At 47.2% G+C, this 288,358-nt stretch overlaps 3 protein-coding genes and 1 pseudogene across 21 annotated transcripts; 2 read left to right on the top strand and 2 right to left on the bottom strand.

Annotated features, from left to right (window-relative positions):
- Positions 1-57,489: 57,489 nt before the first annotated feature.
- WNK2 (WNK lysine deficient protein kinase 2) lies at positions 57,490-215,737 on the bottom strand. Of its 7 annotated transcripts, none has more exons than XM_033413628.2 (30): positions 215,480-215,737; positions 214,238-214,917; positions 173,534-173,706; positions 173,079-173,299; positions 169,488-169,645; positions 166,577-166,665; positions 164,357-164,576; positions 156,533-156,815; positions 152,986-153,188; positions 150,323-150,478; positions 149,725-149,916; positions 147,690-148,244; positions 144,886-145,179; positions 144,283-144,332; positions 143,321-143,489; positions 143,118-143,234; positions 142,562-142,732; positions 142,246-142,291; positions 141,612-141,731; positions 100,202-101,025; positions 99,842-99,911; positions 97,870-97,952; positions 97,082-97,773; positions 95,589-95,803; positions 94,494-94,682; positions 93,668-93,766; positions 87,213-87,257; positions 85,475-85,734; positions 60,547-60,658; positions 57,490-57,693 (listed from the first exon to the last, which is right to left on the bottom strand). In XM_033413628.2, exons 2-30 carry the CDS (start codon positions 214,913-214,915, stop codon positions 57,668-57,670), a joined length of 6,510 nt encoding a protein of 2,169 aa, XP_033269519.1. In that variant the 5' UTR covers positions 214,916-214,917; positions 215,480-215,737; the 3' UTR covers positions 57,490-57,667. The 7 variants fall into 7 exon arrangements, with proteins under 7 accessions (XP_033269519.1, XP_033269520.1, XP_033269521.1 ...); XM_033413629.2 differs by having other exon boundaries at positions 97,870-97,949; XM_033413630.2 differs by lacking the exon at positions 93,668-93,766.
- Positions 215,738-220,491: 4,754 nt separating this feature from the next.
- LOC101284376 (RNA transcription, translation and transport factor protein-like) lies at positions 220,492-229,245 on the top strand (annotated as a pseudogene).
- Positions 229,246-250,286: 21,041 nt separating this feature from the next.
- NINJ1 (ninjurin 1) lies at positions 250,287-261,484 on the top strand. Of its 2 annotated transcripts, XM_012538360.3 has the most exons (5): positions 250,287-250,685; positions 258,295-258,309; positions 258,525-258,750; positions 259,571-259,733; positions 260,893-261,484. In XM_012538360.3, the coding sequence occupies exons 1-4, from the start codon at positions 250,611-250,613 to the stop codon at positions 259,723-259,725; spliced, it is 471 nt and encodes a 156-aa protein (XP_012393814.1). In that variant the 5' UTR covers positions 250,287-250,610; the 3' UTR covers positions 259,726-259,733; positions 260,893-261,484. The 2 variants fall into 2 exon arrangements, with proteins under 2 accessions (XP_012393814.1, XP_004284155.1); XM_004284107.4 differs by lacking the exon at positions 258,295-258,309 and having other exon boundaries at positions 250,295-250,685.
- An 8,180-nt stretch (positions 261,485-269,664) lies between these two features.
- CARD19 (caspase recruitment domain family member 19) lies at positions 269,665-284,096 on the bottom strand. Of its 12 annotated transcripts, none has more exons than XM_033413605.2 (6): positions 283,531-284,095; positions 274,350-274,404; positions 273,352-273,572; positions 271,793-271,946; positions 270,216-270,593; positions 269,665-269,931 (listed from the first exon to the last, which is right to left on the bottom strand). In XM_033413605.2, exons 3-6 carry the CDS (start codon positions 273,538-273,540, stop codon positions 269,816-269,818), a joined length of 837 nt encoding a protein of 278 aa, XP_033269496.1. In that variant the 5' UTR covers positions 273,541-273,572; positions 274,350-274,404; positions 283,531-284,095; the 3' UTR covers positions 269,665-269,815. The 12 variants fall into 12 exon arrangements, with proteins under 12 accessions (XP_033269496.1, XP_033269499.1, XP_004284156.1 ...); XM_033413608.2 differs by lacking the exon at positions 274,350-274,404 and having other exon boundaries at positions 270,216-270,287; positions 270,534-270,593; positions 283,531-284,092; XM_004284108.4 differs by lacking the exon at positions 274,350-274,404 and having other exon boundaries at positions 270,216-270,287; positions 270,534-270,593; positions 273,430-273,572; positions 283,531-284,083.
- Positions 284,097-288,358: the final 4,262 nt, after the last annotated feature.

Below are 288,358 nucleotides of genomic sequence, written 5' to 3'. Positions count from 1 at the left end.
CTCCTTCATCTGCTGTGTGTTTTTCTGTCTTCTCATTTTGCTTAACTTACTGTGTTTGGGGTCTCCTTTTTGCTGGCTGCAGGTTCGTAGTTCCCATTGTTTTTGGTGTCTGCCACTGTTGCTAAGGTTCGTTCAGTGGTTTGTGTAGGCTTCCTGGTAGAGGGGACTGGTGCCTGTTTCCTGGTGGTTGAGGCTGTATATTGTCTTTCTGGTCGGTAGGACTACATCTGCTCATGTGCTTTTGGGTGTCTGTGACCTTATTATGATTTTAGGCAGCCTCTCTGCTAATGGGTGGAGTTGTGTCCCTGTCTTGCTAGTTGTTTGGCATAGGTTGTCCAGCACTGTATCTTGCTGGACGTTGAGTGGAGCTGGGTCTTAGCATTGAGATGGAGATCTCTGGGATAGCTTTCGCCATTTGTTTTTATGTGGGGCCGGGAGGTTTCTGTTGGAACAATGTCCTGAACTCACCTCTCCCACCTCAGAGGCATAGGCCTGAAACCCGGCCAGAGCAACATGATCCTGTCAGCCTCATGGCTGAGAAGAAAAAGTAGAAAAAATAGGAAAAAAAGAAAGAAAGGAAAAGAAGAGAAAGTTATTAAAATAAAATAATTGTTAAATATAAGAAAATAAAAAGTAATAAGATAAAGAAAGAAAGAAAGAAGAGAGCATCCAAACCAAAACCCAAATCCACCAATGATAACAAGTCCTAAAAACTATACTAAAAAACAAAACAGGGGCTTCCCTGGTGGCGCAGTGGTTGAGAGTCTGCCTGCTGATGCAGGGGACATGGGTTTGTGCCCCGGTCTGGGAAGATCCCACATGCCACGGAGCAGCTGGGCCTGTGAGCCATGGCTGCTGAGCTTGCACGTCCAGAGCCTGTGCTCTGCAATGGGAGAGGCTGCAACAGTGAGAGGCCTGTGTACCCCCAAAAAAAACAAAAACAAAAACAAAAAAACGAACAAAAACGGACAGACATAACCCTAAGACAAATGGTAAAAGCAAAGTTATTGAGACAAAAATCACACAAAGAAACATATACATAAACACCTCACAAAAAGAGATAAAGGAAAAAATTAATATATACCTATATATTTTTTAAAAAAAGGAAGAAGAGAGCAACCAAATCCATAAACAAATCTACCAATGATAATAAATACTAAACTAAGATAAACATAAATCCAGAAACAAATTAGATGCAGAAAGCAAACCCCAAGTCTACATTTGCTCCCAAAGTCCACCGCCTCAATTTTGGGATGATTCGTTGTCTATTCAGGTATTCCACAGTTGCAGCATACATCAAGTTCATTGTGGAGATATAATATGCTGCTCCTGAGGCTGCTGGGAGAGATTTCCCTTTCTCTTCTTTGTTCGCACAGCTCCTGGGGCTCAGCTTTGGTTCTGGCCCCACCTCTGTGTGTAGGTCACCTGAGGGCGTCTTTTCTTTGCCCAGACAGGACAGGGTTAAAGGTGCAGCTGATTTGGGGGCTCTGGCTCTCTCAGGCTGGGGGGAGAGAGGGGTAAGGAGTGCGGGGTGAGCCTGTGGCGGCAGAGGTCAGTGTGACGTTGCAACAGCCTGAGGCGTGCCATGTGTTCTCCTGAGGAAGTTTTCCCTGGATCAAGGACACCCTGGCAGTGGCGGGCTGCACAGGCTCCTGGGAGGGGAGGTGTGGATAGTGACCTGTGCTTGCACGCAGGCTTCTTGTTGGCTGAAGCAGCTGCCTTAGCATTTCATGCCTGTCCCTGGTGTCTGCACTGATAGCAGTGGCTCATGCCCTTCTCTGGAGCTCGTTTAGGCGGTGCTTTGAATCCCCTCTCCTCACACACCCTGAAACAGTGGTCTCTTGCCTCTTAAGCAGTTCCAGACTTTCCCAGACTCCCTCCCAGCTAGCTGTGGCACACTAGCCCCCTTCAGGCTGTGTTCACACAGCCAACCCCACTCCTCTCCCTGGGATCTGACCTCCGAAGCCGGAGCCTCAGTTCCCAGCCCCCATCCGTCCCGGCGGGTGAGCAGACAAGCCTCTCGGGCTGGTAAATGCTGGTCAGCACCGAACTTCTGTGCAGGAATCTCTCCACTTTGCCATTTGCATCCCTGTTGCTGCGCTCTCCTCCATGACTCTGAAGCTTCCCCCCCTGCCACCTCCCATCTCCGCCAGTGAAAGGGCTTCCTAGTGTTTGGAAACGTTTCCTCCTTCACAGCTCCCTCCCAGAGAGGCAGGTCCCATCCCTATTCTTTTGTCTCTGGTTTTTGTTTTCTCTTTTGCCCTACTCAGGTACGTGGGGAGTTTCTAGCCTTTTGGGAAATCTGAGGTCTTCTGCCAGCGTTCAGTAGGTGTTCTGTAGGGGCTGTTTCACATGTATATGTATTTTTGATGTATTTGTGGGGAGGAAGGTAGTCTCCACGTCTTACTCCTCTGCCATCTTGAAGTTCTCCACCCTGGTATTAATTCTTCTTTAAATATTTGGTGGAATTTACCAAAAAAGCCATCTGGACATAGGCTCTTCTTTGTTCAGAGTTTATTGATAACTGATTCAATTTTGTTACTCATTATAGATGTGTTCTAATTTTCTATTTTCATGCTTCCTTTTTCTTAGGTTGTATATTTCTAGGAATTTATCCATTTTTCTAGGTTATTCAATTTGTCAGTGTTTAGTTGTTTGCAGTAGTCTCCTACGATTCTTTTTATTTCTGTGTCATCATTTGTAGTCTCTGTCTTCCATTTCTGATTTTATTTATTTGGGTCTTTTCTTTTTTCGTAGTCTAGCTAGATGGCTGTCATTTTTATTGATCTTTCGAAAAACCAAGTCTTCATTTCATTTATTTTTTCTATTCTCTATTTTGTGTATTTCTGCTCTAGTTATCATCATTTTCTTCCTTTCCTAAATTTGAGCTTACTTTGTTCTTCTATTTGTATTTCCTTGAAGTATAAATTTACATTGTTTATTTGAGATCTTTATTCTTTTTAAATGTATGTATTTATCACTATAAAATTCCTTCCTAAAACTGATTTTTGTATATCAGAAGTTTTGGTATATTGTGTTTTCATTTGTCTTAAGATATTTTCCACTTTCTCATTTAATTTCCCATTTAATTTCTTCTTTGACCCACTATATTTTCAAGGTAATTTGTTTAATTTCCTCCTATTTTTGAACTCTCCAGCTTTTCTTCTACTATTAATTTCTATTATTCCACTGTGGTCAGAAAATATACATGGTTAGATTTTAATCTTCTTAATTTTCTTTTATGACCTAGCATCTGATCTATCCTGGAGAATGTTTTGTGTGCACTTGAGAAAAATATGTATCCTGCTGGTGTTTAGTGCATGTCATGCATGTGTCCATTAGGTTCATGTGATATGTATTGTTCAGTTCCTCTGTTTCCTCATTGATCTGTCTAGGTGTTCTTTTCATTATTGAAAGTGGGTTATTGAAATCCTCTATTTTATTGTTTTGGTCAGTATTTCTCCCTCCACTCTGTCAATGTTTGTTTCATATATTTGGATGCTCTGGTATTGGTACAAATGTAAGTACAAATTGGTAGAAATTAGTACAAACGTACTTATTACTGTTACATATATATATAGGCAAATTAATTCTTTTTTTTTTCTTTTTTTTTTTTTGCGGTATGTGGGTCTCTCACTGTTGTGGTCTCTCCTGTTGCAGACCACAGGCTCCGGACGCGCAGGCTCAGTGGCCATGGCTCACGCGCCCAGCCGCTCTGTGGCATGTGGGATCTTCCCGGACCAGGGCACGAACCCGCGTCCCCTGCATCGGCAGGCGGACTCTCAACCACTGAGCCACCAGGGAAGCCCCAAATTAATTCTTTTACCGTTGTATAGTGTCCTTCTTTTTCTCTTTGGATACTTTTTAAATTTAGAGACTATTTTGTCTGATATAAGTATAACCATTTTTGCTCTTTTGGGTTACCATTTGCCTAGAATATCTGTTTTCCATTCTATGACTTTCATTTTTGTGTGTGTCATTAAATCTAAGTGAGTCTCTTATAGACAGTACAAACTTGAGTCTTGATTTTATTTAGTTCTGTATTTTGTTATTGTTATTGTTGTTTACACAATTGACCACTATGTCTTTTGATTAGGGAGTTTAGTCTATTCAAATTTAAATAATTAAGATAGGAAATGGAGTGTGGGGATGCTCTAGACCGAGTACTGCCCCCAGCGTCTTTCCAAATTTTCCTCCTGCAGCGGCAGCAGCAGCGCTTGGCAGCGGCAATGTGAGACTGCGCCGGGGGCAAGCCCCCCCCAGGGTGGTGCTCAACTGAGAGGGGGCTCAGTGCCCAAAGGGGTGTGTGTACAGTGGGGGTGGCCAGCTGGGACCAGCTGGTGGCCCTGGAAAACATCCCACACACCCATACCCACACACCCCTTTTGTGTTGCAGGCTGCCCCTCCAAGAGCAGAGGCAGCGAGAGGATGTGTGTGCACAGGGGAAGCAGTAGGGACAGAGCCTGGCACCACCTCCTGGTTCTCCCTCCAGGGAAACCAGGAAAACAAGAACTAGCAAGAGCTTGACAAATGCCTGGCTTTGAATTGGAGACCATTCACCTGCCTATTGCTTCATTCCTAGAAATTTCACTGCAACTAAGTAAGGGGAAAAAAATACCTGAAAGAAAGAAAACAAAGAACAATATACCCCAGAATTCCTAAAGAACACCGTGTGGATGAAAAGCTCTTGGGGCTCTAGCCAGGAGTCAGTGCTGTGCCTCTGAGGTGGGAGAGCCCACTTCAAACACTGGTCCACAAGAGACCTCCCAACTCCACGTAATATCAAATGGCAAAAATCTCCCAGAGATCTCCATCTAAATGCCAAGACCCAGCTGCACTCAACGACCAGAAGATACAGTGCTGGACACCCTATGCCAAACAACTTGAAAGACAGGAACACAGACCCATCCATTAGCAGAGAGGCTGCATAAAATCATAATAGGCTACAGATACACCAAAACACACCACCAGATGTGGACCTGCCCACCAGGAAGACAAGATCCAGCCTCATCCACCAGAACACAGGCACTAGTCCCCTCCACCAGGAAACCTACACAACCCACTGAACCAACCTTAGCCACTGGAGACAGACACCAAAAACAACAGGAACTATGAACCTGCAACCTGCGAAAAGGAGACCCCAAACACAGTAAGTTAAACAAAATGAAAAGACAGAAAAACACACAGCAGATGAAGGAGCAAGGTAAAAACCCACCAGACCTAACAAATGAAGAGGAAATAGGCAGTCTACCTAAAAAAGAATTCAGAATAATGATAGTAAAGATGATCCAAAATCTTGGAAATAGAATAGAGAAGATGCAAGAAATATTTACCAAGGACCTAGAAGAAATAAAGAGGAAACAAGCAATGATGAACAACACAATAAATGAAATAAAAAATACTCTAGGGCTTCCCTGGTGGTGCAGTGGTTGAGAGTCCACCAGCGGATGCAGGGGACATGGGTTCGAGCCCCAGTCCGGGAGGGTACTGCATGTTGTGGAGCAGCTGGGCCCGTGAGCCATGGCCACTGGGCCTGCGTGACCAGAGCCTGTGTTCTGCAATGAGAGATGCCACAACAGTGAGAGACCTGCATATTGCAAAACAAAACAAAACAAAACAAAACAAAAAAAACTCTAGAACGGATCAGTAGCAGAATAACTGAGGCAGAAGAACGGATAAGTGACCTGGAAGATAAAATAGTGGAAATAACTACTGCAGAGCAGAATAAAGAAAAAAGAATGAAAAGACCTGAGGACAGTCTCAGAGACCTCTGAGACAACATTAAATGCACCAACATTCAAATTACAGAGGTCGCAGAAGAAGAAGAGAAAAAGAAAGGGACTGAGAAAATATTTGAAGAGATTATAGTTGAAAACGTCCCTAATATGAGAAAGGAAATAGTTAATCAAGTCCAGGAAGCACAGAGAGTCCCATACAGGATAAATCCCAGAAGAAACACGCCAAGACACATATTAATCAAACTATCAAAAATTAAATACAAAGAAAGCACATTAAAAGCAACAAGGGAAAAACAACAAATAACACACAAGGGACTCCCCATAAGGTTAACAGCTGATCTTTCAGCAGAAACTCTGCAAGCCAGAAGGGACTGGCAGGACATATTTAAAGTGATGAAGGAGAAAAACCTGCAACCAAGATTACTCTAACCAGCAAGGATCTCATTCAGATTTGATGGAGAAATTAAAACCTTTACAGACAAGCAAAAGCTGAGAGAGTTCAGCACCACCAAACCAGCTTTACAACACATGCTAAAGGAACTTCTCTAGGCAAGAAACACAAGAGAAGGAAAAGACCTACAATAACAAACCCGAAACAATTAAGTAAATGGGAATAGGAACATACATATCGATAATTACCTTAAATGTAAATGGATTAAATGCTCCCACCAAAAGACACAGACTGGCTGAATGGACACAAAAACAAGACCCATATATATGCTGTCTACAAGAGACCCACTTCAGACTTAGGGACACATACAGACTAAAAGTGAGGGGATGGAAAAAGATATTACACACAAATGGAAATCAGAAGAAAGCTGGAGTAGCAATTCTCATATCAGACAAAATAGACTTTAAAATAAAGACTATTAGAAGAGACAAAGAAGGACACTACATAAGGATCAAGGGATCAATCCAAGAAGAAGATATAACAATTGTAAATATTTATGCACCCAACATAGGAGCACCTCAATACATAAGGCAAATATTAACAGCCATCAAAGGGGAAATTGACAGTAACACAATCATACTAGGGGACTTTAACACCCCACTTTAACCAATGGACAGATCATCCAAAATGAAAATAAATAAGGAAACACAAGCTTTAAATGATACATTAAACAAGATGGACTTAATTGATATTTATAGGACATTCCATGCAAAAACAACAGAATACACATTTTTCTCAAGTGCTCATGGAATATTCTCCAGGATAGATCATATCTTGGGTCACAAATGAACCCTTGGTAAATTTAAGAAAATTGAAATCATATCAAGTATCTTTTCTGACCACAACACTATGAGATTAGATATCAATTACAGGAAAAGATCTGTAAAAAATACAAACACATGGAAGCTAAACAATACACTACTAGATAACCAGGAGACAAAATTCAATACCCATTTATGATAAAAACCCTGCAGAAAGTAGGCATAGAGGGAACTTTCCTCAACATAATAAAGGCCATATATGACAAACCCACAGCCAACATTGTCCTCAATGGTGAAAAACTGAAACCATTTCCACTAAGATCAGGAAAAAGACAAGGTTGCCTACTCTCAGCACTCTTATTCAACATAGTTTTGGAAGTTCTAGCCACAGCAATCAGAGAAGAAAAAGAAATAAAAGGAATGCAAATCAGAAAAGAAGAAGTAAAGCTGTCATTGTTTGCAGATGACAGGATACTATACATAGAGAACCCTAAAGATACTACCAGAAAACTACTAGAGCTAATCAATGAATTTGGTAAAGTAGCAGGATACAAAATTAATGCACAGAAATCTCTGTCATTCTTATACACTAATGATGAAAAATCTGAAAGTGAATTTAAGAAAACACGCCCATTTACCATTACAACAAAAAGAATAAAATATCTAGGAATAAACCCACCTAAGGAGACAAAAGGCCTGTATGAAGAAAATTATAAGGCACTGATGAAAGAAATGAAAGATGATACAAACAGATGGAGAGATATACCATGTTCTTGGAATAGAAGAATCAACATTGTGAAAATGACTCTACTACCCAAAGCAATCTACAGATTCAATGCAATCTCTATCAAACTACCACTGACATTTTTTACAGAACTAGAACAAAAAATTTCACAATTTGTATGGAAATACAAAAGACCCTAAATAGCCAAAGCAATCTTGAGAACGAAAAATGGAGTTGGAGGAATCAGGCTCCCTGACTTCAGACTATACTACAAAGCTACAGTAATCAAGACAGTATGGTACTGGAACAAAAACAGAAATATAGATCAATGGAACAGGATAGAAAGCCCAGTGATAAACCCACGTACATATGGTCACCTTATCTTTGATAAAGGAGGAAAGAATATAAGTGGAGAAAAGACAGCCTCTTCAATAAGTGGTGCTGAGAAAACTGGACAGGTACATGTAAAAGTATGAAATTAGAACACTTCCTATCACCACACACAAAAATAAACTCAAAATGGATTAAAGTCCTAAATGTAAGGCCAGAAACTATCAAACTCTTAGAGGAAAACACAGGCAGAACACTCTATGACATAAATCACAGCAAGATCCTTTTTGACCCACCTCTTAGAGAAATGGAAATAAAAACAAAAATAAACAAATGGGACCTAATGAAACTTAAAAGCTTTTGCACAGCAAAGGAAACCATAAACAAGACCAAAAGACAGTCCTCAGAATGGGAGAAAATATTTGCAAATGAAGCTACTGACAAAGGATTAATTTCCATATTTTATAAGCAGCTCATGCAGCTCAATAACAAAAAAACAAAGAACCCAATCTTTAATTGTGCAGAAGACCTAAATAGACATTTCTCCAAAGAAGATATACAGACTGCCAACAAACACATGAAAGAATGCTCAACATCATTAATCATTAGAGAAATGCAAATCAAAAGTACAATGAGATATCATCTCACACCAGTCAGAATGGCCATCACCAAAAAAATCAGGTTACAATAAATGCTGGATAGGATGTGGTGAAAAGGGAACACTCTTGCACTGTTGGTGGGAATGTAAAATTGATACAGCCTCTATGGAGAACTGTATGGAGGTTCTTTAAAAAACTAAAAATAGGGCGCAGCATTGAGAGTCTGTCTGCCGAGGCAGGGGACACAGGTTCATGCCCTGGTCGGGGAAGGTCCCACATGCCGCGACGCGTCTGGGCCCGTGAGCCATGGCCGCTGAGCCAGCGCGTCCGGAGCTTGTGCTCTGCAACAGGAGAAGCCACAACCGTGAGAGGCCTGTGTACCACAAAAAAAAAAAAAAAAAAAAAAACTAAACTAAAAATAGAACTACCATATGACCCAGCAATCCCACTACTGGGCATATACCCTGAGAAAACCATATTTCAACAAGAGTCATGTACCAAAATGCTCATTGCAGCACTATTTACAGTAGCCAGGACATGGAAGCAACCTAAGTGTCCATCAACAGATGAATGGATAAAGAAGACGTGGCACATATATACAATGGAATATTTTTCAGCCATAAAAAGAAATGAAATTGAGTTATTTGTAGTGAGGTGGATGGACCTTGAGTCTGTCATACAGGGTGAAGTAAGTCAGAAGGAGAAAAACAAATACCGTATGCTAACACATATATATGGAATCTATGGGGAAAAAATGTCATGAAGAGCCTAGGGGTAGGATGGGAATAAAGACACAGACCTACTAGAGCATGGACTTGAGGATATAGGGAGGGGGAAGGGTAAGCTGTGACAAAGTGAGAGAGTGGCATGGACATATATACACTACCAAAGTAGGGTCGATAGCTAGTGGGAAGCAGCCACATGGCACAGGGAGATCAGCTAGGTGGTTTGTGACCACGTAGAAGGGTGGGATATGGGGGGTAGGAGGGAGGGAGACGTAAGAGGGAAGAGATATGGGAACATATGTATATGTATAACTGTTTCACTTTTTTGTAAAGCAGAAACTAACACACCATTGTAAAGCAATTATACTCCAATAAAGATGCTTTTAAAAAGTTAGGAAATGATTTAATATTGCCATTTTGTTCATGGTTTCTCTCTGTCTTGTACCTTTTTTAAATTGACTTCATGTTGTCAGAGCAATTTGGGGTTCACAGCAAAATTTATGAGAAGATAAAGAGATTTCCATATACCTATTCCCACTGCACATGCAGAGCTTCCCCCAATATCAACATCCTCCACAGAGTGGTACTTTTGTTAAAATTGATTAACCTACATCAACATTCATTATTGACCAAAGTCAGTAGTTTACCTTAGCGTTCTCTCCTGATGTACATTTCACAGATTTAGACAAATGCATAATGACATGTATCCATCATTAAGGTATCACACAGTTGTTTTCAATGCTATAAAAATTCTGTGTGCTCCACCTATTCATCCTTCTCCTTCACCCATTCCTGCATACGGTATGTCATATAATTGGAATTATACATTATGTAGCCTCTTCAAATTAGTTTCTTTCATTGAGCAATATGAACTTAGCTTTCCTCCATCTCTTTTCATAGCATGATATCTCATTTCTTTTAGTGTTAAATTATATTACATTGCCTGGATGTACCACAGTTTATTTAACCATTCACCTCCTGAAGGGCACTTTATTTGCTTCCAAGTTTTACAAGTTATGAATAAAACTACTGTAAACATCCTTGTGCTGGTTTCTGTGTGGATGTAAGTTTTCTACGCATTTGGGGAAACACCAAGGAGTTCCATTGCTGAATGGTATAATAAGAGTATGTTTAGTATTGTAACAAATCACCATGTTGTCTTCAAAAGTGGCTGAACCATTTTGCTTTCCCACCAGGCATGAATGAGGATTTATGTTGCTCCACATCCTCACCAACATTTGGTGCTGTCTCAATTCTAATTGGTGTATAGTTGTTTCTCACTATTGTTTTAATTTATGTTTCCTTGAGGACAGGTGATGTGGATCATCTTTTAGTATGTTTATTTGCCACTGAATATGTGCTTTGGTGAGATGCATGTTAAGGTCTTTGGACCATTTTTTAATATGGTTATGTTTTTACCTTGAGTTTTAAGAGGTCGTTTTATATTTTGGATATCAATCCTATAACAAATGTGTCTTTTGCAAATAATTTCCCCCAGGCTGTGGCTTGTCTTCTCATTCTCTTGCCATTGTCTTTCACAAGGCAGAATTTTCTCATTATAATGAAGTTCGTCATATCAGTTATTTCTTTCATGGATTGTACCTTTGGTGTTCTATCTAAAAATTTATCACCAAATCCATGTTCGCCTAGGTTTTTTACTGTATTACCTTTTAGGAGTAATATAGCTTTGAGTTTTACACTTTGCACTTTGTGAGTCATTTTGAGTGAAAGGTGTAAATTCTGTCTAGATTCATATTTTTGCATGTGGATGCAACACTTGTTTTACCAGCAACACTTGTTGAAAGAGTACCTTTCCTCCATTGTATTGCTGTTTCTCTTTTGTCAATGGTCACTTGACTGTATTTATGTGGGTCTTATAGTTTTTCTGGACTCATTATCCTCTTTTGAAGTCTTCTTTTGCGTTTTGTTAACTTTTTGTAATAACATGTTTTGATTCCTTTCTCATTTTCTGTGTGTTTATCATGATGCTTACATAAAATACCTAGTAGTTATAGCAAAATATTTTAAGCTAATAACTTAAATCCAATCACATGTAAAAACTTTACTTTTATTTCTTTCTCCCTACACTTTGTTATTGATGTCACAAATTATCATTTTATATTGTTGTCTATTTAAATGTTTTAGTTATAGATATTATTTATACTTTTGTCTTTTAACTTTTATGCAGAATCAACACTTATTTATGCACTAAAATTACAGAATTACCATATTCTGTATATCTCTACATATCTAACTTTACCACTGAGCTTTATATTATCATATGTTTTGTGCTGTGGTTTAGCATTTTTTTTAAAATAAACATTTTATTTTGGGATAATTTTAGAAAAGTTGTAAAGATAGAACAGAATTCCCATATGCCCTTCATCCAGTTTCCCTTAATATTAACATCTTACATTACCATGATACATTTATCAAAACTAAGAAATTAACATTGGTACATTAGCATCTTTTCATATCAACTTGAAGGACTCCCTCCAGTTTTTCTTGTAAGGCGAGTCTACTCATATTGATCTCCCTCAGCTTTATCTTGTTTTTTTTCTCCTTCATTTTTGAAGGATACATTTTCTAGATACAACATTCTTTTTTGGCAGTTTTCCTTTCAGCACTCTGATATATCATCTCACTCTCTTCTGGCCTGTAAAGTTTCTCCTGAGAAATATGCTGATAGTCTTAAGAGAATTCCCTAATATATGACAATCACTTTTCTCTTTTTGTTTCCAAACTCTCTTTTTCTTTGCCTTTTGACACACTGATTATGAGGTGTCTAATTGTGACTTCTTTGGCTCATTCACATTAGAGACATTTGGGCTTCTAGAATCTGAATGTCCATTTCTTTCCTCAGACTGGGAAGGTTTGAAGCCATTATTTCTTTCAATGAGTTTTCTGCCCCATTCTTTCTCTTTTCTCCTTCTGGAACTCCCATCATGCATATAATGTAGGCTTGATGGTGTTTCATAAATGCCTTGATTTTTTTCACTTTTAAATTCCCTTTTCTCTTCTCTGATTGGATAATTTCAAATGACCTCTCTTTGAGCTCACTTATTCTTCCTTCTGCTTAATCAAGTATCTTGTTGGACCCCTCTAGTGAATTTTTTAGTTTATGATATTTTTTCAGCTAAAATTATTTTCAGTGTCTTCTTTTCTTTTCTTTTTTTTTTGTGGTACGTGGGCCTCTCACTGCTGTGGCCTCTCCCACCGTGGAGCACGGGCTCCGGACGCACAGGCTCAGCAGCCATGGCTCACGGGCCCAGCCACTCCACGGCATGTGGGATCCTCCCGGACCGGGGCACGAACCCGCGTCACCTGCATCGGAAGGCGGACTCTCAACCACTGCGCCACCAGGGAAGCCCTCTTCTTTTTTTTAATACTTGATTTTTTTTCATGCACACTTTCCCTGAACTTGATGAGCATTTTTATGATGGTTATTGTGATTTTTTTTTTTGTCAAGAAATACATGTACCTCATTTCTTTAGTATCAGTTATTGGAGATTAATTCTGTAATTTTGTTTGGACCATGTTGCCCTATGTCTTTATGTTTCTTGACACTTTGTGTTATTGTCAGTGTATTAAACAATCACCTGTCCCAGTCCCTATACTGGCTTCATATTGGGAAGACCTTCACCAGTCAGCCAGGGTAGAGATTTGTCAGTTTCTTTTTTCAGAAGATCATACTATTTTGCTTCCTCTGGTGCTTTCTCCCTGAACTGCAGGTGGTCTGGAGCAATAGCAAACTGTCCAAATCTTTTGTTGTTGTTTTCTCGTCAGTCCTCAGACATCTAGGTTACACCTGGTCCCTTTAGCACTCTGAGATATATAAGATAGAAACCAAACTTTAAACAACCCTTAAAGATTCTAAACATAGGACAAATGTCTTCTCTTTTTCTCCCCAGGGAAAAGTCAGTGGCTGTGAGTTTTCCCAGTCATGTTGTGCTGAGCCAGAGGAGGGACAATGGCCATTGAGTGAATAAAAGTCCAAACCACTGCCTTTGGTCTCAGAGGATCCTAACCTTGATTTTCTGTAGTTTGAATATAGGAGAAATTTTCTTTTTAAATTTGTTTATTTATTTAGGCATTTATTTTTCTTAGTATTCTCTGAACTCCCTGGTCTGAGCTTGGGTGTCTGACACTAATTTGGGGATAATCTCAGTTATTGTTTCTTCAAATAATTCTTCTGTTCCTTTTTTCTCTTTTTTCTCCTTCTGGTACTAAAATCACACATATATTACAATTTTTATAATAGTCCAACAGTACTTACCTATGCTTTTCCATTTTTTTCAGTCTTTTTTCTGTTTGATATTTAGTTCTAAAAGTTTCTATTGACATATCTTGCAGCACAGAGAAAATTTCCCCAGCTATTTCCAGTTTACAATGAGCCCATCAAAAGGAAGAATTCTTCATTTCTGTTAAAGTCTTTTTAATCTCTAGTATTTCTTATTTCTTAGAATTTTCATCTTTTGTTTACATTGCCAATCTGGTTTTGCATGTTGCTTCTTTTTTCCATCAAATCCCTTAATGTGTTAATCATAGTTATCTTGCATTACATCAACACCTTCACAGAATAATTGAAAAGTATGTTACTTTGTGCAGATATGACATTCTTGCTTTTATCTTATCAGACAGTTTCATTTCTGGAAAAGACCATGGTACCCATTCATATTTTGGATATTTCCATAGGGTACCTCTAATTATCAGTACACTACTATAATGAGTTTATTTCCTTGGGAAGATGATTGTTAAATATTAAGTAAGTTTACCTTCTCAATCCACTATTGAAATAAATGTCAAGTATGACACAAATGGTCAAGGAACAAGATGATGCTGGAAATAGGTTACTTTGAGGTAGCATATAACCCTAGGGATGCTTACAAACATGTGGGTAGAGGGAATTGCAATGCATAAGGCTGTGTGTGGTAGAGAGAATAATGCACCCCCACATATGTCCACATTATGATCCTCAGAATCTCTGAATATTTCATTTTACATGGCAAAAGAGATTTGCAGACATGATTAAGTTAAAGAAAGAACTTTGTAATGAGGATATTATCCTGGGTTATCTGTGTGAGCTCAAAGTGATCACAAATATATTTAGGAGGTAGGCAGGAAGATCAGGGAAGGAGATGTGATGAAAGAAGCAGAGAGAAGAGAAGTTGCTGTGTTTCTGGCCTTGATGATGGATGAAGGGGCTCCAGACAGGGAATACAGGCAGCCTCTAGGAGCTGGAAAAGCTGGAAGGAACCCCAGAAGGAAACAGCTTTGCTGACACCTAAACTTTACCCAGTGAGACTGAGTTTAGATTTCTGTCCTCCAGAACTGTAAATAATCAACTTGTGTTGTTTTATGCTAACAGGTTTTGTTGGTTTATTTTATAGCATAAATAGGAACCTAACACAAGAATTAACCTGGGGCTAGGAGCATTTCAGTCTTTTACACCACCATGCCTGAAGGAACAGGGGAACCCCAGTGACACACAATATAGACTTAGTCTTGAAAAGGAGCATGTGCTTAATCCCACAGAGTTAGCTCAAAGTGACATTGTCAGGAAGGAGCCAGGAGATTGTATGCCTTGGGTCACCCTTCTTTTCTCCAGTCTCCTCTGGCTTGCCCAGGGGTCAACCTAAGAAAAGCTGGAAGGACAGGAACTTCTTGGTAGTCAAAGCCCCACAGATGCTACTCTTCTGCCTTCCCACCTTAGTCCCAGGCTTTAGATAATAATTACACAAATTAACCACTGCCCACCCTTGACCACGTTGTTTGTGATCTTGTGTCTTTGGCTATGCTGTGACTTCTGCCAGAAATATCCCTGCTTTCTTCATTTTCACCCCACCTACACCATAATCATCTAAAAGTCCTGGGTAGTCTAGATCTGGTCTCAGAATAGGAATTCCCTGGGGCAATGCAAGGTCTCAGACCCATGCTAGACCTGATAAACCTGCATCTGATTGTAACAAGGTTTCCAAGTCATTGTCATGTCCCCAAGGTTGGAAGAGCATTGTAGATGACTCACTCTCATCCTTAAGTTCAAATCAGGGCCATCTCCTCCAGGGAGACTTCCCTGAACTTCCCCCCACCTCACATCCAGCAGGGACAGTTAGACAGACACAGTCCCAGATATGAGTGTATCTCCCATATTCATGAGCATTTCTAGTTCACAAGAATTTTTCCTTCACTGGCTGTGAGCTCTGTGGGCTAAACTTCTAATTCACTTTGGTATGCCTAACAGTACAATCATAGAGATTCAACACAGGTTGTAAATGCCTCGCACTGGGAATTCTCACTGCAGTTGGGCTTTCCCATCTTGCACAAGGAGCCTCTGTTGTGGGAGCCCCTCAGAGGAGAACTGAGTGGTCATGAAGCCACATGGCCATGAGGGCTTCAGCTATAGGGGAAACGAATGCATACCCACATGGACATTCCTTACACCACCAGCTAGTCCATATCCACAGGATGTGGCATGTCTTGGTGACTTTCCAGGGTTCCTGTGGAGAATTTACTAAGGCTTATTTAAAGGAGTGCCTAACAATAAATATACAAGGTTCCTAGAATCTGCTGAACCCTATTTCATTCCTCTTCTCTGCGCCCACAACCACCCAAACTCTCCTGAATCTGTCTCTTTTCCATCCTCATGACAACCACACCAGGTTTAACCCCCAGGGCTCCCATACATACCCCTGTAAGGCCCCTCACCCAATCCTGCCCCTCATATTCCATTCCTTCCACAGACAAAGGGATTATATGAACATATATCATCTGTCCCCCTCCCAACTCCTCACCTCTCCAGGCAGCTGCCCAGTGCTCCAGCAGTAGATGGGAGGGTAGGAGGAGAGAGGGTAAGGTAGGGTTTCTGGGACCCTGGACAGCTCCTCAATGGTATCAGATGACACCTCCTCCTCCCCCTCCCTCCAGTCAAGGTGGGAACAGCTTCCCCATTGCTAGTGTCTGGGCGCCTCAGCACCCTTTGTCCATTTCTTTTTCCCTGTCGACAGTGGGGAACCTGTGTCTCCATCACTGTCTCTTTTTCTGCATCATTTGGATGAAGTGCTTTTGTTGGAATCCTGTCTAATACATCTGACAATTCTCCTTTGGTGTGTATATATTTAGGGATCTTTTTGGTATATATGAATAGCATGTATGCAATTATTTCTTTCTCCATTATATATTTATGTAAAATTTTTTCAAAGTTTAGCTGTCTTTAATTTTACATTTTCCTCATATACAGACATAAACAACTAAAGTGCTTGCATCTGCATGTGTGTGTGTGTGCGTGTGTGCGTATGTGTCTGAAATTGTCATCTATGGAAAACTGTTTTTCTGACTGGGTAATATTTAGAAATACACAAATAATACCATAAATAAATAACAAAAGTAAAACAAATATAAGGTAAGAAACAAATGATTGTAAAATACCAAATCTTACAAATTAATCTATGAATAAGTGCTAACATAATAACAACATTATGTAGATTTATGGGGTGTTTTGTTACATTTCTCTTTTGTTTTGTTTTGTTTTGGCCATGCCACGTGGTTTTTGGGATCTTCTCAGTTCCCCAACTGGGGATAAAACTGTGGCCCAGCTGTGAAAGGGCAGAGTCCTAACCACTGGACCACCAGGGAATTCCCCATTTCTCTTTCGACTTTCTTTTTAAAATAAATATTTTATAAGGTAAATGTATATAGAGAGAATTCTAAAGACAGCTTATAACATAATAAAATAAAATGTATTGTTTTAAATTTCTCTATCCATGTCAAACGTTGCTGAAGATTGCAATATTAGGGAATCTATACTAAAATTTAAAAGCAATGCATATACTATGTAATTCTACAGTATCTCATGACCTGGAATAATAAGAATTATATTAAACAAATCCTTATGTAAAAAATACTATCTTACAATGCTGTATCAAAGTTCAATAAGAATTATGTAGCATCAATTACGTAATAAGTACTAAACTCAAAATAGAGAAATGGAAATGATCTTAGGGGAGAAAACCTAAGATGCTTTGCTGTGGCTGTAGGTGTCCTCCTAGCTGCTGTGAAGTTGAGTCAAACCTGCAGGTGACCCCGGGCCGCAGAACCCTCCCAGCGTGAGCCTCCTCTCTCCTGGGAAACTTCAGGACGCAGTGGAGCCCCTGGTATAATACTTCTGGGCCTCTGAAGGCTGCAGTTGGAGCACAAGGCCCACTTGGGACAGGATGGAACTTAGACTTGACTTTAGCCAGTGTTTGCCTGTGGTGAACATTTTCTTCCCCCAGCCATTGGACCTTTCTCTCCATTGACAGAGCTGCCATCCAGCTTTCCTGAACTCCCTTCTCTTACAAGAGGATCTCCTTTTGACAGAAGGACGTGGTTCTCTCCAATTTTCTGCCCATGTCTTCGGCCATCTTCTTGTACAGGTTGCGGGTCTGACAGGTGGAGTTCAGGCTCCTGGACACTTTGAGAAGTTTCTTCCCAATTTCTAAATAGTGTGTTTCCTTTCAGATGCTTCTTTTCTCCAGTTGCATGTCATGTTCTTCATGTAATTCAGGCCTTATTTGAAGTTTCAGCTGGAGCTTCTGAATCTCACTTTCAAGTTGTGAATTTTCAAAGTGCAAATATGCTTCCTCAGTTTGGGGGCTTGTTATTTCTCCTGTCAGATCTTTAATCCTCTGAATTTCTTCCAACAATTCTCAGGAGAGTTTGTTTTCCCCATGTGGACATTCAAAGGGGGTATTTAGATTACCGTCTTCATGGATGGACTTCAAGTTTTGATGGACTTCTGACAGACAGATAGGATGATCATCATTTTCTGCTTCCCTCCTCTCTCTTTTCGAAGTTACCATCATGCATGTGATCTCTAACCAGGTCAAGCAAATTGACCATCTTTAGCATATTCTGGCCCAGGGACTTTAATTGGCTCAAATCATCTCTCCTGGCCTGTTGCATTTGGGCATTTGAGAGCTCCAGCCTTTCTTTCTACTCTCTTCTCCAGCACTCTCTGATTCCATCTTGAAATTTCTTGGGTGAGTAGTTCTGGGCCTTTCTGAAGATCAGCACTGTCATTCAAACTGTCTGTTATTTTCTTCCCAGGTTGCTCTCCATTGTCCTGTGGTGCTTCTAATCAGGATTTTCTTCAGTCACCTGGGAAAGTTTAGGAGTCTGGACTTTCTGCCCTTCTTTAAGAAATTCTAGTGGGCAGAAGTGAAGACCAGCTCAGATTTTCATTCAGTGCAGCCAGAGAGAGGGTTTATAATGTGGAAGGACTGCCCCCCACCACAAGGGACATGAGGGCATCAGTGGTTTATGTCACTGGTCCAATCTTCTCTATGCCTTTCCCATAGGCTTCACCCTGGACAGATCCCCTTCTGGGAAGCTCTTTTCCTTTTCTAAAACCATTTCAAAGCTTTATTATAAAAACCACCACGGCAGTGCATTCCAGGAACTCCCAGGGAAACCCACAGACACCTGGCCCATGTCTCAAGCTTTCAAACATCACCAGCAAGGCAGCCCACATCTGCTTCAGGACCAGCTAGGGAGACATGTCGGTGGCCCTGACCAGCCCACCTTCTCTCTGAAGGGCCTGGCAGCTCTCCCTCCGATTGCCAGTGTCCTGTGGGCAATAAATGACCAAATGGAAGACACCTTTTGGAGAGCTCTTTTCCTCTCCTTATCTATGTCTACTTTTCACTGTAAAAACCCACCACAGCAGTACATACCAGGGTCTCTCAGGAAAACACAAAATCTCCTGACATATATCTCAGGTTTTTAAACATTACCAGCAGAGCAGCTTACCATTGTTCCAGAAACTACTGGGGAGGCATTTTCATTCCAATAAACCAGTCTCCTTATCTCCAAAGAGCCTCACTTCTCAGCTTCTGATTGTCAGTCCTCTGGACCACAACTGACCACATGGAACCCCGTAGAGTAGTATTCTGTCTCCAATGCAAACAAATGCCCAGCAACCAGGTCTGACCACTGTTTACTGGGCGAGGAGAGACCAGCCAGGTTCCCAGAAACCATGCCACTTACCTTTGCTCTGCTCACTGCACAGGTAGAAAGTGATATTATTATACAGTGCATGGGGGAAGTGGAACAGGCTGACTACAGACTGCAGCTTGGGCATCTCTCAGCTTACTTGGTCCTACAGCAGCCCTAGAGGGTCATGGCAGTGCCAGGTCATTTCCCTTCTCTGCACCAGTGTATCATGGCACAGGAGGGCCCCTAGCTGAGGGGCTCAAGTTGTCCCAGAGTTGATGTTGGCCTGCTGGTGAGCAGGGCCAGGTCCCAGGTGTTCCCAGCTGGTGCTAACCTGCTGGTGGGTGGGCTGGATCTTGATACAGCAGGCTGTGAGGCTGAGCTGAGTGGTCCTGGAGCTGGTGCCCATTTGCTGATTGGCAGGTCTGGGACCCAGTGGATTCCAAACTAGTGACAGCCCAGTGGTGTGTACGTCTGGTCATAGGGCTACTGCCCATTGATTGGTGGGCAGAGCCATGTCCCATGGTGTCTGGCTATAAGGCTCTGGTTGTCCAGGGCTAGTGTGGTGACACTGGTGTTGGGGTCAAGTATTGGACCCTCTGGTGGACAAGGTCCTGGGGTGGTGATGAGCTCTGGGTATTTAAGGCAGCAGGCTTACTGGTGAGTGGGGCTGTGTTTCCTCCTGGCTAGTTGCTTGGCCTGAGGCATCCCATTACTGGTGTCAATAGGCACTAATAAGCTAGAGGTAAAATTCCAAAATGGTGCCTTCCAGCACCAGTGTTCTCATGGTAGAAGGAGCTCCCAACATTGGCTGCTGCCAGTGTCTATGTCCCCAGGGTGAGCTCTAGTTACCTCCTGCCTCTCAGGGAGGCTCTCCAAGATAAGCAGGTTGATCTGACCCAGGCTCCTTTCAAGTTACTGCCTCTGCTCTGGGTCCCAGAACATGTGAGATTGTGTACGCTTTATTTAAGAGTAGAGTCTCAAGACTGGTTCAAGATGGTAGAGTAGAAGGACATGACCACTGGAATCACAACTAACTGCTGAACAACCATCAACAGGAAGGTGCTGTAACCCACCAAAAAACAATACCCCACATCCAAAGACAAAGGAGAAGCCTCAATGAGACCATAGGAGGGGTACAAAGGTAATAAAATCAAATCCCATAATATAATTGTTCTCCATTTTGCAACCCAAAAACTGGAGAACAATTATACCACAGAAGTTCTCCCACTGGAGTGGAGATCCTGAGAGGTCCAGCAGCAGGAGGAGGAATCCCCAGAGAATCTAACTTTGAAGGCCAGCGGGATTTGATTGCAGGACTTCCATAGGACTGGGAAAAACAGAGGCTTCACTCTTGGAGGGCACACACAAAGTCTTATGCACACCAGGACTCAAGGGAAAGGAGTAGTGACCCCATAGGAGACTGAACCAGACCAACTTGCTAGTGTTGGAGGGTCTCCTGCAGAGGCAGGGGATGGCTGTGGCTCACTGTGGGGACAAAGACACTGGGAGCAGCAGTTCTGGGAAATACTCACTGGCGTGAGCCCTCCCAAAGGCCGACATTAGCCCCACCAAACAGCCTATAGGCTCCACTGCTGGGTCACCTCAGGCCAAACAACCAGCAAGAAGGGAACACAGCCCCACCCATCAGCAGACAAGCAGATTTACTGAGCCCAGCCCTGCCCACCAGAGCAAAAAGACCCAGCTCTACCTACCACCAGTCCCTCCCATCAGGAAGCATGCACAAGCCCCTTAAATAGCCTCATCTGCCAGACAGCAGACAGCAGAAGCAAGAAGAACTACAATCCTGCAGCCTATGGAATGAAAACAACAATCACAGAAAGATAACCAAAATGAAAATGCAGAGGATTTTGTCCCAGATGAAGGAACAAGATAAAACCCCAGAAAAACAACTAAATGGAGATAGGCCACCTTTCAGAAAAAGAATTCAGAATAATGATAGTGAAGATGATCCAAGATCTCGGAAAAAGAACGTAGGCAAGGATCAAGAAGATGCGAGAAATGTTTAATGAAGACCTATAAGAACAGAACAAACAGATGAAAAATACAATAAGTGAAATGAAAAATACACTAAAAGGAATCAATAACAGAATAACCAAGGTAGAAAAACAGGTAAGTGACCTAGAAGACAGAATGGTGGAAATCACTGCCATGGAAAAGAAAAAAGAATGAAAAGAAATGAAGACAGCCTAACAGACCTCTGGGACAACATTAAACACACCAACATTCACATTATAGGGGTCCCAGAAGCAGAAGACAGGGAAAGGACATGAGAAAATATTTGAAGAGGTAATAGCTGAAAACTTCCCTAACATGGGAAAGGAAACAGTCACCCAAGTCCAGGAAATGCAGAGAGTCCAGTACAGGATAAGTCCAAGGAGGGACATGCTGAGACACATAGCAATCAAACTGACAAAAATTAAAGACAAAGAAAAAATATTAAAAGCAACAGGGAAAATGACAAATAACATACAAGGGAACTCCCACAAAGTTATTAGCTGATTTCTCAGCTGAAACTCTGCAAACCAGTAGTGAGTGGCATGATATATTTAAAGTGATGAAAGGGAAGAAACTACAACTGAGAATACTCTACCCAGCAAGGCTCTCATTCAGATTTGATGGAGAAATCAAAAACTTTACAGACAAGCAAAAGCTAAGAGAATTCAGCACCACCAGACCAGCTTTGCAACAAATGTTAAAGGAACTCCTCTAGGTGGGAAGAGACTAGCAACTTAAAACCACCTTGTACATATATAGACTGCTATATCAAAACTTCATGGGATGTATGGTAGTTCTATTTTTAATTTTTTAAGGAACCTCCATTCTGTTCTCCATAGTGGCTGTATCAATTTACATTCCCACCAACAGTGCAAGAGGGTTCCCTTTTCTCCACACCCTCTCCAGAATTTGTTTGTAGATTTTTTGATGATGGCCATTCTGACCGGTGTGAGTTGACATTACATTGTAGTTTTGATTTGCATTTCTCTAATGATTAATGATGTTGAGCATTCTTTCATGTGTTTGTTGGCAATCTGTATATCTTCTTTGAAGAAATATCTATTTAGATCTTCTGCCCATTTTTGGATTGGGTTGTTTGTTTTTTTATTATTGAGATGCATGAGCTGATTGTAAATCTTGGAGATTAATCCTTTGTCAGCTGCTTCATTTGCAAATATCTTCTCCGATTCTGAGGGCTGTCTTTTGGTCTTGTTTATGGTTTCCTTTGCTGTGCAAAAGCTTTTAAGTTTCATTAGGTCCCTTTTGTTTATTTTTGTTTTTATTTCCATTTCTCTAAGAGGTGGGTCAAAAAGGATCTTGCTGTGATTTATGTCATAGAGTGTTCTGCCTATATTTTCCTCTAAGAGTTTGATAGTGTCTGGCCTTACATTTAGGTCTTTAATCCATTTTGAGTTTATTTTTGTGTATGGTGTTAGGGAGTGTTCTAATTTCATACTTTCACATGTAGCTGTCCAATTTTCCCAGCACCACTTATTGAAGAGGCTGTCTTTTCTCCACTGTATATACTTGCCCCCTTATCAAAGATAAGGTGACCATGTGTGCGTGGGTTTATCTCTGGGCTTTCTATCCTGTTCCATTGATCTATATTTCTGTTTTTGTGTCAGTACCATACTGTCTTGATTACTGTAGCTTTGTAGTATAGTCTGAAGTCAGGGAGCCTGATTCCTCCAGCTCCATTTTTCGTTCTCAAGATTGCTTTGGCTGTTCGGGGTCTTTTGTGCTTCCATACAAATTGTGAAATTTTTTGTTCTAGTTCTGTGAAACTATCATACGACCCAGCAATCCCACTATTGGGCATATACCCTGAGAAAACCGTAATTCAAAAAGAGTCATGTACCAAAATGTTCATTCAGCTCTATTTACAATAGCCAGGACATGGAAGCAACCTAAGTGTCCATCATCGGATGATTGGATAAAGAAGATGTGGCACATATATACAATGGAATATTACTCAGCCATAAAAAGAAAAGAAATTGAGATATTTGTAGTGAGGTGGATGGACCTAGAGTCTGTCATACAGAGTGAAGTAAGTCAGAAAGAGAAAAACAAATACCGTATGCTAACACATATATATGGAATCTAAGAAGAAAAAAAAAAGGTCTTGAAGAACCTAGAGGTAAGACGGGAATAAAGACACAGACTTAATAGAGAATGGACTTGAGGATATGGGGAGGGAGAAGGGTAAACTGTGACAAAGTGAGAGAGCGGCATGGACATGTATACACTACCAAACGTAAAATAGATAGCTAGTGGGAAGCAACCGCGTAGGACAGGGAGATCAGCTCTGTGGTTTGTGACCACCTAGAGAGGTGGGATAGGGAGTGTGGGAGGGAGGGAGATGGAAGAGGGAAGAGAAATGGGAACATATGTATATGTATAACTGATTCACTTTGTTATAAAGCAGAAACTAACACACCATTGTAAAGCAATTTTACTCCAATAAAGATGCTAAAAAAATTTTTTTTAAATAAAAAGAAATAAAAATAAAAACTAAAAACAAAAACAAAAAACTTCATGGGAACTGAAGACCCAAAAACTAAAATAGATACACACAAAAAAGAAAAAGCAACCCAAACACAAGACTAAAACTGGTCATCAAACCACAAGAGAAGAGAAAAAAAGAGGAAGGGGGAAAAAAAGACCTACAGAAACAAACCCCAAACAATTAAGAAAATGATAATAGGAACATACATATCAATAATTACCTTAAATGTAAATGGATTAAATGCACCCACCAAAAGACATAGACTGGCCAAATGGATACAAAAACAAGACCTGTATATATGCTATCTACAAGAGACCCACTTCAGACCTAGGGACACATACAGACTGAAAGTGAGGGGATGGAAAAAGATATTCCATGCAAATGGAAATCAAAAGAAAGCTGGAGTAACAATACTTATGGAAAAGTAAACTTTAAAATAAAGACTGTTACAAGAGACAAGGAAGGACACTACATAATGATCAAGGGATCAATCCAAGAAGAAGATATAAAAATTGTAAGTACATATGCACCCAACATAGGAGCAGCTCAATATATAAGGCAAATGCTAACATCTATAAAATGGGAAGTTGACAGTGACACAATAATAATGGGGGACTTTAACACCCCACTTACACCAATGGACACATTTTCCAGACAGAAAATTAATAAGGAAACACAAGCCTTAAATGACACATTAGACCAGATAGACTTAATTAATATTTATAGGACATTCCATCTGAAAGCAGCAGAATACTCTTTCTTCTCAAGTGCACACAGAACATTCTCCAGGATAGATCATATCCTGGGTATGATCAAGCCTCAGTAAACTTAAGAAAACTGAAATCACATCAAGCATCTTTTCTGACCACAACACTATGAGATTAGAAATCAATGACAAAAAAAAAATCTGTAAAAGACACAAACACATGGAGGCTAAACCATATGTTACTAAATAACCAATGGATCACTGAAGAAGCAAAGAGGAAATTAAAAAATACCTAGAGTTAAATGGAAACAAAAACATGCTGATCCAAAACCTATGGGATGTGGCAAAAGCAGTTTTAAGAGGGAAGCTTATAGCAATACAATCCTACCTCAAGAAACAAGAAAAATCTCAAGTAAAATACCTAACCTTATACCTAAAGGAACTAGAGAAAGAAGAACAAACAAAACCCAAAGTTAGTAGAAGGAAAGAAATCATAACAATCAAAACAAATAAATTAAATAGAGACAAAGAAAACAATAGAAAGGATCAATGAAACTAAAAGCTTGTTCTTTGATAAGATAAACAAAATTGATAAACCCTTAGCCAGACTCATCAAGAAAATAGGGAGAGGACTCAAATTAACAAAATTAGAAATAAAAAGGAGAAGTTACAATGGACACCACAGAAGTACAATGGATCATAAGAGATCTACCTCAAGAGATTTTTGTAAGCAATGATACACCAATAAAATGGACAACCTAGAAGAAATGGACAAATTCTTAGAAAGGTACAAACTTCCAAGACTCAACCAGGAAGAAATAGAAAATATGAACAGACCAATCAAAAATACTGAAATTGAAACTGTGATTAAAAATCTTCCAACAGGGATTTCCCTGGTGGTGCAGTAGTTAAGAATCCACCTGCCGGGGACTTCCCTGGTGGTCCAGCGGTTAAGACTCCACGCTCCCAATGCAGGGGGCCTGGGTTCAATCCCTGGTCAGGGAACTAGATCCCACATGCCGTAACTAAAGATTCCTCATGCTGCAACTAAGAACTGATGCAGCCAAATAAATAAATAAATATTAAAAAAAAAAAAAAGAATCCACCTGCCAATGCAGGGGACACGGGTTCGAGCCCTCGTCCAGGAAGATCCCATGTGCCGCGGAGCAACTAAGCCTCTGTGCCACAACTACTGAGCCTGCACTCTAGAGTCTGCGAGCCACAGCTACTGAGCCCACGTGCTGCAACTACTGAAGCCCATGTGCCTAGAGCCCATGCTCCACAACAAGAGAAGCCACCACAATGAAGAGTAGCCCCTGCTCACCACAACTAGAGAAAGCCTGCACACAGCAAAGAAGACCCAATGCAGCCAAAAATAAATAAATAAAAGTAATTTAAAAAAAATCTTCCAACAAACAAAAGTCCAGGACCACATGGCTTCACAGGCAAATTCCATCATATATTTAGAGAAGAGTTGATACCTATACTTCTGAAACTATTCCAAAAAATTGCAGAGGAAGGAATACTTGCAAGCTCATTCTACAAGGCCACCATCACCCTGATATCAAAACCAGACAAAGATACCACAAAAAAAGAAAATTACAGGCCAATATCACTGACCAACATAGATGCAAAAATCCTCAACAAAATACTAGCAAGCCAAACCCAGCAACACATTAAAAGGATCATACACCATGATCAAGTGGGATTTATCCCAGGGATGCGAGGATTTTTCAATATCCACAAATCAATCAATGTGATACACCACATCAACAAATTGAAGAAAACCATATGATCATTTTAACAGATGCAGAAAAAGCTGCATCAAAATTCAACACCGATTTATGATGAAAACACTCGAGAAAGTGGGCATAGAGGGAACCTACCTCAACATAATAAAAGCCATATGTGACAAACCCACAGCCAACATCAGTCTCAATGGTAAAAAGTGGAAAGCATTTCCCCTAAGATCAGGAACAAGATAAGGATGTCCACTCTCGCCACTTTTAAAAAAAACATAGTTTTGGGAGCCCTAGCCTCGGTAATCAGAGACAAAAAAAAAATAAAAGGAATCCAAACTGGCAAAGAAGTAAGACTGTCACTGTTTGCAGATGACATGATACTATACATAGAAAACCCTAAAGTTGCTACCAGAAAACTACTAGAGCTCATCAATAAATTTGGTAAAGTTGCAGGATACAAAATTAATACACAGAAATCTCTTGCATTCCTATACACTAACAATGAAAGATCAGAAAGAGAAATCAAGGAAACAATCCCATTTACCATTGCATCAAAAAGAATAAAATACCTAGGAATAAACCTAACTATGGAGGCAAAAGACCTATACTCATAAATCTATAAGATACTGATGAAAGAAATAAAAGATGGCACAAACGGAGAGATATACCATATTCTTAGATTGGAAGAATCAATACTGTGAAAATGACTATGCTATCCATAGCAATCTACAGATTCAAGGCAATCCCTATCAAATTACCAATGGCATTTTTCACAGATAAGAACAAAAAATTTTGCAATTTGAATGGAAACACAAAAGACCATGAATAGCCAAAGCAATCTTGAGAAATAAAATGTAGCTGGAATCAGGCTTTCTGACTTTAGACTATACTACAAAGCCACAGTCATTAAACCAGTATGGCACTGGCACAAAAAAAAGAAATATAGATCAATGGAACAGGATAGAAAATCCAGAGATAAACCCATGCACCTATGGTCAATTAATCCACAACAAAGGAGGCAAGACTATATTATGGTGGAAAGACAGTCTCTTCAACAAATGGTGCTGGGAAAACTGGACAGCTACATGTAAAAAAAATGAAATTAGATCATTCTTTAACACCATACATAAAAATAAGCTCAAAATAGATTAAAGACCTAACCCATTTTGAGGAGGATGAATTAGGAGGTTGGGATTAACATATACACACTATTATGAATAAAATAATCAACAAGCGCCTACTGTATAACACAGCAAACTCTATTCAATATTCTGCAATAACCTATATGGGAAAAGAATCTGAAAAAGAGTGGATATATGCATATGTATAACTGAACCACTTTCCTGTACACCTGAAAATAACACAATATTGTTAATCAACCCCAATTGTTATACTCCAATATAAAATAATAATTAAATTAAAAATTAAATTAAATTTAAAAATAGGAACATGCTATTACAAATTGGTTTCATTGACCATTTCTTTATACCAGTATTCTTCAACAGTATCATTTCAATGAATACATCTCATCGGATTAAATGGATGTGCCATTATTTATACAGATTGCCTTTTTAAAATAGTTTTTATTTTGAAACAGCCAGAAACTTACAGAAAAATTAGAAGCAGAATATCAATGTTTTTCCTGAACCATTTAAGAATAAGTTGCCAACCTGATACCTCATTAACACTGAATACTTTAATGCATGTTTCCTACAAATAAGGATATGTTCTTACATTATGCAAAACAACAATCTGAGTCAGTAAATTCACATTGATATACCACTACCATCTAATCATCTGACTCCATTCAAGTTTTGCCAATTGTTCCATAATGCCCCTTACAGCAAAAGGATTAGGGTCAGAATCACATTTTGTATTTTGTTGCCACATCCTTTAGGTCTCCTTCCATCTGGAACAGGCCTCTGTCTGTGCCTTTCATGCCCTTGACACCTCTGAAGAATACAGTCAGTTATTTGTCAGCTGTTTCTTGATTTGGTTTGTCCACTGTTTCTCCATGATTCAATTCAGGTTGTGCATCTTTACAGAAATTCACAGAAGTGAAGCACATTTGGAGTATGTGTTCTCTTCACTGCTTCCTCTTAGGTGGCACATTATTTTTGCTTGTCCAATTACTGAGGATGATTGCTTGATTAAGGAAATGTCTTCCAGGCCTCTCCTTTTCACCTTTGTAATAATAAGTACTTTGTGGAGGAGGTAACTTGAAACTATAAATATCTAATTCCTCATTCCACTTTATTCATCTTGGTCAAATTTGTTTTAGCAATTCTAGGGCTTATGCTTTTATATATGTTTTTTAAAAGATTATGCTCCATTTATAGTTACTATAAAATATTGGCCATATTCCCTGTGCTATATAATATATCCTTGTAGCCTATTTATTTTATACACATTAGTTTTTACCTCTTAATCCACTATCCCTGTCTTGCTCCTCCTCTATTCTCTCTCCCCACTGGTAACCATTAGTTTGTTTTCTATATCTATGAATCTGTTTCTGTTTTGTTATATTCATTCATTTGTTTTCTTTTTTAGATTCCACACTTAAAGTGATAACATACAGTATTTGTCTTTCCCTCTCTGACTTAATTCACTAAGCATAATAACCTCTAGGTCAATCCATATTGTTGCAAATGGCAAAATTTCATTCTCTTTATGGCTGAGTAATATTCCATTGTATATATATACCACATCTTCTTTATCCATTCATCTGTTGATGGACACTTATGTTGCTTCTATGTCTTGGCTATTGTAAATAATGCTGCTATGTACATTGAGGTGCATGTATATTTTCAAATCAGTGTTTTTATTTTATTTGGATATGTATCCAGAAGTGGAATTGCTGGATCATATGATAGTTCCATTTTTAGGTTTTTTTGAAGAAAGTTTATATAAGTGTTAGAATAAGCTTATCTTTGTCTCCAAAAACTTAGCAGAGCTCTTGATAGGAATTTGCATGACACATGTCGATCAATTTGTGGAGAATGAACATATATCTTCAGAGTCACAGTCCATAAACACAGTATGTCTCTGTATTTATTTATTTAGTAAACTTGTTGTGTTTACAAAATAAACAAATACACTTGTATTCTTAGTTTAAGCCTAAGTGCTTAATTTTCTTTGGAGTGATTTTAAAGGGTATTGTGCTTACTATTTCAGTTTCTACATATTCATTGTTAGTATATAGAAATTTTTATTATTTTTTTGTATTGCTCTGTGTCCATGACCTTGCTGAACTCAATTATTAGTTCTCAAAGTTTCTTTTGTAGATTCCTTGGAATATTCTACATAGTCAATCATGCCATCTTCAAACAGGAAGAGTTTTATTCCTTCCTTTCCAATCCATAAGCCTTTTATTTATTTTTCTTGCCTTACTGTAGTCAGTACAACTTCCAGTACTATGTGGAATGAGTGATGAGAGTGGACAGACTTGCCTTGTCCCCATTCTTAAGGGGAAGACATTTTTTCTTTTATCTGTAAGAGTAATGTTAGCTCTAGGCTTTTTATAGATACTTATCAGATTGAGGGAGTTCCCCTCTACTCCCAACTAGCTGAGGGTTTTTATCATGAATGGGTGATGGGTTTTGTCAAATGCTTTTTCTACATCTATTGGTATGATCATATACATTTTCTTCTTTAACCTGTTGGTGTGCTGGATTCCAACAACTGATTTTCAACTGTTGAACTAGCCTTGCATAACTGGAATAAACCCTACTTTGTCATGGTATATAATGCTTTCTTTACATTGTCAGATTTAGGATTTATATCTAAGTTCATTACAGATATTGGTCTGTAGTTTTTTGAGTTTTTGTACTGTCTTCAGTTTCATTATCAAGATGATATTGGCCTCATAAAATGAGTTGAGAAGTGTTTCCTCCTTTCTTTTATTTTCTAAAAGAAATGTGTAAAATTGGTGTTAATCCTTCTTTAAGTGCTTGCTAAAATTCTCCATGAAGCCATATAAGCCTGTGGATTTCCTTTTAGGAAACAATTTTTTTTAATGGTTATAAGATCATTCTGGTTAACTTTTTCATCTTGGTTGAGTTTTGGTAGTTTGTGGTTAAATTGGTCCATTTCTTTAAAGTTGTCCAGTTCATTAGCACAAAGTTGTTTGTAGTATTTCTTTATTATCTTTTCACTTGTTGCAAGATCTATAGTGATATCCCTTTTTTCATTTCTGATATTGGTAATTAGTGCCTTCTCTCTCTTTTATTTATTTTTTTAACATCTTTATTGGAGTATAATTGCTTTACAATGGTGTGTTAGTTTCTGCTTTACAACAAAGTGAATCAGCTATACATATACATATATCCCATATCTCCTCCCTCTTGCGTCTCCCTCCCACCCTCCTTATCCCACCCCTCTAGGTGGTCACAAAGACCGAGCTGACCTCCCTGTGCTATGTGGCTGCTCCCCACTAGCTATCTATTTTATATTTGGTAGTGTATATATGTCCATGCCATTCTCTCACTTCGTCCCAGATTACCCATCCCCCTCCTTGTGTCCTCAAGTCCATTCTCTATGTCTGCATCTTTATTCCTGTCTTGCCCCTAGGTTTTTCAGAACCTTTCTTTTTTTTTAGATTCCATGTATATATGTGTTAGCATATGGTATTTGTTTTTCTTTCTGACTTACTTCACTCTGTATGACAGACTCTAGGTCCATCCATCTCACTACAAATAACTCAATTTCATTTCTTTTTAAGGCTGAGTAATATTGCATTGTATATATATGTGCCACATCTTCTTTATCCATTCATCTGTCATTGGACATTTAGGTTGCTTCCATGTCCCAGCTATTGTAAATAGTGCTGTAATGAACATTGTGGCACATGACTCTTTTTCACTTATGATTTTCTCAGGGTATATGCCCAGTAGTGGGATTGTTGGGTCGTATGGTAGTTCTAGTTTTAAGGAACCTCCATATTGTTCTCCATAGTGGCTGTATCAATTTACATTCCCAAAAACAGTGCAAGAGGGTTCCCTTTTCTCCACACCCTCTCCAGCATTTTTTTTTTGTAGATTTTTTGATGATGGGCATTCTGACCGGTGTGAGGTGATACTTCATTGCAGTTTTTTTTTTTAACATCTTTATTGGAGTATAATTGCTTTACAACGGTGTGTTAGTTTCTGCTTTATAACAAAGTGAATCAGTTCATATGTTCCCATATCTCTTCCCTCTTGCGTCTCCCTCCCTCCCACCCTCCCTATCCCACCCCTCTAAGTGGTCACAAACCACCTAGCTGATCTCCCTGTGCTATGTGGCTGCTTCCCACTAGCTATCTATTTTACATTTGGTAGAGAAAAGGGAACACTCTTGCACTGTTGGTGGGCATATATACCTCATTGTAGTTTTGATTTGCATTTCTCTAATGATTAGTGATGTTGAGCATCCTTTCATGTGTTTGTTGGTAATCTGTATATCTTCTTTGGAAAAATGTCTATTTAGGTCTTCTGCCCATTTTTGGATTTGGTTGTTTGTTTTTTTGATATTGAGCTGCATGAGCTGCTTATAAATTTTGGAGATTAATCCTTTGTCAGTTGCTTCATTTGCAAATATTTTCTCCCATTCTGAGAATTGTCTTTCTGTCTTGTTTATTGTTTCCTTTGTTGTGCAAAAGCTTTTAAGTTTCATTAGGTCCCATTTATTTATTTTTGTTTTTATTTCCATTTCTCTAGGAAGTGGGTCATAAAGGATCTTGCTGTGATTTATGTCATAGAGTGTTCTGCCTGTGTTTTCCTCTAAGAGTTTGATAGTGTCTGGCCTTACATTTAGGTCTTTAATCCATTTTTGAGTTTATTTTTGTGTATGGTGTTAGGGAGTGTTCTAATTTTATTCTTTTACATGTAGCTGTCCAATTTTCCCAGCACCACTTATTGAAGAGGCTGCCTTTTCTCCATTGTATATTCTTGTATCAAAGATAAGGTGACCATATGTGCGTGGGTTTATCTCTGAGCTTTCTATCCTGTTCCATTCATCTATATTTCTATTTTTGTGCCAGTGCCATATTATCTTGATTGCTGTAACTTTGTAGTAGAGTCTGAAGTCCGGGAGCCTGATTTCTCCAGCTCAGTTTTTCTTTCTCAATATTGCTTTGGCTATTCGGGGTCTTTTGTGTTTCCATACAAATTGTGAAGCTTTTTGTTCTAGTTCTGTGAAAAATGCCATTGGTAGTTTGATAGGGATTGCATTGAATATGTAGGTTGCTTTGGGTAGTATAATCATTTTCACAATGTTGATTCTTCCAATCCAAGAACATGATTTATCTCTCCAACTGTTTGTATCATCTTTAATTTCTTTCATCTGTGTCTTATAGTTTTCTGCATACAAGTCTTTTGTCTCCTTAGGTAGGTTTATTCCTAGGTATTTTATTCTTTTTGTTACAGTGGTAAATGAGAATGTTTCCTTAATTTTTCTTACAGATTTTTCATCATTAGTGTATAAGAATGCAAGAGATTTCTGTGCATTAATTTTGTATCCTGCTACTTTACCAAATCCATTGATTAGCTCTAGTAGCTTTCTGGTAGCATCTTTAGGATTCTCTATGTATAGTATCATGTCATCTGCAAACTGTGGCAGTTTCACTTCTTCTTTTCCAATTTGGATTCCTTTTATTTCTTTTTCTTCTCTGATTGCTGTGGCTAAAAGTTACAAAACTATGTTGAATAATGTTGGTGAGAGTGTATAACCTTGTCTTGTTCCTGATCTTAGAGGAAATGGTTTCAGTTTTTCACCATTGAGAACAATGCTGGCTGTGGGTTTGTCATATATAGTGCCTTCTCTCTTTTATCTTTGTCAGTCTTGCTAGAAGTTTGGCAATTTTTATGATTTTTTTCAAAGAATCAGCTTTTAAACCAAAAATTTATTTTCTCTATTGTTTTCCTGTTTTCAACTTCATTGATTTCTGCTTAATCTTATTATTTCCTTCTTTCTACTTGCTTTGGGTTCATTTTGTTCTTCCCTTTTTAGTCTAGTTTTCTGGATTATTAATCTGAGACTTTTCCTCTTTTCTAGTATCAAACTTTAGTGCTATAAATTTCCCTCTCAGAAATGCTGCCACTGCATCCCACATATTTTGATATGTTTTATTTTCATTTTTATTTAGTTCTATGTTTTGTTGTGGGGTTTTTTTTGGAGTTTTTAAAACTTCTTTGAAGACTTCTTTTTTAACACATGGATTATTTTGGAGTATAGTTTTGTAAACTTCCCAGAATTGGAGATATTCCTATTGTGTTTTGTTTTGTCTTTATTGATTTATAGTTTTATTCCATTATGGCTGGAAAACTTATGCTGTATGATTTCAGTTCTTTTAAATTTGTTGAGGTATTTTTAATGGCCTTGGATATGGTCTGTTTTGGCGAGTGTTCCAGGGGCACTTGACAGTGTGCATTCTGCTGTTGTTAGGTGGAGTATTCCATAGTTGTCCTGTAGGCCTTGTTGAGGACATTATTCACATCTTCGGTATTTTTGCTAATTTTCTGTCTAGTTCTCCTTTAGCCAGGTGTCGAAATTACCAGTATTTTTGTGGATTTGTCTTCTTCTCCTTTCAGTTCTATCAGTTTTTGCATCATGTATTTGAAGCTCTATTGTTTGGTTCATACACATTAAGAATCTCAGTGTCTTATTAGTGAATGATACTTTTATCATTATGTACTATCGTTCTTTTTTTCCTAGAAATTTTCTTTCTCCTCAAGCCTATTTTAGCTGATATAGTAATAGAGCAGGACTGTATGGGGCTTGTGCAGGACAGATCCCACCCCGCATGTCCTCCATCTGCCTTTTGTCTATAGGAAAACTTTAGCCAAAGAGCAAACTTAATCAGATAAATGAAAAAATACAGAAGCAAAGAAAAGCAGTCAAACAGGACAAAATGATAATAGTTTAGCCATTAAACAACATCAAGGACATTTAGTCCCCCCTCAAAAGCTATAGCTAATATTCTGAGCCATACCCTTTGAGCTGTTTTGCAGATACTGAAATCCCCATCAGGTGGAAGAAGTTAACTACATGGTGACTGGGCTGTAGCCATGACATAAGCTGCTCCATCTTACACAATTCCAAGAACTGACCTCAAAGAAATGGAAACAAACCAGTCCTGGAATTGAAGATTAACTGTACTTAAGACAATCAAGATGACGCTGATCAGACCAGTGCATGACCAATTTCAAGACGACTGTCAGAGCTGACTCCTGTTCTGCACAAAGCCCCCTCCCTCCACCTATACGCTCCTGAAACCCCTTTAAAATCTCTTGCCCCGTGATTGGCAGTGGGGAATTGGTCCTTTGGAACATGAGCCCACCTTTTCCCCAGGATTGCTGGCCTCCTCAATAAAGCTATCTTTCCTTTTACCCAACATTTCTCTCTCAGTATCGGATTCTTGAGGGACGAGCAGCTAAACCTGAGTTCAGTAACAATATTAATATTGTCACTCCTGCTTTTTGAAAATTAATGTTAGCATGATATACCTTTTTCTATTTGTTCATTTTTTACCTTCCCATGTCATTGTGTTTGAAGTGAGCTTCTTGTAGACAGTATAGATCTGGGTCTTGTTTCAAAATTTTCTCTGCCAGTCTCTGTCATTTAATTGATTTATTTAAACCATTTACATTCAAAGTAATTACTGATATGTTAGGACTTTAGTATACCACTCTATTGTTTGTTTTCTGTTTGTTTCTTCTTTTTCTCATTCTTCCATTTGTTTTCTCTTGGCTTCCTGTGGGTTCCCTAAACATATTATTAGGATTCCATATTGTTTTATTTATACTCTTCTTAGTATAGAGCTTTGTGTAGTTTTCTAGATACTATAATATATTGGGTTAGCAAAAAGTTTCATTTGGTTTTTTCCATAAGATGACTCTAGTAGTGCTTAGTTGTCTTTAACTTCATTTGAAACAATTTTGTTAGATTGTATTGTGAAAGCTGTCATATCAGTGTGCGTTAAAAAAAAAGAAACACCAAAATTGGTGAATTTTTGTGTAGCCATTTTAATATTCAAGATGGAAGAAAAAAAGCAACATTTTAGCATATTATGCTGTATTATTTCAAGAAAGGTAAAAATGCAACTGAAACGCAAAAAAAGATTTATGCAGTGTATGGAGAAGGTGCTGTGACTGATTGAATGTGTCAAAAGTGGTTTGCGAAGTTTCATGCTGGAGATTTCTCACTGGATGATGCACCATGGTCAGGTAGACCAGTTGAAGTTGATAGCCATCAAATTGAGAACAATCAAGGTTATACCACACGGGAGATAGCTGACATACTCAAAATATCCAAATCAAGCATTGAAAATCATTTGCACAAGCTTGGTTGTGTGAATTGCTTTGATGTTTGGGTTCCACATAAATTCAGAAAAAAAAACCCTTCTTGACCATATTTCCTCATGTGATTCTCTACTTAAACATAATGAAAACGTTAAGTTTGTAAAACAAATTGTGACGGACCATGAAAAGTGGATACTGTACCATAATGTGGAATGGAAGACATCGTGGGGCAAGTGAAATGAACCGCAACCAACCACACCAAAGGCTGGTCTTCATCCGAAGAAGGTGATGTGTATATGGTGGGATTGGAAGGGAGCCTTCTATTATTAGCTCCTTCTGGAAAATCAAACGATTAATTCCAACAAGTACTGCTCCCAATTAGACCAACTGAAAGCAGCACTCTACGAAAAGTGTCCGGAATTACTCAAAAGAAAATGCATAATCTTCCATCAGGATAACGCAAGATCTCATGTTTCTTTGATGACCAGGAAAAAGTGTTACAGCTTGGCTGGGAAGTTCTGATTGCTCCAGACATTGCACCTTCAGATTTCTATTTATTTCGATCTTTACAAAATTCTCTTAATGGAAAAAATTTCAATTCCCTGGAAGACTGTAAAAGGCACCTGGAAAAGTTCTTTGCTCAAGAAGATGAAAAGTTCTTTGCTCAAGAAGATAAAAAGTTTTGGGAAGACAGAGTTATGAAGTTGCCTGAAAAATGGCAGAAGGTAGTGGAACAAAATGGTGAAAATGTTGTTCAATAAAATTGTTGGTGAAAAAGAAAAATGTGTCGTTTATTTTTACTTAAAAATCGAAGGAACTTTTTGGCCAACCCAATACATAAGCAATTTATCATAGCCTACAGATATCAGACTCTTACCATTTCACATATTGAAATTTTACTTTCACTTAGGTATTTTTACCTTCTCTACTTTTTGAATATAATTGTTTCCAGCTCCACAATTGCTGTTGTTATTATCTTTGCATCAACCATCAGATATGATCTTAAAATTCATAGGGACAAGTATATTAATATTTTATAAATATACTTATAAATATGGATAAAATATATTTATCCATATTTTTACCCTTTCCGTTGTTCTTTCCTTTCTAAATCCTTCATTTGTTATCATTTACTTTATGTTTGGAGATCTTCCGTTATCATTCTTTTGGGGTGGATCTGCTAGCAACAAATTCTCTAAACTTTTCTTCATCTGAGGATGTATTTACCCTTCATTCCTGTAAAATTACAGGAAGTCACATTTTCACCAAGTGTAGGGTCCCCAGCACCCAGATCTGCATGTATATGAGATTAAAAATAAGATCTAGGGATCATGTTGTTCTTCAAGTGCTAAAGTTCCTAACCAGTGTACCCTCCTCTTTCTACCATTCTGAGTCCTTTTATGATTGTCTGTTGAGTTATTTTCAGGTTATTTAGTTGTAGTTAGAGGGTAGGGACAGGGAAAAGTGGGTCTATGGTACCTCTTCCTGGAATGGCAGGTCTAGAGTGCTTTCTGAGGACAAGCTTCATCATAAGCATGTCAGAGCAATCTCTGTGTACAATTGGGCTGTTGAAATTTCTTCCATCCTCCCATGCCTGGAAGCTCCCCATCCTACTATCTCTTTTATATTCCAATTCAGGGCATTCTCTGACTCCTCCATTCATACCCAACTAAGAGATACAGCAAAACACTAGTGGTATAAAATTTAGAAAACTTGGGCTCCAACCAATGCAGCTGCTGTGTGAACTTCGTTAAGTCAGACACCTAATTCCTCTGTGTCTGTTTTGTTATCTTTAGAATAAAAGGTTTGGATTGAATCAGTACCTTCCAAACGCTTACAGGGTTCATGCAGGTCATAGAAATAAATGAAGCCTAACCAGGTCTAAGACAATACAGAGTGGTGGGGTCTGTGGCAAACAGGAGAGTCCTGCCCGGTGTAAAGACATTCAGGTCAAATCTTTAAAATGCCCAGTGAGGACCAAATCAGTACACAGCTACTCCTGCCGTTTTCAGAAGCTAGAGAGATGAGAATAGTCCTGGTGCTGACCACGTTGTTCAGTCCAGTCCCCAGCAACTCTCAGGAAGCTCTTGATTTCTTTATTGTTTTAACACAGCAGTATAACCCTGGGTATATTCAGTCACCAGGAGTGGTGTGTACCTTTCAGAAGTTGTGTGTACCTTTCAGAAGAAGAAGGAGTAGCTGTATGCATTTGGCGTACATTTCTACCCCATGCTCCACATTGGTCTCTGTCTCAGGGACTCAGTGACAACTCACTGAGTCCTGGCCCCTAAATGGAACAGAGAAGGTATATGGCATATTAACTGGTGCAGCACATCGTGGGGGAAGCACGAGTAGACTGAGCCTGGGGAATACCTGGCTGCTGCACGTCTTGCCATCCTTGAATACAGCAGCTGTTAGAGAAGGGCCTGCACGAGGGGCCCAAGAGCTGGTGAAGGGCCCTGCTCTCTGAGGGTTGATTTATGAACTCCAGGCTCTGTAGCTTTACTTGCAAACAGCCAAGAGCTAGAAAGAGCCCATCAACAGGTAAATGCATAAACAAATTGTGGTCCACCTATATGATGGAATTCAACTCAAAAATAAAAAGAGACCAAGTATTTATACACAAAACAGTATGGATGACTCTCAAAAGAATTGTGTTGAGTGAGAGAAGCTAGACAAAAAAGAGTTATATTGTATCATTGGTTCCCTGTATAGAAAACTCTGGAAAGTGCAAATGTAACAAATCTTTGATGACGAAAAGCAGATCAGTGGCTGCTAGGGAGAGGAATGAAAGATTAAAAAGGAGCACAAGGGAACTTTTGGAAATGACTAATAAGTTCACTCTCTTGATTGTGGTGATGGTTTCACAGGTGTATACATACTTCAAACTTATTAAATTGTACACTTTAAATATGTGTATAATTGTGTGTCAATTATATGCCAGTAAAACTTATACTTTTTTAAATTAAAAAAAAAGACATAAGAAGGACGCTCTTTGTTCTTGTCAGTTTTGTTGTTGTTGTTGTTTTTAAATCCTGAAAACGAGGTGGTATCTTTGTTCCTGTGGCTCAGCGCATACCCATCACAAGGCAAAACAGCTGATTTTATCTTCCTCCAGATTGTGTGTCTGATTAGTTGGTCAGATAACATCTCTTCCTTCAATCAACATTTGGTTTGCAGGGAGCTCCATGACAATCCAAAAGTCTGTTGATAACCCTGAGAAGAAGAGCCCCACATGATTGGGAGCCACGGCTGCCTTCTTGAGGGAGAGGCAGCTGCTGGCCTGCCCAGGGCTCTGAGGGCCCTGGAGGGAAGCTTGTCTGAGGAGCCCAGAGGAGACAGAGCCCAGACCTCACAGTGACCTGGCCAGCATGCCGGGCAGTGCACTCAGGTAAACTGGTCTTCCTTTCCCTTGCTCTGTGTTTCAGGTCTCCTGGGGGAATGTGACGGTCTCTTGGCCCAGCAAGTAAAATGTGTCCCCCACCCTCAGGAGGACTGTCACCCCTCCTGTGGCTCAGATCTTGGGCTAAATTTCAAGTTATATCATCTGGGTCTGGAACCCCATGTGGCGTATTCCTCGAGGTCACTGCAAGCTGCAGTTGGCTACAAGTGTCTGAGCCTGCCTCCACCAGGCCTGAGAGCAAGGACTCCACCTCAGCACACAGGACTAGACCCTGCCTGGATATAGTAGAGGGCATTTTGTGGCTGAGAATTGGAAATGCAGGGAGCCAAGTCATGGGTCAGTCTCACAGCGTGAGTGGGAGGAAGGGTCTGGAACATAATGCTCTTGCCTTCCTGGTCAGTCTCTCTCACCGGTCAGGCTTTCTCACTAGTCACTGCTCCCTCATTGGTCAATCTCTCTAATCAGAGCCTTGCTCTTTTCATTTATCCCAGAAATGGTTTTTGAGTGCTTACCATGTCCTGGGAGCTGGGGATTTGATGGAGATATAATGGCGGCCCATCCAGTGCACATCTTTGTAACATGCTTGAACACAGATAACATGGGTCTTGCACCGGGAAGGTCTAAAGCTGAGAACGTCCTGCCATGCCGTGAGGGTTTGTCAGTAGAGCTCCTTGAGACATCTGTTGTGAACAGACCCAGAACTGATCCCTGACAACTATCGTTTTCCTCACAAACCCACCAAAATATCCAGGCTTATATTCTCCTTTCGATTCTGACATTTTGAATGTGTGGATGCATGTGTGGAGCAGGAGGTATGGGAAGACAGGAAGTCAACTTTGCACTGAAACAAAATAAATCCAACATTCAGCCTCTCAAATAAAGTAAGAAGCTAAATCATTCCACATAGTCAGCCCCATGCAAAGCTGGGACATTTCCAAACTGAGCACACGATTAACATTGAGGCAACCAGAGACGTGTAACATCGCAGCCCAACACCATCAGTCTGCCAACAGCCAGGGTCTAGTGAGGGCTGGACACTCAGGGAAGCGTGTCTACATGCTTCTAGGCCAGGGACACCCAAGTCCCACCCGCTGCTTATGACCTGGGATGGGTTCCTAAACCTCCAAGCTTCTGTGTTTTCATATGGGAAAGAGAATCAGGCATTCCAGGATTAGGAAAGTTTCTACACATGAGAGTTTTACAGCCTGGCCAGGAGCACTTGCTAGATGTGAGCATCCTGATAAAGTAGGGTCCACACATTCAGCCCCGGAGTACATAATACTCAGAGCACAAGTTATCCATCAGAAGTCATTCTAACCAAGGCAAACTTTTCACTTATGTTTCTCTGAAAACATAATCCAGGGCATACCAGAGTGTGTTACAGGGACCCCCAGTAGTCCAAATATGCTAATAAAACCACATTTCACTACCAAAAAAGTGGACATATCTATTTTAATAGCTGTGTTTATTTTAATACAAATTAGACAAACAACAATTATAACAAAAAATTATGTTCTATACTGTATCCTACTAATACCACTTAGAACAAGGTTATGTTGAGAAAAATGAGCTGGTTTAAAGAAAATAGGAATTCATATCTCTTAGACACAACAAAACATTGTGAGAGAAGTACTGAACAACTAATGTTTGGGAAATTCGACTTAATCCATACATGATTTAAAACATTTCCCTTTATTCCCCTGTTCCCTCCTCCAACTGGTGCCCCTTCAATCCTGCGCACAACCCCACACAGGATGGCTGGAGCCAGAATTCTCCTCAAACTGTCAGGGAGGGCTGATTAGACAAAGTCTGAATTCCGTTCAAGGGGTGGGGGAAAGGAGGTGAACACACTTAAGATGAAACCTAATAAGTTGTGTTCTCAGATAAATAACAATAATTTGTTTTAAGACTCCTATAGAACCGCAAGTTCCAATAGAACTTCCAGTGATGATATAAATGCCCTGGGTTGTCCCAGATGGTGGCCACCAGTCACATGTGGCTTTTGAGCACTTGAAGTGTGGCTAGTGTGATGAGGATTTGAATTTTTAATATTATTGCATTTCAATTAATTTAAATGCAAATAGCCACGTGTGGCTCCTGACTTCCGTTTTGGAGAGGGAGCTCTCGGTGGCCTGCTGGTTGCTCCTGGATACTGAAAGCAAATACTCCTCAGTGGCAGGGGCCTTATAGTGTTAGTTAGGCAGTGGTAGGGAAGCAATGGGTTTAAACCAAAGTGTGCTTTGTTTTGTAGAAACTATTAAATGGCAGAATGTTCCAAACACCTGATGATCCGAAAAGGTTACAGTACATTCCAAGTCAACAAGATACCATAGTGTGAGCAAACAACCAACCACCTGCTTGCTTGCAGTTTTTGGCAACCTAGAGTAACCTTTGCCTCATTACAATACTTACGGCTGATCAGTCTGCCCTTTCATGAATATGCATACCCCCAGGCTTAACTCTGCCCCACCCTCCGCCCCGTCCAACCACATGGGGAGACAGTGCTTTGAGAGCTATCTCCCTGCCTCCCTACTTGTCACAATTAATAAATGCTTCTGCTTTAATCAAAAGCACTTGTGTGTTCATTGGCCGTGCACCCCAAGCAATGGACACATGGCGTCTGCTAACAACAGCTAGGTCAGATCTAACTATTTGTGTGTTTTATAGCAACAAAATGATCCGTCATTGATTAATAGATACACGCTACTATACATAAAATAAACAACAAGGATTTACTGTATAGCACAGGGAACTCTATTAAATATCTTGTAATAATCTATAATGGAAAAGAATCTGAAAAAAATATATACATATATAACTGACTCACTTTGCTGTGCACCTGAAACTAACACAATATTGTAAATCAACTGTATTTAATAAAAATAATAATAAAAAATTTTAAAAATGACCCATCGTTTATTGGGGGTAAAACCCTGGTCTTGGAGCCAGGAGTCCCTGAGTTTTTTGTTCTCCATTAACCAATAACTTTATATCTATTCCAGGAAGTAACACTCTCTCTCTCCTCCCTCTGCCTCTGTCTCCCTCTGTCTCCCCTTCTCTCATAAAAGAAAATTCCCCTCCTCAACATCAGCTCAGCCCTGTTTCCTGACTAAACTCTGCTTTGTGCCTCTCTTAGGACTATTTTTATTCTCATTTATTTCTTTGTGGTTATGTTGGTTTATTATTCACTAAAATAATTAATGATTAAAGGGTCAGAGTTTATTTTTGAAAGACTTACTCTCTCAAGGCAGAAATTTAGATCTGTGCCCTTTCTGTGAAATTTTTGGAATTAGTTTTTCTAAATCTAGAGAATATTTGATGACACCCAGTGTTCTCTTTCTTGGTCACATAAATATACACATATCATCATCATATCCTCTGACAGTTTTCATTACTTATAATTAACCAGCAACTTTTTTCTTGTTAGGTCAGAATTAGGTCTAAGGTCATAGAAAGATATATTATGCTGTTAACTATAAAAACTTACAAAATAATAGATGTATTTATACATAGAATCCTAATATTTTGGTTAGTGTGTGTGTATGTCTGGAAGAAAATTCACCAATATGATGAAATGTGTATCTTTTGGAATGGAATCGTGAATAATTTTTTCTTCACTTTCTTCTTTTCTTTAAATTTATGAAGTTATTTTAATATTCCAAGTTATATATTTCAATTTTTATTTCTAAAAGCTTCTAACTTTAGAAATGATTTGTTCTCAAATCTACAGTTTTTCTTTTTCATCTCTTTGTATTTCACAAATGAACATACTTCTCTATCTCTTAGCTACACATATCTTTTTAAAATCTTCATCTTACTCTAGTAACTCAATTTCCTCTGATGTAAGTTCTTGTGATGTTTCTCCCTCTCTCTCTTTCTCTCTCTCCCTGCCTCTCTCTCTCTTTCCCCAATGCTGACCAAGGTAGGCATTCCTTGCTTCACCCTTAGGAAACAGGAGGTGGGAAGGGGGTCATCCTGCTGGGTGGCTCCTGTGGTCCCTCTATACTACCTGAGCCCCAGGCCCCCCTGCTTCAAAGCACTGGTGGCTTTGGTATTGATCCCACCTTTCGCAGTGTCCTTCAGAGACTCCGAGTCTCCTCTCCATCTTTCAGTGGCTCCTCACAACCTACTGTCTCCATGCTCGCTTCTCTTCTGAATTTGACCTTCATTATTACACTGTATACTTTTGCATGAATTTGGCGGTGGGTGGGGGAACTGCAGCATGTGCTCAGCCTGCTATCTTGAAACAATTTTGTAATGAACAAAGTTAATACTTTTTACAGAAAAAGTTTCGTGACTATGTTCCTTTTGTTGGCCTTCTGAGGGATGGAAGCCAGGTAGGTCAGAATTATTCAGGTGTTGGCATTTGGCCCAATGAGATTCCACAGAAGCCCTTGGTCACTGCATGCTGCCTGTATAGGACTTAGAAAGGCACACCCATGCCTGGCCATCCTCCACGGCACTGTCCCTGCTGGCCCAGACCTGTTGGTGAGTAGCTGACCTTGCTCTGCTCCACAGCCAAGTCTGTGCGAACCCAAAGGGAACGCCTTTCCCTTGGAAAGCTAGGTTCTAAAAGGGAGCGTCATGGGGTCGGGAGGCCACAGTGCTTGCCAAGCAGTCTTTGCAGGCTCGGTCGGTGGCTGCCATGCTGCTGTCCCTGCCATCTCTCTGGGCTCAACAACAGAAGCAGAACCCATCAGCTAGCCACCTGGATTCCCAGTTCCACTCTCTGGGATTCTGGTTATCTTCTGGACCTCAGGGCTCGTCAGTGTCTTACTTGATGTTTATGGATCACTTGGAAATCTTTAATGAAAAGCTTTGAGAGGTAAACAGCGTTCTCAGTTTAACGTAATACAGCAGACTATTGTGGAGAAAGCTTATTTAAATTCGTCACCCAGGATTTAATATCTCAAATGCAGTCATTTGGAGATGCAAAGAACTGGCCCCAGAAGCCCAGTTAGCCCAGCACCTAAGGGGCCAAGCAGGGCTGAGGAGCCGGGAGCCCCTCTGCCCACCCACCTAGAGGGTTGGCTTGCCTGCACACCCGAGCACTCTTGCCCAGTCATGCTGACCAGCTGGGATGGGGGCAGCTCACTTCACCCCTGACCAGGCCATTGGACAACTCCATCCCAGCCCTTCAGCCCTGTCTGCAAGGCTTGAACCTGGCAAAAAAAAAAAAAAAAAAAACCCAGCAAGTGAACGGGGTGTTGTTATTCAAGCAGTAGCAAGGGGAGGAGATAGGTTACGCATGGTTGATTACAGGTGATTGGTTTTCATGTAGGTGTTGGGCACGTGGCTAACTTACAGGGGGTGATTCACAGGTGAGTGATTTAATGATTGACTCACGGGTAATTGATGTACAGGTGGGTGATTTACAAGTGAATGGTTTGCACTCTGCAGAAGTCTCAGTCAGCCCAAATCACAGGAAACGGTTTTCTCTGCATCTAGCTGGTTTCATGGGACAAAGCACTCAAATCTCTGCTAATCAACCATGAGAGGAGGAAGGTGTTGCAGGAGGGGCGGAAGGGAGGGGGGAGGCGGGGCTGTGTCTGTTCTGAGAGGAGAAAGGAACCTCCTTGTCAGCAGCTTCAGGCAGAAAGGGAATGGCTTTGTCCCAGGGGCACAGGTGTCACCATGAGTCTCATGGTCACAGACAGCAAGCCTCACCTGTCACGTGGAGGAGGGTGGGACATAGTAAGGGGCAGGATTTATAAAGATCACTGTTTTCTGGTAGCACAGGGCTCAGATAAGTGTCCACACAGTCAAACCTAAAAATTGTAGACTGGAGGCTCCGGGGCCTCATCTTTTGCTCTGCTTTTTGGCCTTGTTGGTTTGGATGAGTCCCCATATTTACAAATCAGATTTTGTATCAAAATCCATGGCCTGTTTAATTTTGGCCCTGGGCCCACCCATGGGTACTCAGTGCCAGGCCTCCCTTGGCCCAGCTGCCCCAGCCACCTGGTGCTGGTCCTGGAGGCAGGGCAGCCACTTCCTCCCTCAGTCTCCTTCAAGATAAAGCTCCGGCTTCGCGCCCATATACGAAGTGCAGCTAGGTGCTGGGACCCAACAGGTGCCCCCGTCCACATGCAACACGAGGGCCCCCAGGCCTGAGGTCAGAAGCCTCATTGCAGAATCACATGAGCCCATCTTGGGTGGTTCCAGGCACACCTCCCAGGGCCAGCACTGAGGATGCTGGGGGGCAGGCAGAGCTCCGCACCCACAGTCCTCTCCTGACCATGGCAGCAACCCCACTCAGCCCAGGTGGCTCCCATTTCTGGTAAAGACAAAACACAGAAGAACCTCTCCAAAGCTGTGTTCTATAGCACATGACACAACAGAACAGGGGCATGGGAGCGAGGGTGCTCCTGACTCATTTTCCCCTCCTATAAAACAAGCAGGTTGGCCAAGGATCCAACCCTTACAAGGTTGGAGGTGCCATCAGCACTGACATTCGGGATGTTTAAAAGCCAGTCCCAACTCTCAGGTTTTACTAAGACTTCACATTGAGGGTCGGGGCCTGCTTTGAAGGAGAGCTCTGTTACACTGAGCACAAACACGTAATTTTCTTCTGATGTCTACTGACCACATAACTGCACAGGAAGAGCAAGGGCCTGTGAGAACAAGACAATTACAGGCCCATTCCTCTTTTTGTTTTTTTTTTTTTTTTTTGAGCTCAGCCACTGAGAAGTTTTAAAATACTCTGTTTTAAAAACTCTGCAGTTATTTTCAGAGTCCTCCAAACACCGCTGGAAATAAATGATGTCAGAAACAGAGAGTATTTTATTTACAGCTCTAGTGAGACCCTAAAAACAGACCCCACTCTCCCTGCACAGGCTCCCCACCCCTCAGGAGAGTTGGGAGCATGGCCTTCCATCTGCCCTCACTCCTAGCCCCACCAAGCTGGGGGACAGGAGAAGTGTGCACACCAGTTATGATATGATAGGTTACGCATCACGTAAAGGGAACAAAGACTTCTTGATTTTCCCATGTGGGGTAAGAGCTGTTTCTCTCAAAGGCCAAGGAAGGCAAGCAAGAGGACTCCATGAATTTCTCTTCTGAAGGTTCATTAGGGGGCAGGCCAGGCTGGCTTCTGCAGTGAGCACAGCACCTTCTCTGTTGAGGCCATACAGCCGGGCCTGTGGTCCAAGGCAGCCTGCAAACAGGTGTGGTGTGACTTGAACAAAGTCTTGTATTGTTTGGGGGGAAACATTCAAGTATCTGCTAACTGGAGAGTGTAATATAGTGATGAGCCCCTTGGACCCATGGCCAACTCTACAATGACCAGCTAATGTCTCATTTTACCATGTGTTATAGGCTGAACTGTGTCCCCCACAAAATTCATATGCTGACATTCTAACCCCCAGGACCTTAGAATGTGACTATTTTTAGAGATGGAGTCTTTAATAAGGTGATTAAGGTAAAATGGTGCCTTTTTTATGGATGGGCCTTAATCCAATATGACTGACGTCATTGTAAGAAGAGATTAGGACACAACAAACACAGACAGATGACCATGTGAGGACACAGGGAGAAGATGGCCATCTACAAGCCAAGGAGAGAGGCCTCAGGAGAAACCAGCCTTGCCTACACCTTGATCTCAGACTTCCAGACTCCAGAACTGTGAGGAAATAAGTTTTTGTTCTTTGAGCCACATCATCTGCAGTATTTGTAAGGGCAGCCCAAGCTGACTAGTACACGATCTCTACACTCACCCACTGCCCTTGCCCTGGGTGATTTTGAAGCAAATCCCACATATGGTGATCTGTTCTGGCATACAGTTTTGGGTATTTTTTAAGGAATACAATTTATTTCCAATTATATCAAACTGAGGTTTTTGGCTCCACTTAGAAAAGCAGTCCTGGCCACACAAAGGATTCTGGTGGAGTGCTGGTTGGAGCTGGAGCCCTGCATGTTCATGGACTCAAGAGGAGGTGCCTGCGGAGGACAGGATGGCTGCCTCCCTTCTCCCCTCTGGGTGATTGTGGCGTCCCAGGATTTGTCAATTCCCTTCGCCAAGCTGACCAGATGAGTAGGAAAAGACCGTTGGATACAGAGGCTCCTGGCCAGCCCTTACTTCACATTTGCCCCATTCAAACCATGTGCCCTGCATGGCCAGCACAGTTTCTCTTGCCAATAGCACTGACCTGCTGGGGAATGGTGTGCCCCTACTAGAGCCTGGGGAGATACCAGAGTCCTGAAACCAGAGGCAATGCGGTCTTACTCTGACCTGCTATGACCCAAGCCAGTGGTCCAGATGGTGGGCAAAATGGTGCAATTTGCTGGAAGATGTATGTGAGATAGAAGCTTCAAAAACTTGACTGTGACATAGACCAAGAAATGGGGAAGGCCTTGCAGCAGGGTGTCAGTGTTCAAATCTCTAGCCCATCACTTACCAGTCGGGTGTTGAGGCGTCTGAGGTGCCATGCCTGAGTCTGCCCCGTGTAATGGAGACTGAGAGAGGTAATCCAAGCACAGGCCGGGAAAAGCCATCTCCCAGCACGTGGCAGTCTCTATCCCCCCCACCCCTCTGCCTACCACAGCCGGGCCACAGTCCCCTTCCTGGCCTCTGACCTCTGAACAGCGCAGGAGCAGCCCCTGCTGAGGACTAGAGCTCTGCAAGCTGCGTTCCCGAGGCCCCAGCAGCCTCCCCGACCTCAGCCCTGCTGGCCAGCTCCAGGTTGGCTTCTCCTTGTGGCAGCCCGTGGGGCCTGTCCTTTCTCCAGCTCCATGTGGACCATGCTCGTTCCCCAACCACCAACACATTCATTCACCAGCTAAGAGCCACTGAGAACTCCTGAGGGCCCAAGAAGTAAACAGAGCAGGCCTGTGGTGGTGGAACATGCATTCTACTCTGGAAAGATAGGAAATCAGGAAAGAAACAAAACAATGCAGAGTAACTAATGATCAGAATAGCTAACGCTCAAGGTGACAAAGACAACAGAGGCACAAGCCAGGTGGGACTCAAGCCAGAGTAAGGATCTGGGCTGCATGGGAAGGTGTAGGTGGGCACTGAAGGGTAGCAGCTTACTGAGGTATAAATGACTACAACACACCATACATATTGAAAACGTAGAGTGTGATAAATTTTGACATGCATATACATTGGTGATATCTCCACTAATAGAGCAGAGTCATCGTTCACCTCCAGAAGTTTCCCTCTGCCTCTCTGCCATCTCCCAGCCCCTCCCTAGGCAACTACTGGTGGTCTTCCCATCACTGTAAGTCAGCTTGCATTTTCTACGATTGTATATGAATGGAATCACATGGCAGTCTCCTCTCTTGTTGAGCTTCTTCACTCAGCATAACTTGTGATTTAGCTGTGTTGCTGGCCATCTTGGTGACTGATTCCTCCCTGTTGCTGAGCATCAAATGTAAAGATGGAGCACACATGTACTCCAGGCTGCAGAGGGACAGTCGGGTGTTCCAGTTCTTGGCTAGTCTAGAGAAAGCCTCTGTGAACATTTGTCAGTAAGTCTCTGTGAGGACGGCTTTCATTTCTCTTAGGTGAACACCCAGAAGTGGAATGGCTGGGTCATAGGGTAAATATACATTTAACTCTGTAACAAGCTGCCAACATGTTTCCCAAAGTACTCACACCATTGTGTATTCCCACCAGCAGTGTGAGAGTTCCAGTTCCTCCACATCCTCACCAGCACTTGGTGTGGTTGGTGTTTTAGCCATTTCACTGTGTGTAGTGGCATCTCACTGAGGTTTCAATCTATATTTTTGTAATGACTAATGATATTGAGAGTTTTTCATGTGCTTGTTTGCCATCCATATCTTTTCTTTGGTGACGTATCTCTTTAGATCCCTTGCTCGTTTAAAAAAATTGGTTCATGTTGTTACTATCGCATTTTTAGAATTCTTTATGTCTGGATACAAGTTCTTTATCAGGTATCAGTTATGGCTTGTCTTCTCATTCTCTTAAGAGTGCCTTTTGAAGTTTTTAATTTTAGTGAATTCCAATTCATCAGTTTTTAAAAATGTTTTGTGCTTTTGGTGTTATATTTAATAAATCTTTGCATAGCTCAAGGTCATAAAGATCTTTTTTAATTTTTTCCAAAAAGTTTTACACTTATAGGTTTTATATTTGGGACTATAATCCATTTTAATTTGATTTTTGTATATGGTGACTATGGATGAAAGTTTTATTTTATTTTTATTTATTTATTTATTGCGGTACGTGGGCCTCTCACTGTTGTGGCCTCTCCCGTTGCGGAGCACAGGCTCCAGACGCGCAGGCTCAGCGGCCATGGCTCACGGGCCCAGCCGCTCCGCGGCATGTGGGATCTTCCCGGACCGGGGCACAAACCCGTGTACCCTGCATCGGCAGGCGGACTCTCAACCACTGCACCACCAGGGAAGCCCCCGAAAGTTTTATGTTTTTACACATGAATATCCAACTGTTCCAGCACCATTTGTTGAAAAGATTATCCTTTCTTCACTGATTTGCCTTTGTGATTTTGTTGAAAATCAGGTGCTCATATATGTGTAGGTCTGTTTCTGAGCTCCTTATTTTTGTTCCATTTATTTATTATTCTATCTTGATGCCATTAGCACACAATCGTGGTCACTGTTGCTTCATATGTTTTAAAATCAGGTAGTGTTAACCTTCCAGCTTTGTTCTTTTTCACAGTTGCTTTGGCTGTTCTAGGTCCTTTGTGTGTGTTCCCACATGAATTTTAGAACCAGTTTTTCATATCTACCCCCCAAAAAAACCTCCTGGGAGTTTGGTTGGAATTGCATTGAATCTGTAGATCAATTTGGAGAACTGACATTTTAACAACATTGGGTCTTTCAACCCATGTCTCTCCATTTATTAGTCTTCTTTGATTTCCCTCAGCTTAATACAGGTTATATAGGTCTTTCACACCTTTTATCAGATTTATTCCTAAGTATTTCATAGTTTTTGGTAGTATCATAACTGTTAATGTTGTATCAATTGTTGAAAGTTGAACCATCCAAGAATTCTTGAGACAAATCCTACTTAGTCAAAAAAGATTATCCTTTTCATATATTGTTGCATTCCATTTGCTAATATTTTGTTTAGAATTTTTGTATTTTTGTTCATGAGGGATATTTGTCTCTAGGTTTTGTGGGGTTTTTTAATATCTTTGGCATAGGATAAGGGCATCAGAATTATCTGGAACAGTTTGTATAGAACTGGCATTATTTCTCTCTTATCTAGAGGAATTCACCAGTGAAGCCATCTGCACCTGGAGTTCTGTTTCTGTGGGAAGGTTTTTAACTACAAAATAAATTTTTTCATATATACAGGGCTATTCAGCTTATCTATTTCTTCTTAAGTAAGCTTTGGTGAGAAGCTTTGGTGGTTTGTGTCTTTCAAGTAATTTGTCCATTTCATCTAAGTTATCAAATGTATTGGTGTAAAGATGTTTGTAATAGCCCTTTAAATCCTTTTAATATCTATGGAACCAGAATTGATGTCATCTCTCTCATTTGTGATACTGGTAATTGTGTCTTCTTTTTTCAGTCTAGCTAGTGCTTTTTCAGGGTTTTAAAAATTTTTTTATTGGGGTATAATTGATTTACAATATTATGTTAGTTTCAGGTGTACAGAAAAGCTAGTCTGTTATACAAATACATATATCCACTATTTTTTAGATTCTTTCCCCATATAGGCCATTACAGAGTATTGAGTAGAGTTCCCTGTGCTATGCAGTAGGTCCTTATTAGTTATCTATTTTATATATAGTAGTGTGTATGTGTCAATCCCAATCTTCCAATTTATCCCTATCCCCCTGACCCCCTGGTAAACATAAGTTTATTTTCTACATCTGTAACTCTATTTTGGTTTTGTAGATAAGTTCATTTGTACCCTTTTTTAGATTCCATGTATAAGCAATATCATATGACATTTGTCTTTCTATGTCTGACTTACTTTACTCAATATGACAATCTGTAGGTGCATCCATGTTGCTGCAAATGGCATCATTTTGTTCTTTTTTATGGCTGGGTAATATTCCATTGTATATATGTACCACATCTTCTATTTTCAGTTTCTAAGGAAACTCCATTCTATTCTCCACAGTGGCTGTACCAGTTTGCATTCCCACCAACAGTGTAGGATGGTTCCCTTTTCCCCACACTCTCTACAGCATTTATTGTTTGTAGACTTTTTAATGATGGCCATTCTGACCAGTGTGAGGTGATACCTCACTGTAATTTTAATTTGCATTTCTCTAATAAGTAGTGATGTTGAACATCTTTTCATGTTTTTTTAACCATCTGTATGTCTTCTCTGGAGAAATGTCTATTTAGATCTTCCACCCTTGCATCAGCAGGCGGACTCTCAACCACTGCGCCACCAGGGAAGCCCTCTCGTTTTATTTATGGTTTCCTTTGCTGTGCAAAATCTTTTAAGTCCCATTTGTTTATTTTTCTTATTCTAAGAGGTGGATCAAAGAAGATCTTGCTGTGATTTATGTCAGAGTGTTCTCCCTATGTTTTCCTCTAAAAGTATTATATTATCCGGCCTTATATTTAGGTCTTTAATCCATTTTGAGTTTATTTTTGTGTATGGTGTTAGGGTGTGTTCTAATTTCATTTCTTTACATGTGCCTGTCCAGTTTTCCCAGCACTACTTATCGAAGAAACTGTCTTTTCTCTTGTATATTCTTGCCTCCTTTGTTGTAGATTAGCTGACCATAAGTACATGGGTTTATCTCTGGACTTTCTATCCTGTTCCATTGATCTATATTTCTGTTTTTGTGCCAGTACCATACTGTTTTGATGACTGTAGCTTTGTAGTATAGTCTGAAGTCAGGGAGCCTGATTCCTCCAGCTCCATTTTTCTTTCTCAGGATTGCTTTGGCTATTCGGGGTCTTTTGTGTTTCCGTACAAATTGTAAATTTTTTTGTTCTAATTCTGTGAAAAATGCCATTGGTAGTTTGACGGGGATTGCATTGAATCTGTAGATTGCTTTGGGTAGTAGAGTCATTTTCACAATGTTGATTCTTCCAATCCAAGAACATGGTATATCTCTCCATCTGTTTGTGTCATCTTTTCTCTCTTTCATCAGTATCTTTTAGTTTTCCAAGTACAGGTCTTTTGCCTCCTTAGGTAGGTTTACTCCTAGGTATTTCATTATTTTTGATGCAATGGTGAATGGGATTGTTTCCTTGATCTCTTTCTGATCTTTTGTTGTTGGTGTATAGAAATGCAAGAGATTTCTGTGTAGGTTTTTCAGTTTTATTGAGTTTCTCATGTATTGGCTTCTGGTTACATTGATATTCTCTATTGTTTTCCTGTTTTACTCATTTTTATTATTCATTTTCTTATGCTTACTTTGGATTTAATTTCTTTCTCTGCTAGTTTCTTAAGGTGGAAGATGAAGTCATTAATTTGGTCTTCTTTTCTAATGTAGGCTTAGTGCTATCAATTTCCTCCTAAGTATTGTTTTAGCAATATCCCACCAATTTTCACGTGTTGTATTTTCATTTTTATTCAGTTTGTTTTCTAATTTCTCATTTGATTTCCTTTTTAATCCATAGGTTATTTAAAAGTGTGTTACCTCCTTTGCAAATATTTGGGTGTTTTCCAGAGATCTGTGTTTGACTTCTAATATAATTCCATTGTGGTTGGAGAATGTCATCCGTATGACTTGAATCCTTTAGAATTTATTATCACTCATCTTAATGGCCCAGAATCTGCCTTATTATGGACCACGTACACATAAAAAGAACGTGTGCTCTGCTGTGGGTGGAGTCTTAGAAATGTTAAGCCAAGTTGGTTGAGAGTGGTGCTCAAGTCTTATGTGTTCTTAGTGATTGTTGTGGTCATGTCATGGAAACAAGAGGGACCTTCACCCAAAATTTGGTTTGGATATTGAGACTGATGATGTGTGTGTGCGCGCACACACACACACACACACACACACACACACACACGTTGCAAGAGGATAAAAAGGTTTGTTTCTCACATAGGAGGCTTTAAGATCCAAAACAGATTGAGTGAGTGGGGAAAGGAGACTGGCTGGGAAGGGAGACTGGCTTAGGGTTTTTATGGTGGTTAGGGAGTAGGGTCAGGATTCCACTTATAGCATGAATTTCCCATGGTGCCAAGGGATGGAGCACTAGGGCTTCTTATCAGCATGATAAGATATGCAGAGAAGAAGAGGGAGGGTGAGACTTAAAAGCTGTCAGCACTCAGACATCAAAAATGGAGTCAGGGGCTTCCCTGGTGGCGCAGTGGTTGAGAGTTCGCCTGCCGATGCAGGGGACACGGGTTCGTGCCCTGGTCCAGGAAGATCCCACATGCCTCGGAGCGGCTAGGCCCATGAGCCATGGCCGCTGAGCCTGCGCATCCGGAGCCTGTGCTCCGCAATGGGAGAGGCCACAACAGTGAGAGGCCTGCATAACGCAAAAAAAGAAAAAAAAAATGGAGTCAGGCTCTATTAAAATGGCTGTCTACATGCTCTGCCATTTATTCAAATAGCTGACCGTGATTGTGAATTTGTCTATTTCTCTTCTGTTTTCCTCTGCATTTCATAGTTGTTATTAGGGGTAGAAACATTTAGAATTGTATCTTTTCTTGGTGAGTTGACCTGTTTTCATTATGAAATTATATCTTTGCCCTCATAATAAGCTTTGCTCTGAAACCTGCATTGTTTGATATTAATAGTCACTGTAGCTTCCTTTTGATTGATGTTAGGATGGTATATTTTGGTCCATCCTTTTACCCAAACCTATTTGTCTTTATATGTAAAGTATGTTTATTGTACACAACATAAAATTGGATTTTTTAATCAAATGTGACAATTTCTTTTACTCAAAGTGACCAGACCATTTACATACCATTACAAAACGTGGCTATTGATATAGTTAGGGTTAAGTCTATCATCTTGTAATTTGATTTTTATTTATCTTATCAGTCCTTTGTTCCCCTTTTTCTCTTTTCTGCAGTTCTGTCCATTTGAGTTCTAAACCAAGAGCTCTGTGGCCCTCAGCATTGGTGTGCTGACCAGCATTGTGCAGTTGGCCCGGTGTGTTCACCACTGGACATTGTCCCTCCAGTCCACGATGCTGATGCTTTAGGGTTGGGGAGGGGTTCCCTATCTCCCCCATGAGCTCATGTGGGGCTCAGCAAAAGGAGCAGTGGGTGTTTCCTTTCAGTTTTCTGCCACAAATATGTCTTGACCTCCTCTCCCTCCTTCTTTCTCTCCCTGTATATATACATTTGGTATTCACTTAATTTTAGTTTTAAAATGCGTGTGTGTGCAAACAGAGACAAGTATAGTTTCCATCTTACAAACAGATTGTGTACTAAAATTATTTAGTAAGCCATGTGTTATGGACTGAATGTTTGTGTCCCCCTCAAAGTTCATGTTGAAGCTCTAACCTCCAATGTGACTATATCTGGAGACAGGGCCTTTACGGAAGTAATTAAGATTAAATAGGTCATAAGGGTGGGGCCCTGGTATGATAGAATTCGTGTCCTTATAAGAAGAGGAAGAGAAAATAGAGCTCATTTGCTCTCTCTCCACATGCACACAAAGAAGAGATCATGTGGGCACACATCGAGATGACGGTGCCTACACACCAAGAAAAGAGGCCTCAGAATGAAACCTACTTGCCAGCACCTTGGTCTTGGACTTCTGGCCTCCAGAACTGTGATAAATAAATATTTGTTGTTTAAGCCACCCAGCCTGAGGTATTCTGTTATTGCAGCCCAAGACACCATGTGTTTTATTTCCCAAAGAAAGGACATAACATCAAGGCTGAGCTCCCTGGCTAGAATATGAAATTGTTTATGACTTGGAAATATAGTTCTAGAATAGCATAACCTGTTACTCAGAACCCTTGGGGATGCTTACTTTTGTTTCTCCAAGTTCTCCCGGGTCATGGAGAATCAACCAGCCCTTCAATAAAAGGCACATTTCAGATTTGAAGCTGTTCAACCTGAGTGGAGGCTCACATACCACAGCAGACACCAGAGAGTGGGCTGCGGGGAGCCCTCCAGGACAGAATGAGAATGAAAAGCAGAGCCTGCAGCTCACCACCATGGCCCTGCAGGGGGAACTCAGGGCAAACCTGGACGATGCTGCTGCCCCTGTCCTGGGAAGCCTGTGCTGGGCCTGGAAGCTGCTGTGCGGGAGGCACCAGGCACAAGGTGGGTCTTTTCCATTCCAGTAATCCTATAAGTAGCAACAAGCTACTGCAGACTTCTACTCACAGGGAGAGTTTTACTTTTGGCAACAATTCATTGTGCAGCAGCTGTGTTCAGCGACAGCTGTTCTGGAAGGTGTGGGATACAGAAGACGCCCCTAAGGTCTGCCCTCAGGAGGCTTAAACCGAAGTATGACACATGAGACAGACACCCAAGATCTCCTATGGGGGTCTGGTGAGATGTTCCTGCCAGCCGCATGACAGAGCTCAGTGGAGGAGAGACTCCAAGAGTGTTGCAGGACTGTGAGCAGCTGGGGGCAGAGTTAGGGTGGGCGAATCATGTCCCAGCAGCCAAGTCTGAAGCTGAGGGACATGTCTGGCAGGTGTGGCCAACCACCGAAAGCCTCAGACTTCAACACAGGGGATTAAGGTTTACCTGGGGGCTCCAGAGAGCCACTGGGCATTTCTGAGCAGTGGATGAGGCTGGGCGTACAGGGCCCCAGAAGACCAATGTGCAGGATCCCCCCTGGGGTTGTAGCTTGACCATCAACATCACTGGCCTGTCCCTCTGCCTCAATACAGCAACAGAGCTGCTTCCAGAGGGCCATCCCCACTTGTAGGGAGGACCTGGCTGCTCCTGGAATCGGGGTGAGGCAGACTCTGCTACTTGGGGTCCCAGGCGGTAAGGTACCCACCAGCTCCTCCTCCAAAGATGTGCTGGGGGAAGTGGGTAAGTGCTCAGTGATGCTGTGGTGTGAACAGGTATTCAATCTGTCCAGGTGCTCCAACCCAATCTCTCCCCCTTGCCCCACCAGAAACACACCCCCTAGTAAAGGAATCTGACTGTTGCCTACTCAGAAATTCTGGAGGAAGCTTGGGCCCTCACAGGTGTTTGCATCCAGGGGCTGTTACGACTACCTGTGAGCCCCTGCTGGGTTTCCAAACTTCAGCCATCTGCCTTCGCAATTTTTACCATTTGCTCGTGTGCTTTTACCTTTAGTTACTACCATCTTACCACCAATTTTTACCATTAGCACCTGTACTCTTACTTGCTTAAAATGATTTAAATAAATTTGCTGTCTGAAAAGGTAAGCTGTGCATTACTTCCATCGATAGAAAACCAGTAACAGGAGCCACAAACAGACAATGACAAAATGAACACAATGAAAATACACGATGTCATTACATCTGTAATGACAGACGTAACAATGGCCTGTTCTACTTTATCACGGAGGAGAGCACACACCAGGGCATGTCCACTTGGCCCGGGCAGCAGCACCAAGAGCTGGCAAGGGATGAGGTGGGCAGCCCCCATATGCATCCCCAAACCTCACCCGCACACCCTCTGGGAAGCTGTGGGGAGGCAGGAAGGCTGCTCTGCTTTCATCAGCCAACTGGACAGGAGTTGAGTCTCAGGGGTTGGCATTTTGTGTGATGACCATAAATGACGTCTGGGGACGCCTGCGACAACTGCAATGTTATACACAGCATCTGTGGGCTCCACTGGTGACATAACCCCTACACCACATTCTTCACTGAAGGAAACACTAAATTGAAGTCAGAGATTAATTAACACAAAGATACAATTTTCTCATCTCAAGGCGTGGGACCCCCTCACTTCTACCCAAACCCCAGACCCCAGTGTGAGCCCCCATTCCTGCTGGCCAAGCTGCAACTTTACTACTGCATGTTACCCTGTGAGGCCACTAGCAGGTTTCCTGTCTTTCACACTGTGCTTCAGACACCCTACCACGGTGGTGGTGCAGCCCTGCAAGGGCCAGTGGGCCTATCCTGTCATCCACCAAAGCCAGGGGTCTGAGACCCGAGGCGGGCCCCTCCCAATGGTGCATGTGGATTCTGGAGGAAGGGCCATTTCAAGCCACTGTGGATGCCTGTCCTGTGCCTGGTGGATTGATGTGACAGAGTAAGGAAGCCCAAAGGGCAGCATAATGAATGGAGCTGTGTGCGCAAGGGTCCAAGTCTGTGCGAGCCAGGGAACCGTCACCAGTGATGGGCATCACTGTTCAGCCTCCAAGGGTCTGATGCCTCCAGGGCTTTGCAATAGAATGGGGGCTGCCCTGGGTATGAAGGAGGAGAATGCCTGAAAACTGGGGCCAGGCCGCCTGAGATCCACAGCCTCAGCTGCTTCTCTAAGAGGTGGGACCTTATCACACGTCTGACCCATCCCAGCTGCTGTCTGCACACAAGGACCATGAGCTACCCAGTGTACTGTAAAGCACCATCTAAAGTGTTCATCACCACACTCAGGAACCCCTCAGCTAAGGATACTTACCCCCAGACCTGTCCTGCTGTGTGGTCCCAGGAGTTTCTCCAACACTCTCATTCACTTACCAACCATCTCAGGCCACCTGCCGGTCTGGGGACCATAAGAAAGGAGTTTGAAAAACCAACGTCCTGTTTCCCCCAAAATATTTTTTATTCTTGCTTACATTTGTGTTTCCAATTGTGAATAAAAAACGCTTAGAAAGTGGTTACAAAACATCGTGAACCGGACACGAGGTGTGGGCTCGCCTTCTCTGCATGAGATGACACGGGGCCTGGCGTCTGGGTCTGGGTCGGCCTGCCTGGGCTCAGTCGGGCTTCTCACTTTCAGAATCTAGAAAACAAAACCGCCACAGCTCATTACAGGCCTGACGCGGTCACACGAGGCCCTGGAAGTTGGAATGGCGACACCAGAGTGGTCACGCTCCTTGGAGGGCTGGGCTGCCGGACCATGACCCAGGCACTATGCATACATACCCCGGGCTGCCTCTGCCATCTGGCCACCTTCCACACTGAGCAACCGCCCAAACCAGGCAGGGTCTTGCAGGGCCCACTGCCCTGGAGAGCAAGGTACCTCTGGCTCCACAGGCACAGCAAGCAGAGTCTGCTTGCCGACCTGCCCGGCCTCTGCTCAGAGCTAGCACTGAGGCGGAGCACTGCAGGTGGCCAGGGGCACAAAGCCTGACTGCATCTCTATGGAAATGCAGGACGAACAGACCAGGGCTGCCACCCCAGCCGCGGGGAGCCGGAGGCACCACGACCCCCAGCTTGAGTACACGCAGAACACACGCAGGGGCACCAGCTGCTGACCATAAGGCCATCAGGGCCGGCGAGCCAGGAAAACATGCTGAATTCCACGGGGCCCTCCCCAAATCCGCACCAAGGCCCTGCACCTACAGGACAGCAGAGCCCCTCAGGTGACCCCAGGGCAGGTGGCCCAGCCCCCCACCCAGCTCTGTCCAAAGTGAGTCACACAAACCTGGCTTTCTGTGAGACAGCCAACATGGACAGGGGTCAGAGACACCATTTAGTTGGCTGTGAGACTCATGCTCTCCATGGGGCAGAGTCCACTGTACATCTACATGCAGTTCAAATTCAGAGTTTGAAAGCCGAGTGAACAAGCCAACCTAGGCCCGAAGCCACAGAGCTGGCATGGGGTTCCCGCCCAACAGCCCACTCTCGTCCTCTGAGCCATGTCGGCTCAGCGTCAATCACACCCGGCTCCTGCCAGGAAGAAAGTACCTGCCACTCAGCCCCCAGGCCCCTCATGGCCACCCCGGCCTCCTGGGCAAGGTGCTGACAGCAGGCATGGAGCTGAGAGTGAAACTGTCAGGACAGGGCAGTGCTGCCTGCCAGGGCTACCCACCCCATGCTCCCTTTGAGACTGGCTGTTCAGCTTTTACGTGGACAGAAGATAAGAAAAAGATGTTGTTCCACACTGTTTTCAAGCAAAAATGTTTATTTTTCTCCTTCAAATATACAATCTCTTGGGGAGTCTGTGCCACCGACCGTTCACATACAAGGGCAGGACTCCAAACCACATGTCTGGTACAGCAAGGGGAGCGGGAAGAGGGTGGCTTCCACCACCCTCAGGAACCAGGCGCACATAATTCTCAACCCAAGGACCAAGGGGCACATTACAGAGAACAGAAATCTCTTACTATGGTATCATGGCCTGGCAGAAGAGTCTGTATAATCACCTAGAAAATTCAATTCTAACTGAATTGATGGAATAATATATTTAAATCAAAATAATTCAGCCAGTCCTAGTAAAGTCCCAAAGTACAGCAGAACTATACAATTCACGGCTGGGCAGCCCAACCAGTGGCCTCCCAGTGGGAAATGGGAAACATCTTGGTCAGTGAGAAGCAGGGCCTTCAGCTCCCACCCTGGGCTGTTTGGTGCCTGTCTGGGATGAACCCCACTGAAATTTCCAGGAGAGGAACACTCCCACCCTAGCAGGGCAACCTCAGTGCCTGGAGAAGTCTGGAGGCCAGAGGTGGGTGGAACAGCCTGTGAACACATGGCAAAGCTAGGCCCAAGTGGCCACAGGCCTCAGTGCAAATGACAGAAAAGGAAGGCAGGTCAGTAGGAGAGTTGGCAGGCCCCAGAGCAGAAGGGGTCCACTGTCTATGCAAAGCAGGCGGCCTGCCTGTGCTCCTGCACCAGACACACACTTGTACCTCCCCCACACTCACAGCAGCCCTGCGGGCTTTGGGTCATGAGGGCGTGTGTGCTTACCTAGCGCTTTACAGCAGGTTCCACAGAGCCAAACACAGATGCTAACATTCCTGACTAAGAGACCAACTACCAGTAGCAATGCACTGCCCCAATAACCATGCATCCCTGGGCAGTTTGCTGGCAGTGCCCGTGGCACTGCAGTTGAGGGAGTGTGTCCATCTGTTTGCTATCTATGACCATACAGCTGGAGAGACCTCGTTTTATGAGTACAAAGCAGAACTCTTCTAGCATTTGCAACTCTTCAATATTCAAGGTCACTAGTTCAATTTCTTTTAAAGCACGTACAACAGAAAAGTCAAGATCAGACTTTAGCTTCAGATTTTCAAACCATTCATGTCTCTGCAACTTAACAAGGGAAATAGAGATATCAATACACAAGCCAACTGTAAATGAAATACATCTTTTCTGATACATGATCTTTTAAAACATTTCTTTCCATCAGGGAATGGAAAAGCTGGAATTCAAGGCACTGTACTTCTGCAGGGTGATTACAATGTTCTAACCATCAACTCAAGTACAGGAAGTGAGTGCAAAGACAGCAAGTGTGGACCACGGGAAACAAAAAGGGAACAAGGTCTGCAGCAATAAAGAAAGCAAGGACTGCCGCCCTGGCTGGGCACCCATGGGCAGGCGGGGCAGGACTTGGAGGCCAAACCACAACCTGACTCCTCTGGGCTATTCAGTTCAGTATGTTCCACTTGGCAAGTGGTGAGACAGAGGAGCTATGTGATCCGCAGCCTGGGGCCAGGCATGCTGACCATAGGTGGCCACAAGAACATGGGGAGTGCTGGCGTGCCTGTTGCACCCAAGCCTGGCCCCTCATCGAGGCTCCAGCTGCCTGCTTGGGCTGCCCAGGGCCCCCAGGACACTGGAGCTGGGATCAGGCTTCCATACTGGCCCAAAGGCAGTGCGTAGGGCGGGGCTGGGAGGCAGGAGAGAGCAGTACCTGGCATGGGCACAGGCTGGGCTGAAGCAGCTCCAGGAATGACCGCGGTGGGTAGAGGGCTGGGTGCCGGGGCCAGACATGGCATCCCCACTGCTGTTCGAGACGTGTTCATCTACAAGACAAGAAACGTGGCTTCAATCAGCTAGCCTCCCTCAGTGGCCTTGGGGGTCCCCACAGTTTCTCCATCCTCAGGAGAGGGTGGTCTCAGGACCTGCCATGGGGCACCTTTAATGGCTGATGCCAGAGTGGAAGTACGCAGCTGGGAGGCAGCCACCGTCCCTCCCTCCTTCCACAGAGCTGCAGCCTGCCCACCTCTGGGCCACACGCCCCGACTGTCCACAGGCCAGAGTGGGCTTCAAAGCAGACCCCGCAGGACATGAACCCTGAAGTCGCACTAAGGGGACCACACACCCCAACCCAAGGCCTCCTGCTTGATTGGTCAGTGCCATTATGGCAGGACCAGAACAGCTGGGAGCTGTGCAGGGTTGCGTGCCCAGAGATCCGGAGTCAGTGGCAGGGCAGCCCTTCTGCTCTCTGCACCTCAGGTTTAACCCCACAGGAGAAGCAGCACAAGGACTGGGAAATGAGCTGTGACGGCTGGTGAGGCCAGCATGGCCGTGATGCAGAAACCTGATGAGGCTACTGCAAGAAAACAGAGTAGGGCCCAACAGCCTTCAAACTGTCTAGACAAAATGTTGGCAGATCTAACCAAGCAACTATAAAAAAAGATAAAACATCAGAGCCAAGTGAGGTTTGCCCCAGGAATGCAATGATGTCCCAGTAGAAATCACCGCATCTCACCACAGTTACATCCCAAGAGAGAATTCCATGTGATGCTCCCCACAGATGCAGGGAGAGTGTCTGAGGAGTTCCACCCTGCTTCATGGAAAGCACAGCTGCTGAAGCTGGAGGGTGCCTCCTCCATCTGGAAGGGCCTCTGCAGAACCCACAGCCAACCCTGTGCCGACGGTGAAATGCCAAATGTACTTCACCCAAGGATCCCCCTGTCCCTGGCCAACACTGTGTGGAAAGTTCCAGCCAATAAAAGAAAAGGAATAAGGGGCACAGACTAGAAAAGAAAAAGGGAAACCATCCTTATTTGCAGATGACAAGATCGTGTATGGAGAAAACCCAAAAGAGTAGACAAACCAATTTCTAGAACTAAAAAGCACATTTAGCAAGATTGCAGGCTACAAGGAACAGAAAACAACCATATTTCTATATACTACCAACATATAACTGTAAAGGGAAATTTTAAAGCAATAAAATTTACAACCACGTTTCAAAATATCAACTATCTCAGGGTAAATTGAATGAAAGTTGTGTAACACCTTTACACTGAAAACTATAAAACTTTGCTGAGAGAAAATTAAAAAGACATAAACAAAGCAATGCCATGTTTATAGAAAGACTCACTACTGTTAATGTGTCAAATCTTACCCAGATGCTTAACAGATGAAATACAATTGGAATCAAAGTCCCATAAGGCTATTTTGTAGGAATATACAAGCTGTTTCTAAAATGTAGGTGGAACTATTAAAGACCTAGAAAAATCAAGAAATTCTTGGGAAGGGACAAATTAGAAGTATTAACAAACTATACATAAAATAGATAAGCAAAAAGGATTTACTGTATAACACAGGGAATTACACCCAATATCTTGTAATAACCTATAATGGAATATAATTTGAAAAAAGAAAGTAACCACTAGCTAAGGCTTCAGCAAACAAAACCAGCAAATGCTGGGGAAGGGGAGAATCTGTTTTCCAGAGTTATCACTTATAATATTCAGATGTCCAGTTTTCAGCAAGAAATCACAAAATCTTTACAAAGAAAATGAAAAGTATAATCCATACAGAGGGAAAATTCATTAACAGAAAATGTCCCTGAAGAAGTCTAAACATTGCACTTACAAAATAAAGACTTTAGGGCTTCCCTGGTGGCGCAGTGGTTGAGAGTCCGCCTGCCGATGCAGGGGACACGGGGTCGTGCCCCGGTCCGGGAAGATCCCACATGCCGCGGAGCGGCTAGGCCCGTGAGCCATGGCCGCTGAGCCAGCATGTCCGGAGCCTGTGCTCCGCAACGAGAGAGGCCACGACAGTGAGAGGCCCACATAACGCAAAAAAATAAATAAAAATAAATAAATAAATAAAGACTTTAAATCAACTGCTTTAAATATGTTCAAAGAGTTAAAGGAAACCATGGACAAAAAGAAAACCAGGAAAATGATTCCTCAACAACATGAGAATATCAATAAAGTGACAGAAGTTATAAAAGGAACCAAATATTAGAGCTGAAATATTAGAGCTAAAAGGTATAATAACTGAAATTAAAATTCCACTAGAGAATCTCAAAAGCAGATTTGAGCAGGAAGAATAAAGAATCAGCAAACTTGAGACCACAGAATTGAACTTATCAAGTCTGAGAAACAGAAAGAATAAAAAAAAAAAAGAATGAAGAAAAGAAAAGTATACAGAGCCTATCAGGGAGAAGAGAAAGTGAAGGACAGGAAAAAACACTTGAAGTAGAGAAAGAAAAGACTGTCAACCAAGATTCTACATCCAGCAAAATGAACCTTCACAATGAAGGAGAAATTAAGACTTCTGGATAAACAAAAACTAAGGCAGGTTGTTACTAAAAGATATGCCCCACAAGAAATGCTAAAAGAAGAACTTTCATTTCAGGCTGAAATGAAAGGATAATAGACAGTAACTCAAAGCCATGAGACCAAAGAAAGAAAGCAACTAGACAGCTAAATACGTAAGCCAACACTATTGTACTTTTGGTTTTAATTCCTTTTTTCCCCTATATGATTTAAAAGGCAAATGCATTAGATAATAATTATAAATCTATGTGAATGGGCACACAATGTATAAAGATGCAATCTGTGCAAAAACAACACAAAGGAGGAGGGATGGAGACATATATGAGGAGAGTGTTGAAACAAAGTTGGTATTACTCAAACTAGGCTGTTATAAGGTTAAGATTTTAATTGTAATCTCTAAGTTAACCAATAAGAAAATAATAAAAACGTATGCAGAAAAGTAAAAAAAAGGGGGGGGGAGGGGATAAAAACCTGTAGGACATACAGAAAAAAAAATAGTTAAACCAGCAGAAGTCCTTTATTAACCATAATTACTTTAAATGTAAATGGATTGAACTCTCCAATTAATAGGCAAAGATTGGCAGAGTGGATAAAAAAGCATAATTAATCTGTATGCTATCTACAAAACACACACTTTAGATACAAACACACAAAGAGGTTGAAAGTAAAAGGATGGAGGAGAGGAGATCAAGATGGCAGAGTAGGGGCTTCCCAGGTGGCGCAGTGGTTGAGAGTCCGCCTGCCTATGCAGGGGACGCGGATTCGTGCCCCAGTCCGGCAAGATCCCACATGCCGCGGAGCGGCTAGGCCCGTGAGCCATGGCCGCTGAGCCTGCGCGTCCGGAGCCTGTGCTCCACAACGGGAGAGGCCACAACAGTGAGAGGCCCGCGTACCGTAAAAAAAAAAAAAAGATGGCAGAGTAGGAAGGTGCTGAGCTCACTTCCCCCCAAGAACACATCAAAAATACATCCATAAAGTGGAGCAATTCTCTCTGAAAACAAACTGGAAATGGACAGAAATATTCTTCTAAAACAAAAGCTGTAAAAGAAAGATCCACACGAGTCAGATAAGAAGGGAAAAGAGCTATCAGGTTGGGACCCAGGCCCACAGAAGAGGAGGGGGATATCACCACTAGGAGATCCTCCCCGGGGACTGAGTGGTTTGAACCACATATTGGGTACCCCAGCCCTGGCATCCAACATGCTGACATTCACATTACAGGGGTTCCAGAAGGAGACAAGTCTTCTTACTGGTTTGAAAACTAATAGGACTTCGAGGAGGGCTGTGAGAAACCTAGATCTGGCTCGTGACACAAGCTTGCTTACTCCCAGGAATGAGGCATAGAATGGAGATTAAAACTGCCCCAGAATTCCGGATGGTTTCATTAAACCACCTAGCATGCATCCAGCTCATCTACCTCTGAAGAGCTTCCCACCAGGTTGAAGGCTGCCATTGCTGAGGAAAGTGTGCAGTTGGGGATGGAACTGACTCAGACCCAACACTGCATACAAATGGGGCAAGGGCAGCCTTTGCTGGCACTCACAGAGGCAGCAGATCAGGAGCTGTATGGAGCTGACTAGCATTCTGGGACTGTCCCAGTGTACACCCTGGCCCACACCAGGTGCCCACTGCAGCCCTTTTGCTCCAGCACTGTGCCCCCTGGAGCAAAAGTGCCATTGCTGGGAGAGGGGAGAGAGCACACTTAGAGGGAAAGGAGCCAGCTCGGACCCCACCCCTGCTTCAGCACCTTGGGATGAGACCCCACCCCTGATAGGGTAGTGATGACCACTCAGCATAGAAGAAGCTTCAGCTCACACATGGCTCTGGCTCTAGCCCCTCCATCCCCAGCCCCACCACCCACCAAGTTGATACCAGACAGCATATCCTGGGGGAAGACATGACCCATGCTCACTTCAGATCCAGCTCTCGCACCGAAACTACTGAACACATGCAGACTGCACAGAGATGCTCCCACACAAGTACAACCCTTCAAGACTGAGATAGGTAACTGTTTCACCTAATTTTATAGAGATAAAAAACATTAAGCGAAATGAGAAGACAAAGGAATGTCTTTAAAACGAAAAAACAAAGAAAAAACTACTAATGAAAGAGAGAAAATTTACCAGATAAAGAGTTCAAAGCATTGTAATAAGAATACTAACTGAACTAGGGAAAAGAATAGATGATGACAGAGAGAATTTTAACACGGAACTAGAAAATATAAAAACCAGTCAGAACTGAAGAATGAAATAACTAAAATGAAAAACACACTAGAAGGAATTAACAGATGGTAATACGTAATAGAGAAGAATGCATAAGTGATCTGGAAGATAGAATAATGGAAATCACCCAATCAAAACAGTAAAAAGAGAAACAAATTTTTTAAATATGAGAACAGTTTAAGGGACCTCTGAGACAACATCAACCATGCTAACATTCACATTATAAGGGTTCCAGAAGGAGAAGAGAGTTGAAAATGTATTTGATGAAATTATGGCTGAAAACTTCCTGAACCTGGAGAAGGAAACAGATACCCAGGTACACAGAGTATCCCAAACAAGATGAACTGAAAGAGACACAGACCAAGATGTATCATAATTAAAATGGTAAAAGTTAGAGATAAGGAGAGAATTTAAAGGTAGCAAGAGAAAAGCAAAGAATCACGTACAAAGGAACACCCATAAGTCTATCAGCTGATTTTTCTGCACAAACTTTGCAGGCCAGAAGGGAATGGCATGACATATTTATAGTGCTCAAAGGGAAGAATCTACAACCTAGGACAATCTACCCAGCAAGATTATCATTCAGAATTAGAAGTGAGATAAAGAACTTCTCAAATAAGAAATAACTAAAAGAGTCATCAATACTTAAACTAACCCTGAAAGAAGTCTTAAATGGTCTTCTCCAAGTGGGAAAAAAAAGGCTACAACAAGATGTAAGGATTTATAGGAAAGGAAAAACCCCACAAGTAAAGGCAAATATATAGCAAAGGCTGTGGATCAGTCACTTAACATAAGCTAGTACAAAGATTAAAAGACAAAAATTGGAAAATAAACTATAACTACAATCAACAGTTAAGGGATAAACATGAAGATGTAAAATATGACATCAAATACACAAAATGTATGGGAGGGGAGTAAAAAATGTAGATCCTTTAGAATGTGTTTGAACTTAAATAACTACCAGTTTAAAACAAGCAGATACATAGGTCAACATATATGAAACCCAAGGTAACCACAAATCAAAATCCTACAATAGATACACAAAAATAGGGAGAAAGTAGCACAAGCATGCCATGATTTGATAAAGAAAATAATCAAACCACAAGGGAAGAAACTAAAAGAAGAAGAAAAGAATATAGAACGACAAAAACAACCAGAAAACAAGTAACAAATGGCAGTTAAGTACATACCTATATAGAATTACTTTAAATGTCAATGGACTAAATGTTCCAATCAAATGACACAGAGTGGATGACTGGATAAAAAACAAGACCCATCTATGTGCAAGAGACTCTCTTTAGAATCAAAGACACACAGACTAAAAGTGAAGGGATGGAAGGAGCTATTTCATGGAAATGAAAACAACAAGAGAGCTGGTAGCAATACTAATATCTTGCAAATTAGACTTTAAAAAAAAAGTCTACAAAAAAGACAAAGAAGGATATTATATAATGATATGTGATCAATACAAGAAGACAATATACATTTATTAATATGTATGCACTTCATATAGGTGCAACTAAATATGGAAAGCAAATATTAACAGACATAAAAAGGAGAAACTGACAATAATAGAATAATAGTTGGAGACTATAATGAAATATTGGTCTTAAATGACACATTAGACAAATTGGACTTAATAAATATATACAGGACATTCCATCCAAAAACAGCAGAATACACATTCTTTTCAAGTGCACATGGAATGTTCTCTAGGATAGATCACATGCCAGGCCAAAAAACAAGTCTCAATAAATAGAAGAGAACTGAAATTACATCAAGCTTTTTTTTTCAACCACAACAGTATGAAACTAGAAACCAAGTACTGGAAGAAAAATGGGAAAAACACAAACACATGGAGACTAAATGACATGTTAATAAAAGAAACAATGGATGAATGAAAAAATCAAAGAGCAAATCAGAAAAAAATGAGACAAATGAAAAAAACCGCAACTTTGCACAATCTACAGGACGCAGCAGAAGTAAATATAAGAGGGAAGATTATAATAATACATGCATACCTAAGCATACAAGAAAAATCTCAGATAAACAACGTATCCTCCATCTAAATGAATTAGAAAAAGAACAAAGCCCAAGTTAGCACAAGTAATACCTAGTGAAGAGCTAATACCTAGTGTAACAAACTATTGTTACAGAAGAGCTAATACCTAGTGTAACAAACTATTCCAACAAAACGAAGAGGAGGGAACACCCCCAAATTCATTCTACGAGGCCACCATTACACTGATACCAAATCTAGAAAAAGACATTACAGAGAAAAGAAAATTACTAGTCAATATCTGTGATGAATATAGATGCAAAACTCCTCAAAAAATATTGGCAAACCAAATTCAATAATATATAAAAAGGATAATACACCATGATCAAGTGGCATTTATTCCACAGATTCAAGGACAGTTCAATATCCACAAGTCAATCAGTGTGATACACCACATTAACAAAAGGAAGGATAAAAATCACATTATCATTTCAATAGACACAGAAAAAGCATTTGACAAAATTCAACTTCCATTCATGATAAAGACTTGCATCAAAGTTGGTATAGAGGAAACATATTTCAACATAATAAAGGCCATTTATGACAAACCCACAGCTAACATCACACTCAACAGTGAAAAGCCAAAACTTTTCCGCTAAAATCAGGAACAAAACAAGGATGCCCACTCTCGCCACTGAGAAGTAGTACTGGAAGTCCTAGCCACAGCAGTCAGACAAGAAAAAGAAATAAAAGGCATCCAAATTGGAAAGGAAGAAGTAAAAATGTCACTATTTGCAGATGACATGATGTTATACTCAGAAAATTCTGAAGTTCCATCAAAAAACTATGAAAACTAATAAATGAATTCAGTAAAGTTGCAGGATACAAGATTGACATACAGAAATCTATTGGTTTTCTAAACACTAATAATCAACTATCAGAAAGAGAAAACAATAAAACAATCGCATTTAAAATTGCATCAAAGAGAATAAAATACCTAGGAATAAACTTAACCAAGGAGGTGAAAGATCTATAACCTGAAGACTCTAAAACATTGACGAAGGATATTTAAGATGATACAAACAAATAGAAAAGATATTCCATGTTCCTGGATTGGAAGAATTAATACTGTTAAAATGGCCATACTACCCAAAGCAATCTACAGATTTAATTCAATCCCTATCAAATTACCCATGACATTTTCCACAAAACTAGAACAAATAATCCTAAAATTTATATGGAACCAAAAAGGCTCCCAATTACCAAACCAATCTTGAGAAAAAAGAACAAAGCTGGAGGTATCACACTCCCCAACTTCACATTATACTACATAGGTACAGTAATCAAAAGAGCATGGTACTGACACAAAAACAGAAACATACATAATGGAACAGAATGAACAGCCCCTCCCAAAACCCATAAACTTATGGTCAATTAATCTACAACAAAGGAGGCAAGAATATACAATGGGGAAAAGGTAGTCTCTTCAGTAAGTGGTGCTGGGAAAACTGGACAACTACATGTAAAAGAATAAAATTAGAACATTCTCTAACACCATATAAAAAAATAAACTCGAAATGAATTAATATCTTAAATAAGACTGAAACCCATAAAACTACTTGAGGAAAATTTAGGCAGAACACTCTTTGACATAAATCAAAGGAATATTTTTTTGGCTCTGTCTCCTAAGGCAAATGAAACAAAAGCAAAAACAAACATGGGATCTAATTAAACTTAAAAGCTTTTGCACAGCTAAAGAAACCTTTGGCAAAAAGAAAAGACAACCTATTATCGAAAGTGAGAAAAAATTTGCAAATGATATGACTGATAAGGGGTTAATATCCAAAATACATAAACAGCTCATATAATTCAATATCAAAAAAACAAATAACCTGGTTAAAAAATGGGCAGAAGACTTGAATAGATATTTCTCAAAGAAGACATACACATGGCCAAAGGGCACATGAAAAGATTCTCAACATTGGTAATCAGAGAAATGTAAATCAAAACCACAATGAAGTATCACCTCACACCTGTCAGAATAGCTATCATCAAAAAGACCACCAATAACAAATGTTGGCAAGGATATGGAGAAAAGGTTACCCTAGTACCCTGTGGATGGGAATGCAAATTGCAGCCACTATGGAAAACATTATGGAGGTTCTTCAAAAAACTGAAAATAGAACCACCATATGATCCAGCAATTACTTTCCTGGGTATATATCCATAGAAAATGAAAACACTAATTTGAAAAGATACAGTGATCACAGTGATCACAGCAGCTTCATGTACAATAGCCAAGATATGGAAACAACCTAAGCAACAGATGAATGGATAAAGAAAATGTGGGTTACATATATAATGGAATATTACTCAGCCATAAAAAATGAAATTTTGCCATTTGCATCAACATGGATGGACCTGGAGAGTATTATGCTTAGTGAAATAAATCAGAGAAAGAAAAATATTGTATATGATCAGTTATATGTGGAATCTAAAAAAGAAAATAAACGAATATAACAAAACATATAGATTCACAGATATATAGAAAACAAACTAGTGGTTACCAGTGGGAAGCTGGAGGGAGGGAGGGGCAAGATAGTGGTAGGGGATTAAGAGGTACAAACTAATAGGTATAAAATAAATAAGCTACGAGGATATATTATACAGCACAGGGAATACAGCCAACATTTTATAATAACTTTAATGATGTACATCTATAAAAATACTGAATAACTATGTTGTACACGTGAAACTAATAAAATAGTTTAAATCAACTGTATTTCAATTAAAAATTCTTTAAAAAAAGAAAAAGAAAGTGAAATGATGGGAAAATAAACTCCTGAGAGCTGATCCAAGATGGTACAGTGGAAGGAGCTTGGGCTTACCTCACAACAAAACCACAACTAACTGCTGAACAGCCATCGATAACAAAGACTGGAAGCTGCCAAAAGAGATATTCTACATCCAAAGATATAAAGAAGGAACCACAACAAGATGGTAGGAGGGGCACACTCACAATATAATCAAATCCCATTACCCTGGGTGGGCGATCCACCAACTGGAGAACTATTATATTGCAGAAGTTCTCCCACAGGAGTTAGAGTTCTGAGCTCCACGTTTGGTTCCCCAGCTGGGGGTCTGACATCAGAGGGAGGAGCCTCAGAGACATTTGGCTTTGAAGGCCAGGAAGGCTTGATTGCAGGAGCTCCACAGGACTAGGGGAAGCGGAGACTCCACTCTTGGAGGGTGCACACAAGGTCTCGCATGTACTGGGACCCAGGGCAAAGGCAGTGACTTCACAGGAGCCTAGGCTGGACCTACCTGCTGGTCTTGGAGGATCTCCTGGGGAGGGGGTTGTGGCTGTGGCTCTCCCTTGGGATGTGGACATGGGTGGTGGAGATTTCAGGGAGTGTGCAGCTACGTGAACTCTCAAGGAGGCAGATATCTTGCTTGGGTCATCAGCACCAAGACCTGGCCCCACCCAACAGCCTGTAGTCTCCAGTACTGGGACGCCTCAGGCCAAACAACAGCCCTACCCATCAGCAGACAGGCTGCCTAAAGACTTCTTGAGCCCACAGCCACCTCTAGACACATCCCTTGACACGGTTCTGCCCATCGGCCCACCAAAGGGCCAAGATCCAGCTCCACCCACCAGTAGGCAGGCACCAGACCCTCCCACTAGGAGACCTGCACAAGCATCTATACCAGCCTCACCCACCGGGGCAGACACCAGAAACAAGACTACTACAATCAGGCAGCCTGCAGAACTGAGTCTGCAAATGCAGGAATTTGTTCCAGACAAACAAACAAGATAAAACCCCAAAGAACAACTAAGCAAAGTAGAGACAGGCAATCTACCAGAGAAAGAATTCAGCATAATGATAGTAAAGATGATCCAAGATCTCAGAAAAAGAATGGATGCACAGTGTGAGAAAATAAAAGAAATTTTTAATAAAGAATTAGAAAATATAGAGAACAACCAGAGTTGAAGAATACAATAATTGAAATGAAAAATATACCAGAAGGAATCAATAGCAGAATAAATGATGCAGAAGAACGAATAAGTGAGCTGGAAGACAGAAAGTGGGAAATCACTGCTGCAGAACAGAATAAAGAAAGAAGAATGAAAAGAAATGAAGACAGTTTAAGAGACCTCTGGGACAAAATTAAATTCACCAACATTCACATTATAGGGGTCCCAAAAGGAGAGGAGAGAGAGAAAGGGCCTGAGAAAATATTTGAAGAGATAATAGCTGAAAAATTCCCTAACGTGAGAAAGAAAACACTCACTTAAGTCCAGGAAATGCAGAGAGTCCCAGGCAGGATTAACCAAAGCAGGAACATGCCAAGACACAGTAATCAAATTGACAAACATTAAAGACAAAGAGAAAATATTAAAAGCAACAAGGAATAAGCAACAAATAATGTACAAGGGAATTCCCTTACGGTTATCAGTTGATTTTTTTTTTTTTTTATCAGTTGATTTTTTCAGCAGAAACTCTACAGGCCAAAAGGGAGTGGCACGATACATTTAAATGAAGAAAGGGAAAGAATATTCGACCCAGCAAGGTGCTCATTCAGATTCAACGGAGAAATATAAAGCTTTACAGACAAGCAACAGGTAAAAGAATTCAGCACCACCAAACCAGTTTCACAACAAATGCTAAAGGAACTTCTCTAGGTGGAAAAGAAAAGGCCACAACTGGAAACAAGAAAATTACAAAATGGGAAAGCTCACCAGGAAAGGCAAACATACAGTAAAGGTAAGAAATCATCCACACACAAATAGGATATCTAAACCCATAATTGTGAGAGGAAGAGAGTACAAATGCAGGATATTTGAAATACATTTGAAATTAAGAGCTCAGCAACTGAAAACAATTGTGTGTGTGTACGTATATGTGTGTGTGTGTGTGTATACTGCTGTATCAAAACCTCATGGTAACCACAAACCAAAAATGTATAATAGATATACACACACATAAGAAAAAGGAATCCAAATACAACAGTACACAGAGTCATCAAATCACAAGAGAAGAGAAAAACGTAGGAAAGGAAGAAAAAGACCTACAAAACCAAACCCAAAACAATTAATAAAAGGGCAATAAGAACATATGTATTGATAATTACCTTAAATGTAAAAGGATTAAATGCTCCAACCGAAAGATACAGACTGGCTGAATGGATACAAAAATAAGACCTGTATATATGTTGTTTATGAGAGACCCACTTAAGCTATAGAGACACATACAGACTAAAAGTGAGGGGATGGAAAAAAGTATTCCATGCAAATGTAAATGAAAAGAAAGCTGGAGTATCAATACTCATATGAGACAAAATAGACTTTAAAATAAAGACTGTTACAAAAGACAAGGAAGGACAATACATAATGATCAAGGGATCAAGCCAAGAAGATATAACAGTTGTTAACATATATGCACCTAACATAGGAGCACTTCAGTATATAAGGGAAATGCTAACATCCATAAAAGAAAAAATTGACAGTAACACAATAATAGCTGGTGACTTTAACACCCCACTTTCATCAATGGGCAGATCATCCGGACAGACAATCAATAAGGAAACACAGGCCTTAAATGACACATTAGACCAAATGGACTTAATTGATATTTACAGAACATTCCATCCAAAAGCAGCAGAATACACATTCCTCTCAAGTGCACATGGAACATTCTCCAGGATAGATGACATCCTGGGCCACAAAACAACCCTTGCTAAATTTAAGAAAACTGAAATCATTTCAAGCATCTTTTCCAACCACAACGCTATGAGATTAGAAATCAACTACAAGAAAAAAAACTGCAAAAAATACAAACACATGGAGGCTAAACAATATGTTACTAAATAACCAATGGACTACTGAAGAAAGCAAAGGGGAAATCAAAAAATACCTAGAGCTAAATGAAAACAGAATCATGACCATCTGAAACCTATGGGACATAGCAAAAGCAGTTCTAAGAGAGAAGTTTATAGAGATACAAGGTTACCTCAGGAAATAAGAAAAATCTAAAATAAACAACGTAAAGTTACACCTAAAGCAACTAGAGAAAAAAGAACAAAACCCAAAGTTAGTAGAAGGAAAGAAATCATAAAGATCAGAGCAGAAATAAATGAAACAGAGACAAAGAAAACAATAGAAAAGATCAATGAAACTAAAGCCTGGTTCTTTGAAAAGATAAAGAAAATTGATAAAACTTTAGCAAGACTCATCAAGAATAAAAGGGAGAAAGCCCAAATCAAATAAAATTAGAAATGAAATTAGAAATGAAAAAGGAGAAGTTACAACCAATACCACAGAAATAAAAAGGACCATAACAGACTACTACTACTACTACAACCTAAAAGAAATGGACAAATTCTTAGAAAGGTACAATCTCCCAAGACTGAACCTGGAAGCAACTGAACATACGAACAGACCAATTACAAGTACTGAAATTGAATCTGTGATTTAAAAAACTCCAAACAAACAAAAGTCCAGGACCAGAGGGCTTCATAGGTGAATTCTTTCAAACATTTAGAGAAGAGTGAACACCTATCCCGAAACTATTCCAAAAAGTCACAGAGTAAGGAACACTTCTAAACTCATTCTCTGAGGCCACCATCACCCTGATACCAAAACCAGACAAAGATATTACAAAAAAAGAAAAGTACAGAACAGTATCACTGATGAATACAGATGCAAAAACCCTCAACAAAATACTAGCAAACCAAATCCAACAACACATTAAAAGGATCATACACCATGATCAAGTAGCATTTATCCCAGGGATGCAAGAACTTTTCAATATCTGCAAATCAATCAGTGTGATACACCACATTAACATATTAAAGAATAAAAACCATATGATCATCTCAATAGATGCAGAAAAAGCTTTTGACAAAATTCAACACCCACTTATGATAAAACCTCTCCAGAAAGTGGGAATAGAGGGCACCTACCTCAACATAATAAAGGCCATATATGACAAACCCACAGCCAACATCATTCTCAATGGTGAAAAACTGAAAGTATTTCCTCAAAGATGAAGAACAAGACAAGGATGTCCACTCTCGCCACTTTTATTCAACATAGTTTTGGAAGTCCTAGCCACAGCAATCAGAGAAGAAAAGAAATCAAAGGTCTCCATATTGGAAGAGAGGAAGTAAAACTGTCACTGTTTGGAGATGACATGATACTATACATAGAAAATCCTAAAGGTGCTACCAGAAAACTACTAGAGCTCGTCAATGATTCTGGTAAATTTGTAGGATACAAAATGAATACAAAGAAATCTGTTGCATTTCTATACACTAACAATGAAAGATCAGAAAGAGAAATTAAGGAAACAATCCCATTTGCCATCACATCAAAAAGAATAAAATACCTAGGAATAAACCTATGTAAGGAGACAAAAGACCTGTACTCCGAAAACTATAAGACACTGATGAAAGAAATCAAAGATGACACAAACAGATAGAAAGATATACCATGTTCTTGGATGGGAAGAATCAATATTGTCAAAATGACTATACTGCCCAAGGCAATCTACAGATTCTGTGCAATCCCTATCAAACTACCAGTGGCATTTTTCACAGAGCTAGAACAAAAAATTTAAAAATGTGCATGGAAACACAAAAGACCCTGATTAGCTGAAGCAATCTTGAGAAAGAAAAATGGAGCTGGAGGAATCAGGCTCCCTGACTTCAGACTATACTACAAAACTACAGTCATCAAAACAGTATGGTACTGGCTCAAAAACAGAAATATAGATCGATGGAATAGGATAGGACATCCACAAATAAACCTACACACCTATAGTCAATTAATCTAGCAGAAAGGAGGCAAAAACATATAATGGAGAAAAGATAGTCTCTTCAATAAGTGGTCCTGGGCAAACTGGACAGCTACCTGTAAAAGAATAAAATTAGAACATTCTCTAATACCGTATATAAAAATAAACTCAAAATGAATTAATGACTTAAATAAGACTAAAAACCATAAATCTCCTAGAGGAAAACATAGGCAGAACACTCTTTGACATAAATCATAGCAATATAGTTGCAGACTTTAATACTTCACTTTCAATGAAGGATAGGACAACCAGATACAAGATAAGTAAGGAGAGAACCTGAACATCACAAGCCCATTAGGCTTAACAAACATTTACAAAACATTTCACCCAATGAGAGCAGAATTCTGCAGTGTAAGCCCTGACAAGTAGCTTTTCTTTCTTTTTTTTTTTTGTAATGCAAGTGCCTGACTTAAGCTTTGATTTCCTGAGGCACCCACTTCAAAGAAGCCATCTCAAATAATAACACTGCCAGCCACACAACTAGATAAAGACCTACCATCCCCTTCACCCACCCCCACCCGAGCTCCTGTAATTTAGAGATCTCTGATTGATTTTAAATAACTGACCATTTGGCTATTTGCCTTTTTCTTTTCTTCTTGCACTTTAATTCCCACTCTTACATTTTAAGTTCACAAATAAGGAATGAACTAGTGAAACTCCAATAAAAGCAGAACCCCAGGCCTGCCTGTCTGTTTCTCTCACCCTCTCTCTTTCTCTCTCCCTCCTTGCCACCTCACTATGTAGTCCCAGGTGTGTCATGTAACCCTCCCCTCCAGACCTGTAAGTAATAAACCTTGTCCTTTCCACAGTTTACTGATGGTTATTGCTGAAGAATCTTGCAATCATATTAAGAACCACAAGGGTTGGTCCAGCCATATGACTGGTTCTGAAAGGGGAACCCAGGCCCAGGTGAGTGCTCCCAGACATTTCTAGCTGATAGCATCACTACTGATAGGCTGAGGGTGGCACAAAACAAAGACACATTCTTTTAAAGTGCACAGGGAACATTCTCCAAAACAGGCCATATGTTAGTCCACAAAACAATTTTAAAAGATTAAAATGATACAAAGTATCTTTCCTAACACAATGAATGAAATAAAAAAAAAATTTAAACTAGAAAACTGGCATATATGTAGAAAGTAAACAATGCACTCAAACAACCAAACAGCCAAAGACGTAGTCACAGGGAAATCAGAAAACACCTTAGAACAAATGAAAAGGAAAACACAACATATTAAAATTTATTACATATAGCAAAAGAAGTGTCCAGAGGGAAATTTATAACTGCACATGTCTACACTAAAAAAGAAGAAAGATCTTAAGCCAATAACTTAACTGTATACCATAATAAACTGAGATAAACAAAATACAAAATAGAAAAACAATAAAGGAAAATCAACAAAACCAAAAGTTGGTGTTTTAAAAAGATCAAAAATTGGCAAAGTCTTTAGCTACCAAACTGGATAACTCAGATGAAATAGACAAATTCCTAGAAACACACAAACTTCCAAAACTGACTCAAGAGGAAATAGAAAATATGAATAGACCTATAACAAGTAGTGAGATTGAATTATTAATAAAAAACCTCTCAACAAAGAAAAGCCCAGGACCAGATGGCTTCCATGGTGAATTGTACCATTTAAAGAAGAATTAACACCAATATTTCTCAAACTCTTCCAAAAAGTTGAAGAGGTGGGAACACTTCCTAACTCATTCTATGTAGCGAGCATCACTCTGGTATCAAAGCCAGATAAAGACATCATAAGAAAAAAAAATTACAAATACCTGTGATAAATACTGATGTAGAAATCTTCACTAAAACATTAGCAAACTGGATTCAATAGCATATTAGAAGGAGTATACACCATGACCAGGTGCAACCCTGAAAAGATGGTTTAATATATGAAAATCAATCAATGTAACACACCATTAATGGAATGAAGAGTTAAGAAAACCATAATTCAAAAAGAGTCATGTACCAAAATGTTCATTGCAGCTCTATTTACAATAGCCAGGAGATGGAAACAACCTAAGTGTCCATCATCGGATGAATGGATAAAGAAGATGTGGCACATATATACAATGGAATATTACTCAGCCATAAAAAGAAACGAAATTGAGCTATTTGTAATGAGGTGGATAGACCTAGAGTCTGTCATACAGAGTGAAGTAAGTCAGAAAAAGAAAGACAAATACCGTATGCTAACACATATATATGGAATCTAAGAAAAAAAAAATGTCATGAAGAACCTAGGGTAAGACGGGAATAAAGACACAGACCTACCAGAGAATGGACTTGAGGATATGGGGAGGGGGAAGGGTAAGCTGTGACAAAGTGAGAGAGTGGCATGGACATATATACACTACCAAACGTAAAATAGATAGCTAGTGGGAAGCAGCCGCATAGCACAGGGAGATCAACTCAGTGCTTTGTGACCAGCTAGAGGGGTGGGATAGGGAGGGTGGGAGGGAGAGAGACGCAAGAGGCAAGAGATATGGGAACATATGTATATGTATAACTGATTCACTTTGTTATAAAGCAGAAACTAACACACCATTGTAAAGCAATTATACTCCAATAAAGATGTAAAAAAAATAGAATGAAGAGTTAAAAAATATGATCATCTTAATTAATGCAGAAAAACCAGTTGACAAAATCCAACACTCTTTCATGACAACAGCACTCAACATACTAGAAATAAAATAGAATTTTCTCAGTATGGTAAAGGCCATATATGAAAAAACCCTTGTTAACATCACACTCAATGGTGAAAGACTGAACATTTTTCCTTTAAGATCAAGACAGAGATGCCCACTTTTTCCATTTCTATTCAATATAGTACTTGAAGTTCTACCCAGAGAAATTAGGCAAGAAAAGGAAATAAAAGGCACCCAAATTGGAAAGGAAGAAGTAAAAGTATCTCTGTTCAGAATAACATTTCTTATATGCAGATAACCCTAAAGAACACACACACACACACACACACACACACACACACACACACACACAAACTGCTAGAACTAATTTATGAATTCAGCAAAGTTGCAGAGTAGAAAATCAACACATCAAAATCAGTGGCTTTTTTTTTTTTTTTTTGGCTGCTCCACGTGGCATGTGGGATCCTAGTTCTCCAACCAGGGATCAAACCTGCATCCTCTGCATTGGAAGCATGGAGTTTTAACCACTGGACTGCCAGGGAAGTCCCAGTTGTATTTTTATACACTAGCAATGAACAATCTGAAAAGAAAATTAAGAAAACAATTACATTTAAGCACAAAAAAGAATAAAATAGTTAGGAATAATTAAACTAAGGAGTTGAAAGACTTACACACTGAAAACTGCAAAACATTGCCAAAAGAAATTAAAGAAGACATAAGTAAATGGGAAGACATCCCATGTTTGTGGATTTGAAGACTTAATATTGTTAATATGTCAATACCACCCAAAGCCAATCTATAGAGATTTGATGCATACCTATCAAAGTCTCAATGGCATTTTTTCAAAAAATAGAAAAACTCATCCTAAAACTCGTTTGGATTCTCAAGGGATCCCAATAAGCAAAACGGTCCTAAAAAAGAACAAAGTTGGAAGACTCATACTTCTTGACTTCAGAACTTACTGCAAAGCTACAGAAATCAAAACAGTGTAATATTAGCAACATGACAGACTGTACACCAACGTAATAGAATAGAAACCAAAATCCAGAAATAAACCTTTGCATATATGACCAATTGATTTTCAAAAAGGGTGCTGAGACCATTCAATGGGAAAAGGACAGTTTTTTTCAAAAAATACTGCTGGGACAACTAGATATCAACATGCAAAAGAATAAACATGGTCCCTTACCAAACACCATATATAAAAATTAACTCAAAATGGATAAAAGGCCTAAACATAAGAGCTACAATCATTAAACTCTTAGCATCTTTAGAGAGCACTTAGAAGGAAATATGGGGGGAAAGCTTTATAACATTGGATTTGGCAATAAATCATTGCCAAATCCAATGACATACGCAACGAAAGAAAAAATAAACTGGAATTCATAAAAATGAAAAAGCTTTATGCATCAAAAGACATTATCAACCGAGTAAAAAGGTAACTCACAGAATGGGAATTATTTTTGGAAATCACATATCTGAAAAGCGATTAATATCCAGAATATAGAGAGAATTCCTCCAACTCAACAACAAAAAAAGAAACAACTCAGTGAAAAAATGGGCAAAAACCCCTTCCACCATGTGAGGATACAATGAGAAGTCTGCAACCTGGAAGAGGCCCTCACCCTTGCATGCTGACATCCTCATGTCAGACGTCCAGCCTCCAGGACTGTGAGAAATAAATTTCTGTTGTTTATATTTAAAAAATAGGCAAAAGGCTTGAATTATTTTTCCAAAGAAGACATAGAAATGGCCAATAAGCTCATGAAAAGATGCTCAACATCACTGATCATTAGGGAAATGCAAACTACCTCACACCTATCAAGATGGCTACCATGAAAAAAATCAGAAAATAGAAAGTATTAGAGAGGATGTGGAGAAACTGGAGCCCTTGTGTACTGTTGGTGGGGATGTAAAATGGTGCAGCTGCTCTGGAAAGTAGTTCGGTGATTCCTCAAAAAATTAAAACTAGAATTACCATATGATCTAGTGATTCCACTTCTGGGTGTATACCCTAAAGAACTGAAAGCAAAGACTCAAAGAGATATCTATATACCCATGTTCATAGTAGCATTATGCACAACAGTTAAAAGGTAGAAGCAACCCAAGTGTCATCAACGGATGAACGGATAAAACAAAATGTGGTATGTACGTACAACGGACTATGACTCAGCATTTAAAAGGAAGGAAAGTCTTTCAAGACACTGATGAAAGAAATCAAAGATGATACTAACAGTCCACCTAGAGGGGTGGGATGGGGGGCTGGGAGGGAAATGCAAGAGGGAGGAGAAATGGGGATATATGTATATCTATAGCTGATTCACTTTGTTATAAAGCAGAAACTAAAACACCATTGTAAAGCAATTATACTCCAATAAACATGTTAAAAAATTAATTAATTAATTTTTTAAAAAGATGATACAAACAGATGCAGAGATATACCATGTTCTTGGATTGGAAGAATCAACATTGTGAAAATGACTCTACTACCCAAAGCAATCTACAGATTCAATGCAACCCCTATCAAATTACCAGTGGCATTTTTCACAGAAGTAGAACAAGAAATTTTACAATTTGTATGGAAACACGAAAGACCCCGAATAGTCAAAGCAATCTTGAGAAAGAAAGACAGAGCTGGAGGAATCCAGGCTCCCTGACTTCAGACTATACTACAAAGCTACAGTAATCAAGACAGTATGGTACTGGAACAAAAACAGAGATATAGATCAATGGAACAGGATAGAAAGCCCAGAGATAAACCCACACACATATGGTCACTTTATCTTTGACAAAGGAGGGAAGAATATACAATGGAGAAAAGACAGCCTCTTCAGTAAGTGGTGCTGGGAAAACTGGACAGCTACATGTAAAAGAATGACATTAGAACACTTCCTAACACCATACAAAAAAATAAACTCAAAATGGATTAAAGACCTAAATGTAAGGCCAGACACTATCAAACTCTTAGAGGAAAACAGGCAGAACACTCTATGACATAAATCACAGCAAGATCCTTTTTGACCAACCTCCTAAAGTAATGAAAATAAAAACAAAAATAAACAAATGGGGCTTCCCTGGCAGCGCAGTGGTTGAGAGTCCACCTGCCGATGCAGGGGACACGGGTTCGTGCCCCAGTCTGGGAAGATCCCACATGCCGCAGAGCAGCTGGGCCTGTGAGCCATGGCCGCTGAGCCTGAGTGTCCGGAGCCTGTGCTCCGCAATGGGAGAGGCCACAACACTGAGAGGTCTGTGTACCACAAAAAAAACAAAAACAACAACAACAACCAAAACAAATGGGACCTAATGAAACTTAAAAGCTTTTGCACAGCAAAGGAAACCATAAACAAGACCAAAAGACAACCCTCAGAATGGGAGAAGATATTTGCAAATGAAGCAACTGACAAAGGATTAATCTCCAAAATTTACAAGCAGCTCATGCAGCTCAATATCAAAAAAACAAACCACCCAATCCAAAAATGGGCAGAAGACCTAAATAGTCATTTCTCCAAAGAAGATATACGGATTGCCAACAAACATATGAAAAGATGCTCAGCATCACTAATCATTAGAGAAATGCAAATCAAAATCATGGTGTCACCTCACACCAGTCAGAATGGTCATCATCAAAAAATCTACAAACTATAAATGCTGGAGAGGGTGTGGAGAAAAGGGAACACTCTTGCACTGTTGGTGGGAATGTGAATTGGTACAGCCACTATGGAGAACAGTATGGAGGTTCCTTAAAAAACTACAAATAGAACTACCATATGACCCAGCAATCCCACTACTGGGCATATACCCTGAGAAAACCATAATTCAAAAACAGTCATGTACCAAAATGTTCATTGCAGCTCTATTTACAATAGCCAGGACATGGAAGCAACCTAAGTGTCCATCAACAGATGAATGGATAAAGAAGATGTGGCACATACATACAATGGAATATTACTCAGCCATAAAAGGAACGAAATTGAGTTATTTGTAATGAGGTGGATGGACCTAGAGTCTGTCACACAGAGTGAAGTAAGTCAGAAAGAGAAAAACAAATACCGTATGCTAACGCATATATATGGAATCTAAAAAACCAGTACTGATGAACGTAGTGGCAGGGCAGGAATAAAGACACAGATATAGAGAACAGACTTGAGGACACAGTGGGGGAAGGAGAATCTGGGACAAAGTGAGAGAGTAGCACTGACTTATATACACTACCAAATATAAAATGGATGACTAGTGGGAAGCTGCTGCATAGCACAGGGAGATCAGCTCGATGCTTTGTGACGACCTACAGGGGTGGGATAGGGAAGGTGGGAGGGAGGCTCAAGAGGGAGGAGATATGGGGATACATGTATACATATAGCTGATTCACTTTGCTGTACAGCAGTAACTAACACAACATTGTAAAGCAATTATACTCCAATAAAGATGAAAAAAATAGTAATAAAAATAAGTAAATAAAAAGGAAGGAAATTCTGACATACACTATAACATGGATGAAACTTAAAGACATTATGCTAAGTGACATAAACCAGTTATAGACACATACTGTATGATTCCACTTATATGAGGTACCTAGAGAAGTCAAATTCATAGAGACAGAAAGTAGAATGGTAGTTGCCAAGGGCCTGGGGGAAGGGGAGCATATATATACAGGCAGTTATTTTTCATTGGGTATAGAGTTTCAGTTTTGCAAAATGAAAAAATTGGAGATGGATGGTGGTGAAGGTTGGACAACAATATGAATGCAATTAATACAACTGAACTGTATAGACTTAAAAATGGTTAAGATGTTAAATTTTATGTTATGTGTATTCTACCACAATTTTAAAAAATTGAAGCTTGAAAGCATTACGGTAAGACAGTGACAAAAGGGCAAATATTGTATGATTCCACTTATATGAGGTACCAAGAGAAGTCAAATTCATAGTAGAATAGAGGTTACCAGAGTTACCAGAAAGAGGGACTGGAGAGTTATTTCTTATTGAGTAGTTTCTGTTTGGGATAATAAAAAAGTTCTAGAAATGGATAGTGGTGAATAGTTTAAAAAAAAAAAACACACCTTATTAAGAATCCCAGGGCTTCCCTGGTGGCGCAGTGGTTGAGAGTCCGCCTGCCGATGCAGGGGACACTGGTTCGTGCCCCAGTCTGGGAAGATACCACATGCCGTGGAATGGCTGGGCCTGTGAGCCATGGCCGCTGAGCCTGCGCGTCCGGAGCCTGTCCTCCGCAACAGGAGAGGCCACAACAGTGAGAGGCCCGCGTACCGCAAAAAAAAAAAAAAAAAAAAAGAATCCCAGACGTCTGAACAACAGAATTAGCAGAGCTGACCGACAGGGCCTGGCCCAGCACAGATACTGAGAGCTGATGTGGTAGAGTCTGGACAGAAGAGTAGAGGCTAGCCTGCCCAGGGCTTGAGGTGCAGAACCTGCAGGGCCTTGGGACTGTGTTATGAATTCTCAGTTCTGTCCCAGAATAATGGAGAATAGATTTGAAGAGTTAAACTCATAGAGGTGCAGTGTCAGGAGGTTACTACAGAAGAGGAACAAAAGTTCAGATTGGGAGTGTGGACGTGAAAGGGAATGAAAGAGGATGACCTCAAGCACCTGTGGAGCAGTGGCTGACAGCTTGGGTCAAAAATCCAGTCCCAGCAAGTTTTAAAGAACTGGAAACACACAAAATCTGTTCTCTTATCACAGTGCAATTAGGCTTAAAAAATCCCCAGAAAACCACTATCAAAAAGCTCATGAGGAAATTAATAACTATATTACCTCAAATCACCATGGAAATTATAAAATATTTTGATCAGAGGTTAAAGAAAATGCTACATATCAAAACCTTTGGAATGCAGCTAATACCACTAGAAGGAATTTTATAGCCTGAATGTCTGTATTATAAAAGAAGAAAGGCTCAAAATCAATGCACTACACATCTCAAGAAACTTTCTAGAACAAAAAAGTAACCCAAAGATAGAAGAGAAGAAATAATAAAAGGAAGAAGCTAATGAAATATACAATAAAGAATTACGATCAAAGTGATGAGCTCTTTGAAAAGGCGAATAAAATATATAAATTCAGAGAAATCACCAATATCAGAATGAAAAACAAGACATCACTGCAAATCCTGCAAACTGTGAAGAGAAAATATTATAAACAACTTTATACCAATTAATTGGAAAACTCAGATAAATTTAGAGGTGTATCAAATTGTTAGAAAAGCAGTATTTAACAGAAAGAAGAAATAGAAAACCCAAATGGTACTAAAACTGTAAAAGAAATTAAATCCATAATGGAAACCTTACCCTCAAGGGATGTAGACATGGGTGATAAATATGTAACAGCAAAATGTCAATCATAGCTCATAGGTAGAAGGTACCTGAGAGTTCACTAAAGAATTTTCAATCTTTTGTATGTTTGAAACTTTTTGAAGTAAAAGATCATAGGGGAGCAATCCCACTCCTGGGCATATATCCGGAGAAAAACATGGTCCAAAAGGATACATGCACCCCAATGTTCACTGCAGCACTTTTTACAATAGCTAAGACATGGAAGCAATCTACATGTCCATCAACAGAGGAATGGATAAAGAAGATGTGGTACATATATACAACAGAATATTACCCAGCCATTAAGAAGAATGAAATAATGCCATTTGCAGCAACATGGATGGACCTAGAGATTGTCATACTGAGTGAAGTAAGTTAGACAGAGAAAGACAAATATCATACAATACCACTTATATGTGGAATCTAAAATAAAAAATGATACAAATGAACTTATTTACAAAACAGAAACAGATTCACAGACTTAGAGAACTGAACTTATGGTTACCAGGGAGAAGGGTCCGGGAGAAATAGGGAGTTTGGGATTGACACGTACACACTGCTATATTTAAAATGGATAATCAACAAGGACCCACTATATAGCACAGGGAACTCTGCTCAACATTATGTGACAACCTAAATGGGAAAAGAATTTGAAAAAGAATAGATACATGTATATGTATAACTGAATCACTTTGATGTACACCTGAAACTAAGACAACATTGTTAATCAACTATACTCCAATAAAAAATTAAAAGTTAAAAAGAAAAACAAAACCCTCCTGGCCCAGATGGCTTCACCAGTGAACTTTGCTAAACATTTCAGGAAAAAATAACATAATCTTGCACAAACTCTTCCAGGAGACTGAAAAAGAGGGAATACTCCTTCAAGTAGGCTTTGAAGTCAGCGGTCCTAATACAGGAACAATTCACACAACAAAACCTAAGACAGCAGCTCCTCACTTCTGCCCCACGTGGTCTGGGGCACCTGAGCTAAAACTCAATAAGGGGTGTCCCCTGGGTATGTCGTGCAGACCCCACCCACTTTGCCAGCTTGGGCTCTGGTGGAAGACAGGTTGAGGTGGGCTCACCAGGATGAGGCCACACCTGCAAGCTGCTGGCCAGTCCCACCTAGACACTGCCCAACACTGGGCTAAGGCCTGCTGCTCAGAGGTTCTGCTGAGATCTGGAGTCACAGCTTCATTCCCATTCTGTGTCTTCGACTCTGGGCAAGCCCAGCCCCCAACCCCCACCCCGTGCCCCACTTACAGCCCGTGCCTCGCCAGAGGCCGGGGGCCAGCCTGCCATGGCCTCCATGTCATGCAACTTCTGCGTCTGCTTCAACTGGTTGAGTGACGGCTTCAGCTGTGTGGGCCCAACCGTCTTGCTTGTCCACTCATCCACCAACTTGTGCAGGTCGTCCGTGAAGGTGCCTTTCTTGTTGTTGCTGTTGTTCACCTGCGCCTGGATGTGCAGGGCAGGTTGGGGGCCCGGCTCAGGGCCCGGGACCAGGCTGCTGGTGGAGGACCCTAGAGAGCACACACAGGCCAGGGTTGGTGACACCACACGCCAGCACCACTGGCTGGCTGCAGTCATTCATACAGTGGTCTCGCTTAAGCCAGGCAACACCTTGCTTCAGGAGATGGTCTGCATTGGGGGGGTCCATGCAGTTTTAGACACAGTGGAGCGACCTCAGGGGACTGGGCATTGCCAGGCAGCCATCACCCATCTCATCAGCCAGGGGACAGGACCCCAGCTGCTGGCAGCCTCACTCAGCATCCTCTGTGCCCACACTGCCCAGGACCACCAGACCCCCATGTGAGAGAGTTTAGAAAACTCCTGGTGCAGCTGGACACAGACTGGGGGCAAATTCCTCACGCTTCTGCACTCTCAGCTCTAATATGAGGATTCAGAGGTGATTCAACAATACTTTAGGCAGAATGCTTAGCAGCTGCTGCTATCCTTCCAGCAAAGGGAAAATGCTTGCAATAGGCTGGATTGCTGATGTTTCCGTGAATGATAATGACTTGGTGATTTGGAATTTAAGACACAGAAATCACGCCTCTCCTCACCAGAGTGTGTAATAACAATAAAGGATACAAATACCCAGAGCCTTCCGACATGGGTCTACAAGCTTGGTGCCAACGGAGGGGCTGATGCCTATCACAGGAGGAACTGGGAGGCCCGGCTGCCCGGGAAGGCCTGGGGCTGTGGCTTAGGTGGAGCTGGACAAAGGTGAGCGCACTTGGCCACTTCACTCAAAGATCTTTTTTAATGACCAAAACAGGACTTTTAAATTTTTTTGAATTGTGTCCCTTTCCTTCCCCAGCACATAATTTCTTATTGGCAATTTTGGATAAACCAATTTTTAAATTTTCTGCATTCAATAAATAACCTAATGACCATCTCTTCAAACAAGCCATTGCAATATGTAGTTTACTTTAGAGGCTAGCAATGAAACAGCACAGACACAAACAGTTAAACATTAGTGATGAGATTTTACACACGCTGCTATTTCTACATGAACATTTCAGCCAGAAAAGAAAAACAGATAAATTAAAAAAAAACAAACAAAAAAAAGGCATGAGATGAGAGCAGTGGGCGGCCCAGGTAAACTGATACCCATTTTGTCCTGGCATCTCTCCTCTGTGAGGGGCACTCATCTTTAGCACTTCAAGGAAATACTCATTCCTACGGTTTTGGAAAAGGAGCCAATTAATGATTGGTAATATGTGGACGTTCCGGAGAAGGACAGCCTGTTAGATGTGAACTGGCAAGAATGCACAAACTCTAGGAGCCATGGAGACTCAAAAGGGCGCCCGAGGGCGGCTATCTCGCCAGGCGGAGGCCAAGCAGCACCTGTGAAGGGTGGGCGCAGAGCAGGCCCACGCCCGGCCACCCGCTGGGCCCTTGGCTCCCGGTCTAGTCGCGGAAACCCTGATGCACACTAGCGACAATAAAGCCCATGCGATGGAAGCGGACAAGGGGTAAAAAACCCGATAATTACGACTGCTGTGCTCTTTGCCTAGACAGAGACGCTTCAAGGCAGACCCTGCAAGGGAAGAAGAAATGACACAAGACCACAGGGTTAGGCAGGACAGCACACATGGGGGACAAGCCACCACACTCTAAGCAAAAGTCATCAGTGTGTGAGGAGGAGCAAAGGCCAGCAGTTCAGAGAGAAGGGACCAGCCTCCTGGGCTAACTGGGCGGCCCCCAAGTCAGTGTGGAGGTTCACACGAGCTTCGCCGAGGGGCGGAGGTGCAGGGCCAAGCCCCAAGCTTCAGGTAGAAGTGTGTGTGTCTCTAGAAGCATATTCAAAAAACAAAAGAGAGAGAGAGAGAAAGGAGAAAAAAAAAAAAGCAAAGCACACTGCTTGGCTTTCAAATGTAAGGTTTCTGGGAGCCCCGCTGGTTGAGGCAGGAAACCCACTAAGAGTCAGCCAGGAGAGCTCTCAATGGAGCAGAGCCTAGCTCTGCCCAGAGGGAGGCCCATGGGCAGTTTTCCAAGTGCAAAAAGATACATTGTTTTGCAGGTTTGAGGCCAATCCCAGATCCTGGACAGCTGCCCTGAACAGGCCAGTGGCAAGTGTGGTGGGGAAATCTGAGGGATCCTATCTAGAGAGGTGGGAGGCAGGGCCGACCCTGATTCTCTGTATCGCTGCTGCCTCATCTGGTATTCCAGGTCCACTGGGGCAGGGCGAGGCCTCCTTATTGCACCATGACTAAATGCTGCCAGGCCCTGTGCTCCCCAGAGGCTGTCTGTGCTAAGACAGATGGGCAGTGACTTTAGTGTCTGGCACTGACAGTCAGTGCCCACCTGGAGGGCAGATGAGTTGCCTGGGAGGGGCTGCTACACCCAGCTTACCCAGTGGCATCCCAGGGAGCCAAGCAGGCAAACGTGGGATGGGCAAGGACGGCTCAGGTGTCCCCAAGGTCACTCAGCAAGGCCACACTAGCACGGAGGGTGTCTGTGCTCCGGCCCACGGCCCCGTCGCCTGGAGCACAATTCCCTGCACACCCCATACTCCCTGGAGGGTGCCCGCCACACAGTCATTCCTAGCACTCTCGCTGTGGAAGGCAAGATGCTGCCTCCTGCATTTGGGGACGGGGACAAAGGCTCCTTGGGGAAGAGCTGTGCCCACTGGGCTCAGAAACCTAGCTCAAATTGAGTTGCACTTATTTTTGCTCATTCTGTTGTGTTCTATGAGGCTGACTTGATAAAAAGGGAGGTGATATTCTGTTGGGGTCTCTAATGTGCTAATAAAACCAAAAAAGGCCAGCAATCCAGACTGACGGATTCTCAGTGGGAACTTTGAAGTGTTTTTGCTGGTCTGTGTCCTGTGATGGACCCCAACTGAGAGCACAAGGCCCTCTGGGGGCTCTGAGGCACGAAGGGAGGAGGGTCCTGGGCTCTGTGAGCATGCAGGGCACCAGATGAGTGCACGTTTCCTAGTCAGATTCCTGTGGTTGTAGCGTCCTCTGGGCCGTAGCAGTCCCCTAGAGATGACCCTGGGACATGGGACTAATCACTCTGCCAGGTCCCTGCAGCCTCACAGTAGCAGGTTCTTTCAAAAGGCTTCTCTGTGCCTGCCTGGCACCTCCTAGTGCAGCTAGAGCTCTGCATTCAGAGCTCACAGGAAAGAGAACACGCCAGCCAGCCCCAGGAGCTGCCTGGTCAGGAGTGCTAGACAGAGCCTGGGCCTGCGATCAGGGCCCCAGACCGACCTTCCCGGGAACCCAGGGTCAAAGCCATCGGCCACCAGGACATGGTGCTCAGAGCCAGAGAGCGATACCAGCCCACTGAGACCTCCACACCCTCACCGGACACAGCCCGAGGAGATGGAGCACGGATAGCCCCCAGCCTTCCATGCCCTCGCTGAACACAGGCCCTGAGATGACCAGAATACAGACAGCTCCCAGCCCTTAGGGTGGACCTTTAAACACAAACCAACCAGATTCGGGTCCCTCCACACTGAGGCCACACTGTCCGGCTCAGTGCAGAACCACAGCTGAGCAGGCATCGTGTGGCTAACCAGTCCATACTCACACCAGAGCCCTTGTCCATCCTCAGGTGGCCACTTGAGTCTCCTCCCCCGTGTCTGTGCCCTGGCCTGGGTCCTGCCCTCAACACCCACCACGCAGACAGATTCTGATGAACAAGCCTCCACCCAGCCCTGCTCAACCCGTACTGTGCTAGTGTATACATCGAGTTCCTGCCTACAGAGCCAGCAGGCTACAAGGCAGCAACACAAGGGCACGAAGGCCACACAGGACCCACAGAGGGCCCACATGGGACCCACAAGGGGCCCACTTACGGCCCACAGGAGGCCTACAGGGGACCCACGTGGGCCCACAGGAAGCCCACATCAGGCCCACATGGGGCATAATGGTTTTAACCAGCCCCACCCCTGGTTTCCCATGAAGAGTGAGTCTTCCCCTGTAGGACTTCCGTCCTTAGCCAAGGCTTGGCAAGAGCTGGCTTAGAGGCCCCAGAACGACTCAGAGAAGCTTCCACAAGGGCAGATGCTAGGGACGCAGGGCTTGGCAGCCTCTCCCAGCTGTTGGGAAAACTGTTCTTCCCAGACTGCAAAGGAGCAACACACTGGATGACCTAAAGCCTTGTCCTGGTGCAGCACGTGTCTGCAGGAGTCGCCCACAGAGCCACCAGCCACCTGCCCTCACAGCCAGGCCAGGGGTCTCAGGCAGCACCCAGGCCTGTGTGCAGTGAGGCCCCCACACCACTTTGCCCCCACATTCACTTTGGCATGGAAACAAAGGCTGCTCCTGGTGTGGACGGTCAGCACTTCGGGCACCCAGTGCCGTCTAGACCCTTGGACCGCTCAAGGGACACCTCAAGTCCCAGAGTATCCGATGCGGGCAGACTGCTCAAGAAGTGGGCCAGGCCCTGTAGCCACGACCACACCTGCTGTTTGTCAGTGTTCAAATACTAACGAAGCTCACAGGAACTGGGGCCCGCAGCCTCACTGTGGACCAGCCAGGGGCCTCCCCACCTTCCCCGTGACAAGAGGGGTACCTCCAACGGTCAGCCTTTCACCTGACAGTGGCATTAGACACTCTGTTCTGGCACCAGAAACAAATGGCCTATAGAGCCAAAACATCATTCCGGGCGTCTCTGTATCCGGCCCCCTAGTCTCGAGCCAAGACAAGTGCTGAAACTCTCCTGTGCAGCATGAACAGGGAAGCAGGATGTGTCTCGGCTCTGCCCTAGGGTGACTCCACCCTGAGCTTCACTCCCCAGCTGGCACAGGGCCTGCCCTTCGGACAGCTCGACCTGAGTGGCTTTGTGAGGGGGTGTCTCCTCCCTGGGTGACCTCCCCTGCCTGAGTCCCCACAGGGAGAGATGAGAACACTCCCAGGTGAGGGAAGGACCTGGGGGCTGCACAGCAGCCCCTGGGGGTCCCAGAGACAAACGTGCTTCAGCATGGGCACCTGGCCTGCTGCTGATGGACACGTGCGAAAAACACAAAGCAGACTCCATCGTTCTACATGCACAGAGAAAGTCCTGGAAGGGTACCCGCACCTGCCTCTGTTCAGATGAGGAGGAGCCAGAGGCAGGGAGGATCAATGGGTCTGACAACAGCTTCTGACTAACAGCACACAACCACTTCTGAACACGACCACGCACCCCCACCCCGCACCGACTCCAAGCTTCCCTGAACCCTCCACTGGCCGCAAGGAGGGTTCTGTGCCCAGAGCCTCACCCCCACATCTGCCCTTCCCTGCGGGCCGGCCTGCCTACTGCTCCGACGGCTGGCCTGTCCCGGCACCCGCCCCACAGAGGCGTCCAGGCTTACCCTCCCTCCCCCGGCTCTCCATCCTGTGCATGGTTGCCTCGCCCACCCCAAGTTACCTCCTCACCTCCTGAAGCTGCCTGCAGCTCCACCCCAGTCGCCCCCACCCATCTCCAACCTCTCTCATCTTCTCTGAGCTTCAATGAAGCTGGGACCTTCTTTCTGTACTTCAAAGCTTAACACAGGTTTTATTTTCCTAGAGTCTTGTCTCCTGTTCAGTTCAAGGCAGCAAACTGAAAACCCTCTTTTGGCTTTAGCTCTGGGCTGGGCTAGCTGCCCCCACATCCCCAAAGCCATGGCTCTCAGCACCCAAGTTCAAGCTCCCTCCAGCCCTCGCAGCCAACCCAGATCCCACCGAGTGGGCACACTTCAGGGTCTTCCAACTGCTCTGCATGCCCTCCTCTCTACAATCTTTGCCCAAAGTCCCCCTGCCTCTCAGCCCTCAGGGGCTGCAACCAGCTTTGAATCTCCCTCCAGTCTCTCACAGGCATGTACTCAGTCTCCTCTCGGACCACAAAGCTCCTTGGTCACCCAGAAACCAGCAGACTGAGGACCCCTAGAGGGCTTGGCAAATGCCAGAGCACATGGGACAGGAGGGGGTGCCCTGGGGCATCCCACCCCCTTAGAGCAGCAGGAGCTCAGGCTGAGCCTGCACATGCCCCCAGTTGGAGGCCTGTGGGCGAGAGGGCCCAGGGCAGGAACCCACAGCACAGTCTCGGACCAGCAACCTCAGACCATGTGGGGGCCAAGCTGTGGCCCGAAGACTAGGAACTCAGCCAAGGTGTGCCTAAAAGGGCCAGGGTGTGAAAACGAGCAGTACCATCAGATTCACAGCATCAGAGGAAATAAGGCCTTCCAGGCCAGCAGGTACCACTACCTAAAATCAACCTGCCTAGGCCTGGTCCCTGTCTCCACCGAGCCGTGCCTCACACATTCCTTTCCTCCTGGCCACAGAGACAGAAGTAAAACATAAACCTTTTGTCCCTACTGTGCCTCAAAAAAAATTTTTTTTAGCCTGGAACAATAATTAACAATGCAAATGAAAACCCTTAGGAAAAAAAAGAACCACGTGGGTAGAAAGGTAGCATGGCAATGACCTCGGGGGCGAACGTGGTGCTGGTCACTCGCACACTTTTATTCTAAGTGCCCTGCTCTCATCTGCTTCCCACGCCTGGCCAGCCACCCTCCCAGCAGTGATACACATACTTGTCCGACCATGAGACACCTGGAAACCCAGGTGCCCTCACCACAGCTTCTCAGGCAAGAGCCAGGCACACACGGGCAGAAGAGGACCAGTGAGTGATGCCGTGAGGTAAGCAGGGAGCCAGGATGCATGCAGGCCTCCCAGCCCCCCACCCAACTTAGCAACTAACCAGTAGCCCCATGACACTTGAGCTGAAATAGGGCCCCTGTTAGTGGACAAGAAGCACTGGGCAGTCCCTGAGCATTTCTATGTGGTCCTATGCCTCCAACCTGTCCCTCCCACAGGAGGGTGCCAGAGTCCCTCTGATGGGGATGGACACTGAACGCTGATGGACGGCTGCCATGGACGTGGCCTCAGATCACAACAAGCACAATGTATCTTTATTGTACCAGCAAAAGCCACATGCCCTAAACCAGCATGTACAATCCAACTGGTTAAAAGCTTAACTTTTCCGTTGAAAAACAAAAACCTGAAAACCTCACAGCTTTTGAATCATTGGCCAATTGATCTGAGGAATGAAAACCATTTTGGACAGCCTGAGCAGATGTGCCACTCCTGGACATGGAGTCCTTGGGTACTAGGAGGGTGTTCCAGGGAGTCTGACTGGGACTTGAGTTTTGGTTTAGCAGAGCTTTGAGGAACTGAATAATTGACTTCATCTCTGAGGTCGGTGAGATGAGAAGGAAATACACCAAGTAAAGTGCTCCAGCTAGAGACAAGACCAGGAGGGGCCGGGCCCAGAAAGGGAGGCACAGCAGGAGGCTGGGAATCACATCTCTCAGGGTTAGAGATTCCTGACGTGACCAGAATGGAGAGGGGGGCTGGGACATCCTAGCTGGAGCACGTTCTCTCAGCATTTCCACATGCAGGGAGTGGGGCAGTGGGTTAACAGTACTGGATGTTGTGATACGGCCCTTGTACAGAAGTTACACCCTCCAGTGACCTTCTAGAACTGTCTCAGCTTGCTACATGCATGTCTTCAGAGTCCAGACACGTGTGAAACACACCATGCGTCTAGAGAAGGCCGGGGTTGTCTTTTTGTTGTCGCTGGAGCTGGGGACAGCGGACGTGTAAATTTGCCACAATCGCAACAGAAATAAAACTACGTCCAACATAAAAAAAGAAAAAAACACTAAACAAACGAGTGACGAGAGAAATGCAGAGCACCTGGGGGCCTGGCGGCAGAGCGCCCAAGGCCAGGAGTGGGTGAGCCACTGCACATGCTTTTGGTGTCCGGGCATGAGCCAGCCAAGAGCATGCACTGGCGCTTTCTGGGGCCAGAAGGGTGGGCATGGACGGGGTTCCGTTTCTTATATTAAATAGGTGATTTCAATGGGGTGGGGTAGGCGTCCTACAGAATGTATGGAAGGTAATGAAGACAGGGAGGGGCAGGGGAGAAACCAAGGGCCAGGAGGTGATAAAATACAAAAGAACAAATACAGACAGATGGACACAGACACGGGTCCACTGAGGAATCGAGCGCGAGGTTTGCTACTAGACTTATAGGTCACTCTCTCAGACGTTGGGTGGTAAACCGTCCAGCCTGCAAATGAATATAGAGGGAAGAAAACAAAGAGACAGGCATCAAGTACAGTCTCTGGGATTCCTCCTACACACCACAAGCCATATCAGCCTCTTCACTTAGCATCCACGGCTCCACCTAGCCCAGCCCAGAGGACCACAGCCACTGACCATGTAATGCAAAGGAGGCAGTGTTGGAGCGGAAGAGAAGCGGACCCCAGGAGAGCGTGCGGGGCAGGGTGGGGGGTGGGCACCGGCAGCGGTCACCACGACTTCTCTGGACAGAGATGGTGGGGGGTGGAGCACCTCATCGCGTAGCTGCTACGTCCACGGCAGCGGTGACGAGCATTTCCTCCTCAAGGCCAATCTCCCAGCTCGAGAGCTGTGCCCTCGTCCCCCCAGCTGGCCCTCCTGACGGAAGGACCCATGTTTAGTGGGGAATGGGGTGGGACGGGGTGGGCTAGTGCCTGGGAACCGGCGCAGAGCACGCAGCAGACGCCACATCTGACCTCTCACTGGTCCTGGCGCCTTCCCCAGGCCGGCTCTTGCAAAGCGCACCTCCCTCTGAGCTGCTTACAGCAAGACTCGACGATGGGAAGGCCATCCACTTTTTTCATTCAAAAGCTACGTCTATTATTTTTTTTCCTTAAGAAGCTGTCGGCAGCCTTGGCCGCAGCTCACGTCCCCTCTATGCCACACGGGCCCTATGAGGCTAGCACATGCTCGGAGACGGGCGAGCTGGGAATCACCTGGGCCATGCGCTCCGCCTCCATCACTGGCCAAGCCGGAGCAGATGTCTGCAGTCAGGGAGGCCCGCACGGAGCAAGGCTGCTGGGTCTGAACTGCCTTCCCACATGGGTCTGAAGCTGCTGTGGGCCCTGCCCCAGCTTGGGCAGGGTCCTTAGCAGGAGGGGCTCTGCTGCAGTCTGACAAGTGACCTGGGTTGGGGGGAGAAGGGGTGACAGGCACGATGAGGCACCACAGGACAGACCAGCCAGCTCAGGCCATGTCTATCCTCCCTGCTCTTTGCTGGGTGACCTTGGGGAAGCTGAGTCCCTGCAGGCAACGGGGGCATGGCTGGGTCGCCCATGTGGGGGTGTCAGGAAGATCAAAGAAAACGACTACTCTTTCTACTAATCACCAACACTGTGCCAGCCTGTGTTGTGCAAGTGCAGTGAAAAGACCACAGCACACCTGGAGATGCACACCTAGGCTCAAAAGGGACCTGTGGATTTCCTCACTCTCATAAGTCTCATGTTAGCTTTAGGAATTGGCATGGAATTCATGTAGCTTTGTGTAATCCTTGTAATCCTTGGATGTGTGCCCTGCAGGTTATCTGTAACATGGAGAGGGAGGGCTTAAGTTAACTCACTGCTGGCTTCCTACCTGGCGCATCTGGGGATTTCAGCTCCCTGGGTCCCCACCCCAGAGTGTGGGGGCTTGGGGTCAGGGTGCACTCTCAGTGCCTGGGCACTGCGGTTAAGGGCTAGGGGTGGGGGAGCCTTACCATCCTCTCCCCCCCACCAAGGCAGCTGTTCGACCCCCTCTGTCAGGGGGTGACATATGCCTGAGAAACGGGATCAGAGGAAGCAGCCTCCGTCCCAGGCAGCATTCTGCAAGGAGGAGCACACTGCAACCACAGGTGGCTGAGGACTCCACGAAAGCCTGCCCCTCAGTCCTTCCTTCCCGGCAGGAGGGGCAGAGGCCCGAACTCTCCCAGGCCTGAAACGGCTTCCCTGCTCCAGTGCAAGGAGATTCAAGAAGCGCTTTTTCAGGACCTCGTGCCTGCCTCCCGCCTGCCCGGCTCCCACGCATGAGGGCGGCCAGGAGGGCCCTGGGCCAACCTGTGCTGGAGGCCACGACCTTGAGCTGCTGCACCAGGGGGTTTAGCAACTTCCCCGCCTTCAGCTTGCTCTTGCTGGACCTTCTCCGGCGGCCGACTGGAGGTGCCGTGTGGAAGAGACCCAGGTTGGGGGGCAGCGGCTTGCCTAGGCGGCGGTACAGTGCCTCGATCTCCTGCTTCTGCTGACTCTGTAGCTCCGAGATCTCCTTCAGATGCCTGCAGGAGGGAAGGGAAGAGGGAAGCCAGGTGGGCGTTCTGCTTGATTCCAACACGAGGCCCCTGCAGGAGAGCCCGGGGCTGGCAGGACAGGTGTGAGGAGTGCGGCGGGGAGCCCACAGGGTAGCCTGGGCAGATGGGCCACGCACAGGGGACACGGGGGCATTTAAACATCACTTTCTGTTTACAGCTAAGCCAAGTGGGAGTATCACTGGGGGCCTCTGGCATCAACACACCCAGCAATAGAGAACTGCACAAAGCCCAGCCTAAGGAGATTCAAGTTTTCTGATATCCAGACTTGTAACATTGCTGTGTTTTTTAGTGGTAGGGGGAGCGGTATGAACAACTTCACACATTTATGCTTACAACACAAACCCTAATCATGAACATGGGTGAAGCAACAAATAATCAGTGCTCAGAACTGGAGGGTTGCCTCAGCTTATCAGGCAAATAAGTGTTACTTCCTCCATGTGAGGGAACAGGGCCCAAGAGGCCTCTCAGAGGAAAGGAAGGCTGCACAAGCAAGTCTACAGAAGACATGTTATTATCCAGGGACCCAGGGCTCCAGCCCTGGCCAGTGCAGCTTCCAGCTCAGGTTGACCCCACAAGCAGCATCATCCCTGGGAACAGAGTCGAGATGACAGGTCACGTGGGTAGGAAGCTGCCATGACGACTCGGGTAGAATCACTGGTTGTGGGCAAGGGCAGTTTCTAGAACAGTCCAGGAAAGGGCCCGGTGGTCCCTGCTGGCCTTCCTCAGGGAGCATGCAGCTAGGACCAGTGTTGGGGCAGGGGAAGGGGAGAGCGGGGCTGAGGTGAGGGCGGGGCTGGGGCTCTCCGTGCAGAGCCAATAGTGGGAGAGAGAGGCACGGGCTCCTCCTGCCCACGTCTCCCATCTCTGGGCCCACTCCAAGAGCCCATGGCCACTCCTTCCCAAGGACTCCGGCCTCTCCCCACCTTAGTAACTGTACAGTGGGGCGCTCTTGCCCTGAAGGAGACTTCACGGTGTAGCTGTACCTCAGTGACCCTGACCAAAGCAGGGGCAGGTAGAACTTGCAGGGGGAGAGAGCGAGTGTGAGCAAGGCCTGTGTGTGAGGCCAAAGGATGAGGGGAGGTGTGGCCCTCAGAGACCAGGGACCAGGTCTGACGGCAGGGACATCACCTGTACCCTGTCACCCGGCCCAGGCAGCTCAAAGTGCACATGGCAGGACCTGGACTTCAGCTGCCGGACACTTCCCTGACACCATGGCCCGGACCCGACCTGGTCCGCAGGACCTACTTCTCTCGAAGACTCTGCAACTCCTTCCTGATATCAGCATCCTCGATCTCTGAGTCATTGTCACTGCTGATGTAGGAGGACTGGGAGTGGAAGGAGGTCACGCTGATGGTGGGGACCTTCACGCCCATCCTGCTGGGTGTCTCCAGGCCTGGGGAGCCAGCCCGAGAGGACCTGTGCAGGAAGGCAGTGGCCTTCTTCACAAAGTCACTGGCCACACCACCACCGCTGCCAGGCAGGGAGGTGTGCTTCTGCATGGAGGGCCTCCTTCGAGGGCACTCGTCCCCAGAGTCACTGGACATGGGCTCGCCCATGCCGACCTCGATGGAGGAGGCTGTCTGTGCCCGCCGCACAGCCAGCTTCATGTCTGGGCTGTGGGGGGCCTCGTCCAGGTACACGTCAGGTGGGGCTGAGTACCGCAGGCTACTGGGGGAGGCCAGAGTCCACTCATCCTGGGTGCTGACCACTGAGAACCGGCCCACGGTTTTGGCTGGCGAGCTGCCATCCTGCTGCCCTGGCCACTTCTGAGGGGATCCCGAGATCAGAGTGCTGTGCGTCTGGGGGGGGCTCTCCAGGCCACGCTGAGTCAAGGTCCCCGGGCAGCTCTGCGTGGACTCGTCCAAGGTTTCCCCAGGGACCCTGCTGGTCCAATCTGTGGGCTCCAGACGTGCAGGGATGGCAGAAGCAGGGGCATCCTTGGGAAACAGTGGAAAGGAAAAGATTCCACACAAACACCATCAGAGAGCAAGCCCGCCAACCCACTGAGCGTCTCACTGGAGAAAACTCCTTACCTGGGGGACACTGGGTACTACGGGCGAATCTGAGGCCACCTGTCCTCCTTCACAGCCCAGCATGCTGCTCAAAGATGATTCTGCTGTAGGAACATCAAAATCATTACTCAGGCTGGTACAGAGAACAAGGGCAGGAATGGCCCAAAAGCAGCCAGTCAGAAGAGAAAGGGAGTGGCACTGAGAAGGTGTGTGTGCAGCTAGGAAAACGAAAACTACTGACATCCTAACCCTGTCACTTCACAGGAGACTCCTTAGAACCCAGAAAAGCAGGGAGACATCAGCCCAACACCACTCAGGTCCCTGAAGACCCCTGCTCCAGACCCTCAGGCACAGCCAGGCCCTCTACATACCTGATGACTATCACCTGTCTCACCTGTCCTCTCTAGACCCCTGACGATGTCACACTGTCTCACCTGATATCTCTATCACCTGATGGCATCACCTTCTCTCTCCCTGACATGTTCCGATGATAAAAGGGTCTTATGAGGTCCTGGAAAATCAGATCAATAAGGCTAATTCCTAACCCTGCTGCTCCAGTGTCTAGGGAAGGTTCCCGTCATCTGAGGCTGTCTCAGTTCCCCATCTACAGGTGATATTTCTGATCAGCCTTCCCAGGTTGCTGTGAAGAGTAAACAACAGAAGCAGAAGGACCTCATGTGTGGGAGTCTGGCCTGAGCTGAGACCTGCACACAGCAAGAGAAAGCTGAGGCTGTGCGTTAACCCGAGCTGGACTGACATGCTGTGGGGGGTTGGGGGTGGTGACAGGGGCTGACAGAGCCTCCAGCCAGGCTGGGGGGCTGCCCCCCTCACAGATTCCTGGGAAGACCTAGACCCATCTGGCATGCAACCCCAACCCTAGACAACACATGACACTCCTCCCCACGTGCCTGTGGCGGGGATCCTCCAACCTTGCTTTGCACACTTCCAGGGACAGGAGGCTCATTACCAACAGCTCTGACTGCCAGAAAAGTTCACCTCTTCCAAACTAGAATCTGTCTCCTTAGAACTCTCCTATGAGTTTTGTACTCTGGAAGGTTCCAGCACTTGAAGTCACTGATGCTGCAGAAGGACGCCCATGGTACACATCTCATGGACAGAAGTCAGGAGATGGAGCAGGCACTCAGGTACAACCTCTCGCCTTCTCCCTTCCTCAGCACACTCCTGCTTCACCCCATGACCCTCATCTTCCCCAGGTAAACATCATATGCTACAGCTTCTGACCCCAATTACAGCTGCCTCACCCCTCTCAAGAATGGCATCTATAAGAGAATGCCCTGTCCACGGGTCTAGCCAGAATCCAACGGTCCACTCCCCTTGCTCTGTGAACTGGGGGGCTGTGCCTGCCACTGACACACACCCAGGGTCCCGTTACAAGGTCAGCTGGATCCTTATCTTGCTAATCTCCCAAGGAATTCCAGGCCAAGAAAGAACCAACACCTTAGAAGGTCAGACCAACTTCCTTGGGCTGAAACACAGGTGTTCAGATAATGAAATGAGAACTACAGCGAGAGTCCCTGCAGAGATGCCTAATACCCAGGAGCCATGGAGGAAATCCTGTTTCAGAACTTCACAGATGGCTCCAGCCTGGCAGCTCCCGTGGACCTGCTGGAACTCCCCAGTCCCAGCCCTGTACTCTGTCCAAAATAGAAACAGTCATCTTGTAACCTTCTAAAGAAATGGAAGCTAGGGGTGTCCACCAGAATATATTGAGAGCACTGGGGGGCCAGAGAGGCCCTGATAACATCCCAACACGCAGTCAACAGGGCGTTCACCCATTTCCACAGACAGAGGACTTTCTCTCCCTGGAGTGTGAATACATGGTTTGTGCTAGAACTCAGTGGGTTTTAACTAAGGCTTTATCGTGATGAGCTCCTGCCACATCCGGGTCCCATCCAAGATGCTGTGGGGATGAAGGGTAAAGAGGCAGAATGTTTCAGAGTAAGGAAGGCTGGTAGCGCCTATGGCTTGTTACCTGTCACCGGCAAGGACGTGGCCTGCTCCAACGTGACATCTAACCCAAGGGCTGTTTCTGACTTTTCCAACTGAAGAAAGAAACAAAAAGGAAAGAGCTGTGAGCCTCACTTGCTAACACCTCTGCAGCAAAACTGCAAATCCTCTCCCCCAGTCCAAAGGCTGGGCTCCTCCTCCCTAGGCCACTCGAGCAAAACACGCACGGGTGGGTCAGGCAGGGGTCCCCGAGAAGGGGACGGCCTGGGCTGGGGTAAGGCGGCTCTATATGGCCAGGATGCCTGCTGGCCTGGGTTAGAGTCAGTCCCCGCCCCTGTCCAGACCCCCACCTGGGGACAGTGCCTCTGGGTGAGGTGGTACTCACCGCAGGCTGGGGCAGCAGGGCCAGGTCACCCCCAGAGGCCTCTGTGCGGGGTTCGTCCCCTCTTGGGGGCTCCGGGGTGAAGTCTCGGTCACCTGCCTCCACAGGGGTCCCGGCCAAGGCTGAGGAGGTGGGCACATGCTCCTGGTAGAGCAGAGTCCGCAGCTTCTCATCCAGGCTCTTGATGGTGCTGTCCACGAAGCCCACCCTTGGGGGTGGCCCTTCCCCATCTGACTCCAAGGCTGAGGGCGGCTGAGGGGGGGCGGCAGGTGCCAGCGGGGGGCTGGGAAGTTGGGGAGTGGCCAGGCTGATGGCCCCCACCACAGAGGGGAGTGGAGGAAGGGGCTGGCCCAGGGTGGGCTGAGGGGCCCCGCCAGGGGCACCAGACACAGGGGCCAAAGCCAACAGGGGCTCCCCCCTGGTGCTGGGCTCTCTGGCTGAGCCAGGATCCCCCGGACCCGTGGAGTGGGATGGGGCCTCCAGAGATGGGGCACAAGGCCCTCGGCCTGTGCCAGGGGCCTGTGCAGCAAGCTGGGCATCATGAGTCTCCACTGGTAGCCAGGGGGTCTTATGCTCACTGGCCGGCCCCTGAGGGGTCCCTGGGACCCCTGCCTGCACGGCAGCCCCTGTTGCTGGCTCTGGCTTAGGACTGGCAGCTGGTGGGGCCATGTCTTGGGGCACAGCAGTCACGGGAGGGGATGATGGCACCAGAGGGGATGGTGCACCACCAGGAGGGTCCCTGGGGCCTGCTTGGCTCAAAAGCTGCAGACTGGCCGAGAAGCTGGGCTTTTCCTTCGAAGACAGCTGGTCTTTGGAGAACGCTGGATCTAGAAGAAACAGGGAACATGCCTCTATACTAACCTATTCTGGTCCTATCTACCTGGCACTTCGCTAGCCAAAAAGATGCTTTCTATGAGCTGGCGGTGCCCTACACACCAGTCCTCTCTCCTTTGCTCAGACATGCCAACGTCATGCCTGTGCTGGCCTCTGCCTGAGACATCTTGCACAGGTCTTCCCGCAGCCCCACTTCCCACCTCAGGCTATGCACCAGCAGTGTCCCATTCAGCTGCACTAGCATACCCACACCTTCCTTCTGATTTTTCTGTAGCACCAAGCCATCAGGCATAACCCATCACCTGTCTGTCGACTGTCATTCCAGCTCCATAAAAATATGGCTCTGGTCACCCTTGCACTGGTCCATTCCACAAAACTGTAAAATGAAATTATAAAATCTAAGTAGTGAGCTGTACACACTCCCCTGCCCTGGAGTGAGCAGGAACTTCTGAGGAACCAGACACCGTGCTTTGGTAAGATCAGAAGCTCAGACCAGAGAGAGGAGATCAAGATGGAGGAATAGAAGGACACCTTCTACTAGTTCACCTCCCCCTATGAACACTTCAAAAATATATCAAATGTGGAGCAATTCTCACTACAATCAAACCAAAGACTGGCAGGAAGACTCTTATACAACCAAGGCAGTAAAGATCCACTTGGAGTTGGGTAAGAAGCCATCAGGTCAGAACCGGCACCCCTAGGAGGGGACACAGTAGAGAGGGATTACAAGGGCTTGGAGATCCTCCCTGGGGAGTGAGCCGTTTGAACACATATTGGGCTATAACAATCCTAGAATTCACTTGTGAAGAGTGTGAACACTCTTGCTTACTCCTAGGAACAAGACAGAGGAAGCAGATTGAAACTGCCTGGGACTCTGGTCAACTGTTCCAACACGTGCCCTAGCCCACACTGAACACCCACTCCTGCACCTCTAGCTCCAGCACAGCTTCCCACTAGGTCAAAGGCTGCTGTCACGGAGGAAAGTGTGCATTTGTGGGAGACAGAGCTGGCTCTGACCCAGCCCTGCATCTGAATGGGGTGGGAGCAGCCATTACTGGTGTTGACAGAGGTGGCAAATCAGTCTAGACTGGAGCTCTGACTGGTGTGCAGGGACAGCATCAGCACACACACTGGCCTACATCAGGCACCACTCAGACACTCTTGCTCCAGCATGGATCTCCACTGGTGCAAAGGTGCCATTGTCGGGAGGGTGAAGAGCACACACTTAGAGGGGAAGGAGGTAGCTCAGACCCCACCCTCAGGGATTCGGCTCCAGACCTCGGGACCAGACACCGCTCCTAAAAGGGCAGTGATGACCACTGAGCTTAGAAGCAGCCCCAGATCATATCTGGCTCTGCCTCCACCCTCTCCATCTCCATCCCCACCTACCACCAAGGTGATACTAGTCAGCGCACTCTGGGGCAAGACATGACCAACGCTCACTTCAGATCCAGCTCTCCCGACAAAGCCACTGGGCAGACAGACTGCACAGAGATGCTCCCACACGAGTACAACCCTCCAAAACCAAGACAGGTAACTGTTTCACCTAATTTCATAGAGACAACGTTAAGCAAAATGCAAATACAGAGGAGTCTGTTTGCAATGAAAAAATGATGAAAATAAAGAAACCTGAAAAATCAACAAATGAAACAGAGATAAATAATTTACCAGAAAGAGTTCAAGGCATTAGTAAAAAGAATGCTAAATGAACTAAGGAAAAGAATAGATGAACACAGTGAGAATTTTAACAAAGAAGTAGAAAATATAAAAAATAAACAGTCAGAGATGAAGAATACAACAACTGAAATGAAAAACACACTAGAAAGATTTAATAGCAGACTAAGTGATACAGAAGAATGCATAAGAGATCTGGAAGAGAGAATAATGGAAATCATCCAATCAGAACAGAAAAAGAATATAAAAAAATGAGAACACTTTAAGGGACCTCTAGGACAACATCAAGCACACTAGCATTTGCATTATAGGGGCTCCAGAAGAAAAGAGAGAGAAAAGTGTCAAAAATGTATTTGATGAAATTATGGCTGAAAACTTCCTAAACCTGCAGAAGGAAACATATCCAGGTACAGTAAGCAGAGAATGCCCCAAACAAGATTAACTGAAAGAGACACACACCAAAATGTACCATCATTAAAATGGTAAAAGTTAAAGACAAAGAGACAATTTAAAGGCAGCAAGAAGAAAACAGAGTCACATACAAAGGAACACCCATAAATGTATCAGCTGATTTTTCTGCAGAAACTTTGCAGGCCGGAAGGGAATGGCATGACATATTTAAAGTGCTGAAAGGGCAAAATCTACAACCTAGGATACTCTACCCAGCAAGATTATCATTCAGAATTAAAAGAGCAACAAAGAACTTCTTAGATAAGGAAAAACTAAAAGAGTTCATCAATACTTAAACCACCCTAAAAGAAGTCTTAAAAGGTCTTCTCCAAGTGGAAAAAAAAAGGCTACAACAAGATGTAAAAATTTATAGGAAAGGAAAAATCCCACTAGTAAAAGCAAATATATAGTAAAGGCTGTGGATCAGCTGCTTACATAAGTTAGTACAAGATTAAAAGACAAAAATTAGAAAGTCAACCATAACTACAATAAACAGCTAAGGGATAAACATGAAGATGTAAATATGACATCAAAAACACAAAATGTGGCGACTTCCCTGGCAGTCCAGTGGTTAACACTCCACGCTTCCACTGCAGGGGGCACAGGTTTGATCCCTGGTCATGGAACTACGATCCCGCATGTCGCTCAGCACGGCCAAAAAAAAAAAAAAACCACAAAATGTGGGGGAGAGGAGTAAAAAAATGTAGATTTTTTAGAATGTGTTTGAACTTAAATGACTACCAGTTTAAAACAAGTAGATACATAGGTCAATATATATGAACCCCAAGGTAACCACAAATCAAAATCCTACAATAGATACACACAAAAGATAGGGAGAAAGTAAGACAAGCGTACCGCTAAGGAAAATCATCAAACCACAAGGGAAGAAACTAAAAGAAGAAGAAAAGAATATAGAATGACAAAAACAACCAGAAAACAAGTAACAAAATGGCAGTTAAGTACACACCTATATGTAATTACTTTAAATGTCAATGGACTAAATGTTCCAATCAAAATACATAAAGTGGATGACTGGATAAAAAACAAGACCCACCTATGGGCAAGAGACTCTCTTTAGAGTGAAAGACACACAGACTGAAAGTGAGGAGATGGAAGGAGATATTTCATGGAAATGAAAATGATAAGAAAGCTGGTAGTGATACTCATATCTTACAAATTAGACTTTAGAAGAAAGTGTAGAAAAGACAGAGAAGGGCATTAAATAATGATATAGTGATCAATACAAGAAGAGAATATAACATTCATTAATATATATGCACCCAATATAGGTGCACCTAAATATGGAAAGCAAATATGAACAGGAGAAATTGACAATAGAATAATAGTAGGAGACTGTAACACCCTACTTACATCAAGGGACATATCATATAGAAAGAAAATCAATAAGGAAATAGTGGTCTTAAATGACACATTCGACCAGTTGCCCTTAATAGATACATACAGGACATTCCATCCAAAAACAGCACAATATACATTCTGTTCAAGTGCATGTGAAACATTCTCCAGGATAGATCACAGGCTAGGCCACAACAAGTCTTAACAAATTTAGAAAACAGATATTACATCAAGCATTATTTCTGACAACAAAAGTATGAAACTAGGATTCAATTACAGGAAGAAAAATGGAAAAAACTAAAACATATGGAGATTAAACAATATCCTATTATAAAAACAATGGGTCAACGAAGAAATCAAAGAGGAAATCAGAAAACATCTGGAGAAATGAAAATAAAAACACAACTTTCAAAAATCTATGTGACACTGAAAAGTGGTTCTAAGAGGGGAGTTTATAGCAATATAGGCCTACCTCAAAAAGAAAGAAAAATCTCAAATAAATAACCGAATTTACTGTCCAAAGGAATTAAAGAACAAACAAAGCCCAAAGTCAGCAGAAAAAAGAAATAATAAAGATCAGAGAAGAAATGAATAAAATAGAGACCAAAAAACAACATAATAATCAATGAAAACAAGAGATATTTTTTTTAAAAGACAAACAAAATTGATAAGCCTTTATCCAGGCTCATTAAGAAAAAAAAAGAGAGGACTCAAACAAAATAAGAAATAAAGAGGAGAAATTACAACTGATATCACAGAGGTATGAAAAAATCATAAGAACAGTTATACAGCAACAAACTGGACAACCTAAAAGTGGATAAAAAATCCTAGAGCCACACAATCTTCTAAGACTGAATCAGAAAGAAATAGACAATCTGAAGAGACTGGTCACTAGTAGTGAAATTGAATTCATAATCAAAAAACGCCCAGCAAACAAAGGTCCAGGACAAGATAGATGGCTTCACAGGGAAATTCTATCAAATATATAAAGAAGAGCAAATACCTAGCCTTCTCAAACTATCCCAAAAACTGATGAGGAGAGAACATTCCCAAATTCATTCTACGAGGCCACCATTATCCTGATACCAAACCTAGAAAAATATACTACAAAAGAATTACAGGCCAATAACAAGCATATAAAAAGATGTTCAACATTGCTAACTATTAGAGAAATGCAAATCAAAACTACAATGAGGTACCACCTCAAACCAGTCAGAATGGCCATCATTAAAAAGTCTAAAAATAAATGCTGGAGAGGATGTAGAGAAAAGAGAACCCTCCTACACTGTTGTTGAGAATGTAAGTTGGTGCAGCCACTATGAAAAACAGTATGGAGGTTCCTCAAAAAGCTAAAAATAGACTTGCCATATGATCCAGCAATCCCACTACAGGGCATATATCCAGACAAAACTATAATTCAAAAAGATACGTGCACCCCCTACGTTAATAGCAGCACTATTCACAATAGCTAATACATGGAAACAACCTAAATGTCCATTGACACATAAATGGACAAAGAAGATGTGGTACAAAAAAAGGGAAGAAGTGGTACAGATATACAATGGAATACTACAGCCATAAAAAAAAGAACAAAATAAGACAGCAGAAGCAAGAACTACAATACTACAGCCTGTGGAACAAAAACCACACTAACAGAAAGACAGACAAGATGAAAAGGCAGAGAGCTATGTATCGGACGAAGGAACAAGATAAAACCCCAGAAAAACATCTAAGTGAAGTGAAGATAGGCAACCTTCCAGAAAAACAATTCAGAATAATGATAGTGAAGATGATCCAGGACCTCGAAAAGGAATGGAGGCAAAGATTGAGAAGATGCAAGAAATGTTTAACAAAGATCTAGAAGAATTAAAAAACAAACAGAGATGAACAACACAATAATTGAAATGAAAAATACACTAGAAGGAATCAATAGCAGAATAATTGAGGCAGAAGAACGGATAAGTGACCTGGAAGACAGAATGGTGGAATTCACTGCCATGGAACAGAATAAAGAAAAAACAATGAGAAGAAATGAAGACAGCCTAAGAGGCCTCTGGGACAACATTAAAAACAACAATATTCGCATTACAGGGGTCCCAGAAGGAGGGGAGAGAGAGAAAGGACCAGAGGAAATATTTGAAGAGATTATAGTCAAAAACTTCCCTAACATGGGAAAGGAAATGGCCACCCAAGTCCAGGAAGTGCAGAGAGTCCCATACAGGATAAAAGCAAGGAGAAACATGCTGAGACACACAGTAATCAAATTGGCAAAAATCACAGACAAAGAAAAATTATTGAAAGCAGCAAGTGAAAAATGACAAGTAACATACAAGGGAACTCCCATAAGGTTAACAGCAGATTTCTCTGCAGAAACTCTACAAGCCAGAAGGCAGTGGCATGATATACTCAAAGTGATGAAAGGGAAGAAACTACAACCAAGATTACTCTACCCAGCAAGGATCTCATTCAGATTTGATGGAGAAATCAAAAGCTTTACAGACAAGCAAAAGCTAAGAGAATTCAGCACCACCAAACCAGCTCTACAACAAATGCTAAAGGAACTTCTCTAAGTGGGAAACACAGAGAAGAAAACGACCTACAAAAACAAACCCAAAACAATTAAGAAAATGGTCATAGGAACATACATATCAATAACTACCTTAAATGTGAATGGAATAAATGCTCCAACCAAAAGACGCAGGCTTGCTGAAATGATACGAAAACAAGACCCATATATATACTGTCTACAAAAGACCCAAATCAGACCCATGGACACATTCAGACTGAAAGTGAGGGGATGGAAAAAGATATTCCATGCAAATGGAAATCAAAAGAAAGCTGGAGTAGCAATACTCATATCAGATAAAATAGACTTTAAAATAAAGAATGTTACAAGAGACAAGGAAGGACACTACATAATAATGAAGGTATCAATCCAAGAAGAACATATAACAATTATAAATATATATACACCGAACACAGGAGCACCTCAATACGTAAGGCAACTGGTAGCAGCTATAAAAGAGGAAATCGACAGTAACACAATAATAGTGGGGGAACGTAACACCTCACTTACACCAATGGACAGATCATCCAAACAGAAAATTAATGAGGAAAAACAAGCTTTAAATGACACAACAGACCAGATAGATTTAATTGATATTTATAGGACATTCCATCCAAAACCAGCAGATTACACTTTCTTCTCAAGTGTGCACAGAATATTCTCCAGGACAGATCACATAATGGGTCACAAATCAAGCCTTAGTAAATTTAAGAAAATTGAAATCATATCAAGCATCTTTTCTGACCACAATGCTGTGAGATTAGAAATCAATTATAGGGAAAAAGAACAAAAACCACAAACACATGGAGGCTAAACAATACATTACTAAATAACCAAGAGATCACTGAAGAAATCAAAGAGTAAGTCAAAAAATACCTAGAGACAATGAAAACACGATGATCCAAAATCTATGGGATGCAGCAAAAGCAGTTCTAAGAGGGAAATTTATAGCTATACAAGCCTACCTCAAGAAACAAGAAAAATCTCAAACAATGTAACGTTAAACCTAAAGGAACTAGAGAAAGAAGAACAAACAAAACCCAAAGTTAGCAGAAGGAAAGAAATCATAAAGATCAGAGCAGAAATAAATGAAATAGAAACAAGGAAAACAATAGCAAAGATCAATAAAACTAAAAGCTGGTTCTTTGAGAAGATTAACAGCATTGATAAACCATTAGCCAGGCTCATCAAGAAAAAGAGGGAGCAGACTGAAATCTATAAAATTAGAAATGAAAAAGGAGAAGTTACAACAGACACCACAGAAATACAAAGCATCCTAAGGGACTACTACAAGCAACTCTATGCCAATAAAATGGACAACCTGGAAGAAATGGACAAATTCTTAGAAAGGTATAATCTTCCAAGACTGAACCAGGAAGAAATAGAAAATATGAACAGACCAATCACAACTAATGAAATTCAAACTGTGATTAAAAATCTTCCAACAGGGCTTCCCTGGTGGCGCAGTGGTTGAGAGTCCGCCTGCCGATGCAGGGGACGCGGGTTCGTGCCCCGGTCTAGGAAGATCCCACATGCTGCGGAGCGGCTGGGCCTGTGAGCCGTGGCCGCTGAGCTTGCACGTCCGGAGCCTGTGCTCCGCAATGGGAGAGGCCACAACAGTGAGAGGCCCGCGTACCGCAAAAAAAAAAAAATCTTCCAACAAACAAAAGTCCAGGACCAGATGGCTTCACAGGTGAATTCTACCAAAGATTTATAGAAGAGCTAACACCCATCCTTCTCAAACTCTTCCAAAAAACTGCAGAGGAAGGAACACTCCCAAACTCATTCTATGAGGCCACCATCACCCTGATACCAAAACCAGACAAAGATACTACAAAAAAAGAAAACTAAAGGCCAATATCACTGATGAATATAGATGCAAAAATCCTCAACAAAATACTAGCAAACAGAATCCAACAACACATTAAAAGGATCATACCCCATGATCAAGTGGGATTTATCCGAGGGATGCAGGGATTCTTCAATATATGCAAATCAATGTGATACACCATATTAACAAATTGAAAAATAAAAACCATAGGATCATCTCAATAGATGCAGCAAAAGCTTTTGACAAAATTCAACACGCATTTATGATAAAAACTATCCAGAAAGTGGGCATAGAGGGAATCTACCTCAGCATAATAAAGCCATATATGACAAATGCACATCAAACATCATTCTCATTGGTGAAAAACTGAAAGCATTTCCTCTAAGATCAGGAACAAGACAAAGATGTCCACTCTCACCACTATTATTCAACATAGTTTTGGAAGTCCTACACATGGCAATCAGAGAAGAAAAAGAAATAAAAGGAATACAAACTGGAAAAGAAGAAGTAAAACTGTCACACTTTGCAGGTGACATGATACTATACACAGAGAATCCTAAAGATGCCACCAGAAAACTACTAGAGCTAATCAATGAATTTGGTAAAGCTGCAGGATACAAAATTAATGCACAGAAATCTCTTGCATTCCTATACACTAACGATGGAAAATATGAAAGAGAAATTAAGGAAACACTCCCATTTACCACTGCAACAAAAAGAATAAAATACCTAGGAATAAACCTACCTAGGGAGACAAAAGACCTGTATGCAGAAAACTATAAGACACTGTTGAAAGAAATTAAAGATGATACCAACAGATGGAGAGATATACCATGTTCTTGGATTGGAAGAATCAATATTGTGAAAATGACTATACTACCCAAAGTAATCTACAGATTCAATGCAATCCTTATCGAATTACCAATGGCATTTTTTACAGAACTAGAACAAAAAACCTTAAAATTTGTATGGAGACACAAAAGGCCCTGAATAGCCAAAGCAGTCTTGAGGGAAAAAAACGGAGCTGGAGGATTCAGACTCCCTGACTTCAGACTATCTTACAAAGCTACAGTAATCAAGACAATATGGTACTTGCACAAAAACAGAAATATAGACCAATGGAACAGGATAGAAAGCCCAAAGATAAACCCACGCACCTATGGTCAACTAATCTATGACAAAGGAGGCAAAGATATACAATGGAGAAAAGACAGTCTCTTCAATAAGTGGTGCTGGGAAAACTGGACAGGTACATGTAAAAGAAATTAGAACACTCCCTAACACCAAACACAAAAATAAACTCAAAATGGATTAGAGACCTAAATGTAAGACCAGACACTGTACAACTCCTAGAGGAAAACACAGGAAGAACACTCTTTGACATAAATCACAGCAAGATCTTTTTTGATCCACCTCCTAGAGTAATGGAAATAAAAACAAAAATAAACAAATGGGACCTAATGAAACTTAAAAGCTTTTGCAAAGCAAAGGAAACTACAAACAAGACGAAAAGACAACCCTCAGAATGGGAAAAAATATTTCCAAACGAATCAACGGACAAAGGATTAATCTCCCAAATATATAAACAGCTCATGCAGCTCAATATTAAAAAAAAAAACCACCCAATCCAAAAATGGACAGAAGACCTAAATAGACATTTCTCCAAAGACGACAAACAGATGGCCAAGAAGCACATGAAAAGCTGCTCAACATCACTGATCATTAGAGAAATGCAAATCAAAACTACAAGGAGGTATCCCCTCACACCAGTCAGAATGGGCATCATCAGAAAATCTACAAACAACAAATGCTGGAAAGGGTGTGGAGAAAAGGGAACCCTCTTGCACTGTTGGTGGGAATGTAAATTGATACAGCCACTATGGAGAACAGTATGGAGGTTCCTTAAAAAACTAAAAATAGAATTACCATATGACCCAGCAATCCCACTACTGGGCAAATACCCAGAGAAAACCATAATTCAAAAAGACACATGCAGCCCAATGTTCATTGCTGAGCTATTTACAATAGCCAGGACATGGAAGCAACCTAAGTGTCCATCAACAGATGAATGGATAAAGAAGATGTGGCACATATATAATGGAATATTACTCAGCCATAAAAGGAAACGAAATTGAGTTATTTGTAGTGAGGTGGATGGACCTAGAGTCTGTCATACAGAGTGAAGTAAGTCAGAAAGAGAAAAACAAATAACGTATGCTAACACATATATATGGAATCTAATCAAAAAAAAAAAAAGGTCATGAAGAACCTAGGGTTAAGACGGGAATAAAGACACAGACCTACTAGAGAATGGACTTGAGGATATGGGGAGAGGGAAGGGTAAGTTGTGACAAAGTGAGAGAGTGGCATGGACATATATACACTACCAAACGTAAAATAGATAGCTAGTGGGAAGCAGCCATATTGCACAGGGAGATCAGCTCTGTGGTTTGTGACCACCTAGAGGGGTGGGATAGGGAGGGTGGGAGGGAGGGAGACGCAAGTGGGAAGAGATATGGGAACATATGTATAACTGATTCACTGTTATTAAGCAGAAACCAACACACCATTATAAAGCAATTATACTCCAATAAGGATGCCAAAAAAAAAAAAGATGTGGTACATATACACAATGGAATATTACTTAGCCATAAAGAGGAACAAAATTGGGTCATTTGTAGAGACGTGGTTGAATCTAGAGACTGTCATACGGAGTGAAGTCAGAAAGAGAGAAACAAATACCGTATATTAACGCATATATGTGGAACGTAGAAAAATGGTACATATGAACCAGTTTGCAGGGCAGAAATAGACACACAGATGTAGAGAACAAACGTATGGACACCAAGGGGGAAAAGCAGCGGGGGGTGGGGTGTGTGTGATGAATTGGGAGATTGAGATTGACATGTATACACTGATGTGTATAAAATGGATGACTAATAAGAACCTGCTGTATAAAAATAAATAAATTAAATTTAATTTAAAAAAAGGAAAAGCAAGATGCAGAAAAGTGTGAATAATATGACCCTGTTTTTGTAAAACTAACAACAATAAAAATATTTCATGTACATCTATATATGTGTCTGTACAATTATATGAGCATTTTTTAAAAATGAAAAAAGAACAAAATAATACCATTTGTAGCCACATGGATGGAACTAGAGATTATCATACTAAGTGAAGTAAGTCAGACAAAGACAAATACCATATGGTATCACTTACATATGGAATGTAAAATATAACACAGGGCTTCCCAGGTGGCATAGTGGTTGAGAGTCCGCCTGCCGATGCAGGGGACACAGGTTCGTGCCCCGATCCGGGAAGATCCCACATGCCACGGAGCGGCTGGGCCTGTGAGCCATGGCCGCTGAGCCTGCACGTCCGGAGCCTGTGCTCCGCAATGAGAGAGGCCACAACAGTGAGAGGCCCGTGTAACCGCAAAAAAAAAAAAAAAAAAAAATATATATATATATATATATATATATAAAACAAATGAACTTATCTTCAAAACAGAAATGGACCCACAGACATAGACAACAGACTTACGGTTGCCAAGGGGGAAGTGGGGTGAGGGAGGGATGGATTGGGAGTCTGGGATTAGCAGATGCAAACTATTATATATAGAATGGATAAACAACAAGGTCCTACTGTATAGCACAGGGAGGGAACTATATTCAATATCTTATGATAAACCATAATGGAAAAGAATATTTTTAAAAAAGAATGGTTATATAACTGAATCACTTAGCTGTAGAGCAGAAATTAACACATTGTAAAACAACATACTTCAATTAAAAATTTTTTTTAAATGTAAATTACAGGCCAATATCTATGATCAATACTGATGCAAAATGTTCAAAAAATATTAGCAAGTCAAATATCAACATAATACATAAAGGATCATACACCATGATAAAGTGGGATTTATTCCATGGATGAAAGAATCCACAAGTCAATCAGTGTGTTACACCACATTAACAAAAGGAAGGATAAAAATCACATGATCATCTCAATAGACTCAGAAAAAACCTTTAACAAAATTCAACATCCATTCATGAAAAAAACTCTTCTCAAAGTTGGTACACAGGGAACATATCTCAACATAATGAAGGCCATTTATGACAAACCCACATCTAACATCATACTCAACAGTGAAGAGCTAAAAGCTTTTCCTCTAAAATCAGTAACAAGACAAGGATGCCCTCACTGCTTCTATTTAACAGAGTACTGGAAGTTCTAGCCACAGCAACCAGACAAGAAAAAGAAATAAGAGCATCCAAATTCGAAGGGAAGAAGTAAAATTACCACCATTTGCAGGTGACATACTATATATAGAAAATTACAAAGTCTCTACCAAAAAACTATGAGAACTAATAAATGAATTCAGTAAAGCTGCAGAATACAAAATTGATATACAGAAATCTATTGCTTTTCTATACACTAATAATCAAGTATCAGAAAGCAAGAAAACAATCCCATTTAATATTGCACCAAAAAGATTAAAATACCTAGGAATAAATTTAACCAAGGAGGTGAAAGATTTGTAATCTGACAACTATAAAACATTGATGAAGGGGAGAGACCTTCAAGATGGCGGAGGAGTAAGACATAGAGATCACCTTCCTCCCCACAAATACATCAGAAATACATCTACATGTTGAACAACTCCTACAGAATCTAATGAACGCTGGCAGAAGACCTCAGACTTCCCAAAAGGCAAGAAACGCCCCACGTACCTGGGTAGGGCAAAAGAAAAAACAGAGACAAAAGAATAGGGATGGGGCCTGCAATTCTGGGAGGGAGTGGTGAAGGAGGAAAAGTTTCCACACACTAGGAAGCCCCTTCACTGGTGGGGATGGGGGGTGCCGGGGGGGAAGCTGTGGAGTCACAGAGGAGAGCACAGCAACAGGGTTGCAGAAGGCAAAGCAGAGAGATTCCCGCACAGAGGACCGGTGCCGACCAGCACTCACCAGCATGAGAGGCTTGTCTGCTCACCCACCGGGGCGGGTGGGGGCTGGGAGCTGAGGTTCCGACTTTGGAGGTGAGATCCCAGGGAGAGGATGGGGGTTGGCTGCGTGAACACAGCCTGAGGGGGGATAGTGTGCCACAGATAGCCAGGAGGGAGTCCGGGAAAAAGTCTGGAACTGCCTAAAAGGCAAGAGACCATTGTTTCCAGGAGCGCCAGGAGAGGGGATTCAGAGCACGGCCTAAACGAGCTCCAGAGACGGGTGGGCTATCAGCACAGACACCAAAGTAGGGGCCATGAAATGCTAAGGCTGCTGCTGCATCCACCAAGAAGCCTGTCAAGTGCAGGTCACTATCCACACCTCCCCTCCCAGGAGTCTAAGCAGCCCGCCACTGCCAGAATCCTGTGATCCAGGGACAACTTCCCTGGGAGAACACACGGCGCACCTCAGGCTGTTGCAACATCACACCAGCCTCTGCTGCTGCAGGCTTGCCCTGCATTCCATACCCCTCCGTGCACCCAGCCTGAGTGAGACGGAGACCCCTAATCAGCTGCTAATTTTAAACCCCGTCCTGTCTGAGCGAAGAACAGGTGCCGTCAGGCGACCTACATGCAGAGGCGGGGCCAAATCCAAAGCTGAACCCCATAAGCTGTGCAAACAAAGAAGAGAAAGGTAAATCTCTCCCAGCAGCCTCAGTAGCAGTGGATTAAATCTCCACAATCAACTTGATGTCCCCTGCATCTGTGGAATGCATGAAAAGACAACGAATCATCCCAAAATTGAGGCGGTGGACTTTGGGAGCAACTGTAGACTTGGGGTTTGCTTTCTGCATCTAATTTATTTCTGGTGTAATGTTCATCTTATTTCAGTATTTAGAGTTTATTATCATTGGTAGATTTGTTTATTGATCTGGTGGCACTCTTCCTTTTTAATATATATATATATATTTTTTTTTTTCTCTTTTTGTGAGTGTGTATGCGCATGCTTCATGTGAATTTGTCTGTATAGCTTTGCTTTTACCATTTGTCCTAGGGTTCTGTCTGTCCGTTTTTTCTTTTCTTTTTTATTATTACTTTTTTTTTTACTTTTAATAATTTATTTTTCATTTTAATAACTTTATTTCATTTATTTATTTATTTTTCTCTGATTCTTTATTTTTCTCTCCCTTTTCTTCTGAGCCATGTGACTGGCAGGGTCTTGGTACTCTGGCTGGGTGTCAGGCCTGTGCCTCTGAGATGGGAGAGGTGAGTTAAGGACATTGGTCCACCAGAGACCTCCGGAATCCATGTAATATCAAACAACAAAAGCTCTCCCACAGATGTCCATCTCAATGCTAAGACCCAGCTCCACTCAACGACCAGCAAGCTACAGTGCTGGACACCCTATGCCAAACAACTAGCAAGACAGGAACACAAACCCACCCACCAGCAGAGAGGTTGCCTAAAATCATAAGGTCATAGGCACCCCAAAACACACCACAGGACACAGTCCTGCTCACCAGAAAGACAAGATACAGCCTCATACACCAGAACACACACACCAGTCCCCTCCACCAGGAAGCCTACACAACCCACTGAACCAACTTTAGCCGCTGCGGACAGAAACCAAAAAAAACCAGGAACTACGAACCTGCAGCCTGTGAAAAGGGGACCCCAAACACAGTAAGTGAAGCAAAATGAGAAGACAGAGAAACACACAGCAGATGAAGAAGCATGGTAAAAACCCACCAGACCGAACAAATGAAGAGGAAATAGGCAGTCTGCCTGAAAAAGGATTCAGAATAATGATAGTAAAGATGATCCAAAATCTTGGAAATAGAATAGAGAAAATACAAGAAACGTTTAACAAGGACCTAGAAGAACTAAAGAGCAAACAAACAGTGATGAACAACACGATAAATGAAATTAAAAATTCTCTAGAAGGAATCAATAGCAGAATACCTGAGGCAGAAGAAAGGATAAGTGACCTGGAAGATAAAAGAGTGGAAGTAACTACCGCAGAGCAGAATAAAGAAAAAAGAATAAAAAGAATTGAGGACAGTCTCAGAGAATTCTGGGAAAATATTAAACACAATAACATTCGAATTATAGGGGTCCCAGAAGAAGAAGAGAAAAAGAAACGGACTGAGAAAATATTTGAAGAGATTATAGTTGAAAACGTCCCTAATATGGGAAAGGAAATAGTCAGTCAAGTCCAGGAAGCACGAAAGGCCCATAAAGGATAAATCCAAGGAGAAACACGCCAAGACACGTATTAATCAAACTATCAAAAATTAAATACAAAGAAAAAAGATTAAAAGCAGCAAGGGAGCAACAACAAATAACATACAAGGGAATCGCCGTAAGGTTAACAGCTGATCTTTCAGCAGAAACTCTGCAAGCCAGAAGGGAGTGGCAGGACACATTTAAAGTGATGAAAGGGAAAAACCTACAACCAAGATTACTCTACCCAGCAAGGATCTCATTCAGATTCAATGAAGATTTTAAAAACTTTATAGACAAGCAAAAGCTAGAGAATTCAGCACAACCAAACCAGCTTTACAACAAATGCTAAAGGAACTTCTCTAGGCAAGAAACACAAGAGAAGGAAAAGACCTACAATAACAAACCCAACATAATTAAGAAAATGGTAATAGGAACATACATATCAATAATTACCTTAAATGTAAATGGATTAAATGCTCCAACCAAAAGATATAGACTGGCTGAATGGATAAAAAAGCAATACCCATATATATGCTGTCTACAAGAGTCCCACTTCAGACCTAGGGACACATACAGACTGAAAGTGAGGGGATGGAAAAAGATATTCCACGCAAATTGAAATCAAAAGAAAGCTGGAGTAGCAACTCTCATATCAGACAAAATAGACTTTAAAATAAAGACTATTACAAGAGACAAAGAAGGACACTACGTAATGATCAAGGGATCGATCCAAGAAGAAGATATAACAATTGTAAATATTTATACACCCAACATAGGAGCACCTCAATACATAAGGCAAACGCTAACAGCCATAAAAGGGCAAATCGACAGTAACACAATCATAGTAGGGGACTTTAACACCCCACATTAACCAATGGATAGATCATCCAAAATGAAAATAAATAAGGAAACACAAGCTTTAAATGACACATTAAACAAGATAGACTTAATTGATATTTATAGGACATTCCATCCAAAAACAACAGAATACACGTTCTTCTCAATCCCTCATGGAACATTCTCCAAAATAGATCATATCTTGAGTCACAAATCAGCCTTGGTAAATTTAAGAAAATTGAAATCGTATCAAGTATCTTTTCCGAACACAACGCTATGAGACTAGATATCAATTACAGGAAAAAAATCTGTAAAAAATACAAACACATGGAGGCTAAACAATACATTATTAAATAACCAAGAGATCACTGAGGAAATCTAAAAATACCTAGAAACAAATGACAATGAAAACACGACAATCCAAAACCTATGAGATGAAGCAAAAGCAGTTCTAAGAGGGAAGTTTATAGAAATACCATCCTACCTCAAGAAACAAGAAACATCTCAAATAAGCAACCTAAACTTACACCTAAAGCAATTAAGAGAAAGAAGAGCAAAAACCCCCCAAAGTTCGCAGAAGGAAAGAAATCATAAAGATCAGATCAGAAGTAAATGAAAAAGAAATGAAGAAAATGATAGCAAAGATCAGTAAAATTAAAAGCTGGTTCTTTGAGAAGATAAACAAAATTGATAAACCATTAGCCAGACTCATCAAGAAAAAAAAGGAGAAGAGTCAAATCAATAGAATTAGAAATGAAAAAGGAGAAGTAACAACAGACACTGCAGAAATACAAAGGATCATAAGAGATTACTACAAGCAACTGTATGCCAATAAAATGGACAACCTGGAAGAAATGGATAAATTCTTAGAAAAGCACAACATTCCGAGACTGAACCAGGAAGAAACAGAAAGTATAAACAGTCTGATCACAAGCACTGAAATTGAGACTGTGATTAAAAATCTTCCAATAAACAAAAGCCAAGGACCAGACTGCTTCACAGGCGAATTCTATCAAACATTTAGAGAAGGGCTAACACCTATCCTTCTCAAACTCTTCCAAAATATAGCAGAGGGAGGAACACTCCCAAACTCATTCTACGAGGCCACCATCACCCTGATACCAAAACCAGACAGAGGTCACAAAGAAAGAAAACTACAGGCCAGTATCACTGATGAACACAGATGCAAAAATCCTCAACAAAGTACTAGAAAACAGAATACAACAGCACATTAAAAGCATCATACACCATGATCAAGTGGGGTTTATCCCAGGAATGCAAGGATTCTTCAATATATGTAAATCAATGTGATAAACCATACTAAAAAATTGAAGGAGAAAAACCATATGATCATCTCAGTAGATGCAGAAAAAGCTTCTGACAAAATTCAACACCCATCTATGATAAAAACCCTCCAGAAAGCAGGCATAGAGGGAACTTACCTCAACATAATAAAGGCCATATATGACAAACCCACAGCCAACATCGTTGTCAATGATGAAAAACTGAAACCATTTCGTCTAAGATCAGGAAAAAGACAAGGTTGTCCACTCTCACCACTATTATTCAACATAGTTATGGAAGTTTTATCCACAGCAATCAGAGAAGCAAAAGAAATAAAAGGAATCCAATTCGGAAAAGAAAAAGTAAAGCTGTCACTGTTTGGAGATGACATGATACTGTATATAGAGAATCCTAAAGATGCTACCAGAACACTACTAGAGCTAATCAATCAATTTGGTAAAGTAGCAGGATACAAAATTAATGCACAGAAATCGCTTGCATTCCTATGCATTAATGATGAAAAATATGAAAGAGAAATTAAGGAAACACTCCCATTTACCACTGCAACAAAAAGAATGAAATACCTAGGAATAAACCTACCTAAGGAGACAAAAGACCTGTATGCAGAAAACTATAAGACACTGATGAAAGAAATTTAAGATGATACAAACAGCTGGAGAGATATACCACGTTCTTGGATTGGAAGAATCAACATTGTGAAAATGACTATACTATCCAAAGCAATCTACAGATTGAACGCAATCCCTATCAAACTACCACTGGCATTTTCACAGAACTACAACAAAAAATTTCACAATTTGTGTGGAAACACAAGAGTCTGAATAGCCAAACTAATTTTGAGAAAGAAAAACGGAGCTGGAGGAATCAGGCTCCCTGACTTCAGACTATACAACAAAGCTAAAGTAATCAAAACAGTATGGTACTGGCACAGAAACAGAAATATAGATCAATGGAACAGGATAGAAAGCCCAGAGATAAACCCACATATATGGTCACCTATTTTTGATAAAGGAGGCAAGAACATACAGTGGAGAAAAGGCAGCCTCTTCAACAAGTGGTGCTGGGAAAACTGGACAGCTACATGTAAAAGAATGAAATAAGAACACTCCCTAACACCATACACAAAAATAAACTCAAGATGGATTAAAGACCTAAATGTAAGGCCAGACACTATCAAACTCTTAGAGGAAAACATAGGGAGAATACTCTATGACATAAATCACAGCAAGATCCTTTTTGACCCACCTTCTAGAAAAATGGAAATAAAAACAAAAATAAACAAATGGGACCTAATGAAATTTAAAAGCTTTTGCACAAGAAAACCATAAACAAGACAAAAAGACAACCCTCAGAATCGGGGAAAATATTTGCAAATGAAGCAACTGACAAAGGATTAATCTCCAAAATTTACAAGCAGCTCATGCAGCTCAATATCAAAAAAACAGTCAACCCAATCCAAAAATGGGCAGAAGACCTAAAGAGATGTTTCCCCAAAGAAGATATGCAGATTGCCAACAAACACATGAAAGGATGCTCAACATCACTAATCTAGAGAAATGCACATCAAAACTACAATTGGGGCTTCCCTGGTGGCACAGTGGTTGATGATCTCCCTGCCAATGCAGGGGACACGGGCTCCAGCCCTGGTCTGGGAAGATCCCACATGCCGCGGAGCACCTAGGCCCATAAGCCAAAACTACTGAGCCTGCATGTCTGGAGCTCGTGCTCCGCAACAAGAGAGGCTGCAACAGTGAGAGACCCATGCACCGCGATGAAGAGTGGCCCCCGCTCGCCACAACTAGAGAAAGCCCTCGCACAGAAACGAAGACCCAACACAGCCAAAAATAAATTAATTAATTAAATTTTTAAAAAAAGAAAACTACAATGAGCTATCACCTCATACCATTCAGAATGGCCATCATCAAAAACATCTACAAACAATAAATGCTGGAGAGGGTGTGGAGAAAAGGGAGCCCTCTTGCACTGTCGGTGGGCATGTAAATTGATACAGCCACTATGGAGAACAGTATGGAGGTTCCTTAAAAAAATAAAAATAGAATTACCATACGACCTAGCAATCCCACTACTGGCATATGCGCTGAGAAAACCATTATTCAAGAAGAGTTATGTACCACAATGTTCACTGCAGCTGTATTTACAATAGCCAGGATATGGAAGCAACCTAAGTGTCCCTTGACAGATGAATGGATAAAGAAGATGTGGCACATATATAATGGAATATTACTCAGCCATAAAAAGAAACGAAATTGAGTTATTTGTAGTGAGGTGGATGAACCTAGGGTCTGTCATACAGAGTGAAGTAAGTCAGAAAGAGGAAAACAAATATCGTATGCTAACACATATATATGGAATCTAAAAAACAAACCAAAGAATGGTCATGAAGAACCTAGGGGTAAGACGGGAATAAAGATGCAGGCCTACTAGAGAATGCACTTGAGGACACAGGGAGGGGGAAGGGTAGGCTGGGATGAAGTGAGAGAGTGGCATGGACATATATACACTACCAAATGTAAAACAGACAGCTAGTGGGAAGCAGCCGCATAGCACAGGGAGATCAGCTCGGTGCTTTGTGACCACCTAGAGGGGTGGGATAGGGAGGGTGGGAGGGAGACGCAAGAGGGAGGAGATAAGGGATATATGTATATGTATAGCTGATTCACTTTGTTATAAAGCAGAAACTAAAACACCATTGTAATGCAGTTATACTCCAATAAAGATGTTAAAAAAAATTGATGAAGAATTTTAAGTTGATACAAAGAAAGAGAAAGATATTGAATGTTCCTGGATTGGAAGAATTAAGTGTTAAAATGGCATACTGCCCAAAGCAATCTACAGATTTAATTCAATCCCTATCAAAATACCCAGGACATTTTTCACAAAACTAGAGCAAATAATCCTAAAATTTATCTGGAACCACAAATGATCCTGAATTGCCAAACCAATCTTGAGGAAAAAGGACAAAGCTGGAGGTATCACACTCCCTGCCTTCACACTATACTACAAAGCTACAGTAATCAAAACAGGATGGTACTGGCACAAAAACAGACACATATATCAGTGGAACAGAACAGAGAGCCCAGACACTTATGGACAATTAATCTGCGACAAAGGAGGCAAGAAAATACAATGGAGAAAAGATAGTCTCCAACAAGTGGTGCTGGTAAAACAGGACAGCTATGTGTAAAAGAATGAAATTAGACCATTTTCTCACACTATATACAAAAATAAACCCCAAATTGATTAACGACTGGAAACCATAAAACTCCTAGATGAAAACATAAGCAGAATACTCTTTGACATAAATCTAAGCAATATTTTTTTTGATCTGTCTCCTAAGGCAAAGGAAACAAAAATAAACAAATGGGACCTAATTAAATGTAAAAGCTTTTGCACAGCAAAGGAAACCACTAACAAAATGAAAAAACAACCTTCTGAATAGGAGAAAATATTTGCAAATGATATAACAGATAAGGGGTTAAATCCAAAATATATAAATAGCTCATACAACTCAATATGAAAAAAAAACCACCCAATTTAAAAATGGGCTGAAGACCTAAATAGACTTTTTCCCAAAGATGTACAGATGGCCAGTAGGCATATGAAAAGATGCTCAAAATCACTAGTCATCAGAGAAATGCAAATCAAAACCACAATGAGATATCACCTCATACCTATCAGAATGGCTATCAAAAAAAAGACCACAAATAACAAATGCTGGCAAGGAAGTGGAGAAAAAGGAACCATCATACACAGTTGGTAGGAATGTAAATTGGTGTAGCCACCATGGAAAACAGTATGGAGGTTCCTCAAAAAAATAAAAATAGAACTACCATGTGATCCAGCAATTCCTCTCCTAGGTACATATCTGGAAAAAATGAAAACACTAATTTGATGTAAAAGATACATGCACCCCCAATGTTCATAGCAGCATTACTTACAATAACCAAGACATGGAAGCGACCTAAGTGTCCATCAACAGATGAATGGATAAAGATGCATTATACATATATACAAGGGAATACTACTCAGCCATTAAAAAGAATGAAATTTTGCCACCTGCAACAACATGGAGGGATCTGGAGGGCATTATGATTAGTGAAATAAGTCAGAGAAAGACAAATACTGTATATTATCACTTATATGTGGAATCCAAAAAATAAAACAAAACAAATAGACTCACAGATATAGAGAATAAACTAGTGGTTACCACTGGAGAGAGGGGAAGGATAGGGGAGGGGGAGGGGCAAGATAGGGGGAGGGGCAAGATAGGGTTAGGGGATTAAGAGCAACAAAATACTATGTATAAAATAAGCTACAAGGGTATATTGTATGGCACAGGGAATATATCCAATATTTTATAACAACTTTAAATCAACTATAATCTATAAAAATATTGAATCAATATGTTTTACACTTGAAACTAATGTAATATTGTATATCAACTACACTTCAATATAGATAGGTAGATAGATAAAGTGGAGATAATAATTAAAAAAAAAAAAAAAAAAAAAAGAAGCTCAGACCAACAGCATCCTGTCAGGGGCTGGAAAGGGATCCTGGTAGGAAGGTACCCTGGGAACCAATTGGTAGAACATAGCTCAACAGTATCCCACCTAGGACCTCTCAGAGCCTCTGTGTGCTCACAGGAGTGGGAAAGTTGAGAGGAGAAAACAGGATGCAGAGTTTCCAATACTTACTTGGTCTTCGAGCCTACTTGTCTTTTTAAAAACAACAAACGTTCTCCTTTTAATAACACAAACAAAATTTACAAAACGAAAGGTTTTAAAAGCTTACCAAAAAAAATGATAGTGGGGGAGAGTGCCAGGTTCCTAAGCCCCCAGACTCACATTGCCCCTCCCCAGCATATGTAACATAACTTTCACATTTGTTTTTCTTTAAAGCACTGCCATGCAAGTATGTGCTCTAAAACACCACAGTTGAGTTTTGCCTGATTTAGAATATTGTATCAGTGAACTCACACTGCATTTATCCTTTCCTGTCTGGCTTCTTCTCTCTCACCATTATATCTGGGAGATTCATCCATTTGGGTGTCTGTACACTGTTTCACTCTAGGACTCTCCCACGACTCACTAGTAATTGTGTGGCTCATGTGCTTTGGCTTGCTGCAACTTGGAGCGTGACTAATACTAACACACAACAGTGAGTGTGCCTGTGCACACTGCAAAGCTGTGCAAAACTGCTGGGTCAAAGAAGCTTCAGCCTTCAGGAGAGGACGCTAACCGGCTTCCCAAAGCAAGTGTGCCAGTTCCCCCTCCCATAGCAGCCTCTGAGCACTCCTGGGGCTTCCTACCCTCCATAGGTCATCCTGGAGAGTGTAATAGGATCTTAATATGATTTTGTCATTTGCTTTATTGTGGTAAATACACTCAACAGGAGATCTACTCCCTTAACATTTCAAGTACACAATATTGTTTTCTATAGGTGCAATGTTATACGGCAGATCTCTAAAATGCATTCATCTTGCCTAACTGAAACTTTATACCCATTGAACAGCAACTTCCCATTTCTGCCCCCCACCCAGGATCTGCCACCCACCCTTGTACTCCGGGCTTCAATGAGTTTGACTACTCTACATACCTCATAATAAGTGGACTCGTACAGTGTTCGTCTTTTGTGATTGGCTTACTTTGCTTAGCATAATGTCCTCCAGGTTCACCCATGTAGTCACAAATGGCAGGATCTCCTTTTTTAATGCTTAATAATATTCCATTGTAAGTAAATACCACATTTTCTTTATCCATTTGTATGGTCAGGCCACTAAAGATGGCTGTTCTCTTGCTCTCTGTACATCCCCTGCCAGAACAGTGCCTGCTTCACCTACACCCTACTCACATGACTGACCTTCCGACATACTTGCCCCAGGCCCCAGCTATCAAAGAGTGGTGAGGGGGCGTGCCCTTCTGTTGGTTTCCCTAGTAACTAATAAGCCAACCTGATATAATTTCCCCTTTAACTGGCAATCTCCCCTTCCCCCTAGGAGCAGAGGCTGCCACCATGTCCTGCCCACCATGTGCCACACACGGTAGGGTGTTGCTCCAGGACCTTGCTTCAGACATGTAAGCTCCCCCATCAATTAAATCACTGATGTCTCTGTTACTGACTCTGGGCTCTTTCTCTGGTCTTAAAGCTGGGCAAGTGCAGGCCTTGTAGCCCTCCAGGGTGCAGCCCAACACCATTCATCTACTGACTGACATTTAGGTTGTTTCCATGTCTTGGCTATTGTGAATAATACTGGAATGAACATGGGGGGTGTGCAGATTTCTCTTCAAGATAGTGATTTTACTTGCTTTGGATAAATACCCAGAAGTGGGACTGCTGAATCATACGGTAGTTCTGTTTTTTCTTTTTGAGGAACCTCCATATTGTTTTCCACAGTGGCCACACCATTTTACATTCCCACCAATATGCACAGGGTTCCCATTTATCCACATCATTGCCAATGCTTCTCTTTCTGTTTTTATTTTTTTTTTATGATAGCCATCCTGACAGGTGGTGAGGTGGTACATCATTGTGATTTTTATTTGCATTTTCCTGATAACTAATTAAATTGAGCACCTTTTCTTATCTTTATCTGGTTATCCTCTATAACAACATACCTGTCCTAGCCCCTTGCCTATTCTATTGAGTTATCATTCTTTTCCTTTTGATTATAATAGTTCTTTATGTATGCTGGATGAGAACCAGCTTTTGTTGGTTATAAACATTGTAAATATCTTCTCTCACTCTGTAATTTGCCTATTTGCTCAATTCGTGGTGTCTTTAGATGAACAATAGTTCTTAATTTTAATGTAGTCAAATTTAACCAAATTTTTGCCAGTCTTTCCTTTAGAGTTTTTTTTGTGAACTTTATTATGTCTACACTGGAGTCATAAAGATATTATATTCTCTTATATTACTTTGACATTCACAATCTACTTATAATGAGTTTGGTTTATGGTATAAGTTTAGAAACAAGGATGGTTTTCCCCCATATGGACAGCCTATTGTCCTCTTTTTTTAAGAACATCCTGTCCCCATCATTTAGCAGTTAGGCTTTTCTTGTCAACAGAGATATGGGCTTGCATCTGGGCTTTTACTCCATTGTTCAATTTGTCTATCCTTGTACCAGTATCATTTCACGGCTGTACGTTTACGTAATTGGTCATGGCATTCAATAGAACAGTGTCCTTCCCCTGGAGAGTGTTTTGTTTTTTTCCGGCCTGTGCATTTCCACAAATACTGTATATTCAGCTTATCGATGCCCATTAGACTATTGTTAGAACTTTTAACATGGAGACTGTACTGGGGAGAGTGGTGAGCCTGGAAGGGGCATTAAAGCTCCATGCCCTTTCCCAATGCCTTGCCTTATATATCTCTTTGTCTGGCTGTCGATTCATATACTTTAGTATCCTTTTATAATAAATTGATGATCTAGTAAATAACATGTTTCTCTGAGTTCTGTGAGCAATTCTAGCAAATTAATCCAACCCAAGGAAGGGGTCACAGGAACCTCTGATTTATAGCCAGTCAGTCAGAAGTACGGGAGACAACCTTGACTTATGATTGGCATGCTGACTTACGAGGGCATCATTGGAAACTCCAGTTTGTAGCCAGTTGGTCAGATGCACAGATAACAACCTGGGCTTATGACCGGCATCTGAAGTGGCGGGTGGTCTAGTGGGACTGAGCCCCTTACCTGTGGAATCTGATTCTATCTCCAGGTAGAAAGTGTCAGAATTCAGTTGAATTCTCAGACACCTTGCTGGCATCTGAGAACTGCTTGTTGGTGTAGGGAAGCCCCCCCCGCCGCCCCACACACACACACACAAAGTTGGAATTGGGTCAAGGAACCCATTTACAATGTCCTACTCTACAATGCACTATCGAAGACCTCCAGTAGGATACTAAAAATCAGTGGTGATAACGGGTATCTTTATATTGATCTGCATCTCAAAAAGAAAGCAACATATCACCATTAAGAATATTTGCTGTGGGGCTTCCCTGGTGGCGCAGTGGTTGAGAGTCCGCCTGCCGATGCTGGGGACACGGGTTCGTGCCCCGGTCCGGGAAGATCCACATGCTGTGGAGCGGCTGGGCCCGTGAGCCATGGCCGCTGAGCCTGCGCGTCCGGAGCCTGTGCTCCGCAACGGGAGGGGCCACAGCAGTGAGAGGCCCACGTACCACAAAAAAAAATAATAATAATATTTGCTGTTGTTTTTTAAATAGATATCCTTTGTCAGATTAAACAAATTCACTTTTATACCTATGTTCCTATTATTTAAAGTCATTAATAGATGTTGACTTTTATCAAATGCTTTCCTCCATCTATTGAGACGATCACATGCTTCTTTAATCTGCCTCTGGCAACCACCATTCCACTCACTGGTTCTATGAGCTCAACTTTCTTTTTCCCCCCAAATTCCACATACAACTGAGATCAAGAGTATTTGTCTTTCTCCGATTGGCTTATTTTACTTAGCATAATGACCTTCATTTCATCCATGTTGTCACAAATAGCAGGATTTCCTTCTTTTCGTGGCTGAATATTCCATTGTCTGTAGTTACCATGTTTTCTTTATCCATTCAACTAGTGACGCTTAAATTGTTTCCATATCTTGGCTACTATGAATAATGCCGCAGTGAACATGGAGGTGCAGATATCTCTTCGAGACAGTGATTTCAGTTCCTCTGGATAAATACCCAGAAGTGGGATTGCTGGAACATATGGCAGCTCTATTTTTAAGGTATCAGGTCTTAAGTTTAAGTTTTTAATCCATTTTAAGTTGATTTTTGTGAGTGGTGTGAAATAGGGGTCCAGTTTCGTTTTTCTGTGTTTGGATACCCAGTTTTCTCAGAATGATTTATTGAAGAGACTATCCTTTCACCCACTGTGTATACGTGGTGCCCTTATCATAGATTAGTTGACCATATATGCTTGGGTATACTTCTGGGCTCTCTATTCTGTTCCACTGGTCTCTTGTCTATTTTTTATGCTAATACCATATACTGTTTTGATTACTACAGCTTTGTAATATAGTTTGAAATCAGGAAATGATATACTTTGTTCTTTCTCAAAATTGCTTTGGTTATTTGGCTTCTTTTGTGATTCCATATGAATTCTAGAAATTCTTTTTCTATTTCTGTGAAAAATGCCTTTGGAATTTTGATGGGGATTGCACTGAATCTGCAGATGGCTTTGGGTAGTATAGACATTTAATTCTTCCAATCAAAGAACATGAGATATGGTTCCATTTATTTCAGTCTCTTTCATCAATGTCTCATAGTTTTCAGTGCACAGGGCTTTTATCTCCTGGTGAAATTTAATCCTGGGTATGATGTTATTATAAATGGGACTGCTTTCTTAATTTATCTTTCAGATAGTTTGTTATTAGTTTATAGAAATGAAACTCATTTTTGCATATTGATTTTATATTCTGCAACTTCACTGAGTTTATTAGTTCTAACAGTTTTGTTTTTGTTTTTGTTTTTTTTTGCAGTACGCGGGCCTCTCACTGTTGTGGCCTCTCCCGTTGTGGAGCACAGGCTCCGGATGCACAGGCTCAGTGGCCATGGTTCGCAGGCCTAGCCGCTCCACAGCATGTGGATCTTCCCAGACCGGGGCACGAACCCATGTCCCCTGCATCGGCAGGCGGACTCTCAACCACTGTGCCACCAGGGAAGCCCTCTAACAGTTTTTTGATGGAGTCTTTAAGGTTTTCTATATATTAGATTATGTCATCTGCAAACAGATACAATTTTACTTCTTCCTTTCTGATTGGGATGCCTTTTATTTTTTTTTCTTGCCTAACTTCTCTGGCTAGGGCTTCCAGGATGATGCTGAATAGAAGTAATGAGAATGTGCATCCTTGTCTTGTTCCTAAACTAAGAGCAAAAGCTTTAGCTTTTCACCATTGAGTATGATGTTAGATGTGGGCTGGTTGTATATGGCCTTTATTATGTTGATGTACATTCCTCTTACACCTTATTTGTTGAGATTTTTTTAATCATGAAAGGATGCTGAATTTTTTCAAATGCTTTTTACTACATCTATTGAGATGATCACAAGATTTCATTTTTCATTCTGTTAATGTGTTGTATCACATTTATTGATTTGCTTATGTTGAACCATCCTTGCATCTCAGGAATAAACCCCACATGATTATGGTGTATGATTCTTTTAATGTGCTGTTGATTCAATTTGGTAGTATTTTGTTGAGAGTTTTGGCATATAGATGCAATACAGATTCATCAAGGATACTGGCCTATAATTTTCTTTTCTTGTAGTAGCCTTGTCTGGCTTTGATATCAGGGTAATGCTGGCCTAGTAAAATTAGTTTGGAAGTGTTATCTCCTCTTCAATTTTTTTGGAAGAGTTTACAAAGGAATGGTGTTAATTCTTCTTTAAATATTTGGTAGAATTCACCATTGAAGTTATCTGGTCCTGGACTTTTTCTTTGTTAGGAGATTTTTGATTACTGATTTACTCTCCCACTAGTTATAAATCCATTCAGATTTCCTATTTCTTCATGATTCAGTCTTGGTAGGCTGTATGTTTCCAGGAATTTATCCATTTTTCTAGGTTATCCAATGTTTTGGTGTGTAGTTGTTCATGTTATTTTCTCATGATTCTTTGTATTTCTGTGGCATCAGTTGTAATGTCTCCTCTTTCAATTCTGATTTTATTTTCTTAGCCTAGCTAAAAGTTTGCTGATTTTGTTTAACTTTTCAAAAAACTAGCTCTTAGTTTTGTTGATCTTTTCTATATTTTTTCTAATCTCTATTTCTGCTCTGAATTTTGTTGTTTCCTTCCTTCTGCTAACTTTGTCCTTTTTCTAGTTCCTTGAGGTGTGAACTTAAATTGTTTATTTGAGATCTTCCTTGTTTCTTAATACAGGTTTTTATCACTATAAATTTCCTCTGAAAATTGCTTGTGCTGAATTACATAAGTTTTGGTATGCTCTGTTTCCATCTTCATTTGTATCAAGATATTTTTATTTCTTTTTCTATTTCTTTCACCCATTTGTTATTCAGAAATGGGTTGCTTAATTTCCACATATTTGTGCATTTTCCAGCTTTCCTCCTGTTACTGATTTCCAGTTTCATACCACTGTGGTTGGAAAATAAACTGATGTGATTTCAATCTTCTTAAATTTGTTAAGACTTGTTTTGTAATCTAACAAATGATCTATCCTTGAGAATGTTCCATGTGCACTTGAGAAGAACGTGTATTCTGCTGCTGTTGGGTAGAATGTTCTGTTTACGTCTGTTACGGTCCATTTGTTCTGAAGTGCCACTGAAGTCCAATATTTCCTTGTGGATTTTTTGTCTGGAAAGTCTCTCCATTATTGTAAGTGAAGTACTTAAGTCCCCTACTATTAGTGCACTGCTGTCTATTTCTGCCTGAAGAGCTGTTAATATTTGCTTAATATATGAAGTTGCTCTGATGTTGGGTACATATATTTACAATTGCTATATCCTCTTGATAAACTAACTGATTTCTTTATCATTATATAATGACTTTCATTGTCTCTTGTCATAGATCTTGACTTACAGCCATTTTGTCTGATATAAATGTAACTGCCCTGCTCTCTTTTGGTTTCCATCAGCCTGGAATATACGTTACCATCCTTCAGTTTCAGCATATGTAGGCCATTAAAGTTGAAGTGAGTCTCTTGTAGACAGCATATAGTTTTGTCTTTTTTTAAAAATTCATACCACCACTCTATATTTTGATTAGAGAATTTAATCCATTTACATTTAAAGTAATTATTGATAAGCAAGGACTTACTATTCCATCTTCTTATCTTACTGTTTCGTAGTTCCTTTCTTCCTTTCTTTCCAGCTTCCTTTGTGATTTGATCATTTTCTGTAATGGTACACTTTGTTTCTTTTACCTTTTATGTATAGGTATTTACTTTGTGATTACCATGAAGCTTACAATAAAAATATAGTTAAAACAGCCTATATACTTACCTTTACCAGTGAATTTTTTACTTTCTTGTGTTTTCATGAGGCAGGTACAGTGGTGATGAACTCCCTCAACTTTTGTTTGTTTGGGAAAGTATTTATTTCTCCTTCATTGCCAGTTAAAGTAGTACTCTTGGTCACCAGGGTTTTTCTTCAGCACTTGGAATATATCACTCCACTCTCTCCTGCCCCACAAGGTTTCTTCTGAGAAACCTGCTAAAAGCCTTTTTTCATATAAAATGAGGGGTTTTTTTCCCTCCTGCTGCTTTCAAAATTCTGTCCTTGATTTTTATAGCTTTATTGTAACATATCTTGGTAAAGCCTTCTTTAAGTTAAATCTATATAGGGACTTAAGATATTCACGTACCTGGACGTACATGGTATCTTCCTAAATTTGGGAATTTCTTAAAATAAGCTATGTGCACTTTCTTTCTCTCTCCTCTCCTGGGACTCCCACAATGCAAATATTACTTACTTGATGGAGCACCATAATTCACACAGGTTTTCTTTACTTTTTTTCATTCCTCTTTCTTTTTTCTTCTATGACTGGATAATTTCAAATGACCCATCTTCAAGTTCACAGATTCTGTCTTCTGCTTGATCAAGTCTGCTGTTGATGCTCTCTACTGCATTTTTTTTTTTTAAATCTCATTCACTGTATTTCTTCAGCTCCAGAATTTCTGTTTTGGTCTTATTATGATTTCTATTTCTCTGCTGAACTTCTCATTTTGTTTGTGTATTGTTTTCCTAATTTTGTCGTGTTGTCTACATGTATTTTCTTGTAGCACACCAAGTTTCATTAAAACAAGTTTGAATTCTATGACAATTCATAGATCTTCAGTTCTTTGGGGTCAGTTACTAGAAAATTATTCTGTGCCTTTTGGTGGTGTCATATTTCCTTGCTTTTTCATGTTTCTTGTAACCTCGTGTTGATATCTGTGTATCTGAAGGAGCAGTCATCTCTTCTAGACCTTACAAACTGATTTTGGTGGGGAAGACCTTCACATGCCAGTGGGTGCAGGGACACTGGCTGGGTGGGGTATATTGATTACAGGTACAGGGCAGGCCCAGCAGTGTAGTCTCTGTGTGGTTCCATCCAGCTGAGGTGAGCACTAGCAAAGATGGCAGGGGTCCTCAACTGCAGGTGGCTGCAGTGGCTGCGGAGGCTGTTGGGATCTACAGTGGTAAATGTTTCTGAACACCTCCTGATCTCTTTTTCTCCCGTGGGGATTTTGTTGTTGAGGGGATACCTCTTGGCACTGGGCCCAGCTTGTGGGCACCCTCCTGGCAGTGGTGGCACTGGTGTTTGATGTACAGGTGCCGATGGCACAGAGACAAAGCAGAGGTCTGGAGTGCAGGCACTCACAGAGCAATGATGGCTCCAGGTTCTGGGGTGCTGGCTAGCGCACAATGGTGGTGGCTCTAGTGTCTCAGGTGCAGAAGTGTGGTAGCTTATGGTAGCTACCATGGAGCTGGTATTGGAAGCATGGGTGCGACAGCAATAGCCAGGCTTCTGGGGTCTGGGGTATGCACAGGGTTGGGGGAGGCAGCTGGCAGCCCTGGTCCCAGGGCAGCAAGAGAGAAGCTCCTTCCAGGGTAGGGGGAAATAAGGTGCAGCAGCATCTCCTTCCCTGGGCTGTTTCATGGTGGTGATGGCTGTTGGTTACCTCGATGGTGAAAGTTCCCAATGGCCTCTGTGGAGTACACAACTGGGGCCCATGACAGCTAACACTACAGGGTCCTCTGCCATGAAAGCTGTGGGGAGCCCACAGCTGCTATGGGGGCTGTTGAGGTCCTTAGCAGCAAAGGCTAATGGGGCCTCCATAGAGCAGGCCACTGGGGACCACAATGGCACTGGCAATGTGGCTGATACAGATACCTCAGCCTTCTTTGTTCCTTGCCATCTCCTGACATCTCATCTAAGCTCATCTCCCACAATCCTTTCTGTGCAGTTATTCTCCGTTTTTGCTCCACTGTGTCCTTAATTGGACTCCTGAGCCATCCCACAGCTGCTTCCATTTATGGATCAATGTCCAATTGCTTTTATGGGAGGATGAATGCTGATATCTCCTACTTTGCAATCTTGCTGATGTCACTCCTCCCCCATTATCTTCTGAGGGAGGGTCTATTTCAATCTGTTTTTTTTAATCTGGCCAGAATTCTCCACTCCTCACATGAACCTTTTGTTCTTTTCCTTTTTTCTCAACAATTATCACCTCTTTTCCAACATTTGAGCAAGTCCACCGTTCTCACCATAATAAACATGTTTCAGGTTTGACTATGTAGCATTCATCCCCTCCCTCATGCAGCAGCACTCTGAATTTCCTCTAGGGAACCACTGTCCAGGGATGTGCATGTAACTTGGGCACAGGTCAGTCTGTGCATTCCAGCCACCTGTCACATGACTGCTTTAGAGACAGATATTATTCCTAGTTCTGCATTGTGGAGTTAGGCCCAGAATTTCTGAATCCTTCTGAAAAGGGAGAACTCTCTTTCCTGACTATACTTGAATCTGGAAGTCTATACACTGAGCTGTTCCAGCAATCTTGCCACAACAAAGCATAAATGTGAGGTTTTTAATTACTGATTCAACTTTTTAATGTTTATAGCACTTTTCAGATTTTCTCTTTCTTCTTATATTTCTCCAGGACAACATCCATACCAGTTTTAATATTTATTGGCATGGAGTTATATAGAATGTACTCTTATCTTTTTCTTAATGTTTGTCAGATTGTAGCAATGTCCCTCTTTTTCATTCCTGATATTGATACTGGTCAGTATCACCAGGGGCTCACCAATTTTATTTGCCACTTCAAAGAACCAGCTTTAAGCTTTGTTGACACTCTATTGTATATTTATTTTATATTTCATTAATTCAGGCATTTATCTGTTTTATTTCTTCCTTTTAATTGCATTCAATTTTCTCTTCTCTTTCTAACTTTTTACAGTGGATATACTTTGATTGTCGATTTTTAGCCTTGTTGCCTTTCTAGTATGGACATTTGAGGCAGCAAAGTTTCTGCAAAATATAGATTTAGCTGCAACCCACGTTTTGATAAGTAATATTTTCATTTGCATGATTTTCATATCATTATAATTCAGCATATTTTCTCAGTTTCCACTATAATTTCTTCTTTGCTTCATGAGATATTATAGATGTAATTCTTAACTGTCATACATGTGGAGACTTTAGGTATCTTCTTGTTTTCAAATTCTAGCTTACTGCCAACTGTAGTTAGAGAACATGCATTGAATAATTTTGATCCTTTTTAATTTGAGATTTGCTTTGTGTCCTGCATATGGCTAATTTTAAAATATTCTTTGTGGACTTGAAAACATGTGCATTCTTCAGCTGTTGGGTGTCCTACATATAGAACAAGACTGCTAATTCTATTGCTGAAATCCTTTATATCCTTATTGGTTTTTGTCTTCCCATTCTAAAAGTTAAAACTCCCATGATGATTATAGATTACTCTATTTTTTCATTTAGTTGTGTTAATTTTTGCTTTATATATTTTGAGGCTGTGTTATTAAAAGACATGCAAATATAGAATTACTTGATCTTCCTGGAAAGCTGAATCTTTCACCATTACTTTTTTGTCTTAAAGTCTATTTGTCTGATATAAAAAGATCTACTCTATGGGACTTCCCTGGTGGTCCAGTGGTTAAGACTCTGCACTTCCACTGCAAGGGGCACGGGTTCAATCTCTGGTCAGGGAACTAAGATCCCACATGCCACACAGTGCAGCAAAAAAAAAAAAAAGAGAAGAAAAAGAAAAGATCTATTCTAGCTTTCTTTTAGTTTAGTATTAGCATGCTCTTTACTCTTCACCTTTTGTAGTCTTATGCCTTAGTTTGTTATTGGTTTGTTCTCTCACATTTTGACAACTTTTGATATTTATTTCATTTACATTTAATTTAATTACTCATTTGTTGGGGTTAAAACTACCATCTTACTAATGACTTTCTATATTTTCATCATGTTCAATGTTGCTTTTTCTCTCCTTCTTTGCCTTTTGTTTTGTAAAAATTCTCCCCCATCCACCCATTCCCCATGAGTGTGAAAGTTATCTACTATTTTACAACTCTTACAAGGGTATTCTATAGACTACAATATACATTCTTGATTTCGACCCTCTTCCCCTACAGTGCAAGAACCCAGGAGCCCTATGAGTACAATTCCCTCCCCCTGATAAATATGCCCTTATTTTCATGTATTTTAACACAACAAATATATTTCAAATCTCATAAGACATTATGTTTTTATACAGTCGACATTCCTTTAGACCTGCCAATGTGTTTATAATTCCATTACTTTTATTCCTTCCTGTATTTCTGACCTTCCATCTGGGGTCACCGTTGTTTTGCCTAAAAATATCCCCCCTGGTATGTCTTTGTTTGAAATATGCAGGTGATAAATCCCTTTAGTCTTCATTTCATATTATGTAGGACGATACCACCAGGTAGAGATTCAAGGTTTATGCTTATTTTCTTTAGCACTTTGAGGATAGCAGTATTCCTTGGTCTACTGGCAAACACTGTATCTAGTGAGATGGGAGCTGTCCAAATCAGTACCTGCTCTTTCCTCTAGCATCCTTTAAATTCTTTGGTCTGCCTTTGGTATTCAGTACTTTAACTATAATATATATAAGTGTAGTTTTTCTCTCAGAGTTTGGAGGGCTTCTTGAATTTGTGTCTTAATGCCTTTCAATTCTCTGCATTACCTCCTAAAACTTGATTTTGTCTCATTCTTCTACTTTCTGGGACTCCAATTATATATGTTTAACTATCTCATAGTAACCCCTACATTCCTTAGCTCCTCTTTTGTTTTTCATCAGTTTTGATATCATTATTCTACTTTAAGTATTTTCTTTTAAGTTACCTTTCAGTTTGCTAATTCTCTCTCCAGCAGTGTACAAACTATCCAGTGAGGTCTTAATCTTAACTACTGTAACTTTCAGCTCCAGAATTTCCATTTGAGTTTGTTTTTGAAGGGTGAATTTTTTGGTTTGGTTTTTTTGGTATACTTTCCAATTCTCTGCCAGAAGTTTCACTCTAGTCATTTATTTATTTTAACACTAAGTAAGCAGTTATCTGTCTGGTAACTCCACTATCTGGAGCCCCTGAGAGTTAGCTTTCTTTGTAACTGTTGTTTGGTTTTTAACCACTATGTTGAAGTATAATTGACATGCAATGAATTGTACATATTTATAGTGTAGAGTTTGTAAGTATTGACACAGGCATATAAGCAAAACTTTCACCACCATCAATATAATGTACATGTCCATCATTCTCCCAACTATTTCTTCATGAACCTTGTAATCTATACCTCCCTTCCTTTCCTACCACAACCTCATTCCCAGACAACCACTCGTCTGTTTTCCATCCCTATAAATTAGTCTGCATTTTCTAGCCTTTTACATAAATGCAATCATGTAGCATGCATTATTTTTTTGTTTGGCATCTTTCACTGACGTATTCTGAGAATCACCCATACTATAATGAATGTCAGTTGTTCATTCCTTTCTATTGCAGAGTAGTGTTATACGGTATGGATAAATCACAATATGTTTTTCTGTTCATGTGAGCTATTGCTACGTTCCGGCTATTATAAATAAAGCTGCTATGAACATGCTGTGTAAGTGTTTGTATGGACATCTGCTTTCATTTCTCTTGGATACGTACCAAGGAGCAGAATAACTAGATCCTATGGCACTTGTATGTTTATTTTTAAAAGACATTACCAAATTGTTTTCCAAGGTTCTCCAGCTGTTTTCCATTTTATACAGTGTATAAGAGTTTCAATTCCCCCACATCCTCAGCAACACTTGGTCTTTTAAATTTTAGCTATTTTAATAGGTGTGTAGTGGTATCCTCTTGCGATTTTAATTTGCAGCTTCTTACTGAATAATTACCTTTTCATATACTTATTTGGCACCCACAAATCTTAGGTGAAGTGTCTGTTCAAATATTTTTGTTAGCTTGTTTATTTTCTTCTCACTGCATTTTGAGAGTTCCTCATATTATCTGGACACAAGTCCTTTATTGCATATATGGTTAACAAATATTTTCACCTAGTCTCTGGTTTCTCTTTTCATTCCCTTGCTGTTTCTCAAAGAGTAGACATTTTGAATTTGATTCATTTACCAATTTTTTTCTTTTGCAGATCATGCTTTGGTGCTATATCTAAGAAATCTCTATCTAACCCAAGGTCACACAAACATTTTCCTGTGTATCCTACTATAAGTTTCATTGTTTTCAGTTTTACATTTAGGTTTACATTCCATTTTGAGTTGATTTTTGTATATAGTGTTAAGTATGGATATTCATTTTTCACATATGAATGATCAATAGTCCTAAGACTGAAAAGATTGTCCTCTCTTCACTGAATGTTCTTTGAAATGTTTATAAAAAATTAAGTGTCTCTATGTGTTTGGGTCTATTTCTGGACTCTATTTTATTCCATTGATCTATTTATCTGTATTTATACCAATACCACACAGTCTTGATCACTATGGTTTTATAATAATTCCTGAAATCAGCTAGTGTTAGCATTCCAATCTACTTCTCTTATTTCCAAATTCCAATGGCTTTTACATTTTCATAGGGTTGGCTTTTCAATTGCTAGAAAAAAACTTCTGGGATTCTTGTGGCAGCTGCATAAAATTTATTGATTAACTGAGAAAGAATTAACTCTGTAACAATACTGTGTCTTCTGACCCATGAATAGGGTACTTCTTTAGGTCTTCTTTGGTTTCCACCCACATTGTTTTGTAGTTCTCACTGCACAGGTCTTACATATACCTTATCAGGTTTAACCCTATGTAGTTCATATAGAGTTTGCTAAGGATGTTTATAGCTGTTGAATTTTGTGAAATTCCTTTTCTGCATTTATTGAGATAATCTTATGAATTGTCTTTCCTGATTTATCAATAAGGTAAATTACATTTCTTTCCTATTTCCTATAGTTTTTTGGACATATGGAATACAGTTGTAGTAACTGTATTAATGTGCTTGTCTGCTAATTCTTACAACTGTGTCAGCTATGGGTTCATTAGAATGAGGAATTTTTCTCATATTGTCCTGCCTGATAATTTTGATTGGATACCAGACAATGTAAAATTTGCCTTCTTGGGTGCTGTATGAATTTGTATTCCTAGAAACATTCTTTGTTGTGGGATGCAGTTAAGCTACTGTGGCTTGATATTTTCAGATCCTGTTCTTAAGTCTAGGGCTAATTATTCCCCACAACTGAGGCAAGGCCCTTTTCAGTACTCTACCCAATGTCCCTTGAATTATAAGTCCTTCCAGCTAACTGGTAGGAACAGACATTCTGGTCCATATGAGCTTTAGTACCATTCCCTCTAATCCTTTGGGGGTGCTTCATTTCCTGGCATTGGCTAGTTTCCTCACATACATTACTCTGCAAAATAATCAAGGGGAATCCTCTGTCAATCCACAGACTTTTCTCTTTGTGCTGCTCTCTCCTCTCCAGAACTCTACCCAGCCAACTCTTGCCCTCGGGCTTTCTCAGACTCTCAGGTCAGTCTCCTCACCACAGGTAGTCCGCTGAGCTCTACCTGGGTCCCTCCCTCCATGCTCTGGGATGTGAAAACTTTCTCAGTGCAGTCAGCTGAAATGATCATAGATTTTTTCAGGGATCAATGTCCTTCACTGCCTTATGTTCAAAGTCTTAAAAAACATTCTTTCATATATTTTGCATGCTTTTTTAGTTGTTTTGAGGGAAAATAAATCCAGTGCCTATTATCCATCTTGGCCAAAGTAGAAGTCTGAGGGTCTCTTTTATTGTCTGTTGTTGCTGCTGCTTTCCTTTCATGCTATCTTGCCTCATTATCAACATATATAACATATATATATTTTTTTCACTTTTTAAATTATCATACAGTAAAATGGAGTTTTTCTTTAGGTGTAGAGTTCTGAGAACTTTAGCACCATATATCCATAGAATTATTACCATAATCAATACAGAACAATTCAGTCACCCCAAAACAATGTGATTGGTTTATCCCTTTATACTCACATTCTCCCCCTACCTCTGACTCCTTGCAAACACTGATCTGTTCTCTATCTATAGTTTTTTTGAGAATGTCATTATAAATGGGATTATACAGTATGTAGCCTTTTGAGACTGGCTTCTTTCACTCAGTAAGCCTTTGGGGTTCACTCATACTGTTGCATGTGTCAATAGTTGTTTCTTTTTCAAAGCACCATAGTTTGTTTTTCCATTCACCCACTGCAGGATATTTGGGTTGTTTCCAGTTTGGGCAATTAGGCAACTGAACTGCTATAACCACTTATATATGTGTTTACTGAACATGATTTTTTATTTCTCCTGGATAAATACTGAGGATTGAAATTGTTGTCATATACTAAGTATATCTTTTATTTTTAAAATGCCCAACCATTTTCCAGAATAGCTATACCATTTTGCATTCCCACTAACATGAGAGATCCAGTTGCTCCACATCCACACCAAAACTTAGTATTGTTAGCTTAGCCATTCTCACAAGTGCGTGGTGATCCTTCACTATGGCTTTTATTTGCATTTCCCTGGTAGTCAATGACATTAATTTTTTTTAATGTGCCTAACTGCTATCCTTATGTTCTCTTTAAGGAAGTGTCTATTCAAGTCCATTGTCCATTTTTTAGTTGAGTTCTTTGTTTCCTTACTGATGAGTTTTGAGAATTCTTTATATATTTCAGGAACAAATACTATGCTGAATATGTAATTTGCAATTATTTTCTCCCAGTCTGCAGATTGTCTTTTCATTCTCTTAACAGTCGTTTTCACAGAGCAAAAGAGTTTTATTTTGATGATGTCTGATTTATCCATTTTTTTCTTTTATGGGTTATGCTTTTGGTGTTAGATCTAACGACTCCCTGGCTCAGGTCACAAAAGTTTTTCTCCAATGTTTTTTTCTAAAAGTTATAGTTTTACATTTTATATTTGGATATACAATGAAATTTGAGTTAATTATTATATAAGATGTCAGGCATAGGTCAAGGTTCAATTATTGCATATGTATAAGCAACTAGTCCAACACCATTTATTGAAAAGACTATCCTTTCTACATAGAATTGCTTTTGCATCTTTGCCAAAAAATCAAATGGCCGTATTTCTATGGATCTATTTCTGGGCTTTCTATTCTTTTCCACTTATCTATGTGCCAATCCCTTTGCCAATACTGAGCTTTCTGGATTACTGTAACATTAAAATAAGCCTTAATACTGAGTAGTGTGATGCCTCCAACTTCATTCTCCTTTTTCAAAACTGCTTTAGCTATTTAAATTACCTTTGTACTTCCATATAAATTTTAGAGTCAGAGTGCCTATATCTGCAAAAATGATCCTGTTTGAATTTTTATTGGTATTGCATTAAATCTATACATCACTTCGGGAAGAACTGACATTTTTACTATGTTGAGTCTTCCAATCCATAAACATAGAATGTTTCTCCATTTATTTAGGTCATCTCTAATTCATTTCATCAATATTTTATAGTTTTCACCATACAGATTCTGTATATGTTCTGTTACATTTATAGCTATTATCTTTTTTTTTGAGCCACTGTAAATAGTATTCTTTCAAAATTTTAGTTTTTAATTGTTCACTGTCAACATAGAAATATAGTTATTTTTGTTGTTGATTATATATCCTGTGATCTTGCTAAACTCTCTTACTTGTTCTAAGAGTTGTTTGTTGTTAAGAATGCTTGTGATTTTTTCCACATAAAATCATATTAGCTGCAGAGACAGTTTTATTTCTTCCTTTTCAATCCACATGCCTTTTATTTCTGTTTCTTGTCCATCTGGAATCTAAGATTTCTAGTGTGATGTTGAATAGGAATAGAGAGAGTGGACATCTATGCCTTGATCCCAATCTCTGGGAAAACACATTTAGTTTTTCACCACTAAATATGATGCTAGCTGTCAGTTTTCTGGAGATGCCCTTTATCAGGTTGAGGATGTTCCCTTTTATCGCTAGTTTGCTGAGCATTTTTATCATAAATGGACGCTGTATTTTGTAATACTTTTTCTGTATCAACTGATATGATCATGTATCTTTCCCTTTGTAGAGAAAGGAAATTCCCATTGACATTATATGGTGAATTAATTGATTTTTGAATATTGCCTTCCCAGGATATACTCCACTTTGTTATGGCATATTACTTTTTTTATAAATTTCTAGATTTGACTTTTTGATGTGTTATTGAGTGTTTTTTTCCCCCTCTATATCCTTGAAAGATTAGCATCTGTCACTCTTTTTTTGTACTGCCTTTGTGTGGTTTTGATATAAGGGTGAAGCTGGCTTCATAAAATTATTTGAGAAGTGTTCCTTCCTCTTCCATTTTCTGGATGAGACTATATAGAATTGGTGTTATTTCCTTTATTAAATGTTTGATAGAATTCACCAGTGAAACTATCTGGGCCTAGAAAATTCCTTTGGGAGATTTTTTTGATGCAAATTCAATCTTGTTAATAGGAGTATTCAGGTTATCTATTCCACCATGGATGAGTTTTAGTAGTTTGTGGCTTTCAGAATTAGTCTGTTTCATCTAAGTTGTCAAATTTATGTGTGCAGGTTTGTTCATAGTATTCCATGACTAGTATCCTTTTACGCAAGACCTGTAGTGGTCTCCTTTTTTATTCCTGATATTGGTATTTTGTGTCTTTTTCTTTGTCAGTCTTACAAGAAGTTAATCATTTTATTAATTCTTTTCAAAGAATCAGTTTTTGGTTCCATTGTTTTTATTATTGTTTTTGTCTCAAATTTCATTGATCTCTGCTCTTTATTTCCTTCCTTCTGCTTGCTTTGGATTTTGTTCTAGTTTTCCTAATTTCTCAAAATGAAAGCTTGGGATACTGATTTGAGATCTCTTTCTTCCTCTAATCATTTAGTGCTATAAATTTCCCTTTAATTACTGTTTTAGCTGCATCCCACATATTTTAATATGTTGTATTTTCATTCTTGTTCATATCAAAATGTTTTCTGATTTTCCTTGAGACTTCTTCCCACAACAATATTGGTAAGAAAGGGCAAGCGCAGAGCCCTTTCAGCACACACCTGTGCAGCCCATGTGCCTCACCTGCACTGTGAAGGTAACTGGCAGGCCCAAGCCTAAGTGCCACCTTGACTTGGCTCATTTGGTGGAAAACTAGGACAGGGATACAGACAAGGACACAGCCCCACAGACTGCTCTGCATTTTGGGGCAACAGTGCAGGGTGAGACCCTTGCACTTTGCTGGGCACACAGCACCTGCTGGCAAAACATGAACACAGGTAAAGCCAGGCTGAGGACAATGAGGTGATGTGGAGCAATACACAGGAGGCACACCTAATTATCAAGGAGGAAGATTTGAGGGGTTCTGGCTGCTCATACCTTGGCTGGTGTCTGGCTGCAGGGAGCTCAGAGGAAGTGGGGGTGAAGATTCGGGGGCCTCTGCTGCTGGATGCTCAGCCACTGGACAGATGATAAACCACCTCTTCCCAGTGTGAAGGACTAAGAGGCAGGGCAAAAACAGCTGGTGAGAGTGAGCAGGTTTCTCCCAAGGCTGACGTGACCCCTCCCCACCAGCACCAGACCTGCCTTATGGGGATTTGGGGAACTCCTCTCACACCAGTGGGGAGGATGTGCAACCCACTCAGGGGGTCCTCACTGGCAGAGGCTCTCACAAGTCCCCCCAGCACAGGCTTATGTCCCAGGACACCTGTGGTGCATCACTGAAGGGGTAATGCTGGCTGGGGGACCAGCAGACAGCAGCGAGTCCACACAATGCTCCGTCCCAACCCAGGCCAGATATGGCTTCTCAGACAGGGCAGCTGTCCCCCAATGGGGGCATGCTCACCACACACTCCAGCACTCCCCCCCCGTGTGGTAGTCAAAACCCCTTACAATATGCTCATTGTGGGACTCTTATCAAATGCCTGCTGGAAGGCAGAGAAGGGACAATGACAGATATGCCTCCTCCAAATGCATGTCTGATTGGCAGGTGTAGCCTTGAAAGGAGACATACCATTTTGCTGATACACCGGGGCATTCGCTTGGGGTTGGCGACTCTCCTGAAGGAGGTAAAGGATCAGAACTCAGCAGACTGCGTGGAACAAGAACTTCCTTCAGAGCACAGCACTGCCTCAAATCATCTGAGGGGCCTCAGGAGCTTGGACATTTCTAACTGAACTGAAGGCGCCCACCCTCCCAGCCACCTCACCCAACACTGCATGGCCTACAGGCTCCTCCAGCAGGCGACATCACAGTGTTGTACTCACAGAGCCTGGAGCTGGGGGATAAGCAGGCCCAGACCCTCCTGGGACCTCTTACCCGGGACTTACCTCCCCAGAATCCAGGCCACAGGTGCTGAGGTGCGGCAGGCTCACCCCAGGGTCAGAGCCACGGTCCACATCCGTGTCCTCACTGAGCATGTCCTCTGCCTTGTCCATGACGTCCTTCATCTGCTCAATGAATGTCTCCCGCTCAGCCTGCAGGATGAAGTCGTGCTCTACCTGCAACAGCGCATGCAACCCTGCTGGTGGGGATGTACCTCGGGCCACTGGCCACACTGGGTCTTCACTGATTGATTTGCTTGACTTCTACTCTGGACTAAGCCCAAGAGGGGAAGACACAGCCAGGGAGCCCAGTTCCCAACATCAGGGCTGCACGGTTCAGCAAGAGAAGCCACAGCTTGAGAAGCAGGCCCTCCAGGTGATGGGCCAGTGCTGCCCACAAGAGGCAGCCACCTGCAGAGGCGGGAGGACAGGTAAGGCTGGCAACCAATATTCTCCTCAGTGGGGTTGGCAGGCATGCGCCCATAGGACACAGGGAGACAGCCTCACAGTCCCAGGGGAAGGGCCACTGACTCATCTGACCAGGCAGGACACCTAGCCTCACCATGTAGGTAGCAATCTCGTCAGGTGCATCCCCATCCAGGTCGAACTTGAACGTCACCATCTTGTGGTTGTGTGTCTCCAGCTGGCACTCCACCATCTTGTCACCCGTGTTGCACACCTACAGGACACTCAGGCAGTGAGACCAGGGAGGAGACCGTGCCTAGCCAGCCCTGTCTTGCCGGCCCGTTCTGCCTGGCTACTCACATTCAGGATGGTCAGCCGGGGCCGGCTGGCTCTCTCCTGGCGGGAGCGTGCACGCGTGGACCTGCGGTGATGTTTCCGAGCGGCCTTGCCTTCCAGCTTCCCCCCACCAAATGCACCTTCACAGCTGTCACTCATCTCTCTTCCAGAAGTGACGTCAGAACCTCCGTAGCTATGCAAAAACCAAGAATGTTACAGTACCCAAGGGAAGGGCCTGCAAGCCTGCCTCACGTGGAAACTCGGCTTTTCGGGAAACAGCCAGAAGATTGACTGTCTGGGTGTGCTCACCTGGAAAACCTAGAGAGTCTAACGCTGGCCATGCCCAGGAGAGAGACCCCTGAGCCCGCTGCCCTTCTCCCCCTGTAACATCTGTCTCAGGCAGTGTTGGAGTCGTAGAGAACACATGGCCTTTCTGACCCAGGACCTAGGTCCTCTCAGCTCCTGGTCTGTGAATCAGGCTTATTCGGCTTACAGTAAATGTCAGGGTTAAGACACAATCCTCCCCCATGCCTCGGTTCCCCCATCTGTTCAACAGCAAGGGGAACACGCCAGCCAGATGCAGCTGTTGTAGGATTTGAGGAGACTTTGCGGAACACCAAGTTTGGTGCTGGCATTACCAGAAGGGTGGGACACAGGGTCACTTCCTGTAACCAGTTCCCTCCCCAAATGCAACATTCTCCGTGCCTGAGGTGCTGGGAGACCCAGGATGTGGGCTGGACTCTGCCCTGCCCTCCAGGCCTCCCCACGGTCCCCAGACCTGCTGACTCTCTGTCCGCAGCCTCTCCCTTCTAGAAGGTCCTCGGCATTGCAGACCAGCACAAGGACCCAGAACACAACTGACTACCAAATTTCAACAAGCACTGACAAAGACCCCACAGGAGCTACCTGAAGCTCCACCACGTCAGACTTGGAAATGAGCGACATTGTTAGAAGCCCTGACACATGAGGGCAAAGTGTGCCATTACCTCTCACAGCTCTGAGGGAGGCTTGGCTGCTTGTCCTGCGAGGCCTGCTCCTGAAATAAAACCATGGAAAGGAGGACAGGTCACATCCATTCCCCCGTGACACAGACGCATCAGTCTGCTGTCTCCCCACCTCCACAGCCCAGCCCGCCACCCGCCTCCTTCTGACTGCAGCAAGCAAACCACGCAGGGTGGCAGGAGTGAGGGGTTTTATGTTAACGCTTGGAGCCAAGCAGATTTCTAAAAGCTGGGGCCACCCCCTTTCCAAACACGCTAACCCACTTTGATCATCCCCATGAGGGAGCACATGGCCCAGGAAGAATTGTCACAGGCCTTCCCATCGCCTCCAAAGAAAAGCACTCTGAATCCATGTGTAAAAATCACGGTCTCCAGCTGGATGTGTCATTAAAGAAAGTGTGACATCCAGGGACAGCAGAGGAAGATAAGAACAGCACCCATGGTGTCCCTGAGTACATGCTTCCACCTTCCCAAGGGCATCCCTGACTTCTAGGGCTGAGACCCAAGGTCATGGCACAGGAGGGCTGCCGTGGTGCTGGGATCAGGGTGACGGAATGGGGGCTAAGCCCCAAGGGGAGGGCCACACACCTCCGGGGGCAGCTCCACTGTCAGCTGAACGGCTGGGCAGGGACCAGTGATCCCAGGACCGCTGGGCAGTGGCAGGTTAGCAGGTGGCAGGAGCGCAGTGGTCTGGACAGGCAAGCTCTGGGCAGCCGCCATCACTGTGGGGGCCAGGGAGCCGGGGAGCTGAGGCAGGAGCTCAGGGGCAGTAGGCGGCAGCACTTCTGGCAGAGGTGGGGAGAGAACGGCAGCAGGCGCGGGCACTGTGGGGACCTGGGTGGTGACATCCACGGCATATGGAGGCGGGTGGCCAAGCAGGATCTGGGGGCACAGAGGACAGGGATGCAAATTGGGGTGCGGGCCATGGCATTTCCTGAGGGTCCCGGACCAAAGCAGGCACTTCCATCATCCAGGCAGGTGAGCAGGAAATGCAGACATCCCTCTCCATCCACCCACACCCCACAGACAAATCCAGGAATGTTTGTATGCAGATTTAATGAAACACACAAGAACGGACACTCTCATGTCCCCATCTGTATAAAATCAAACCTAAAACTGCACTTCATCTCGGAACTTCTAGCTGAGTCAGGCTGAGAAGCTGTAAGCATGGCAAACACTTAGCACCTGTCTGGGCTCTGTGCCACCACCCTACAGGGCCAGGCCAACATGCTACTCCATCCAAGCCTCCTGTCAGGTCAAAACCTGCATTCCGGGGCTTCCCTGGTGGCGCAGTGGTTGAGAGTCCGCCTGCCGATGCAGGGGACATGGGTTCGTGCCCCGGTCCGGGAAGATCCCACATGCCACGGAGCGGCTGGGCCTGTGAGCTATGGCCGCTGAGCCTGCGCGTCCGGAGCCTGTGCTCCGCAACGGGAGAGGCCACAACAGTGAGGGGCCCGCGTACCGCAAAAAAACAAACAAACAAACAAATCCTGCATTTCAATCCCAGCCATGGCAAGAGGGACTGTGGACCTATGCCTTCCATGGGGTGACTCAGGAGCTGGACCAGATTCCCTACTGTTCCCTCTTGAAAAGCTCTCATGGGGGAAGGCTAAGACAGGCTAAGGGCTCCAGTTCGGGGTTGAGGTTGGGAATGGGAATGACCCGCCACTGGGCCTGCTGGTATGAGACCAATAAGACACGTGGTATGTGGGGTAAGATGCGAAAGCCACAGCCTAGCCGAGGAGCCCTCTCTCCTGCAAAGACACCCCAGCCGGTGCATTCAGGGGAGTCTCTTCCCTCAGCACAGGGAAGCCTCTGGGCGGCCAGACAAGCTCATCAATAAACTCCAGACCCTCTGCCAGCCGGACCACAGAGAGGCCACCAGGCCTGGCCAGTGACCTCTAAGCACCCAGCACCTTCTCCAGCCACTGGCTGAGCCAACAACCCAGTGCCAACAGTGTGCCAGGCCAGCATGTGGCGTAAGGCACGGGCCCAGCCATGACACCACAGACCCCCAGGCCTCCACTTGGCCCTTGGCTTTCCCCACATGGCCCTGACCCGAGTCAGTGTTACTCCAAGTAACAGACCAGGGAGGTGCCCGCTCAGTCAAGGCACTGGACTGATGCACCTCCTCACACTGGTTTTCAAACAAACACCAGCCTATCGGTCAATGAAAATCGTCCCTTCCTTCTCCGAGTACAAATCCCTTCTTCCGCACCCTCTGCGGAAAGGCCGCCGGGTACACAGGCTGGGCAGGGAGCTGGGCCACGGTGGGGTGAATGGACAGGGCAGCCACACCCTGTGGACAGAAACATCCAGGAGAATCTGTGCATACTTAGGACATAGTGCCTTACTCTAGAATGGATTCAGTACAAAACGAGCTAGGGGGACACCTGGCCCCTCAGCACACTTCCAGGATGAATCTTCATGACCAAATCAAAAGGGCAGGAGCCTGAGCTCAAACGGCAAAGGACACGCCCAACAGGCACAAACTCTTGAGGCTTAGAGCCAGGGTGGGGCCAGGCAGGAGGGCGCCCAGGTAAGAGGCCCTGAGGTGGGAGGGCTCCCAAGTAAGAGGCTCCCTAGGTGGGGGGATGCCCAGATGAGAGCCTCCCCAAGGTGAGAGCCCCCCACAAGGTGAGAGCCCCACGCCAGCTCCTCTCCTCATGTGAGGGCGGATAACTGCCCTGGAGCTCCAAAACACGCATGGGCTGCGCAGGTGCGTGGAGCCACGGGGAGGTCCACCCAGCCAGCAGGGTACGTGTCCCTGTATCCCTTCACTGTCAGCCCAACAAGCTGCCCATGGTCCCCACCTGATTCTGAGACATCATCCTTGTCTGCCATGACTGCCTTGGAACCAATAACCCATGTACACCCAGCACTGCCCAGTCCACAACCAACAGATCCCGTCAGAACCCCATCTGCCTCATTTCCCAGTTGCTGAGATGGGGGTTACCCGCCTACTTTACTTTGACAGGCAACAAGACAGGCAGTGTGAGCCTCTCCAGCGTCCACGGAGCGGCTGACACAGCTGCACCGAGACTGCCAACCCTATCCAGGTGAAGGCAGGTGCCACAATGCCCAGTGGCCAGGGGCCAGGAGCTCCCCACCACAAGCAGCTGCTACTGACACTTGGGAAGGAACCAAGAGTGGAGCTTCTAGCCACCCCAATCCCCAAGGCTCCTAACACGTGCTGGGAGGCGAGAGGAGGCAGCAGACACCCCCCATGCTGGATGAGACACTGCAGCCATGGGACAGAGCTGCCTGCTTGTCCATTCCCACTCTGCTACCGGGGTCAAGGTGCTGAGAAGGAGCAGAGGTCCATAAACTCCTCGTGTGCTAAGGGGTCTCCCAGTGCCTAGAGAGTGGGCCCTGGCCAGCAGGTGGGTTACCTGACTCCCAGCACTGGCGGCCGGAGCAACCTGCTCGGCAAGGCGGGCAACACTTGGCTTGTGGGGTTGTGGCAGCATGGGGGGTGCCGGGTGGGGAGGGGCAGCCCGCACATTCTGCGCTGCATGGAGGGGAGAAGGTGGGACGTCGCTGGGCACCATCTGCGGAAAGGCCGCCGGGTACACAGGCTGGGCAGGGAGCTGGGCCACAGTGGGGTGAATGGACAGGGCAGCCACACCCTGTGGAGCCACAGCCAGCAGAGGGATGCCAGTAGCAGTGGCCGCCACGTTTGGCACGATGGTCTGGCATGGGACGGCCAGTGGTGCCCCTGCAGGGTGGGGCAGCTTGACTGTCTGCAGAGGCAGGGCCGGTGACGTGGGCAGGGGAGCAGTGGTGGCACTGAGTGGGAGGCTTGGCAAGATGACAGCCGGAGAGAAATACTGAGAGGGGGGAGGCACGGCGGGCCCACTGGTGGCTGGCAGGTCAGGAAGGGCTGCAGGGAGGCTGTCGACTGTGGCCAGTGGAGCGATGGGGGGGACAACAGGAAGTGGAGGCATCTGAAAGAGAACAAGCATGTCAGCCCCACCAAGACTTGGCCGTGTCTGCAGCACATCTGCACTGGGTGAGAGGGTCCACGTCACCCACAGCTTCTGCCCCAACACACTTTTGTGTAGCTTCTATGGAAGGGAACAAAAACAAACCCAATTTAAATGGAACCAAGTGTATGATACCATCAAACAGAAGGAAAGGCAGGAGGCCTCAGAAGGGTGTGGGGTGCAGGCATGACCTTCAAGACAGCCCCGCCTTCAGCACCACCTCAAAGGGGCTCAGGCTGGGCCACTCTGAGGCTACTGCTAGGTGACTGCAAGGACATCAGGGGTTATAACAGTGACCATCAGATTCACAGCTTTGGCATGTTCTCATTCAGAAAGACCAGGACTGCCAGAGCTACAGGACTGGCCCCAAACATCTGAAATTACTTTGCCTGATTCCCTCCAACCTGTATAAATTCACACTGAGATCAAATTCTTCAACAGGTTATCTCAAGAAAAGCATATCTTCCAGCCCCTCCTTGCTGGCCGAATGCCCCTGTGCCATGCATCCTGGGAGAGAGCAGCATCTCACAACAGCAGAGCTCTGGAACCTTCAGTGTCTGCTCGTCCATCCTGGAGACATCTCGTGGATCTAGCCCTTCAAACATTTCAGCAGATTCTCTGACAGTTCTCTCTAAAATAAAGCTTTTCTGGTTGCGGGCACACGAGCATTGCATAATATGTGCCTTTGTGTAATTATAAGACAGCGAAAATATGCAAACTGACCTCTGTGTACTTGAAAAGCAACTAAATGCCCCGACCACCGGGAGCAAGGTGGTGGGTTAACTAGATGATGAAAGTGACTCCAATGCAGGAGTAATGAGGACAAGGCTGGTGACAGGCAACTGCTGACATGAAAGAACCTTCTGGGTGGTGCCTATAAACCGCAGGAACACTCACAGCTTCACTTCCCATCCTAGCTCTGCCAACACACTATAATGGGATCCATGAAACGAAAGCCGTCCCGTGATCAAGGTTCACTGGAAACATGCATGACCACTGACAGCATTAGCCTGAGTGACAGCACCCAAGCATCAACCACGTGCTATCAAGTGATACTGGTCCCGTGATGCTCCCCCGAAGACGGGCATCAGAAGTCACTTTTACAGTCAACTCTTCTTTGTAGTTGGCGAGCTGCTCGGCTGTCCCCTGGACTCCCAAGAATCCAGGGTCAGCACAGCCTCGAGTAGCTCTGTGGAGGACGGTGACTATAGCTACGTGCTCACAGCCCCATCCTGGCTTCTCTGGTCTGACTCTGGACTAAACCTTTCCCCATCCTAGATGCATGTGGGGCAGAAGTCAAAGGCAGGAGAGCACGGCAGCCCAGCCGCCCTGTCATCAGGGAGTGTCTGTCTCTTGAGGGACCCGTGTGCCCTGAGGACAAGGAACAGCCAACTAGACTGGGGGAGAAGGTGAGGCTGTAGGGCAGGGGACAGAGAGGTACCTGTGGAGGGACTTGAGCAAGTGGCTGCAGGGGCGCCGGAGGCATCTGGAGGGGCTTCAGCTGAGCAGGGGCCACCACCTGGGAGGTTGGAGCCAGGTATGGAGGCAGGTTGGGGGGCACCGGCTGGAGGGGGCCCACAGGCTGTGGGGCCAGGACCTGTGGCAGGGGTACCGGCTGGGTCAGGTGAGGAGGCTAGAAAGAGAGAGGGGCTTCTCTTAGACCAGTGCCCTCCTGAGATACACCTATGTACTTAGACACAACAGAAAAAATCAATTCACACACATGCACACACACACATACCCACACACATGTTCAAACACCCAGGCTGGAGCCCGGGACACACAGATCTGGGAGGACCATTGTGTGCAACGGGGGCCTTCTGAGTGCTGCGGAACCCTGAACTCCACAGACACAAGAGACCCACCCCCACTCCCATCTCCACCCTGGGCCCTGGGGAACTGCAGAGAAGGCGTATAGGGGGCCTGGACCTGCCAGGAGGCTCACAGACACTGGGCTCAGGCCAGCCAGTACGGATGGGCAGGGCCTGGGGAGACCGAGGCACCCATGGTACCCATAAAGAGGGGCAGCCAGCACTCACCTGGTGGGCGGGGGGTGTGGGCTGGCCTGGGCCTGTCGGCACAGGGGCACTGGGCGGCGGCAGCCCAGGGGCGAAGCTCATGGCCGGCTCCGGGAAAGGCTGCTGTGGGAGCAGAGGGCGGGCGGGGGGCGGGATGGAGGCCACCGACAGGCCAGGCTGCAAAAAGCACCCAGAGCCACACTCAGGAGCTGTCCTAAGGAGCCCTGCCAAGCACACACTCACCATCTCCAGGGACCCATCTCTCACTCCCCGTGCCTGCCATCCTGCCAGGGACCCTTTCCGAGGAACATGATGCAGCAGAAGCAAGGTGTGGAGGTCCCTAAACCAGGAACAGCCACACCTCCCAACCAGGGAATGTCCTAGAACTTCAGCTCCACAGAATACCATGCTGTGAGAAAAGATCATTAAAAGAGATTTGGGGAACCTTGGGAAACGCTTGTTATGACATTAAATGAGGGAAAGATAAAAAGGCATACGTGTCTTGTTCATAAGACAATATAAAATGTGTACAGGTGGATATATTCACAAACAGAATATGGAAACGTGGGAATAAAACGTGGGACAGAGCTGGAGAGAGGGGTGCCCTGAAGAGCTGCGAGTCTCCCATGACTCACCCATCAGGAAAGAAACAAGGCCACAGACGTGAGCCCTCACCGCCAAGCACAGCATAGACATGGACTAGGAAAGAGTCAGAAATCTGAGTAGTGGATGTTTGATGCTATTAAGAACAGCTGCTAACTTGTTCATTTTTAGGTGCAATAATGGTACGGGGTTTTGTTTTCAGAGTCTTGATCCTGAAGAGATATAGACTGAAATATCTTGGGGCAAAACATCTTTCTGTCTAGGATTTACTTCAAAATAGTGGGGATGTGAGAAGCAGGTGACAGCTACGGAAAAAAACACAGAGATGACTTCTGAAGGTGAGAGCACATCGACATCAGAAAGTTCTCTCACTTGTTTTCTAGATGAAACACGTGATTTCCAAAACCATTATCACTCATTTCATCTTCTGCAGTAAACGCTTTATGAAAAGCAGCATGGGGTAGAATGGAACCTCTCCTTTGCGTTCACTTGAAGCCACAGGGCGGAATGAGTCACGTGTGCACGTGTTCCTAGAGCCGCAATCCCTAGCCCAGCAGGAGTCAGGAGCTCAGGCAGCCTGGAGGCCTCAGAGGAGCGGCTTGTACTCCTGACTCCACCGTCTGTGCCACTTCTTCCCTGGGTCCCAGGGGCAAATCACCATGGCAACCCTCCCCAGGAGCCCTCAGTGCACCCTGGGGACCCCTTCTGTCCAAGGTGTTTTTGCATAAATAGGCAAAAGATGGGAGAGAACACTCTAGCCAATTTTGGGTGCATCCTGGCCAGGCCCTCGACCTACCTGTGCACGGGCATCCCGGCCTGTGAGCCAAAACTAGGACAGGGGCAGTGCTGCAGGGACCTGGGTGGAGAGCACACTGTGGGGCCAGGGAAAGTATGACCCTGCCCTAGAGGGGATGAGGGCCGGTGGAAGGTTCTGGCTCAGCCCTAGCATGGGTGACCTAAAGCCGAGAACCACTGCTCTGAGAAGCAGGTGGCCTTCTCATAAATGAACTCTTCCTGCTCTAAAATCATATTTCACTTAATTTTGTGAAACGAGTCAAACTGCAGATGAATACTGGGTTCCAGTCAGCAGAGGCAAATGCTTCAACTGCTTTTCCAAAGGGACTTTCTGAGCCTGAGCAGTCAGGAGGGGAGGGAAGAGAGACAGAGGTGGCCAGAAAGGCTGGGGCCCGCCACTCAGCAGCCCCAAAAGGCAGCCGCAGTGTGAGAGTGCGTGATTGAAAGCACACGTGAGAGCGTGGAGTGAGAGCACATGTGAGAGCATGTTGGGAGCCACTGTAACGTGAGGCAGGAGACGCTCTTCGGGCAGGGGCACTGGCCCTGACCACTTCTGGGCCTGAGGGGCATCTAAATCTCTCTCTGGACCCCTCTCCACAGCCTGGCTCAAGGGCAACTTCCCTGGGACTGACCATTTGGGACTGGGAAGCAAGCAATTGTTTTGCTTTCTTTAACATTAAAAAAAATCAAAATAAAAAAACAAATGCTAAATGTGACTCCCTCATCTAGCAATTTCCATCTCATCTAACAAATTATTCCACAGGCATAAAGAAGCATGAGGCCCTTTCAATCCTACTTCTCAAACATCACTGAAAATGCTTCCCGTGATTTGGTCGTTTCCATACCTCTAACTTTTAACAGCTGCATATGTGGTGGAGAAATGCCAGGAGATACTTAACACTCCCTCAGTGAAGCCAGACACTGAGACAAAATCAAAGGCTTCATTACTATAAATGATGCTTTTCTGTCACCTTTGCAACAGTCAGAAGTAACTTTTCAGGCCCAGCGTCAGTCACAGGGCGGGACCTTGCCAGGTTTATCACAGCTTTGCAAGCACTGGGTGTCACTGGGCTGTTTCCAGTATTTTCTCATCTGGCAGGTCTTTGAGGGTACACCATAGGCTGCTCCAGCCTGCAGCCCTGCAGTTACTGGCAAGGATGGACCTCCCACGGGCCTGCTTTTGCATGGCTGGGAACTGACAACAGGCCAGCACCAACTAGATGGACCATCACAGACTCTAGTCCATGTGGACAGGAACTCTGGCCAGAAGGGGTGGGCTGACTCACCATGGCAGGCTGCTGGTAGGCCCCCAGTGAGGGCAGGCTATGTGGCAGGACAGGCCCGTCACTCACGCTCACAGGGGGGCTGCACACACACTGGGCGGGGGGCTGCACTCCATCCACCAGCGAGCCCAGCACAACGCTCTGCTGGCTGCTCTGCGAGTCCGAATACACCGTGGAGCCCTGGCCACTGTCAAACGTGCTGTCCGCTGGGGAAGGAGGACAAAAGCACAGCTCAAAGCGGGCACCCCCAAACATCACCCCCACAGCACTCCAGCAAGTCTCAGGGAACGCAAACATGGGATAGCTTGTCCTCGTGTTTTCTTCTGTAAAACAAAGACTTGGTTACATTTCCAGATCACATACATAATAAATGTGTGTCATTAAAAAAAATCAACTAAAGAATGGTACAGGGGGCTGTAATTGTACCACCCAGCAATGGCCCTGGCAGCCTGCCCACACACTGCCTGACATCTGTTGGTGCTCACCATGGGCCACCATGGATCCCAGGTGGGTACCTTGCACCACCCTCTGTAGGCAGGACAACTTCCACCAGCTTACAGATAGGGACCTCATCTGGCACCTGACCTGGCCTTGAAAGTGAGCACTTTCAGCTCTTCAAAGGCACCAGATGGAACGTCCAAGTTAGGAAAAGCTACAGTCATGTGGAGGAAAGAACTACCACCTGAGTTTTATAGCAGGGGAGGGAGGTCTCAGGACCCTGACCACCTCCACTCACCACAGCAAAGAGCCTGAAGTAGGAAGACCTGGGTCCAAATCTAGCCCCTCGCTTCACAGGCCCAGGTGTAACGTGGTTGGAAAACGGGGCGGACGAGGTGCCTGCCCCACAGAGAGGCCATAAAAGGGGGACCCGGAGAGTCCACGGCCCAAGGCAGCCCCCCAAGAGGCCAGCCTCACCCAAGATCAGCCCAGATTGGCCATCAAACCCAGCCTGGGTGGAAGGAGCTGCCTGCACATGGGGGCACAGACAAGACTGCCACGGCCCACAGGCTGGTCTCACCAAGCCTGGGAGGACACCTGGGAAGACAGGGCACCTGCATGGTCATGCCAGGCAAGAGTGAAAAGCAAAAACCTGTTTGAAGTGGCACTTTTGTTTTACTGCCTCCAGGTTCCAAAAGCTACATAATAAGCATTAGGATTTGTCACCTATGAACACCAAGCTATTTCTATGGGGCACCTTTTGGCCTACGTGTCCATTTGTAATTTAAACAAATAAAGTAAAAGAGGACTCTTGTTGGCTTTGCAACAAAATAATTTTTCCCAAGAGCTGATCAGAACTTATTTTGACCCAGGAAGACTTAAGAATTGTGAGGTTTGATTGTGCAAAACCAATTTAACAAGTGGCTCTGAGTTTTGATGAGGTGGCTGGTAGTCATTGCTACTTAGGGACAGAGACAGCATGTGCACATGAGAGACAGAGTGTGGGCACACGAGACAGAGACAGAGAGGTGAGTGCATGAGAGAGTGTACAGACCAATTTCAGGTACAGTGACTCTAACCATATATGTGACACTTTATATTTTTAAAGTGAATGTGTTTATTTGTATAATAAAAATTATTTTTAAAAATCACTTTTAACCTATTGACAAATTGTGTTCTCACAGTCACAGATGCTGGCCCAGGCTTGAGCCTGATCTGGTTAGCTGGTGGGCAGCTAACAGAAAACAGAGTGGGGAGTCAAAACATATGATATTTGCTGTACCTTCCAATATATGAAAGTGTGTGTGTGCCCATCTTGTTATCTAAGACCAGGTCCCCTCCAGTGATGTGTGTGCTGCTTGCGTCTACATTAGTTCATCTTTATGAAGCACAGTGTGGTCCAGCCGGCCCCAGGCACTGCGGCCAGAGGGATGGCTGAGCACAGGCTTTCTGTTCTGACCCACTGCAAGGTGCAGAAGAGCATGTGCAGGGTGCTGTGGATTACAGATTAGAGGGAGACACAGGGGTGCCCACGTGTGTGCACGTGTGCCCATGCGCCTGTGCACATGCACTCGTGTGGGTATATTCTACGTGCACACATGTATGTATGTATGCATATGCATGTTGAGCGTGTGCGTGGTAGACTGCAGGTATAGGTTACGTCTGGAAGTTATTATCTCTGGAAGTTAAACTTAAAAGACTTAAAACATCAGTGACCTCCAGGGAGGAAAATTAACTGGTTTCTGCTGTATACCCTCTTGGATTTTCTGAATTTTATAAAATGTGACTAAATATAGTCTACTTTAGAGAAATTACGGTAAATAGGTAAAACTGTTTTTGAGAAGCATGGCCACTACGTGAAGCACACTCATTCTTAGTCAGTCAGGAAGGGGATCTGTTTGCAGACAGAACGCCCACCCTAAACTCATCTGTTGATTCACATCTATGCAACGGGTCGAGCCTGTGTCACAACATCTTACCACAGCAGAGCATTTTCTAGGTCACAGACTGTATCTGTTCAAAGTTCAACAAAAGGAGATTTCTTAATTCCTGTCCTAGAAATTTTTCAACTAAAAATTATGTTTTCAGAGTGTGTAGTGGTATGTCAGGAGTGGAAAGCCTTTTCCTGCAAAAACTTTATGCTCTTGAACTAATTTTTCGGTTCATCAGAAAATGGAGTGATGATGTGGCGATTCTGTTCTCCAAAGCAAACTTGAGCAGGTAGGAGAGAAGTAAACAGTAGGCAACCTATCTCAAAGTGATGGCCAGTCAGCCGATGGTTTGAATTCAAACAGCCTGCTTTGAAGAATGTTTAGCTATTTTACTGATAAAGAAAGGATGTAACTATTAAATAGATTACACAGACTATTTTGGTCTTTCCACACAAACAACCTGAAATAGTGGCTTGGGCAGGTGGCTCAGCTCTCCATGCTTATTCACAGAACAGACAGAAAAGGCTACATCCCCCATCCTCAGCTCACGGCTAAATTTTTAGGATACTGAGGACTTCCACTTAGACATGGAGAAGACACAGGACTCTTCATTCCAGTGGTCTGAGATGAAGCCAGCTACAAAGTGACTCCCACCAATCCATCAGTGACACTCTCTGGGAAACACACTAAAGGTCTCAAAGGTTCAGTACCAGAAGGGAGATAACCCTGGGGACGGACAATCCGAGCAGCAGAAGTCACAACCAAGACCACGGCATGACTAGAGGCTGCAGCCACTGGCAGCCCCAGGACCACAGCATGTGGCACAGACGCCTCCACTGGTCAGCGACTCCAGGCCTGAGGCCCAGCCCTCAGGTTCCCTGTGAGGCGGGGACTGATATATTCCAGACGGGATAAGTAGCTGAACTAAACAAGCTCTATCCCTGCTGGCTCGGGGGGCGCAGGAGGTTCTGGGTCTCCCTGGATATTTGTCCCCCACCTGTCCTGAGAAGCTGGACTTCAGGGAGACTTAAACCCCTCTGGGAACAGATCTCTTTGCAACGTGGGGATGCTTCCAGTGCCCTCCCTGGAAGAATGTTTGCCCACACCAATCATTCATACCCGCGGGGTGGGCTAAGGGGAGGGCGGCAGGGCAGGGGGGCCCTGGGGAGGGCAGCACTCACAGGCCAGGGAGGTGGCGCTGGCCGGCAGCGCAGGGGTGAGGAGGTGCTGGTCGGCCTCGGGCTCCTCCAGCTCTGGCGGCCCAGCCTGAGAGTGGTAGGTCACCTGGACCTGCAGGGGTGTGGGTGGGCCCCTGGCCTTGTCAGGGCTGCCGGGGTCCCGCTGCTCCTGGGGCTGCAGCGCTGGCCAGATCCTCTTCCGCCGCCACTGGATCAATGCCACGCGGTCACGGATGGACTTGGCCACAATCTTCACATCGCTCTCATGGAAAAATCCTGACTCAATCTGCAAAGGAAATCACCGTGTCATGACTGGGATCGGCCCCACCCACATGCCCCACTACCAGGCAACCCTGCCTGGTAGTGCACTGCCGCCTCCTGCTCGTGGGGTCTCTGCCCAAAGTCCCCTCCTCGGGTCCCTCACCCCCATCACCAAGCTCGCTCCTCTCGTGGACGCTCTCGTCATCCCGTAAGTAAATATCCTCCCGCCATCGACTGCAGATCCACAGGGAGAGTGACCATCTAAACCTACACTGACCCGGCTCCTGGTCGGCGACAACACAGCAGATGCTCGTAACCATGGGCTGGGTGTGTGAGGGGGAAGGGAAGATCCTAATCTGCCTCTGGCAGGGCCAAAACTCAGAGTAGCCCCTCACTGGCTGGGCCGCAGGGCTTTCATGGAGCCCCTTGCTCAGGCTGGCCGAGGGCGGGAAAGAGGTCCTGGCTGCCTCTGTGTGCTCAGGGACAGGGACAAGTAGCCTCAACCAGTCCTCAGTGCCGTCCTGGACATTCTCTGAGAAGTCACAGAGGCTGGGGGAAGGAGGCACATTTAGTAACAAGAGACCAGAAAGGTGTGTACCCATGCCTAGCAAAATTCTGAACCCAATTTTCCCAACGGAGCATTTGAGAGCGTTTGTAAATGAATCAAGGATCTCCAGGAAACATCAGAGTGCTCTCTGAGAATATTTATGGCAAAACCACAAAACGGCGGAAGCCAGGCTCCTCACCGTCACTGCGGGATTCCCCATGTGAAATAGGAGAAAACCAGAGAACAAACCTTGGGGCGCTGGCATCATGTGAACTCACGGTTTTCAAAGTACAACACACATAAATACGCCAGATGTAGATGTGAGAGTGTACATTTATGGTGTAGCATGTGCTTCTGAACTGAGTGGGCCCAGGCCAACGACCGGAGCTTGGCCGCTGTGAGAGTGGGTTCAGGCTTGCAGGGAAAGGGCGAGGGGAGCTGGACATCTCACTGTGCCTGAAATCAAGGACATGCTCAGAAAATGACAGACATGCAGGACAACATGGAAGCTAGCACCCAGGGCCTCCCACTGGCTGAATCTGGGGCATTCTGAGCACCAAAATAAACAGTGATGTATGATGGTTTGAAGGACGTGTCTACAAATGCACACAGGAGAAAGTGATCTGTGGTGGCAGAAGTGATGGGTCTGCTGCCAGCGTGAGGGTACACGAAGGGGGGCCACATACATGCAGTCTCTGTCTCTCTGTCTCTCAATCTATCTCTCAGCCTCTGTCTCTCTGTCTCTCAATCTATCTCTCAGCCTCTGTCTCTCTGTGTGCCTCCCTCTGTCTCTGTCTCTGTCTCTATCTCTCTGTCTCTCCCTCTGTGTCTCTGTCTCTCTCCCTCCTGTGGATCACCTGCTCCCATGAAGCCATGTCATGAGCTGCCCTTTGAATGTCCCACCTGGCTGGGAACTGAGTGTCCCGCCACCAGTCAGGTGAGCAAGCAGACACAAACCCTCGGCCCCAGTCAGCCCTGGCAGACACACTGGCTACACCTCATGAGGGGCCCTGAGCCAGAAGCACCTGCTGAGCTACTCCCGGATACCTGACCTCGGAGACTGCGCAAGACCATAAGTGTGTACAGGCCTGTGTTTGGGGTAATTTGTTGGCAGCGATAGGTAACTCACCAATGGAGCATACAACCTACTGAATAAAAGAGAAACTGTGAGTGCACACAGATATAAATAAACGGCAAGCCTGGTGAAAATGGAATATTTACGTAGTTTCAAGGTACCTCCCCACAAAATAGTTATTAATTATAACTGCACATGGACACCCCTGGCAGAAACCCTCAACCACGTGATCTCAGGGAGTGTCCTCAGTGGGCTGACCGTGGTGAGCGGCCCTGATCTGCGCTCTTGCCATGAAGGCATCACTGGACAACTCGGACCCTGGGTGGGGCTGGGTTGCTCTCCCAGTTCTGACAGCCGAGGTGGCTGTTAGGAAAGTCCCTGTCTGTGGGAAACAGGCACGGTTCTGGCCAAAAGAAGTCACCTTGAACAGTTCTGTTCCACATTTGCAACTTTTCTGTAAGTTTGTGATTACTTCAAAAGACTCATTTCAGAAGACAACTCCATTTGACAGAATGAACTGTGCTGAAATCCTGCAGACATCCACCCTGAGGCCCCCGCCAGGCTCAGACCAGGACGGGGAGGTGTGAGCAGGGCTGGGCACGTGGCCAGGACTTGCTGAAGAGGCTGAGCCAGGGTTCAGCACCCACCCTCAGTGCCACCCCCACGTGGCTGACCTGACCAGAGGCCGCTGGAAAGAAAGCATCCCACAGACACGCTTGCCTGCCATTTCTATTTTCTGCCCATGACCCATTTTCCCTTCCATCTCCATTTTCACAGTCACCCCCCAGTGATCCTCTCCAAGGTGTTTCTTCTATTTTTTCCCAAACAGCAGAGAATTTGGCCACACTGGAACATCCTATTATCTGGAGGCTGTGTAGGAGAAGGGCTGGTACCACAAACACGAGAATCCCTGGGCTAGGCTACAAGTTCCCTCCCCTCCCACCCTGGGGGTCTACACGAGGGGTCACTTCCAGATCGGAGCCAGCCCAGGTCCCCAAAGAGCCCACCCTTCTCTGAGCCCTGGGGGCATCTTAGTTCTGATCCACATTCACACAGGCCTCCCCACTGCATCCCCCACCCACCACCAGCGCCCTCCCCACGCCCCCTGCTGGGGGGAGATTGTAGAGGGAGAAGAGAAAGCTAACCCATCGGCCTGCCTCCCACCCCCAGGCAGCCTCAGGGAGGCAGCCTCATCATCTTCACCACTCAACAGTCAATAAGCTCAGGTGTTAACAACAGGGCAGCCCAGACCAGGTGCCAAGTCCTAGAACTGGCAGTGCAGTGACACCCCTATGCTTTCAAAGCACTTCCTTTGTAAGGTTACCATCTGTTTATGATAACCAACACTGGTGTTTCATTCGTAGTCATCTCCTCTTCAAATTACTTTAAGTTTTGAAGGCGTGTGTGTGTTGAGTTAAAGCTATCAGCAAGTGAACACCCAGCTGAGCAACCTGGGAGTTGTGAGCTCTGAAACTCTGCCCAGCTGGGGCTTCCTCGGGGTCCTAACACCTGGCCCAGGCACAGCCCAGGAGAGGCCCAGGCGAGGCCCAGGCAGCTGCCATCAGGACCCCAGGGAGAAGGAGAGCCCCAGACCCCAGGGTTGGCTCTGGTATTTACGGATGGGTGGGAAGGGGAGGGGAGTAGAGGGAAAGTTAGACCCTGGCCAACGGCTGCAGGACCAGCACTGGCCTGCAAGGACCAGCCAGGAGCCAGGTCTCGCCAGGGTTCAGGAGCAGCAGCCAGTAACAACCGGGGCACTCACACAGGTGGAAGACCCCGCTGTGTGAGTGCGGCCACTTTCATCACAGGCACTCCAGGGCTCTGGGCTCATTCTGTTTCTTAAGCAGAGTGTTGGGTATGTGTTGTTTTTCTATTATTCCTTAACTGAACACAGTGATAAACCTTCTTCTGCAAGGATGGCATACAGCACAGAGGACGTTCCCCACAAGAAGGCGCTTTTAAAGGAGACAGAGGAAAGGGAAGGGGGAGGCGCCAGGCCCAGGGCCTGCACTGGGAGCTCTTGGAGACACCTCCCACCCGTGAGTCCAGTCAGGTGCCAGGGACTTGGTGAGGACCAGGCCGTGGCTACAGGCACAGGCATGTACGCAAGGACCTGGGGGCTGGGCAGCATCTGTGCTGTGGCCAGGGGCCAAGGTATTTTCTATGTCGAGGCAGAGAAGGGATGAGTCCTCTCAGGAGGGCGGGCAGGTCCTGGGAAGGGGCCCAGGCCACGTTTGGGCACCACTGTCTTATAACCGAAGAGTGTCTGGAACAGAACCGAGAACAGAGCTGGAGCTGGAGGAGGTACCTGGTCCAGCTGAGACGCAGATGGTACCGGCTGTCTGGGTCCCAGGCGCCTCCAGGACAGGTCACCACGTGGAAACTGTGTGCCCTGTCATTCTCACGCCATCGCTATGCAATGCTCATGGGGGAACGAGAACACTGCTCTCCACCTGTGCTTCCTGAGGTGCCTGCACCTCGACAGACACACCCCCTCAAGGCTGTCCAGGGACCCACCTCATCTCCATGCAGGCCTAGCCAACCCCCCCGAGGCCTCCCTCTGCTCCTCCTGCCCCCGGGACACCTGGAGCTGCTAGCCAGGTACCCCCAGTCCCCGCGGTCCCTCCAGGACACTTTCCATATGCAACCCACCTTCCTGAACCTCAGCTCACAGGATACCAGCCTGCACACCACCTTGATCGTTACTTATGTTTGTGCTTTAAACTTCAGCAGAAAGCATGGAGAGACCACAGTGTCGCGGTATGGAAAAACAGAGATCCTGAATTATAGGACTGATGGGCTAGTAATTCTCTTTTTTTTTCTTTTCTAATTTTTTAATATGGAATCTAAAAAAATAATACAAATGAATCTATATACAAAACAGAAATAGACTCACAGACATAGGTTACCAAAGGGGAAAGGGAGGGGAAGGGACAAATTAGGACGATGGGATTAACAGATACAAACTACTATACTAAAATAGATAAGCTGGTAATCATCTTAATGCAACTCTCAACAAATATGTAGCAGTTCAACAGTGAGCACTATGCAAGGTCATAGAAAGATCCTCCCAGAAGCACAGAGCTAAATGATACTGTTAAATCCGATTACAGCAGAGGTGTCTGTTTCTAGGCCCAGGAATGTGACCAGCAGCTGAGAAGGAGTCCTGACACGGGCTCCGTGCCATTCGCAGGGCGTCACACCTACCACACATGCCATCAGGGGCACAGGCTGCTGTTCAGTGGAAGGCAGGGTCCTGACTGGCCGTGCACCTCCCACTCCTGTCCTGTCCTAACTTGCTGCACCTACCTAAACCAAGTTCCATGGACCCCTCACCTGACACACGCCCAGTCCCCTGAATTCCCCTTGGTCCGTGGCTCCCACACCTTACATGGCATGGCCAGCCTCAATTTCCTTATCCGAGCAGAGCCTCACTGAGCAGTGGTCAGCACAGCCTGGCCCCGCAGATACGCTCCCCAGAGGAGCCTGTGCAGGCAGCCTCCCCTCCACCTCTTGTAGCCCACCTTCCAGGGCCATGCTGGGGTCTTTCCCTATCAAATTACCAGTGGCATTTTTCACAGAACTAGAACAACATAATTTTAAAAATTTTATGTAACCACGAAAGACCCCGAATAGCCAAAATAATCTTGATAAAGGAGAACAGAGCGGGACGAATCATGCTCCCTGACTTCAGACTATACTACAAAGCCACAGTAATCAAAACAGTATGGTACTGGCACAAAAACAGACGAATAGATCAATGGAACTGGAAAGAAAGCCCAGAAATAGACCCATACACTTATGGTCAATTAATCTACCACAAAGGAGGCAAGTATATACATTTGAGAAAAGACAGTTTCTTCAATAATTGGTGCTGGGAAAACTGGACAGCTACATGTAAAAGAATGAAATTAGAACATTCTCTAACATCATATACAAAAATAAACTCAAAATGGATTAAAGACCTCAATGCAAGACTAGATATTATCAAACTAGAGGAAAACATAGGCAGAACACTCTTTGACATAAATCGCGGCAATATTTTTTTGGATTTGTCTCCTAGAGTAATGGAAATAAAAGCAAAAATAAACAAATGGAACCTAATTAAACTTAAAAGCTTCTGCACAGTGATGGAAACTATAAACAAAACAACAAGACAACCTACAGAATGGGAGAAAATATTTGCAAATGATGCAACCAAAAAGGGATTAACTTCCCAAATATACAAACAGCTCATATAGCTCAATACCAAAAAAAACAAACAACCCAATCAAAAAAATGGGCAGAAGACCTAAGCAGACATTTCTCCAAAGACATACAGATGGCCAACAGGTACATGAAAAGATGTCCAACATGGCTAATTATTTGAGAAATGCAAATCAAAACTACAATGAGGTATGACCTCACACTTGTCAGAATGGCAATCATCAAAAAGTCTACAAATAATAAATGTTGGCAAGGGTGTGGAGAAAAGGGAACCCTCCTACACTGTTGGGGGGAATGTAAATTGGTGCAGCCACTGTGGAGAACAGTATGGAGGTTCCTTAAAAAACAGAGTTACCATATGATCCAGCAATCCCACTTCTAGGCATTACCCAGAAAAGACAAAAGCTCTATTTCAAAAAAAAAAAACACATGCACCCTAATGTTCATAGCAGCACTATTTACAACAGGCCAAGGCATGGAAACAACCTAAATGTCCACTGACAATTGAATGGATAAAAACGATGTGATACTGTATATACATAAAGGAATATTACTTAAATAAAATAAAGGAATATTAGCCATAAAAAAGAATGAAATGATGTCATTTGCAGCAACCTGGTTGGACCTAGAGATTATCACACTAAGTGAAGTAAAGTCAGAGAAAGACAAATATCATACAATATCACTTATATGTGAGATCTTAAAAAATGATACAAATGAACTATTCACAAAACAAAAATAGACTCACAGACACAGAAAACAAACTTATGGTACCAAAGAGGAAAGAGTTGGGAGGAGGATAAATTAGGAGTTTGGGATTAACAGATACACACTACTATATATAAAATAGATAAACAATAGGACCTACTGTATAGCACAGGGAACTATATTCAATATACTGTAATAACCTATATTAGAAAAGAACCTAAAAAAGAACACACACACACACACGTATACATGTATATACACATATACATAACTGAATCACTTTGCTGTACACCTGAACACTGTAAATCAACCATACCTCAATTTGTAAAAATATATTTTATTGTATTAATTAAAAAAAAAACCTACTGGGGTCCAGGGAATCCACTTGTAAAGACTCCATCAGCCATACCCTTGTGACTTACTACATTTTTGATAGATGTGCTATTTTCAGTGACACATTTATCTTAAAAAAGAGAAAAAAAGGGCATGCATTTCTGTGGTTATGACAGGCACAGCCAAGCACTTACTCTCCTGCAACAAGCATGCATATTTTCACTCTTGCTCAGATTTTCCAGTCAAAACCAGCGTCTTATTTCTCACGGATACTTCTTTCCCTCTGTGATACAAAACATCTCTATTCTCCTGCTCTCACCAGGCCCTCCAGACCACAATCCTCCACAGAAACAAAGTGAAATAAAGATCAAACCCAAAGGCCCACACCTGCACAAAGTTAGCAAGAATCTGGTCCAAACAGGGCTCTTCCTGCTATGCTAAAGTCCCCAGGGATCTCTCCGACCAGTCCGCGATATCCTTTCACGGCACCATTTCCAAGGTTATGTCCTACATCTGTGCAGCAGGGTGATTCAGACCTACGTCCTTCACAGCTGCACTCGACCAACAGGGATCCTTGTTCCCAGAACCGCCCACCCACTGCAGGACCACACTCCCTTTCTGACTTCATTCTAATCTTTGGAAACCACACGCTTTCAAGGAACGCACCCAGATTTGCCAAGGAACGAGCACACATTACCATTTCCTGCGCCACGTCATCCGGCGTCTCCCTCTCCAGGTCAAAGGTGAATTCTATGGCCCCATTGTCCTTGGGCTTGCCCTTCAGTTTCTTGGGGTCCTCAACCCAGAGCCGCAGGGCGATTGTGGACTTCCTGCCATGGTCCTCCTCGGCCAGCTCCACCCTCACACCTGTGTCCTCCGCGAAGAAGGCGTGGCTGAGCAGGTCCTTGATCTCGTACCTGGGGAGGGGATGGCTGTCAGGCAGGACAAAGGCACACTTGCTGAGGGGGTCCTGGACATGGGGTGCAGGGGCCACGACCAGCCCAGCTCCCTCTAGAAAGTCTTCTGACTGTACTACCCACTGGGCAGTATCTGCCCTCGAGGGCAGCACAAAACAGTACATCTCCATTCCTTAACTCCCAGGGGAAGAGAAAAAACCTACTACTGAAGACATCTAACTGCATAATACGTAAGCCTTCTTTTTTTCTCTCATTATAAAAATTAAACATCCCCACTTTTAAGAGACTTGGGTAATTCAGAAAAGAATGTTTGAATCAGGCTCTGCACTGTGTAGTCAAAGCCTGCTGAGGTGCCAGGGAGCTCTCAGTTGTCACAGGATACCTGGCTCCAGGTAAAACTGAACTGGACCCAGAAGAGGCAGGCCCCCACCTCCCCAGCTCACCACCCGAGGGACCCTGGCCTCAAGGAAGCAGGGACATTTTCAGCGGCTCCTCAGCACGGTAATGGGGGGTGGGTGTTGCCATGCTAACCACTCTGCCGCCCAAATCCACATCCCTAAATGCTCGTCTAGTTCCCGTCTCTGGCACAAACAGATCCCTGTTTTGTCCTGGGACCGGCTTCCTCCCAGCATCCTGTCTGTGGTCACCGTGGCCTTCGAGTTCCAGTGGCCCATCCCTGATTGCTGCTGAAGACAACACATCCCACACGCAGCCCAGACAGCCACCATGAATGAAAGGGGGAGAGTAGGGTGAGCAACCCTCAGGGAGGGTGACAAATGCCTGTGGGGACCCTGGGGAAGGTCAGGAGTTAGGGCCCCTGGGGGTGCAGAGGTCACAGCCCTGGGGGCTCTGTCTGTCCTGGTTTGGGAGGTGGTCTCTGTACTTTCCTGATGTGATATACTTTTCACAGTCGTTTAGTATTTTTGTTTAAAAAACAAAACACGATAACCTGCAGGGGGCAAGAGAGAAGGCCTGGGGATCAGGACAGGGCCCCAACATGAGAGATGACAGAAAAGGACAGTGATCAATGCTAGGCACAGAAATGGGGGAGAGGGCATGAGCTGGGTGTGCAGGGGCAGGCAGGGCACATGAGGAAGTGAGGAAGAGGTATGTGGGGAGAGGAGGAGGAGGAATGGGGAGGGTGGCGAATGGGCAGGAGAGGAAGGGCAGGGGGGAGAAGGAAGAGAGAGGGAGGAGGGAGGGAGATGGGAGAAAGGAGGAGATAGGGAAAGAAGGGCCAGAAGAGAGGAAGGAAGGAGAGAAAAGGGAGGGATGGAGGGATGGGGAAGGAGGGAAGGAAGGAAGGAAGGAAGGTAGGACGGAGTGGGGAAGAGAGAGAGGAGGGAGGGAAGAAAGGAAGGAGAGAGAGAGGGAGGAAGGAAGGATTGGGGAGGAGAGAAGAGGGAGGAAGGGGGGAGGGAGGGAAAAAGGGAAAGAGGGAGGAGGGATGGGGGAGGGAGGAAGGAAGGAGGAAGGCTCCGAACACACACCTAGCATCCTGGCTGACCAGCTGAGGAAGGAAGGGCCCTGACCTGAGGTGGGAGCTGGTCTGCGGGGCATCTCAAGGGCTCTGACTTGAATGTGGGACTTTGAGATGGGTCAGACAAACAGGTGCATGAAAGACGCAGCCTGGAGCTGAGAGAGAGGGGAGCCTGGCATGGGGGTGTCCTCCAGGCTGGGGGGATGGATAGACTTGCTGGGGACAACACAGAAGAAAAGCAACAAGGGAAGAATGAGGCCCCAGTAGCGCCCACACTCCAGGCTGGGTGGGCGAGAAGCAGCCAGCCAAGGGGTTGGGGGCTCTAGGACAGTCCCCAAAGCCAGGGAGCATGTTCCAGGCAGCAGAGCTCAGGCAGGGACTGCCCACCAACCGCCCAGCAGGCCTCTTGGGACCCGGTATGCCTGTGGCCTAAAGTGGCCTATCTCCAACGCTCTTCTTCTCTTGGGAAGCGATTTCAGCCAGAGCCACAGCCCAGATCCAGTGCTGCCTGGGAACTCACCTTTCCTCCTTGTTTTTGCAGATACACTCCCCAATAATCTCCTTGATTTCAGGATCATGCACTTTCTCAAAGCTGGCCGGCTTGATGCCCTGAAGATGACATGAGCAGAGTCACCTAATACCAAATTGGGGTCTGTTTCTTGCGCACCTCACACTCACCCCAGCAGAAGAGAAGGCAGGAAGTGCATAAGCCTTGTTTGGGGTTGGGGTTGGGGTCGGGGGGGCTGTTTCAGTCTAAGTCCCCACTGAAGGGCTGTCGGGAGTAGTGAGGTCTGGGGAAGAGAAAGATTCAGGGGACACTCAGAGCAGACATCAACGATGCTCACTCTGCCCAACCCAGCTCCCCACAAGGGAGCACGTGCACTCTTACTGCACAGCAGAGGGGGCGGGAGAGGCGCACCTGCCCAAGGCCACCCACCAGCCAGCCAGGGCCTCCCATGCCAGCTGCCCAGAGGGTCTTGGAGGCTGGACAAGGAACCCTAAAGAGCTGGCCTTTCTCGCCACAGCCCCCTGGAGGGTGCAGAGGTCACTATGTGGTCGCCGTGGCTGGCCCCACTGTGGTCACCAGTGGGGCTGACTTCCAAGGCCTGGTGGCTTGAGGGGGCTGCAAGCATCTGTGCCACGGAATTCCACAGCCAGCAGCCACATCAGATGCCTTTCAGGCAGCGGGAGCAGGAGGTGACCGAGCATTCATGCTGACCGGAGACCCAGCGGGTGCTAGGGGTGTGCAGCCAGAGGCACGGGGGCAGCAGAGTGTCAATCCCCGGAGACCCAGCGGGTGCTAGGGGTGTGCAGCCAGAGGCATGGGGGCAGCAGCGTGTCAATCCCACAAGCAGACAGGATTCCGGGAGAAACAGGGGCTGGACTGCCGGGCTTATCTGCAATCTGTTCAGGGTGGGGTTTGTGGGGAGGGGATCCTGGTTTTTAAACATTTTGAACACAGTGAGGGCTCAACCGTCATGTTCTTCCTCCTTCAAAACGACTTCGCCTTCAAAGGTCTTGTCCTGGCTTGTTTTTTTGTTTTTTTAAAGCATACGTTTTCCCACAGAAAGGGATGGGGGAGAGGGGAGGCGCACCCCCAGCCGAGGGGCAGACCTGGGAGTGCAGTATCCCCAGCAGCTCCCACCACCTGGCTGGGGCCCCATGGTGCCCACCAAGCCCCTGCCCACGACCCCTAGCCATAACCAATGGGGGTCAGGTTATGCCTGACACGCAGGGGAGTCTGTGCAGCAACAGACACAGCACGCTGGGTTTCAGAAGCAGATAAGGGGTCCCCCTAAGATGAGAACCCCGTGCCACACCACTGAAGCCAACAGAAAAAGTTTACCTATGCCAGAAAGAAAGGCCACAGTCCTACGGGGGTGGGGGCAGGTGGTCTGAGAAAGTATAAACACAGCTAAGTGTGTACGTACACTGTCATTTAAATCTCTGGAGAGCTGAGGCCCCCAAAGCGGGTGAAGAATGTGCCAGAAGAACAAGTGGCTGTTCTGAAGGGGCTCGCGTCTCTGGGCTCCGAAGCACAGAGTTGGGGCAGCTGAGAACTATGGTCACCAAGACCCCAGGAGACCCCCAAGGACAGGAGCAGATGCTGGAGGCTGGACCAGTGTGTGGGCGTAGTGTGAGGGCCCAGAGGACCCAGAGCACACGGGTGGTGTTATTGCAAACAGAGGAAACACCAAGGATCAGGGGATGCACCTTTCATCTGATTTCCTCAAGGAGGCAAGGTGGGGCCGAGCCTAGCTTTACCCAAACCAACGTGGGTCCACGTAGGAGCCGCGGGACCCTGACTAGTGTCCTGTCTCCCAGGGCCTAAATGGGAGGCAGCAGGGCTGGTGGAAGAACCAGAGTGGCCGAGGAGCATGTGCCCAGGGGACTCAGTCCCTGTCTCCCCAAGCCCAGCAGAAGGACCACCACCCCATCCACATGTGCAACCAGAACCAAGGTCAGCAGCTGCTCCACCTGCACCCTGGGCACCAGCACCCCTTCAAGGCCTGGCAATGCAGCTCTAACCTCCCTTGGGTCCCTCCCCTGTCCTCCTGGAGGACCACTGCCCACAGCCAATGGGCCCACCTCTCCGGTCAGCACCACTGGGGAGCTGCACGCCTATCTGTGGGTCTCTGACCCATGCCCACAAGTGCTGCCAACCAAGGATTCTCCCTTCCCACCTTGCACCCTCAGCGGCACACAGGAGGGGCTCAAAGCAAATAAATGACCAACAGATAACTTAGAATTAAGAACCAAAGGACAGAAGCAAGCTGCAACCTGCGGGAAGGGCTCAAGGTGAGGGCGGGATAAGGGCGGGCACTCTGGAGTGGCGGAACCATGGCTCCTCATGCTTCTGCAGAAGTGAGGAGGCTGCATCGGGGGCGGGGCGAGGCAACCAGCACTCGGGTGGTGGGGCCTTGGGGTCGCAGGTGCAAATGGACAGTGAGCTACCAGGGCCCGGAAAAGCCACAGCCCCAGCTGCCCTGCCCTGGATGCTCCCCTTGCATGCCCCACCCAGCGGGACAGCCACAGGGAGAAGAACAGGATGCTGTTTTCACAACTGAAACCATCCAGTTAAAGCCTAGGGACATGCCGGAAGATGGGAAAGCCAGCAGCCCCCAGGTGGCACAGAGGAGGGGTTCTATGGACAGGCGGCCTGGGCACCTCCTGGAGAGGCCCCTTCGGTGCTCCAGCCCCGCAGCGCTGCGTGAGGCCCCAGTGACAGCCTCCAGGATCCGCCCATGACCCACATTACAACTGCTGCTACTCCACCGCAGCTCAGAGACCTGAGTTACCCACTAAGCCTCTATTTCCCCATCTGTAAAACGGCTTCCTTCCCGTCCTCACACAGCTTCTGCAAGGATTTTACAAAGCACACAGAGCCCAGCGCAGGACACACAGCCCGTCACAGGGGCCGGTGGACTCACACAGGTGACCTTCCTGTAGATCTGGGCAGCGTTCTGGCACTCTGAGTAGGGGTACTCCGAGGTGGCCATCTCCAGCATACACATCCCGAAGGCGTAAACATCCACGGACTCGTCGTAATGCTCCTCGTACATCTCTGGCGCCATGAACTCGGGGGTACCTGCGCCCAGGAGCAAAAGATGCAGGGTCAGTGGTCACTGAGCCCAGGAGACCCTTGGGCCTCTCAGAGCCCCACGCCTCCTCCCCCATCCACAAGCCAGGGCTGGCCCTGCCCCCATGCTCCTTGTCATTGGTCCTGGAATGCAGGATTCAAACAGGATTCTGCTTTACTGACAGAAGTTCCCCAAACTTCCCCCTGGACCCTCCTGATTCCAGGTTGGATCAGTTCACAGCGCCATCCCCTGACCACAGAGCTGGGAGACCATGACTTCCCAGGAGACAGGGTTTGTGCCAGAAACGGCAGAGGTGCCTCTTTGAGGAGGCAGAAGCCTGAGCACACCCGTCCCGGCCACAGGCCCAGATAACCCCAAGCAGACGGAAACGTGTGGCCACCACAGAGCTCCTTAAACTGCAAAACCCCAGAAAGCCTCCCATGTCCCTAGACAAGCAGAGCACCCAGCAGCCCAGACGGCGATCATCTTCGCTGAGGATGGCTGCCTGGGGACAGCTGGGCAGGCGCCATTCACCTGGCAGGTAAGAGCTAGGTGTTATGGTGAGAACTGCCCATCCATTCTAAGCACAAGAGATTTTAAAATAACGCCTACTCTGAATTTTTAAGGCCATGAGAGACTCACATAGCCAAATAAGCCATATATACGACTGCACATGCAGGCTGACCATCCCATATAAAACGATACGCACAGACCAAAATGACTCATCTAGGAGGTGGGGTTATGGCTGCTTTTTCCTTTAGTTACACTAGGCTGGTGTTTTTAATTTTCCTGTAACAAACATTTGCTTTAAAAATCACAAACTCCTTTTATTAAAATAGGTCCAGTTGAGCACCTGTCAAGCTGAATGCAAAGACAAGGGGCCATCAATTTCAATAAGGCTGCTTTTAATTTTCACTTCTCCATCTTTGTGGACTTCGGAAGATTCTCAAAATGTTCCAGTTTTCTTGAAAAGCAGATGCAAAACAGCACACACTATTGGGTTAAAAAGCATGGGGGGTTGTGGGGGGGCCTGGGATGCAGAGAGATTAAGGGTGATTTTAATTTTTTCTCCTTTACCTATAATTTCAAATTTAAGATGTACTATATGTTTAGTAAAAAAAAGTTAACAGTTTGGGTAAAAAAATGGGAAAAACAAGAATCTATGTTACGATTTACATACACGCATAAAGAATTCCAGAAGATTCCATCAGAAATAATGATGAGTAGAGAGAAAACAGGAGTTCAAGGGACCTTGCACAAGGAATTTTTCATCCTTTTGGGCTTTTGAACCATATGACTGTACTGAAAATTTTTTGCACTTGGCTATATGCATCTATAGGGGAAGAGGGAGAAAGGAGCCTCAGGGCTGCTGGCAAGAAGCTGGGAGCTGAGCTGGCCTGGGGGGACCCCACTCACCTGGTCAGGACTCCCACTCACCCAGCTCAGTCTCTTCTGAGACCCTTGGGAACCAGGAATGCTGCTTTACAAGAAATACCCCAAGGCCCCCAGATGTCCTGGCTTTGGGGGGGTGGGTAGGGTGGGCAGTGGGTGTGTGGGCCCCAGCTCCAATCCGGGATGGTGGGGGATGCCAATTCTGCGCATGCACTTGGGCCACAGACACTGAACCTTTTTCTCTTTCCTTACAATGTAGCCATTTAAATTTAAATGTTAAGAAGAGAGACACCTGTCTCTCCAGGGACCTCTGGGCACACCTCCTCAGCCCCATGGCCCTGCATCCCCCACGTCCCAGCCTCCATGGCTGTGAACACCTGCAGGAAGGACTGCGCCCACTTCACCTCCACCTACTCAGGACCCAGCACAATCGCAGTGAGAGCACACCGTGACAGCATCAGATCCAAGTGGCCCTCAGGGACAAACCCCACAAGGGTCACGGACAGCATCTGGGAGGCTGCCACCCAGATGTCTCAAGTGGGCTACATCTTATCTGCACAAAACCTCTCTGACGGCTGCACCCAGAATGGGTCCACAGCATCGACCACCCCTCAGGTACCCTGGACACAGCACGGAGGGGAAAGCGTCATCCTGCGGGATCCCCCACCTGACCACAGACCCCCCCCCACTCAGCTGAGGCCCCTTGCTGAGGCCAGGGCCTTGCTGTCCAGGGCCTGTTTAGATGCGTTAATCAGCCCCCACTTACGATGAGTGTGGAGTCTCGTGGGCTCCGGCTGAGCAAAAGGTGGGATGATCAGGGAGCCCCATGAAATCAGGCACCCTTTGTGGGGCTCGCTGTGCCTCCTGGAAACACCCAGGCTTCATCTCACCCCAACAACTGGAAAGTCCATTTCCAAGAGGGAAAAGAGGCACCGAGGAAACCCCCACTTCCAAGGCCGAATCTGCAAAGCCTGCCTGGAAACCTCCAGCAGCTCACAGGCCTGGGGGTGTGCCCCACAGCCAGACCCTCACCTGCTCCACTTATTTCACAGATAGGGAACTGAGGCCTGGGTCAACCCTTGCCCTACCACTCAGCTTCCCTGTTCAGCCGGAGGCCCCATGTCCACAGGGCACCCCCCGTGGCCATCCTGCCCCAGATGTCACATTCCAAACCCACTACCCTGCCAGAGAAGTTTCCAAATTCCCACCGGTTTCATTTTCCACAAACAGGTCAAGTTCTGTCTCCAACCATACAGCAAAACCATGACCTCGCAAAGCCCTGAGTCACCCTCTCATTCTGCTCATGTGGGAAGAAGCCCTCGCGTCACGGCACGCAGGAGAGCCTCTCCCGATCCCACCTGATCCAAGCTTCCAGAGCCACATCCTGGAGCCACCTGACCCTGCAGCACACTGGCATTTTCCAGAAATCTTGAACCCCGTGAATGGCTGCCCCACAGTCCCTCCAAGCACTCTCTTTGCAAAGCCTGGAGGGGCTCCCACCGGGCCTGGTGGACACATAGTGCCCACTGTGTATCAGGACCACACCAGGACCCCACACGGGGCTGGCACGAGCTGCAGACCATCTCCTCATGGCAGCTACAGCCACAGAGCGGCTTCTCAGAGGAGGACAAGAAATGCAGAGGCAGGAACGGCCAGCAAACCGCCATCCACGTGGAATCCCTCAGCCCCCATGCCCCACACGCTCACTCCGTGCCCCAAAGTACCCCAAGGGCTCCTTTCTGTGGGCCTCAGGGCCTGGGGCACCCTACCCACCCCTCAGCCCACTGAAGCCAGCTCCAGCCTCACTGACCACAAAGTCCCCACATCCCTCTGTCCTCCGGACCTCCCTCCCACTCCCAAGTACCCACAGCGCTAACAGCCCCTTGGTGCCAGTCAGCCTCACCACCCAAGGACAGAGCCAAGGGACTCACAGGGCATCCAGGGCGGCAGCCCGGCAGAGGGGCACAGGAAGGGAGCAGAACTAGCGCACCCCACTCTTGCAGGACGGTGACCCCGAGGGGTGGGGAGGTGCCCTGGAGACGGGCCTACCTATCACACTCTTGGCAAAGGATGCTCTCTTGAGGGTGGCCAGGCCCAAGTCTCCAATCTTCACGGACCCTGTGGGTCCAGTGATGAAGATGTTGTCGCACTTGAGGTCCCGATGGATGATGGGGGGCGTCCTGGTGTGCAGGAACAGCAGGCCCTTCAGGATCTGCCGGCACCAGCTGCGCAGGACCTTGGGCTTCATCACCTTGAACCGCTTCAGGTACCTGCAGGTGGGGGTGCGGCTCACCGACGGCTCGTGTGGGGAAGGGGCTTCCAGTTGCTGGGGGCTGTGTATTTATCACCCAAACAGGGGCACTTCTGAGAGAGGGGTGCTGGCCACACCAGCCGGGACCACCCCAAGCAGATATGGACGCCTGGGGCCTCAGCCATCGCGACCCTTGGGCCCTGGGTCAAGCCCACCCCGAGGCCCTGGCTGGCTGGGCAGGTGGCATGCTCACGTCTTCAGCGTCCCTGAGGTCATCAGTTCAGTCACCAGCACGATGCACCGCTTCCCCCTGGCACTGGACTCCCAGAAGTCATAGAAGCGCACAATGTTGGGGTGCTGCAGGCCCTTCAGCATCTCAGCCTCCTCCTTAAACCGCTGCCTCTCCAGTTTGGTGAGCTTCCGGTCCTAGGGAGAAACACACACAGGCTGAGAGGGACGCCCTGCGCAGCCTCAGGCAGAGGCCTTCCAGGGAGCCAGGGCCAGGAATCTGCCAGGCCACTCGCTCGTCTCCTTCCACACAGAGCACAGCAGATGGAAAGGACTAGACATCTAGGGTCGAGGGAAGTCTGACCCAAGTCCTTCCCCTCTTTATCCACAGAGAGCAGAGCAGGCCTCTGACTTAGAAAGCCGGCACAAGCTGCTCCTGGCTCTCCAACTTCTGCAACATAGGACCCTGAAGCCTCATTGACCCTGAATGAGCTCCTCCTTGCTCAAGAAGGGCTGAGGCAACATGGTCTCGGGAACCAGAGACACCTCCAAAACCCACACTGCAATACTCATGAGCTTCTCCCCTAAAAACAGCTCTGAAACCTTGCTCCCTCCACACCTACTTACTGAGTATTAATAAAAGAAAGAAGCATCCATTTACTTCTAATTTACACGTAACTTTGAGAATACGTTCACAACCACAGCAGATGACAACCGGAAAATCAGGAGATGCTGACAAGAGACAAGAACAGAGAAGAAGAGCAGAGTCCCAGCCATGCCCGCATCTGTCCCAGAGGACGTGGCAGACACACCTCCTGGGGCCTGGGAACACCTGCACCTTGAGCACTAAGCTGGACCTTAAGTTTAAGTGGGGAACTATAACACCATCATCAACGTACTAGGAGTCACCTCTGGGGTGTCGCCCGTAAGTGTGCTCCAGCCACATCTTTGGAGGAAGACCACTGACACCCGCAGCACATTCCAATACCGCAAACACCTTGTCTGTCCCCAGCCCATCTGCTCCAGCATTTCCCTGACCCCCATCCATCACCAACCCTGCCCCCTGCCTCATCCCACCCCTGCAGCCTAGATCCTGGCCCTTCCCTTCCTAAAACCTTCCAAAGGATTCCCACCTCAGAGCACTCAGAGCTCTGTTGTTTTCAACTTCAGCTCATGGATGAATCTTACCTCTAGGGACCCCAGCATGGCCTTCTCCCCAAGCCTGAGTGTGCACCCCCAGTGTCACCTCCATCACGGCCCAATCAGCCCACAAAGCCCATGCCTTCACCCTCCCACGAGGAGGACTCTCAGAAAGAAACATAAATACAAATGAACACAAAACGTCAAGTTTTGAGGAGTTCTAGGAGAACAGAAATGGATAAATCTGGACAAATGGAGGAAGAAATCAGAGCTGAAAAAAATCACAGGCCAAAACCCCTCGGGTCCTTTGAAAGACCTCAGAGGACATCAAACCAGACTCCAACCAATTCAAAGAGAAGAGGAGGGCCCTGGAATCATGACGACATCAGCTGGTTAAGGAATTCTATCCCAAGTGGCACTGTACCCATTAGGCATCCTCCCTCCCACCAGGCCCACGCCAACAAACCCTCATCAGACACTCCACGCACACATGGAACTGGACAGCATCATCACCAACACAGCAAAGACATACCAAGACTGATCCCAGAAAAACAAATAATTCAGGGACAAAAGTGACTTCAAAAAAAAAATCTAGTTCATGTCCTCAAAGATCTAAGAGGCTGACACACATAGATAAGAGCAGCTTCTACTTAAAAAGGAACAATCAAGGCAGAGCTTTTGCAAACTGAAGCTCCATATTTTAAGAATAAGATATTCTGTAATCTAATGAAACACTAAATACAAAACAGTAACCATTTAACCAAGACAATAACATGGAAACATGTTCTACTCATCAAGGGTGATGCTCTGTTTCAGAAAAGAAGTCAAGCCACCAACGTATCCTCGATACGTGTATCTGACATGGGAGTTACATCTAGAATACAGATGCAACTCCCATACCTCAACAATAAAGACATGAACAGCAAAGTCACAAAAGAAGATGCAGAAATGGTCAATAAGCACATGAAAACATGCTCAGCATCATGAATCCCCAGGAAAATGCCAATTACAAGCACAAGATACCACTTCACACCCACCAGAAGGGCTAAAATAAAAAGATGGATCATTCCAACCACTGGGCATCTGAGAGCAGCTGATCCCTCTGGGCACACAGCTGTTGGAAGGGCAAGCTGGCACAAGCCTCAGTGAGCCCTTGGCGGGTTCACCCCTGCTCTAGATCCAGCCACTCCCCTCCAAGGTAACCACCCCAAAACAAAGGATTGAGAGCAGCTCCATTCACAATATCTCCCAAACTCCAGAAAAGGCAGAACTCACAGGTGGGGTTGAAACCAGAACAAGGGCTTGCCTCTTTGGTGGGGGAAGATGCAGGAGCTGAGAACCTGGGGGGGTGTGGGGGGCGACGGGAACACTCGACATTGTAACAGAGGACGAGGGTTACACCTTCGCATGCATCTGTCAAAGCTCCTCAGCTATGCACTTAAGATCTGTGTTTCACTATGTGTAAGTTACACCTCCACTTTTCAAACGTAAAAAATAAAGTGAAAGCATCTGAAAACCAAATGAGAGAAATAGAAGAAAAACATCAAGAGGCATGAAAGAACCAGCTGGAAGTCCTAACAACAAGGAACAGGAGTTATACGAGCAGAAAACAGATATCAGCAAGGAGGAAGATAGCAGAATAGCATTTCCCTGAGCTAAAAGAAGAACTATTTAGAATAAAAGCATGTGCCGAGGCCAGGTCAGAGTAAATGAAAAGTGACCCCCCTCCAGTCTCATTCCAGCAAAAGTGAGATTCCCAAAGACTGAGATCAAGTTCTACCTGCTGAGGAACACCCAGACAGGCATCCAGTCTCACCGGCAACACTGGCAACAAACCTGGAATCTGGTGCCGGCTCAAACCTGGAATTCTATCACCAGCCAAAGGGACATCAAACCACGAGGCCCAAAGACTTATTCTCAGACACTCGAGAACCCAAAGGTTACTTCCCAGCACCCTGGGTGAAACAGCTACTGGAAGCGATTCTGCAAAACACAGAACAACACAGAAAGGAACTTGGTGAAGCCAACTCCACTGGCCCACGATGGACGACTGAACTTGGCTGCACGAGGTGAAGGAAACCAGAAAGGACGTGGGGTTGCCCCACGGTGCCACTCCCTGCCCCAACAGATAGCTTTGGGCGATGACATTTCAGTTATATTTCAGTTACTAGACCTTCCAATGGTCTAGTCACTGATTCTAGAGGAAACTCACAGGATTATTTATAGTTATAATAAAAATTGTGTCTGCCAATATTTCAGCATCAACCAACAGCAAAGTTAAAGATTTCATTATATTATAGTTCGGAGCAAAAGGTTCACGTCATAAATAACATAACTAACAAAGCTAACATACGTGCCCTGCATATGCTACAGTTTTCATTTTTAGATGCCAGCTAAACACGATAAATCCAAGACCTGAGTATAACACAAAAGTCAGCTCTTTAATGACAGCGCCTCTTGGAGCTGGACTGGGTGTGGAGGTGGGAGGGAGCAGACCTTATTTTATGTTCTAAGCCACTGCGCTATTTTTAACTAGGTGACACACCGCTTGATAATTTAAAAGGTCAGTTGGCATGTCCTCAGAGAACTGCCCAGAGCCGCCGCAGTGTGCTGCCCAGCGTCCCCCTCTCAGAGCTGGCCGGGGTCCTTTTCACTGTTTGTTGATTGCTGGCTGGCCCCATTAGCTCAGTGACTCCACGGAGGCAGGACCACCCCAGTGACTGATGCATCATCACTCTTTATGGGGTGAATTCAGTAATTGAGGTGCTGGGGGCTCAAGTCAAGAATCAGGATAGGAAGAGGGCACCTGAGCCCTTTGAGAACCCCCAATCCTGCCAAAGTCAGGCTGCTCTTGAGGTCTGGTGTGGAGTGGTGGGCTCTGGCTGCTCACATAGTACCGCTATGGGACAGTTCACCCCCACCACACAGGGAGGTGAGTTCTCTTAGACCAGTCTCCCTCCCGCCAGGTCCCTGGTGGTGGATAAATTATTGGTAAATTATTTATTGGGTAAAGATGGCGAGAGTCAATCAGATTATAAAGGATAAAAGCATTTTGGGACAATGCTGGCTCTTGTCTCCTATAGGGAAAAGGTCCAGCCAGTCACAGATGGCACCCTCGGAGTGGGGACAGGGAGGACGGGTGGTCAAGGTGCTTAGAGGAAGAAAGCCCCGGGTCCGACAGGCCCTCCCAGGCCACGCAGGGACCAGCTCTGCCCAACACCACCACCAGTGAGGGCTGAAGCCATTAGACACAAATGGCCACACCGTCTGCTCGCAGGGGATTCTGCGACCATCTCCTTTCGCCAGGCAAAGCCCAACCAACCCCATGATGAGCAGAGCTGCCCGGCGGCCCTGAGTCCTGCCAGGGAAAGGCAGGATCCACACACGCAGTACAGAGACGGGACATGAGTAGCAGGGAGAGAATGCCCAGAACAGCCAAAGTCCTGGGGGTGGCAACCTGGTCATAAAACAAAAGAAAGCCTCAAGGGTCTTTGTTGAGAACAGTCCCATGTACAGGGAATCACTCCAGGACAGGGGCTCTGGGGACAGAATGGGCCCAAGGGTGGGGGGTCACTGGCCCCGTCTAGTGTCTCTGCACACTCTAGGCCCCGGATTCCATTGGTGGGAAGAGCCTTCCCAAGTCTAGAGGATTTGACCCAGGCTCAACCCGCTGCAGAGCTGGCCCATTCCTCACCACTCTTTCACCATGAAGCAGAGAGAAGGCGCAGAGTCTGGGGTCCAGGTAGGTGCACAGGGAGCGGAGATGTCAGTGGAGAAGAAGAGGATGCTTGGTCCCCCAAGTCCTGCTTCTGGCGAGGGTCATGTACCTCTCTCAGTCACCAGATGGTCACTGAGGCTCTGGGCATGCAGGAAAGGGCTGTGGACAATCTCAGGGGGGAAGGGAGTGGCAGGCAACAGATAAATATACAATTACACTGCACCAAAAAACAGAGGAAAGGGATAGGAGGGTGGGGCAGCTAGGGGCGCCCCTGAACCAGAGAACACCCCCATGGCTTGGGGAGAAGGGCAGCCCCCACCTACCTAGGGCACTGGCAGGGTAGGGATCCCAGGAAGAAGCATCCTGTATGAGGGAGTGAGGTCCCAGAAAGAGTGGGCTGACTGCAGTTTACGTCAGCACAGGGGCTGGCGGCTGCAGAGACAGCAGGCAGGTGGCTCACTGGGGATGTCCTGACCTCTCAAGAGCTGAGCTCCACCAGGTAAGCAAGGAGAGCTCTGGACAGAGGGTAATATCTCATGCTTTGGGTTGTGACCTGTTCCCTCTAATATTTAGTGTGGTTTTCTGGAAGATAAAGGTTATTTTATTTTCTTTTATTTTTTTAATTTAACATCTTTATTGGAGTATAATTGCTTGACAATGTTGTGTTAATTCCTGCTGTACAACAAAGTGAATCAGCTATATGTATACATATACCCCCATATCCCCACCCTCGTATATCTCCCTCCCACCCTCCTTATCCCACTCCTCTAGGTGGTTACAAAGCACCAGGCTGATCTCCCTGTGCTATGCGGACGCTTTCCACTAGCTACCTATTTTAAATTTGGTAGTGTATATAGGTCAATGCTCTTCTCTCACTTCGTTCCAGCTTACCCTTCCCCCTCCCCATGTCCTCAAGTCCATTCTCTACGTCTACATCTTTATTCCTGTCCTGCCCCTAGGTTCAGCAGAGTAATTTTTTTTATAATTCCATATATATGTGTTAGCATATGGTATTTATTTTTCTCTTGCTGACTTACTTCACTCTGTATGACAGACTCTAGGTCCAGCCACCTCACTACAAATAATGCAACTTTGTTTCTTTTTATGGCTGAGTAATATTCCATTGTATGTATGTGCCACATCTTCTTTATCCATTCATCTGTCAAGGGACACTTAGGTTGCTTCCATGTCCTGGCTATTGTAAATAGTGTTGCAATGAACATTGTGGTACATGACTCTTTTTGAATTACGGTTTCCTCAGGGTATATGCCCAGTAGTGGGATTGCTGGGTCATATGGTAGTTCTGTTTTAGTTTTTTAAGGAACCTCCATACTGTTCTCCATAGTGGCTGTATCAATTTACATTGCCACGAACATGCAAGAGGGTTCCCTTTTCTCCACACCCTCTCCAGCATTTATTGTTTGTACATTTTTTTTTTGGTAGATTTTTTGATGATGGCCATTCTGACCAGTGTGAGGTGATACCTCATTGCGGTTTCAACTTGTACTTCTCTAATGATTAGTGATGTTGAGCATCCTTTCATGTGTTTGTTGGCAATCTGTATATCTTCTTAGGAGAAATGTCTATGTAGGTCTTCTGACTATTTTTGCATTGGGTTGTTTGTTTTTTTGATATTGAGCTGCATGAGCTGTTTGTATATTTTGGAGATTAATCCTTTGTCAATTGTTTCATTTGCAAATATTTTCTCCCATTCTGAGGGTTGTCTTTTCATCTTTTTTATGGTTTCCTTTGCTGTGCAAAAGCGTTTAAGTTTCATTCAGTCCAATTTGTTTATTTTTGTTTTTATTTCCATTTCTCTAGGAGGTGGGTCAAAAAGGATCTTGCTGTGATTTATGTCAAAGAGGGTTCTTCCTATTATTTCCTCTAAGAGTTTGATAGTGTCTGGCCTTACATTTAGGTCTTTAATCCATTTTGAGTTTATTTTGTGTATGGTGTTAGGGAGTGTTCTAATTCCATTCTTTTACATGTAGCTGTCCAGTTTTCCCAGCACCACTTATTGAAGAGGCTGTCTTTTCTCCATTGTATATTCTTGCCTCCTTTATCAAAAATAAGGTGACCGTATGTGAGTGGGTTTATCTCTGGGCTTTCTATCCTGTTCCACTGATATATATTCCTGTTTTTGTGCCAGTACCATACTGTCTTGATTACTGTAGCTTTGTATGGAGTCTGAAGTCAGGGAGCCTGATTCCTCCAGCTCTGTTTTTCTTTCTCAAGATTGTTTTGGCTATTCGGGGTCTTTTGTGTTTCCATACAAATTGTGAAATTTTTTGTTCTAGTGCTGTGAAAAATGCCATTGGTAGTTTGATAGGGATTGCATTGAATCTGTAGATTGCTTTGGGTAGTACATTTTCACAATGTTGATTCTTCCAATCCAAGAACATGGTATATCTCTCCATCTGTTTGTATCATCTTTAAGTTCTTTCATCAGTGTCTTATAGTTTTCTGCATACAGGTCTTTCGTCTCCTTAGGTAGGTTTATTCCTAGGTATTTTATTCTTTTTGTTGCAATGGTAAATGGGAGTCTTTCCTTAATTTCTCTTTCACATTTTTCATCATTAGTGTATAAGAATGCAAGAGATTTCTGTGCATTAATTTTGTATCCTGCTACTTTACCGAACTCACTGATTAGCTCTAGTAGTTTTCTGGTAGCACCTTTAGGATTCTCTATGTATAGTATCATGTCATCTGCAAACAGTGACAGCTTTACTTCTTCTTCTCCAATTTGGATTCCTTTTATTTCTTTTTCTTCTCTGATTGCTGTGGCTAAAACTTCCAAAATTATGTTGAATAATAGTGGTGAGAGTGGACAACCTTGTCTTTCTCCTGATCTTAAGAGGAAATGGTTTCAGTTTTTCACCACTGAGCAAGACGTTGGCTGTGGGTTTGTCATATATGGCCTTTATTATGTTGAGGTAAATTCCCTCTATGCCTACTTTCCAGAGAGTTTTTAACATAAATGGGTGTTGAATTTTGTCGAAAGCTTTTCCTGCGTCTATTGAGATTATCATATGGTGTTTATCCTTCAATTTGTTAATATGGTGTATCACATTGATAAATTTGCGTATATTGAAGAATCCTTGCATTCCTGGGATAAAACGCACTTGATCATGGTGTATGATCCTTTTTCTTTTTTAAAATTTATTTATTTATTTATTTTTGGCTGTGTTGGGTCTTCATTGCTGTGCGTGGGCTTTCTCTAGTTGCAGTGAGCGGGGGCTACTCTTCATTGTGGTACGAGGGCTCCTCATTGTTGTGGCTTCTCTTGTTGCAGAGCTCGGGCTCTAGGCGCACAGACTTCAGTGGTGTGGCACATGGGCTTAGCTGCTCCATGTCATGGGGGATCTTCCAGGGCCAGGGCTTGAACCTGTGTCCCTTGCATTGGCAGGCAGATTCTTAACCACTGCACCACCAGGGAAGCCATGTGTATTATCCTTTTAATGTGCTGTTGGATTCTATTTGCTAGTATTGTGTTGACGATTTTTGTACACATGTTCATCAGTGATACTGGCCTGTAGTTTTCTTTTTTGGTGACATCTTTGTCTGGTTTTGGTATCAGGGTGATGGTGGCCTCGTAGAATGAGTTTGGGAGTGTTTCTCCCTCTGCTATATTTTGGAAGAGTTTGAGAAGGACAGGTGTTAGCTCTTCTCTAAATGTGTGATAGAATTCACCTGTGAGGCCATCTGGTCCTGGGCTTTTGTCTGTTGGAAGATTTTTAATCCCAGTTTCAATTTCAGTGCTTGTGATTGATCCGTTTATGTTTTCTATTTCTTCCTGGTTCAGTCTCGGAAGGTTGTGCTTTTCTAAGAATTTGTTCATTTCTTCCAGGTTATCCATTTTATTGGCATATGGTTGCTTGCAGTAATCTCTCATGATTCTTTGTATTTCTGCAGTGTCAGTTGTTACTTCTTTTTCATTTCTACTTCTGTTGATTTGAGTCTTCTCCCTTTTTTTCCTGATGAGACTGGTTAAAGGTTTATAAATTTTGTTTATCTTCTCAAAGAACCAGCTTTTAGTTTTACTGATCTTTGCTATTGTTTCCTTCATTTGTTTTTCGTTTGTTCCTGTTCTGATCTTTATGATTTCTTTCCTTCTGCTAACTATGGGGGTTTTTGTTCTTCTTTCTCTAATTGCTTTAGGTGTAAGGTTAATTTCTTTATTTGAGATGTTTCTTGTTTCTTGAGGTACAATTATATTGCTATAAACTTCCCTCTTAGAACTGCTTTTGCTGCATCCCACAGGTTTTGGGTCATAATGTTTTCATTGTCATTTGTTTCTCGGTATTTTTTTATTTCCTCTTTGATTTCTTCAGTGATCGCTTCGTTATGTAGTAGCATATTGTTTAGCCTCCATGTGTTTGTTTTTACAGTTTTTTTTCCTGTAATTGATATCTAGTCTCACAGCGTTGTGGTCAGAAAAGATACTTGATATGATTTCAATTTTCATAAATTTACCAAGGGTTAATTTGTAACCCAAGATATGATCTATCCTGGAGAATGTTCCATGAGCACTTGAGAAGAAAGTGTATTCTGTTGTTTTTGGATGGAAAGTCCTATAAATATCAATTAAGTCAATCTTGTTTAATGTGTCATTTAAAGCTTGTGTTTCCTTATTTATTTTCATTTTGGATGCTCTGTCCATTGGTGAAAGTGGGGTGTTAAAGTCCCCTACTATGAATGTGTTACTGTCGATTTCCCCTTTTATGGCTGTTAGTAGTTGCCTTATGTATTGAGGTGCTCCTATGTTGGGTGCAGAAATACTTACAATTGTTATATCTTCTTCTTGGATCGATCCCTTGATCATTATGTAGTGTCCTTCTTTGTCTCTTCTAATAGTCTTTATTTTAAAGTCTATTTTGTCTGATATGAGAATTGCTACTCCAGCTTTCTTTTGATTTCCATTTGCATGGAATATCTTTTTCCATCCCCTCACTTTCAGTCTGTATGTGTCCCTAGGTCCAAAGTGGGTCTCCCGTAGACAGCCTACATACGGGTCTTGTTTTTGTATCCATTCAGCCAGTCTATGTCTTTTGGTTGGAGCATTTAATCCATTTACATTTAAGGTAATTATTGACATGCATGCTCCTATTACCATTTTCTTAATTGTTTTGGGTTTGTTTTTGTAGGTCTTTTCCTTCTCTTGTGTTTCCTGCCTAGGGAAGTTCCTTTAGCATTTGTTGTAAAGCTGATTTGGTGGTGCTGAATTCTCATAGGTTTTGCTTGTCTCTAAAGGTTTTAATTTCTCCGACAAATTGGAATGATATCCTTGCTGGGCAGAGTAATCTTGCTTGTAGGTTTTTCCCTTTCATCACTTTAAATATGTCCTGCCACTCTCTTCTGGCTTGAGAGTTTCTGCTGAAAGATTGGCTGTTAACCTTATGGGGATTCCCTTGTATGTTATTTGTTGCTTTTCCCTTGCTGCTTTTGGTATCTTTTCTTTGTATTTAATTTTTGATAGTTTGATTAATATGTGTCTTGGCAAGTTTCTCCTTGGATTTATCCTATATGGGACTCTCTGTGCTTCCTGGACTTGATTGACTATTTCCTTTCCCATGTTAGGGAAGTTTTTGACTATAATGTCTTCAAATATTTTCTCAGACCCTTTCTTTTTCTCTTCATCTTCTGGGACCCCTATAATTTGAATGTTGGTGCATTTAATGTTGTCCTAGAGGTCTCTGAGACTGTCCCCAATTCTTTACATTCTTTTTTCTTTATTCTGCTCTGCGGTAGTTATTTCCACTATTTTATCTTCCAGTTCACTTATCCATCCTTCTGCCTCAGTTATTCTGCTATTGATTCCTTCTAGAGAATTTTTAATTTCATTTATTGTGTTGTTCATCATTGCTCTTTAGTTCTTCTAGGTCCTTGTTAAACGTTTCTTGTATTTTCTGCATTCTACATCCAAGATTTTGGATCGTCTTTACTATCATTACTCTGAATTCTTTTTCAGGTGGACTGCCTATTTCCTCTTCATTTGTTTGATCTGGTGGGCTTTTACCTTGCTCCTTCATATGCTGGGTATTTCTCTGTCTTCTCATTTTGCTTAACATACAGTGTTTGGGGTCTCCTTTTACCAGGCTGCAGGTTCATAGTTCCCATTGTTTTTTGGTGTCTGCCCCCAGTGGGTAAGGTTGGTTCAGTGGCTTGTGTAGGCTTTCTGGTGGAGGGCACGGATGCCTGTGTTCTGGTGGGTGAGGCTGTATCTTGTCTTTCTGGTGGGCAGGGCCACGTCCAGTGGTGTGTTTTGGGGTGTCTGTGGACTTATTATGATTTTAGGCAGCCTCTCTGCTAATGGGTGGGGCTGTGTTCCTGTCTTGCTAGTTGTTTGGCATGGGGCGACCAGCACTGGAGCTTGCTGGCTGTTAGGCAGAGCTAGGTCTTAGTGTTGAGACGGAGATCTCTGAGAGAGCTCTTGTCAATTGATATTATGTGGATCCGGGAGGTCTCTGGTGGTCCAATGTCCTGAACTCAGCTCTGCCACCTCACAGGCTCAGGCCTGACACCAGGCCAGAGCACCAAGACCCTGTCAGCCACACGGCTCAGAAGAAAAGGGAGAAAAAAGGAAAGAAAAAGAAATAATAAATTAAAAAATAAAAATAAGATTATAAAAATTTTAAAAATTATTAAAATAAAAATAAAATTCAGGTATTCCACAGATGCAGGGTACATCAAGCTGACTGTGGAGATTTAATCCACTGCTCCTGAGGCTGCGCGCTGAAATTTCCATTTCTCTTCTTTGTTCTCACAGCTCCTGAGGTTCAGCTTTGGTTTCAGCCCCACCTCTGCATGTAGGTCGCCCTCAGGCATCTGTTCCCCACCCAGACAGGAGGGGGTTAAAGCAGCAGCTGATTAGGGAGCTCTTGCTCACTCATGCTGGGGGGAGGGAGGGGTACAGTAGTTGTAATTGGAATGCGGGCGATCCTGCGGCAGCAGAGGCCAGCATGACGTTGCAACAGCCTGAGGTGCGCCATGTGTTCTCCCAGGGAAGTTGTCCCTGGATCACGGAAGCCTGGCAGTGGCGGGCTGCACAGGCTCCCGGGAGGGGAGGTGTGGATAGTGACCTGTGCTTGCACATAGGATTCTTAGTGGCTGCAGCAGCAGCGTTAGCGTTTCATGCCCGTCTCTGGGTCCGAGCTGATAGCCACAGCTTGCGCCCATCTCTGGAGCTCGTTTAGGTGGTGCTCTGAATCCCCTCTCCTGGCACACCCTGAAACAATGGTGTCTTGCCTCTTAGGCAGGTCCAGACTTTTTCCCGGACTCCCTCCTGGCTAGCTGTTGCACACTAGCCCGCCTCAGGCTGTGTTCACGCAGTCAACCCCAGTCCTCTCCCTGGGATCTGACCTCCGAAGCCCAAGCCTCAGCTCCCAGCCCCCTCCCACTCTGGCAGGTGAGCAGACAAGCCTCTCAGGCTGGTGAGTGCTGGTCAGCACTGATCCTCTGTGCGGGAATCTCTCCGCTTTGCCCTCTGCACCCCTACTGCTGTGTTCTCCTCCCTGGCTCCAAAGCTTCCCCACCCACCCACCCACCCCCACTCCCGCCCCCGCCCCCATCCCCACCAGTGAAAGGGCTTCCTAGTGTGTGGAAACTTTTCCTCCTTCACAGCTCCCTCCCAGAGGTGCAGGTCCCGTCCCTATTCTTTTGTCTCTGTTTTTTCTTTTTTCTTTTGCCCTGCCCAGGTATATGGGGAGTTTCTTTCCTTTCGGGAAGTCTGAGGTCTTGTTCAGTAAGTGTTCTGTAGGAGTTGTAGGAGTTGTTCCACATGTATATGTATTTTTGATGTATTTGTTGGGAGGAAGGTGATCTCCCCATCTTACTCCTCCGCCATGTTGAAGGCCACCCCTTACTGTAGTTTTAAAAATAAATTCACTTCTATTAAACTCAAGTGCTCTCCTTAGCCACATCTAAGCAATAAAATATGTGAACTCACAGAAGAGGGAAGTATGCTTTTTCTAATTCATTTTAAAACAAAGGCATCAGAGAGCGTGTACTCTAGAGCACGAGCTCGCACCTCTCCATTCTTTGATCAAAGAATACAGTTTTCCTTTGCTTCTGAAAAAATAAAAAATAAAATAAAAGATAAACTAAACTAAAATAAAATAAAGGCATCGTTATTAAAGTATAAAGTCCTCCTACCGCTGCCTTAAGATGGTATCCCACTTCTGAGGAAGCGTAGACCCAACATGAAGGGTCTATGGAGTCACAGAAAAAGGAAGATCCCACTGGGCACGGACTGAGAGTAAAATCTCAGGGGACACACAGGTCAGGGAGGGTCGGGCACTCCAACACTCACACCTTCTTTGTCATGGGTGCCAACAAGCTTGTAATTCCCTGAGGAGGAAACATGAACATCACCATCCAGCCCCTCACTGCTATCATAAATAATACCATCTTCTTTGGTGTGGGGCAGTAGATTTAGGTGCACAAATGACTCAAAATTAAGGGCCTTTGCTCTTCTAAGGCCACCCAGGCCACTGCCCTTCCCACAAAAGGCAGAGCCACCAGCAGCAGCAAGGGCCGCACTGGGCCCCGCCCCTTCTGCCACCTACAGAAGGACTATGTAAAATTAGGTGCCTTCACCACGTGTGAGCTGGGATCCAACTATGTCATAAGTTTAAGTAGCTATAAAGGATGTCATCTCCAGCATACTGTAAATACCGTTATTATTTTAATGCTCTATGAAATGGTTCCATGGAACTTCATGGTCTTCCAGCTATATTATAAAAATACACAAGTGCAGATTCTTATTTCCACTCCACAAACCTAATATGATAGTTTTTCCTGAAAGTCTTTATTGATCACCTGGCCACACTTGTCTGTCATAAAATGATGCACGTTGGAATTTAAGGTTTTCATTTCCTATGGTCATACTGCTTTGAGGGCCAAACGTTTTTCTTCTGCGCTGCGTTATTATTACAGAAGAGTAGTGCATAGTTGATCAAACAGATAACAAACTTTTCTGAACACGCAGCTCTTACTGAGCCAGGTGGAGCCTCTTCCCTATCACTTCACACATTCTCCATGGGTGAACCTTAATTATCACTCGACTGAAGCTGAGCCAGCATCAGTTCTGTTCATCTCTGGTTCACATCAGCCAGCAGATGGGGTGAGGGAGCAGTTATGGTTCCAGCACAGAGAAGTTCTTCAGGACCAGCCGGCAGCCCCATCAGGGCCTCCTCCATTTCTATGGACATAGAGTGTGTCACCCCGTCTGTGGGAGCCCCATCCCCAGACCCTCACTAGGGTCTAGAATTACTTTTTACTCTGGGCAGGGTCAGAGGTGAGGTCCAGGGTGGGTGGGGGGTGACCCCTGCCTACCCTTTAGGAAGCCCCTATCCCTGGCATGAACACAGTGGGTCAGTTTTGGGACAGGCCCTTTGTGCTGGGCACCCCTGGGGTGGAGGCCTCTGCCCCATGCCCCATCCCAGGCTCTGGGTCATGGGCAAGCTACAGGACCCCACCCACCCCAGGCCTGCCCACCCTCCTCATCACAGGACACAGACCAGGCCATGGTGAGAAGCCAGCGGGAGCTGTCATACTTGGTAGGGACAGGTGGAGGAAAGGAGCCCAACAGAGGAAGAGGACCGGGTGGGGGATGGGGGATATCTCTGAGAGAGCAGACAGGCTGGGGGGGGGGCAGGGGGAGGAGGCAGCACCTCATCAGGGACACAGCCACAGCCCACCAGCATCCCCAAGAGCAGGAACTCGCTGGGGAGGCCCGAGCCTTCCTGCAGTACCCACCCCCAAGCCCTCCACCCCACAAAACCTTTTATGGGACCTCAGGCCTCACACGGGCCACAGACAGACCTGAACCAGCCCACAAACAGTCCCAGGTAATGACAGATGGCCACGGCCAAGACACACTTCTTCCCGTCACAGCGGCCTTGAACAGGCCTCCCTGGCAAGGCCTGGGGAGTCAGCCCTCCACGGTCCATCTAGTCCCTCCTGGCCTGGCCATGGGGTCTTGACTCTACAGCTGTGGTCTCATCGCACTTATTCCCCCTCCATACAATGGGAAAGGATGGAGATCTAGTGGGGGTGGTACCAAACTCAGGTCCGTTCTCTCCTAGAAGCAGGCGGACAAGGGAAAACAGGGCAGTGGGGCAAGGGAAACCAGGAGGCCAGGGCAGCAGACCCATGCAGGACGATGACAGCCAAGGGAGAGGAGGGAAGGCTTTGCTTTTCTCAGGGGAACATCTGCTCTAACCCTGGGACCCTGGGCCACAGCAGTGGGTCATCATGGTGTGAAATGCAAACAGGAGGCTGGTGAGCATGGGAGTTGGCAAGAGAAATCCCACTGGCCACTCCCTGCGTCAGCCCTGGCTCCCCTACAACCTCCCAACCAGGAGCACTAGCCTGAGGTGGCCCCAAGGCCCAGCAGGCAGAGGCTGGGCGGCAGCCACCCCTACATCTGACCACACCACGAGTCTGGTTTCTAGGAAGGGCTGGCCCCACCCCAGGCCACTTCTCCACAGGGACACCTAAAGATAGATATGGACGCACCACGGACATGGGTCAGCCGAGATGAGCACCTCAACCAAGGACAGCACCTGTGGGGAGGAGCAGGCAGGACAGCAAACACTGCCCAACACCAGGGCTGGGCTGTTGACCGGTCACTCCTCTGGGGCCTCCTCATTGGCCCCACTTCCTGTACAGGGTTCTCCTGTGGCTGGGGCACCCTAGGGTAGCAGTGGGGTGCAGGGTCCTTGTAACAATCTGCTGAATGCTGTGGACACTCCACCAGAAAGTAAAAAGTATTTACCCTCCCCCACACACCTCCAAGCCTGGGAACATGCAGACCTGCAGTGCTGCCTGCTCAGGAGCAGAGAGGAGGGAGAACCCAATGCCTCCTACTGCAGAAGGCCCCATCCAGCCAAGTCCTCTAAGCCCCACCCCAGAAAAACGTGGCCCAGACTCACTCCTCTCCTGTCCAGAGGCCCTGGGTAGCCCAAGTAATCTGACCAACAGAGGTAAGATGACCTCACGGGCCAGGCTGCAGACCGATGGCCTCAGGCTAGTGTCTGCTGAGTGAACATGCTCCCAGGACTGAAACACCCATGGTGTCCCTCTGGGCCAGGCACTGCTCCAGGGTACAGGGCAGGGGGATGCCCCTCTGGGCCAGGCGCTGTACCAGGGATGCAGGACAAGAAGCTGGGCCTGTCCCTCTGGGCCAGGTGCTGCACCAGAACACAAGGTGGGGGGAGGCACTGACAGATGGACAATACATGCGATCAAGGCCACAGAGGACCACAGAGGCTCAGCGTCGTCTGGAATGAAGGAAAGCCCAGTGGCTCCCATCTGCTCCAATCCTGTGAACAAACTCCTTGGTTCCTCCCCAAGATGGCAGTAAAAGCCCTGGGGCCACAATCAAAACAAGACAGCAGGCACATGGGGCACATGCGTGTGAAATGAGCAATAAGGTCTGGGTCTGACTCCTCTGAAGAGAAGGGAGCCCCACATTCAGCACATTCTCCCCTAGAGTCGTGTGGCCTAAGACAATAGCTACAAGCCACATGTGGCTATGAGCACTTGACATGCAGCTGGTCCAAACTGAGATGTAATTGAAGTGTAAGATATACACTAGATTTCTAAGACATAGCATTTTTAAAAGGAATTTTTAAAGTCTCGTTAATAACCTTACATTAATTAGGGCTGCTCCTTGAACAATATGGGGGCTGTGGGCACTGACCCTCCACACAGTTGAAAATCGACATACAAATTTACAGTTGGCCCTCCATATTCATGGTTCTACATCCATGGATTCAACCAACCACGGATCGTGTAATACTGTGGCATGTATTTAGTGGGGGAAAAATCCATGTATTAAGTGGACCCATGCAGTTCAAACCCGTGTTGTTCAAAGGTCAACTGTACATGTTAAAAAGATATTTTTGGTATATTGAGTTAAGGAAAATATATTATTAAAATTAACTCTACATGCTCTTTTTACACTTTTTTTTTTTTTTTGCGGTACGCGGGCCTCTCACTGTTGTGGCCTCTCCTGTTGCGGAGCACAGGCTCCGGACGCATAGGCTCAACGGCCATGGCTCACGGGTCCAGCTGCTCCGCGGCATGTGGGATCTTCCCGGACTGGGGCACGAACCCGTGTCCCCTGCATCGGCAGGCGGACTCTCAACCACTGCGCCACCAGGGAAGCCCTCTTTTTACACTTCTAATGTGGTTATTAAACTATGTATTACACATATGGCTCACAATACATTTCTGTAGGACCAGTGTTGCTCTGCCTCAGAGCATCGGCACTATGCAGTAGACTAGACACTGAAAGGCTGGGCAGAGCCTCAGTAGTCTGACAGGGATTGCTGAGGAAGAGAGGCCTCAGAGAACACCCAGGCTTTAGTCTAGTCCCCCCAGGAGGACAAAGTGCTAGGAAAATGGATAAAATGGAACAGAGCAGCCCTCACAAAGGCTGAAGCTCAGCTTTGAATCAGCTCAATTTCAGACTGGATTAACATGATCTCCTCTAATTCTAACTGCCTCTGGGAACAAAAGTAAATCTTCTCTAGAGAAAGACAAAATCACCCACAACCTCCCTCAAATACCTCCATAAGTTTTAAACACATAAATCTGAAATGGCCAGGCAGACTAGGAGACTAGGCCAAATGAGAGAAAGCCGAGAGAGAAAAAAAGACAATGGCAATGAACTACAAGAGGACCCAAATATTATAGTTATTAGACACAGACTATAAAATCCTGATTAGTGTGGTCCAGAAAATAGATAGTGAGACAGATAATTTCACCAGAACTAAAATCTATGGAACAGGAATCAAATGGAAGCTAAAACCAAGAAATGAACCTGGGAACTCAATATATGGGTTTAACAGCAGGTTAGACACAGCTAAAGACAGGATCAGCAAACTGGAAAATAGGTGAGTACAAAGTATACAGAGTGTAACATGGAGGCAAATGGATGGACAATACAAGAAAGAGGATTTTGAAAAACTCATAGAACACAGTGAAAAGGTCCAACCTATGCATAAATGGGGTTCTGGAACAAGAGGGCATAAAGAATGGAACAAAAGGAATATGTATAAAATAACAGCCCAAAGTTTTCCAAAACTGAAACAAGACATCCAGACATTGATTCAGTAAGTACTATAAACCCTAACCAGGTTAAATACAAGGAAAATCACACCAGGGCACATTGCAGCAAAACAAACCTCCTGCAAATTCAAACACACAGGAAAATCTTAGACACAATATCACAAAAGGCAGGCAGGGGTGGGTAGATGAAATTCCACATCCCAAGACCCCTGCCTTGCCCAGGATGTGGTAGAAGTTCTAGTTCATACCAGGCTTTAATAACCAAGGATACATTGTTGTAGTCTCTAGCTGGACTACTAAAAAACTTAGAAAAGAATGCATAACAAACTTTCTAAGTACAAACTCTAAACTGCCCAAAGCCCAGAGCTCTACGATTGGTTCGTCCAATAACAAGGCAGACACACCTGAAACCACACCTCAGTTGTTAAAATTACCACTATGTGGATACACAAGTATGCAATGAAATAATGACCAAAAATTACAAATACACAGTGAAATGAAGTAAAATGAAATGACAGGTGAAATAAGCACACCACCCCAATTATCCTGCTCTCTGTCACCCTCCATCTTGCCCTCCTGGGTTATCCAGCCCTACAGCCCAGGTCTCCCCAGGGCATACCTGCAAAAGACAACCATCTTTGTGGCCCCAGTAACCTATGGGACGATGGTATGGTCTTCCCAAGATCAGAACAGAATCCCAAATCCAATGCAGAGCTAGTGCTCAGTGGGGCACTAGCTCCTTTCTGTAGGAGGGTTTGCTCCCCGGGGGATGGTAAAGCCACCTCCCCATTTCACGACCAAGACGTAGAGATGCCACGTCTGGCATCCCACAGGGGCTTCTCTGCCTCCACCTGTTATGTCTCACCTCCAACAGCTGGAAAGGCTCCTGAGGCCCAGGAGCGAAACTCTGAGGTCTGACACCCTGTGAACTCAGGGTCGGGAAAGCTGGTGTCAGTGAGTCTCTCTCCTTGTCACTTACACCCTGATGGGTGAAGAAATGCCTCCAGCTCCTCCACACCTGTATCTACCTCTCCCTCAGGCAAACATTTACCAACAGCCATGACCTGCTGTGCAGCCACACGCTGGGCTCACTAAGGTGACCTTAAGACAAGACCCCTGCCTTTGGTGCTCAACCCTATGAGCCATGCAAGTCGGTGCTGCCCCCATTTTACAGAAGAGGAAGCTGAGGCTCAGAGAAGCTCAACACCTCCACAAGCAGCAGGTCAGAACGCGACACCCAGCCAGCCTGGCTCCCATTGCCTCCAGGTGTGTGCGGGCTCCTGGGAACATGGTTGACATGGGTGAAGCATGGCTGCAGAAGACGGGCAGATCTCAGGGTAGGATGCACACATCACTCCAGGTGGGGAGGCCTGAAAGAACCCAGGACGCATGCACAAGCAGAAAGCAGGGTGAGTTCCCGAAGTTCACCCTCCAGCTCACCCTTCCCAGGGCTGCTCTGCAGATAACCAAGTCCTGCTCATACCCCTTCCCAGACAGCCTGCCGCAGTCAGCACCCAGGCTGTGGCGGGCGTCATAGCCACCAGCACAGGATCATGTGGCACCTGGCCTCCCCCACACCCATCCCAGCTGCACTCACTCCAGAGTCTCTTTACCCGGCCCCAGGAGCACAAACAGCTCCACCTCCCCCAGACCCCTGGTTCTCCCCAAATACACAGGCAGGAACATCACAGTGTGGAGAGACGGCAGGGAGAGGTGGGGATGCCACTCCCCATGAGGGACAGTGCCCAGAGCAGTCAGCACGTCAGCCACCTGGCCACGGGGCCTGCCCACCCAGGTACGTGGGTCAGAGCCCTGACTCTACCCAACTCCACCATCCTCACAGCACAAGCACAACCCCCCTCCCCACCAGAGCCCAGAGCCTTGAGAAAGTGACAGAGCTCTTCAGTGACCTTCAGCACCCTTCACTCCTCATACCACACGTGGGCTCCTCCCTTGCTGTGCCGCAAGGCACCCACAACTCCCTAGGTCAGGGCCAGGGCTTAGGCATCACGTGACCCACATGAACCAGCCCCATCGGCTTCCTTGCCACTGACATGGGGAACCTCCTTGTGTGGTTCGGCAGCACAGGAAATGCCTAAGACCGGTGTAGATACTCGGCCAGTGTAAACCACAGGATACAACTCATTCGCTCACGGCCTTCTCTGCCGGGGTCACCATCATCTCGTAACTCTTTGCAACCATCCTCCCTCTGACCCCTGACCCAGGAAGAAGCCTGGCGGAGGGTACCCTGCAAGGCCACTGGGCAGTGGTGACCCCAATGCTCATAGCACCCTCACTAGACTACCAGAGGCAGGTGCCTGCCCGAGGCCACACAGCCGGACGCTCAGCTCCCTGCAACGCAGGATTTGTTGCCTCTGCCGGGCACAGCTGTCTCCTCTGAGCTGCTCCTCCTCAGCAACGCACCCCAAACCCTACGTCTGAGCAGCCAGGCAAGTGCTGAGCACAGCCCGACTGCACGTGTGTGAAGGCGCACACGCAAAAGGACACGGGTAGAAGCGGCAGAGACACATGCAGGAGCAAGTGCTTACACTTGGACCAGTGACAGGAGTCAGGTGTTTCTCCCCCGTAAAAAGCTATTTCCTCTACTGTATTTAAAATATTTCTCAGAGAATACAGCATAAGAGAGTGGCAGATAATGTTAACACAAAAACTCCATTTTCAGTTGCTCATGCCAGCAGGCACCGCAATCCAGGAAGCGCACCCACAGCCTGTCTCGAGCCCTGCAGCTCCCACCTGGGACTCTCACTCTTGTGCTCCCCCCCCCCCAGAGAAGTCATCCAAAACCACGATGCCTGTGTGTGTGTCTGGAATTCTTCACTGGATGGTTATTTATAATTTCGAGAAATAACCAGACATCCCAGGACAGGCGTGGCAGCGGTGATGTGGGTCATGTGGTCCACAGAGCAGTTACAAACCCCGATTACTGAGGAAAGTGGTGAGGCAGGTAAGGGTGAAAAGCACCAGGCTGGGATTTCATAAAATTCACACAGTGAGAACAAAACAGCCAATGAGAATGGGGGCTGCATTCAGGGAGGAGGGCACAGGGACTTTTTTCTTCCTTCCCTCTGTTTCCCCCATTCTCTGCGATCTGCTGAACTTCATGAAACTAAAAACAAAAAGCACTCACCAGCTACACCCCTGGACCATGTTCTGGGCAGCAGCAATGCTTACTTTTACTGCAAGGCTATTTTCCTCCCTAGAGTGAGGTTACCATGGCGTTTACTTCAAATGCTCCCTTTGGCATCTGTTCTATAAACGGCTTTGGGTTTGCGCCGAACGCACTCACTGGAGACAGAATTTCTAATTCTGTAAAACCCACAAATGCTGAATGCTTCTTCCTGTTGAGCTCCATCTCCTCCAGGGGGCAAAGAAGAGGGACCAGTCCAATCCCCCTGAGTGTGCACTGAGCACTTACTGTGTGTTGCTTAATGGGAGACGAGACCGTCTGCGGAAGCTGGGGGGAACTAGGGTCCTGCCTGTCAGGGACGGCAACTGAGGTCCCCCCAGAGATCTGGGCAGGTCTGACCTTGGGCAGGTCTGCACTTGGGAGTTTATTTGAGAAGATAAAGTACAGCAGACTCCTGATAATAATTCAGGGTGGGATGACGTTTGTTAGTCTACTTTTCTGTCCTATTTGTAATTTCCATGATGATAAGTCAGCAATAACAATTGGGATGTTCTGGCCCTCAGTCAGTACCAGTGGCCTTGCCTCTGATTTGGACGCCCAGGGCATGACCTTTCCAGGGAGACCTGGGCAGGCATGGGCATCATGGGCAACGCCATGACCCCCTGCAAGCTGTCATCACCCCCACTTGGAAGATGAAGAGATGATGGGTCAGCGAGCAGCTCTTAGTCACCCTGGGGTGCAGCACACCCAAGCCACCTCCCCAACAAGGAAACCAGGAGAGGGGGCTGGACTCCCTCCCCGAGGGGCCACAGCTCCCCACCAATGGCAGCAGATGCACTGTGGACCATCCTCAGTGACTGTTCGTCAAGGGCAGGCCCGGCACACGTCAACCCCAGCACTGGCTCACGGGAAGACCTGTCCACCCCATCAGCCATGTGGCCACCAGCCTCCCTGGCATCCCAATCAAGGACACCTGGGAACCCACAGCCCCCAGCCACAATGCCAGGGTGTGCCAGGGCCAGACAGGGCAGATCCCATGCCCCTGGGGTCTCCTGGGCATCCCAGTAGCAACCCCGGCAAGGGGTGAATTTGTGTCAGGGCAGGTGCCACACATTGGGGTCACCTATAATCGCAGCTGTCAAGACCAGGGTAACGGAGGGGTACAGTCCAAGCCCCCAAAGAAACGATGGAAGAAGCTGACCCCAGATATCATGCCATCCATGGGCCTTGGGGGGACAGGAAGATGTCTCAGAAGGAGATGTCTAGCAGAGGTGCCCAAAACCACCCTGGTGGGATCAGTATCCTCATCTGTAAAATGGGCCCTGGGCAGCATCACAGGAACTTGCTGCATTAGGCTCCACACAGGGCCAGGGCTGGGTTGGTGCCCCAAAAGCAAATGCCCCGGGTACTCCCAGTGAGCTATTATCATGACCACTGGCTCAGGCCCAAGGCTGAGGGGCTTCAGTCAAACCACTTCACATGTCCAGGCTCACCCCTGGGTTTCTCCTGTTGTCCAGAGTCACTGCCTAAAGCCCCCAGTACAATCTGTGGACCCCATGATCTACGGCCCCAGAGGCTGCTCAAAGGAGCCAGCATCTCTGAGTGAGTCTACAGGATCCCACGGGGAAGGGCCTGCATCTACACAACCACAGGGTGGCTCTCAGGCCCAGTGCCCCCCAGTGCAAAGGCCTCCTTGAATGCTGCCCCCAGCTCTGTCTGTGTAGTGCTCACTCAGAGAGTAAAAGTCAAAACCAAAGATAAAATAAAAATGTCTCTGCAGTGCCAAAAATACCTCCCCATGGGATGAGGAGGCAGGCACCGGTTTCCACAGCAGCAACTGTTGCTATGGATACAGGGCTCCTGCCAGAAAGCGGTGGGGACAGAGATGGGGCAGGGGGACTAGTGGGGGAAGGGAATACAGCAATGGGATATGGGGGGACGGAGATGGGGTGGAAGAACAGAGAGGTACCAGCAGGGGGCAGGAGAGACAGGCTGGTCAGCTGGAGGGAGGGACCTGGCCAACCCTGGCCCTCATGCCCCCCATCACTGGTAAAGCTGATGTGCAAATACAGACTTTGGGGAGGGAGGTCGCTAAACAGTAATACTTGTACCAGAACGGAAGGAGGAAAACAGGATCTCCCACAAATGTGAACGCTTTTCTAATTTGAGCGCAACAAGTCCAACATATTCCCCCAGAGAGCCTTGATTCCTACTATTCACTGACTTGTCTCACCTAAAACTGTTACCTCCTATGGGCTGAGTTTACTCTCGGCCTGTAGTGAGCAGCAGGACGGCCCTCCAGGAGGGAGCCCGAGGGAATGGCCATAGGACAGCTGGCCGTGGCCTCTCCTGCACTCCCTCTCTCCCTGCCATGGAGACCCCAGCCCTGGGAGATCCCACCTGGCAGGTAAGTTCCCCTCAGCTCTGTGACGGGCAGATGGGGGCACATGTGCCACCAGCCCCAGAGCCAGGTCCGGGGCAGGAGCTTTTAGAATAGAACCCTAAGGGCCCAGAGGTTCCCCACTGTGCACAGGCTTCCGTTCACAACTCTCCCCAGAGGCCTCCCTACCCCTCCGTGGGGCCACAGGCTGTTCATCACATGTCACAGTTGGAGGCTTCACTACTTTCTGCCTCCCCCAGCAGTGATGTGAGCCAGGAGGCTGCCTGCATGGACAGGTCCCCAGGAAGGGGCCACGGCCACTCTCTGTCTCTACTGCTCCCACCACCTCACATGCAGCCGTCAGGCCCGTGTCCCTGAACCCTGTTTTCACATCAGCCCCCAAGAGCCTGCAACAGCCCCTCATACCCATTGACCAGGTTATGACACCGCCGGCGGCTCCAGCACTCAGGCCAGACACATCTCTCCCCAGCCAGCTGTCCCCCTACACCCAACTGGGGGAGCATGGTCCAGAGGCACCACCAGTGGCTCCACCCACAGCCCATAAACCCCCTGACACTCCTCCCACAGGCAGCCTCTCCTAGCCTGCTGGGTGTCCAGCCCCGAGCTGTGCTCTGTCCACCAGGAGGCAGGCTGGCTACCTTCCTGTCACTGCTGTACAAGCTGCCACCACTACAGCCCAAACAGCACACATTCTCCCAAAGTTCTGGGGGGCCAGAAGCAAGAAGGCAGACTCATGGGCAGAGTCAAGGTGTCACACATCTCCCTGCTTCCTTCTGGGGTTCCATGGAGAATCCATCCCCTTGTCCAGCCGGTAGAGGTCACCATGTTCCTCACCTCATGGCTCCATCCTCCATCTTCTGTAGTCATGTCTCCGTAGGACCCTCCTGCCCCCTCTTATAAAGGACCCAAGTGATGACCCTGGGTCCACCTGGATAATCCAGGATCATCTCCCACCTCAGGGTCCTCAATCCAACTGCATATGCAAAGTCCCTCTAACCACATAGGTGGCATATTCAGAGGTTAGGGTATAAGGCCGTGGACGCCTCCATCATCTAGCTTCCCACACCCCTTCCTGGCCCACCTGACCCTGGGCCTGGACCCAGCAGCCGCCTACTTCAGGCTGCCTTCCAACCTTCTCTGGGGCCGGCTGTCACCCAGCTTCACACCTGATGTTGTGGCAGCAATGCCATCTTTTTTAATTCATCTTTCCCCTCTCAAAATGAAGAAGGAAGCCCCACGTGGGCCCTCTTTCATCTACATCCCAACTATCACTGCCCACACAGGCGCCATCTGTCCACGTTGCCATGCCTGTGTCCCCTCCTGGCCACCCACCTTCCTCTGGGCCACATCCCACCCACCAGGCCCAGTGCCCTCACTCCAGCTTCATGTCACAAGCCAGGTTCAGCAACGTGTGCTCAAGGCCCCCAAAAGTGCCCCCGACCTGAGTCAGACTGGCTGGCCCCCTTCCCACAACGCCCAGGAAAGGCCCTTCCAGGTCCGGCAGCGGGGCCTCCAGGCTTGCCCCGCCCCAGCAAGACTGTGGGTACTCTGAGTGGCCGACAGGAATCCAAAGCAAAGGCAGCCCAGGGCAGTGGAGGACATCTCCAGCAAGCACAGCCTTCATGGGCCTCAGAGAAGAGCCAGCCTCCTGGGGCAGCAACCCAGGACTCAATGAGAAACGTAAGCACACACGTTAGCACGGGGCCTCAGTAAGCTTTCAGGAAATTGCTGTAGCTGTTATCACGACCGTTAATAATTATACTCAGAGGCAAGGCCCTTTGAAACCTTCATAATTCAACCTCCACCAAACTACACCTACCCTTCTCTCTGCCCACAGTAGTTTCCTTCCTCCAAAGAGAAAACCCAGCAGAAACCCTTTGTTGAAAGGCCATCAGCCATGGAACACCTGCCTGGAACACCCACCCCCTCCCCAGGAGCACAGAGGCCCACTGACAGTTCCTGCCCCGCCCAAGGAGAAAGGCTTCACCGCCTGGTAGGGCGGTGGCCCTGACTCCAGAGCCCTGGAGGCCTGCTCCCCTTCGGCAAGGCTGCCTCAAAGGGCCTGTCTTTCCCACAGAGGCGCCCACGGGGCAGGCAGGCCTCTTCTCTGGCACACAAACCCAAGATGACAGACACAAATGCACACCAAGGCCAGCAAGGCCTGATGGGGCTTCTTCACCGCACACGCAACCTGCATAAGCCACAGCCAGTGGTGGGGAAGCCAGAGTCATGTGCCACTGCTGCCACATGCAGGCCACAAGGGAAGGACTATGGAAGCAGGGCCACGGGGGCAGCGTCATGGGGGCAGGACCACAGGAGCAGGGTCATGGGGGCAGGGCCACGGGGGCAGGCATGCAATGACGGCCATGACAGCCCAGCTAAGCCCACCAGGGCCTGACAGTACTGGCCAGCCACAGACCCCTCTGCTATAAGTCTGGCACCTGTGCCAAACCCTGGTCCCCCGGCTCTTCTGCGCTCCTCCCCAGGACCTGTGGCCAGGGCTTTGTCCCAAGTCACATCTGAAGGGCAAGATCCCACTGTGACCTCTGGCCTGGCCAGCCCCACTCACAGAGGCCCAGCCTGGCTCCAGGTGGAAAGCTGGCTACGCTGCCTCCGCTCTGTCTTGCCAGATCAAGGACACAAAGGGCCTGCCTCAAAAATGCATCTATAAAGCTCTCCAGGAAGCAGCCAGCAGGGCCAGAACGTTCCAGAGTCACCATCTTGCTCCCCTCCAGGAACAGAGCAGGGCTTTGTCTTTTATTATCACCGTCATCAAATATTTACAGAGGCTGACAGACATCTCAGGCAGGGCAGCCGTGAGCCAAACACCACACTTCCCAGGACAGGCGGAGGTGCAGGCGAGTAGGCAGGGCAGCCAGAGGGGTGAGGTTTCCTGCAGGGCAGCCACTGCTCTCTCCGACTGGAGCAAACATGCCCACCCTGGGTCTGGGTCCTTGTTGTCTGGACACAGAACCCAGAGCAGGCTGCCTCTATGCTGTCCCCACTGCAAGAAGTACACAGGAACAGGCTGAAGGGCTCTCCACACTCAGGACTCAAGAGCAAGGGAGTGAGCGGGCACCCATTCCAGCCCAGGCAAGCAGGGGCCTAGAGCTGCCAAGGACAGGTAGAGAGCAGCCCCGGACCCCCACGCCCACCTTAGCCTCCTCCCTCCAATCCGTTACAGTCCAGACTGGAAACTACCCAAGTCTGTCCATGGATCGACAGGCAGACCGTGAACACCTACACGGTAGAAAAGGGACCGACTGCCGATCGGTGCAGCCAGGGCTGAGTCCCAAAGGGCATACTGACATGTGTGGGCAGCAGACACAGAAGGCTGAACACACACTGTGTGATCTCCGTGCAGGCAATTCTAGGGCAGGCAGGCGATCTACAGGACGGTAGGCGGGCAACAGGACCCGGGGCCGGGGTTACAGGGAATGTCTGCCTCTGCCAGCTAGGGCTCACGACGCACTGACCTGCTCTGTAGGCTCCAGCAGTTTGACCGCCACGATAATAAAGCAACACCCCTCTACTGTTTAGCATTTTATTTTCCTTTACTTTCAAAGAATACCATCTATCCCTCTCTTCTTAAAAACTCTTTCACTGTTTATTTTCATCTGCTTTTGCTTCATTTTATTTCTAACTGATAGCTTTTAATGTGTTTTGCCATTGTCCCTAAACTCATCCTGTCCTCTTCCTCTGAAGTATGCCTAGCTGAGTTTATTCACTTCCAGTGTCCTCTTTAACCTTCTTTTCACAAACAGCAAACGCAGTCCTCTGTGCGTACCTCCTCTCAGGCTGAGCCGGGTCTGCGGCCACAGCAACCAGACCCCAGCACGGGCAGACCACCTGAGGGCCCCAAAACCCACACCAGTCCTGTATGTATCCCGGGGTGCTATCCAGGGGATGTTAACCTCCAACTTGCAAAAGCAGCTAAGCAAGATGGGAGGGGGCAGGCAAGCCCTTCTGAGGCTGGGGCCCAGACCCCAGGAGACAGTATAGGTGGGGAAGGTGGATCCGCTGGCATCTAAAGGCCAAGAATCCCACTCACAGTCAGGGCCACCAATGCCTGGGAACACCCTTGCCTCTACCACCCCCAGGAACCAGCCCCCCCGTGTGACTCCAAATCACTCACAGCACCACACCTGTGCTAACACAGAAGCCTCAGTGTTCTCCGTCACCCCCTGGTAAAACCAGAACCCCCAGCCGCCCAGCCTGGCCACCCAAGACACCAAGAGCCAGCCACCCTCCCCACACAACACAGCCCCTACCCCTCTCCACGAAATGGCTCCTCCCCAACTGATAACCTTCTCCCCACGTGGTGGCTCCAAGTTCAGGACCACTCCGCACACACACAAGGCCCACAGCCCAGGCCCCAGGCCCTCAACCCAGAGTCCTCACCCAGAACGCTCAGAGGCCGCTATCATGGGGCAGAACCACCCCAATCAAATGTCCCTAGGGAAATGTCTGGAAGCTTGTCAGAGCACAGACAGCCACCACTGAGGGCAGCTTTTGTCCCCCTAGGAGCCCAACAGTCCAGGTGACCAGGCCAAGACCTACATCACGCAGGGTGGGGGCAGCCATCCCAAGCAAAAGCTAGAGCAGATCATTCGCATATGTCACAGGTCTAGTGCATAGCCAGGGAGAGGCGGGGGTGCTGCTTGAGTCCCCAGGGCCCGAGAATGTGCAGACATCGAGACTGTTCCATAGGGTCCCCTAGAACCAGCCCACTCTGCCTGTGGCTGTGGCCATCCAGACCCAGACCTTTGGGAACATGCTTCCAACTGAGAACACAGGATGGCCCCAAAGACCTAAGAGGATGCAGGGGGTCTTTCAACAGTGGCAGGGGACCCTCGCAATGCTGATAACCAACAACCCTGCAGTCCCCTTAAGTCAATTACTGCTATTGCACAAAAACACTTGAGGATGGAGTATTTCCAAAATCCAAGCACACGTGGGCCCCCACCACACCCAGGAAGGCACCTGGTGACTGCACCCCTGCCCTGCTCCCCATCCAGTCTCCTCCACCCTTCAAGCTTTCAATGTTCTTCCAAAAAAGCCAAATTTACTCTCCTTCTTGAAACTCTTAATTAGAGAGAAGAAATGCCACAGAACCTGTCAAGGTAGGTGTCAGTGGATTGCTGCCGGCCAATGCAGCAAAAGGACTTCCTGGCTTGAAGACACAGCCCAACAGCCAGCTCCTTCTGGAGGACCACAGCAGCACGCAGGCTGAGAAGCTGCATCCCACAGGGTGCAGGGGGAAGCACCCTGACGTGTCTGGCCCCAGTCTGGAGATGACAGGAACATGCAAAAACCCGGGCCCAGCTGTGGGCAGGGCTGGGTGTGAGCCCACCCTGAACTCACCCCCAGGGGAAAGCGGAGGCTCGTGGATCCAGTCATCCCAGTGGTGGGCTCTCACCACAGCTCAGGGAGGTGGGAGATGCAGGCCACGTGGTGATTCACCATCACTGCACACGTTAGCACAAATGCTACAATTATGACTTTGCAAAATACCCAGAACATAAAAAAGAGACAAGAAGGGCATGTACCAAAGTGAAAACAGCTACGTCAGAGGAAAGAGATTTGAGGCAGTTTTTTCTTTTTCAGGTTTCAGCATCTGTCATGTCCGTCACCCTAACTGTAACTTAGGTAGCTTGAAACGTCCCCCCCAAAACCCCACAGTGGCCTCCCCATCCATCATCCGCCACCCCCTCCATCCTCACAACCCCCACTCATTGGAGGGGGTCCAGGGCTAGCACGTTGGGGGGAGGGATTGTTCTAGATTAAAACTGACACGACAACCAAATGCAATGCATGACTCTTGACTGGATCCTGGCTCCAAACAGGAAAACCATCAGGAAGGCGCAGTCCACGTCAGACGTGTGGCTGACAGCACCCAAGTTAGATCTGAGTGTGACACTGAGCTATGGTTTTGTAGGAAAACGTCCTCACTCCTATATGAGATGTGTGCTGAAGTTTTCAGGGCCAGAATAAAACATATGCAGAGGTACAGAGATAAAGCAAATGTGGCAAAATGTTTACAGCTGGTAACTCCAATTTTCCCATCCATGTTTTTCAAAATAAAAAGTTTGTGGAAAAGCGTAAACTGGATTGCTGGCAGAGAGGAGAAAGCTCAGAGAAAGAGGAAAGCGGAGAGGGTAGGGCCAGTGGGTAGACAGCTAGGAGGCCATGTCACAGGGTCCCAGCCACAGACTCCTGGAGGTGAGAGGTGGAAGGAGCAGGGCATGGCAGCCCCTGGAGGCACCTAGAAGCAGTAGGGTATGTGGGTTGTTCTGTTCGGAAGACAGGCCCGGGTGGAAGAGGGCCTCATCAAACATGGGCACCAATCAGATCTTGGAGGGATGAGGTAATGAGCACCAATAAGATCTTGGGGGGATAAAGTAACCAAGACAGACACGGGCAGGCACCCCTCGCACTCGCCCACTGCCTGCCACCCCTGTCTACCAACAAAGCCCACTGTGCCCAGCCCCAGGGAATAGATCATAACCCATCTATGCCATCAAGCCTTTCCCAGATGCTCCTGCAGCTAAGGGAGACCACACAATCTCATTGTAACCAGAAAAACCAAAGAGGCTTACTGGTAAACGTTTTCCTTTATGGATTAAAATATGGACACCTTACCTAACCTCCACCTAACCACCTGCTTGCTTCCTGTCTTCAAATATGGTTGTGATGCCTGGAACTATGGCAGCCTTTCTGCCACCATGAGGCAACAAGACTGGGGACAAATCCAACAAGGCTGAGGAAAGCAGAAGAGAAAGAGGGACAGCACCTTTCTCCCTGCCAACATTGCTGAGTCACTAGGGCCCTGGACAGGCATCCCCAGATTTCAGATTCTGGGGATGATCAAAAGTCTGCACTGCTTAGCCACACTTGGTTTGCAGCTAAGAATTTTCCCAGCTTATCCACTCCTGAGAAAGCACACAGACAGCCAGGAAAGCAGGAGGCCTGGGGGAAAAAGTGGACATCAGGAGGACAGGTCCTTCCAGGCAGCTTCTGGCCTGAGACAGGTAGGGAGTCTTCTCAAGGGCAAGGCCAGCTTTCCATGTCTAGATCCAAGTGCTGACAACAGCACCACCAATAAGTGAGATGGGAACCCCCATGTCTGCAATGTCTGCAACGCAGCCAAGACATGCCATGGGAACATTGGAACTCTATGTTCCAATGTTGCAACTGTTGGAACTCTACCAACAGTCAGCCAACACTCCTCGGAGCCCATCCTGGTCCCATGAGATCTTCGCAAAACTAAAGAAAAGGGGGAAGGGGTGCAAGGCCTCCCACACCCTGTCAAGAGCTTCACAACACAGCGAGTATTTTAAAGGCTCTGAGAAGTCCCACAACAGCAATTCATGCTTGACCCAGCACTCTTCAAGCCTATTTAGTAACACCCCTTTCCAAAGCAACCCTCTGAACACACATGCAAAATGACAATGCAGAGGAGAAGCAGGAAGCGTGCCACCAGCTGCTGTCTCTCTGTGTGAGCTTGGATGTGAGCCACCTTCCCTGAGTCTCCTTCTCATCTATGAAAACAGAGTCCCAAAACTTCTCTAAGTGGTTCTGAGGACCTGATAAACTCACACATGGGTCCAGACATCCAAGAAAGCCCTCACCATACCACAGCTTCTTTCCTGCCCTCCTGCCCATGGCCAGCTGACAGCCTCCTGCCAAGGAGGCCCCCGAAGCCAAGCCAGGACAGCCCTGTGCAAACCACCAGGACTTGGGGGCACCAGGCCTCGCCCAGCACCACTCTCTACTCCACTGGCTCCTCTGCCCATGTGCCTGGGCAGGGCTCATGCCATGCCATCTTTAATTTCTGGAGCCACCATAGAGAGACCCCACTCCTGAACACCTGAGAAATACGCCCAGCTCAAGGGCTGACCAGCCTGGGTCCTCAGGGAGGTGGCGCATGAGGGGGACCACTGTCCAGTCCTCCTGACTTGTGCCATGAAGACCGCTTGGCACAGAAGCCCCTGGAAGCAGATGCTCAGGGAGCCCACAATCCAGGGCCACCTCTCTATGGCCAAGGATGCTCTGCCCAGACTGCAGCCTCCCCCCAGAGCACGGCTGGGCAGGGCTTTCTGGAAAACCCCTCCAAGAGGACCGGAACACAAAGCACAAAGACAGGAATGGACCCCAAACCAGATCCTCTCCTTGCAAACCAATAAATTGCATTAAGAGACACTCTAGAAACAAATAAAAAGATAAATTTTAAAAGCAGTGATGGGACTTCCCTGGTGACGCAGTGGTTAACAATCTACCTGCCAGTGCAGGGGACACGGGTTCGATCCCTGGTCCGGGAAGATCCCACGTGCCGCAGAGCAACTAAGCCCGTGCACCACAACTACTGAGCCTGCTCTCTAGAGCCCATGAGCCACAACTACTGAGCCCATGTGACACAACTATTGAAGCCCACGTGCCTAGAGCCCGTGCTCTGCAACAAGAGAAGCCACCGCAATGAGAAGCCCACGCACCGCAACAAAGAGTAGCCCCTGCTCACCGCAACTAGAGAAAGCCTGCACGGAACAAGGAAGACCCAACACAGCCAAACATACATACATACGTAAATAACTTTATATTTAAAATATATAACTAAATAAAAATAAAAGCTGTGACACTTAGTAACTATAGCTGTATTTATAAAATACATGGGGAAACAAGAACTTGAAGGTAATGTGCAAAAATAGTAAGTAGTTATATTCACTTGAATTATGAGTAGTTTTTTCATTTCTGCATACTTCTTTAATGTAGCTGTTATGCTGCTTTGTTTTGCTTTTTAATTAATGAACTACTTTTTTAAAAGAAGTTCTCGGCTTACAGAAAGATTGAGCAGAAAGTACAGAGTTCCCTTGTACTCCCTCACACCTGCACACAGTTTTCCCTATTATTAATATCTTGCATTGGTGTGGTACTTTGTTATAACTGGCATACCAATATTGATATTATTATTAACTAAAGTCATTGTTTATATTATGGTTCTCTCTTGGTGTTGCACATTCTATGGGTTTGGACAAATTTATAATGACATGTATCCATCATTATAGTATCACACAGAATAGTTTCACTGCCCTAAAAATCCTCTGTGCTCTACCTATTCATCAGTCCCTCCCCACTAACCCCTGGCAACTACTGATCTTTTAACTGTCTCCACAGTTTTGCCTTTTCCAGAATGTCATATAGTTGGAATCATACAGTATGCAGTCTTTTCAGATTGGCGTCTTTCACTTACTAATGTGCATTTAAGGTTCTTCCGTATCTTCACATTGTTTGAAAGTTCATTTCTTTTTAGCGCTGAATAATATTCCACTGCCTGGATGTACTACAGTTTATCTGTTCAACTACTGAAGGATATCTTGGTTACTTCCAAGTTTTGGCAATTATGAATAAAGCTGCTATAAACATCTGTGTGCGGGTTTTTGTGCGGACATAAATTTTCAACTTATTTGGGTAAATACCAAGGAGCACGATTGCTGAATGATATGGTGAGAGTGTGAAGTTTTGTAAGATGTCGTCATACTGTCTTCCAAAGCGGCTGTACCATTTTGCATTCCCACAAGCGATGAATGAGAGCTCCTGTTGCTCCACACACTTGTCAGCATTTGGTGATGCCAGTACTCTGAATTTTGGCCATTCTAATAGGTGTGAAGAGATATCTCATTGTTTCAATTTGCATTTCCCCAATGAAACATGATGTGGAGTGTCTGTTCATATGCTTATTTGCCATCTGTGTATCTTCTTTGATGAGATGTTTGTTAAGGTCTTTAGCCCACTTCCCCCCACCCCCACCCCCGAGCTTTCCTCTGTTCAAGAAGCCAAGGTCAGAGGCAAGGAGGGGACCATGGTTCTGTGTTCCCCTTCCGTGACCCACAAAAAAGGTCTTGGCCTATTTTTTTTTTTATAATGACGAATTTTTTCTCTGAACTTTATTGATTTATTTTATTTTTGCTGTGTTGGGTCTTCGTTTCTGTGCGAGGGCTTTCTCTAGTTGTGGCAAGCGGGGGCCACTCTTCATCGCGGTGCGCGGGCCTCTCACTATCGCGGCCTCTCTTGTTGTGGAGCACAGGCTCCAGAGCGCAGGCTCAGTAGTTGTGGCTCACGGGCCTAGTTGCTCCGCGGCATGTGGGATCCTCCCAGACCAGGGCTCGAACCCGTGTCCCCTGCACTAGCAGGCAGACTCTCAACCACTGCGCCAAAAATAGGGAAGCCCCTATTTTTTAATCTGGTTGTCTGGTTTCTTATTGTTAAGTTTTAAGAGTTCTTGGTATATTCTGGGTAACAGCCCTTTATCAGATAGGTGTTTGACAAAGATTTCCTCCCAGTCTGCATCTTGTCTTCTCATTTGCTTATAGGCCTTTGCAGAACAGAAGTTTTTCATTTTAATGAAGCTGAACTTAGAAAGTTTTTCTTTCATCGATCATATCTGTGGTGTTGTATCTAAAAAGTAACTGTCAAACCCAAGGTCACCTACATTTTCTCCTATGTTATCTTCCAGGAAATTTACAGTTTTGCATTTTACATTTAGGTCTATGATCCATTTTGAGTTAACTTTTGTGAAAGGCATAAGGTCTGTGTCCATATTCATTTTTTTGCATGTGGATGTACAGTTGTTCCAGTACCATCTGTTGAAATGACCATCTTTCTCCATTGTGTTGCCTTTGCCCCTCTGTCAAAGGTCAGGTCATATATTTATGTGTATCTGTTTCCGGGCTCTCTATTCTGTTTCATTGATCTATTTCTCTATACCACACTGCCTTGATCATTTTTCTTTTATTCTTTTCCAAAACTTCTGACATAAATTGGAGGTAATGATCAAGTAACTCCAGGAAATCTTAGAATTCAAGTCTCTCAGGAACAGAACTGGATATGAAAAATACTTGAAGCGGGAAAACCTACAGCTGACTCAGGTTGCCAACCTCAGATAGGCTGGGCTTCTGCATCCTCACCAGGGGGCCTCTCCACCCAAAACACAGCTCCTGGATTGTCTGTGGCCAGAAGCAGATCCTAATATGCTTCTTAGAGATTCCACCTGCTTCACTCACACCCTTTCCTTATCTGCAGCTCACCAGCCAGGTGCTCAGGTAGAGCTGCAGGGGCACAGGCCCTCAGTCTGCCTGCACCTGGAGGCCCCTGGGCCACCCCAGGGGCCCACCTCCAGCCTCAGGCAGGCCTCCCTGCTCCTCCAGGTTCAGCTTGCTCTCCACTTCAATCTCAGCTTCTTAAACTGTTCATCTGCAGGGTGAGAAGAGGCTTACCTCTGAGTGCCCACTCTCAGCAGTGCTGCACACTCGGTGCTGAATGTACCTCTCCACAGTCCCCATTGCACAAACAGGTAAACCGGCGTTCAGAAAGGCGGGTGCCCTCTCTATGGCCTCCCCACTGGGAAGCTGTGGGGCTGGGGTCCAAATGCAGCAGGACGCGCTCCCACAGTGTTTGTATGCACTGCACGGTGTGCCCTGCCTGGCTGCGAGGCTCCTAAGCGCCCCTTCCCACCACCTCAGGCAGAGGCTGACACCGTTCAGCCACGGCAGACCACAAAGGAGACCCGAGCCTGTGGCCTAAACCCCTGCAGGACGGAGTCAAGCTCTTCCCCATCTAAGTGGTGACCTACGGCTCCGTGTTCTCACCTTCGGCATCATCCAGCTCCAGCCTGAAGCCAGCCCAAGCTACTGGCCCCAAGAGATGCCTACAGCCAGGCAGAGGGCTGCTAGGGTCAGCCATTCTGGAAGGTGAGTGGCAGACACCCAACAAGTCCAGCCAGCCCAGGACCGCAGGACAGTCTCTCCACAGACTGACTCCCTTGCTTCCTGCAGGCTTCTCGCAAACACCCCTCCTCTGTGAGAACCTGGCTCTCCCACCATGACTCTCCTGCTGACTGTGGTACACCAGGGCTGGAACCAGGACACATGCTCAAAAAATGCCTGCTGAGGGCTTCCTTGGTGGCGCAGTGGTTGAGAGTCTGCCTGCCGATGCAGGGGACACGGGTTCGTGCCCCGGTCCGGGAAGATCCCACATGCCGCGGAGCGGCTAGGCCCGTAGCCATGGCTGCTGAGCCTGTACGTCCGGAGCCTGTGCTCCGCAACGGGAGAGGCCACAACAGTGAGAGGCCCGCGTACCGCAAAAAAAAAAAAAATGCCTGCTGAGCCAATAAACCACACCAGCCTGCGCTGCTGAGCCTGGGCACGAGACCCAGCATTGGGAACCCTAGGGAACGTCCAGTCTCTACGCTCCTCTTATCAATTCTTTCCCTTGCCACCATAATGTTCCAGCTAACAGTCCACCAGCAAAGCTTCACCCACCTCAGAGTTACCCAGTCACCACCTGGAAATGGCACAAGAGGTGGGGAGATGCTCACCAGCCCTCCACCCAAGTTAGACAGTCTGGGGATCCCCCCCTCTGGGGTCCAAGTCACTGGGCAATTCAGGCCTGAAACGCTCAGCCTGGTACCCTCACACGCCAGGGCCCTGAGGATACCTTGAGAGGCACACACTCGGCCACAGGAGCACCTGCTTCCAACAGGGAATAAGCTGCAATGCCCAATGTGCCCACAGTGGTGACCCACAGCTCGGGCTGCTTGTTCATCATTGCTGACCACACTCCCCTCCCCAACAAAGCGTGGGGATAGGGGAGGGGCCTCTGGGTTCTGGATGCCCACACTTCTGCACTGATGGGCCCCTCCCCAGTGCATTTCACAGGCCTCTCAGGAAGTTGGCACCAGCCTTTCTCACCAACCAAACTAGAACTGTGGTCAAGATGACACATGAGAGGCTTCCCTGGTGGCGCAGTGGTTGAGAGTCCGCCTGCCGATGCAGGGGACACGGGTTCGTGCCCCGGTCCGGGAAGATCCCACATGCTGCGGAGCAGCTGGGCCCATGAGCCATGGCCGCCGAGCCTGCGCGTCTGGAGCCTGTGCTCCGCAACGGGAGAGGCCACAACGGTGAGAGGCCCGCATACCGCCAAAAAAAAAAAAAGATGACCCATGAAACATCATTTGGGAAAGCAAGCTCAGTGTTGACACCCAACTGCTTTCAAATTACACCTCTTCCAACAAAATTGTGCCCTTAGAAGATTTTTTAAAAATAAAAATATAAAAGCAGGGTGACTGCCAGCCAAATTGAGTTGAGCCCTTTCTAAGCATCTTGCTCCAGCAAGTGAGCACCATCTCCTCTGCACACCCCCTCATCTCCCCATGTCAGCCAGATCGGGCTGCTTGTGGCTCCTCTGAAAGCAACACCTGACCCTCCCACATGAGGCCACAGGGGAGACCTCTCAACCCTGGGCCTGCGGCTGCCCAGCACCACAGGGCACATGCCTGGTCTATGAAAGGCGATGATGCACCTATGTGGTCAGGTGTGTGAGCTCAGCACCCAGTACAGGTGGGGCACCCACAGCCAGGGGAGAGGTGCCAGACCACACCAATAGCAGGCAGACCTGGCCACCCTCTGAGGACAGCAAGGGGACCCGGCATGCTCAGCACGGCTGCACACGACAGGCGCCTACAGGCATTATCCACTGCCAGGGTGCAGGAAGGTGACACAGAGGTCTAGCTGTGGTGGGTGAGTTGGGAAAAAACGAGTCCTCCGTGGCCACACGAAGGAGACATCAGCAGATCCTGTGGTCCCCACATCCACAGCCTCTCCCTGGCCTGGAGTCCAGGCCATCACCACCCCACGGGAGCCCAGGGACCTCTGGGCAGTGCAGAGCAGCAACAGGACAGCTTCATGATGACACCTGAGGGGTCCAGACACCTGTCCCTGGCTGATGGGGGCTCAGGCCCCATGGTACCTCTTCAGGACTCTCATGGCCCTCAAAGTCCCTGCAAGTACTCCAGGCAGAGGGTCAATGACTGACACCTCCATGAGGCTAAATGACTCCCACACTGGGCACAGGCCAGGACACAAGCGAGGGAAACATGAGTTGCGGGTGGAGTCCCCCAAGAGGCCGTGCCCAACCCTGTAACTGCAGCTCAAAGCAGCCTTCTGTGAGCAGGAGGCAGCACAGAGGACCCTTGGAGACAGGGGCCTGCTGATGGGAGGGGGCAGCACTGACCAAGGGGGCTGAAAACCAAGGCTCTCTCCAAGTTCTCGAGGAAGACACTTAAGCAGGTGGTCCAGGAAAGGCCAACAGGCCGCCTCCAATGAGGCTTCTGGACACTGGCTGGGATCTGGGTTGGCTGCATTTTCTCTGCTCGGAGGCCCCACCCCTGGCTCAGAGGCATCAGCAGGTGAGAGAGGGTGCCTGAGTCACCTGAGACCATGTCAGTGGTCTACACCTACCCCCACCCCAGGCAACCCAGAGTCAGCCAGAAGCCTCCAGCTATCCCGTGCACTGTCTGACAGGATGGGGTCTGTGAGGGGCCAGAGCTGGCCACAGGGACGTGGGAAATGTGAGCCAGAGTAAAGGCAGTGCTCTGGGTGCATTTGTACTTTCCCTGTTGCTGTTATGTGTCCTGGTGCCAGAAATGAACATTCATTCAAAAGAAAACAGAAGGGAAGGTAATATTTTTAAATGGCTTCCCCCCAAAAATCAATGTCAGCTTCAAACGTCTGGAGAATTCAGGAGAAGAAAACACCTCGCTGCCCTTCACTGTGATATGAACACATATTGCCCTTTCTGCAAAGCTCTTTCGACACTAAATTATAGAAGGAAACTTGAAGTCGTGGGGATCTTACATCCTCCAAGCCAGACTTATTAGGTCCAAAAATGCGGCCTTTCCTCCCCTTGGCAGGGAACCCTGGAAAAAGCAAGCGGGTGACACTGTCTCAGTTCTGGGGGAGGCAGGCAGGTGCCAACATCCCCCATGGTCCCAAGGTTGAGAGGAGGAAACAGACTTTTGAGGGTCGATTTCCAGGGCATTCCAAAGATGCCAGCTGAGGAGCTTATGGGGCTTGGGGAAGGGAGGGTTGGAGGGCAGTAGGAATACTGCAAAGCTCCCCGTACTGAAGGGCAATGCTCCTGGCAACCCACCCTCCAGTGGGAGCCCTGATGCTTGGGAATTCTGGGGGCTGGGTGGAGGATGAACATCTCCACCCTGTGCACTAGGAAACCCCCTCCCCAGGCGCAAAGCCAGCACGCCACCTGTCGCCCTCCCTGGTGCTTGGTGGTCCGAGAGGACTAACCTGGCGCCCTGCCCTCCACCCTTATCTCCTCTCCTAAGGACGGCCATGCTAGGTGGCCTCTTCCCATGATGCTGCAATCCCCCTCTACCATCTGTATCCTCACAGGTGACCTTGGTGGGCTCTCAACAATAAAATGGGGGAAACAACAGCCTCCTGTTTGGTGAAAAGGAGAGTGCACACACAGCAGGCTCTAGGCTGGTTCCCAGCCCCCTCTGGTGTAAAACCCTCTCAGACCTACCCATCAGAAGGCAGCTGACCCTAACTGCTGCATATCAGCCCTCTTGCTGGGGGAGATACAGGAACAGCTTCCCAGCTGGCATGGGGCCCCCAGTTACTACTGTATAAGAAGCAAAACCAGACAGATTAGAAGCCATCTCCCACTTTCCTACTCCCACCCAGAGTACAGGAGTAAAAGCCCCCTGGACAGCAGCCAGGCTCCACTCCCGTGCCGCTCTGCTTAGGGACCCAGAGGCAGAACAGCTTGCCTTGCCTTAAAGGGAATGGGAATTAACAACCTCCTCCAAGGGTCACATGCGCCTGCAATGCCTCAACCAGATCAGCTGGGCTCTGCTGCTGAGGTCTAACTCAGCTCCCGCCTGCTGCAGCACCCCCACTCCTGTCCTCCACCCGCAGAGGCATTCCGCAGCAGAGCACCAGTGGGTGCTTGGAGTGCCACACCAGGTCACTTGCAAGAGCAAGAAGGCGAGGAGGGAAGGCACACAGCCACACTCTGGAATCAGGAATCCTCTTTTCCCTCTCCGGTCTTCCCTTTCCGGGTCCTCTCTCCCCTGTGCGTTCACACACAGCAGTGATGCCCAGCTCACTCCTATGCCATCCCAGCACACCATCCCCAGGGCCCCAGACCACAAACCACTGAGGCCACCCCCAGCAGGTCCCCGAACCTGCAACCGCGAGGGAGGGGAGTTCTCAGTCCCTCTCAGTGAGGGACTCGATAGGCCACCCCGGCTCCACCATGAAAAGTCCCTATTTCCACAACAGAACCAAGGAGCTGTGAGGAGGGGTGGTCTCCGAAGCTCTTTGTCTCAGGAGAAAGGCTGAGGACAGGTGGACACTGGACAAATTAGCCAGCTCACATATACACACACACACAGGCCACCCTGCAGGGGCCCAGAGGACAAAGCAACCAAATCCCACTTCTGAGCCAAAAAGGCAGGCTGCCTGCAGTGTGGCAGGCGGCCTGCATCAGGACTGGCAGGCCCAGCTAACTTTCCAGGGCGCTGGGGTAGGCTTACATCCGCATGGCCAGCTCTCGCAGAGTCCAGCCCCATGCCTGACAGCTGTTCCCCCAAACAAGGGAGGGCCAATAAACACCCACTGTGACAGGTGCTGCCCCAGCTTCCACGGCCGGCCCAGGACAGCCTGAGTTACCGTTTATATAATCTTCCAGGGCTGGGGCTGACATAGCCAACATGAGGGCAAGGTTATGAAAAATGCAAGTCCAGAGCCTTTGCATCCACAAAAACCAAACCTAAACAAAACCAAACCCCACCTGCATTTTACATGACTGGGTTTTAAGACTTCTCACATATCCATTTTGTGAACTAACGGGACATAGTGACAACACTTCCACGCTTTGCCCCAGAGGCGCCAGGGCCCACCATCCCTCACCATAAACAGACCCCAGGTGAAAAGCCCCTCAGACATCCCCAACTGGGGCATCCACACTCTGCAAGACGCAGTAAGGTGCTCATTTAAGAGCAGCTGAGAGTCCCCCAAACCACCCTGTGACCACTTGGACACAGGGCCCTGCAGCCTACACACTGCTTCTGCACAGACACAGACGATCCAGACAGCCTGGGTCAGTACAGCCCAGAAGGAGCGGCACTGATCGGCACTGATCGGCACTGAAAGACACGCCCTCCAAGTGCCCAGTCTCCATCATGGGCCCACATCGTGCCACACTTAGACACCACACACTGGGAGATCCGACCTCCGTCACCCAGCCATCACCACACAGACCACCAGCGCAACCAACCACCCACCCAGAGGGTGACACACAGAGGGCCGCTGCCAAGGGTGGCTAAGGCCAGGCATGGCCCGATGCCAGAACGCACTCGCCCACCACCACCTGCGTCCATCTCGCCCCTCACCTGCAACTCGCACCAGGCTACCTCCACCCAGGTCTCCGTGTCCAGCCCCTTGTAGACCGTCTTGAAGGAGCCGCGCCCAAGCTCAATGTCGAACTTGAGGAAGCGGCCGTCCAGGGAGGTGGCCACAGCCTTGAGGTCGTCCTCGTCGTCCTCCTCCTCCTCGGGCTCCTCCCGGCGTGCGCGCCCGAGCTCTGGCCTCGCCTCGAGAGCCCCCACGTCCTCCTTCCTCGCGGCCGCCGCCGCCTCCTCCTCTCGGGGACCGCCCACGGGGGCAGGCGCGGGCGAGGGCGCGGGGTCCGGGCCAGGCTCCTGCGTGCCCGCGGGCTCAGGGCCGGGGTCGGCAAGGTCGCCCAGCGGCGCGGCAGGCGCGTCAGGAGTGGGGACTGCCGGGCGACCGCGGGCGCGCTCGGCGATGAGGCGGCGCGTCTTGCAGAATAGCAGCACCCTTCGCTGCAGCGGCTGCGGGGGCTGCGCGCCCGGCGACTCGGCCCCCTCCAGGCCCAGCGGCTCCTCCTGATCAGAATCCACCACGCTGCGTCGCAGGAAGCGCTGGGGCCCGGGCCGCGCCGCCCGCGCCCGCGGCACCGCCGCCGGCTCCGCCATGCCCGCGGGCCCCGCACCGCGCCCCGCCTCCATCAGTGCGCCGGGGGCGTCTCGGCGGCCGCCATCGTAGTCCATCTCTGCGAGCAAGGACACACAGGCCCGTGTGAGCGCGGGCCTCGCCGCACCTGCCCGGGACGTGGGATGAGACAGCGCCGCCCCAGGGCCCACGGCCTGCCCGCCCCGGCCGCGGAGGAGCCTGCTGGGCTGTCCCTGGGGCGGGCGGGGGAAGGGGGGCTACAGACCGGACCAGGAGGCCGGGCTGGGTGGGAGGGAGCCGTGCCCTGCTCAGGCCTGGGCCGGAGAGGAGCCCTGCTGGGCTGTCCCGGGGGACACGAGGGAGGCTGCAGAAGGGGCCGGAAGGCCGGGGAGAGGGGCACCTGCGCCCTGCCCAGCCCCGGGGAAGGGGGCCTACTGGGATGTCCCTGGGAGGTGGGGGTGGTTAACACGGGGCCGGGAGGCCCGGGCTGGGGGAGTGCCCTGGGCCGCGGAGGGGTGAAGGAGGTTGGGGAAGAAGGAGGTAGTGGCCAGGCGGCGGCTCCACAAAGGACGCTGCCCGGGGCGCAGGAGGGGCGCGCGGGGAAGGGGATGCGGCGGCGCGGCGCGCACACAAAGGCGGCGGGCGGGGGGCTCGGCACTCACAGGGCGAACGGGCGCCGTCCATGCCCGCGGCTCGGCGGCCCCGGCGGGCGAGGCCGCGCTCAGGGCCAGGATCCGTGCTCGGGGCTGGGGTCTGCGCTCGGTCCGGGGTCGCTCTCAGGGCCGGGGTCTGCGCTCCAGACCCGGGTCACGCTCGGTGCCGTATCGCCGCGCTACTTCCTCCAGCCAGCCCGCTGCGGGGCCGCGCTCCCGGGTGCTGCTTCTGCTCCGCGCGGCTGCGCTCCCGCACCGGCTCAGACCCTGCGCGCGAGGAGGGCGGGGCATTCGGCTGCCCGCCCCCGGCCGGAGCGGCGGGGCGGGGCCTGGCACGCCCACCTGTCCTCCGGCGCGCGCGGCCACCTGCGGGCCAGCCCCCGGGGCCGCGCAGGCCCACTGCGGCCCTCATGTTCCCCCTCCGGCGGGTACTGCTGGCCCCTGAGGATCTTTGGAATGCCCCATGCGGCTGCTGGCCGCGAATGGTCTGTTATCCCCCCCTGCAAACCTGGCTTGGCCATCCTAGTTTGTCCACCTGGAAAGGCTGCCAGTTCCAAGACTCGGTAAGTCCAGGAAGACACCCTGAGTTGCAAGCCTATCCGTTTCAAGCCTGTCCATGATGACGTGCCTAGGCCTATCAAAGGGAAAACTGAGAAGGGATGGAGCTAAGCATGTTCCAGACAGACGCATGCAAGCCAGTCTGGCTTCCACCGTTCTCCCTGGGACATACTCGTGGCAAGTGGGCATCATGCCTGCCTGGTAATGGAGGAGATGACTGGCAATTCACGTCATCACCGGCAGACTGCTGCCCACCGACAGCTGGCAGATGTACATAATACGGCAGCAGTATCCCCACACATTGCAGCGGCAACCTAGGTGCTGGGGGACTACAGAGGACCTGTCCTTGACTCAGCGCTATGTGCTCTCTGAGCCCACAGAGGTAGTTTTGGGCAGCCCTGTTTGCATACCTCTCATGACAGGGAGCTCACTCTCTCTGCCGGCCCATGACCCATGAGAACACAGCTAAGCAGTTAGGTCACAGTTTGCTCATCCATGAGATGGACATAATGGTCAGTGCACAGCTGGTGTTCGACAAATGCTTACAGAGGCAGGGAGGAAAGGAGACAGGGCCTACCCTCTGCCTCTGCTCCAGTCAGTCCCCAGCAAAGCCCACTGGTAGGAAGGTCAGGGTCTGGCCTTGCCCCCAGGGAGCCCCAGTCAAGAGGTACTTTTGAGGATGCGTGTGCCTTTCAGTGGGCTCAGGGGTCAGTCTAGTGGTCAGACCCAGTACAGCCGGGCCACCTCCCTGAGTGCCCCCCACAGGCTACTACATGGGGAGGTGGCTCCTCACTTGACTATGTGGGGCCCACCCCAGGGCAGGTGAAACAGTGGAGAACCCAGGTCCCATAAGGGGACAGGGGCAAATGGGGGGACTGTGCCAGGAGAGCAGAGTTGGAGGCAACAGGGGTATCTGGGGGTGATGGGGGCAGCAGGGGTGTCCTGGGGTGATGGGGGCAGGGTAGGCTTCTCAGGGAACTGAAGGAAGGGTACTGGGGCAGACAGATGGAGTGCGGGTATATGGACCTCGCAAGCTTGGGCTCTTAGGCCCTGGAACCTCCTGCAACTGGGTGGGCAAATAATGGGGCCCCTGGGACTCTGGCCACTTGAGGAAGTCTCCCCATCCAGTGGGGGCCGAGAAGTTCTATAACACAGTTTTTTTCCTCTCTTATAATAAGATGATATAACATTTCTTTTACTCTGTTCTCTGTAAAAATTTGAAAATGTGTTGATTTTTTAAATAACAGCTTCATTGGGATATAATTTAGATACCATAAAATTCACTCTGTGTACAATTCAGTGGTTTTTAGTATATTCATAGAGTTGTGTGACCATCACCACTGTCTAATTCCAGAACATTTTTTATCGCCCTCAAAAGAAACCCATGCCCATTAGCAGTCACTCCACATTACCCCTCTCTCAGCCCCAGGCTAGCAGTAATCTACTTTCCGACTCTATAGATGTGCTTATTCCTAGCATCACATATAAGTGGAATCATACAACAGTCCTTTGTGACTGGCTTCTTTCATTCAGCATAATGTTTCACTTAGTCCACATTATAGCATATATCAGTACTTCACTTCTTTTTGTGGCCATATTGATTTTTTAAGAGCAAGTACTCATTAAAGAAAGTTAAGATAGAAAAAGTAGAAATAAAAACTTTTTTAAGTTGTTACACAAGTGTGATCCCATGGCACCTCCTGTGGCAGGCACATGTCTTTCCATGTGCAGCTGTCCACTCAGGAGACACTCAGAAGGCTTGCATCAAATAACCAAATAATGGGGACTTCCCTGGTGGTGCAGTGGTTAAGAATCCTCCTGCCAAGGCAAGGGACACGGTTTCAAGCCCTGGTCCAGGAAGATCGCACATGCCGCAGAGTAACTAAGCCCATGTGCCACAACTACTGAGGCTGAGCTCTAGAGCCCGTGAGACACGACTACGGAGCCGATGTGACACAACTACTGAAGCCCACATGCCTAGAGCCCATGCTCTGCAACAAGAGAAGCCACTGCAATGAGAAGCCCGCACACCGCAATGAAGAGTAGCCCCCACTCGCCACAACTAGAGAAAGCCTGTGCGCAGCAACGAAGACACAACGCAGCCAAAAAATTAATTAATTAAATAAATTTATTTTAAAAAATAATAATAACCAAATAATGATTCAAACCTTTTCTTTCCTATGCAGCAAGTTACCATTTAATTTTACACAGGTGGGCTCGCACCAGATGCTAGGTTCATATCCTAGCTGGTTCAGTCCAGAGAATGCGGCTTTAGCCCTCAGATGTCCTGGAATGTGCAGGTGTTTGAAATCCTCTACCCATCACCCTGCTGAAGTGAGCCTGCTGCCAGGTGTGGGGGATGCTATCAACACTCAGGCTCCCCTCAGGAACCACTCCCAAACTGCACCACTCAGTTCCTGGCCCCCAGGAATTTTGTTTTAATGGACACAACTTTTAGAAACAACTTTTAAACTTTTCTGGTTAAAAGTCTGAAGAAGAACAGCTAAGACCACTCAGTGGTCATTCCTACCCATTCAGTGGCCTGAGCCATGGGGGTGCAGATCAGTCTCAGTGGGGAACTGCTAGGTGGGCACAGAGGGCACCTGCTCACCTTCAGACCAGCCTTCGACCTCTGCAGGAGTTGCGGTAAATGCGAGAGCTGGAGCACTGCGTTCGCCCTGACTGTCATCCTTGGTCACAGCCTGCCCTTCATTCTCAGCCTCTTCAGCACTCGGTAGAAGTAGACGGGGTGTGACTTCCTCTGGTTGCTCACAAGAGGTGATGTCAGTGTCCACCACCTGAGACCCACTGAGTGAGCCCTCTTTTAGTGTCTCAGAGCAGGATTGAAGTTGATCTGCAAAGAGAAGGGCCAAGTGGCCCTAGAGACCTGCATGGATCACGAAATATGGAGACAGGCAGAAGAAAACACAGGTCATTTTCCACGTTTTCATCTCTCCTAAAGCCCCAGGAATCTGACCTAGGGATCTTGAGTAACTGATAGCCATCCAAAATGGGGGTGGGTCACTGAGCCCAGCGGGTGGTGGGGCCTCAAGTAAGTCATGCTGCTGAAATAATAATAATGATGATGATCCCCAGTGCTGAGCTAAGTCTTTGCAGGAATTCTCTTGTCTTGCCCCACACTGTCCTAGAGGGCCCTGTTATCAGATGGGAAGCAGCAAAGAGGCAAAGAGACTTGCCTGAGTTAGTCGACCCCAGGCAGTGGGCCCAGAGGTGAACGAGGCCAACTTACCCACACCCCACAGTGAGCTGCCTCTCAGCCTGCAACGGCTGCCATCCAGCCTTTTCAGGACTTTGTGGCCAGTCCTTGCCCATCGACTTTCGCTAGCTCCAGGGGCCAGTCTTCGGCAAGCTGGCACATTCTCCATCGTGCCAGCTCTCTCTCATCCTCTCTTAGCACCTCTGTCCACATGGCCCCTGGAGCTCTAGCTCTGCTGGCTCTGCTGTCACATGCCCATGACTCAATCCCCCTTCAGCTCCACCCCATATAGCACTGGGGCTGGGAGTCTGTGCTCCACCTCTCCCAGCCCCCAGCGACTTCAGGGAGGCATTGCCAGAGGAGGTGCTGGTGGCAGCAGACTGGAAGGGGCTCCCATCCACATCCACTGGGGAATGGGTAGAAAGAGCTCTCCATCAGGCTTCTTTTAGTCCCCAGAGCCAGTCACACGGCTCTGCTCCCCTTTGAGGAAGCAGCCAGAGCGCAGCAGCTTCCCCCTCTACACTCCCAATCCCCGGGGGGCTGAGCATCCCCTGGGGTGGCTTTCCCTCCAAGCTTCCTTCTGTCCATACCCAGAGTGTGCGCTGCAGTCTGGGTTTCAATGGGAGCAGAGCCCCCATTGTGCTCACTCAGCCCTGCCAGCACCTGGCATCTAACCCCTGGTATTGAATGGATTTCCACCCAGTCTCAGCCTCAGCTCTCTCCTCAACTCTAAACTCCTTCCTCTTAGGGGGGTCTGTCTTAATGGGCAGGCCGAGGAGTCAGGACCCTCCTTCAATTCTAGCTTGACCTCAGGCCCGACCACATCTATCCACTGCCCTTCAGAGCAGCCACATCCCGGTGAGGCCCCAAATTCTGAGCTATGTTCTCCTCTTGGTCCTGATGGTGCATGCCAGCCCTTGCTCACCGTGGATCCACTGCCTCTGTCTCATCCTGCTGCCCAAATGGATTCACTGAGCAGATTGGCCCAGGCTTCCTGGAAAGCAGTTCACAGTTGGAGCAAGAATCTAAAAAATGTTTATATCCTTTAAGTCAGTAATTCCCTTTTGGGGAATGTGTACAAGTGAAGTGACCAGCTATGCAGATAGTGGTGCATAAAGATGTTCACTGAAGGGTTGTTTATAATAAGCATTAGGAATAACGTAAATTTTCAGCAATTGGAATATGGCTCAGTAAACTGTGTTATTCCTATGTAGTCAAATATGATGAAGCCATTTAAATGCGCTTCATGGAGTTTTATAATGAGGCAGGAGATAATTTGAAGTGACAGAGCACAGGAGAAAAACCGGAAGGGAACACACCAAAATGTTAGCAGTGGATGCTTCTGCTTTTGTGCATTCTTCTGCACTTTGGACAAGAGGCAACTCCACCTAATGTCTGGACTGTGTCTCTGGGAAAGAGGGGCACACTGATCCAGCAAGGGTCTAGCACCACGCGTTGGCCATGACCTTCAATTCATTAATTAAGTTCTCCGAACTCCAGTTTCCTCAGTCACCAGGTGGCAGTGGCACCCAGTTCCCGGGGTTGTGAAAGAATTGCTAAAGGAATCCCCAAGCGTCCAGCAGCCCAGTAGGACTGAAACATGATAGCCATCCTGGACTCTGGCCACCTCCTGCCTTGCCACCTGTCTCCTTGCTGGTGGGACCTGCCATGGAGACAGGAATGGCCCCGATTCAAGAGAGCCATTCAATCCCCATTTCCACAGGGGGACATGGAGGTTTGAGGTCTTAGTGATTTGCTCAGGACCACAGAGCTAGCCAGTGGAGGGGCAGACATGTGGGCTCGTACAGACAGAGCAGAGAGGAGGAGCATGGAGAGCCAGGTGCCACAGTGGCTTGGCAGGGGTCCTCAGACCAGAGCCACGCCACTGTCCAGGGCAGGTTCTGACCAGTGGCCGAGTCAGGTTGTCCTGCCAGCTGGGGTAGCTGACTACCCCAGGGGTTCCCAGGGGTCTCTCCCACCCAGAGTTTCCACTTTACACTCAGTGGGCCCCATCAGCCCCCATCAGCTCCCAGGGGAGCCACACAATTTTCCATGTGATGCAAAAGAGGCATTTTCCTCTGGCTGGAGACTCAGCCTGCTTGACTTGGGGTTTTCCAGCATACCCGGCTCGAATTGCAATGCCTGCCCCTGGGGATGCCTGTTCATTCAGAATGAAGAGGTGCCCAGGTGACATAATATGTCATCAAACACCTGTCGAGTCTACTGGGGGCCAGGCCCAGTGCACACAGTGGAAAATGGCCACATCACGTGAGGAAGCACTGCCTGTCTTTCAGCTATGCTTCCTTCTGCGGTGGCTTCATGCACAGTCTGACCCTTCCTGGAGAAGGCACGCATGTCCACCAGCAGCGCCACGTCGAAATTCCCAGCTTTTCCCTCCATAGCCCTAGAGAAAGCCCAAGAACGGAATGTCTTTAGCTGACAGGTCACGTGGTCATCCCTGAACCACCCCTGTAGACAGGGCTGGGATGTTCTGATGTGCCAGACTGGGCACGTGTCTCCCATGGGTCCAAGGACTGCACGTGGGAGGAGGGCTTGTTCCAAAATAAGGGGAAGCATCCCACCTACACCCTGGCGTTGACCTTGGGGAAGCAGGCTTGGTTCCCCTTTGAAGAACTGCACCAACCTCCAGGGAGCCCCACGCACGCTTCCTACCCTCGTGGCCTCAGTTTTCTCATCTGCTAAATGGCTCACCTCATCACGCCACGCAAGGGAGAATGCGAGGCCCCAAGACAACCTGGCACACAGTAGGTGCTCATTAAACACTAATGCCGCCCTCCTGGGCTCAGTGCTCCGCACACACCTGCCAAAGAAGCAGGTCAGAGCCGCTGGGGCCATCAGGCTGCAACATGTTTTTCTAGAAGGTTTTATGTGAACTACACATCCAGGAATGAAGTCACTGATCAATAACCCACAGCAGTGACCCCTCAATTAACAAATACTTATCGGTCTTAGAGACAGAATTGCCATTTTGCAAGATAATTGAGCACCAATGACCAGAAGCATACTCTGCTTTGAATAAGGACCTGAAATATGACTGGCATCCACAGGGCATCAGTGGGGTACTACAGGTAGCCTCAGGGCCTGGGGTGATCTCTGCATCATTATCACAGGGACAGCCAGGCAGAAGCTGAGCCCTAGAGCCCACAGGATAAGGATGTGGGGCATAATGTGCTGTGTTGGGGCTTGACATGTTTCTGGTCTGTGTCTCTGAGGATGTGAGTGGTGGTGGGGGGCGGGGGGCAGGGTGCCTTGGTTCTGAAGCTGAGGGGCGGAGGCCAGCGCAGACACCAGCAAGAGCAAAGTAGGTCTTTTAACAGGAGGAGAAACCGAGGCTCAGAGATGAAAAGGGCAAGAGCATACAGTGAGCAGGCTACAGAGCCAGGGCTCCAGGTTCAAAAGAGGCTTCGTCTCAGCTAGAGGGAGCTTTCCATGAACATTCGTCAGATGTGTGCGTGTGTTGGGGGGAACTTCCAGACACAAGAGCAACAGGGGACTGGGCAGGGAAGAGAGAGGGGGGATTTAAAAAGGAAAGGTAAAAAATAAAAATAAAATTAAAAATAAAAAGGAAAGGTAGGGGATTTCCCTGGTGGCACAGTGGTTAAGACTCTGTGCTCCCGATGCAGGGGGCCCGGATTTGATCCCTGGTCAGGGAACTACATCCCACATGCATGCTGCAACTAAAAGTTCATATGCCACAACTAAGGAGGCCACGTGCCACAACTAAGGAGTCCATGAGCCACAACTAAGGAGCCCACCTGCCACAACTAACACCCGGCATTACCAAATAAATAAATAACTTTCTTTTTAAGAAAAGGAAAAGTAAAACTGACCAAATTTTAAAATACTAAGAAATAAGATCAAAAGGCAGGCATTTCCTTGAGGAAAAAGATTCACAGCAGATACAAAAGGTAAGGGGAGTTATCATTAATATGCAAAAACTCATATGAGTCAATATGGGTTCAGTATGAGTGGAAAAATCCAAATTCCCAAAAGAAAAGAGAGTGAAAGTCACGCTCAGACAAGCACAGAAAGTCATGGAATGTGTAGAACCACAGTTTCATCTCGCCAGGAACTGTCATAAGGCAAGACAAACAGGCATCTTCACGTGGAGATTAGCAGTCCTGGTTTAATAATAAGGCCCGATGCAGACAGGCAAGCTGTGAGCAAGTCAGTTGGTCCAACCTTTCAGGAAAGCAGCTTGGAAAAGCCTCACACTTATTCTTACTTTGATTCACTTTTGGGATCTACCCTGAGGAAAGCAAAGATTTAGACCTAGAGTGGTTTACCTTAGAGTTACTATAAATGCCAAAAGATTGGAAATGACAAAATTCCAGGGGGAGGCCTGGGTGACCCTTCATTATCCTAGGCCAAAGGGTTTATGATCACTTGTTACTGCAGCAAATGTGGACTCCACACTGGATTCCTGGCACAAGAAAGCTTGGTGGATCCTGGAAGCTCAAGGAACAATTGTTAAAAGAGCAAATAAAGGAATGATCTCAAAGAAAATACACCAGATATCAGCAGTGGTTATTTCTATTTGGGTGAATTCCATTTTTTGCTTTTATGCCTTTCTGGCAGCCACAGCTGTACCATGCACTCACCTGCTTGGCCAACCCTGAACCAGCTGCTGAGTCAGAAGTTTATGCATTTGTAATTGTGTCAGATTTTGTCAAATCGCTCTCAGGAGATGTCGTACCAATTTACACTCCCACCAGTGATGTAGACATGCCCACAAAGCACGTTAATTGACTTATGCATTAGGAGAAACGCCATATCCCAGCAAGGCTTTAATTTCCATGTCTCCCGTCATGCGTGAGCTCAGCCTCTGCCCATGGGTCCAGACCAGTTTTCTTTTCTTTGAGCTGTCCTTATAGGGGCTGACGTCTCCCTGCCCTGCGGACCCCCAGAACACCTTCGCTCAGCTTCTGAGTGGCTGACTCTGTCTCTTCCGTCAGCCTTAGGGTCAGAAGTCACCTCCGCAGAGAGGTGAGGTCCCTGAGGGGCCCACAGCCCTGCCTGAACTCATCCTGATCGAAGCATCTGCTTCTCCGTAACAGACACTCAGGTCCCAGCCCAGGGACCCTGCCCTTCTGGTGCTGGTACCTCCATCTTCCCAGCAGGCCCTGAGCCAGTTGGAGATGAATCTGTGCTAACTGACCCATCTCATTCTTCTGAGCTCCCCACTGAGCAAGGCCTTTAGCCTCAAGACAGAGGCCTGTATGTGGCCATCAGGAGTGTGGCCTGGACTCAAGTCCAGCCCCTGGGCCACTGTAGGCCACACCACCCTGAGGGAGAGATGCCTAGGCTGGGTGCCCTGCAATAAGTTCACCTCTTGCGCCTCAGTTTCCTATCTGCCAACCCCCAATGTCACCATAAATATGACAGAGCAGACATCTGCAGTGCTTCCAGTAGGCAGCCTAGGCCAGAACATAGGAGGATCGGTCACTGCAGCTCCAGGCAGCTAAGGACCATGCCCCTGAGCTCTCCATCCTCCCCCAGATTATGCTGGGGCTGGGTCAGCGTCTCCCCTCCCAGGGCCCACTGTCAGCCTGTGCCATGGTTGGGGTGAGGGTCTGCTGGATTGATCAATTAGTCCATGCCTGGTCCCTGCCAGCCAAACCCCCCCACTCCGCGGTCCCCATGGCTGCCTGCAGCCCATGCCCGGCTCCGGTGGTAGAGGCCAGCAGCCCCCACACCACATGGACCGATGACTGTGGGCAGTGCTGACTGGAGTCCAGGGTGTTCTCAGGGTGGCACCTGGAGAGGGGCTAGCATGGTCCAGGGGTGCACAGGGACCAGCCATTCACAAAGCACCAGCACCAGCATTCACTCGCGGGGTCCCAAGGTAGCCTGGCCCAAAGGAGGTGATCTCCGCAAGGGCAGGGACATCCATCACGTCACCTCAGCTGGGTCTCCGTGAGGCTGCATCCTGCTCTCTTCAGAGTGACCCAACCCCCCTCAGTCCCTCCCTCCCTGCAGCCCGGGCAAGCCAGGGCGTGAACACCTGCTTTGAGAGCAACAGCTTGGGACTCCATTCACAGCAGCGTTTTGATCCCACCTTTTCCAGCAAGAATACAGCATAGGACTCAGCATTCCGGGAGCCCAGCAGGTCTCTCACACTCCACCCGCTGCCTGTTTCCCTCCACATGGAGGTGCCGGCTTCCGTGTCCTCAGGGGCATTTTCTACACATGGACCCTTTCCCTCCTGGGTTTGCCCAAGTGGGGGTAGGCCAGGCACACTGCTGCCTCACTTTCCTCAAAATTCTGGTCATTGGTTTGTCTATTTATATTGTAAACACTTTCTACTGCAAAATGCAAAACAAACTCAGAAACATGCATTAAACAGCCTGAAGAATCACTACAAAGTACACACTCACGTGACACCTGCGGTGATGCCAGAACTCTGTCCTCCTGGGTCCTGACACCCCAGAGGTGGCCCCAACCCTGCTTTCACAGTAATCACAGCCTGGATGCTGTTTTGTTGTCTGTCGTTTTGCTACCAAATGAACACCTGCAAACCTTGCATATGACTTTGCCAGGGCAAGGGCAGGGCAGGAGAGGCACCAGGTGAGCCTTTCCGACTTCAAAACCACAAGGGCCCAGGGAGCCTAGCTCGAGTCTGAATGCCCTGTCTGCAATGTCATGGAGCAGGGCGTCACGCCCGGAAGTCCTGCTGCTGCTTCCACTGAGAGCGTCCACAAGGCCTGTGGTCGGTGTGTAGGTGCCTGCAGCACGGAGGACCATGGCCCTATACTCCGTCACTCAGGTGACACTGATGGGCTGTTTGGGGAAGGTTGCTCAGAACATCCTAGTGAGGGTTCCCACACTTCCCTTGGGCCTGTGCCAGCAGGGGAGCTGCTCTCATGGTGGGCAGTCCTGGGGGGCCGTCCCACTCCCCCCAGCCCTCCCCGGGGAACCTAGCCCAGCCAATGGGTGAGTGGACCTTGCTGTATTCACGCTCATTGAAGACCATCACTTCCAGTTCACCTTCCTCTGTTGACAGCCACGTGGCGTTTTGTTGCACCATGTGCCATGTTTATCTTCCCAAGCCCTGTTGCGGGCATTTTGGTGACTCCACCCTTTTGCTTCTTCAAAAACAGAATAACCTGTGGAAATGCAGCTCATGGGGTAAATACCTAGACGTGGAGTCAGCTAGCCCCAGCACCCCGTCCACACCAAGGTCCCATCCAGGTCCCCAAACTCAGCTGAAACTAACAAAGCCTGTCGGCCTTGGCTTTCACCAGCCCGCCCTGCTGAAACGGGAGGCCACACCTCAAGTCTTCAGGGTCTGCATATGGTCCTCCCACCGGCAGGGTGGAGGCCAGAGCCAGCCCTGTGAACTCCCTCACTCCCTCACTCCCACCTCGGGAATCACCTCGCACCCACCTTTTCTAGTATTTAAGGCATTTTCTTTGAGATAAGTGCTTGCATCCCCATAAACATCTGCTACTTCTTCTCTTATGTCTTGACTGAAGCAGTGTGCTATCAGAGAAAGTTCTGAGAAGGGGACTTCACCTATAACCCCAACTCCCAACCTGACAGGCACCATGCTGTGCTGTGTCCCCTCTAGACTATTCATGGGCACACGTGTTTCAAAGTGTGTTCATTCATTCCTTCAGCAAACACTCACTAGGTCTTTCCTAATGGGTCCAGGACCCAGCCCAGAACAGTCTAGTCACCGATGAGATTCAAAGACCAATTCCCCCCTGATCCAAGCAGTGTCCATGTTCATCGCCGACTCTGCAGGTTCCCTGTGGAGGGGGGCTGGGAGGCGAATGGTTTCCCTGGGAGCACCGAGCCTGCAGCCTTGCACCCTCATCTTCTTCCACAGGAATTTAACACAAATGGCGCGAGGCCCTGCAGCCACAGGTGGAGGCAGCCAGGAGGCTCAGCGGTCTTGAGCGGGTGGTGGCACCCTTCTCCAGCCTCGGTTTCCCCACTTGCAAGGTGAGGACGGGCAGATGAGTGAATGAATGTGGTAGTCTCTGCTCAGAGGATTAGAGGATGGAAAGAAGGGAAGGAGGGAGGGAGGGAGGGACACAGAGAAGGAGGGAAGGGAGAAGGTGGAAGGAAGGAGGGAGGGAAGGGAGGAAAGATGAATAGGCAAAAAGACAGGATCACGATCTGTTAAGGATAAACTAGGAAGTTGCCCCCGTATGGTCAGCTGTGAAACCCTGGACAGGTTCACTGACCTCTCTGAGCTCTCCTTGTTGACCTGCAGGATGGAAACTATAATAATAGAGGGGAAGATAGCTTATCCTGGATTCCCAGCACCTGGAGCTCCCAGACCCGGCACTGTTCTGGCATTTTTCTTGTCTGTGCACTTTAAGAAGCACATCGTGGTGCTCAGTGCCCAGTCATGGTCAGCTCGTGATATACACCCCGCTGTGCTGGGCTCCTCAGGGTGGGGAGGTGCTGCTTCCATCTGACTTCACCCTAAACTCACTGCGGATCAGCAGTTCAGTCGCAGGGCCAATTATAAAACAGTGTTTATTTGTTATTTAGTTGAATAAATTAATCTACTCTGAGGTACTGTGTGTACCTCTGGAGATATTTTTTGAATGCACGCATGTTGTGCATGACAGAGAAAATCAACGTCATCTGGTCCAGCCCCCAGCTGATACAGGAAGCCCCTCCCCGGGACCTGAGGGGTGACAGCCAGCCCTGCTGGCATCTCTCCAGGATGGGAGCACACGGCCTTCAAGATGCCCAGACTTACTGCAGACCTGATGTTCCTGTGCTGTAACTGCCCTGGGACAGCCAAGCAGGGTCCCAGAAACAGTGAATATCCCCATCCCACCTACATAGCCAGGCCCCCAGCTGTGCTCCTGTCTGCCACATTGCAGTTTTCCATCACACCCCCCGACCTAGCCCCAGAGAAAGAATCACAGTGCGAAATGAATGAGGACATGAATTTGACAGAAAGCTGGAAATATGTGGAAACTGGGCAGAAATGTTTAAGAATGCCCTGGGCTGGGGGGCCAGAGTTGCAAGGACATGACCAACCCTCAGCCACCACATATCACACTGAGCAAGAAAGTCTTTTTTTAATTGAGACATCACTTACATGCCATAAAATTCCCCTTTTAAAGCGTACAGTTCGGTGGTTGTTAGCACATTCACGGACTTATGCAACCATCACCACTAATCCAGAATGTTCTCGGCACCCCCAAAGGATACCCCGCCCTCCCGACTGAAGCAGGGAGCACGATGGCCTTCAACTACCACCACCTACCTCTTCTACTGAAGAGATGAAACAAAACTTAGAAACGATGTTTGCACTGAAGACCAGAAAAGGAGATACTACAAGACTGAAGACAGAGGTAAGCTAAGAAACATCCAGAGCAGTGACCAGTCCAAGTTCTTTGAAAAGTATCTCAGAGATGTCAACTGTTCTTTCAAGATTCAGGATGGACAAGAAGCAATTGACTGGCTTCTTGGTTTAGCTGTTAGTCTTGAATATGGAGATAACGCTGAAAAATACAAGGATCGAGTACCTGATAATGCACAAAATGCTGACAATGCAACTGAAAATGCAGAGCCCGGGATCAGTTTGGATGTAACTAATCCTAATTTTAGGGCTGGTGTCATGGTCCAGGCTAACCTTCAGAGTCAGCTCATGGTGGTTACCTGGCAGTGCTTCAGGCAATTCGCATTTTGGTCCAGGAGCCCTGACACAGGATGTAGCTGCTAGCACAAACCCAGCAGAAGAGGGCTTGCCTGTTGGTTTAGACAAGTATATTCTTGGTTTTGACACAAGAGACGTGGTCCTTAATGAAGCTGGTCAAATTCTGCACTTGCTGCATATAGAAGAGCTCAGAGAGCTGCAGACAAAAATTAATGCAGCCAGAGTGGCTGTTCAGGTGATTACTGCTGATCCAAAGACAGACCACAGACTGGAGAAAGTTGGAAGATGAACATTTTAGAACTTTAGCTTCCCCTTTACCTAGTACTCTCTGGCATATATTTGGAAATCAAATACCACATTTTCAATGGAAGAATCCCAGAAATTTGACTATGTCCTAGAGAGCTACCATCATTGCCTTTTCTTTAATAAAGTTTAGGAAAGTGGAAAACAAAAAATAGATCCTGTACCCATCAGGCAATCACTCACCACTCCAGGCCCCCCAGACCTTGGCAAACACGAGTCTACTTTCTGTCTCTGGATCTGCCTATTCAGGACATTTTATATAAATAGAATCATACCATACATGACCTTTTGTGCCTGGCTTCCTGCACTCAGCATGTTTTCCAGATTCATCCACATTGTAGCATGTACTGGCACTTCACCCCGTTTATGGCTGATTAATATTCCATTGTTTGGATACACCACATCTTGTTTAATCCATCATCCAATGGTGTATGTTTGGGTTGTTTCTGTTTTTTGGCTATTATGAACATTCGTGTACACGTTTTTGTATATATCTAAGTGGAGTTGCTGGGTCGTAAGGTAATTCTGTGTTAACTGTTTGAGGAACCACCAAACTGTTCTCCACAGTGGCTGCACCGTTTTACCTTCCCACCAGCAGTGTATGAGGGCTCCAATTTCTCCACATCCTTACCAACACTTATTTTCCATTTTTTCTATTCTAACCATCCCAATGGGTGTGAGGTGGTATCTCACTGTGGTTTTGATTAACATTTGTGATGTTGAGCATACTTTCATGGGCTTACTGACCGTTTGCATATCTTCTTGGGAGAAATGTCTATTCAAGTCCTTTGCCCTTTTTTTTTTTTTTTTTTTTTTTTTTTTTTTTTGCGGTACGCGGGCCTCTCACTGTCGTGGCCTCTCCCATTGCGGAGCACAGGCTCCGGATGCACAGGCTCAGTGGCCATGGCTCACGGGCCCAGCCGCTCTGCGGCATGTGGGATCTTCCCGGACCGGGGCACAAACCCGTGTCCCCTGCATCGGCAGGCGGACTCTCAACCACTGCGCCACCAGGGAAGCCCCTCTGACCATTTTTGAATCGGGTTGTTTGTCCTTTTGTGGTTGAGTTTTAGGAGGTCTCTACATATTCTGGACACTAGACCCTTGTCAGATCTGTGAATTGCCAATATTTTCTCCCATTCTGTGGGTGGTCTTTTCACTCCCTTAATAGTGTCCTTTGATTCCAAAAGTGTTTAATTTTGATGAAGTGTATCTGTTTTTCCCTTGGTTGCCTGTGCCCAACAAAACCTTTGACTAAATTCTCCACGCTCCTTAGACAAAGTCCTGTGCCCTCTCCCTGCTCAGTCTCCTGGACAGCAGGCCCGTTCTCAGACCCTGGTGCGCTGCGCCCCCTGGTGGCGCCTGGCCATTCAGGACACGTGGGCGATCCAGGCAGCAAGGCACAATCAGGCTCTGAGGGCATCAACGTTAGATGTGACAAAGCAACATCTGTGCTCAAGGCTACTTTCTTCCTCTGGGAAGAGAGAAAGAGGAAAACATTGCCGCTTCCCAGTCCCAGACACAGCTGACCACTGGCCATCTCTCTTTGCATCCTGCCCACTATACTGTGAGGTGAAGATTCCAGTCCCCACTCTACAGAGGAGGAAGCTGAGGTTTGGGGAAGTGCAGTAAGTGCCCAAGGTCCAGAGTTACTGATGGAGCTTCAGGGACGAGCTCTTTCATTTATTCTTTCAACAAACATTTGTGAGGATGTATCCCCACAAAGACCCCAGCTGAGCCCTGACCAACTCAGTCAGGGACAGACTTAACAGGATTGATGCCATTGGGAACTTCAGGCCAGGACCCCAAGGATCCTGGCCCGGGGTCTGGGGTCAGCGTTTGGTGGGGAGCGTGGAAGAAGGGATGTCATTGTTCCGGGGCTGGCAGCCCAGAGCTGAATGCTGACTGAAGAAAGCCTGGGAGGGAGATATCAGAGGCCTCATTGGTCCTGCTCCTGCTGTGAGTGGAACCCATTGCCCATGGAGCTCCCGAGTCCCCCGAGAGCCAGCCAGGTGGGCCCCATCACCCGACAGAAAAGTCAAGAAAAAGTGCAAAGTGCAGGATGGTGAGAATGCGGCCCTGCCCTCATCTGTGTGTATGGACAAAGAACCTTGGTCTGTGTCTGCTTCACTCCTTCCCAACAAGAGATTCCAGAAGGAAACCCAAGACCCAAAGGCAGTGGTTTCCTGGGTGTGGGTGCACTGAGCAGGTGGAGGCAGGCACGAGGGGAGGCCTTCTTAAAGTGCCCGAGTCACCTGAATATGACTTTCCAAAAAATAAATTAAAAATAAAAAAGAATGATCAAAGTGTCCTAGAATTGATTGAGGTGGTAGATAACACAATTCTGAATATACTAAAACCACTTTAAGTGGATAAAATGTATGGGGTGTGGATGCTTTCTCAAGCAAGCTGTTAAAAAAGGGGAAATTTTCTGTGGTCCTGAATGTTCTCCGTGAAATGGTGGGAAGGACGGCACGAGTAGTGGGCTTCCACTGGCACAGACGGGCTGGGACACCTCCACGCATAGATGTATTTGCAGGCTCAGGACCGCCAAGGGGTGGCTGAAACACAGATTCCTGCCTCTCTCCCAGACCATCCAACTCAGCAAATCTGGAACAGGGGCCTAAGAATCTGCATTTCTGAAGTTTCCTGATGATGCTGGGCTGGTCCTGGGACCCACTTTGAGAATTGTTGGCCCAGACAACCTCTGGTAGCACTGGGTACTTCTGGGGGCAGGTGTGAGAGGGAGAGGTTTCACCACACACCGTTTTGAATTTCATACTGTGGGATCAGGCTACTTAACAAAAAATATATAAATAAGATTTAAACTTAAACAATAGTTAGAACTTATCAGAATTAGGTGTGTGTTGGGCTTCTCTAGTGGTGCAGTGGTTGAATCCACCTGCCAGTGCTGGGGACACAGGTTTCAGCCCTGGTCCAGGAAGATCCCACATGTCGCGGAGCAACTAAGCCCATGCGCCACAACTACTGAGCCTGCGCTCTAGGGCCCGTGAGCCACAACTACTGAGCCTGCGTGCCACAACTGTGAAGCCCCTGCGCCTTGAGCCCGTACTCCGAAACAAAGAGAAGCCACCGCAATGAGAAGCCCGGGCACTGTAACGAAGAGTAGCCCCCACTCGCCACAACTAGAGAAAGCCCGCGGGCAGCAACAAAAACCCAACACAGCCAAAAATAAAATAAATAAATGTATCCAAAAAAAACCCCATTCTAACTTTAAAAAAATAAACGAATTAGGTGTGTATAGCAGAGATGGCTAAGTGCACTCCACTATCCTTTCTCTTCCTCTATCATAGAAACTTTAGTTGGGAGCATGGATGGATACCTGGTACAGAAAGTACATCTCCCTGATTCCCTTCCATCTAGGTATAGCCACGTGGCTAAGTTCTGACCATAGATGTGAGTGGAACTATCCAGAAACTTCTAAGAAGTGTCTTAGAGAGTTCCCTCGTGGTCTAGTGGTTAGGCCTCAGCACTTTCACTGCCGTGGCCCTGGGTTCAGTCCCTGGTCAGGGAACTAAGATCCCGCAAGACGCACAGTGTGGCCAAAAAAAAAAAGGAAGTGTTTTAGAGTGGAGGATGCACACTTCTTCCTCTCTTCCTCCTTCCTGCTGGATAGATGCAAGCATGATGGCTGGAATTCAAGCAGCTATTTCGGCCACAAGGTGGAGACTACGTACTGAGACGAGCAGAACAGGAAGTTAGGAGGAAACTGGGTTTCTCACAGCATGGAACTGCCACACCAGGCTCATCCTGCTTGCCTTGGGACATCCTCTACATGATAAGAAAGAACATCTTTCTTGCTTAAGCAACTGGTATGTTGGGGTTTGTGTTACTCATAGTCACACTTGCCCCAAGCATATAAAGTAACTGGCACAGCATCTGGCCCATCACAAGCATCCCAGCTGAGGATCCTACCCAGTCACACATGTATGACGGGAGTGGAGTAGAAATGAACCCAGGCCTGTAAGCCTGGGAGGGAAGCTGACACAAAGAAGACCACGAAATTCCACTGCCCCACCCCAGCCCTGGCCCAGCTATTGGTCATTGGTCCTTGGTCTCTGAAGGCCAACACCTAACAAAACGACATGTGTTAAGCCACATGTTTTTCTGACTGTACGTTTTGCCAATTCAATTAGATTTTCCTCTTGTTGATACTGGAGTGAGTCTTCATTTCCTGACCATCTGCTGTTTGGGTGGCAGGAAAGTCCTCTGAGTGCTAGAGGAGAAGCCCAGATTGAACGTGCTCCACGGACGCCCCAGGAGCAGAGGGACTGATGGCAGTGTTCCCGGGGAGGTCCCGACAGCCGCACCACACACGGGGAAGCTCAGGCGCTGCAGCCCCCGGTCCGAGCCTGCGTGGAGTTCTTCCCACTCCAGACGCTCGTAATATTATTCAGTTTAAAAAGGAAGGAAATTCTGATACATGATGCAGCATGGTTGAACCTTGAGGATTATGCTAAGTGAAATAAGCCAGTCATAAAAAGGACAGATACTGTATGATTCCATGTGTATGAAGCATCTGCAGTCATCACATTATAAAAACAAAAAGTAGAATGTGGGGTGCCAGGGGCTGGGGGAAAGGGAATGGAGAGTTAGTGTTTAATGGGGACAGTTTCTGTCTGGAATTTTGAAAAAGGTCTAGAGATCTTTTGTACAGCAATGTGAATACACTTAACACTACTGAACTGCACACTTAAAAATGATTAAGTGGGGGCTTCCCTGGTGGCACAGTGGTTGAGAGTCTGCCTGCCGATGCAGGGGACGCGGGTTCGTGCCCCGGTCCGGTAGGATCCAGCATGCCGCGGAGCGGCTGGGCCCGTGAGCTATGGCCGCTGAGCCTGCGCGTCTGGAGCCTGTGCTCTGCAACGGGAGGGGCCACAGCAGTGAGAGGCCCGCGTATTGCAAAAAAAAAAAAAAGATTAAGTGGTAAAAAACAGATTACCTACCTGTATCTATATTGATAGATCTCTTGTATCTCATTGGTCACAGACCTTCTTGGAGAGTATCTCTGTGACTGTGTCAATCTGTGTCCAGTCAGAGGGTAGGGACCACACAGTGACCTGAACAGGATGTCTAATAGGCCCAGTTGGTAAGCACTGATGAGACATAAAAGAAAGCTCCAGGGAACCCAGGGCTGAGGGACGGCACTGGCGGAGGCCAGCTTGGAAGGAGCTAGGCCTCAATGGAGAAGGCATGCCTGAGCCCACTAGGTGTCAGGGAAACCTGCTGGTTTGTGTGGGCCAGGCCGGTCTGCAGCCACCATGGCGCAGGCGCTGTGCCTGGTGGCCAGGTACATAGCAAGCTCAGGGCATCAGGATGCAGGTGGGGGCTGAGAGGGGGAAAGCTGAATCTAGAGGCCTTGGAAAGGTAATCACCAGGGTGGGGCTGCAAGGTCACAAGGGAATGTCATTTGGGGTGCACGGCTGGGCACCAAATGTGCTGACCCCCACACCTCAGACCCCCAGGCATCAGAGCCTCCTCTCCCTTCCACCCCTCCAGTGTCCTGAACTGGGGGAGCCTGACATTTTGCTCACCAGGAAGGAGAAATGTCCAAGGGTATTTGGAGCTCAGGGGCGATGAACTGGTACACTGACCTCGGGAGAATAAGAGGCCTCCAGTACAGGACGCCAAAAGAAATCATTGGTAAAATAATATAAAATTATTATTTTATCTGAATTTATCTGAATAAAATCTGATAAATTGGACTACATAAAATTGAAAACTTCTGCTTATCAAGGAATGGGCTGCTGATACACAAACAGTACTGGTGAATCTCAGAAATATTTGGTGAGTGAAAGAAGCCAGACATGTAATAAATGAATCCATTTATTTGTGGTTCCAGAATAGGCAAAGCGAATCAGAACAGTGGTGGCCTCTGCAGCGGGGGGAGAGGGCTTGACTGCACAGGGGCCAGAGGAAACTTTCTCGGGGACAGCAATGTTCTAAGACTTGATATTCGTGATGGTCCATCTAACCAGTTCTCAAAACACATCAGTCTGGACCTCCAAGATGAGTGTTTTCTTGGTGTATGTGAATTATAATTCACTGCTAACATCTAAAGCATATCTCACCCCGTCTAGCCCTGGCTGGGGGAGGTAGCTCCAACACAGGCTCTCCCTGCAAAGTTCAGAGAAGTAAGACCAAGGCCTGAGGCCACACGGCCAGAGGGCAGAGGCCAGCCTTGAGACGAGTGCATCCCTCGGGTTCCCTCTGCCCTTCCCAGCCCACACCCTGGTGACTAACTTCTGCATCCAGGAGCTACCCGCACACCTCTGGCCACCCCAGCTGACACAGGGCATTCCCTAAGGAGTGTGTGATGGACAGTGCACTCAGTGGGTGGTGGGCTGGGAGCAGAGGCCACCTTCGGTGGGGGGGGGTCCCTCGGTATCACTGGGGGGCTATGGGCATCATGGAGGCCTTGGACATCATGAAGGTCATGAACATCACAGGGGCCATGAGCATCGCTGGGGACACGTACATCACAGGGGGTCATGGGCATAATGGGGACCATGGGCACCATGGGGCCTGTGGGGGTCATGGACATCATAGGAGCCATAGGCATTTGGGACCATGGGCATCATGTGGGCCATAGATATTATGGGAGATATGGGCACCAAGGGGGCCAAGGACATCATGGGGTGTCATGGACATAATGGGAGGACATGGGCATCACAGGGGCTGTAGGCATCATGGAGGAAACGGACATCATAGGGGTATATGAGCATCATGGGGGCCATCAGCCTCTGGGGCCAGTGACGTGGGAGATGTCCCCAGCCTTAGGCTGGGCTCTCACTTTGGCCTGAGTGGGTGGTGCCCAGGAGCCCAGGGTTATCCCCGCCCCATCCCTGGGGATGCAGAACCAGGACCCTGGCACTCTCTGAAGCATCCCTGATCCTACCTGGCCTGCGCCCTCTCCTGCATCCACTCCTGGGGAAGCTTAGGGAATGCTGGGAAGCTGTCATCTGAGAGGGGACAGTGAAGCCAATAGACGTGCCTTTGACTAGCGATCAAAAAGACCAGCAACACTTTTTAAGTTGTTTCTTTTAACGCTTTTGTCTGGTTATAAAATAATGTAGGAAGTATACACACAGAACTGTAACTGACAGAGGCAAGTCCTCTAAAAACAAAAGGCGTTTTTGTTATGCCATTTTTGTTATGGATGAAGAAAGAAGCCAGCGGGCTTACAAGGTGTCACATGCCCACTGGAGAAATCTTGGTAAGTCAGCAAAGGTGATTAGGAGGAAGACCTCATCCTACCACCCAGGGAAAACCATGGTTAACATTTCAGTGGTTTTTTTCTAAGGAAGTGTGTTTGTATCATTGAAATCACTTAATTTTGCGACCTCTCCCCATAACAGTATAGTGTCAGCCATAACAAGCTGCCCTGTAAGCATCTCTCGCAATGGTTACATGATATTCTATCACGGAGGGGCCACAGATTATCCTTTCCCTGGCAAACATTTAAGTTGCCTACAATTTTTCATTACTTCACATAATGCTATGGTGAATTATTCATACTGCTTTTATCATATTAAACAATATCTCTTTAGAATAGATTCCCAGCAGCAAAGTTATTTGGGTCAGAGGATATAAATATTCTGAAGGCCCTTGATATACATTGCCAAATTGTTGTGTGGAAGTCAGTCACTGGGTTTGCAGATGCTTCTCGTGTAGCAACTGTGGAAATTTGTGTACATTCAGGGTTTGTTGTTCATTGTGAATCATGGTTTCAACATATAGGTCTTTAGCTCTGAGGCTATTTTTTAAAATATGTGGTAGCCGTTTATATTTCTTTTGATTCACTGGCAGAGACAATGCTCAGAGTTTGTCCAATTATTTTCTTGGCCCCATACATCTGGGTGTGATCACATGACTAATTCCCATGTGTGGGAGGAAGTGACCTGCTACTAGATTGAAATATGCTGGGTCCCTGGGCACCACTTGGTTGAAAAGCAGGAGAGCTCCCTTACCCACATCAGGTGTGTGAGAGTGAGAAATAAACCATTCTGTATTAGCCACTAAGATGCTGGGGTTTATCTGATACCACAGCAGAGTTTGGCCTCTCGACCAAAATACTCACACTCTTAGTTATCTATCACTTTGAAACAAATAAGTGGCTTTAAAAAATAATCATTTAGTGTCTCTAATAGTTTCTGTGGGTCAAAAATTCAGAAGTGTCTCTGCACAGTGGCTCTGGCTCAGGGCCTCTTATGAGGCTGCAGTCAGATGTCAACTGGGGCTATAGTCTCACCTGAAGATTTGAGTGGAGCTGGGGATGCACTTCCAAGGTGATTCACTCCCTCATGGCCAGCTGGTACCGGCAGCCATTGCTTGGAGGCTTCAGCTCCTCCCCACACTGGGCTCTCCTCAGTGCCGCTTGAGCATCCTCACAGTATGGCAGCTGGCTCCCACAGAGAGAGTGATCCAGGAGAGAAAGGCAGAAGCCACAGTGCCCTCTATGACCAAGCCACAGAAGTCACACACCATCACCTCTGCTGTAATTTATTGGCCATATACACTAGCTCTGATTTACTGTAAGAAGAGACTACAGAAGGGTGTGAAAATGAAAGCAAAGATTATTGTGGCCATCTTTTTTTTTTTTTTATTTTTGGCTGCATTGGGTCTTCATTTTTGCACGCTGGCTTTCTCTAGTTGCAGGGAGAGGGGGCTACTCTTCGTTGCAGTGCACGGGCTTCTCATTGTGGGGGCTTCTCTTATTGTGGAGCATGGGCTCTAGGAGCGTGGGCTTCAGTAGTTGTGGCTCATAAGCTCTAGAGTGCAGGCTCAGTAGTTGTGGCATCCGGGCTTAGCTGCTCTGCAGCATGTGGGATCTTCCTGGCCCAGGGCTCGAACACATGTCCCCTGCATTGGCAGGCGGATTCTTAACCACTGTGCTACGAGAGAAGTCCCTTGTCCATCTTGAGGCCAGCTATCCCACTCCCTAAATCTGCTTTAGAAATTCATTCTTTAAAAAAGTCATGCGTATGTGCAAAGATTTAGGTACCAGGAGAGGATGATCATTGCAGTATTGCTTTTAGAAGCAGAAGAAAAAGGTGGGGGGACATGAATTCCATAAAGTTGAATAAGGCATAATATGACATTAAAATAGAATTGTATGCAGTCATATGTTGCAGAAGAATTTTTATGACACGGAAAGTTGTGTTTGTAACATAATTAAGCAACAAAATAAGTAGAATGATTCTGTTGTGTAAAGAACATGTCTTTATAAAAAAGCATAGAAAAGGTATGAAAGGCTATAGGTCTGGGGTAATTTGGATTATAAATGGGCATGTATCCACACACCTCCCCTTCAAATGTGAGTGGAGGACACTTTCCCACCATGTTTATCTTGGGCTTGGCCAAATGGCTTGCTCTGGCAGCAGCATCAGTAGCCGATCCCAATCCTAAACCTTCAGAGGACTTGCATGCTCTTCTTGCCAATCTGGGAGCTCCGGACTCCCAACAGGAGAGGAGCATGCCGAGGAGCATGTCCCAGGAGAATGGGAGACATGTGGAGCACACCTGGACCACACCTGAAGCTGAGGCTGAGCCCCATCCAACCCACAGGTGCAAGAGCAAGACGTACACCCTCACCCTCCTACACCTCCTAGTATTCCCGATGGCTGTGACTGATGATACAACATCAAACTAGGAAAAGCTGTTATTCCTGCATGATAGAATCATTTTCTTTTTTTTCTCTTACCTTCATTTTCTAAATTTTCTGACATGAACATAATATTATATTATTATATTAACTAATTATATATTTTATTCAATATATTCATTATATAATATATTACATTTTGTTATTTAATTATATTATTTATATACATTTTTATTGTTTATTTAAATGTTTTTATTATTTTATATAAAGAAGGTGTGCATGTGTGTGTATGTGTAAAACAAGGTTTGGGGAAGTTTAAAAAGAAAACCTTGCCCTTGAGGCCACCCTGTCTCTCTGTTCCCTGCCTCCTGCAAATGCACGGTAACCAGTGATAATCACAATGCACATTTTGATATCCCGTCTTTTCTCTGAAGTTACATTGTAAACACTCTTTTTGTTACTATATGTCCTTCATGAGTAACATTTACAGTGATGACAGAATATCCCACCAAATGAATGTAACAGCATTCTCATGTGTTTTACCTGCTGGAAATTTAAGTTACAGGCATAACTTGTTTTTACAGTGCTTTGCTTTATTGCACTTTGTAGATACTGCATTTTTCACAAATTGAAGGTTTGTGGCAACCCTGCATCAGATGATAGTTAGCATTTTTTAGCAATAAAGTATTTTAAAATTAAGGTATGCGCATTGTTTTTTTAGACATAATGCTATTGCACACTTAATAGACTACAGTATAGTATAAACATAGCTTTAATTTGCTCTGGGAAACCAAAATATATGTGTGACTCACTCATTGAGATGTTCATTTTATTGCAGTGGTCTGGAACCAAAGCTGTAATATCTCCAAGGAGGTCTGTATTTCAGAATTGTCGTTTAGTGAATGTGTGACCATGAATATATTCATGCATGTGCATTGTGTTTTTCCCTTTGCTTCCCAAAGATAAAATCACAGACTTGAGACACACAGGAGGGGATGCATATTTTACTCCCTCTTGATATGTATTTAAAAGTTTGCCTTCCAGAAGAAATCAGCCAATGTACCTCTCCACCAGCTGTACTTACAGGTGTGCCGGCCTGCAGAAGACACCACAGATCACCCACTGCATGTCCCTCAGGAAATAAGACCTGATTTGATTCTAGAGTGTGGGGGGCAATTTGCCCATCCCACCCTGTATCTATGGGTAGCTAATGAGATGTAAGCAGAATTACTGAGTGAGTCATCTGGAAAGCTCCTTAAGAGGGGATAACTGGAAATGAGCCCTTTTTGCCCCCATGCCTGCTTTTTGTTGTGATGGTTGGATCTCCAGCAGCCATCTTGGGCCATGAGGCTATTTTGAGGATGGAAGCTCCACACTATGCAAGGCAGAAAAGAAAGAACCCCCAACTCCCTCCTGCTGAGCTGACGTTGCACTGTTGCATATCCCAGCTACTCTGTGGGTTTTGTGAAACTGTGTGAAGTCTCTATCTCATTGTATTATATGCAGGCAAGACTGAACTCTCCTACAGATGTCTGGAGTAAGCTATGGTGTAGTTTTTTGGGGGGCACATAATAAGTACGTTACAGCAGAAAAAATAATAATAATAATACTGTGGAGGAGCCATGCCAGCCTTAGATTTCCTGTCTCCAGGCTTGTTTCAAGGTGCGAGTAAAATAAATCCAGTATTAGTTAGGTCTTTGAATTTTAGACCTCTATTACTAGTAACTGAGTTACTTCTTAACCTCTCCAGAACATTACTAGCATTGGCTTTAGCACATTACATTTTTTAAAATTATGTATAGGTGTCAAATAAGACTTAATTGTTGCTTAATTGTGCATTTTTGGAGGAACGTTACAGGCAGAAGGAGTAGCACAAGCAAAGCTGTGCAAATTGGGAATGACAGCCGTTTTCAAAAACACAACAGTCACTTCCTGGGGCACGACACCGTCAGATTTCATCTTACTGAGAGGGTTTCAGGTAAGACATAAATGCACGTCACTCCCATCATGGAGAACCATTGAGGCAGAGCATCCCTATGGAAACTCAACCTGTGTTTTCACGTTTCCAGTCTCTCTCTCCTCTCTTGCTCCCTCTCCCCCTTTTTCCCTCTCTCTCTAACAGTTTTAGCAGGAGAGGGATCAGCGAGTCCCCTGCCCAGGACAGGGTGAGTAACTCACATAAAAAGGGACAGGTTGCACAGCTTGGAGAAAGAGCTGGAAAACTGACACCCTCAGAGCAGGACAGCCCAGCCCTGCTGGCACTCTGTGAAAGGCTATTTCTCTCCTCCCTGCATTCAGACAGAGACACACCATCCAGCCCAATAAATGCCCCTTTGTGCTGGATGGGTTTCCATCAACTTATGAGATGTCTTTAATGAGAGCTGGTTGTACTCTGCCCGGCCTCTGCCCAGCAACAGGCCTGCCAGCCCGGACACCATAAGAGCCAGCAACAGGAGATGGACATTGTGGGGAGACACTCCGGAGTTTTTAGCATCTGCACAGTGCAGACAACATCCACGGGCTAGACAGGCAGCTGGCCCCATGGAGAGGCCAGTGGGTCACATGCAGGGCCTGGCTCTTGGACCTGCCTTGAATATTCAGCTGGAGGCCCCAGTGGTCTGGTGGTTCGGCCCCCAAGCAGTGGTGGCCCCAGAACCAGCCCCTGGGGTCAGCCAGCTCCCATCCCACTCCATGTCAGACCAGGAGGACACACCTGCTTCCTACCTGCTCCTGAAGGGACAAGGGTCCTTTCCTTGGGCAAGCCAATTCACCCCTCAAACCTCCATACCCTCTCCCTTAGATGGGAGGTAGCAGTTGTGGAATTGAAGTGGAATATCTCAGCTTCCAAATTCTTCTCATCAGCCTTAGCTGAAAGCAAGGAAAGAACCGGGGGTTAGCCAACCAAACAGGATTCAAGAGAGACTTGAAAGAAGAGGCTGTGGGGACCAACATTTTCAGACCAAGAAGCACAGCCCAGGCATTACAGCAGGCAAGCAGCAGCCAGAGGGTAACGGGCGAGTTAAAGTGAAACCATCCTGCTCCCTCACCTCGTTGCCCTACAGTTGTTCTTAGCAAACAAGGTCCTCTGGGAACCCCTGCTTTTTGACAACATAGGCTTTACCAGGATGAAGGCAGCCTTGCTATCTGTTGGACCAATCTGCTCATCAGCTGTGAGAAATGACTGATGACAGGACATCACCTGGTCATCGGGAACCCAGCCAGCATGAAAACTGTGTCGGCTGACCCTGGAACCTATACAGGATCCCTCTTTAGGACTCTTTTCTTCACGGATTTATGCAAGTAAAATAACTAAAAATGGTGCCTTTGCAGTATAGTCATTTCTAACATGCTACACGGAGGAGTCAATTTTTCCACAGCAGAAGACACATGCCCCGTGTTGAGGGGCAATTAGTGAGTGCATCTGTGCAAAGGTGCCAGGACCATGGCAGGTGCTCAGAAGTGGGGTCTTTTCCCCTCTGCACCCCTCAGTCAAATCCACTTGACTCAAATTCCAACGTTGGGGCTCCGAGTGGGGTCCCCAAAGCAGCCACACCAGCCTCCCTGGGACCTGGGTAGAAATGCAGGGCGTGGGCGGCAAGTAATATCCCTCAGCAGTTCTGATGCTGGCCTAACCAGGATCAGAACAAGGATACCCCTTTGGATGGCACTGCATGATGTCCGGCAGGCACAGGGGCCAACCACTGTCCCCTCCCCACCTCAGAGCAGGAGAGATCTACGCCTGGGCTCAAAGCCCCCACCCTGTTGTGGCTCCTAGGGCGTTTGCAGGGGTCTCCCTAAGGAAAGTGAAGCCATGGGTCAGCCTGAGATCTGAGGTGGGCCACGCTTCTCCAGGGTAGACAGGAAAGGGTCTGAGATGGCTGAGTGCTCCTGCAGGACTCACCCCAGCCTCGCGGTAGCTCCCAACACCCGTCTGGGGTAGGTGGGGTGGACTCAGGAGACCTGGGTTCAAATCTCAGCTCTTAGAGCCTTAGTTTCCCCACATGCCGAATGGGTTCATAGTGAGACAGTGCACACCAAAGCCCCATACCAGGGTCCCTTAGCAACGCCTGCTAGTTCTATCCTTGGCTTCTCAGTGGCAGTGTCTCCACTTGTCCACAACCTGTGGGAAGCCGTGGGTGCTAAAGGAGACAGCCCCCAGCCTGAGCCTCAAGAGCCTCAGTGGGGGTGGGGGTCGTGGAAGGTGGTGGGAAAGACCTGGGGATGCAGAAAGCATGCCCTCAGGGGCATCTGGAGGTTTCCTAGAGGAGGCAGCCCCTAGACTTGGATAATGAGGAGACTGACCCTGGGCCGGGAAAGGCAGGAAGGCGGGGGGCTTCGGGCTGGGTATGTGCGGGCCCCACCAGTCCCTGAGCAACTTTCCTCTGAGCGCCTGTGTGGAGGTTTCAGACCCAGTTTACTATGGAGGAGCCATCGCCTGTCCACAGGACCTCCTCGTGGCCTGAGTCTGGGCCTTTTGCCCAGCTGGCTCCCTGGACAGGCCAAGGCTAGCAATCGACCTTCGGGAGAGGAAGGGGGGTACTTAGACTAGACCTGACCTGCCAGCAGACACCTCTTTGCCAAACCACAAGCCACCTACCCCAGCAGAGCTCCAGACACCTGCCCTCACTCCCACGCTTACCCGTGGCCCAGTGGCTTCGTGGTCTGAGTCAACGGTCAATGTCAGAGCCAAGAATATAGAGCCCCATCATTAGTGGTTTGCAAAGCACGGGCTTGGCCGAGCCAGCCAGGCTGAGGGACTCCTGGAGACTGGACAAAGCGCACATGGCCAGGGCATGCCCCGGGCAGCTACCAGGTGCGGGCTGAGGGTTAGCAGTACCTGGGGTTTTGCGTCTGTGGTTGCGGGGGAGGGGGCAGTCAACACACAAACAGCAAGCATGGTGCTTTCAGGAGCTGACCCAGGGCACGGGGTAAGGGAGGCCAGGGGCTACTGCAGACAGGTGGTCTACAATCAGAGGTTATGAAGAAGCTGGCCACATGGAGACCTGGGGGTAGGATCTTCAGGTTGGGAATACGGGGCGTGCAAAAGCCCTGAAGTAGAGATGAGTCCAAGGAACACACAGAAGGGCAATGGGCAGGGTGAGGAGGGGGGAGGATGTAGGGGTTTCAGTTGTACAGGTTCCAGGAGTGAGGATTTTCATCAGAAGACTTCAGAGGGACTTAAGCTGGTCAGTGATATAATCTGATTTACTTTTTCAAAACAGGATTGTGGGGAGGGATGAGTGTTTTAATCTGTTATATGTCCTGTTTTTATAGAAAAAAATACCTATTTATCAATGAAAAATATAACATATAAAAACTAGGACTGAGATCAGCTGTATCAGGAAAAAGAACAAAATTACAGTACCCTAAAACAAGATAGTTTGTTTTGTTTTGTTTTTTCACATTTAAGAAGTATTGAAAGGACAGCCTCTTCAATAAGTGGTGCTGGGGAAACTGGACAGGTACATGTAAAAGTATGAGATTAGAACACTCCCTAACACCATACACAAAAATAAGCTCAAAATGGATTAAAGACCTAAATGTAAGGCCAGACACTATCAAACTCTTAGAGGAAAACATAGGCAGAACACCCTATGACATAAATCACAGCAAGATCCTTTTTGACCCACCTCCTAGAGAAATGGAAATAAAAACAAAAATAAACAAATGGGACCTAATGAAACTTCAAAGCTTTTGCACAGCAAAGGAAACCATAAACAAGACCAAAAGACAACCCTCAGAATGGGAGAAAATATTTGCAAATGAAGCAACTGACGAAGGATTAATCTCCAGAATTTACAAGCAGCTCATGCAGCTCAATAACAAAAAAACAAACAACCCAATCCAAAAATGAGCAGAAGACCTAAATAGACATTTCTCCAAAGAAGATATACAGACTGCCAACAAACACATGAAAGAATGCTCAACGTCATTAATCATTAGGGAAATGCAAATCAAAGCTACAATGAGATATCATCTCACACCAGTCAGAATGGCCATCATCAAAAGATCTAGAAACAATAAATGCTGGAGAGGGTGTGGAGAAAAGGGAACACTCTTGCACTGTTGGTGGGAATGTGAATTGGTACAGCCACTATGGAGAACAGTATGGAGGTTCCTTAAAAAACTACAAATAGAACTACCATATGACCCACCAATCCCACTACTGGGCATATACCCTGAGAAAACCATAATTCAAAAACAGTCATGTACCAAAATGTTCATTGCAGCTCTATTTACAATAGCCAGGAGATGGAAACAACCTAAGTGTCCATCATCGGATGAATGGATAAAGAAGATGTGGCACATATATACAATGGAATATTACTCAGCCATAAAAAGAAACGAAATTGAGTTATTTGTAGTGAGGTGGATGGACCTAGAGTCTGTCATACAGAGTGAAGTAAGTCAGAAAGAGAAAGACACATACCATATGCTAACACATATATATGGAATCTAAGAAAAAAAAATGTTATGAAGAACCTAGGGGTAAGACAGGAATAAAGACACAAACCTACTAGAGAATGGACTTGAGGATACAGGGAGGCGGAAGGGTAAGCTGTGACAAAGTGAGAGAGTGGCATGGACATATATACACTTCCAAATGTAAAATAGATAGCTAGTGGGAAGCAGCCGTATAGCACAGGGAGATCAACTCGGTGCTTTATGACCACCTAGAGGGGTGGGATAGGGAGGGTGGGAAGGAGGAAGACGCAAGAGGGAAGAGATATGGGAACATATGTATATGTATAACTGATTCACTTTGTTATAAAGCAGAAACTAACACACCATTGTAAAGCAATTATACTCCAATAAAGATGTAAAAAAAAAAAAGAAGTATTGAGTTAGGCAGCCTAGGGAAGGCCTGTGATCCAAGCATTGGGGACACAGGCTCCTTCTGTCTTTGGCTCTGCTGTGTGAGACTACCATGCCCAAAGTCTCATGGTCCAATATAGCTGCTGGAGCTCCAGCCATTACAGCCACATTCCAGCCAATGCGAAGGCAGAAATAATAAAAAATGGCATACGCCCTCTGTTTAAGGTCCTTTCCCTAATGTTGCACACTGCTTCCATTGCCAGAATGTAGCCACACGGCTACCCTTCGATGCAGGAGAGGCTAAGAAATGCAGGAGAGACCCCTATTCTGGGAAGCCATTTGCTGACCTAAAAAGCAGGAGCCTGTGACTAAGAGAGAAGAGAAGAACCAATAGTAGGGATGACCACTCTCCCTGCCACCTTTGCCCTGCTCCTGGGGACAAGGACTTTGCTGGGCATAGATACCCATAGATGGCAAGTGGAGTCAGCCCCTTGGGGACTGGGAAGAGACCAATGCAGAGACAGGCAGGACAGATGGGTGGATCAGGGCTCCACAGAGGAAGCTGCATCTCACTGTTCTCTCTCCACAGTACTGGGTGGGCACCTCCAAGCCAGCTGACCTGCCTCTCACTCGCTCTGTCGATAGCTACATGACAGTCCAGAACATGATGGGCACAACTCAGCGACAACCTCAGGGGGGGAACTCACTTTGTTTTGGGGTTGAGGGCCTTACTGTGTGACTTTGGGCATGTCACGTCTCACTAGAGGATCAAGTGAGGTGGTGTATATGCCTGCCTGGGTGCCCATCTCATGTTACTAGTCCATTACCATGCTTGGCCCAGGCATGTCTGCATGACCTTGGCCAGTGTCTCCCCATCCCTGTCTTTAAAACGGGGGTGATGACAAAGAACCTCCTCACAGGCCTGGCCTCCTTCCTCTGTCCTTCTGGAAATGGGGTGGCAGCCCTGCCCTGCCTCCCGGCTCTGTGCACTGAACTGGTGGGAGCAGCGGTGCCTGGCAGTGCCTGACAGAAATGCAGAATCCTAGGCCCACCCCACTGCCATGAGATGGTTCCCCTCAGGTGGGTGGCGGGCAGGTGGGCCACCAGCTCCCAGGGAGTGCCCATTGCCCCAGGCTGTTCTCCTTCTCCCGCTCCCTGGTGGTGGGCATGTGTGGGCCAGCCTGGGCCCTGGCAGAGACAGGAACTATAGCTGCAAAGCCAGCCTCCCGGGGTAGGGTTGAGCACAGGCCTGCTTCACTCAGCCTGGGGCACCTCAGACATGCCACACCACGTTTCCAACCTTGGTCTCTCTCTCTCTCTGTAAAATGGAAATGCCATCTCTGTCTCCTTGCCTCTCACGAATGGAAAACGGCCAGGGATTCAGCCACTTTCAAAGGTTCCCATTCATGTGGTCTATCTGAATGCACATCTTCCCAGATCCCAGATGACATAGTCATGATCTCCCCACAGTAATTCAGGGGCACAGGCAATGTTCATCCCCCTCCTGGTGGTGTGTTGGGTGAAGTGGGGCCCAGGCCCTTCTAGCCATGAGACTCCCATCCCTCCTGATGAGGAGTGAAGTGGGTCAGGCATCCTGGTCTCTGTCTCACCCAGGGCATGAAGCCACCGCCCTAAGAGCCACCAGACTCTGGGGCCTGTTCTGGGTGATGTGGCCCTTGGCTATCACTGGCCAGCAGGATTTCAGCACCTGCTCAAGGTGGCAGCATGAGGAGGGGCTTAGGTCAAGGCCACCACCACCCTCACTGCCGGGAGCTGGTCTGGGCTTCACCTGGGCTGGGTCAATTCATCTTCACAGCATCCCCATTTTACAGACAGTAAATGTATCCCCAGTCACACAGCTCAGAAGGGGCAGGTGAACTCAGCATCATGCTGCATGTGTGCGTCTGCACATGTACGTTGGCTGCACATGCAGCCTCTCTATCACGTGTGTCTCTCTGCTGGAGCATAGCTGCTGGCCCTGTCCCTCCCCAGCCCACCCCGTCTCCTGGGACATTACCCAGTGGTCACTTCCCCATGGACCCAAGCCTCGTGGTCAGCATCTGGGAACCGGCCTTGGACAGTCATGCTGGTCTCTCCAGCATTAGAATTTGAAACCAGGTAGATGTGGGGACACACAGTAGGCACTGCCCCTTTCAGTCTGTCCTGGGAACAATCTGGTAAACAGACACAGCATAGGCAAATGAAAATGACAAAGCAGACAAGGGAAGTCCCTCCCTGAGGACAGGCACGCCTGGAGAATGAGACCCTGCCCAGGGCTGACCAAGCCCCCCACAGGTCTACCCTGGGAAGGTGAAATGCCTGCCTGGGTCCCTGGTGGTCAGTACAGAGCACAGTTACAAACCCAGGTCTAAACGCCCAATTATTCCACCATGATCTTTCCTGGCTTCCGCCTTTTGGACAGAGGGAATAATGAACCTCAGCACAGAGCTGCCATGTGGCCCACATGAGAGACCCCTATGACACCCACAGAAACCCTTTCACTCAGCAAACAGGCAGGAACAAAGCCCTCTCCTCCCACCTCTCTTCACCTGCCCCATCCCCACACCTGGGGCCTCCCCTGCAACCTCAGAGCCCTCTCCTGGCTGCCCTCTCCCTGGCCCCTCCAGGAGCCAGCACTGCCCCTAGGGCAGAGAGGCTAGTGCTTTTGTATGAATAATACCAACTTAAAAACTCTGGATTTCCAGCTGCTCATGAATAGTTAGTTAGCTGTGGGTTATGTGAGAATAACAGTAACTACTACTTGTAATGGCCACCATGCCCAGGCCTGATCAGACCCCCAGGCACTGCTGCGTCCCCACTCATGGTGGCTTTGTGAACTAGGACTGAGGCAGTAGCCACCTCTGTGAGCCTCAGTTTCCTTAGCTATGAAGTGGGCCAACAGCAGTTCCTCCTTCACAGGACGGCTGTGTGTGGGCAGAACTGATGTCCCATTGGGATGCATTGGGCCCTCAGCGGTGCTGCGACTGGGCAGGCCCTGCTCACACCTGCACAAAAGGGAGGGCTATTGGTCTGAACTGTGGGCTGCAGGACTTCAGGGCTAAGGTCAGGACAAGCTCGCAGGGCAGCCCATACAGACCCTAGACACTAGGCCCCCACCATGGGCAGAGCACTGAAGAACCAAATCCAAACACCTCATTGAACAGAGAAGGAAACCAGCCACATCATACAGCGGGCGAGCGCCCGGCTGGGTTCAGCCAGTGCTGTGGGCACCCCACAGCCCCCAGCCTGTCCCCCACCACAAATGGTTTGGACATGCCAGCAGGTCAGGAGGAGGACCTGGTGCAGGGTTTAGCGGAAGATTCCTTTTTCTGATAAATCTCCAGGGTGACTTGCATTTTCCATGCCTTCTATTTCACTTTCAAAACTCCCTCTAGCAGCGGGGGTGAGGCTCTGGGCAGGGGGAAACAAGGAGGGTCCAGTGTGGAGGGCAATCACAGGTTAGACAGGCACTAGGTTACAACGCCCATGGGTACCCACCTGCTGGCTGGGTAGACTAGCCGGGAGAGCATCCAGTCCACTCTTACAGGACTGCACAATCTCCCCAGTTCTGAGCGTGGCCCTCCTGGGTCTCTTCCCAGCTGTGCCTCAGTTTCCTCCCATCATGTGAGGGGGTAACACCTGCTTCCCAGGGCTGTAAGACAAAAAGTGATGCACCTGGCCCCACGCAGGGCTGTCCCATGCCACCTCCCATCTGCCCCAGAAGTCCTGTTCCAGCCCACAGCACCTAGAACAGGGCATGGCATACAGCAGGCACTCTGTGGTTACAGGATGAATGAATGAATCTCCACCTCCAGGCCAATGTAACTCACTATCTCCTGACCTTGGGCACCGCTGCTTACCCTCTCTGGTCTTTGGTTTATGTGGAGGGAGAAGGTCATGCCCACATGGCCTTGGTCTCCCTCGCAGGCAGGGAAGCTGACGCACAGAGGTCAAGCCACCTGCCTGAGCCACTCTGCTGAAGACATCAGCAGACACCGTGACAGACGGCGGAAAAGGGGCAGGGGTGGGGAGGGGGAGGGCGGCTCGACTAGGAGTTAAAAGCAGGTGGGCCTGGGAGCCGGGTCAGTGTCAGGACAGGAGAACACAGAGGCCTGTACTTTCGCATACCTGCCAGGGGAGATAATGCCTGGCCCCTTCGTACCTGCCTGGCTTCTGGGAGAGGCCCGCGTCCTGGCCGACAGAGCCAAGGGCTGGAGGAACCAACACGCTCAGGCCACCCCCGACGGCTGGCACGGGCACACACAGGGTGCCACCCCAAACAAGGGGGCCCTGCCTGAAGACACAGAGGCTGCTTCATGAGGGGCAACGGCGGGCACTGGCACACAAAGCGGGCCCAACCTGTGGTGATCCGCTCTCTGCCTCCCCCTTCCCTCCCCTCGTGAGTGCGTGGGAGGCCTTCATGCCCCCATTTCCTAGACGAGAAGGCCGAGGCTCAGAGGGTGTGAGACCCACACGACTCGTTGACTCAGGTTCCGGGTGCGGGGCGGACGATGTGTTGTCGAGACCTGCAGTGGGGCCCCCGGGGTGAGCCTCACCCCGTTAAAAAAAAAAAAAAACAAAACCCACACCCGCGGGAGCGCCCTCGGCAGTTAGCGAAGCGGCCGGGGAAAGGCCGGTTCTTGTCCTCGTTTTATGGATTAAAAGTGTCCACGACAGGAGCACAGAGGGCGACGTACTTTACCACGAACACGCGAGGTCCGGGGCCTAAGAGTGCCGAAACGCAGCGCGGGATTCCGCGGCCCTTGCCGCCCACGCTGAAAAGGAGAGCGGCAGTCTATGACCAGCCAGCCAGGCCTCCAGCCCCGGCCTGGGGGCGGAGTCTGAGGGCGGTGGCGTGCGCTGGGCGGGCCGGGGGGCGGGCCGACGGGAGGGGGCGCGGGTACGCAGCAGGGTCTCAAAGGCTGAGGCGCCGGACGCCCTGAGGCCCGGAGCAAGGCTGACCCAGCGCCGCACCATGGACTCGCGACCCGAGGAGTATGAGCTCAATGGCGACGTGCGCCCGGGCTCGCTTGGCTCCCCGGACGCCTCGGTAAGCACCCCTACCCCCGTGGCGCTCTGCGACCTTGGCCGATGCCCGCCCTCTCTGAGCCCGGCGCCAGCGGCCCCTAGGGACCTATGGGCACCGACCAGCTGCGCGCCGCGTCCTTAATGAGGGTGGCGGTGGTCGCCACGCCCCGTGCGTTCCGCCCCCTACCCGCGCGGTCGGGGGCCCCAGCGGTGGCCCTGGGGCTCCAGCCACCCCGGAAAGTGAGCGGGGGCGGGGGCGGTTGGCAAAATGCCGGACGTGGCCCGGGGCAGGTAGCGCCCACACCGAGCTGCACAGCCGAGGGGCCTGGGCGCCACCTTCCCTCCTCCCCCCGCCACTTCCCGCTGGCCCCTGTGTTCCCGGCTCCCACACCACACTCCAACTTTGCCTCTCCGCCGGCTCGATGCGCGCCCGGACTGGGCGGAGTGGATCTCGGCTTCTGGGCCCCAGGCCAACAGCGGGCAGACAGTTACGTCACCCACGGTGTCCACGGAGACCGCACAGTCTTGTGCGTGCCCTGATGGGGAACTTGGTGCCACTGTGGCCCCTCTCCTCTCTCCACCCGCACGAGAGGCTCTATTCAGAGCCTGCCCTGCTGGCCTGGAAGCACTGTGGGCATGGGGCAGGCCCTGGCAGTGGTCCCATATTACAGCTGGTACCCTCCCACCCTGGGGTCCTGTCCCACTGGCAGGGCCAGAGTAGCGGTTCCTAACTGGCTTTGCCTTGGACTAGCACTTCCCCAGGGCCTCTGTTTACGGCGCAGTCCTGAGCACGGCCCTCCCAACTTGTTGACTTTGGACGTTCTTTCAGTTTCTGACCCCCCGGGGATGGGGGTAGGGACGGTGGCCAAGTGCGCCTGACTGAGGCAGAGACTGGCCCTGCTCAGGTGTGGGTGACCAGTCCTAGGCGATGTTGTAGTAACAGGCCACGTTTAGGGGATGGGGGGAGAACATGTGGGGCAAGCAAGGCCTTGGACTGGGGAACGGGCCCTCAGCAGGCAGGATGGGTGTGCTCAGGGATCACTGCGTTCATTGGCTTTGGGACCAGTTGCAGTTGCTGCAGCCCTGTACCACTCAGTCTGAGAGCTGAGACCAGTCCAGACGGAGAAGCCACGGCCAAAGTGCTGAACTCCCAGGGGTTGGTTCTGAAGGCAGGTGGGAGTGGGGTCAGGAAGGCTTCCTGACCAGTGGGGACATTGGCACTGGAATGGGGTACAGGTATGCCTGGGAAGGGCATCCCAGGCAGGGAGAACAGTGAGAGAAAGGCCCAGGGGCTGGACCACCAAGTATCAATACATTGGAGCTGGGGAGCTGGAGGTGGTATGGGAGGTCAGACCTTGCCAGCTATGGAGGCCATGGAGGGGCTGGAAGCTCATGTGACCGTGAACACATTCTTCCAGGGTGGCTCCAGTCACAGGCAGGGAGGCTCTGGGAGAGATGGTCAGTACTGAAGGCTGCTCTGCTCACCCTGCCTGGGGCCCAGGCCCACGCAACACTGCTCTCCAGCCTCCGCCTTCCCCTTCCCACCCTCAGGACCTGCCTCACTGTGTTCTTGAGCACATCACTCTGTGTCTCAGTTTCTCATTTGTGAAACGGGGTGACAGTAGTGCCTCCCTCAGAGGGTTATGGTGAGGATTAAATGGGCTAATGCGTGTGAAGTGCTGTAGGAAACTGGGCACACAGCGTTGTTAACATTCCTGCCTGCCACACAAGACCCTCTCCCAAAGATGAAGCCCAGGCAGGGTTTGGAAAGGGCAGCACCTTCCCTCAGGTGCAATCCCTGTGGACAGGCATGGCCCTCCCCCTGCACCTCACCTGGCTTTTCCACAGCCTTCTCTCCCAGCAGTCCCTCCCTGAATCTGAGCCCCAAGCTCCTGCTTGAGGAGGGGTAGAAAGGCTTGCTGGGAGGAGGGGCAAACCCAGGATCTTCAGATGTGTCCCCACTTAAGCAAGAGCCCCAGACAGCAGGGTGTGTGGGCTGGGTCACCACTATGTCCTTGGCTGCAAGAGGACTGAGTGGGAGGCCCAGGCCCAGAGCCGCCATCAGTCTCAAGACGCCCTGCCATGCGGCCTTGGGCAAGTGCAGACCCTCTCTGAACCTCAGTTTCCTCCTCTGTGAAGTGGGGCAGGATCACTCACCTCCCAGGGTGGCTGGGCTCAGGGAAGAGTTATATGTGTAATCCATGGGCAGATGAGCCCTGTCGGGCCAGGGTGGTGGGGGAGCTCTGCAGATGTCCCCCTCCCCGTGCCCCATATCCCTATGGCCTCCACACAAGGCCCGTCTGCTCGGATGCCCCGCAGGAGTGAGTTGGAGTCTTCACTAAGTCAACTCACTTTCGGCTGGCAGCAGCAGGAATAGTAAACATCAATTTTATTGTGAAAATAAATGTGGTCCTTGACTGTGTCATGCACGGGGATTTACTGTGTCATGCACAGGGGGCAGCTGCGTTGGACCCTGCAGCAGACTCTGGGACCACAGCCAGCTGAGGACACAGCACGGAGGTGGCAGGACAGGGTGCAGTGAGGCTCCTGGGGCCACATTTGGGCTTGGAAGCCAAGTCCTGGGAGGGAGGGGTGCGTGCACAGCCTCAGCTGCTGGGGGAAGTTTGCTCCTTTTCTCTTAAACTTTTTTTTTGGCTGCGCTGCACGACATATGGGATCTTAGTTCCCCAACCAGGGATCGAACCCATACCCCCTGCATTGGAAGCATGGACTTTTAACCGCTGGACCTCCAGGGAAGTCCCAAGTTTGCTCTTTTTCTCATTTCTGCTCTCCTGGCAGATCCCGAGGCTGGTGGGGTCTTGGCCGTGTTCCAAAAGGCAGCCCTGATGTGGCTGCGGGGTTACTGCTGGCCATTGCTGAGTCCACAGGAAACGGGACTGCCCAACCCAGCCCAGCTGCAGCAGGGAACCCCCCCGCCCCCCACCCCAGGAAACTTCCTGCCATGAACTCAGACATGGAGCAAGAGACATCTCGGGGCTGGCTGGGTGCAGACGGTGTGGGGACAGTGCAGGAGTAAGCCAGTGTGACCTGGAGCAGGCGGCTTCATGCTGAGTCCGGGTGGTGGCCACAATAACAGCTTATGCCCCGCACTAGTGGGTCAGACAAGGGACACCCCAGGTCCCAACAGATCCTATTCAGTCAGTTCTGCGGTCCCAGCCAGAGGCAAGGACACCAGAGCCCGCACATCCACTGTTGCCCACTGAGTCCAAGGGGAGGGGCCTTATGCAGAAGTGGCTGCGATAGCCCAGCATCTGGAGCTGGACCTCCAGTGCACCCCGGGTCTCACTCAGCTCATGCATTTTCTGGGGCTAGTACTTTCTCTTCCTTGTTATGGATTTTTTAAGCGGAATTAATTACAAATTGGTACAGTTCATTTTGGAGGCAACCTTTCAAAGTGGTGAAGCCTGGGTGGTGAGAAAGAGGAACATCCAGTCCTGCCCTGCACCAGCTGTGCTCTGACCAGCCACTGGGCCTCTGAGCCCTTCATTCACTCCCCTTTATGTGCCCATTTTATAGATGAGGAAACTGAGGCACAGACCAGTCATTCTGTTGGTCCGTGGTGTGGCAGGATATGGAGATGATAAAGGATAGGTGCTGATGGAAGGCCCACACCCCAGCTCCTCCCAGGGTAGCTGATGAACCTCATAGATTTATTGGGGGCTTGGTTCTACAGATATGCAATTGGGCTCTGGGAGCATGGGCAGGAATTCCCATGTGGGCTCCTTGTTCCATACTTGTACATGGGGTTTGGAGTCAGTGGCAGAATTGGGGCAGGAAGGATTGGTGGAAGTCCATAACCAAAACCCTGAGGGGTCCTGCAGGGGTTCAGTGGGCCATGGCCCTGGCCTGCCCTTGTCTCCCAGGGGAGCAGAGAGTGTACAGGCAGGAGGCTGGGGGTGGGCCAGACCTCCTGGGCCCAGCTGTAGGCCACGGGCAGCCCATCCAAGCCCAGGGTGGACTGGAGGATGCATTGTGCTGAAACTGGGTTCTCTGAGTACCACAGACCTGCTTTGAATCCTGCTTCTGTCCCAACTCCCCTCCCTGTCCAAGCTGAGGTTGCCCAGCAGTGTGACCCTGGGCCAGGTGGCCTGGGTCCCTGCAAGCTGCCTACCAATGGCTGGGATGAGACCCTCTGTCCACAGAAAGTGGGCTCAAGGAGCCAGCCCTGTGGGCATCTGCCGAAGTCAGCTCCCTCCCCACAGGCTCCTTCCTGGCTTTTAGGGGAAAAAGTCTGGCAGCCCCAAGCTTACTCAGCTTCTGGGATGCCGTTGAGGTTTCAGGGAAGTCCTCTTGGCCCTAGGGACACATTAAACTGGGTATTTGTTCCCTGCACTGCCCAGGTCATGGGCAGGGGTCTCGGTGAGAGGGTCCCAGCATGGCTTCTGGCAGCTGGGTGGGCAGGTGGGCTGTCCAGGCCCATAAAGCTCCGCACCTGTGAGAGGTGGGCTCTGACCGCCCCCCCAGCCCCAGTGACCTTCTCAAGATAGCAGCCTCCCTGGGATTCACCTGTGCAGCAGTCACCTCTAGGGCCCAGAGCTCCCTCCACAGCTCAAAGCCCCTCCGCAGAAGGCCTAGGACACGAGGTCAGGCATGGGAGAAGCGGATCAGCCCTGCAGCCTCCTCCCCACCCAAGCCCCTACCACACAAACCTCCTGGGCTCTCTGACCAGGGTGGACATGAAGCTGTGCCATGTCCTGCGTGGCCCTAAGCTTTGAGGTGGAGAGGCTGGTTCAAATTCTGATCTGCCCCTCCCTCACAGTAGCCCTGGGTGAGCCCCCCTGAGCCTTAGTCTCCCACTCTATAGAATGGGAGAACAGTGCTCTTTCTCAGTGTTAGTGGGGGCACTTGGTAGGTTGTAGAGCTTCCCAGACTGTGGCCTGGGGTGTACAAATGGGGAAACTGAGGCCCAGTGAGGGGGAGCGTGTTGTCAAGGCTACACTGCCAGGCTATAGTGAGCTGGGGCTTGACCAGAGCTCCCCTCACCAGCCCCCTGGCCTGCAGCCTCTGGCCAGCACTCCTTATCACTGCACAGGTTGAACAGGAAGCAGATGGCCGTATGGGCAGGAAGTGCCCTGTATCATGAGGGGCACATGGCCTGGGGCCCTTGCTTCCTAACTGGGACCCTGAGACAGTGGCCAGATCCCCCAGAACCTCCTGGCATGTTTGCTCCGTGGCCCTGTTGCACACATGGGAGACTGAACCCCAGAGGGGCCTGGCTGTCCTGAGGTCACTCAGCTAGAGCCAGGGGCTGGGGACTTCTGAGCACTCAGGCTCACAGATGACCCAGACCCCAGACCCCCACTGCAGGCCCCAAGGGGACTGTCGTGTCAGCTCTCAGGGCTTCTGAGCCCTGGGACCTGGGTTCAAATCCCAGTGCAACCCTCACTTGCTATTGGCTTTGGACAAGGTTCCTCCCCATATAGCCTCAGTTTACCCTCGGTAAATGGGGCGTGAGGACGGGGGACTCCCTGGAGGAAAGCACCTAGCTAAAGGGTGAGTAAGATGATGGGCTGTGCCCTGGGCACCCAAGATGGAGGACAGCGGGGCACAGGCGCCCTGTGCTGGGGGCACTGCTGCTGATGGTGTCATTCTGTATTTGAATGTGCATGTGGCTGCATGGGCATAAAATATTTCAACAGTTCAAGAGAGCTCAGAATAAAAAGGAATTCTCCCTCCTCAGAAGCCTCCACAGTTAGCCTGGATGTGTACATATGTGTGTGTATGTGTGTTTGTTAATGCATATATACATATGTATTGTATATGTGTGTATACATGCGTCTGCATGTGTGCTCATCTGTGTTTGTGCATGTGTACTGTGTATACATGTTTGTGTGTGCTTACACACATATATGTATTGTGCTTGTGTGTAGATGTGTATTGGGTACTTACGTGTGTGTGGAAGACATTTTGGCACTTCTGGTTTATGAAACATAGGGGCACATGGCCAGCGGGCCAGTGTCTCCAGGATGCCCACACCCAGAGGAGCACACACATGGTGAAGCATGGCCAGATGGGCCGCTTTGCAAGAGCAGAGCTGGGAGACAGCCTGGTGCTTTTGGGGGGGAGGGCACAGACCCTGGGGAGGAGTGGTGTGCCTTGGGTGTTCTTGGTCCAGGGGTGTGGCCCACCCAGATGTGAGTGCAGCTGTAGGCCTGGCATGGAGAGGCAAAGGGGAGAGTTGAAGAAAGAAAGAGGAGACCTCAGGCTGCACGTGGAATTTCCCAAAGAGCAGGCCAGGGCCCTGGGTCCAGTGGAGGAGGCTTTCCCTGGGGGCTCTTGGGTCTAGAATTTTAAACCAAGTAGATTTGCTACTTAAGAACAACTGACACTGAGGGAAAGCAGGACATAGCAGAGCCGCCTACGTTCCTGTCCTCCCTCCTGGGCATGTTATTCTAGATTAAATTTAAAAGACATAATGTAAAAATGATGACCCCGCCCTTCTGTAGTTCTGTAATTTCCACGGTGAAATATCTCCAGCTGCAGAAGGTAGAGGCTTGCCCTCCCCAGAACCCCCACCTCCCATCCCTGCCTCTTTCATGACTCTAGAAACAAGATCTGAATGGCCCCAGGAGGCCTAGTGGCTCAGGGATTCCTGTGGACAAGTGGCCAGGGCTGAGGGGTACAGATTTGTCCTGGGAGGTTGGGGAGGGGCCTGGCCAGGGGCAGCTTGAGGAGAGCAGATGGGCTGGATACAAAGAGGAGGCCTGGCAGCTTACAGCTGGCTTCAAGTGAAACAGCCGCCCCAAGAGGTAAACTCCAGTCCTGGGAGGGGTCTTTGTGGCCTGGACTCCAGCCTCGGAGGCAGACCTTCTCCTGCCTAACTACCCTCCCCCCTCCTGCCCTGGGACAGAAGAGCCTATCCTACAGGGGGAGTCAGCTCTGGGTGGGGCCCTGGGGCATGGAGGGCCCTTGGGAGGGACAGGGGCCCTGGCCTTGAGGACTGGGGATGTTCTCAGGCAGAAGTGAGGGAAGTTATCAGAACTTGTGTTCCTGTTTTATCAACGTGAACATGAAGGCAGAATGAGCCCTGGAGATCCACTGTGCAGCATGTCGTGACCAGTACAGCACTCTAAGGGTGATATTAGTATTATCACAAATACTAATAATAAAGGGTCAGGAGAAGACTCTGGATGTGTGGTGGCCTGGATGTGGTGATGGTGTCACAGTACACACTTAGCTCCAAACTCTTCAAGTTGTTCACGTTTATTAGGTACAGTTTTTGTGTGTCAATCACACCTCAGTAAAGTGGTTTTAAAAATTTTTTTAATAAAAATTAAGGAAGAAGCTAAGCTCAGTTGCATTGTAGAATGCTGAGGCATCTGTTGAGCACCTGCTGTGTGCCTGCACAGCTGGGAGATGGCCTGGGTGGATCGGCCATCCCAGGAAGACTTGTTTCAGGTCTGGGCGAGTATGCAGGGATCTGGAATCCAGATGCCGTCATGTCACTTCCCGCGCTGGCACCAATCACCTCCTGGAGAGGAGGGCAGGCAGGGGCATGCAGGGGAGGCTGCCAGACGGCCCCGCCCATGGCAGGCAGACAGTTGGCGGCATTTTCCCATCTAACACCAGAGTGTGTGCTAAGGTTGTGTTTTGTTTCCTTTCTCTTCCAGGACTTGATTCCTAGGGTGGGTCTTGCAGGGGCTGCACAGCCTTCTCTGGGCCTCTTGTTCTATTAATAAGCACTTCCCTTTCGAGCCCTTATCTGGGCCCTCACCTGCTGATCCGATCAACCCCCACATCCCTGGGAAGGAGACCAGGCTCAAAGGGGGGGACACCAGGGTGGGCCCAGGCCTGCAGCCCCCTGCCGCAGAGCCCAGGCTGACCGCCCCCCTCCCTGCAGCCACCCCGCTGGGGCAGGAACCAGCCCATCAACATGAACCATTATGCCAATAAGAAGAGTGCGGCCGAGAGCATGCTGGACATCGCACTGCTGTTGGCCAACGCCTCCCAGCTGAAGGCTGTCATCGAGCAGGGCCCTGGATTCGCCTTCTTCATCCCCCTGGTGGTCCTCATCTCCGTCTCCCTCATGCTGCAGATTGGTGTGGGCGTGCTGCTCATCTTCCTTGGTGCGTGCCTGGGCAGGGGGCCCCAGCAGTGGGAGGGCCCTGGGGTACCCCTGCCCCACGGTCAGCTGATTCTGCCTGCACGCACCTTGGGATGCGTCACTTACCCCACTGAGTGTTTTCCAGGCCCTCACAGAGCTGCACGGGAGCCCTGGCCCTTCTCACTAGGCACGTAGTCCAAAATGTAGCTCCCACCGTGGCCCCCAGAGGGACCCCATGTCTCCATCTTTCCACTCACCCAAGCTGAGGACACAGGAAAGTGTCATAACTATACTAAGAGTTGATATGTACTGGGCACCTACTGTGTACCCTCTAGACCTTATGGCGGTCCGTAGGGACTAGGTGGTAGTCCTGCCCCCAAGGTGAGGGTCAGGGCTAAGAGCAGCAAGAGCTTTGGGCTCCCCACAACCGCTGCCTGGCTGTGTGACCTCAGGCAGGTCACACGACCTCTTGGACCTCTGTTTCCTTGCCTAGAAAGTGGACATAAGGACAGCCTTGGGTAGGTGTGAGGATGGCTAGATTATCATTGCACCAGCACTCAGAAAGGTGCTTGCCTGTGCACGTTCGGCACATTGTGCCTTAAAATCCAAGCCTGGGCCTGGGCCTCCATGCCTTCCACTTCGTGACCAGGCACCAGGCCCCGCTGAGCTTCTGTTCACTGAACAAGGGGGAGTGCAGCGGTCAGGCCACAGATACCAGACTGCCCAGGCCAGAGCCCACTGTCTGTAATGTATTAAGGCAGCCATGTCTCTCTCTGGGGGACAGAAGAGGGCCCCTTGGTGTTGCACAGCCCTGGGCAGTGTCTGCTCCCTCTCGCCCACAGTCAAGTATGACCTCAACAACCCTGCCAAGCATGCCAAGCTGGACTTCCTCAACAATCTGGCCACCGGCCTGGTCTTCATCATCGTCGTGGTCAACATCTTCATCACTGCCTTTGGCGTCCAGAAGCCCACGATGGACATGGCACCCCGGCAGTAGGGGCTCGGGTGAGCTGTCAGGGCCGACCCCGGCAGGGTCTACACGTGGCTCCACCACGAGCCCACCCACTCACCCCACTGGGCCACCGACCCAGCATGGGGGACTCAGGGTCTTTCATGCAGAGCCCCTGTGACTGCGTCTGCCCTCACCTGGGCCTTGCAGGGTGGGCGCCCCTGGCCGTGTGCAACCCCACACCACACTCAGCCCACTGTCCTCGCTCAGAGAGACCCAGCGCCTGCCCAGGGTCACCCCACTTGGGAGCAGGAGCCACAAGGGAGTGGAGTGACCCTCATAACACACTCAGCAAGCCCCTACTATAGGGCCTCAGACACAGGCAACCCTGATTGTCATGAGGGCAGATGCAGAAGGTCAGTGGGTCTGGCATGTGTCATGTGTCCAGAGTCTGGAGCCCTGGCCAGGGCTGCACAACACAGGTCCACTCACCCTTGGGTCCAGCAGTCCTCGGGCCTGCCCCGGAGGAGAGGTGGGTGCCACAAACAGACAACTGTCCATCCACTAGCACAGCAGGGTGGACAGGAGACTGTCCCTACACAGCAAGCACCTATGTGTCAGGGGCATACTAGAAAACCTTACACATTGACCAAGTGGACGATGCCGTAAGATGCTGGGAGCAGGGCCTTTGTGTGGCCCCACTGTGAGCACCTGGCCTCCACTTGCCCATGCCATTGCTATTGGCCCCACCTGGCATCTGATTCACTGCCCAGCTGCTGGCACCAGTTTGTTGTTAAGTCTGTCCCGCGTGGAGGCCTCTGGATGCCAGCCTGCTCCCTCACTCATTGCATGATGACTGGGCCACTATTAATCACCTGCTTGTGTGCCCCAGACACAGTCCTGACTCTCCCCAAGCATCAGCCTAGCAAGGAGACCTTGTGGGCCCCACGGCACATGTCCACCCGCCGGCCCATGCTCTCAGAGGGCCCCTATCAGAGCGTGCTGGGACCCGGCTTTTAAATCCTGACAGCGACCCAGGAGGGGAAACTGGGGCTCTCCCAGGTCAGAATTGGGCTGTCTGATTCCGGAGTCGGAGTGACCCCAACATTTGTGGGCTGGTTGCCAGACACAACACTGAGGCAGGGTCACCAGAACAGAACTGGAGGCCCCTCTGGCCTTGGCGACCCTCATGCCTCTCCTCTCCCTTCTTTGCAGATGCCCCCGGATCGTGCCTGGCCGCAGCTGCCTAAACCCAGGAGGCGCCTTGCCCTTGAGGCCCACCCTCCTGTGCGCGCATTCCCCCAAACCGCCACAGCCCAGGCTGGCCCCGCTGGGCTGCATCCAAGCAAGCCACCCACGGTCAGGCCACTCTGGCCAGCACAGGGCCTGCCCATCCTCAGCTGCTCCTCCTCCTGGAGCATGGCGCGGTGAGGCCCAGAAGACAGAACTGTAGAGTCCTCAGCAAGGGTCATCGCTGCCGTGGACATGCAGCAGGCCCAAGGATGGGGGGACAAGAGGCTGGCGCCGTCTCAGGACATTTCCAGAGGGATGAGGAGGCGCCTGCCCTCTGCCAGTGCAGCAGTGTCCTGGCCTTGTGTGCTGCCCACCCTGAGTGACCCATGACCTCTGCACTTCCTGACCCAGGACCGTAGACCACCAGAGACCCCGTGGGACCCCCACCGTGGCCACTGACTCAGGCCTCACACCCTCTACCAGCAGTGACTCGGCAGGGCCCTACCCCTCCTTGGCGGTCTGAGCCCCCACTTTTCTAAGTACAAGTAACCAGTAAAGCTGATGCTCCTCCTCATGTGGCTCCCAGTGCCATCCTCCCCTCCCCCAGGCCTGGGTGCTGTGCACCGTGCCCCTCAGAGCACCAGCCTGTGCAGGCCTCCTCTCTCTCTCCCCACAAGCCTGTGACCTTTGTGGGGAGCAGCCTCTGTTGGCACCTCCAGACATCACCCCCATGTGTCCTCGGGGACTGGTGACCCCTGACCAGACCCTCACGGAAAGTTCCAGCACTCCCACATTCCCTGCAGTTTGCATGCCCACACAGGTCCCTTCTGCACCCACAGTACTGGCTCACCTTGTGGCGGTGCTGGGCACTGCTGGTCAATTGGGCCAAGGGGACTGAGGAGAGTGGGGCTGGTGCTAAGCAAGCCTCGACCCTGCAGAGGCACCAACAAGGGCCAGGTGCTGTCTCGGGGGGGCCTTGGGGCCACATCTCACCTGGCTGGGCCCTCCAGCTCCCTTAGTCCACCCTGTGGCCTCTAGGGCCTGAGCCCTCACTCTCTGCCCCCTTGTCACCTCCTTTCTGACTCCTGCTGGCCCCACCCCCTCATCTCCTTGAGGCAGCAATGCTCTTACTTGGTCCTCTCTAGGTGAGATACCTGAGAATCCCCTCCAAGCAACTGGAGCCCCGGGTGGGGATGCAGCCCCCAGGAGCTCCCAAGGCCCCTCCCCCATCACTTCTCTTGCCCTCTCCACTCTGAGCCTGGGGCAGCTCCAACACCTTGTTCCCTTAAGACATTCAGGTGACCCCACAGACTCTTCTGTGGGGCTGAAAATTCAACTCTGCACAAAGTGATTGATAAACAGGAGTGCTTCTGGATGTCTGGATGAGATGATCTAATCCTGGGCTTTACTTTAAATAAATAATCCAGGAAAAAACATAGGGAAATGGATGAAATAAGATTGAAAGTGCTAGTGGCTGCAGAGCTGGGGCCACGGGGCCAGCTCTCTGCTCTTCTGAGTGTCTGAATGTCCCATAAAGAAGGTTTTTAAAGGTGATCCACATATGGGATGAGGTCCATGAAGAAGCAAGACCAGCAGGTAGGCAGTGGGTGGACACATGTTCCCAGAGGATCCAATGAACCTGGGGCCACCCCAGCCAGAGGGGTCAGATGCAGAGCTGTGCAGGTGGCTGGGCCCAGGGAGCAAGTGGTACAGAGGACCACCTCTCCTGCCGCTCACTATGAGCACATCTTACCTTGGCTGTCTTGTTATTGCCAGGAAGCAGCAGAGGTCAGGCTCCTGGCTGTGAACCTTCCCTACCACCTGGCCCTCATGGTGGGTCCAGGATGGTGTCCGGGCCCATGCCCCCAGGTCCAACCCTGCCCAGGGCCCAGCACAAGTGGATGCTGCCCAGCACCACGTGCCTGGTATAGCCTGGAGCAGTCTGTGGCTTGTGGTGTGGGCTGGCTGGCAGCCACACCAGACGGATGCCAGCCTGTGTGGACCATGGACGTGGCCAACAGATGGCCTAGTTCCTCCTTTGGCCAGGACAGGAAGCTGGCCCAGATGTGGCCAGAGAGGTTAAGCCCCAGATGGCTGGACTGGGTCCCAGGTCACCAAGCCAGGCTGGCCTCCACGGGTGCTACGGGCACTGGGGACAGGGCATGACAGTGGGTGGGTCTGTGCATCCCAGCCCCCTACAGCCCCTACCCCAGCTGCTGCCCCAACAGGTACACATGACTGCCCCCCCACCTGCCCCCCCACCAGCACCCAGGCTTATGCCTCTACAGTTCTGGCCCCCTGACCCTCACTCCAGATGTCTTCCTGTCTTAGGCCCATGGCACGTGCTGCTGCTCTCTCGGGTCAGGGCTGTGCCCTGAGGTCTTCCCCACTGGCCCTCCTGACCACCACTGCTGGTCACTGTCATGGTGGGCCATTTGGGTTTACTCTGCCTTTGGGGCCATTGGCTAGCGTCACTGCCCACAGTGTCCCCCTGGGGCCCATATCTGAGCCCTGACTACCCCTGCACCGTCTGGCCCAAGACCAGGGCTGCTCCCTGAGAAGGAGGGTCCTGCCCACCATCTCCCTGAAGGCTGAGGGAGCTCTGCCTGAGCTGGGGGAGGAGGTGGACCCCTACTCATACTTGCACTTCTATTTGGTCTGACCTGGCTCTCCCACTGGTTGCAACCACCCACAGCCTATGTCCCCAGCACTGTGTCTGACATACAGTAGGTACTTAGTAAACATCTGCAATAGATTCACTCCTCCTCGAGTTCCGAGCCCTGTGCATGTGTCACAGTGGCCAAGGGATGGACAGAAAACCGAGGCCCAGAGGGCGAGTCAGGGCCAAGCCAGACCCAGGGGGGTGTGACAACCCTCAGGGAGTCCTCCGAGACCCTAACACATCCACTGCTTGTTAACTACCCCCTCTGCCCTACCATGCAGCTGCCCCACCCGGGGACATTTCTCTGCCCTCCCTGGGGATGGCAGAGACCCTTAAGGAGTAAGAAGCAAGGAAACATACGTGCCAAGTTGGGGGACTCCACAGAGGGACACACAGGGAAGTCAAGAGCCGGGGAGCTCTCAAGACCGATGCTCTGGGACCCAGGACTGGGAGGGAGCCCCAGGAAAAGACAGGCTGTGGTGCACGAGCCCTGAGGCCACGTGAGCTGGGGCTGGCCTTGAAGGAGTGTGGGGTGGTCAGTGCAGGGGAGGGGGCAGTCATGCAGAGCTTGTTGAGCAAGCTCTGGGGGGACTGTGTGCGTAACCTTCTTACTGTAAAAGATAGATGATGACTGATGGATGAATGGATGACAAAAAGATGATAGATTGATGGACAGATGGATAGATGATGATTATAGATAGATAGATAGATGATAGATAGACAGATAGATGATAGATAGGGGTAGGGATAGATGAGTCATCCCCAGGTCACCCCTGGCAGAGTCACCAGATGAGGAAGTAGCTCTGTGCCAGTGGAAGCCCAAACAGGACCCCTCTGTCCCTCCGGGAACCCTTGTTCTTGTCTCCTCATTTCTCATGTCCCCTGCATATGTCCAAGGACACCACAGTTTATTCCTGCCTGGCTCAAACCCTGGGAGTATTCTAGGTCCATTTCACTCTACAGGTTCTCCTTCCCTGACTCTCCATCCCCACTGTCCACCCTTCAAGGCCATGGCCCACTTGACCTGGGTGGGGGGAGGACAGGGTAAGTCGGGGGGCTCTGAGGAAGGTAGGCCAGGATGGGATGGGGGCCAGTGGACCAAGAAGGTGGACTTTTGCTGCAGGATTGGGTCCTTCCTCCTTCCCACACCTGCCACACCCACCTACCCATTTCCCTCCCCTCTCTCTCAGGCACCTTCTCTCCCACCTGCCTTTAATTGAACTTAGTTCCTCTTTTCTCACCACATTATTTATAAAAATCAAGGAGCTGAATGTTTTAACATTTTTCTTCCCTTTCTCTCAAGTATTTATTTCATGGGAAACTAAGCTAAGCTGCTGGACCTGTGTGTGGCCCAGGGGACATGCCCCATGGCAGCCCCCTAGGCCCTGCCCCAGCCCTTGGTGTCCTCAGAGGGGAGACGGGGCTCCAGTCCTGCCTCCAGGTGGAATGAGAATTGAGGTCCCAGCTGCCACGTGGCCAGTGATGAGGAAGGGCCCCTGCTCCGTGCTCCCAATCCCCCATCCAGTCTACAAGACTGGGGTCCCAGAGCCCATACAGCAGGGACCTGACCCAGCGCTTGGTCAGGCCTGGGGTTTATGCAGAGGTTTTGGGGGCACAGGGTGAGCAGTATCTTCTCTGAGTTAGTCCACAGAGCACTGACCTGGCGGGAACTGGATATAACAACCCCGGATTCCAACAGTGTCAGCACCCACACCTGAACCCTGTGCCCTCTCCCCAGAGGGAAACCCTGCATTGTGCAAATTGCAGTTGCATTTCTGGTTCCACAAACACCAGCCTGTGACCTCACCCGGCCTGAACCACATCACTCTGGCAAGAGTATCTAGGGCCCTAACTCCCTCCATCACAGGTCCACTACTCTTCACACACACACCTCCTTCTTCACAGACACACTTCTCCCAAATGCCCGCATCACTTCCGTCCCTCCCATACTCCTCACACCCTCCCTCATTCCTCTCCCTACACATGGGGGTTCTTCCCCACCCCAGGCAGACTGGAGATGGGACAGCCATCCCAGCACTGTGATAGCCAGGATGAGGAACTACTCTTTTCTTACTAGAGTTTTTGGGGGACTTTCCTGATAGAGATGGCATTTTACCAAAGACCCAGGTTGAGTAGATGGGGGGTGGAGGGCGGATGGTTAGTAAAGTGTTCCTGCTGAGGGAAGAGCATGTGCAAAGGTACAGAGGCATGGATCATGGTCAGTTCCAGTTGTTGAGGTATGGAGGTGGGGACGGGGGACAGAGGGTCAGGGGGCCAGCAGGGGAGACTGTGGCCCATGGTGCCTTTCACACCCTGATGGACTTAATGCATTCCATGTCATGGTTACTGACTGACAAGGTGGTTGGCAGGGCGTGGCCTCATGCGGGGAGGTACTGTGCCTAGACATGGATGCCCCATTGTTCTACCTCCCTCAGTCCCAGCCCAGGAGTGCAGGCATTGTATGGCAGCAACCAGCCAGGGGCAGGCAGATGGCAGAGGGGCCTGGCTGCTGGTCTGGGCTGTTGTCGCAGACTTCAGCTGCAGGCACGGAGTCCAGGCACGGTCGGGGAAGGGGCCGTCGAGGCGGGGATCCACAGAAGGGTCCAAGAACAGCCTGAGCTCGGGGGCTGCTTTGGACCTCCAGGGCAAGGCCTTGGTAGGTCATGGATGGAAGGAGAAAGTCAGCAGTCACAAGAAGTAGCCCAGCTCGAGCCAAGGGAATAGGTGTCCTGGACTGTCACAGCTCACCAGACGGGTCCTGAGACCTGGGACAGGCACTCACCACCCCCCACTCAGGGGATGGAACCCTGCCACAGGGTCTCACAGGTCTCGGGGGGTGGACAGTACCCAGGACTTCCCTGCCATAGGCCTGCGGGGCCTGTCTCTGGGATGTTCCCTCAAAGGTGCTGTCTTAGTTCGGGGCTGCTATAACAGAGGCCACAGACTGGGTGCTGTATAAACATTTATTTCAGGGGGTTGGAAGGCTGAGATCAAGGCACTGGCTTATTCAGTGTTTGCTCTGCCTGCACCCTTCACACAGTGGCCTCATTTACTTTTACCCAGATGTCTCTATCACCTACAGTCAGGCGTCTGTCACCTTCACCCAGTAGTGCCCTTTACCTAGTTTGTGTCTGTCACTTTCACCAGGCATGTGTCACTGTTACCCAAGCGTGTCTGTCAGAGAGCAGGACAAGCATCAAGAATACCCCAGGCGGGCTTCCCTGGTGGCGCAGTGGTTGAGAGTCTGCCTGCCGATGCAGGGGACACGGGTTCGTGCCCCGGTCCGGGAAGATCCCACATGCTGCGGAGCGGCTGGGCCCGTGAGCCATGGCCGCTGAGCCTGTGCGTCCGGAGCCCGTGCTCCGCAACGGGAGAGGCCACAACGGTGAGAGGTCCGCGTACCGCAAGAAACAAAAACAAAAACCAAAAAACAAGAATACCCCAGGCATCTGCCCAGGAAGCAATTACCCTCAGAATCAGAATCCTGCTCGCTCACAATGGATGGAGGGGCTACAGACTGGACAGGACATGCTGGGCTGGGCCTCAGGGGTCTGCTGACCTCGAGAACCCCTGCCACCTTCTGAGCTCAGAGTCTGGAGCAGGTGCAGGGACTAGTCCCCCGGTCTGGCTGGCCAATCGGGAAGGTGGCCTCCAGTGTCTCTGCAGCAATAAGAGCCAGTTTACATGGGGAACTGTCTGCAAGAGACCTGGAGTGCGGTGCAGCCAGTTTACATGGGGAACTGTCTGCAAGAGACCCTGAGGAGGCTGGAAGGGAGTGGGCACGTTCACAGCATCCCTAACCCTGGACCCTGAACAAGATCAAGAGGAACCTTCACGTGGTGCGCAGCCATTGGGGGATCCGTTCAGCCCATTCAGCTCAGGGTGGCACCTGTGTCCTCCCCACTGAGCACAGACAACTGCACTCCTTTCACCCAATGGGAGTCTGTCCCAGAGAGAACATGCATTAGCTATGCCTTCCAGCAAAGTGGTAAATTCATGAAGCAATTTCCAGAGAACAGTACTTGGAACAGTGCTATCCAGCCTAGGATATCCATGCTCAAGGACAGGTCCCAAGGTTGTGTCCCTTTTTACAGATGGGTAAACTAAGGCTCAGAATTCGGAGACACACACCCACAGCCTGCAGTGCAGAGGTGGAGGAGCGAGTGGGAAGCTGCACTGTCCCAGGCTTCAGGGCAGAAAGGAGAGCTCCTATGCCTGGCTCTCCCTTGCCCTGGCCCTCACTTTAATGGCTGGGCATGCAAATGAGTGAACTAGCTCACGAGCTGGCTGAATGAATCAGCCAGAGACCATGTCCTGAAGCTGATTCCTCTGCCTCCCATCTTGTTTCCTTCCCACATGCTCTGAGAGACTAAAACCTGGGAGTGGAACCCCTCCTGGGGCCCCAATGGTAGCGTCGTTCCTGGAGTCAGGCTGTGGGTTCCTCCGGAAACCCCCTATGGAAAATGCAAGCTCATGATGATTCTTGGGTTGACAAACATACTTCTGTTTCCCCAAAGAGGCTGGAGAGGGACGAGCTGACAGGGTGGGGGCAATGGGGAGAGGAGCCCATCAGGGGCCAGGCCCAGGCCCTGGCAGCCCATGCCTAGTGCGGTGCATGTGTGTATCTGAGCACTGTGCACTTGTGCACGTGCACACTTTTCGTGTATGTGTGCATGTATGTTTGTATGCCTGTGTGTGCACGTGTACGTGTGTGGGGAGGGCACTCTTGGCAGCTGTGCGGTCCTGGGCTCTGAGCTTCCGCTCCCTCATCAGTAATGAGGGTGGTGACAGGGGTCCACATAAAAGACAGGTGCCAGACAACCACAGCCTGCAGGAGGGTAGTAGGCACTGGGGACGTGGCTCACAGGGCCCCCAGAGCCAAAGGCAGAGCACACTCTTGGACATGTACACTCACCCTCTTGTGTCCACGAGGGACATTCCCATGACAAGATCCTGAGCCGGAGGCTGGCAGGTGAGACAAATAGGTACAAACACCCTGGTCAAGGGGACAGGCCCATGTCCCCAAGACAAATACAGGGGCTCAGCTCTGAGGACAAGGTGCTGGGTATGGCCAAACCCCAGGCTGTTGGGGGAGGGCGTGAGGAGTCAGAGTCCAAGACTTCAGATGGCACAATTACATTTTTCACCTCTAAAAGTTCTAGAAGTTTTTGTGGACTCTTTTTTTTCTGTCTCAACCTCCTCTCCACCTGGGATCAGGGACAAGACTTTGTGTTCATTTCTAGGCTCTGACCATATCTGTGTCAACTGAACCCTCCCCAGACCCGCCAAGCGCGGGTAATCACCTCCCGGGGGGAGGGGCTCCATTTCCAAGATAGTAGTAGTATGAGGGGCCACGAGGGCCCAGGATCTGGGTGTTGGCTCTGGTGACTGGACAGAGACAAGGGGGATGATAGGGGAGGGGGTATCTCCTTGGGACATGTCACAGGAAGGGAATGAAGATGGTGGTGGAGCCCCTCATGCACTGGGTCTCCCCCCTTTCCTGGCTGAGTGATCTCTCCTTTCAGTCTTAGATTCTTCATCAGGAAAGCAGGGACAGCAGCCCACCTCCTGGGGCTGCTAAGAGGAATCAAATTAACACATGCTGGCACTAGGTATCATGAGGCATTTGGTTGGCGCCCCTCCATGGCCCAGGGCTCGGGTAACAGAGCAGCCCAGTGCGCCCTGTCCATCCTCATCCTCGCCACCTGAGGCTGAGGGCTGGGGAAGGAGGGAAGATGGGCAGGGGCAGGTGTGGGGACCAACAACACCCAGGCAGGGGATGGCAGGAGGGGTTCAAGGTAGGGAGTTCTGGAGAGAAGTAGTGGAAGGTGGCCAGGGAGGGAGGGAAGGGGAACACGTGGCAGGGGATATCTGGAGGTGGGCACTGGGGGACACAGCAGGGGTCATCTGGGGCAGGTAGCCCACATGGAGGGGTGAGGCCCAGGCCCACAGGGGTCTGAGAAGGCGGCCTGAGCAGGACCTGGGTCTTGGGTTGGACTCGGGAAGCCAAGAGCCCACAGGGTCAGCCCCAGTTACACATGCTGTCATGTCTTGTGTTGGAATCATCTAGAAAACACTCCTGAGAGAAGGGATAAGACTCAAACATTTAATATTGTTGAGCACCTTTGTACAGTGAAGGTAAAGTGCTGGTTACATAAGTTATACACAGTGAGAAATAAACACTTAGAAAAGCCAGCCAGCCCCAGGGCAGCAAGCAGCCAAGGTGGGCAGGGAGGGGATCGGTCAGAGCCCCCCCAGGTCATCTGTGAGGAAGGCCAGCAGGAAGCGGCTGACGTGCCTGTCGACGATGACAGGGGAGAAGCCCAGGACACGCCTGGCCCCTGGCAGCACCTTGGGGTCTGGAAGACAAGGGGGTCTCAGAACCCATCGAGAAGGCTCTCAGCCTCATGGCATCGCCAGCCCCACACCTGAGTGATGTGGGGTCCCCATGCCGAGTGGGCCTGCTTGGCACTGGCTCCCCACACAGGACCTCGACAAGGTCAGCATGGCAGGAAAGGAACCGCAGGACTGCCACGCTGGGCCACAAGTAGGGGGCCTCAGGTGTAGGCCTCCGTCCATCCGGCAGGGCTCTGCCCCATGGTCTGGAGAGGACTGGGCTGAGGCTTGGCCAGGCAGCACCCACCTGGGGGACAGCAGTAGACGAGGAGTGCCAGCCCTGCGGCCAGGCCGAGACAGGTCAGGAAGGCCACGGGTCCTGGGGAGAAATGCACGTGAGCAGCTCCCCAAGCCCAGGAGGGCGGGAGGGGTCCAGAGGCCTCGAGGGACAGGCTCACACCCTGTGCTGGGGTCAGCTGGGCAGGGACACACCCAGTGAGCACCCTGAGGGGGTCTGTCCAACAGGAAGCCAGGAACGGAACCCGACTTGGAATGGAGAAGCCCCCAAGGCAGAGATGGAACCTTGGGTGGGGGAACAGAGAGAAGGGACATGGGAGGCGGTTACCCCTGTCACTGAGCTCACGGCCTGCGGTGCCCGAGTCTAGCTCTGTGCAATCTGAGTTCTCTGGAAACAAAATCACAGGGTGCAGTTAGTCATGGGTGGGCCAGAGGGTAAGGTGGTTGCCCCGCCCTCGGGAAACCAAGGGGGCTGTCGAGCCCCCTCCCCCAGACCACCCAGGCCCCTCAGGTTGTGCCGGTGCTAAGCCCTCCAGGCTGTGTTTGGGGTAAGTCAGCGCCAGAGAGGGAACCCTGCACAGTTTTGTGTCTTCTCCTTTTGTCCACTTCATGAGAACTTGAGGACCATGGAGTAGGGGGTTCATTGTTCCCTGGCAACCACAAGGCACCAAACACAGCGCAAACACCTGCCTGTCCAAAGTCTGATGATGTTGATGTGAGGGCAGAACGCTCTTTCCCTTTCCCCAGACCCCACTGGGGCTCCCCCTAACCAGCCAGCTGCCAGACAGCCCTGAGGGCACCCTGGTAGGTACTTGACTCCAGGCAGGCTGTGTGGTCCTGACCTGTGGTGACAGGACCGTCCCATGCTGGAGCTCAGGGCCCAGTCCTGCCAGCCTGTCCTTGGGGGCAGGGACACTAGCCCCAGGTCCAGCCGAGTGGGCTGAGGCGAGCCACCTCTTCCCTCCTGGCCTCCAGCCTCTCATCCGAGGACTGAGGGACAGTAGCCACTCCTCCTGGGGACCTGGGTGCAGAGGCCTCAGGACTGAGCTGCCATCCTCGCTTGTACCTTCCCTGCACCCAACCTGGCAGCCAGAGGACCCATCGGGGCTCACAAGCCTCCCGGGCCCACAGGCCAGACCCTCTAAACCAAAACACATGTGTCTTGGACCAGCCATCTGTGTCAGAAACTGTTCTACAGAAACAGCCATGCCATGAGGATCTACCTGGGCGAAAGTGGACACAACCTGCGTCGTGGGGGTTCGGGGGGTCAGTTCACTCAAGGCTGGTACAGCCTACAGCCGTGAGCTATTTCTGATCAGAAGTGTAAGGGTTCCCAGATTCATTAGATTACAGAGGGAAGGGCAGAGCTGCATGCAAGAGATGCTACCTTTTGTGTAAAAACTGACACAAGAAAAAGGGAGACAGAGGGACAGAGAGACAGAGACAGAGAGAGGGAGACGTGGGGACAGAAACATCTATATTGTCTGAAATACTCTGAGGGCCATACAAGATGCAACCAGAGGGCAGTCTCTGGTGAAGGGCTGAACAAGAAGATGCCGAGGCCTGGGGACTGGGACACGCACTTACGCAGGGCGTGCCGGCTGGGCAGGCAGCTGTGCAGAGGCTGGGCATGGATGTACAGGGCCCGGTAGAACTCCTGGCAGTCCCGCTCACCGCTCCGCTGCAGGTGGCCCAAGAGGTCGCAGAGACGCACTCGCAGAGATACCTTGGGGTTCCGGAACTGGAGGAGGAAGGGGCACAAGACAAGGTCAGGCTGGAGCACTCTGGGCTCAGCACCCAGCACCAGCTTCCTCAATGGCTGTGATACCATCTAGGTGCTTGGAACATGCACGGGGAGGTAGCAATTGCTACCACAGCCTCATGCACTCCCATGTGGCACCCAAGACTGTGCTGCATGGCCACTAAGCCTTGCACTCCCACTGGAGGCCAGGACACGTCAGCAAGAAAGATGGCGGTGACATTATTCCAAGTGTGGAAACTTAGTGGCTTGCTGACTTGGTTTTCCCATTTGTAAAAAGGGAATAATAAACCCACATGGTAGGGTCATTACAGGGAATCTCTGAGGTAATGATAATTTCTAGTTTACACTCTACAGGAATGTGATTCAAGTTTTAAAAAATAAATCAAGGGTTAAGGAGAAAAAAAGGTGGCTTTTTTGATGTGGTTGACTGAAAAATATGTGGTTGTAAAGGTCAATGGACAGGGTACTTGGCATTGACCCCCAGAACCTGGAGGCCATGGCTCGGTGCTGCCACCTGGTGGTGGTGTACCATGCTACAAGGAACTAGAGTCAAACCACAAAGGTACAGAAACTGCAAAGCAAAGGCAGATGTGCAGCAGAAGCCATGGGTACCTATGAGGAAAGGAACTGTAGTTTTGTGTGTGGAGGAGTTTCCTTTTTCTCATGTAAACATATGAGCTTTTCAAATTGTTTTCTTACAATGAATGTGTATTCGACTTTTAATTACAAGATATAAATTTGAGCCCCTACTTTTTAACTCACTGTACTACTTCTGTAACTTAAGCAGCATCTGGGCCAGTAGCAGGGTCCGTGTTGATTCTAGTTCTGTTGAGGATCAATCCCACCTGTCCCTAGGAGAGACCCCAACCCTCCAAATAGCTCTGCACGTGAAACTGTTACCCTGTGCCAAGGCAGGAAGCTCAGGTCCAAGAGGAGAAGAGCTCGCTCAGTCACCCAGATGGGAGGCAGGTCCTGCACCCCAAAGCCCCGGCTGGTCTCTAGCACCCACCCCCAGCCCCACGGGGGAGCCAGAGAAGTGGGTGGGGCGAGCAAGGAGCACCCACTCTCACCCAGTGTCCCTGAATAGGATGGGCCAGATTACACCCAAAACGTTTGCCCACTTTGAACTTTTGGAAGATTCAGAGTGAAGAGCCCTATGGCACTGTGTAGGGCCTGTCTGGTATCCCTGATCCCCTCCCACCCCAGCACTCCCCCTGTTCCCCCTCCCAGGTTTGTCTCATGTTGTGGCATGTTATCACATGTCTCCTGTGATCCTCCCAGCATTTCTGGAAGGGGCCAGAAGGCCTGATGACAGATAAAGAGACTAAGGCTCAAAGAGCTGATGTTCTGGGCCCAAGGTCACCCTAAGGAGACAGGTTTTCACCTCCAAGCTGTCCTGCCCCCCGCTTCTCCCAGCCCAGAGAGGAAAGGGATGGGAAAGCAGCCTCAGGTTCCTTGGCACCTTTTCTGCATCCTTGTTGCTGAGTATCTGGGGGTAGTAGCGGTTCAGCTGGAGGATAATCCTGTCCACCTGCTGCTCACTCAGGCGCCCAAGGCCTGTGAGGAAAGGCATGTCCTGGACCAGGCGGTCACAGTAGGTCTGCTCTGAAACAGAAGCATAGAACACAGAGGGAATGAGCCAGCTCAGCCCAAAAAGGGGGTGGCGAGACCCACACACCATGATGCAGCCATGGCAGGGACCCCTCGCAGCAAGGTCCCCATGCCCACCGAGAGGTGTACCAGCTGTAAGCATCTGGACAACTCCTGACATCCCAGCTCATGCACAGCCCAGAGTTCCCCCATATCACGCCAACACCCTTGCCAGAAAGTGGGGTGGGTGGGTGCAGTGATAAAGGTTCAGAGTGCTCAAAAGCAGAGCAGAGCCTCTGGCTCCTATCTTTTATGCCTGAGAGCTTATCGCAAAAAAACTCAGAAGGGCAAAGAATCTGCTGTCTGTTGGGCCCCCTCAGTGCCCTCTGGAAATAGCCAGGCCCGAGGAAGGGCACGGGCAGCCTGGAGAAGGCCCAATCTCGAAGCTCCTACAATCGCTGTTGTTGTTTGGAGTGGCCTGTGCTGGCATGGCCACCAGACACAGTGTATCTGCAAGGCCTTGAGAAGCTGCCACCAACAGCAGACCAGCATGCTTGCTGCCCAGGAGGCTGGGAAATGCCTTTTCTTTTGTTTTTTCTTTCAGAGTCACCATAAAGCATCACTGTTGCACTATCTTTCCCATTAAGAATGTCCCTTAGAATGACAAGTCTTTAAAGGCAAGGGGTGGGGAGAGGTTGGTGGGCAGTTGACAAAGAAATCTCTGAATCTCTGAGGGAGGGTCCCAAGTTCCTGCAGCACTAGCTGCCTGAACAAGTGCACCACCTTACCTACCTGTGGCAGCTTGTCCTGTTTCCTGGTGGACCCAGGGGATGGGGGGTAGGCAGAGCTGTATAGGAGGAGAGTTTTTGTATGTGACTGAAGTTAAGTTGGTATCAATTCAAATTAGATAGCTGTAACTTTAGGGTATTATGTATAATCCTCATGGTAAGCACAAAGAAAATGTCCATAGAATATACACAAAAGGAAATCAAAATGTGTTACTACAGAAAATCAACACAAAAGACGGGAAGAAATGAAGGAAAAAAAGCTATGAGACATACAGAAAACAAATAGCAAAAAGGCAGAAACAAGTTATCCCTTATCAGTAATTACTTTAAATGTAAATGGATTATACTCTCTAATCAAAAGACTTAGATTAGCAAAGTGGATTTGTAGTATCATGATTTATAATAAGAAATATATATTTGATCTTTGTCCCAATTCCTGGCACACAGTTTCTAAAACCCAAGGAATTTCCTAAGTGATGAGAGCTGTGAAGGTGAAAGGATATCTTTTGTTACTCATAACAAGCCCCTTCCAACCTCATCTGACTTTGTATTAATGAGGTGATTTTGGGAAAGCCCCTAAATAACCACAGGGTGGGAGCTGATTGCCAGTGGAACCGACCACGTAATTCGAGGGGTGGAACTTTCAGTCCTCCCCATCTCACTTCCCCCTGCAATGTCTGGGGAGGGGAGAGGGGCTGGAGGTTCAATCAATCACCAGTAGTCAATGATTTAATCAGTCATGCCTACCTAAGGAAGCCTGCATAAAACCCCCCCAAAATGGGGTTTGGAGCACTCTAAGTTACTGAATATGTGGAGGTGCTGAGAGGATGGCCTGTCTGGGAGGAGCATGGAGCTTCCATGCTTTGCTTCTCACATGCTTTGCCCTATGCATCTTTTCCATCCGGATGCTCATTTGTATCCTTGAAATACCCTTTGTAACAAACTGGAAATAGTGTTTTCCTGAGTTCTGTGAACTATTCTAGCAAATAGGGTCACAAGGAGAGGGTCATGGGAACTCTGATTTATAGCCAGTCAGTTAGAAGCACAGGTGACAACCTGGATTCATTATTGGCATCTCAAGTGGGGGCAATCTCGTGGGACTGAGCCTAAAGTTAACCCATGGGATCTGACACTATCTCTGGATAGATGGTGTCAGAATTGAATTAAATTATAGGACTCCCAGTTGGTATCCACCAAAGAACTGGAAAATTGCTTGGTAGGGGGAAAAACCCACACATTCCATAACCAGAAGTGTCAGAAGTATTGAGAAATATAAGCGTTGTATGTAAGAGTAGAAGAGAAACAGAATTTTTTCCTCTCAGGATTTAAAAAACATGATTTAACTATATACCGTATTCAAAAGACTCACTTTAGGTCTAAAGACAGAAAAAGGTTGAAGGTGAAAGAATGGAACAAGATATTCCATACAAATAGTAACCAAAAGAGAATTTACATTGCTATACTAATATGAGAAAAAAACAGACTTTAAGGCAAAAGCTGTTATGAGACAAAGAAGTACATTATATATTAATAAAGTGATCAATCACCAAGAAGTTAGAACATATATGCACCAAATATCAGAGCCCCAAAATATTTAAAGCAAACATTGGCAGAATTGAAGGGAGAAATAGAAAGCTTTATGATAATAGCTGGAGACTTCAACAGACCACTTTCAATAATAGAATAACCAGACAGAATATCAATAAGGCAGTAGAGGATGTGAACAGCCCCATAAACTAATGATACCTAACAGACATAGACACAACACTCCACCCAACAGTAGCAGAATATACACTCTTCTCAAGTGCACAGGGAACATTATCCAAAACAGACCACAAAACACAGTTAACCACAAAATGTGTCTTAATATATTTTAAAGGATTGACATAATAAAAGGATCTTTTCTGATCACATGGAATAAAGCTAGAAATCAATAACAGTAGGAAAACTGGAAAATTCACAATTATGTGGACATTAAACAACAAATGCATCAAAGAGAAAATCACAAGATAAATCAGAAAATACCTTGAGAAAAATGAAAATAAAAATACAGCATACCAAAATTTAAGGGATGCAGTGAAAGCAGTACTGAGAGGAAAATTTACAGCTATAAATGTACATACTAAAATAGAAGATCTCAAATCAATAACTTAATGTTACATCTTAAGGAACTAGAAAAGGAAAAGTAGACTAAACCCAAAGCTCGTAGAAGGATGGAAATGATAAAGATTAGAGTGAAGATAAGTGACATAGAAAAACAATAGAAAAATAGAAAAACAAAACCAAAAGTTGGTTCCAGAAAAATCAACAAAATTGGCAAAACTTTAGCTAGATTAACAAAGAAAAAAAGAGAGGAGATTCAAATTACTAATATCAGAAATATTACTATGAATTTTACAGAAATAAAAAGGATTATAAAAGAATACTGTGGACATTTATACCAACAAATTGGACAACCTAGATAAAATGGACAAATTCCTAAAAACACACAATCTACCGAAGCTGAATGATGAAGAAACAGAAAATCTGAAAGGACTTATTACTAATAAGGAGATTCAATCAGTAGTTAAAATGGTCTCAACAAATAAAAGCCCAGAATCAGAAGGCTTCACTGGTGAATTCTACCAAACATTTAAATAACTAATACCAATCCTTCTCAAACTCTAAAAATAAAGTTACCATATGATCCTGCAATCCTACTCCTGAGCATATATCCGGAGAAAACTCTAGTTTGCAACCCAATGTTCATAGCAGCACTATTTACAAAAGCCAAGACACGGAAGCAAGCTAAATGTCCACTGACAGATGAATGAATAAAGATGTGGTATATATACATACACAATACAATATTACCCAACCGTAAAAAGAATGAAATAATGCCATTTGCAGCAATATGGTTGGACCTAGAAATTATCATATTAAGTGAAGTAAGTCAGAGAAAGACAAATATCATATGATATCACAGTTATATGTGGAATCTAAAAAAATGACACAAATGAGCTTATTTACAACACAGAAATAGACTCACAGACATAGAAAACTTGTGGTTAGCAAAGGGAATGGGGGAGATAAATTAGGAGTCTGGGATTAACATATACACACTACCAAATATAAAACAGATAAACAACAAGGACCCACTGCATAGCACAGGAAACTATACTCAATATCGTGTAATAACGAATAACGTAAAAGAATCTGAAAAAATATATATGTAGGGGGCTTCCCTGGTGGCGCAGTAGTTGAGAGGACGCCTGCCGAAGCAGGGGACACAGGTTCGTGCCCCGGTGCGGGAGGATCCCATGTGCCACGGAGCGGCTGGGCCCGTGAGCCACGGCCGCTGAGCCTGCGCGTCCGGAGCCTGTGCTCCGCAACGGGAGACGCCACAGCAGTGAGGCCCGCGTATCGCAAAAAAAAAATTAAAAAAAAAAAAAAAATATATATATATATATGTATGTACATATGTATAACTAAATCACTTTGCTGTACACTTGAAACTAACACACACTGCAAACTAACTATATGTCAATTTAAAAACTTAAAAAAAGGAATAAAATACTTAGAAATAAATTTACCCAAGGATGTGGAAGACTTGGACACTGAATCTACAAAACATTGCTGAAAGAAATTTTAAAAGACACAAATAAATGGAAAGACACATCCCATGTTCATGGGTTGGAAGACTTAATATTGTGAGGATGACAATACTACCCAAAGTGATCTAGGAATTCAGTGTAATCCCTATCCAAACCCCAATAAATGTTTTTTGTTTTTCATCCTAAAATTCATATGGAATCTCAAAGGACTTTTATGGCCAAAACTATCCTGAAAAAGGAAAGAAGGTGGATGACTCATACTTCCTGATTTCAAAATTTACCACAAAGCTACAAGAATCAAAACTGTGGTACCAACATAAGGACAGACATATAGAACAATGTAATAGACTAGAAAGTCCAGAAATAAACCCTACTTTGAGTGGGAAAAAAAAGAGTGAAGACAACCCACAGAATGGGAGAAGTATTTGCAAAGCATGTATCTGATTAGGCATTAATATATACAGAGAGAGGAGATAAAAAGAACTCCTATAACGCAACAACAAAAAATCCTATAAAGTAACCAATACAAAAATGAGCAAAAGACTTGCATAGATATTTCTCCAAAGAAGATGTACAAATGACTACTAAGCATATGAAAAGATGCTCAACAACACTAGTCATTAGGGAAATGCAAATCAAACTACAATGAGATACCACTTCATACACATTAAGGTAAAATAAATACATGGAGAGAGAGGGAATATGAATATGAGGATGAGGAGAAATTGGAACTCTCATGCATTACTGGTGGGCATGTAAAATGGTATGGCCACCATGGAAAACAGTATAGCTATTCCTCAAAAAGTTAAACAAATACTTCAGCAATTTCATTCCTCAAAAGAACTGAAAGCAGAGACTCAAACAGGTATGTGCACACCAAGTTCAGACTAGCATTATTCACAAAAGCCAAAAGGTAAAAACAATCCAACTGTCCACAGACAGATGAATAGAGAGACAAAATGTGGTATACATACAATGGAATATTATACAACCGTAAAAGGGACAGAATTTTAGTACATGGATTTGACAACATGGATGACTGTGAAGACATTATGCTAAGTGAAATAAGTGAGACACAAGAGGACAAACGTTGTATGATTCCACTTACATGAACTATCTAGAATAAGCAAATTCTAAAGACAGAAAGTAGAATAGTGATTACCAGAAGCTGAGGGTAGGGGAGAAGGGGGAGTTATTGTTTAATGGGCACAGAGTTTCTCTTTGGGATGATGAAAAGTTCTGGAAATGCATAGTGGTGACAGCTTCACAACATCGTGCATGTATGTAATGCCACTGAAATGGTTAAAATGGTAAATTTTATGTTCTGTATATTTTACCACATACATACATATAAAGGTGAATGGATAATATGTTAAACTGTGGTTCAGTTTAGTAAGTTACAATGGAATATAATTCAGTGATAAAAAGACCTATGAACTCACAAAAAGACCTATGAAGTCACAAAAAGACATGGAGGAAACTTAAATGCATTTTGCTAAAGGTTAAAGAAGCCAATTTGAAAAGGCTATATACTATATGATCCCAAGTATATGATATTCCAGAAAATGCAAAACTGTGGAGAACAGTCAAAAGATCAGTGGTTGCCAAGGGTTAGGGAAGAGGGAGGGATAAATATGTAGAGCACAGATTTTTAGCCAGGTAAAACTACTTGTATGATACTGTAACGGTGGACACAGGACATTATGAATTCTTCAAAACTCATGTAATATACAACACAAGAACTTTAGTTAGTAATACCTGAAGTTATTAATATTCTATCAATATTGGTTCATTAAGTGCAACAAACATACCACACAAATGCAAGATGTTAATAATACAGGAAATGGGGTGTGGGGACCCTCTGTGCTATCTGCTCAATTTTCTATAAACTAAATATGTTTTAAAAATAAAATCTATTAATTAAAAAGAAATCCTATTTGGAAATTCCGTAGCTGAATTTTAAAGAAGGAAAATGAGAGTCACAGAAAGCAGATGAATTCTTGGATTGGGTGGGGTTCCCTGGAAAGGAGCATGAAGGAACTTTCTAGAGTGATAGAAATGTTCTGTCTTGATTAGGCCTGGGCTGGTTGTTCCATGGGTGCATTCATTAGTCAAACTTATATAATTATTCACTAAAAATGAGTGTATGTGTAAGTAAATACTACCTCAATAATGTTGATCTTTTTAAAATAGGGTCATTGAGGTGGAACAAGTGGGGCCCCTTCCCTGATTTCTTCCATGGGGCCAACTCAACAGACTGTCTTTCTCTCTCCTCCTCCTGGATGGTCTTTTCTCCCCCAGAATATGAATTTCTATCTTCTGATTCTCCGAGCCTCTGAAAGTCAACCTTGAAAATGGACTTGTCAGCAGCTCCAACTTGGTGAAGAAGCCATGGACAAGGAATGCAGAGAGACCTGCCACCACCACACGGCCGGACCCTCCTGGCCACCTGGCTTCAGCACCTACAACCTCTCTGATTAAAAAGTTAATATTGGCCATAGTTCATGGAGTGTGCCCCAAGCTTGGGCATTCTGTGGGCTCTAGGCATACAGATAATCGTCATTCTTCCATCAGCTCTGCTACACAAGCATGACTACCACCCCTATTTTCAGAAGAAGAAACTGAAGCACAACGAGTAGGCTTATCTAAGACCTGCCTAAGACCTCAACCAGCTAGGGAGTGATGTATCGAGGTCAGGACCCAGGCACAGCACAGTGTTGGGGCCAATTCTTGACATCTAAATTTTCTGCCTCTCTAATCAACCTACTAATTAACTACGCAATTAGCTGCATCATGTCTGTTCCTGGCCAAGCCATAGGCTGTCTTGCCCAGCACTACCAGTGTGTGCACGTGTGCATAGTGCCAGCACACACTAAGCACTCACTAAAGAGTTTGGGAATGAATGGACGTAGGTCCAAGGCTCAAGGGCAAGGGCTGTCAGTGGATGCTGGCCAGCATCTTGCAGTGGCTCCTCCTACCCTGCAGGCTGCTAGCCAGGTGGGGCCTCCATTGCCTGCAGCTGCCAGGCACGATGGAATAGCCTGGGGGCCAAAGCTCTGGGCTCTGCTGTGCGCTGTGCACACCAACCACACCCAAGCAGCCATTCAGAGGCATGAGAAAGCACAAGAAAGGAAACCACTTTGGTCCCAAGTGCTGATAAACAGTCCCAGACAGTTTTTACAGGACAAAGGAAGAGGAATGCTCTGGCATAAAATTCACCAGACCTTCACCAGCAACCTCTGCTAAGCCCTACCTCCCCCCTCATCTTGCCCTCCTGGCAGCACCACAACCATGGACGCCGCCGCCCACCCACCAACCTGTTAGCCTGGCTTGGCAATAGAGGCCCTGTGGGAGCTGGTCTCACTTGCCCTCACCGGGCCTCCCAGGCCCCTGAGCCATTCCTGCACAGCAACCCCCAACTGCAGTGTACTGCCCAGGATTCCCGCCCTTGGCACAAGAATACCTGTCCCTGTGGTTTCCGCCTGGCTAACTCACGCTGACTGCCCTCCCGCCAAGAGACCTTCCTGAGCTCCCCTGCCGCCCCACCCAAACCAAAGTCCAGATGCTTGGACCGCAACCTCCCCTCCCAAATTGAATCTCCCAGAATCCCCTCCTGTCCCAGTGCCCAACCTGGCCTCAGGCATAGAGTTGAGATGGCACACTCCCCAGCACACCACAAGGCAGGGACTGGTTCTGCAGCAACAGCAATTGCTGCAGTGACACTCGGCCAGTGCTGGCCCTGAGCAGACGCATCAGGCCCCACACACTCCCTCTGCAACCCTTTGTAGAGGCCCCAGAACCAACACAAGACAGTTTCCTGTTGGTGCATGGAGACAGTGAGCCAGAACTTGAGGCCCGCAGCCTTGCAAGCCTGCCCATTCGACCCTCCCAGGCCTGTGCTCTCTGGGCCCCAGTTCCCCATACCAAAAATGAAGGGCTCTGAGGGAAGAGGTCTCTAGAGGCCCAGGACACAGAGATGGCAGGGAGAAAGGGGATTGATGGGCCTGGGCAGGGTCTAGTCCTGGCTCTGCCACTGACTGCCCTAGCAGTCTGGGGCACCTGCCAACCTGACACTTTATTTCCTCATCCACACATAGAGATATTCCACTTTTCCCCATACAGCGGTTCTCAATGGGAAGCACCTGATGCAAGACCAGGTGCACAATAGGTACAACAGACCCTGGAACAATGCAGCGGTTGGGGGCGCAGATCCCTGAGCAGTCGAAAATCCACACATTACTTTACAGTCAGCCCTCCATATCCATAATTTTGCATCCAAGGATTCAGCCAACCTGAGGTCATGTAGTACTATAGTATGTATCGAAAAAAGTCCACATATAAATGGACCCTCACATTTGAAACCTCAAAGGGTCAACTCTACTCAGAAACAGCAGCCACAGATAAAAAGAATTCAGAGAGATGACGGGAATGCACAGCAGCTGGGGTCTCTTCTGGTTAAGGCTGGGACACTGGTGTCCTGGAAATCACCAGGTTCCTGCCCATGAAATCCTATTTGTGTGCAGGACTCAGGCTGGAACTCCAGTGAGTTCTGGGGAGAGAACAGGGACTTCTGGGGCCTTCCTGGCCCCATGGGCCACCCCTAGGTAACTTCTACGTCATGAAGCAGCCTGACCATGCTGTCATGGGCTCTGTCACCAGCCTGTCTCTCTCATGGAGCTTCTCCTACAGGGAAAGGTCCATAGGGAAGGGTCACCCTGCTCAGTTACGGTCAGGAAGGTGGTGGGCAGGTCCCCACTCCAGAGAGGTCCTTGGCGGATGACTGGGCTGGAGAACCCATCCAGGGAAAAGAAGGAGGGACTGGGGCAGTTCAGTATGGGGCACAAAGCCTTCGGGGACCGAGTCGGTATCCACAATTCCCCTGGGCCTGTCGCTGGGCAAGGGGTGCAGGCTGGGAGGCACCACAGAGTCCCATGGGTACCACACACTGCCCAGGTATGCACCACCTGTTGGGCATTCTTCTCAGGTAGCTGTGAGGACGGAGTGTCTATATTTCCTGATAGAAGCACAGTAGAATCATTTTTATTTTCACCTCCCACTGTCAGGCCTCAACCCTACCTCCCCCACCCGCCCATGCAGCATCTACCCACCTACAGACGTGCACTGGCAGCTGCCCTCCCGGAACCACCCACGACGTGGCCCCCACCCACTAGAACCTTCTTCCATGGCCTGACCTGGCCTCAGAACCATCCCAGGACCAGCCTCTGTCCCCGAGAACCCTCTAGGGCCTCACCTGGCCTCGCCGTCCAGACCCCTCCAAGGTGGGGCCCCCAACGCTCAGAAGCCTCCAGGGCATGACGTGGCCTTGCCCAACAGAACTCTCCAGGGCTTGTCCATGGCCCCCGCCCCCAAGAACCCTCCAGGACCCGGAGTGGCCTCGCCCCCCAAGAACCCGGCCCCGGGCCGCGAGCCGGCCTACCGTCGTCTCGTCGACAGGACACTTAGTCACGGGCAAGGTCACTCGCCGCCGCGAGGAGCGGCCCCCAGTGTGGCATCGGGACACCCGGACCCTATGGGCCACCATGGCCGCGCGCCCGTCCCTGTATGGCAGGCACGACCCCGGACCGCTCTCACCTGTCATGGCGGCGGCACGCCGTGCACCCAGCTGACCCGGCCAGTCCCCCTGCCGCCGTCAGTCAGCCTGGCTGTCCGGCCGCTGCCCGTCGACCCCTGTGACGACCGCCCGCTCTTTCCCTGTGAGCCCCGCCCCCGGCATCGTCGCGGCTAAGCCCTAACCCCGCCCTCACTGAGCCCGCCCCTTGCCGATAGGCCCAGTCCGTAGCGTCGGCTGCGCCGCCTCGAGGGCTCTAAATCCACATCCCTCACTCGAGCTCCGTTTCCGGACGCGTGGGCTACGAACGCTGCCGAGCCCTTAGCCCCTCCCCTCACTGGGCCCGGCCTTCCGAGCGCCCGGGGCATCGGCTTTGTCACTGCGAGAGCTCTAAACCCCGCCCTCACTGAGCCCCCACCCTCGCGGACAGTAGCTCTGTTGCTGCCACAGTTCTTGAGCCCCGCCCCTCGCTGAGCCCGGTCCTCATCAGTTACTGGGCCTCCAGAAGCCTTAAACCTTGAGCCTAGCTCCCGCCTGCAAGCGGAACTCTCAGCTCCACCTCTCACTGAGTTCCGCCGCCGCTGTCCTGGGCTACGTCACCACCAGATCCCTGAGCCCTGCCCTTTTCCACGAGGCCCCGCCCCCGCCTGCGTCGATGGCGTCGCCGCGACCACTCTAAATGCCGCCCCCATTCTAAGCCCCGCCCCTCCGGCGCCACCTACGTCGCCGCGCAACTCTGAGTCCCGCCCCTCACCCGAGCCTCACCCGGGTCTCTGGCGCAGCCTCCTTTATACCCTATGTTCTCCGTCCTGGCCTTTACCCACTTTGGACCCGTTCAGTCTTGGCCTCACGGGGCGGCCAGGGTCCGGACCTGGATGAGCGCTTCCGGGCACAGTCCACCGTGCCCGTGCGCCGACCCCCCACCCCATGAAGGAACTGGAGGATGGGTGCAGCTGTCGGATGGAAACCCCAAAACTCTTGGACCGACTCGTGGTGGTCACCACGGGAACCATCCCCGCTCCGAACACTGAAAGTGAGTCTGGCCCGCCTTACCGGAAAAGCCCAGCCGGGTCCTACCCCAGTCCGTGGGACAACACGGGCAGTGCCAACCTGGGGCAGGAGGGCTGTATAGCATGACCTGGGGGTGCACTAGGGGAAGTCCAGGCCTGCTCGAGGTCCCACGGGCGCCCTCCTGGAGGGGGCCTCCTGCCCACCAGTGGAACTGGCCTCCCACCCCCTCCCCCATTACTCTGCATCCCTCATGCTGGGTCATGACTCTGCAGACCAAAAGTGTTGCCTGTGACATCCCAGTAAACATAAATGTTACCCACTATTAAGCCATTAGGCACTGCAGCACCCCCCTTGGGGGGAATTCAGGACGGAGAAAAACAGGATACAGGACCCAGATAGATGAGATGCATATCTAAGGAATAATTTCAATAAGCTCAGATTCTTGTATCTTCCCAAACAGAAAAGCACTAAGATCATTAGCTTGACATGTCTGTTTTTGTGATTAGTAATCTTTTGATATTCAACTACATGGGTTTTTTGGGGTTTCTTTGTGTTTTTTTTCTTCAGCAAAAACTCTTGTGTATCCTGGCTCCTGTCAACTGGAAAAAGTGCACAACCTAAAAGTTGAGAATTATGTTTTATTTGGTAGACTTTCTGAGGATTTCAAGCCTGGGAGGTAGCCTCTCAGATAGCTCTGAGGGACTGCTCCAAATAGGTAAGGGAGGCGCCAGGATATATAGGAGTTTTGCAACAAGGACCAGGTAGTTGGGACATCAAAAGATTACTGTATAAGACTTCCCTGGTGGAGCTGTGGTTAAGAATCCGCCTGCCAATTCAGGGACACAGGTTCGAGCCCTGTTCCGGGAAGATCCCACATGTAGCGGAGCAACTAAGCCTGTGCACCACAACTACTGAGCCTGCTCTCTAGAGTCCGTACTACTGAGCCCGCACACCACAACTACTGAAGCCCGCACGCCACAGCTACTGAAACCCCTGCACCTAGAGCCTGTGCTCGGCAACGAGAAGCCAGTGCAATGAGAAGCCTGTGGACCGCAGTGAATAGACCCCACTCACAGCAACTAGAGAAAACCCGTGCGCAGCAGCCCAAAAATAAATAAATAAATAAAATTTATGTTAAAAAAAAAAAGATTACTGTTTGTTAAAGAAAACCAGGTATCTCAAGTTGATGAATTTAGTGCTTTTCTTTGTATGGGAAGATGCAAGAGTCTGGGCTCATCGAAATCATCCCTTTGATGTGCACCTTACCTATCTATGGCCAGTATCCTTTTCTTTCCCATCCTGAGTCCCCTGACGGTGCACTGCTGGGATTGGCTGCAGTGGCTGAGGGTTTGGGGAGTAAGGGGCAGTCCGTTTGTCTGCATCCTGAGTTCCCTCAGCGCTCTCCATAGGGGGCAGTGGTAGCGGCTGATGACTGCAACATCCTTTTTTGTGTGTGTGTGGTACGCGGGCCTCTCACTGTTGTGGCGTCTCCCGTTGCAGAGCACAGGCTCTGGACGCGCAGGCTCAGCGGCCATGGCTCACGGGCCCAGCCGCTCCGCGGCTTGTGGGATCTTCCCGGACCGGGGCACGAACCCGTGTCCGCTGCATCAGCAGGAGGACTCTCAACCACTGCGCCACCAGGGAAGCCCACTGCAACATCCTTTTATGTTTACTGATACAGCAGGCAACATTTTTCATTCACAGAACAGAGCTACCTAAGAGGCTGTCTCCAGGGCTATAGTCCTCACTAGGGTCCCTGAATAAAACATAACTGGCAACTTTCAGGCTGTGTGTTCTTTAAAAGTCAACAGCTCCTAGCATTTACTTCTCTTAGTTCCTTTCACTCTCTAGGAGTAATGTCAGTGGCATAAGTGTGGGGTCTAGATGGACAGAGGACACAGTGAGGAAGGGGGGCTCCTAGGCCAGACTCCTTCCTGGGTGGCCAACATTCCATGCCACTCCCACCAAGGGACAGATAGGGAAACTGAGGCTCAGAGCAGCAGATTTCTGGACCTTGCCCCTGTTCAGCAATGACAGGGCCTCCGAAGTGCAGGATTTGCTAGAGGGCCCACTCCCTGGCAGACAGGCCCTGTGCCCCTCGGGATGTGCATGCCAGGCAAGCTAGGGCAGGGGATCCCCACCCTGTGAGTGGCAGCAGACGCTCAAAGAGTCAATGGGTGGGCCCTGGGCACTCCCCTCCCCAGATGGGGCAGGGACTGTGTGCAATGTCTCCCTCCTTGCCCACTGCCCCACTGCCACTGCACGATTCGGATCGAAAGTGAACACTCAGGAAGTTGGGCCATCTGAGGTGGGAGGGCGGGCCTCCTGGGGACCCTCCCCAATCTGCTGAATACTGTGGGTCTCACATGCAGAGCGAAACATCTCCCTGTGTGGACTTACTGGTGCGAACTGACGTTGCTCCCCACCTGTCCCTTAACATCCGGGATGCACTGGCCCTGACCCTCACCCCCACCCCCACTGCTTTCACTTCTGACTTTTGCTTCCGTAGAATTTTGTAATCTTGGCATGCTTTATGTGATCAGAAAGTAAATACAAGTTTAAATCAGGCAGGGAGAGCTCTTCCCACGTGGTGTCTGCACTTGCCACTTGCCTGATCTCCTCAGGACTGCCCTCCCCTCCAACATGTAGGCAAAGTCAAAAAGCAAACAAGAAACTGGGACATGTTAGCAGCTCATCTCCCTAATTAATAAAGAGCTCCTAGAAATCAGAAAGAAAGCAGTCAACATTCATATACTCAGAGAAAGAGGAAATGCCTAAGGAGCTGCTCAGTTTCATTCATAATAAGAACATCGTGTTCCATGGGTACAACTGGCACAAATCCAAGATCCTGATCAGACCTTCTGTGGGCCAAGCCGTGGGAACACCTCACCACAGGGCACCACCACAGGCTCCCCATCCTGTCCCCCCAGGCACTTCCCAGCTCCAAAAGGCAGGGCCACATCTACTTTGGTCACAGTGCCAGACTTACAGCAGGTGCTCTGTAAATGCACTTAGAGCCTAACTAGGTGAGCTGAATAAAGCGGCAAGCACAGGCCAGAGGCAGGAGGAATGCAGGGTGCCTGTGGGCTGAGAAGCAGCCTGCCTGGGTAGAGCTGACCATGCGAAGGGTTGGGGTGGGTGATAAAGAGCCTGAACACTGCGGAGGTGCAAGGGCATTCTCCTCCCACATTCTCATATGGCCAAGGGCCACAATTCATTCATTCAATCATTAATTTATTTAGTAAATATCTCCTAAACACCCACCATGAGCCCAACGAAGAGGTAGATTGTCACTGGGAGAGCAGAGGAGCCCTGATCCCATGGAGCTTCCATCAATAGCAGCAAAACACATCTGAGTGCAGGTGCTGAGTGTTGTGAAGAGCAGGAGGCTAGAGGCTGCCTGGGGAGGCTACCAGCCTCCAAGGTGGCCCCTCACATTGTTACAGAACTCAGGTTTGGCTGCTCACTGCTCAAAAGTCAATAACTGAGGACCAAGTGTCGATAGAAAGAAAAGGTGCTTTATTCTGAAAAGCCAGCAATCTGGAGAGAAGGTGAACTCTTGTCTGGAGCCCAATTCCAAAGATTCTGCTCAGCCATGACAACTTTTAAAGGGAAAAAGGGGAAACGATCTCAGTGAATCATTAATGTAAGAGGTCAGATTCATCGTCATTTTTCCATTGCGTGCAGACCTGCTGGCTTCTGATCCTTTGGATGCTGTCTTGCTCACATGGTCCCCCTAGAACTGGATGTTCCTTTGCCCATGTGGTCTGCCTTGCAAATGTACCAAGGGTAAGATAGAGGTAGAGAGTCAGTCATTCTTTAACTACATAATTCTTTATC

The sequence above is a fragment of the Orcinus orca genome, chromosome 6 (genome assembly GCF_937001465.1).
Source record: "Orcinus orca chromosome 6, mOrcOrc1.1, whole genome shotgun sequence".
In the NCBI taxonomy this organism is placed as follows: Eukaryota; Metazoa; Chordata; class Mammalia; order Artiodactyla; family Delphinidae; genus Orcinus; species Orcinus orca.
The sequence above is the reverse complement of the archived record's forward strand: the minus strand, read 5'-3'. Positions and strand labels throughout refer to the sequence as shown.

Bases quoted from the DNA above. Each gene is read 5' to 3' on its own strand.
- WNK2 (XM_033413628.2), bottom strand. From the start codon at position 214,915: ATGGACTACGATGGCGGCCGCCGAGACGCCCCCGGCGCACTGATGGAG. The intron at 173,707-214,237 runs GTGAGGGGCGAG...GTTTCTCCCTAG, and splicing joins TAGCCTGGTGCGAGTTGCAG to GACCGGAAGCTCACCAAACT. The intron at 148,245-149,724 runs GTACCTCTCTGT...GTTCTCTTTCAG, and splicing joins TTGCTCAAGTCCCTCCACAG to ATGCCTCCACTTCCTGTTGT.
- NINJ1 (XM_012538360.3), top strand. From the start codon at position 250,611: ATGGACTCGCGACCCGAGGAGTATGAGCTCAATGGCGACGTGCGCCCG. The intron at 258,751-259,570 runs GTGCGTGCCTGG...TCTCGCCCACAG, and splicing joins CGTGCTGCTCATCTTCCTTG to TCAAGTATGACCTCAACAAC.
- CARD19 (XM_033413604.2), bottom strand. The intron at 271,947-273,351 runs GTGAAAACCTGT...TTCCTCCTCCAG, and splicing joins GGGGGCAGGACAGCTTGGAG to TTCCGGAACCCCAAGGTATC. The intron at 270,594-271,792 runs GTAAGTGCGTGT...TTTTGTTTCCAG, and splicing joins GCCCAGCCGGCACGCCCTGC to AGAACTCAGATTGCACAGAG.